Raw genomic sequence first — 214,044 nt, 5'->3', positions numbered from 1 at the left:
TACGGACCCGTCGCCATGGGCGGGCCTTGGGGGTCCGTGCCCGCCCTGTCAGTCAGCCGTGCCCGCCCTAGCAAGATGACTCACCAACTATTCGTCCTTATCAGTCACGTAAACTTGCGCCTTCTGTTTTAAGTAAAGCATGGCGTGCCAGCCAACCACATACCTCCTTTCAAGTTTGGCAGTGATTGGCCATTAAACGAGCCAATGACAATCAGGATCAGGAGGGATGGGGTGGGGCGGGGGGGAGACGCGCGCTCTGCAGACGTGCCTTAGCCAAATCTACTTCCGGGTAGATAGTGCGCATTTGCCGGCTGGCGCTGGGACAAAGACTGAGCAGTGAGCACGTCGTGCCGCTTTAATGGGAGCCACCAAATGCCAAACCTCGATCCAGGATGACCCAGTTGACATCAATGGGAATCCTGAGTCCACTGGTTACGTTTACAAGTGAGTGTCAAACTTTTATTTTAATTAGTCAAGCCACACAGCACGGATGAATTGTAGCAATACACAGTATGCTGTTAACAGACCCAAGCAGTCACATACACAACAACTAAGGAGCATAAAATTATTTATCACTAAAGCAGTTGCAGTACAATGTGAGTTGAATTCTCTTTTTTTATTGCTTAGTTTGTTCATGTTGATGACTGTCACTAAGTTCTAATTAAAAAAAACAGCACTTTACACATCCTTTTGGATTGATATTCTGCTTAGTTTTTCACTGAACCCATATTTTGTTTCTGTATATCATCGACATAACTCAACCTTATTTCTAAATCACTTTAAAACAGCCATTGCTGCATACAAAGTGCTGTGCATGAAATAGAAATTAGTCTTTTAGTAGACACAAGTAAAATAAAATAACACAAAATAAAATTAATTAGAGTAAATATAAGCAGATAAGTATACACGCAAATAAAATACTAAAAAAAAAAAAAAAATCTGTATAAGTATAGAAATAAAATAACAAAATACAGAAGGCACCATAAAAAAATAAAATGATGTGAAGTCTCATGCTGAGTCAAAGATCAAAGAATAGAGATGTCTGGCAAAAATGAAAGGACATTTTGTCCATATCGTACAGCCCTAATCCAACATGCAAATGAAGGCAACTGCTAGCCAATTCCAGATAGAAGGGGCTGGGTCACAGAGTCATTCATTCGGACATAGTTGATTATAGAAGTGAAGAGTGGATTTGTTTCAAATGAACTTTTGAGTTGAATAAATGCAAAATGAACTACACATTTTTTTTTCAGTTTGTCTTTTAGATTTCGGAACGAACTGCCGCTTTTAAGTGACAGAAAATATTTCTGAACACGTTTGCAGTTGTCACAATGCCGCTGTTCAACCTGATGAACATTAGATTTAGGTTGATAAAGTGTGCCCCCCCAAAAAAAGGTAATGCCCCCCCTACAATTTCTTTCTGGTGACGGGTCTGACTATATATATTAATAATTATCATATGTAGGCTATTTGGTTATTTTCCATATAAAAAGCTACACTCACTTGTGCACACATTAAGAGCTGATGTGACTGCTCTTGTTGGGTATGAGACAAAACCCAATTGGGGCCCAACGTGTCGTCCAACAGGTGTCAGCCTCGTGCCAAGCAACGCTTTTGTTTGTCAACCCCCCCTTAGCATAATATGTGGAGACCACCCGTGCTTTTTTTTTTTTTTTTTATTTTTTTTTTTTGACTGTGAGAAAGTTACACCGTGTCCTAACTGTTTACGGCTGCTTTTCATAAGGTGGGTGGGAGGGGGTGCTTCAAGACGTGACTGCTGCTTCTGTCTGCAGCAAGAAGAGTTCTATTTAGTTATACATGTAAATACTCTTCAAAAGTTTGGGGTCTTTTAGAAATGTTATTTTTTAAAAATATATATATATATTTTTTGCCCCATGGTAATTAAATCAGCCCATGATTTGAGAGATTGTTAGAGATTGTTTATGTCGTTTAAAAAAAAAAAAAAAAAAACTACTGTTGTTGTTTCTTTTAATAATTTCATTTATAAGTGACCCACAAATCTTTGAATGGTCGTCTGAAATTGTAAATACCACACACACACGCAAACACACGTGAATATATATATTAGGGGTGTCAGGTGATTAAAATTTGTAATCTTAATTAATCACATGACTTCAATAGTTAACTCACAATTAGTTGCAAATTTTATACCTGTCCAAAATGTACAATAAAATATTTTTTTCTAAGTTTTCATACTCTTGTTCACATAAAAGTGGAAAAAAAAATGTTTAACTAATAGAAATATGGCTGTTTCATTTAGTCATTGATACACTAACTTCATAATAAATAACAAAATTGAGTCAAAATTAAAAAGATGTACTGTACACTAAAAAAAAACGAGCGATATTGTTCTGTATTGAGGTCATGTTTCTGCCATTAGATGGCATAATTGCATTTGTAAGACGTTGGTGACAGCTCGGTGCCTTTTTCTTTTCATATTAAGAGCTATCTAATCTTTAACATGAAGTAACTTGTGAAATTATGCACATTTTTTAAATTGTAAGACACAACTTGACCCTAGTCCCCACAAATATATACATTATTATAAAATTTATTACAGCTAAATGAACTTTCAATTCACTCAAAATTAACGCACTAATTTTGACACCCCTAATATATATGCACACAGTTGTGCTTGAAAGTTTACATACCCTGTAAAATTTTGAACACAATTGCAACTGTACAAAAGCTAAACGTCACTTATTGACACCAAAATGCTATGAGTCGTCACCACAGTTCACACACACATCTCTACTAATGTCAACTCCGACCTGTGAAAATACCCTTGACACCAATACAGGTGTGTTTTCACTGTCCCCATGGTTCAACATATGTTCCTTCTATTTGTCCTTACAGAAACATCTAACAAAAAAAACAGTAGTGTGTGTTTGTGTGTGCTTATTTTGCAACACCTCTTAACAGTCAGCCTCCTCCCAACCCAAACCTGCCCCCTGACAAAAACCCACCCAGCGCACGACCAGTGCCCACACCCCTCCTCCACTCTCAGCTCACAGTCTCCCTCTTTCTTTCTCTGTCTGCCCTCCTTCACATCCACACTGCACCTCTCTTATCCTCACTTCAAGGGCTTCCATCTGGATTGCAGCACTTTTCATTCTTTTTTTTTTCTCTTTTTTTTTTGGGAGGGGCTCCCTCTGGAAAGGCGGCTTCTGTGTTTGACGCTGCAAGGACACCCAGTTGTCGGGCAGTCATCGTTAAACCAAGGAACCGGACTTGACCGCCATGAATGTCCAGCTGCTGATCCTGTTGGCCTTCTGTGCCTTCACACATGCAAGTGAGTAAACTTGTCTCCTCTCACTCATAAAAAAAAAAAGTAAAAAAAAAAAAGTTGAGACGCCATCCTGCCGGGAGCACGCCGTGACCACTCTTGCTGCCTCCATGTGCCCGCGCTGCCCCTTTGTCTGCTTGAATCCCTCATTTTGCCAGTCTAGTGTGCAAACACTTTACAATAGGGCGGCCCTTCTGATCGCCTTATAATCCGATACTAGCTAGATTAAGATTTTATAAAATCTTTCAACCAAGTCATATGTGATATGTTACTTTGCCTTTTAGATGTATAATTAAGGCAGCAGTTGCCAAATAGTGAGTCTGTACTTATTACAGTACTGGAAATGTTCACTAGTGACAAAGAGCTCATTATTATTCGCCTATTCAAGCAAACATTTTTTTTTTTAATTCAGGGTGCGTTAGTGGTTAAATCTTTGCCTCACACAACAGGTCTCTTGTTTGAATCCCTGCTTGGACCTTTCCTGGAGTTTACATGTTCTTCCTGTGCTTATGAGTTAATTGGACACTCTAAAATTGTTCATAGGTGTTAAGATGAGTATGAGAGCTTGTATGTCTACATATGACTTGTGATTTTCTGGTGACCAATCCCTGGTGAACTCCGCCTCTCACCCTAAGACACATGGGATAGGCTCCAACTCACCTGCAGTCATAATAAGGACGTGCTACTGAAAAATTCATTTGTAAAGTTGTTATAGTTTACCCTCTAAAGGTCTGTCACATAAATTAGATATTTATTCAAATCAAGTCATTTAACTATATGGCGAATGACTACTTGCCAAATAGTGAGCCTGTACAGACTGCTCCAAAGTATTATGCTGTGTTGCTAAGAAAGAAAAAAAAACTAAATGTTTGAGAGAGAGAGAGAGAGAGAGAGAGAGAGAGAGAGAGAGAGAGAGAGAGAGAGAGAGAGAGAGAGAGAGAGAGAGAGAGAGAGAGAGAGAGAGAGAGAGAGAGAGAGGTGATGTAATGGGAGGATTTCTGCGGCCTCTTTCGAGTCCTCTCTAATGATAGAGGATCATACACAGTACATTTAGGCATATGTATGGGTATGGAGGGAGAGCATACGATCCATAATCACATTTTTTTGGCCTATCTATCTATCTATCTATCTATCTATCTATCTATCTATCTATCTATCTATCTATCTATCTATCTATCTATCTATCTATCTATCTATCTATCTATCTATCTATCTATCTATCTATCTATCTATCTATCTATCTATCTATCTATCTATCTATCTATCTAATCATATCGAGTAGATGTTAATAATACACCCAAATTGAGGAAACAATTTATCTTTATCTCTTTATCGTTTTAAATGCCAGTGCCTGTGTATCACATAAAAGCCCACCGCCTCCGCCTGCCTCCCTCCTCCAGTCTCCTTCTTAATGAGTTTTGTCCGCCTCTGCGGGCTAATAACATGGTCGTCACATCTGGCTGCTGAAGAGAGAGGTCATCGGCCCGCTTTTAGAAATGACTCAAATGTGGCGCTCATACTCCAAATATGAGGCTGGCACAGAAGCTCCATGCGGGAGGAAATACCAATTACTACTTTCCTATTATCCAGGGCTTCTGTACTTTTTCGTAGCATCGTAGGGCCTTCCAGAAAGAGCACCAAAACGCCAGGAAGAGCTTTTCAGACAATAGCTCAGAAGAAAATGCAACAGTATATGTGTACCCCACCTGACTTAAGCCTGACTTCAGCGTGTTATCGACCACTCCTCAGAACAGTGGGTAAGTCAGTGAAGACCAAAGAAGGAGCGTTGAATAGATTTACACGACTGACCACAGCTGTATGTCTCATGTGTCTGGCACGTCCTGTACGTGTGCTGCTGGGTGAGGCATGGAGCAAGGAAAAAAAAAAAAAAAAAAGGAGCCGCTGACTCAGGAACACATTACTCAATTGGGTGGGCATTGTACGCCGCATGCGAGGCTGGAGTTTGGATTAGAAATGGATTAAGAAGCTTGATTTAAATCTGTTGTTTTCTTGAAACTTGATTTTCCATCTGACCAAAACTTTTTGGGCAATTGTATGCTTCCAATGTTGTGACGGCTGTTTTGGGAAAAGTCCTTTTTTTAAGTTCTGCCTTCCTGCTTCCTAACTGGCTGTCACTGGAGATGCAGCATTGGACCCGTGTCAGACATTGTACAGTAGCAGCACAATTTGACCTGACTCAGTATGTGGGGGTGCAAGTCATTAAATGTAGACCAAGGAAACTATTTTAAATCGGGGTGGGAATTGCAGATTACGTCATGATAGAGCACACATTCTGAAATTTTAACAATAGTGTAAAATCTATGATGTATCACAATCTAAACAGAAGGAAAATTGTGACTTAAATATGACGTGCAATATCTGCAAAATTTTTCCATTAAAATAAAGTCTGATGAATTTCAAAGCAATGTTGTTTTCCGTAGTGGTGTACTAGCGGCATAGTGATAAAGTGGTTATCAAAATTGCTTCACAGTTCTGAGGTTTGGGGTTCAAGTCTCATCTCTGTTAAACATGTTCTTCTCCGTTCTGTTTCTGGAGCTAATGCTAATAAAACATGATGACAGTGAGATATTCATGTACTTTACAATTTTGTTTCTACATTATTGATATTTTATACACAATACTCATGATGATGCATCACAATGTTGATTTTGAATTTGTTGCAATCGTGTAATAGGCTGACTTGTTTGGAGTTTGGTGCCTTGTTCAAGGGCACCTCAACAGTACTACAGATGATCATCTCCAACATGTAGATTCAATTTGTTCTTGTCTACAGCAGAACTTGAACCTTGATGCTTCTATAACGCTGCTGTAATTCTTATTCATTGTTTTTTGTTTGGTTGGTTAGTTTTATAGACTATGAAAAGCATATGAGGCAATTTACTACAGCTTTGTGGCTAATAAAACAAATAAATAAAATACTGGTAGTTACTGTTTGATTTTGTAAAAAGAAAAAAAAAAAGGACCAAATTTAGTGCAAAGTAGGCCTATTAAAATCCTATCATTTGTAATCTTGCTGTTTTGGCATTGTGTTGTTTAAAGGCTTCAAAGTAATACAGTAGTCATGTGAATTGTTGACGTCCTTTCCAGAGGGGTGGAAGCTCCATGTATTCTTTTACACTTCCTGTGTGTGTCATGTCCAGGGGTACCGGTACTTGTTTTTATACTGTATGTGTTAGTCAGAAGATAAAAGGTCTGCTTTATCAGCTGCCAGCTGGAGATGAAGTGCATCTCTTAGGACCGTCATTGTGTTGTGATCACAGCAAGGCTGAGAACATTTCACCCGTAGGTTCAAAACAGATCCGCGGTGCATGGTACCAACTGGTATCCGGTCTCACACCTACTGTACTAGTATGTGCGGGGTATGCCGGGATGGGCCGGGTGTCTATCTCCACCAGAACCCTAAAACATTCCTGAGGTTAGACGCACTCCCTCACACCTCCCAGACAACACTGTGACTTATGAGTGCACGCATACAAACGAGGCGGGGGCCTCAGTGACAGCTGATTGTAATGGGTGCAGACTGTTATACTCCCTTCTCATGTTTCTACCGATATATTATCTCGACTCATCCTCCCAGCGGGTATCAAACTTAAGGGCCATGATTGATGTGGCCTACGAAAGCTGTTGCATTCATTTTTTTCATAGTGGCAGAACATTTATGCAGCAATTGCAATTTTTCTTCACTTTGAACTCTACATGATTGGATGCAAGAAGAGATTACAAGCAAATGAAACCTTCCATTCATCAATTACAGTATGTATACTGCTCCCAACCCAGCAATATTTGGACAGACCAGCATAGAAACAATTGAAAACACTTTTTAAAAAATAAACTCAAACCTGTCATGTTGCCAATAATGGGATTCCTGCGCTTGTTTTGCATAAATAAGCAAGTCCTATTTTGGGGTGATGGGACACAATGGCACCCTAAGTATGCCACTCATGTCCAATCTACTTTGTAATTTTGCTTTGGTCACTGTCGCTGCGGAAAATCCCTCTCAAAGATGGGATGTTGGAAATGGAAGAAGGATATTCAAGGCTTTTTCGGCTGTTTTTAAGGCTTCATTGCCTCGTTTAGGAGCCTGTCGCTACACAGTAGTAATTCTGTAGAGTAAATTTGGGTATGTAGCTGTGATGAAACCAGGAAGCGTAGACACCGTGGGAAACAAAATAATCTAACATGACAAATGTACTCTTCAATTAATTCTGTTCTTGCAGAATTACTCACAGTTCTTGTTGAATGTTCAACAGCGAGAGACGCTTGGTGCATTTTTATCTTGTAAAGATGTTTGTGGTTTTATTTATTTCTTTTCCTAAGATGAGACCGAAGACAATGTTTTCATCCATTGCTGTGATTGGTCAAGACAAACATGAACAAGATGCTGCATTGTCCAATCAGCTTGAAGTATTTGTACAAAACGCCCCGGCTTTCCCAAAAAAAATCAGCGTGAAGCAGTCCCAGATTGCTATTGTGGAGAATTCTCTTGAGTGTATCATAATTTGCAATCTGCTATTGTTAGATTAGCTAGTAGCGTCTCTTAGTGCAGAATTCTTTTTCTTGGAAGTTGGAGGCTCTTCTTCTCTCTCATCATTTGGCCTTTTCCTCTTTCAGAAGGAGTTTTCTGCTTGCTATTACGAACATATCATGTGACCGAGACAAGCAGTTCCACATTTAAAGCTCTGATTTTAAAACTTCTTGTAGACTGGTGATCAAGAAAATATGTTTTGCTCAGTCAGATTCCGTGTCGCTAACTGCCTGTGTTTCCATGCAATTTTCTCAGCCTGCTTTTATGTCTGCTTGAATCATATCAGTGGTCCCGGTGGTTAGCGTTGGAGTCTATTGATCTATATAAGATCAATAGACTCGATCTATATAAGTATATATATATATAGATATAGATATATATATATATATATAGATCTATATAAGTCTATTGATCATACTTTGATGTGTTTATTAAATATGTATCATGATTATTATTACATATTATTGTTAAAGATGTTGAATAATAACATAATCATCCGCTAACTTTCATTATCGTTGGGGTCTTCCTCAATTGAGTGGAATGTGTCTGATGTCACGTGAGTGACGCAAGGGTGTATTGGGGGAAATGCATCCTATGAATGCTTGAGCTGCCATCAGGGAGTGGCAGAGGAAGAGTGGCAGCATGCAGATTACAAGGCATAGAGAGCAGAAGAGGATGTATGCACCGTTGATCTCAGAGCCCACCGTTGCCGGCACTGTGAGAGGAAATACTACTCAGAGCTAATTGTGGGAACTGAGCACATAATGAAGTGATTGTTGGTGTTGGTGGTGGTCTGGGTGGTTACGCATAGCGTAAGGCCAATTTATCATTGCTTACAGGCATTCCAAACAAACAGTCTGACGCTCCGTTTGAACCCCCCCGTCTTCGTTCTCAATGGAAACAAATGTTTTCTTCTCGTTACCCCGCCTGTTGCAGCCGGCACATGACCAGAAATAGTGGCACTTCTTGCCAGACAAGATCATCAGTTATTTTGAACCATGTAAAGAATGTTCAGTTATTTGAAGTACAGATTTAGATCTGGGATGGGGAAAGTATGGAACGCTTACAGCCGCCTCCATTATTTAATGATGGATGACCTCGCCCAATTGTCCCTTTTAAAAATAAAATGTGAGCAAAGTGAGCACAAAAGTTTGCCCGGTCTTGAACTAAACCAACTTAAAAAGGGGGACCACGTTTTGCCAACTCATTCAGAGTCTGTGCAGTAACTGAGTCAAGTGTGTTGTTTTTTCCTCCTCTCTATTGAGAAGAAGTCATTTGAGTTGAGTCTAGTCCATAATTTTGGTGCAGCTGAAATGTACCCTCCTTCATTTGGACGCGACGCTGTCCAGGCCAAGCTCTCAGTTGTGGTCGCGAGAATGTTGAACATGGCGGGATGGAGCTCGGCTTATTGAGGGGTAATGATTAGGTTGAGCTCAGGCGGCTTCATAGTGTAGACCTTGATGAAAGACAGTAGGATAAATGCATGTCTTCACACAGCTGCAAAACTCATCACGGAAGATTCCTTTTCCTTCCAAAGCATGGCCATCATCAAAGCTGTGACTAGATACAGTTGACATTCATACTAATGCAAAAAATGAATACATCCCACAACAAAAACGACGACATCTAGTATTTTCTATGACCTCCTTGACTGTGATGGATAGCAACATATCTGCTAGGCTTGGAATTAACAAGTCAGTCTTTTTTTTTTCAGGCTCTACTTATTTGTGCAAAATGTACTTTAATATATTTAATTTAAAAACTGTTTTTTTATGGGTACTAATTAACAAATCTTGTTTGCAATCACTGCAATTGGCTGGCAACCAGTCCACGGTGTACCCCGCCTACTGCCCAGAGCCAGCTGAGATAGGCTCCAGCACCCCCCACGACCCTTGTGAGGAATAAGCGGGCAAGAAAATGGATGGATGGATGGATGTTTGCAATCAATGACCCACACTTGTGGGATTATTTTGTAGTATAGTATCACGTAGAAAATCTTAATTCTGACAGGAAACTAAAGGTGTTCTTACAAACCTGTTGGGGAGTACAGTACTCATTTATGCTGAGCCGTATGGTATGTAATAGGCACCCCTTTTCCCCACGGAGTTTTTTTTTTCCCCCTTTCTTATGTTTTCACGTAAGAAACCTGGGACGCTAATTTAGCGAACCACCAGGTTTCCCTTTCTGTCTCCCTTTGTAAGTCATTGTTATTTTTTCACGTTTCTTGGACAGGTTGTGCCCGTGAAGACCAAATCAATCTGTTTTTACATACTTGGTCAATAAATGTGATTTGGCAACTTTATTCTGATGGTAGATGACACTTCATTTATGTAGCTCTTTTCCACCTTACGGCTCTCAAAGCGTTTTACATTTTTATCGACTGATGACGCAGATCAGGAGCAATGGAGTTCAGTATCTTGCGCAAGGATACTTCGACGTGGTCACAATGGCATGAGATCGAACCCACAACCTCTGGGTTGGGAGACGACCACTCTACCACTGAGGCACGCCACCCTGTCAGTTATTTTAGTATAGCCCTAATACCCTCTCTTAAATCCCTCCTCTGTATCAAATATAAAATAAATAAATGGTGGCTGTCTACTGTGTGGCATATAGTCACCACTGAAAAGAAATGTCGGGCAATTGTTAAAATGAACTGATCTCTCTAAGATTGTTGCTCTCTCCAAAACTACAAATTATCCATTTGTGGGCCCCGCCCTTGAACAATTCCACATGTCTCAACTGCAGAGGCTTAATACGGCTTCCCGCACTCTCCTCACTCATCAACTTGTGCAGCGTGGCTCCCTCCACAGGAAATGAGGCAGAGGATGTGGCGTGTTAGGGCACACAGGGCCAGCAAGGCAGGATGGCGGGATTGCGTGAAGATGTGCGGCGTATTACATCACAGGGTGGGGTGGCTGGCTGCCTTGTGGTGATGGCGGTGTGTCAAACGCAGGCATGTCACTGCATTACGATTTGTTCCAAATGCCTCCGGCAAATGTTGTTTAGGGTGTGCTGGTATCCATTTTCATAGATCTTAATTTCAAGGATGGTGCCACAGGTTCTCAATAGGGTTGAAGTCAGGGGATGATAGTTGATGAAAGCTTTTCTGTCAGCTAAATCATTGTGTTGCATGAGAATTATTTTACAATAAAAAGCACCTTTTTGTTGTTATATGTATTTTTTTAGGCCCCCTGTTAGGGCCCACCATCTCTCCACCAGTTATTCCAGCCCAAATTGTACTCTACCTCCTTACTGACGTCACAGCTTTATTGAGGCAGAATAATTGTGGTGACTGAGAAGGATCACTTTGGTGTGAGTCGGGCTTGTCGGAACACAGGCCAACACATGAGGCAAGCAGCCATCATGGCGGCTCCAGTCCAACAATGAATACATTCACACACAAGTTGTCCAAGAGGGCAGTAAGAGGAGAAGAGTGGTATGTAAGCTCCAAAGTGAGCAGCAGCACTCGGGTTACCCAAAGATTTGTGAGGCCCACAGAGACGTGCTTGACTTGTGACCAGTTTATCTAATACGTCGTCAGCATATGGTCCCTCTTCATCTGCTATACATTGTAAGGGCCTTTCATGCTATGTTGGGTAAATGTAAACACTTTTGTCTGTGTCAATGACACGTTTGAAACAATGGAAAAAAGAAAGTTAATTCAAGAAATGGAAATAATTAATGTATCTTCATGGGAGCAGAATTATACTGTAGCTAGAGAAAATGTCTGACAGGAAGGAAAACGTCAAAGGGTAATTAAGTGTTATACAATTAAGCAGATGAGGCTTAATAGTTTTGATTAAGCAGAGAGGCTCAGCAGTGATTTTAAATGGAATAAAAATGTAGTAGTCTGTCATTTACAAGTTAACATATAGAATATTGCTCCAAATCACCCACTTTACTAATCCCAGAGTGAAATTGGTGTGTTAAAGTGACTGAGGGAAGGAAATACAGAAATAATCACCTAGACTTCGAAATAATCACAAAAGTTGAAAGCGATTCTAAGAAAATATTAACTTCAAGGAAACCCTAAACTGATTTTGTAATTTGTTAGCCTAATAGCATAATTGCCAAAGTCATACTCACTGTCAGAATGTCAACGGAAAATACCAATGTGTGTTCCATTTTTTTTTTCTTCACATGAGCTTCGAATGTCAGTCATCCTTGTCATGTAATTTGAAAAGGTTGAATAAAGGCAATTGGACTCTTATTTGTTGAATGTGTTATTTCTTCTTTTCCGAAAACATAAGAAAAAATACTTGGGGAATTATGCTATTAGGCTAAAGAAATCTTGCAGTAAAATGTGCAATACAGTCATGGTTGTAAGGAAAGATAGTATGACTATTTCTAAACTATACATTTGCTAGAGAACCACAGATATATATATAGGAAGAAAAGACAAACAGCACCAAGCATCTCTAGCCCTCAATGCAAATGCAAATGTTGGTCACTATGTTGTCACACTGAGTACTGGTAGTTTCTGTCATGTCTTTTAATTATAAACATACAAAAAAACAAAAACAAAAAACAAACAGTAGATCACATTAAACGCGTGACATCTGTCTAAATGGTTTCTGTCCAGGTCCCACAGTCCACCCAACAGAACATGACGTTGTGGCGACTGACTCCGTAGCAGACGTCACTCTGGAGGCCACAGAGGCCAGCAAAGAGCTTGACGTCATCACTGGTCCTCAGACCACCCACCCAGGGACGGCCGAACATCAAGATGCCGAGGACGTCACGACCGAGGCGCTCTCTCCTCAGGTGACGGCCGGTACTGAGGAGCCCACGGTCGAGAGCGAAACCCCAACGCCGGTTGCTACTGAGGCTGCTGAACCCCTTAATACTGAAGCCCCTGCTGTGGAGACCACCCCCACGGAGGCTTCCGAAGAGGCTGAGGTCATCCCCCAGTGGACAGAAGCTGTCAAGGCGGACACGGGAGACGAGGTCATTGTCGAGGACGATGCGGAGGGTGAGTAATGAATGAATGGCATGGGCAATTAGTACTAGGGCCCAAGTTCAAACACAATTAGGTTATGTTTAACTTCTTAGGCCAGGTTTGCTTGTTTTGCTTTTATTTTTGTACAATTATTAACTGATGTACATTACATTGACATTGTTAATTTTCAAACTGTGCATAACGTGACAGTGGTTACCAAAACATGTCAATATACTCTTTAGGAATGAAACATATGAACACTCTGGCATACTAGGGACCAGTAATTTGAATTAGGATTTTTTAATGCAAGTCCTGATGGTGGTACTTTGTTTTATTTCCTTGTAAAAAGTTGAGACCCACTGTCCTCTTTGTTTGTTTTGTGAAGGCCTGAGTTCGGGACAGGTTGTCGGCATCGTGATTGGCGCTCTGTTGGCCGTCATCATCGTCATCGCCGTGGTGATTGCCATTGTGAGGAGGATGGGGAAATATTCGTGAGTATCTTGCCTCCATTTCAAATTCTTAGGTTGTGTTGACTGGATAGGAGTACCTCACAGTGGAACCTCGCATATTTGGGGTTCACTGGTCACCAAAAGCCCCTTCTAATTTACGATTTGTGTCAAGAGAGTATGTTGAAGCGTTGTATGACAGGGAGCAACCAAGTTTATGATGTTTGTGTGTCACAACCGTGTGGGGGTGTGTTTGCGTGTGTGTGTGTTACAGGTCTGCCAGCAGCAAAAAGCCAGTGAAAAAAGGAAAAAGTGTAATGTGATTTTTCTGTGTTTGATATCTTCATCTAATCAATTACAATATAACAACACATACGTCTAAATCATTTTCAGATCATCGTTACAAAATAATTTATGGAGGAAACTGAATGAAAATTAAGATTTGTGGGGGTTTTCTTATCATTTTTTATTTTTATTTTTATTTTTATTTTTTTTTAGGTCTGGTTTATTTTCTAAATTATTATAACTTGGCAATAGCCAGATTGATAATTGTGATTCACTCAAGGGAGTTCTTCACAATATCACATTCGCTGCCAGCCCAGCAAAAAAAAAAGGATAATTTGACGTCTTTTTCCGTCAATGGATTTGTCAGGAAAGGCGGGACATTCTGTACCATACCTTGAGTTGATTGGACGATGCGGCATCTTGTGCACATTTGTTTTGAACAATCACGGAAACGGACGAAAATGTCGTCTTCGGCCTTGTTTTAGGAATAAAATATAATTAAAAAAAATTTTTTTTTAAAAACCATGCACAAACATTTTAAGAATAAAATGCAAAATAAAAATGCATAAAGCGTCTCGTTGTTCAACATTCAACAAGGAAACTGTGAGTAATGTTGTGAGAACAGAATTAATTGTGGGGTCCATTCGTCTATATTAGGTTTGTTTCACCTGGTTTCGTCACAGCTGCATATCCCGCCCTCAATCAGTGAAAATCAGCGGGTTCGGTACAAGATGTATTCTCGGGTGTTTGTGAAGTCACAAATAGCTCAAGAATTCATCTTGCAGAGCAAGGTTAGCACAGTTCAGCACCACTGGAGTAGCATTTACATTCAATGCATTTTATAATGACGCGATAAGTTCCGCAATGCATGAACAAGGAATTAAGTTAAGAGGTCATTTTACAACAACAGTCAGTGGTACAGTACATAGTTTTCTCTAGGCTAGTTAACTGGAGAATACAGTATTAGCTTACGTCCTCAGTCCCCGAAACATGGTAAATTTAAAGGAACAAAACATTTGATGAGGGTTAGGGTTAGAGTTAGGGGTCGTTGAAACCAAAAAGTAAACAACTCAAAGTTGATCTGTTGGTAGTTATTAGTGATAGGACGTGTGTTTCGCCAACATGTGCATCAGTCAATTATTAACATATATTTAAGTTATTTTGTTTCTTTAGCAAACACATAATTTGCCCTCATAACAGCAATAACCGTACTGCATACTAACCACCAATGCCCCACAGGGTCAACTTGAAAACCCACCACCAACCACACACTCTAACTGCTCTTATTGCAAGAATTAACCCTTGCAACCTTCTCTCCTGAGTGACAGTGGCGCTCTCCTTTTCTTCCACAGTCCCTGAAGAAGAACAAGACGAAGACGGCCAAGCAGCAGGAGCCGTCAAAGTTCTGGAAATTCTGAATCTGAACTACTGAACTGTGACGTCAATTACAATCATTAAAACAACGAACAAAAAATATTTTTTCGTAACACGGTAACACCAGAATTGAATGATTCTAAGCAGGACTCGGAACTGTTGCTCAAAGAGAAGGATGGGAGGCTCGTCTGTGTGTACAGTATGTATGATATGTATGCAAGAAAGTAGTCACATGCCGCTCATTTACTTCCATGACTCCAAAGCCAATGGAGTGATTCATGTAAACATAATGCAAGAAGGAATTTCACATTAAGACCTGATCTGGCATCAGCGCGATAGTGATTAGATTAGGTTAGGTTTTGTTTTGTTTTTTATTCTGGCATGGGGAACCTTCCATTGAGACGCTCGTCAGTTTTTAAGTTAGGCTATGTCCTGATTCAAGAAAGCTGACATAAGACTTTAGGAATAAGGAATAGGTCAAAAGGACCCTACCAATTTGCATTCTGCATTAGGGGAAACGATTCTATGGTGAGTTACACTGTAGACTTTAAAAAGAGTTTAAAATGTTGTAGAGCAGAAGCACCATATTTGTGTGTTTGTTAGTTAGCAGGATACTTTGTGGTTCAAGAAGGCTTAGACGAAACAGACTCTACCAGTTTGCCTGTTTGGGTGGTGGGAATGCTTCGAGTGGGTTTACGCTGTAGAAATAAGCGCCATACTTTAGAGTTTGTTTGTTTGTTTGTTTGTTTGTTTGTTTGTTTGTTGACAGGCTACTTCCTGTTCAAGTTGAACGATGTAGCCAAAATATGACTAAAATGGCAAGCACAAAAAACAAAAACAAAAAACACGGAATGTATCATTTGTGTTTGTATGTCAGATCGTTTAGCCAGCAGACTACTTCCTGGTTTGAGAAGAACGACAAAAGGCTTTAGGAATTGACAAAAAAGACCCTACCTATTTGTATTCTTGGACAGGGGGAATACTTCAGTTGTGATGATTATACTGTGGAAAGAAAAATACGTACATTTCCTTAACGAAAGTGAAAATCATTATGGAGTGCCATGTTTGTTTTTGTTTGTTAGTTAGCAGGCTACTTCCTGCTTTGACACGGCTTAGCCAAAACAGACTATAAATTCTGTGACTGGGAACTTTTTTTTGTTTTTTTGTTTTTTTTGTTTTTGTTTTTGTTTTCTTTTTTGGGGGGGGGTGTTGTTTTTGTTTAGGTTAGCAAGCAGGGCACTTCCCGTTTACAAAAGAATGGCAAGACTCAAGGCCTACCCATTGTGGGGTGATGGGATTGTTGCTATTGTGTTTCAAATGGCAAATAGAGGAAATATATTTCTCTAGCATAAATGAAAATGTGGTAAAAGATTCATATTTGTGTTTCTTTGTCCATCATTTTGTTCACAAGAAGGATACTTCCTGGTTCAAGAAGAATGATGTAAGACCTGAATAGATGAAATGGAATCAACAATTTATATACTGGAGAATGTTTTCTATCCTGCCTCAAACGGTGGGAATAAAATAAAAATATCCACATGCTTAGCCAGACTTGCACAAAATTTCAATGTGTTTTTGTTCTGCATTTGTGGGAAACATTTTCTGTGCTAAATATTCCTAGCTAACAATCAAATCGACAAAAGGTTCTCAAATGAGATAATTAAACATGCAAGCAAGAAGGAAAGGAAAACGTACTGATGGTTACCAATTAGACACAATATCTTGGGACGCCGTCAACAGTGAGGTAGCACTTGCATGAGCTATAGCATTCATGACTCGGACACACGTGGCACATCCAGACATGTGAGCCAGCATTTCCTCATTTAGCCCGAGTCACTGACATTTTCTTGGCCAACTGTATGAAGCACTGTGTGCAAAAGTGGCTTGGAGTGGGCCAGAGAGTGTGTTGTAACATAAATAAAATATTTAAAAAGTCAACGGTGATGCGACATTCTCCCGTCCTTAACACTGACATCTAAAACCCCCTAATACGTATCTGTGACATTTAGCAGAAGGGTTTTGCGCCACTGACACTGGTAGATCGGAACCATGTTAGAGGGCATTATCAATGTGAACTGACTGAACTTTTTCAATTGACACCTCTTCTTGAAAAGAAATAGTCGTACTGTTCAAGTCTCACACATCTCCGCCGTTGTTGTAATAGCTGATAAGCAGAATGGCAGTCTTCAAACTGAGTTGAAGTGCAACAGGCCTGCTTTGTTTTGTTCTTGATGCATAAAATGGTGTACAAATAATTAAGTCTTCGCTTGGCTTTCCTTGCTTTACAAAACTTGCGTAATGTGCACTGAATGAGTGATGTAATCATAAATGAATAGGCTTTAAGACAGCAAATGTTTGCAATGACGTGTTTTGTTTTTCCTTCCTCCTGCTTTGCCATGTGCCATGTTTTTACCAGCAGGTCTCTAATGTGTGCCATCTGATTGGTTTGAACCCTTTTATTTAATTTCTTTTGTTCGTACTTTTCAATAAAAAACACAAATAAATACATAAAAACACACCATTACGTGACGTCTGAAGAACGGCCTTTTGTGTGTCAGTGGCTTTTTCAAATCCTCATCCTCTTTTCAAGATTAGATGGTTACCCTGGCAACCCCAAAAGCAAGAGCATTTCAGGCAGTAATTCACATTTATTGTGCCATGGCACATTAGTGTACTGTGAGAGAACATCAGCAGTGCTATGAGAAATTAGAGAATTTCACTTCATTGTTCCCAAAAGTATTACTTGCTTGTGACAAAATATGTGTCTGTGTTCATCCATCCATCTATCTATCTATCTATCTATCTATCTATCTATCTATCTATCTATCTATCTATCTATCTATCTATTAGGGCTGGGAATCTTTGACTGTCTCACGATTCGATTACGATTTTTGGGTCTACGATTCGATTCAGAATCGATTTTCGATTCTCGATTCAAACGATTTTCGATTCGAAATTATTTTATTGACAAATGATTTCTGCTTCAATTTACAGAAATGCACAACATTGTTATGATCTACTCCAGTCTGCTTTGCAAGACAAAATGACAGAGACATTAAAGCAGCTATATGGAAGATTTAAAATTTCAAATCGCTGAAATCCTCTATATAGTAGCTTTAACGTCCTTTTTTTGTTTTGTTTTGTTTTTTTGTTTAAACATTTATTAGTTTTGTATTGTAAGTGCCTTTTTCCACAAAAACAGCATGTGGGCTACAACTGCCTTTTCCCCTTCTTCTTCATTTCTAATTTAAATAAAATCGATTTTTGATATTAATATCGATTCGATTCGATTAATAAATGAGAATCTCGATTCTTTTATGAATCGATTTTTTTTGGCACACCCCTACTATCTATCTATCTATCTATCTATCTATCTATCTATCTATCTATCTATCTATCTATCTCAGTGACATATGCAGAAGATACAATCCACCTGTACATCCACCAGTTGCTATTCAAACAACAGAATATAATCAACCAAAAATGGCTGCTCTACACCAAATTGACAAACTTTCTGTGTCTTTTGAAACCAATCTCAAGATGCTGTTGCCCTGCAAATAACCCTAAAGCCTAACAACCTTCATTTCAGAGTGCCACCAAATATGGCAGCGCAAGTAACCGTTGAGTCAGTTGAACCCACTGGGCTGCGCTGACAGTTAGGTGTTTTTCTTTCTTTTTCTTGAAATGTCATGTTGTGGACTTTTTCATACGTTGCCGTTGGGCCGAGGCGGGGCTCCAGCAGTCGGCAGTGTGTGGCACAGTGATGCTCTGTGTCTGCAGGCTCCCCCGTGTGGTTTTAGGCAGCCGCCCAACTCCCTGCGCCCTCTGCCTCTGCCCCATGGGCCGGCGTCATGACTGCCTTGAGCTCAGCCTCTCTCCTCACACCACAGGGAACAATCGAGGCTTTTCACAGATGCAGATCTGAAGGGGAAGCACTCACACAACTCTTTAGCTTTAAAAAAAAAAAAAAAAAAAAAAAAAAAAGGACGGGTCAGGGTGTGGGTTCTGCATCACGACAGGGTGGAGTCACTTCCTGGGTGGGCCCAATGTCAAACGTTTACACAAATGCTCTCATAGAGCTAAGCCTATTTCATGTAAAAACAAATAACAGTCCCATATAGTAATGTCTGTAAGTGCGTATTTCTTAGTCAGACTTTTAGTACTTGTTTATGTGTGTAGACACGTCAGTTTAATTACAAAACAGTGTTTTTGTGGTGTGCCCGTAAAAATATGTGCAGAAACGCACCACATCTTTGTGTGGTCCATATTTGTGGTCAGTGCAGTGCGCGTGTGTGCGTGCACGCGCGTGTGTCTGCACATACACGTCATTGGCCGTTATTTTAGGGTGGGAATAAATGGTTTCTGTACTAGTCATTTTAATGAGGTCATTAGTTTATCTTAAATCAAGTGGACCAATTTGGATGTGTTTTCATTTAGGTTTTCATGAACAAATGATGTGTTTGCTGCTTTAGAGCCTACTTTGAGCTACTTTGGTATTAGGTATTCTAGTATTGGTTTGTTTGTCGACATTTCTTCTTGTGTATTAACAGAGCTCTAACGCAAGAAACTGTAAATAAATTAGATGATTCAGGTAAGCAAAAGGAGCATAATAGTTAGCATTATATAGCATTACGCACAGACACACACATGCACGCGTCCGTTTGGTGTAAGTAATAATTGACGGTTATTTAAGGTCAACTGTGACCAAATATTTGTGCTCAAGGACAATGCATGGATGTATTTAGGCTGGTATTTAGACCCTTTAATTATGATCACAATGGTAAGAAGTAATTGACATTGCATTTTCAAACTGTCTTAACCAGGGATGGGAAAGTACCGATACATCCTTACTTTTAACCTTAAGTACTTCAAATTTGATGCACTTCTATTTTGACCACTGAATTACTCCTAAATTGGCCAGTTTGTAAATAGACAAGAAGCTCTCGTAAGTTTTTAGAATGATCTATTCTTTCACAAAGAAACACCCTGGATCACGAGTGTAGTTGGCTTGCTACTATAGTTGGTGTATGTTCAGGAAGTGACACGTCAGGCCCCATGAGCGCAGTGATGTCGTGATGAAAATATCATCCCAGTGATTTATGAGTTTTGAGTGCAGGTGACAGCTGGGTCACACACTAGGTGGAAATGGAAAGGGTCAGCGGAAAAACAAAGAAAAAGTGCAGAAGCTGCAGAGGTGAGCGTATGAAAGCCGCAAGGAAATGGTGCTTGCGATACGTGGTAGCGACACTGTAAGCGGAGGAGGGAAGATGTCGCCAGTTTGGAATGCAGGAAGTGCGTATGACGTGTCTGTGCTTACAGCATGTTAATCTATGGGGCATCTCTAAATGGGAGCGTGCAGGAGTGAGAGTCCGTATTGCGTGTTTTCCCATCTTCAGACATGTATACAGAAGCCTTTGTTCCTGTCATGTACACTTTTGTTTTTGTGCTCTCACATTTGCACTAACATGTTTTTCTGCACATCTGGTGCATGCGTGTGGCCATGTCATGGCATGTTGTCTTTTCAGATCAAGCTTTGTTTGCCATATAGTCTATGACACATCCTTATTGTTTCATTCTGTGTGGTGGTCTCATACACTTGCTGTAAACGTCTCTCATTGTCTCACAGTTTCTATACGTTCATGTGCATGTTAACTGTTTCATTGTGCACAGAGTCATTGGCACCAGCTGGTTCCCTAGCACTGCCACATGATACACAATACAGCACATACTCTACTGTTTCCCGTTTGCTTATTGTTGAGATCCGAAATATTGATTTATTTTCGGCAATGTTTAGTTTCCTCCATACGCACAACTGTTTAAAATATTGTTGTTCCAATACCGATACTGGTATCGGGAGAGGCCCCGATACTGCAACAGTGTTATCGGTATCGGCGTGTACTTACAAGTAACATGCCGATACCATTATTTCCGACACCAATATAGGACTTTGGATGCAGCATCTTGTGTCTTGCTCGTGCACAACATTCACTGATGTGTGACATGTTCACTGCATGCTGATCCCCTATTGGCCTTGAATGCTCTGAACCAATGGCAGGACAGCTTTTTCATATTGAGGAAAAAAAACATAGGTATCGGTATGGTATCGGTATGGTATCGGCATCGGACGATACTGCAAAGCTGGGTATCGGAATCGATATCGGGGGCCAAAAAAACGGTATCGGAACAACACTAGTTTAAACCATTTTTGAATACCTGCTGAGACATGCAGCACAATTCGTACTCATACAGTTATGGATATTGGTCATTCTGGTGAAACGTCAGCCTTTATTGGTGAATTTAGTTTGACCTTCTCCAACGGTTCAATGTTTAAGTCCATTTTTCACAACTTGATTTTCTCTAAATGCTGACATCCACTCCTTTGCCTTTCTGTGACTCTTCCAGTTTCTTCCTAGATCTGTAGCAAACTGCTGATGACGTTGTGATACTCAAAGCTTAGTGACCACTTCCGTCTGGCACAAAATGACAAAATACTGTTGCTCAGTTAGGTGTCGTTTTGGTCTCATGGAATGGCAACAGCACAATGAAGAGGCCGATTTGAATACTAACTCTAATTGGGAACCGGGATTAAATCATACAAGTAAACAACTGTTGTTTTGAATGTTTCATTTCAGCTACTTGTTAGAAAACAGCAAAATGTGGAAAAAAGTACTGAAACCTTCAAGAACTGGACATGTGCATTCAGAAAAATCAAAAATACCACATGGATCAAGAATTATAACATGCTGTTCACCTCCTATTTTTGGCTTGCTTGCTGAAATTAGGCTGACATGGACATTCCTTTTATAAACCTGAGTCATGCTCACCACGTCCCACGCTGGAGCAGATATCAGCTATGGCTGTCATTACCAGGACTACCGCGGCATTGTGACTAAGATTTATTTGTTTAATTTCCCACTTGGCGGGTGGGCAGGCACTCCACAGACCCAATTATTTGTATACATAAAAGTCAAGTAAATTTCCTAAATGTCCCCTCTAAATACAATCCATTGAGATCCAGTAAGACCTTCATCAAAATAGCTGCCTTTACAAAGATAATAATGCTCAGTTGTGACTGACGCCATATGGTATAACAATGTTTATGATTGAGATTGTGTCTGTATCATCCACTTGGAGTCTGTATGAGGGCAGGGTGCATGGCAAAAAAACAACAACTTGGCAATGATACAGGTAACACACATGATATGACAAGTGATCTGCCTCTCCTGGCAAACTTCTCAGAAGTCATACATCTGAAATATCAGATAAAGGTTAACACGTGAACATTTACTGTGCTTACGGTTACATGTTGACAATCCATATTACGGTTGCTATGCATTCAAATTCTCCATCAGTCTATAAACTTCAAGGTTCCGAGTTGGTTTCAGCTGCTTGGATGACATGTTTGTTGAACCAGCAGACCCAACGGTGACCTTTTCATCTCAACCCCACAGCCGCAATTCCCATAAAATATGATAGAGGGCTCCAGGGCTAATGTGACCGGATAAAAAATAGGACCAAAATGACATTTATAGTTATGAATGAGTTGTGTCTTTCACTACATTTAATTTGCAACTTCAACACCATTCCGGTAATATATTATCTTATAATATAGTATTTGCATTCGAAAGTAACATATTTTGGCAGAATTGGCAAAAGTGCTATTACACTCACATTATGTACTTAGTTAAGTAGAAGTAGGAATAAGCGGTCAAGGAAATGGATGGATGGATAGATAGCCTACAGGTACTTGTGTAAGCAAAGACGCTAGTAAAATTAGTGCTGACTTAACTCCTGCACTTTATTAAAAGAAGTTTTAATAAGGCAGCTGAGATAGGCTCCAGCACCCCCGCGACCCTTATGAGGAATAAGCGGTCAAGAAAATGAATGGATGGATGGATGGATGGATGGATGGATATTATGAATGTGGAAACTCAAGTACCAGGCCTGAGAAAACCCACACAACAGCACAGGGAGAACATCCAAACCGACTCCACAGAGAAAGATGAAGCTGACCTTCAATTCTGAATCTCCGAGCTTAGAGGCAGATGTGACAACCAGTTTCCGCCATGCTGCCCATATATATTTATCTCAAATATTTGAAATGTTTCCAATGTTCCGAAAATGTATAAATATTCATATTGTATATTTAAGGAGTGATGGGCAATAATCATCTAAATGAGCAATCATTGCAGCAGTCCATTACACGCCATACACGAATACGGTATTATTCCGCCATCTGCAGGTCAAAGTTAATATCTTTACTCTTCTCTTTCGTATAATTTAATATACCCGTAAATGTTGTGTTAATACGTAATATATAGTACGATCATCAGTTTATTTATTTATTTATTTATTTATTGTTTGTTTGTTTTAATAAGTCACATTTAAATCCGTTGAAAAGCGCCTTTTGCGATGTTGTCTTCCTGTACTTGAACAAACCTCTCTCCGATTGGTTCAAAATTGACAACGTCTTTCCTGATCCAATCGAAACGCATGTTTGTCGCTGGTGCATTGGAGAACACCCAGCTGTTTACAACCTGCACTACAGGGATATATGAAACTACTGAACGACAATGTCGAAAAACAAGTAAGTCAGTCAGAAATATACAACAACAAACAGTATTATGCGAACAAGAGCGTTATTAAAGGTCCTGTGTAAGTCTAATTTCCGTGATATATCTTGTAGCTAAGATATGTGGGCTAAGCTCAAAGCTAGCCTGATATTATAGCATGATAGGTCTGCGCAGGTGCATATTTTTTTTTACAGTTGGTTGTTGAAAACATGTTGCAGAGTCGCTGCCGTTGTGTTTATTAATCGAACTATAATTGCTAATATATTAAAGGAGTCGGTGAGTAAATCGTGTGCTCACGAGACGCCTCTGTCGTCAGAGCAGGAAATGCGACGTGTCGTGTGGACAACTAGCAATGGTGCAAGGACCGCAAGCGTCATCAAGCCAGTTACGGAGAGAGATACTTGGACGCATCATCACTGCAAATATGATTTCGAATTAGCTGATTAATGAACCCTCCCTCGCTCGCACCCGTATTAGTTAGAAAGGGCATCTTAACGTTTATTTAATTGCATTGTTTTTGCTAATATAGGCTTTACCAAATGTGTTTAGCTGTTGTCTTTGAAGCTGTTTACATTTTGTTTCGGGTCCTCTTGCAATGTACAATATATGTATTTCAAACAATAAGTTGAAATGCATGTTTAGAGATTCGATGTGCCTCCTCGTCACTCACCCAAACAGAAAAAGAAAATCATTACGTTATTGTGTGATGTTATTGTTGCACTACTGTGATGTTTGAATGTGATAATAAATTATGTTAAGTGTAATGTTAGGGCAGGAAAGCCCTCTGACTACAATAGAAGCAAATAATTTTGCTGGAATAATGGAGACAATCAAAATGGAGACAACATACATCATATTTTAGACAAAGACAATAATTATGATGACAACAGTGGCTTATTTTTGTACATTACATAAATACAAAGTTACATCCTGACATATTGCTGTGTCTTTGTTTTTTGTTTTTTTTTAACAGAACGCAAGGTCAGGCATCATATTATTAAGGCATGTCATGCTTCTGCACTAACTGCTAAAATGGTAAGTTGAAACAAAGTTATAATGTTGACTTTTCTTTAATGAAATAACACTGAACACGTTTACGATTATTATTAATATTTCTATGGGATAGGCAAAATCTCTGAATGTGCAGAACTGCTGTTTTAGTATTCAGCAGAATAATCATTTGTAATGATCTTCTTTACTCGGTTTACAACAGACTCTATCACTAAACTATGCTAAAGCATTAGTGAAGTCATAATTACAGTAAATACGCTTCAAGATAATAAATAGAAAACACTCAAATGGAAATAGTATGGCACTCAACTGAGTATTGTGACTTTAGACACCGTGGTTTTAGGCCACTACAAACTAGATAATAGTCTTGTTCTGATACTGTTTTTTGGCCCTCCGTTACCGATTCCGATACCCAACTTTTCAGTATCAGCCAATACCATACCAATACTTAAGGTTTGTTTTTCACTAAACATAAAAAAGCTGCCCTGCCATTGGTTCAGAGCATTCAAGGGCCAATAGGATATCTTAGATCGGCATGCAGTGAACATGTCACATATCAGCGAATGTCGTGCACGAGCAAGTCACAAGATGCTGCATCCACAATCCTATATTAGTGTTGGAATTAATGGTATCGGCATGTTACTTGTGAGTACTCTGCGATACCACTGTTTTAATGCAGTATCGGCACCTCTGCCAATAACAATATCGGTATCGGAACAACACAACTAGATACTTGTTAATCATGCGCTGTTCAAAACGTCTTACGCATGTTATAGACTGGGGGGCCCCTTTTGTGGAGTTGAATTAACAGCGCCTCTGCTGGTTTCAGCCAAATAGTGCACTTTTCTTCTTTTTTGCATCAATTGACACAATTGCTTGTTAATCATTCATTTATCATCATGAATATACCAATCCCTAATTATGGGAGCTTTACTCCCAGTGCTGTCCTCACCTGACTGTCAAATGCTGGTTTCCTGAAATGACATCTATTTATTAATTCATCAGGTGTGACAACAAGCAACAGGTCCTTTCTTCAGAGAACTGGATACAAACTTGGGAAAATGGAGCAAACCCCTTACTTTTCTAACTATGGTGATGGTGATGATCTACAGCAGGAAGCTGACGACATTTGTCAAGAGAACACCAGTATGGACCCTGACACGCCTGACGTTCATGACCACCTGGCTCACGCTTCTCGCTGTGGCTGGGAGTCTTTTCCCTGTCAATACTGTAAGAGGTGTTTTAGTAGCCAACAAGGCTTGGAACGACACATGCATAGCCACAATTTGATGAAGAATGTGCCACATACATATAAAAGTAAGAAGGGAAAAATTGCTCCCGATTTGAATTTTGATCAGCTGCATGACAATATGAAGCCTTCAGTTTCAGTAAGCGCAGATGCCTCGCTTGAAAGCAGTAATATGTCTGGACACAGCACTGTGCTTCCCGACGAGAAGGTGTACGAGCTTCATGCTTGCAGCTACTGTGAAAAGAGATTCTCGACATATACTAACAAGCAGCAGCATGAGGGCACAGTTCATAAGCAGCTTCTGCAAATTGCACATTTGGAACAAAGTGAGCCAGTCCATGGGGAAAATCTTCAACAGATAATCATTGCGACGTCAAATCACGGAGCCGAGCTTGCTGAAGAAGTAGTGGAGAATGAAGTGGAATGTGCTGGAAACTACATGCTCGATGTCTCCAGCAGTGTCTCGGAGAATATCAGCTTTTACTTTGACGGAAAAATAGTGTCAGCAAGCACATTGAGCGGCTATGAAGCAGCTGAAGTTAATGCTGCTTGCTCAACTTTGGTTGGACTGGATGCCCTGATACTGGATCCCACCCAATTGAACCTGGGATTAAGTATCGATTCAATTCTGACCAACCAAGAGCTGCCGGGTCAAGCTCTTGCCAAGAGAAGAACAGCAACACCACCTCTGTTACCCCAAATTCAAACAGAACTAGAGTCGGAGGTGGTGACGTCGTCATCCTCTTCGGAAGTAGCAACTTCGTTAATAGAGAATCTATTTCCTCAGAATGCTGAGTCTTCACTTGTACCCCTAAATTCAACCACTGTGTTTCTGTCCTCCCCGTTGAATCAGCAACAAGAGAAGCAGGACGCTCTTCTTCCAGATTGCCAAACATCTTGCTCATCTGAATCTTCTGCGGCAGGAAGGTTTAAAAGAAGGACTGGTTCTCCACAAAGTTCTCCACAGCACACTACATCAGATGAGGAAACGCCATTGGCAAATATGGAGGGTGATGCTTCTACTTTAAAGCCGATGGACACCCAGTACAGCTTTCTTATGCACCAGGCAAATGAAAATGGAAATACATCCCAAAAGATTGAGGAACCTCAAATAATTCCTGTTTTAACAGAAAGCTGGCCTCCTGTGACTGTCGACAAATGCTGTAGTCATCAACCACTGGATCTCTCTAATACAATGAAACGAAATGAAGTTGGGACTTCAGATGATGCCGCGCTAGATTTAAGTTTGCAAAAAAGGAGCCTTGAAGAATCTCAGCTGACATCAAATTCAGTATCCCCCTCAGAGGATAATTTAAATATGTATATGCAGGAGCGGGCTGTCTTGAGTGTTGGAGAACAAAACATAAGTCTCACAAACCTTGAAACACCTCTTGTGTCAGACCTCACCATTGTTACAAGTTCAAATATGGTGGACTCTGTTGCAGAGGGAATTGTTTATGGACTTTCACTCCCCTCCTGTCCTCTTACTTCTGCACCTACCACCCTTACACCTCTTGGTTTTCCACCAGCTTCGCCATGCACTATATCATTTGCTCCCCCAACTACGCACCCAGTACTATCAACCGCCCCATCATTAATCACAGTTCTGGCACCACCACTATCTATTCCTAGCCCCTCAAGCCAACCAATTCAAGTACTGGCTTCTAATATATCACCGGAGCCGCTGGTACTCTGCACAGAAAATGCCATAAATACTACACAGTGTGATTTAAGCTCTGCATTTGCAGCTACAAATGCTACAAACATTGTCACTTTCTCACATCCAATTGACCCCTCACTAAATCTGCCTGGACACATGTTTCTCACCGATCAAATTTCTCTTAATCCTCCATTAAATGAAGACCATAGCATGTCTGAGGTGCCATTCACACCCATTGCAACATTAAACGATCCCCTCGTCAACTCGTACAACATTACAAGCAATACAGTACTGATAGAATGCACAATATCCCTTGAAACGCCAGGTAATGTTCCCGCTGCCGTTACCATGCAAGACACCACTGAGCCCCCAGTCTCCACACAGATGCTTGTCAATCACATAGAACAGCAACAGATTGTGTCATTACCCAACACCGCAACCGTGGATGACCCCACCCTTCTCATGTCCTCCATTGAAGAGTCTGTTACATTGTCGTCAAGCGCCTCAGTGAAGGCTGAAGAACTAGAACAAGGTCTAGAAGAAGAGCCTCCAGATGCGGATGAAGAGAAACGTGTTGACAGTATTGATTCAGGCGCGGAAGTCATTCCTGATTACTTAAACCTTGTTGAGAAGGTTGAGACACAACCATCAAGCAACTCGCCAAGTGACAAAGAGCAACAGACTTTCACCACAGAACCACCAAGCAACTCGCCAAGAGATGAAGAGCAACAGACTTTCACCACAGAACCACCAAGCAATTCCCCAAGCAATTCGTCAAGAGATGAAGAGCAAAAGACTTTCACCACAGAACCACCAAGCAATACGGCAAGCAACTCGCCAAGTGGTGAAGAGCAACAGACTTTCACCACAGAACCACCAAGCAACTCGCCAAGAGATGAAGAGCAACAGACTTTCACCACAGAACCACCAAGCAATTCCCCAAGCAACTTGTCAAGAGATGAAGAGCAACAGGCTTTCACCACAGAACCACCAAGAAACACACCAAGCAACTCGCCAAGTGCTGAAGAGCAACAGACTTTCACCACAGAACCACCAAGCAACACGGCAAGCAACTTGCCAAGAGATGAAGAGCAACAGACTTTCACCACAGAACCACCAAGGAATTCCCCAAGCAACTCGTCAAGAGATGAAGAACAACAGACTTTCACCACAGAACCACCAAGCAACACGGGAAGTGACGAAGAGCAACAGACTTTCACCAAGAACTTCCTCTGTAATGTCTGCAATGTGCTGTTCCACTCGATGAAAGAACTCGGTCATCACGTCAGTGATCATGCTGAAGATTGGCCCTACAAATGTGAGTTCTGTGTTCTGCTCTTTGACAAGCCCTCTGCTTTGCTGGAGCACCGGTCAAGCCTACACGGTGTTGACAAGACTTATGTTTGTAGTGCTTGCCCTAAAGATTTTGTTTACCTGTGCAACCTGAAACAGCATCAGGAGGAATTGCATCCTTCCCAGCAATGTACATTCACTGAAGAAGAAAAGGGAAAAATACGACCTCAGAATTACAACTACCCCGCAAAAGTCAGCAGAGAGCCCTCATTACCTGATGTGTCGGAAGAACAGGTGAAAAAGGAGGAGAATGAAGTTGATGTGGCTGCTGAAGAATTGTTTACGACAATTAAAATCATGGCCTCAGATGGAGGCAAACTCAAAGTGCCTGATGTCCGTCTTGGCATTAACCAGCATTACCCCAGCTTTAAGCCACCGCCCTTTCCTTACCATAACAGGTCACCTGCTGGGTCGCTGGCCTCAGCCACAAATTTCACCACCCACAACATTCCACAAACCTTCAGTACGGCTATTCGCTGTACCAAATGCGGAAAAAGCTTTGATAACATGCCAGAACTGCACAAGCACATCTTGGCTTGTGCTAATGCCAGCGATAAGAAGCGGTACACGCCCAAGAATAATCCCATCCCACTCCGCCACTTTGCAAAAAGCCAGAACGGCGTCCTGTCCACTACCAATTCAGAAAATGAATGTAATACCTCAAACAGAACCAGGCAGTCCAACAGATCGACCACAGAGTCATCAATCCAAGTTAACTTGAAATTACTGAACAAAAGGAAGCAAAAGCTGGTCCAAAGAGTCATGCCCCAGAGGAGCAAGTCCTTGTCAAACAAAGTGTCCCCTTCCCACGTGCAAGAAGACGTATTTGTTTGCCCTCACTGCAGCAGGGAGTTCACAATGCGACGCAGCCGAACCAAACACATGGCAGTCTGTCCCAAAAAACCCAGAGAAGGGAGAACAAGGAAAGAGGCAGGGATCTCTGTGACAAAAGAAAATGACGGACGACTTCATAGAGGGGTCTCCCACGCTAATGAGCAACAAGCCTCAGTGCATCCTAAGACAAGATTGCAGACATCGGGGCCAGCTAAAAGGCCCACCGCGCCTCCTGCACCAACGGGCTTTTCAAACAAGAGGCCTAAACAAGCCATAAAGGAGGATTCTAAAAATGACATTTCCACTTTAAACGAATTCCCCATGGTTCGTACTTTCAACCCTCCTCTGCGTCAGTACACACGAGTGCATCATGCCGTTAAAATCTCTCCAGCGAAACAACAACAAAGTGAGCTCCCCACGCCGAGCCGAGAGGAAGCAACTGCTGGCCGCAGCTCTGAGCAAAGCGCTACAGCTTGAAGACTTTTCAGCTCCCCTGTCAGGTAACTTAAACATTTGTATGAATGGAATAATCCGTGTAGTCATAACCTTTTTATGGCCTTCACCAGTTGGTGCACTCACCGGGCTGGTTTTATCAAACCACGCTTCACCGCCTTTACTTGATCCATCATTTAATGATGAGACACTGCATTACTGCAACTTTCCTGACTTTTGTGGTCTTTCTTTTATTCCTATTGGTCAAGGTGGCATAGTAAATTGTCTTAAGTAGCTGTGGCACACCAAATGCAGAGCAAAAGATTATAGATATGACTCCTTTCTAGCTGGAGCAAATGTTTGGCAACTGTGGCTGAGTGCGTAAGTTTAGGGCAACACAAATTAAAGAAACCCGAAAATACACACTACTCCCAAAAAGGTGGGGATATTGAGCATGTGCTTGAAATTTTATGATGAACCTAGAATGTGAGAGAACCTTTACATGTCAGCTGAATGTGACCTTTTCGAAAGTCCAATTTTTCAATGTTAATACTTTTCGTAAAAGTTCCTGTTATCTAACAACAGGTTTTTAGTATGTGTTCAAGCCTCCCTTTTCATAATATCTATTTCTATCATGAGACCAAAATGACACCTAACAATTGGTCAACAGTATTTAAACAGGATGCTCTCAGAGGGAAAAGCACAATCCATACAAAAAAAGGTATTTAGCTCCTTGTTAGAGAACACCAAGTTGTGCTGAAGTGCTAAAACATTGGACAAATGGACATTTACATTCAAACGTTCAGAGAGAGAGAGCACATACACTAGACCAGTGGTTCTCAACCCTGGTCCTCGAGTACACCTATCCAACCTGTTTTCCATGGCTGTTTCTCAATGTCAAGATTTAAGAACACAGAGTATGTTCTTGTGACGCAACGAGCAGGGTCTTGGTAAGCCCGGTCTCAAGAACGTACTTCCCAAGCACGTATATCTCGCTGGCGTATTTCCGTAATCCATCGCAGTTATATCATGTGACTTGCTTTCCATGGATTTGTACTACTATTTCAATGTTTGTACAACATACATCAGTTAAAAATTTTCCTTCCATCCTTGTGATTTCGCGAGACGTCATCAATGGCGGCCCAAGTACTGTTCCAATCAAAAGTACGCATAAGCCAAGACTACACGGAATTCCCGGATGTCGTTCTTTTTTGCTAGCTTAAACCAAGGGTGCATTGGTTGTTGCTTGGTGAAGGCTTGCCTGTGAATATATCCCAAGATGCCTTTCGTACTTCAAGGAACGAATGGCAGAAGAGCATCATGTTTTTTCTTCTTTCTTCCATCTTTCATTTTAGGCAGACTACACATGGCAGGTTTGCTGCATTGGATTGCCCCCCCCCCCCCCCACCCTTTTTTTTTTTTGTCACAACTTAGTTTAACAATTGCAATTTACAATATTATATGTAAATATATTAATATATATTGAAATATGATTTACTTTATACACATACGTTCAAATATACATTTTATAGATGTGTTATATTTTGAGTTGGCTGGTCTACTCTCATTATTTGTTTGTTGCAACTGCTGTCTGACCACTGGGGGAACCATGACCATCCACACACCTGTTTTGTGTTGATTAGCCTGCCTTTGGTAGCTGGGTACACCAGTTTGTCGGACTAATCCTCTTGCTGATCCACTTTGCCTAACTAGTCTCGACCTCACCTTTGATTCCCATCTCGCCTCAATCTTGTGTTTGTTTGTTTATTGGGGGGTTGTTTTTTTTTATTCCGGTTCCGGTGGTTTTGATTCTTGCCTTTTGCAAGCTCTTTCCTTTCATTTGCAAGTGTACTATTTCATTTTTGCAGCTGTGTTTTGGAATAAATTTCGTCAAACTTGATTTCCTTCCCATGTTTTTGCGATCTGCACACTTGAACATAAGATGTATCACAATTTCAGAAGAGTCAGAACAAAACCTGCAACTCTCACCGGTGCCTTTACAGAAACACCCCCCCCCCCCCCACCCCCCATATTATCGTAAATTGGATGAATCACATGTATAATTTTATTTCAAATGATACTTTAAAATATTACCCCTAATTATATAACATCTAGCCACGTGGTACCGTTACGGCAACGTGTCACAAGCAGGAAGCTCGGCGTAAGAACAACATCCGGGTATTCCGTCCGTTCAATGCTTTTTCTTTTTGCGTACTTGCAATTGGAACAGTACTTAGGCCACGACTGATGACGTTTCAAGACATCACGAGGACGTAAGTACAGACAAGAATGCGTATTGAGAAACGGCCCATGTCTCCAACAGCCAACACGGGTGTTTTAAATGATCAGCTAATCAGCAAGCTCTGCATGAAGCCTGATAACAATTTTCAGCTGTGTTGGCTGAAAGAGACTTGAAAACAGGGTGGATAGGGGTACTCGAAGACCGGGGTTTAGAAACACTGCACTAGACAAATGAAATGTGATTATTAGGGTGTCAAGCGCACTCATTCATGATATGACTTGCATAATCACTTATCATTGATCATCACTGAGGAAAGTCCATGATAAAGCTATAATGGCGAGTAAGGACTACTTTGAAACTATTGAAACATGTGTTTTTTCACTTTTAGGCTGATGCTCACCCTTGACACCTGTTTACCCAGCAAAGACATCATGTCCATTACACTGTACAAAAGATGACTGAACCGAGGCCAGAAAAAAATGAACGCAGCTGATGAACTACTTCTGTGAGTAGAGACTATGTGAAGGCTGTCGCAGTTTGGAGGTTGGTTCAGTCCTCCATTTTGTCAACTTTCCGTCAACATCCTGGATTTGCACTTTGAAGTTAATCTGACAGCAACGTGTGTGTGAGGAAATGGGGAAGCATTGAAGCTGAAAGGCTTCTCTCATTTCTCGCTTGGCGAGCGACTCGGCGAGGATGGCAGGCAGCAATCACTGTCAGCATGGATTTGCACTACTTTTTCCCTTATCGCTCATATGTTGCCTTTTGGATTTAAATTCTTTACTGCATGTTGTATTTGTTCTACAGTTGGGTGGTATTAAGGCAATCGGGCCTTAATGAATATGACTTGCCATTAACCTTAAAACGTTACTCTAATCCGTCAACAGAGCACAAAAGTATTAAAGCTTCTCATCAAAGTTGTTCAGGTTATAAGCACTGTAGTAATAAACAAGAAGCGATTGTTCAGAATGTAGTATTTGGCAAAAGTTAACTCAAGAGGGAGAATTGGAGTAAATCTGGTTGATCTCCTTTGTGTATTTATATGAAGTTTTAAAGGGGAAGTCAGCCCAATGTTTTCTTTACAGTAATATGTTCTATGTGCACCCACTAGTGTACATACATTCTGATGAACACAGCAGTTGTGGAATATGACTTATTTAGCTAAATCTACTCCGTTTTATCCATCTGGGGTTGGCCATTTTGCCACTGTCTAGTCACTGAAAATGACAGCACAGTTGTTAAAGGCTCAGGTAACAACCAATCACGGCTCAGCTTTAGAAAACAGGAGCATTGAGGACGTTTTTGGGTTGACTTCCCCTTATATTATTTATTTATTTTACCCTTAGCCTATGGTATACAAATCACAGATAAAAGTTCAGTGTTGTCCTAATGAGTTTTTATTTTATTTTTTTATTTTTATTTTTTATTTTTTTAAAACTGCTACACAAATGACATCAACTGATTGTCCATTAAGTGGTCTGCAGTGCTAAGTACTGTCCTTGAAAGGAATACATTGACATGTATTACTTCCCCTGCGGTAAGCTCATAGGGCACACAAATTCTCAAAAGTGGTGAAAAGCAGTACTCTGCTGCTATCATGTAATACAGTGTATGTTTTCTTTTTTTTTTCTTTTTTTGCATTAATGAACTATAGAATACAAGCATTTCATCCAGGCTTCCTGTCTGTGGAACATTTTAGTGTTTAAAGTATGTACATTCAGTTGTAATGTGAATCCAACATGTAAACTTCAACTGTTGTTTTGAAAATGATTGTTGAAGATAGCATCTAAATCTCATTTGCATATATATATTCATAAGCTACTAGTTTAAACAGGGTACTTATGTAATTATGGTATACTGATATCAAATGCATTTCTAATTTGTGGGAATTAAAATGTATATAACATATATATATATATATATATATATATATATATATATATATATATATATATATATATATATATATATATATATATATCTGCCTCTGCAACTCTGCATTATGTTGGATTTACAGGGTCTTCGGGGGACTGCTATCTGACTGTGAACGTTTGTGTAGCATTTCAAAGTTTAAATGAAGTCATGTATATTTATTATTAATTTAAAACCATGTAATGATTTTGGAGAGTCGGAAGACATTTGAGTTGCACTTTTATTTCCAAATGTGGGGTCAAAATAAATGTCTAAAATCTTTGTGTGTGGGTATATGTTTGCAAACAAATGCTAATTGTCAGATGTGGTTGAGCAAGTTATTGGATAATTCAGCAACAATATCCAGAAGGTGGTGCACTTCACTCACTCGAGCTAAAAATGTTTGAATAGACATGATTTTGTAACACTGCAGAGTCTTGCCCTTATACATTCTCATTAGAAAATTTACAATTATATCAGTTTAAAAAAAAGTGCCTTTAATCTAGAAATGCATTCTATACTTATCTAGTTAAAAAATATTGTATTGAATTCAAGATTGTGCACAATATCTTGAGCCTGTGATACTGCCTGGTCTGTGTTTTTACCCCCCCCCCCCCAGGTGCTGTCATGGATGTGCTGTGCCTCCTGCGTGCACCTGGTCCCCATTGCAGACAGCTTGGTTGTTAGGGGCAGGAGGAACAGGTGACAGATGCCAGAGGCCAGAGTATTATTTGTGCTGCTCCAGTTGTCTGACATTTTATTTTATTTTTTTTACACTACTACTTTTCCCTGGTGGTGTTAATTTTCCAGTTTTCTCTGTCACATGTCAACATTTGGATGAAATTAATGCCGACCCTTGTTTAAAACAAAACAAACAAAAAAAACTACGCAGTGGTTACAGAAATAAATTGTATCTGACAAAATTCTATTACATAGAAATGCAACTCATTTGGGACAAGTCCACTTTAACACACATCAGACATACATCAATAAGACAAGATATTTGGGCGTTCGGCGTACTTGGTCGGGAAGGGGAGCAATCCGGACAAAAAGTCTGATTGCTTGTACCCAGCTTTCGCCATGTTTTTTGTTTTTAGTTGTGTGTGTTTGCATCATTATCCTGTTAAGACCCATGACATGCGACTGTGACCAAACTTTCTGACGCTGGGCAGCACGTTACTCTCTACAATACATTGATACTCTTGCGATTTCATTGTACCCAGCTAGTAAAGTAGCCCCAGAACATTGGAGAATTTCCACCATAGTTCACAGTAGAGACGGTGCTCTTTTCTTTGAATGATTAATTTTCTTTTATGAACATTAAGCTGATGTAACTTGCCAAAAAGTTAGTTTTGTCTCATCTGTCCATGTCAAATCTCCCAGTAGCTTCGTGGCTTGTTAGCATGCAGTTTGGCAAATCTCCATCTTTTTATGACTTATTTGCACGAACAGTGTCCCCCTTAGTCACCTCCCATGAAGCCAACTGTGGCTCAAACAATAGATGGTGCAATTTTACACTGAGATATGTTGACCTTGGAGTTCACCTGAATTTCTTTGCAGGTTGTTCTGGGCTACTGTTACCAATTGTATTTATTTTATTTATTTTTTTTGTTATTGCTTTCTTGTTGAATTGCACAAAAAATAATAATAATGTAACTACTTTGGAATAGCTTGTATTTCATTTCAAGTGAAATCACAACAATAGAAAAGCAAAACTTTTATTTTTAGTAATTTAAAAACATGTAAACACTCACAGTACTGTACAAACCAAATTGAGCTTCTTTAGGTATAATAAACGCATTCAAATGCTTCATTTACTTGCAGATTATAACTGCAAATGGTTAGGAGGCATTTTGGGCCATGCCTTCTTTCAAAATGGTTTCAGATCTGAGCTCAGAACCAGGCAAATATCACAGCACGCTGAAATGGTCCACGTGCAGGGAAATACAGAGTCGATAGTTTTGCCACAGGTGACTGGCTCCAAGTCTTCCTTTTGCCTATTCAGCAGCTTCATCGTTGCGTTGCTGAATAGACAACATGCCATGATCATTCTTGTTTCTAGCATTTCAAAAATGTTTACACGTGTGGAAAAGATCTCAGTGTTTCCTCTCGTTTTGCCTGCGCTTCAATGTCAGCATTATGCTCAGCTATGCAGTTTGTACCTGACTTTTAAATGCAGCATTTAAAGACACAAAATTAGCCTTTGCAATTCGTCTCTGGTTTGATGAATCGCATTGTGAATGCTAAATTACTTCTGTTTCAATCTAATCTCGGAACACAACCTTTACGGAAATTTAGCACACTTGGCAGAATATGTAAACAAAACATAGTTGCTTGCGTGGCATCGATGAACTACAGCAGGTTGTTGATTAAGATCAGATCACAATTCAAACCTGTTATGATTTGGGTTTTGAGTTTGTCATCTTTCTGTTTCTGCTTTCTGGTTTGTCTCCCCAGGTCTCGTTATTGTTAACCTTGTCCACCTGCATGTGTCTTCCCTTCCCAGTGTATCTACCAATCAGCTTCCCCTTCCACTCGTGTCTTGCCCAGCTGTGTCTAGTCATTGTCAATTAGTGTGTTTATTTAGTCACCTGTTTTCCATTCAGTTCTTGTTGGTTCATTGCTGTTGTTGTTGCGTTTCTACCTGTCATGCTGCCGGTTTTTGTCCTTGTTCTTGCCCTGTTTCCCGTGCCTCCGAGTCCTGCCTTTTGTGTTAACCGTTAGTAATTTTATTCCCTGCTTTGTTCTGTACTTTGTATCTTATGTTGCACTTTGTTCTGAGTTAAATTAAAACTTATTTAAGAACACTCCTGCCATGCCTCGTTTGCCTCCCTGCACTTGGGTCCACCATCTCCACACCGAATCTGACCCAAACCAATTTTGCTCAAATTCAGGTGCAGTCATTATAAAGAGGCCACATGCTTTTTCTTATAATTGAATGAGAGGTATTATTTGATTTTGTATTTTTTGACTACCTCACCACAAAAAGGTTGTTTTATTGATGACTTCTCCACTGTTTGTAACATTTTCTTTAATTCGTGACTTCAGGAATATCCAGTGGATATTTAAGTGCTGATTGTTGTGCCTTGGCAGAGGTCTTCACTCCTCTGGGTAAGTTGACAAGACCAACAGATTAATGTACCACGATGTATTGGTTGGGTATCATTGGCCTAGTTGCATATTTGGGACAGTTCTTTCTGATTGAGCCTTGTTAATTTAACCTAGCAACAAGTGATGTAAGCGGGAACAAGAATCTGAACAATTCTGTCTCTTAATTACTGCCACTGTTGAATAATTTGAAACATTTTCAGTCTTCAGACTTGGATTTGAGCCTTTATTGAGCCAAGGAGCATATTTGACAAGAAAAATTTCACTGCACAATACCAAACAAAAATGTCTGAAATAATGATGATCACAGTGGTTGTGAATCACAAGACTGGTGGAGCTTCTGAATCAAACCCGTCAGGGATTTGAAATTGAGAAAACATCTGTGCAGTCGTCTTGAGTGATTCTTGACACCGGTCCAACATTTAGCCCTCACCAGTCACCGAAAGTACAAGCATCAGTTATATATGACGTTAAACCCGGCACATCTCTCCGCTCTTATCGTCAGGGGAGAGCGCGTCTACCCTACTGCAGTCGTCTTCTTCTCCCCACCATATCTCTCTCTCTCACCCTCTCATGCACACACACTGTCGCACTAATGAGCAAGCCGAGAGCTACCCGGCAGCACTGATCTCTCGTCAGCGGGGCTACAGCCCAACATCAGAGGCAGCCAGACACAAGGCTGATCTGCAGTCGGCCGGGCGCAAAGCGAAAAGGGAGATTTTGTGAGGCAAATTAGTCAGTCAGTGAGAGGAAGGGAGTTGATCCACCCGCAACTGCCAACCTGCACTTTCTTTCCTTCTCTTTTGCCGAGGACCGTTTTCCCTGCCCGCATCCCAGCATGGAGGAGATGCTCACCTGCAGCCGAAGCCCCTTCTCCCAGGTGTTTGGGCGCCAGGGTCAGCTCATGCAAGCCAGTGAGTGTTTCTTATCCAAAACGTGTTGCCTGATTGGGAGTAACTTTGTTGCATGAACTTCCGTTTTTGATGTTGAACACAGTTGAGTGTCCAGTGCAAAGTAAATGAGGCTGTGATACATTAAACTTTTAGTAGGCATCATTTACATTCTTGTTGCTAGACCTTGCCTATCATGTCCAGCATCAATATCAGACAGTGTATTGCAGCATGACACAAGATGTGTTCGAGTTGATAGACTGAGACCATCCCATCATTCTCAGGAGAGTGGAAAGAGAATGTGCCGGTGAATTTGCATCCAAATGGGTCATGGGAGTCCAATAAGGTGATATCTGGCCGGCAAAATGGAGAGTAACTCATCAACCGGGCTGAAATTACATTTAATATTCACGGCTATAAAGAGGGATGCGGCAGTAATAATCCTACATTAAATATTGTTATTGGTATCATGATGTTTGGATTTTGCAGCAACTTTATTGAACTCAGGGGCACCTTAATTGATTTTATTCAGTTCATCAGGTTTTTCCAAACAATACAACCAAGACTAAAATACACTATTCACACAAAAATAAGTAAGAGTGTAAAAGCAGTAGGTAGAGCTTAATAGCCTACCAGCCTACCACTTTTACATTATAAAAATATATGCTGTATATCAATCAAATTTTAAACGGGTTATTTTTGTCACTTTTCCTCTACTTTTGTTCTGATACATCTTTTTTTTTTTATATATATATTTCCATATTAGTGTCGTGAGACATTCCACAATTTCACATACACCTGCAGTACAGTACAATGTATAAAAAGTTCTTTTTTTTTCTTAAAAAAATGCTTTAAGAAAAATACATTTGTTCAAATCTTAAGCAAATATGAATGTTAGTGAGGCTCTCATGCCAGAACTGCGATGCCTCGTTTTGAACAACCTTTGTTTTTGTTTTTTTAGTTGTTTTTTTTTTTTAATTAAGTTTTGTCGTGGTTTGTAATGCGTTAAAATCTACAGTCTTACATTTCAGTATGTTAAATCAGATTAAAAAGTGTATTAGATCCCCCTCACAATTCCTATCGCCATCTTTTATTAATAATAATAATAATAATAATTAGTATTGTTATTGTTATTGTTAGTTATTATTAATAATAATAATAATACTACTACTACTAATAATAATAATAATAATAATAATGCACTGTTTTGGTCCTGTACTCTGTTTTGCCAAATCTCAACACAAAAAGTCATGGCTATGATGATTTCTAGTTTTGAAAGTCATGCTTTAAAACAGTACAGCAATAATTCACTGGAAGCTGAAGACCTTTCCCCCACTCGTTTCACAGAAGTCTACTGTACAAATATATTTGAAACATCTTCATACACATATTTGTGATAGAGAATAAAATGGATGATGTTAGCATCCAAGGGATTCACTGAAGCACGGTTGCCACACAACACCCACTATCTCATCATGTAGTGTATGTGGGTGCATATATGAATTATTTGTTTTTGGTCTTGACTTGAATCATAGAGCCCAGAGACTGCATGCTTCATTCAGCATCAAATCTTCTCACTGCATAACAAAGGTGTCACACACGGTAAAACAACCTCAGAGCAAGAGAGTGCGTCAACTCTTGAGTGCGGATTTAAGGAAGATTTCTACTCGCATGATAATGTTTATCTTTTTTCCCATCAATAAATAATTATCTTCAGGCTGAAGCTTGAGCTAAAGGACGTTATATCTTTTGACATACCAGGACTATTTTTAATGCTTGAAATCCTACGGCAAATATAATCTGTAAAGGTCATTTATATATTTATTTATTTTTGTACCCATTTCAGGTTTCTTTTTGTCTGGGTTAGGTCTACAACCCAGTCCCTCTGCATTTAAGACACTGGCCCACTTAACTTAACACATTAAGTTTAAAAATTAGTTAACCCCTCTGTGATAAAATAGTATCAAACACTTGATATGATAATACATGACGAAGTCGTAGCATCTGAGGTTGACAAGGCTTGCGGAAGTCATACACATTTTTACATTTACTGTTGCGTTTTTTTTTTTTTTTTAAGAAGTTAACCATTGTACTGTAAAATAATACTAGAAAAATAAAGTATATGCTTATCGTTGACTGATGACACGTGGTGTAGTGGCAAACATTCAAAGAAAAGGATACTGGTGGGTGCCGACAAGGTGATGATGATGATTGTTATACTTCTGCTTTCACATTTTCTAGTCTATTGCTAAATGGTGTATATGCCACAGAAGAGGCGGGACTTCCGACTTCCGTGTTTTTGCACATCAGCTTTGATTCCGGTTCTGGGTTGAGAAATGTGGGCCGCGTTCCAACACTCGCATCCCCCACCCCTCTGAGCGTCTCAGCTCTCTGAAGTGCTTCGGACAAATGACACACACTACACACACACACACACACACACCTGTCAAAAGGAAAGGGCAACCGAGAGGCACAAAGTCGGAAGCACAAGTATTGGGATGCGGCCCACATGTGGCGAACTGGAATCAGAGCTCATGGAAAAAGTCCCGCCTCTTCCATGGTATATACCCCATTTGGCATTTTTGCAAATTTGCTGTATATCAATGAGTCTCATTTGCATTGGGGTGGGCATATTTTGCGTCAAATGTATGCAAATTACCCAATTTACATACGCGCAAATAACACCGGCGCACCGTGGCACAATCTGGTTGGCAGGGCACTTAGTGACGGAGTTCTCCATCTGCGCGTGTTTAGTGAATTAGGCGCTCCCTAATTGCACCATTTTTACCGGTTAGTGCCGTGCAAAGGCGACGCAGACCTCTAGTGAACATGCCCCTGTGTTTTAGTATGAAAGCCACGCAAGCCTTTTAGTACATGAGGCCCCAGGTGAGTCAATTTGTGCTTCCGCAATGTTAGGCATGCGTGCGCTAAAGCGCATACACCACCCTGATTTTAATGTGAATGAGGGAGCTTCCTCGATTGGCTGGAGTCGGCTGCGTTCCATCCCAAAATGGCACAATGTGCTTGAATTGCACTGGGCATAAAAATAGGGCCCATGGTGTTGCGCTTTGTGTTGAAAAATTCAGACGCTAAAGGTATGTTTTTTTTTTTTTTTTGTGGCTTATGTGAATGATGGAGTTTTCTTCTTTAACATAGACACTCTTTGATATATACCTTCAGTATTTGTTTCGTGCTGACTGACAGAACAGGGTGCACTAAAGCCAAATGCCACTATTATGAATAAGAAAATGATATGATCATCGCATGCATTCTTATGAATTACAGTCTAACTTGAGTCATAGCCCCTCCAAGTTATCTATGCTCTTTGAAGCTGATGCTGCAGGCCTATGATTTGGGAGAAGGAAGGCAAGCGGGGGATAGAAAGTGGGAGGAGGAGGTATAGGGTGAGAAAGTGTGCGAATAAGAGATGGGTACTATTTTTACAGCTGCACCCTAACATCGTGTTGCACAGCTAGTAGAAGACTAATCCGCAGTAGTGCTGGCTTGCAACATCGGAACAGTAATTATAGTGGGATTTTTGTTATCTTTGGCTGTCACCCATCACTGCATCACAAGTCCCTTAAGCAAAGCCCTGCGCCTGTGGTAAAAATCCACCGAGTGTTGCACATATCCAAAGAATATTAACAGCCTTGTGCTGGGACCTTGGCAGAATAGCTACACGGGACTCAGAGTATGTGGCACGTGGTGCTGCCAGGTGCATAATCCTGTAACAATTCTCTCGCTCCCCACTGGTGCTGTGATCTGTTTTCTGCTCACTGTTGTGATGTGCCGTCAAAAGTCCTCCGGCGCACGCTGCTCCCATTTGTCAGCAGAGCGTGACAGCTCGCCTCCCTGGATTTGAAACTGTTAAGAAGAACTCAGGGAAAGTTGTTTTGAAATTTGCCACGTCGAGGTTTGTCCATTTCAGGTACATCCCTGTCCTTATGTTGAATAGCAAATTTTCTGGTCAGGTGCTTTAGATGCTGCTTTAAATCCATTCATCCATCCACTGTCCTATTTATCCTCTTCATGGTCAGGGGTTAGCTGGAGCCGATCCCAACTGACTTCAGCCAACAGCACCCCTGACTACTCGCAAGTCAGTCACAGTGTCCATCCAGACAGACAACCATTCACTCTCACAAATCTCACCATCAGTAAGTCGAAACTGAACCCATGCTGCTTGCTCCCAAGTCAGTAACGGAACTCACTCTATTAATTATTCAAAGCGCTTTGCACACAACAGTATTCTTCTCATCTATAGTCATCCACAAAAGTTGAATTGAGGTAATTGGATTCTTCTTGCTTGGTGAAGATGTCAGTTTGAATCCAAATGTCTGGTCTTGAAGAAGCTTCTGCTTTGTGGAGTTTGTATGTTCTCCCTGTGCTTGCATGTTTTTTTCTTGGAGTCCTCTGGCTTCTTACCACATTTCAAAAGAATGTATGTTGGGTTCATTAAAAACCCTAAATTGTCCAGAGGTGTGAATGTGAGTGTGCATAGTTGATTGTCTCTACGGCATGTGCTTTGTGAATAACTGAGACCAGAACAGGATGTTGTCTGCCTTTCACCCAAAGTCATGTGGGATATGCTACAGCTCATTTGAACCTTCATGAGGATAAGCACAATCAAAAACTGATTGGTGGGTAGATGGTTTGATTTTTTATTTTTTTTAATATATTTTTTGCATCAGTTCAGAGAGTTGTAGTTCATCACAAACATATTTGATAGGTTTGAGGCCAGAGCTCAAGTTTTTTTTCCTAGTTCATTTCAAACATGTATAAAAATAAAGTGATTGTAAAAGTACAGATAGAAAGAAAAAAAAATACAAGACACATAAAGCAACATTAGAGCAACAAAAATAAAATTTTTGCAATAATTCACCCAGTCATTAGCTACACATTTACACATGTTCGAAAAGTTAACTGTTCCACAAAATGTTTTGGTGACAAATTGATCCCATTGACTGACACTCAGGCCCAGGAGGAGTTTTCTTTCTTTTGGTATTTTGCTTGACTACAAATACATTTTGAATTATGCACTGTTGTGGGATGGTACACAGTCGACTCCGGCCAATTAAAGCGGCTCCTCTAATTGCCTTTATAGTCAGGGCAGGGAAGTACACACGTTTGACATTCTGGAAGCTGAAATTGACTTATAGTAAATTTGATGATGATAATGAAGGAATTGTTTACAAAGTTTCAGAGGGTTCGATACATGTTTTCATTTTTATGGATGAATTACGATGACATCCACTACACGTCTGTGGAGCTCTGAATCTGTCTGCCATCACCTTGATTAAATCCACAAAAATAAAAAATTACGTTACACCACCTGCACCACAACTTAGACTTGCTTTTAGCTGGTCTAAAGAGTAGTTTCTTTCTGCCACCAAATTGTCAAGTGCGTTGGGGGCATTGGAAAGAAATCGCCCTTGGTCTGTCAGAACCTCCAGAAAGGCGCAGTGCATTCTGCCAAATTCCCAATCACCCTAATTAATTACCCAGTGCCATGAAAGCATCACGATAGCCTACTTTTAAAGCCAACACTAAAAAAACAAAAAACAAAAAAACAAACTACTTCCACTAGGGTAGTCAAGGTCGGTTTCTTTTCTCACTCTTAATACCGCCCATTAAGAAATGGGTTCATAAAGGTCTGGAGAGGTGGACTTGAAATGAATGTTTAAAGTGGGACCGCTGTATATGTGTGTCTTTCTTTGAAGAGATGAATTCCTCTTCGTCTTCCGCATGCACGTGCATAGATTTATTTTACCTCCTTGCCCGATGGGCTCTCCTGCAGTGAGAGATTAGCTTTGTACTCCAGGTGCTGTTAATCATGTGGAAGAGTCACATTGAAAAAGTTTGGCCTGTGAGGTCAGCTGTCATTTTTAAGGGTTTTTTTTTTCCCCCTTTTTGTTTTTATGTCTTTTTGTTTGCTTGTTCTCATGGTTCAGGTGCAGGTTTTACAAGAGCATTCACATTACATTGATTTGTGTGTACATGATGCAGAGAAGCCAAGGGGGTTATACAATCCAGTCTCTGAGACACAGAGGGAAAACATTTCATCCCACCAAATAGTGCTTTAGAATCAGATACAGGCTCGCTATAGGGAGCAAGGATGCTTATTTACACCATTGCCGAGAGTACCAGATACTTCAAGCAGAAGGCGCTAGAAAAGTTACATCTTTTCAAGTCTGCAGTTGCTGCATAGCTATAAAACCATGGTGATGTATGCTTTTTTTTTTTTTTTTTTTCTTTTTCTTCCAGTTTCATTACAGCAGCCAACTGTCACTGAAAGTAATAAGTTTTCTGGATGTGGAACTTTTGAGATGGTTGAAATAACTCTGTTTTGGGTGGGTTGGTTCTGTATGCAAATGAGCTCACCCCTCCCCTACTATATGGGGACCAACAGTTACTATGGGAACCGTGGGATCGGTCTTTTTGACTCTGGTTCTAATGCAGCCCAGAGTCTGAAGAGAAAAGTGAGTCCACATACAGATTAAATAAAATTAGAATTTCATTCTCAGTGGCAGCACTTAATCACCAAGCTGTTAAATTACATTGTGGATCTGTGGATATGGCACATGTAGTAGACACATTGTGAAAACCAATTATCCTAACATTGACAATATATATATGGTCATTTCTTGAAAATGGCAGATCTTTTTTTTTTTTTCACCCAAGCTGCCAAGTCATGCGTGGGGAAACTCACTGTGAGTGTGGTTTATGTGAATTTCACAGATTGTCACTTCAGAAATGTCTCATTTTCAAAATTAGGTAGAGAACAAAACTTGGATGCCTAAATGAACACTTGAGGGGTGGCCAGGCACATTTTGTGTGGATGAAGACGTTGCGAGTGATCGATAATGGACGTTACAAAATCATTGGTTTTGTTAGAGCACATTTTGGTCCGTCAAATATGGAAGTTTGTGGTGCATGGCGCAGCATGTAGCTCACACTATAGCAACGAGTCTCTTACTTTGCACTGCCTTTTAACAACTGCATTCAAAGGCATATCTGAATGTCTGTTTCTCTATTTCATCTCTACGTGATAACTGTGTTTACATCCTCACAGTCTTCAAGGAGAATAAATAATGCTCCATTCCTTCAAAGAATGTGAATCTCCTTTTGCTTATCACCAAACTGCAAGTGATTTTGTTTTCCACTGCAGCTTCACTGCTGTGTTTTGTTGTTGTTATTGTAGCACAAGTCAGATAGCATTATCATGACAGTATCGTAGCTTCAGTTCAGTATGTGGTTTGCTTGGGAAGACAACTTTTATGATGTCAGATTACTCCGTTGGGGTAAAAAAAAAAAATCATTCAAGGTCCTTTTATGTCTATTTCCAAGGAAAGGCTGCAGCATGATGGATGCCTTATCAAGAACAGTGACTGAACGGTCCATGAACTTGTAGACGGGGTTTTTTCTGCACTGGTGGGCCCATTCCAGCAGGATGGATGTCGGCGTGAGTGGAGCCAAACATCAAATGAAACACGCAGCGTATGTCCAGACCTGTTACTCATAGCTCAGTCACAGATGGAAGCGCATCATTCTTCTGCATGACAGAGCGACTGGACCTTATGATGCCCACCCTCTCCAAATATAGAGATTAACCTTCACCTATCATGGAAGGAACGTATGAACTGTGCAAATAAGTCTCTTGATATCATTGGATGATGAATTTTATGTTCTTCCTGAAATCCCTTTTCAGGAATTATTTGTATACTAGTATTAAAAATGCCATTTTCCACAACATATCTCCTTTAATATCTGATTGTTTTTTGTTAATCAAGCAGCGTATGTGCAACCACTTCACGACTTAAGTGGAAGAAACCATCTGAACGTACCTAGTGAGAGGTCAAGTCATGTCTGTCGGGCCATATAGACAGAGTAAGCGCTTCAAGCATTAGCTTTGACGTTATGTTGCAGGCAGTTAACTTGTATGCCGTGAGTTTGAAGTGAACACTTAAGTGGAACCTCAATTTAATGGACTAATTGAGGGGAAGGAGTCGCTCGTTACAGCTAAATGTCCATTACATCGAAGTGGACTTTTTTTTTTTTTTGGCCTAAAAACACTCAATAGTACATTATTTTGTAGTTTTTGTTTTGTTTTTTTACTGAGGGCCCAATAACTAATTAGAGCTGCATCATAACAGAAAAATTAGCAGCAACCAGTACTTTCAGATTCATTTTCTTCTACCTTTTGTCTTTTTTCTCTCTTTTTTTATTTTTTATTTTTTTTTTATTTTCATGCGTCGTTCTTCATACATTTTTAGATTGTCTGTCTGCCTTTGACATTTTTATCGACATATTCTGGTAATTTTCTGCCCTTCGTTTTTCTTTTTTGTAGAAGTTATGGTTATTTATTTTTTTTCTACCTGTTTTGGTATCAATTTCATTTTATGGTAGGGAAGCTACAGGAGAGGGACTAAAGAGCCAAATATAGCTCCAGAGCAGGTTGCAGACACCTGGAATAGGCCAAAGTAATGAAACTTGATTACTTTTAAATACTTTTGGATGATTGAAATAATTATGCTAATGAAGCCAAATTCAATTAAATATCAAGATACATTTGTACAGATACAGAGAAACCCCAATTCACAGGGGATAGGGCAAACAAGGAATATTCAGTGGGCCGACCATCAAATAGTAAAATCTGCATATAACTGATGCACATTGAAATGCAGATAGATAGATAATCATTACATTTCAACCCAAGGTATGTAACTGTTAAGATTCCGGTGTGACCAGAGAGTGGATCCCAGAAACACAGAACACAGGAGGATGCGAGTGTTTTATTCACCAAACACGTGAATATGAACATAAAGCGCTGGACAAAAGCCAGGGGAAAAAGGTTAACAAAAGAAGCTTGCAAAATGCAGGGAAGGCTAAAAAGACCCGAAGGCTACAAACCGCAAACACAAGAAAGCAACACAAAAGTGGGAACAAAAAGAGACGTAGCAAAACTTGCATAGGCCCAAACGAGAATCTTAGACTATTCCTAGTAGCGAGGACGATAAAAACAGTTGATACAATGGCTGTGAGCAGACGGAGCAACGATCCGACAGTGGCTGCATGGAATCCCAGTCCTTATAAAGTCCTAATGGGTGATGCACCGCAGGTGTGGTGCAGGGGACACGCCCCTCTCATTAATCAGGCACTGCGAGACAAGGAAACTCAACACTTACCCCGGGTTTTCACTGGATGCGGTTGCGGTGCGGTTGCGGTGCGGTCCGGCGACGCAAGCAATTAGATTCCATTCATTCGAATGGTGCAGTTTACACCGCTTGCGGGTGCGTTGCGTGTCGACTGCGGAAGGCCTGCGGCGTGCCGCAAGCCTTCCGCAAGGATAGCCTATTTTCTATTTTTGCCGGACGCCGCAGCGGTAGGCCTCCGGCAAATGGCAAGCTAGCACAAAACACATCGAGCGGGACAGGAAGACCGAGGCAGTTTCAAAATAAATTTCCGGTTACCTTTCAGAATAAAACACTCACCAGCTCCTATTTCGCAAGTTTTTCAGCAAAACGTGACGTGGGCGTCGCCGGGCCATGTGCTCATTCACGGTTTAGACACCAGCGAACATGGACGAGGAGAGGTTTATATTGGAGGAGGAAAACCACAAAATAATATATGACACGGCACATCCTTTTTATAAGGACTGTAATGTATTGTGAGGTTGATGTTCGCGATTGCTTGTTGTGCCCGTCTCGCTTGCCGTACTGAGCGGCAGCCGGACGGGGAAGACAGAAATAAAGAGTGGACCCGCACTGACCCGACTCTCGTTATTAATATACTTTACAAGGACAACCAAAAAAAGGATGCTGCATGGAATCTCATAGCAGAAGAAGAAGAAAAGGTTAAATCAAAAGAAGTCCACCTCTCTTTCTGCTTCTCTGTTGAGCGCAGACTTTCTGTATGTTTGTCGTTGTGAAATGCCACATGATCGCGCGCGCGCGCGGTCCCGCGAGACACGTTGGGAAGTGGGCGGCGACGGAGCTGCCGGACCGCAGCTGTGCGGAGCCGGTGTGGATTGACAAAAAAATTGACCCGTCCGGAGCACGCAGTCAAGACTCACCGCACCGCAACCGCATCCGGTGAAAACCCGGGGTTAGGGGCCTATTCACTAAACCAGGGTTCTTGTAGGAATCACTCAGTGAAATTTTAGACCTTTTTTAGACCTTATTAGACCACTATGAGAAAAATTTTAGACCAACTTCACGACCGACCGACCGGGGGGCTCACATATTTGATTCTCAAAACCATGCCAACTTGCAGGGCTCTACACTAACGTTTCCACGACTAGCACTGGTGCGAGTAACATTTTTAGTTGCTCGCACAGGATTTGGTTGCACCATTTTTTGTGGAGGTGTAGCATGACTTTACGCATACGCAACTCGATATATTTGCAAAATATTTGATTGGAACACAAGTTTTGCCTGCAACAGCAGTGGCTATCAAAACATACGATTCATTTAAATATTCAAAACTTATAGTGACATTTGTTGCTTGTCGACGTTAAGCTTAAAACACCACAAATTTTTACGGTATCTTCAAACGTGTTAAAAAACAACAAAAATATCTTCTATATTTTCATATATTGAATCAATTATTTAAATAGACCGCAACAAAGGGCTGGGCGATATGACTGAAAAATGTATCAGTTTAAATATTTATTAGTCGTTATTGACAGTTATAATTGGGGTTTTTTTTTTTTTCCTATTCAAAATAAGGATCAGGAAAACAAAAGGCTGATAATTTGAAATATAAATATTTAACCTTTAAAAAGACACAAACAATATGTGCAGAGTGTGAAGTATTTCAGAAACATAAAAATTTGAGACATTAAATAAACCTACCGTCCAGACACGGCGCTCCGCATACGCTTACCACGCACTGCGCGTAGGGCACCAACTGCCTAAGGGGGCACCAAAAAACAAATCAAGCCCGTAAAAATAATCATATTAGTAATTATAATATCAGTGTCTAATATTTAAAATAAAAGCTTGTAAAGCATGTTAATAAATACAAAAAATAACGTAGCATTATTTACTCGACGAGCGGTATCGCTGGTCTACATTGGTGCCCCCCCCTCCCCTAGTAGTTTGTTCCTATTAGGGAAAGGGGGAGGGCTGCGGGGTGCACTTTTGCTCCAACGGAGCAAACTACTAGGGAAAGGGGAAGGGTAGCGGGGTGCACTTTTGCTCCAACGAAACAAACTACTAGGGAAAGGGGGAGTGGGGTGGGGTATACTTTATGCTTCAATCGCAAATTTGGCAGAAGTTTATTCTTGGATATCTGGACATGTCATCAAAAAGGCATCAAGAATTGGGGGCAGAAAAGAAAAAATAATGAGATGATGCTCGCGCGTCACTTGCAGGTATGACAATGACAATTTGTTTATTTTGTAGCAGCTACGTTTACATGACCACAGTTAGCAAAAAACCCCAAAAAAAACACTCCAAACCGCCGCAGTGGAATGGTTGTGACCAGCACGTTCATTATACGGTATGTTAAATGGAATGTGACGAGACAATATTGTTTCATATGGAACGGCCAAGAGCGGCATGTACTGGTGAAAGTGTAATTTGAAAATAATAATAATAATCATCTTAAGGCTAAGTAGATTTCCTCATTTCATATTCATAGTTTTAACATTATGTCCAGAATTTTTACATAGTGCCCTATCAGTCCTTCTCTAAAAAGGTAGATTATTAAAATTTTCATGTACCTGTGTTTTAAATATAGGCCTGCACAATACCATAATCCTAATCAATTTAGAAAATGTTTGTACCATGGGTGGTTCAAAACCATATTTCATTGTAGAATCCCTGAATATTGTCTTGTATTTCTGAATACAGGATCAATGCTTCAATATGTTCAAGGAGCATTTCATACCCTAACATAAATGCGGAAATTGCACAAAAGCTGTCATATGATGACCTGATAGCCGATTTTGCAGCCCAGAAATGTAGACATGTGCCTCTGTAGGGCCTCTACTAACTTGCTTGCACTTTGTTTATTTCCAGATGTTTATTTGGTAATAGTAGTGGCATTGAGTTTTATTTTAATTCATTTAGCTTTATTTATTTGAGTATTTGGTGTCATTGTTAGTTTTATAAAGACTTATTATTTATCACTTATTTTTGTGAACATTTTTAAAACTTCAATATTGACACTTAGAAGTAGGGCTGGGTATCGATTCAGATTTCCAGAATCGATTTAATTCGATTCACAAGGGCCCGATTCAATTCATGATTCACAACGATTTTCGATTCAGTTGAGGAATTCATGCAGCACATATTTTAGACAGTCAAAAGTACCAATGCTGCAAAGAGTAGAAACTTCTTGCTCTAATTTAATGCATTATTAATTAAGAATATGAATATTTACATTAGGAATTGAATCCATTGCAGTTACATTAATCTCTTTCATTTAACATGGCCTTATAAAAACAATAAATAATAATTTAAATAAATTACAACCACAGCACAGGCTGTGTAAATAAATTGACAAAAATGGGGGGGTCGATATATTGATACATGGTTTTATGTATCGATATTGGGATATGAAAAGGTATGATAGTGATATATCGATATTTCAAACCCAGCCCTACTTACAAGTTATTTTGTTTAATAAAGAAAAACTGACAAATACTCAGATATTGTTCATTTCTACCAGGGGAGGGGTGATGGGGTGTGTGGATGGAATGTTGGGGGAGGGGGGGGCACCACAAAACATTTATGCTTAGGGCACCAAAATGGCTAGCGCCGGCCCTGCTACTGTCCAGCCAAAAGAAATATGAAGCCACCTTATGGAACAATAAATCTATCAAACACATTTTAACCACTTAATATATCAAAAAAATATTGCCAAAAGTAACCTTCCCTTTTTATCAACAATTTTTCTTTTTCTTTTCCCATCACATTCATTTTTGGTTAATGTATGACGTCTTTTTTTTTTTTCTTTCTTTTTTGATTGTTATTAATCTGAGACACGATGATGACCACGGAATCGCTGCTGTTTTTTGTTTTTGTTTTGTTTTTTTTGTTTTTTGCTGTGGTTCATTTTGAGTTTGATGACGTTCATTGCGGGCACGTCTCAGTTCTACTATCTGCTTGTCACGCTAGTTGTGTACATTGACAGGAAAAAAAAGAGAGACGCTTGTGATGTGCTTTTAGCTTAGCTGGTGTGTTGGCTGTGGGACATACCTGTATGAAGTTTGAATTCATGCATTGGGTCGTCACGGGAGTTATTGTTTTGAGTCGCGCGCAGTACCAACACCGGGACATACAAGTGCACCGAGAGGACTCGATAGCCAAGGGAAATACCGAAATGTACGGCACCGGTTTCTGCTACTGTCTGTTGACACTCGCTGTGACGCGCGCGCACACTATCCCGTGCCGTAAGTTCGTCGTTCACCACCCTGCCTGTTTGTTTTTGTCCCGGTAGTGTTAGCTTGACATGTTGAGCTCGGGATGTCCGCAGAAAGCAACAACGATAATTCCTCCCCCTCTTGTTGTCGTACCTCGCGGCAAAACAAGCCGCCGCCGCGCGTCACATCTCACTTGCACCGCCCCACGTACATTAGATCCCGCCCGCCCGAACTACTTTGAACTACAATGCAAACGCACCCCCTCAAATGTTTCCCCTCACTTTGAGCACGCAAATAACAGAAACAACGCAACACACACGTTTTCTTTCTTTCTACAGAGCAGACACTTCTCGGAATGTAAGGAACGGATGTAAGAATTTTAGAATTTGGTAAATTAAATTTTAGACCTAGGATGAAAATATGGCTGCTTTTTAAGACATTTTGGCCTAAAATGTAACTTTCTGAATTTTAGACGTTTTTCTTTTTTTTTCTTCTTTTTTTTTAAGACTTTTTAAGACCCCGCGAGAACCCTGTAAAGGTTTGCGTCGCCTTTGCACCACGCTAACCAGCAAAAATGGAGCAATCTGCGAGCGCCTAATTCACTAAACGCGCAGATGGGAACTTGAGTTGAGTTGAGTTGAGTTGGTGAATGGTGATATTACAAATCAAAACTACAGTCTGCATATTCACAGTTCTGCACCCGCAGAGTTGCATATTTGTGGATTGTTTATTTTTTTTTCACAGTAACAACTGACCCGGCATTGACATCGAAGTTCAACTGTACTTCCAAAATTTTACAGTGCAAGCCTATTTTTAATCAGAAGCGTTAAAAAAAAAAATGCACTGCTGCCTACTGGCTTGGCATGCGTACCAGAGCTGTTCGGTTAGTTTGATGTCTAATGCCTATGCACGTTAAATTGTAGTTAGCAGCCTTTTAGGTGCTTATGCTTACCGGTACTTACTTGCTGATTTTAGAGTTCGTCCATGTACTTTTGGTACAAAATGTAAATGATATATATATATATATATAAAAAAAAAAAAAAGCAGAACATCACAGTTGGTGTGAGCATCGAGATTTATGATGTATTGTTGGGCCAAATGACTCCCGTCCTGCCTCCTTTTGCTAGGCATCTGTAATCCTCACTAATCACTGCAAGTTGATTGTAACTATTTTACAGCGCGTTTCCTACATTTTGCTATTGAAATGGCACATTCTTTTTCTCCGTCTGCATTTATCGCTTGTGGCAGGTGGGCGATGTGTCAACAGTGGCATGCAATCCCTCTGCCAAGCACATCAATCCCCGTTTCTAATCCCTCACTTTCTCGTGTCTAAATCCTTACCCGAGGCGTCGGTAGGCTCCCATCTAGACAATCCATCTGCCGCGAGCTGTGAGACGAGAGGCTATTGATTGGCGATAAAGGCTGAGCTTAATCCCAAAAACATACAGGATTTTGAAACCACTATTGCACATTTCAACTAAATAAAAAGCCCCTGATATGACTGTGAGAGCACTGAGTTTGGAATGTTTCTTGTTTGCTTGCAGTAATGGCTGATTAAGTTGGGGAAAGTCCCCAAACACATTTGCCAATCCCCATAATCTAAAACTTAGTGAGTCCCTTTTTTTGCAATTATTTTACGGGCTTCCAGAGCACAGCTGGTCTCATAGTTATTCATTCTGACAGATATTTCCCCTCAGTCGATATAGAAATAGCCATCCGGTCTTCTTGTCTCAAACCAGAGTGTTGAAAATGGAATGAGGACTCACAGAGGGCCTGCAGCAGAAACGCTGCTGCTCTCTATTTCATAAGCACGTCATGCTATAATTCTGCATTGGGGAAAGTCTGGTCAATCTCCCTTTGCAACATCCATCATCTTCATTTTCATCATACACAAAACGTTACATAAATGATGGGCAATATTTTTTTGGAGGACTTCTTGGTATCAAGATGTATAAACATAAATGCCATAAAACATACAAACATTTACTAGCTATTGTTATGTACTGCTTCTTTAAATAGCAAAGACTGATTCAACAGGACTTCTGCACATTGAAAATAGCTTGAAAAGTATCCTGCTCATTTTCCACTCAAATGATGTTGCCATATCCTATAAAATATTGAAGATTATTCAGTGAAAATAAATAGACATAAAAACATTTTAATCAATTATACACATTCAACAAAATACTAAACACATATAGATAATTGTACCAAAGTTGCAGAGTATCGTCCACAATAACTACTTCCTTATTCGTGTTACTCTTGCATGCCTGCAGACATTTGAAGTCGCACCTTTCACTGTACTTTCATCAGGTAGTGGCGAGCTGTTGCGTTAGGATCACACAGTGCAGTGAGAGAGTCGAGCTGTTAGACGGAGCTGACCCCAAAACGTTGTCTTATCCAATCATTCCAGCAGGCAGGGTGACATTTAACTACACTAAAGCGGCCACCGTTGTTCAGCTCGACGACTTCATGATAAGATTCATGCTAGTATCTAAATTGCTTTTTTCTCCAGCCACAAATGTTTTTATCAGTATAATGAATACTATATCTGTTTCTGATGACTATTATTAGGGGGGATGTTTACACTGCGAGTGGTGTCTTAACATTTTTATTAAACGGTCCACAACCATTCAAATGTAATTTAGTTGGGCAGCTGCAGCAACAGGAGTGGTGTAGTTTTTTCGAATCTTCTTGATGAAAAGCACTTTTTACTTGACAGGGGACTGCTGTTGTGCATGTAATCCTTTTTTGTTTGGGTGATGTAGTGCTGACAGCAGCTTGCAGCGTCGTCAGCCTCATCAGTGCTGATGACTGAGAAAGAAATTGGTCTCGTCAGGTGTAAAGACAGGCCTCCCACCATCTCCTGGTGAAACGAGGGACAGGCATTGTAATCACTTCATTCGAAAGAATTATTTTGTAATTGAGTGCGCTGCATGGCTGCAACCAGCAGGGGCGCTACTGACTCACACGTTTGGGGTCTAAAGCAGGTGGAACACGCCAATCCTTTCATGACCTGATTAATAGAAAGGAACTGGTTTAGCTAAATTTAATTAATTCATATTGAATATGTATCCATCGTTGTTATGCATTGTTTCCACGAACAACATGGCTGCCATCAGAGAGAAGCTATTTGATGCTTTTTTCACTATTTTCCGCAAAAAACAACAACAATGTGGCTGTAATTCTCGCTAAAAAAAACAAACGATGAGTGCAAGCGCTTCATCCATTTATACATTGTAAAATCAGTAATTTGTCCACATGTTAGCTAAATTAAGCTAGCTAAGTGGTCCGAACTAAGGTAGGAAGGAGTTTTTGTAGTAATGATTGAATGTTTGGATAGTTTCCTATAGACATTTGTTTTACTAGGACGCTGGACCCGGGCGTTCAGGGAAAGACCACAATTTGAGATTCTTTAGTTAACATTTGATCAGTCAGATCAACATAACGTCAACAACTGAACGCTGAACTGCATCCAGGCAATGGCAACTTGCAAACAGAAGTTTAGAATTTTCAGAGTGATTCTCCTATCCATTATACATACACAGATAACAATTCAATGTTCATTTTCACCATGGTAGATCAAGGCAAGCACTTTTTGTTCAGTATGTTGTCTCCCAGGAACCATCAACTATTATTAAACTTTCAAACCACAAGAGTGTGATTATGTGTTTGCTTGCTCGATATATAAAACATGAGCTTATTTAGGCCAGCTCCTCATCAGTCTGAACATTTTCATGCTTCCATTAGCTGCTCCACGTTTGCTAATGCACTCGGCATTAGCCAAGTACTGTTCATCTCCGGGTTCAGACAGAGTGCATAATCCAGTTAGAGAGGAATCATTTCACACCAACAGTCGCATCAGCGCAAGAAAATTCCAATCCAGTCTCGGTGTGGATGTGAAGTTTAACTTCTGAACTATTTTATCGGGGTTGGTGTGTGTATTTTAGCGGGTTGAACAAGTAAAATGAACGTCTGCCATGACACCAAACCCAAGCAAACATTCCTTTGTCTCTCGACACTTGGCCCAGTTCCAAACCTTGACAGCGTTTACAAAGACTTGTCATCTTGTACTTGAGTGATAAACTGGGTAAGGCTCATGCTCAGACCAGGATCAATGAAAAATGTCCTGAGGACCCCAAAGACGTTAAGTTGATAACTTGGCAGTGTTTGGTTTGCTGTTTGTTCAGATCATGACCAAAAATTGTCATGTCAACAACTCCACATCCCACTGTTAGGGTGCATGTCAAAAAGATCGGATTTAACAAAAAATCCGAATTGGGCATCATGCCCTGCAGTATGAACATAGCTGTTACGCCCAGCTCGGCTAGGGGAAAGGAAGTAACACAGAGAGACTTTGAATACTGGAACGAACATTAACAGTTTTAATTGCGTTTTCGGCAGGGGTTTGAATAAGAGGGACATGAGGAACAGAGGGAATTACACAGGTAAGGGAAGGCGAATACACAGTAATATAATACACAAACAAGCACAAAGGCGAATATACATTAATATGCACAAACGAGCTGAACAAGCTCAATGACTTTACGAGTGTCTCAATTAACAAAAGTCACAACGAGAGACACGAACAAGGCGAGCTGCACTTTTGAGTTCCAGCCGCCCAGAGGAACGGCAACGCCGCGCTTTTATTCTGAGCAGTCCGGCCAGGTGGTGGTCGGCGATTGGCGGGTCGGAGCTGCTCAGGGCGTAGGGGTGGACGGCCGCCGCCCGGGACGTCGCGCCAGCACAGCCACCCAATCCGAACGTCGCACTGCAACAGTCGTCCAATCAAAGTGTCGCGCTGGCACATTCGAAGCTGCCTGTAATAAAAGGGGGCAGCAGACGCCACGTGCACACTAGGGAGCGGAAGAGTTCAGCGGGCCCGAGCCGCCAGCCGTAACATTCCCCCCCTTAAGATACAAACACATTTTGTATCAAAGGGTGAAATGTACAAAAAGAAAAAACACAAAACAAATAAACAGCCATATTCACAACCTGGACAGGGCATCAGCACATTGTTTTCCGACCCCTGTTTTGGTGACGAATGTTCGAAACGTCGGCAAATGGCATACGCGACAAAAACGACAAGTGGGTTACGGTAGGTACAAACAGTAGTTGCCAGAGAGCCGACTTCAATATACAACTTAAAATGTTAAGAAGCGAACTGCAGAAACACAAACAATGTTATTCAGAGGGGGGAGTGCTGATGTTGGTTGTATGTGTGTAGGAAGTAACTGGTCGGATTGAAGGATTCGAGTGGGGTGCGCGAGAACGGTACCACTTCGGACTGTCGGAACCACGTTTCATATTTACCTTTTTAGCGGACAGTTGATAGACAACCGGACGTTCTGTTTGGATAAAATGTGTTTTGGTGGATGTTGTGAGGTTAGTCTCTTTCTTGGGTGTGCCTGGCTCTTTGTTCATTTCTTCGTTTGTTTTCCCTCCCTCCCTCCATCGTTCGTTTTGTAGCCAGCCCCCCCTTGTGTGTTTGTTCCGCTGTCCTTTCGTGTTTAGTGCTATTTTAGCCATAAGTTCGTCTGGTCATTTCAGTTCACAATGTATTCGTGTAACTTCGCCATAACTTTGTCCATGCAGTTTCTGGTCTATTATTCATTCATTCGACATTGCACTAAGGGCAGTCGGAATTGTTCGGGAGAGTGGCCCGACATTCGGGGAGCGTTATCCAGCTCCATTTCGTCGAGTTCCGTCTTGTGAGGTATAGTGTGTGTTCGTTGTGTTGCCCCACTCGTGTTTCCTTCCACCTTAATGTCCAAGTAGCCCCTTTTTCTAACAGTAGCCTAAAGGCTGGTATAGGATCAGCTCATCAGCAAGCGCTGCATAAGCCTGATAACAATCATGTTGATTGGAATCAGCTTGTGTTGGAAGGGGGAAATTTCAAAAAACTTGCATGACTGGCCCTCGACGACCGAGTTTGCCCACCCCTGTGTTAATCCATTAATCAACAAATCGCTAAGTTTTTTTTTATTTAAAATTATCCAAAATGTACCTGTCAACCATAAAGATTCTCTGATTTCTGTAGCGCTACATGAAAGCAGACTGATTTTTGTGTTGTTGAATCAAAATAAAACATTTGCAAACATCTGCTTTTATTTTAAAGAAAACAATGATCAACGTTTTTGACAATGTTCTGAGATGTTGCCAACCAAACTATTAACTGAACCTTACTTAATTTGTGTGTGTGTGTGTGTGTGTGTGTGTGTGTGTGTGTGTGTGTGTGTGTGTGTGTGTTATTAGCACTGTCAATTTGTCACATTTTTTGGAAAAAAAAAAATGTTTCTAGAGAGGTCAGGAAAGTCACTAAAGTGATAAAATTGATAAACTGGTAATGTTGACTGTTCGTGTAAACTAGCTCCTCTCTGTGAACAGCCATGTTTTTAGTGGAAGCAATGTACTTCAGCCGAGACAGGCTTTGAACTACAGAAGCTGCAACAAAAATATATAATTTAAAGAAAATTACCCTGGCAAAGAAAAGCTATGGTAAATTCTTCAATAGACCTCTTTTTTTTTTTTTTTTTTTTTTTTTTTTCAATGATATTTCTCTAAAAAACTTCATTGTTGTGAGTTTAGTTAATTAACCCATAAAATGCTTATTTATTTCACACATAATCACTTAGAAAGTTAAATAAATGAACAGAATTATGCGAAAGTTACCGTATTTTCCGCACTATAAGGCGCACCTCATTTTAAGGCGCACCTTCAATAAATGACATATTTGAAAACGTTTTCCATATATAAGGCGCTACGTAGAGGCTGGGGTTACGTTATGCATCCATTAGATGGTGCTGCGCTAAAGAGAATGTCAACAAAACAGTGAGATAGGTCAGTCAAACTTTATTAATAGATTACAAACCAGCTTTGTGACAACTCCATCCACCCTCAAAATGAATAAACAGCTGTTTTATTATTTTCTCTGAGGTAAAGTATTACCCCGGGTTTTCACCGGTTGCGGTTGCGGTGCGGTTGCGGTGCGGTTGCGGTGCGGTCCGGCGACGCAAGCAATTAGATTCCATTCATTCGAATGGTGCAGTTTACACCGCTTGCGGGTGCGTTGCGTGTCGACTGCGGAAGGCCTGCGGCGTGCCGCAAGCCTTCCGCAAGGATAGACCTATTTTCTATTTTTGCCGGACGCCGCAGCGGTAGGCCTCCGGCAAATGGCAAGCTAGCACAAAACACATCGAGCGGGACAGGAAGACCGAGGCAGTTTCAAAATAAATTTCCGGTTACCTTTCAGAATAAAACAATCGCCAGCTCCTATTTCGCAAGCTTTCAGCAAAACGTGACGTGGGCGTCGCCGGGCCATGTGCTCATTCACGGTTTAGACACCAGCGAACATGGACGAGGAGAGGTTTATATTGGAGGTGGAAAACCACAAAATAATATATGACACGGCACATCCTTTTTATAAGGACTGTAATGTATTGTGAGTTTGATGTTCGCGATTGCTTCTTGTGCCCGTCTCGCTTGCCGTACTGAGCGGCAGCCGGACGGGGAAGACAGAAATAAAGAGTGGACCCGCACTGACCCGACTCTCGTTATTAATATACTTTACAAGGACAACCAAAAAAAGGATGCTGCATGGAATCTCATAGCAGAAGAAGAAGAAAATGTTAAATAAAAAGAAGTCCAAAATTGACCCGTCCGGAGCACGCAGTCAAGACGCACCGCACCGCAACCGCACCGCAACCGCATCCAGTGAAAACCCGGGGTTAGTATTAGCTAGCGATCCAAGATGGCGGGATCTTCTGCGCATGCGCGTCACCGATCATGCAGGGTCACCGATCGAGTCTTGACAGCGAGACCTGTTGCGACTCAATATAGGTCCATATATAAGGCGCACTGGATTATAAGGCGCATGGTCAACTTTTGAAAAAAAATGAAGGCTCTTAGGTGCGCCTTATAGTGCGGAAAATACGGTACATTAGATTAAACAAATGAATAAATAATACATAAGGAGAACCACTGAATCGCTTTTGTCCTCTCTGGAATAACAGGCTTCCATTCTGTGGGTTCACCCAGAGTTTTTTGTGTCTGGAACCCAGGTAACAGTTTTATTTGAAACATGTTCAAATTTTTTGATATAGCCCAAAATTGGTAGCTCCTATTTTGACAATGACTGACAGTATTTTTTTTTCTGTCAGTATTGTTGCAATTTGCTGTCAGCTTTCTCCACTAAACACTTTTGCTTCCATTTGTGTAACTGTAATACCAAAAAGGATGAAATTCAGATTTCAAGTGTAATACATTATGGTCTGCATTTCTATGTCTAATGGATTTTTGGAGGATACTCAAGGTCGCAAGGTCGTAGCATACTGAATCCTTCTAACACATATAAAAGTGAATTGGAAGCTGTAATGATTTCGATATGGATCCACCTAAAATTTGTTTGGATTTAGGAGAAAAACGTATCCCACACATATTAGAAATGATCTGCTCCTGCCTTAACTTCATGACAAGCAATCATGCGTATGATGATGTTAGTCTCAGCTGGTCCTTCCTGTTTGAATACATGTTGATGCCTGTTAAAGTCAATTATATGCTGCAAAATGTAGCTTAATCAGGGTTCATGATAGTCCCAATTTATCCATCCATCCATTTTCTTGACCGCTTATTCCTCACAAGGGTCGCGGGGGGTGCTGGAGCCTATCTCAGCTGGCTTTGGGTAGTAGGCGGGGGACACCCTGGACTGGTTGCCAGCCAATCGCAGGGCACACAGAGACAAACAACCATCTCCACTCCCAAGCACTCCTAGGGACAATTAGGAGCGAGTCCCAATTTAATCAAATAGAAATTAAAAAAGCAATATTGCATTTCTTAAAAAAAAAAAAAAAGAAATAAGAAAAAAAAGAAAGGTCTGTTTGTGATCTCCTTTGAAAAAAATTCAACAACACCAGGTGAAACGGAAAATGCATTTTGGGTACCAAAAAACTGAGGCTTGACTCATGATGCAAATGAAGCAAACAAACAAACTGCTTAATGAAAACACAAGCTCCCTAATGGAGATAGCTTGAGGCTAAAACTCATTAAACATTCCATTAAACTTTGGCGCCTGGAGTCTGTTTATGATCCTCCAATGTTTATAAGGTCACATTATGATGAGATGAAGTCGGTGCACAAACATTAATCCGATTTTGTCGCAGCTGTGCTTTTTGTTGCAAGACATCAAGATCCTATAGTTATTATTCTATTTATTGCATTAAAATGGGGCACAAGCTCAAGCCGCTATGTAATCCCTCCAACAATTGCGGATGTTGTTTCAAGTGCATCACAAAAACACAAGAATGAGGACAGCGAGACGACGCGAGCTGCTGTGCGAAGCTCAGCAGAGAACTGATCAAAAATCAAGAGGGACTCGTCAGCTGCTGGAGGGGCAGTTATGATGAGTCGGGCTGTGTTTTTTCCACACACACACACACATACAGTGACACACATAGCATTTTGAAGCCAATCACCTAGGAAGCCTTGTCCCATATCCCGCTCCTCTGTTTTTATTCAGCCTGTTCCGGTGCTAATAGATATGATTAGTTGAATCTTAATGAGCTCTGCAGAGAGGAGAGTTCTAATTGCTGCTACAGAACCCCCATGGGTACTGCTGAATTCAGCAAATGATGTGTTCTGACTAATAGAACATTTTTGTTGTTGTTGCTTTTATTTCATTTTTTGCAGATAAATATTGTCTAGTTATAGGAATATGGTGTGACGACCCAAGTGTGCTGCCATGTGTGCATGGAGTAAACCAAGTATGACGGACCACAATCAACTCCATAATGCAGTTATATTTGGAGTACAGTCAACAGAGAGAGAGATTTTCATTTAGAAATCTTTTTACAACATTGTTTTAAATACAAATGACTTACAGATAATTTCATTGAAAATGCCACAAAGACTTCCATTTACAGCTCAGGCTAAACATATCCTCCCCATATTTTAGTATCACTTGAGATGTATCACTGTAACATATGTCCTTGACATCAAGTATTCATTTCCTATTAGTCTGGGCTTTGGTGACATCTTGTGGCATATTTGAAAGAGGGATGTGTTGGTAGTGGTCCAGTATCAGTCTGCAGTTTTTGAGCTCATCGCCACCTGTTGAGGAGAAGCCAATCTGTTTGTAGTACAGTATTTCTATATAGTCGCCCCTGGTGGCCAAAATGCACACACCAGAAATCAGCATAAAAAAAATATTTAAAAAAAACTGTTTAATTATTTACCTTCGGTGTAATTGTTATTACTGTAGATTTTAATAAATTACAATACTACAGAATGATATTTTTCTTATTAAAAAAAATATACATTAGAAAACGTTTGTGTGCGTGTATGTTTGTTTGTTTGTTTGTTTGTTTGTGGGGCTGGAATGGGTTTGAGACATTTCCATTCATTTCAGTGAGGAACGATGATTTAGGGTGTGAGCAGTTTGAGTTAAGAGAGTAGTCACAGAATGAAGTCAACTCATGAGTCTCGATACCACTGGACCAATTACTATGTTGCTACTAGCCAGGGCTTAGGGTGCCATTTTGTGTCATCTTACAGCATCATTTAAAGAACATAAACATGGAAATAGGTAAGTTATTTTAGTGACTAGAGAAAGTCATTAACATCACCCCAAAAATATTTCAGATTTTTTTTTTCTTAAATCCAAGAGTAATGATTGAAGTTCACCCTTTCTTATGATGAAAAAGGAGAGCTAAAAAATGTTGTCGACTCATTGCACCTCAAGCATGTCATTCAAAGATTAACCTTCAAAATCCCTCTGTGTTCATTAAGCACTTGGCTCCTTTTCAGCCATTTTATCGAAATGCATGACTTCCACTCTGTTTATGAGTAGTCCTACTGCATGTTGATGCTTACAACTCCCCAACGACTTCATCTCCGCAGAATCAGGTGGCGAGCCTGCAAAATATGTTGAATTTCCCCTTGTAGGTCAATGAATATTCCCCCATGAGACAAAAACTCAGAATTAAAGCATAACATTCCTGTTTTCATGCCTACTGGCAGACTTTTATTTGGCTCTTTTCATCATTTATGAGGTTAAAGACTGGGAGTCGTCCTCACTCAAGTGATCTGACAGATTTGCATTTATTTTACGGTTTTTTAAATAGAGTGGGAGTGCTGCGCTTCAAAATTAGCAAGCTGATAAGCACGGTCTGGCCAATTGGGGGCAATGTTGCACAGCACTCTGAATTGCTTTTGATGCTGCATTTGCCCCGTAAAATAAACCATGTGTGTCAGGATTTAGGATGAGATATTTTCTCTTTCTTTCTTTCTTTCTTTCTTTCTTTCTTTCTTTCTGTTAGCATGACAAGACTATTGGCTTATCAGTCTCTGTCCATTTTCCCTTAGATTTGTGGGTGTACTGTGATCAATGTGCCATGAAATGAGCCCCCTTTTCCAAGACTCCATCCTGGGCTACGGCATTGTATGCCATTAAGCTTCCACTGTGCATTCTTTGCAGGATTTTTCATCTGTAGTGATCTTTATTTCCCCTGGCAGCCACTGTCTTCCCTCGTGAAGATAAAGGCCCGACAGGCAGGGCGCTGCTGTGGCTTCTTCTCATTTTTTTCGGCACCGCCTGCTCAATAGGAGGACATGCAAGGCATTTTGACAATTCAGAAAAGGAGAAGACGGCAGACAGCAAAGGGTGAGACGATGCGGCTGAGAACTCCAAACTTGAGCTCTTTCAACTAAAAGGAAGACGCAACATTCTGAAAATATCTGGCACATTTTTTCAACATTGACATAGTTTCTCAAGGAAATGTTTCACATGTTTTATATACAAGCCAGTATCATTTTTAAAATATGAGGATGTTTCAAATCTGAAAACCAGATTAAACCACCCAAATGTAAAATGTATAAAACTGTCTCTTGGCAAAGTTGAAGTATTTTGGCATCAATGCCTTTAAAGACTAATATTGTTCTTGTGTTTAAGTGAACAGCTGTTCCAAACAAAGTGTCCCTATCGTCTTTAATAGAAGCAAAGTGGACAGTTGCAACATACATGCCCAATTAAAAAATATACAAAGTAATCAAGTCAGGTCAAGTCATCTTAGTATACTGTATATTCTTATGTTGGCCAATGAGTGAAGGGAATGAGAGCAGCGGTGTATGCAATAAATACCGCATATGCATATAAAGCACTTGGTAAGAATAGTCAGTAACACTGTAAGTAGCAAAATAAGTCAAATGAATAAATAAATAAATAACTACATCTAAATCACAAAACTACAATCACTATCCATCTGTTGCTAATGACAAGTTCAATTTTGTTTAATTTATGTGCAAAATATTGCTATTGGTATTTGTGTACTTCATTAAAATTGTTCGTTCGTGATGTGCGAAGCAGCTAAATTAATCATGCATAGCCGCACAGGGAGGTTCAAAGGTGTAATTACTTTGCTCTCAGTGCCCACACATTCTATGCCCGGAGGTTACAATGTAGACTGACATTTAGTTTGACCCCAACTTCTGCTGTATGTTCGTTCATTTCGGCCTTGCGACTGTGACGCAGGTCTCATAATCAGTAATTGCGAGTAGGAGGTCCTTATTTGATTACTAAAAACAAGCTTCAGATGACCATTAACCTTTAGAATTTAGTGTTTTTCCAAGAGAAAAACATGAAATTCTAAAGGTTCTTTTGGGAGAGAGAGAGAAAGAAAAAAAAGAATTTCATGTTTTTACCCATGACCCCTGTGAGGAAAAGTGGCTAAGAAAATTGGATGGATGGATGGATGGATATACGTATTCTCAAAAAAAGTTAGCAGTATTGGGCATTTGAGGTTTGGCTTAAAATTCCCCCATAAGCTTTCGAGGTGAATTTAGTTTGTAAAACTTTTGACTAGCCAACTGTTCAGTGTAACACTTTTTGTGCAACTCGCTGTCCACGAGCTGAATGGCGTTGGATCCGCAAATCAACCAACCTCAACTATGCATTTTTGGAACTACTCCAGTCTCTCTGTAGATGTTGCAACATGCTGTGACACTTTAAGCTCAGCGGCCTCTTCACTCTGAGAACGTCCTGTTTGAAACCTCGTTATGGCGAGTTAAATCAATCAGGTGTTAGGTGCCTTCACTCAATATCAAAATGTAAGAAGTATGATGAAGAGGAAAACTGTTTGAAAACCGACACGAATTGAACCAGGAAATGCATTTGTCCATTCATGGATCAAACAACCCTGGTGAATTTTGCCATTCGGCTCCTTTTTAGAGAACAGCAAGTTGTGCCAAAAGTAGAGCATCAGTACCACTGTTTTTCCAGACCAAGAACAAGAACAAGTACTTGCATAAGAAAACTCGCCAGTACCAAGTACAGTGCTTGATAATGCTATCATCACTTGAGAGGAAAATGTGATTTCAGAAACGCACTATACATTTCACTCAAATATTACTCTCTTACACAAATACATGAAATTATCAAATTTCAACATTTAACTTGTGTGCCTTTGCCTTCAGAGAACAGTGTAGTGCACAAACAAAAATATGTGGATTTGATGACAAGACACAAAGAAGAGGCTAAACTGCAGTCATGCTATTTGTTTTTTGCAGGGTATAAATAATATATGCTTGTGAGTAATGTTTAATCTGACTTCCCTCGCGGGATGTAGAGTATAACCCATCCATCCATCCATCCATCCATCTGCTGTACATGCTATGTGTGTTCCAATGTTTATTTAAACATTTATTTAAATTAAAATTTATCTGGCTTATATTTTTTCTTAGCATGGTGTTTCACAATTAAGGTTAGTGGCCTTTGTAAGCTGAAGCTATGTGTATGTGTTTTGTCAAATAGATAGCTAGAAAAATAAGTATTTTTCTGCTTGATTCATATACAAAAATGTAATATTAATATGAATACTGCATTTAGACTATTGAGGGCAAATTTAACATGTAAAGAAAACATTTGACTTGACTTTGACTTTCACTCTCAATTAAGGTTATAATGAATTTTAGGTTCATCCAGAAATGCCAATACGGCACTATCCCTAACTGTTTTTGAGTACAATTTGCCTTTAGAGAAAGCGTATGAGAGCTTTTACCTCACAAGGTGTCTTACATGCATTCCCTCATCACATTGGCCTGTGTGTGCATTATGAGCCCACCAGAGGGCAGTAAGTATCAGCAACTGAATTTTCTTCCCATATGTATTTTGGTGGCCTTTTACCTTTTAGCCTGTCATTCAATAAGTTAGACAAGACTCCTCACTCAGTGTTTGGTGCTCACAAGCAGCCCACTCACACATTCAAACATTTGATGTCTGCTCCGCTCTCACCTCGAGGGGACACAGCCCTCTCCAGCCCCCTCATTCCCTCCTTATCTCTGCCGCCAAAGCTTGTTTGCTTGGAAATGTCAACCACGATGGAAGAATGTTGGTTACGTAAGGCATGCATCCATGCTGTCGTTGCCTTTCTTGTTTTGTTTTTTTAAGCGTGGGATTGTGTGCGGGGGAAATGCTTTTATAGTTGCAAACCCCGCTCAAATTCCAAGCCAAATGCATCCCATTCTGTGCAGATTTAGCTGGTTGTATTTCTTTATTTAGAAGTGATTTAACAGTTGTCCTTACAGCTCAACACTAGAGATGCTTAAAGTCTTTTATAGGTGACACCTTTGTAAATTTGACAGTTTCAACGCTGGAGACATGGATAATGAGGCATTAGGGGTTAGAACGGTCTCTTATAACATAAAATGGATCGTTAGGGGGAAAATACTGCACATATTATGGAAATTACTTTTTCTCCTGCTGCTGCGTGGGTGACCTGTGAAATATTTTCAGTGACCTCTCAGAGACTAAAGAGGGATTGATGGTAAATGGAAGAGGGTTGAGGAAGTGTGTGTGCTGGAAGGAGGAAATACATTCGGGCTGGCTACTTTTCACTGTGGGAGGCAAGCTGGGAAGGAAACCTGAAAGGACACACCAGGGCAAAAACTTGGGAACAAAAACAGGATGGCTCGCATCAACATTCTGAGATGAGAGCGGGTGTTGATAGCCAAAGGAGTTGGTGACAGTCGGAAACCATGTTCTTACTCTGGTACTTATAGTGCTATGTTGTTCCTGGCCAGCAAGAACATGGAAGAAAATATGGACTTGGTCCACCAATTGCACCTTAAACATGTGAAATGACTGTTTTTCAGAAGATTATTTATAAGAGGGCCTGACTTATAATCACTTACAATCTCTTGTTGTACCAAACAAAACTCTTCCAGTCATGCCTTTATGGACCATGCTTTGTGTACTACGAACAGAAAAGGGCCTCCACATAAACTCCCCCCACTAGCATACAAATGCGTCTCAATGTCGTTGATGCATGCAAGATAATTCCATGCTGTTTTTTGAGACTTGTGTTTCTGTCTCCCTCTAGCGGTGCAGTCCCTGAACAGCCTGAATGATCAGATCGCAAGTTTCATCGTGACGGGACCCAAATCACTTGAGCAGGATCAAGACGATCACGCATATTGCCCCCCTGAGAAGGAGACGCTGCAGAAGTCAATGACCTTGATGAGACACCTCCTCGTGGATGCTCAGGTATGCAAATAACGACCTCTTTAGGAGCAACATGGGACTAGAAAAATGTGTTTTACTATTTGTACCTTTTTTTGTTAATTAATGTAAAGAAAATCTCTAAGCATTGCAACACCTTGTATTTGGAGCCACACTAAAATACTTTCCCGCAGCCCTGCATCCCATCCTTCAACAAAGTTTTGTAGAAATTGTTAAGCAATCGAATCATTGCCATTTACTTGTAACTGGTTTCAAAATGAACTTAAATCTACGTCTTTTTTCGTCTTTTAAACTCTAAATCTGTTAATGCAAATAAAGGACTACGTTGTTCAGGAAATGTAAAGCTTTTTTTCTCCTTATTTTTTCCATTATAGCTTGGTGTCACTCAAATGACCTATTTTCAAATGGTGATTACTAAAGAACGGAATAAGATACTCATACTTTTTTTCTAATGAGAGAATGGAATCCAGTCTTTCATATGGTATCCACCATGTTTATATAGTCATAGCACACAATATTCTGTTTGCGTTGAAAGATGAGTGAAAATGTTTGAAATCAGCTGTTACTTTATGGGTTTTCTCTTCGGATGACGTTTGGCAGTAAAATATTAATCTGGAGGGGACGGATATTTTTCAAATGCTCACATGTTATTCTTTGTTAATATGTCATATAAAGGACAAAGTGGGCACTTTTTCCTCCCATATCCATTGTCTCACAGTTTCCTCTGATGTTTTCATCCGTGTTGATAATTTTACATAATCTTTGTGTGGGAAGAGGACGAAGAGCCCGAGATGAGAAGCTGGGAGCTCCAATTTGAGGCCGCTGTCGAAGAGGCAATGTCAAGAGTGTGATTGAGCTGTTTATTCAAAATTATTCAAATGAGCTTGATGAGTTGTTACACACCCTAATCCAACATCTGTCATTGTGTATGCACACTGCACAACAAAATGTTACTTTTTATACAATTTACGAGTTTGGTTGAGGAAACAGTTGTATAACGTGTCATCAAGTCCATGCAAATGCAAATTGACTTGATCCTCCTAGGGAGACATTTACAATAGGGCTGCTGACAAGGAAAGTATTTCCTTCTGACATTGCAATCTTTTTATGATGGTGCCCCAAAACAAGTGGATGACACCTAGAGAATTCCAAAAACGGTCTTGTTACACCTGTGACCCAATTATTGCCATTAAGCGCACTAACATGAATATTAAGTAAAGCAAATGTCAATTTTTAGGTTCAAACTAAATAAATTTCTTATTGTTTGGCTGTTGGCCACCATCGCAATTGGTTGCACTCCGCGGAGACATGGAGAGGTGTGCCAACCCTACTAATTTAATGAGTCATCAAAGTGACCTCCACAACTCTACAAATCCATTGAGAAGATTACTAATTTTTTCGCATTTTAATGAGCCCCCTGCAAATTTCCTCTATTGCAAAGTCTATACAGTAAAATCAAAACTTCACATTGCCTCTCCTTGGGCCTCATTTTCTGTGTATTGTGCAGTCAATCTTGGAGGAAATTTGCTGCTGAGCTTCTGAGCCTTTGCCACTGACCTTATCACTATCTCTCCTCCCTCATGCTGGAACCAGCTCTGACTACATTAGTGGAGCTGTCAGTCATGTGTGGTTGAAAACAGCGGGTAGAGGAGGAGTTTGGGGCACAGGAGGATGTGGATGCATCTAAACAAGTCAGTGAGGGTGACTTTTGTCCGAGGAGACGCTGATAAATAAGATCTGTGTGACTCCCTGTGACCCTCGTGCTGATGTATTCATCAGTGAAGATCTGCTGACAAGTCGCTCACTCTTGGAGAAGTGTACACTGAGAAGTATACACTGTGCATCAGCAGAAAAACACCATTGCTACAGTAGTTTTGTTTTATTTCAGTGTGAGTTGAGCCTTTAGACAAGTTGGAGTATTGATGAACAGTTCCAAGATGTCAAGAGGAATGTCATCTTTCACACGACATACAGTGGTCAGTGGTGTCTTGAGATAAAGCTCGATTTTAATTTGTGACGTCAAAGTGCCCTTGTTTTCACATTGCGAATATCATGACTCAGCTGTTTTGGTGGTTTGGTCACATGACATTCTCAATGTGAGCCTAAGGGCACTTTGGTTAGGGTGGCCAGATTTTCAAAACTAAATCTGTGATATTTCAATCAAATATACAACAAATTTTCACCAGGAACTATTTAAAACAAATTAAATCGCAAATCTATCTGGTTTTGTTAGCTTTTGATAAATGCTATCATGGTTGACAGTTCAACAGCTGTTAAATAAGACAATGCACCCATTTTATCCATCCGTCCATTTTCTTGACCACTTATTCCTCACAAGGGTCGCGGGGGATGCTGAGACTATCTCAGCCAGCTTTGGGCAGTAGGTGGGGTACACCCTAAACCGGTTGCCAGCCAATCTCAGGCAGCCATTTTATCCAAACTTTATTGCTCGGTCTCAGCAGCTATTGGTAGCTGGCTATGCCATTTACCTCACACTGGTCCCGCATTATAACATTGAAAATATGCCACAAGAAAAACACAGCTTCTCTTAGAGCTGACCCGCAACAGCAGCATTTGGCTAGTAGGACTACATTTCCCATCATTCTTCGATACTGAAGCAGGAATTAGTTCTAGTTCCAGTGTGACAAAACCATACCTGCTAGCGATTTAACCATATAAGAACACTAGATGGCTCGTGCGCCAATGAGGCGCAACGTCGTCAAAGGGCGGCCATCTTGGGACAGGGCTGCTCGAGTACTCATAACGTTACAGTCAATGGACGGACTTTGAAATAGCTGTAGTGTAGATTGCTCAACTTTCCAAAATTCTCAAACTATTTTCATTTTCGTTAGATGTGACACTTGATGACACAAGCAACTATGCGGCATTTAAAAGATTAAAAGAATAAAAATAAAAATCTGCAATTTCAAAATTCAGCTCGAATCGTAGCCACGTTAATACGGTTTGTAATAAACCTGTTTGTAAATCCATCAAGAATTCAGCAAGTTATGAGTATTTAAGTGGGTACCTTAGGCTACTACTAACTACAGCAAGGCGCACCAGAGCAGTCCCGTGTCCAATGATGGCCGACCACTGACGACTCTGCCTTGAGCCATCCATTGTTTTTTTCGTTATCTTACGGCACAGGGGCAGCATATTGTCAAAATGGCTGCACCATGAGATGGCTACAAACGGGGGCATTCATCTTCTTAATTTTATTCCACCAATACAATATTCATCAGAATTCCATGTTTACACTAGTGGGGGAACATAGAACACATCATTGCAAAGAAAGTTTTTAGCTTCCACTTTAAAAGTACCCCAACATAGATTAGGGTTAGCATTAAGCTAACAGGGGGAAAAAGGCTAACCCTTACTAAAAAGTAGTATACTTTAAGTAGAGTATACTTAAGTATACCTAAGTTTCTTTTTCAAGTGTACTTATTCTTGTATTAAAAGTAAACTTTAAGTGAACCCTCCGGCATGTAGAAAAAATCTACGTCATACCCTGTGGCTAGAGCGGACTAAATTGGCCCATTTTAGTACACTCAAAAGTATACTTAAGTATATAATAAAGTATATTGATAAGTATACTTAAGCATACTTTCGATTATACTTCATACTATGAAGTATAATCGATATCGGTATAGTAGGCTATATTAAAGTACACTATTAGGTATACTGACTTGAACGTATACTTTGAGGTAGGGGTGTGAATTGCCTAGTACCTGACGATTCGATTCGTATCACGATTCACAGGTCACGATTCGATTCGATACCGATTAATCCCGATACGAATTTATAAGTCGATTGTTGCGATTTTTTTTCATTCAAATTTAGAAAATACTAATCAGTAAGCTTGTAGAGTGTAAGATTTATATGAAAATGTATTATTTATTTATCTGAAATTTCAGTCTTATAGAGGTTGTAATCTGTTTCATGTTTGAACAGCATTAAAATAAAATATTAAGGCTTAATCTTCCGTTCATATAACATTCTTCCATGCTCAAGGTGTGAATCCTAAAAATAAAATAAAATTATTGAATCGATTCGAGAATCGCGCGATGTAGTATCGCGATATATCGGCGAATCGATTTTTTTAACACCCCTACTTTGAGGTATAACTTGTGTCCATAGTTTAGTTTACAGTAAAAAGCCCATGATGAATTGACAGGGACCAAACCTGCAAGCTCTTGTACCAAAGGTAGCACTAGCTATCGGCTATCCAGCCACTTGGTGTTTAGGGCTTTATAAATAAATCTTACCTATAATTATGGTCCATTACTCAGAGTGCCGTCTCAGTATATACTACAGTATGTAAACTTTTAGTACATTTCAGTAAACTTACAAGCACACTTAACCATATACTTCCAATAAGTACAAAAACTGGAAGTATACTCTCCTAATTCTGAGTATACTTCAACCTTACTTAAATGTACTTCTTTTTTGTTAAGGGAAGCTATGGTTGTTTTTAATACACGTGTAATTGTCTTTGTTTTAAGTTTAGTTCAACAGTAAACTTTCAATGGGAGAGGTTAAACAGCTTGAAACTTCTTTTTTGAAGAATTATTTGTTATTATGCTTCCATCGTGAAGGGAGTTAAGTCGAGTTCACTGTCAGAGCAATAAATCAGCTGAATGATGACTCATATCTGGAAAAAAACAAAAAAACAACTTGTAAGTCAGGTCACTCGTATCTCAAGGGCACCACTGTATATTAAAGATAGCTGTCACTGTTATCAGTGGATTATATGACCCTGTACTCTATTATATCACCTAAATCTGTTTCTCTCTAGAGCATCTATTGAGCTCGTCCATTTAATTTTATGGATGATACTAATGTTCAAGTTAATTTTCCCTGATGCCACCAACCTCATTTCCTGATTCCAAGGGATGTTTTCATCGATAAAACTCAAATAAATATGAATATATAGTGCTACACAGTAATGGGCTTGGAGGATAGAAGCACACCTCCACATCAATACGACTTTTGCTATTAAGTTTCATTTGTCCGCATTGTCCACAACACTCAGATAAATCCTTTTTTTTTTTTTATACCAATTTTGGTTGATATATATCAATAGAGTGAATCATATCCCTTTCTTTGTCCTTTGAGATTCATGATGGTGCTGTCTAGTTTAGTGAGTTACTGTTCCTTTATCTTTGTTTTGTTGAAGAAAATCTAATCTTACATCAAGCAATAACATCAGCATTCTGGCCAACACAGTAGCTTCACCACAAGAGCCACACTTGAACAGCAATCCCACGCTGGCTTTTGCACTCTGGACTTCTTTTCGATTTCGTGCACCTGTTCAAAAAGCCAACAAACAAAAACCTGCTAATTGTCTGTGTGGATGTACAGCTAGATCCTGTGAGGCCATTTCTTTTCCCAACCCCTGCTGGCAACTTAGCGTCTGCCCATATCATATTCCTGCAGCACTTTATTTATACTGTTTGTTGTTCTGTAACAATAGAACACCAGCGTTCAGGCAGCTTGCCAGCTACTGCCAATCAAACCCAAAAGGACAAAAATGTTGTTAAAACGCATGCTAACATGGTTTTTTGACAATAAAACTGCTCGTTAATTTCAGCACTGGGTTAATAATCATCTTATATCTACATGATATAATGGCCAAACTCATAAATGTGCATTATCACGCACCTATCCTGGAAGTGTCCTATTAATATTACAACACATTTGACTCACTTCCTCATATATGTGCCGAATGTGCTCAGGTCAGGGAAGAGTGCATCCTGCTTGCAGTTTCAAGAGCACTTGGGTCACGGGTGGGGGGATGCTGAAGAGGGATTACGTATGTGATGGGTTTCGCTGGGTCAATCTGTCCCTCTCTAAATAGGACCTCAGCTGGCCCAGCAGAACATGCTTTCTGTCTATGCATTATGCATCGCCTTGGTCACGGCTGCCCTCTCCACCATCCCCTGACATCAGCAGACCTCTGTCATGCACCCGTGAAATCTTGCCACCCACTTTTTGTGATTTGTGTAGATCCAATGGCTTTTTCTTCTGGGAGTCGCTGGAGCCATGACGCGAAACCACACCTGATTTGTTATGGGATGTGGGTTAAGTGCTTATAGTGTGACTGAGTCTAGTGTGATGATTTGGCAACCTTTTGGGTATTTAGAGTTGATAGGGCAAGGAACCTAAATTTATCACAAACTAGAGTCAAAACGTAGAGCCATATGATACATCCGAAACAATCACCAGCAGAAGAAAGAAAATAAAGATAATAATCAACATGCTATACTTGATTAAAGTGAAAGAAAAATATACACCCAGCCTACGCATTTTCATCAGGATACGATGCTTGGGCTGATTTATTTATTTAGTTTTTTGCTTTGACTTGCACGCAAAAATGATTGATAAAAGCGGTGCATGGTGGCAGTGAACTCAACTCATCTCACTTCACAGCAAGCAGCAGTTTGTCTGATATTCAACAATTCTTCAAAAAAAGAGGATTCAGGCTGTTTAATGTCATTCCCAGTTGAATTTGACTGTCGAACCAAACATGAAACCAAGGGAATTGCAACAACCGCATAGCTTTCCTAACTCATAACGGGGAAATGCCATAGATGGGCTGAAGAATAGCATTGGTGTTGTGGTCTTACAATCCATTAAGCAATGGATATTTGAACACAAATTGTGGAACAACACTTGTAAATGGAACAATATTCACAGGCATATTCTTCCTCTGCGGATAACTACGAATATTACTAGCATACTGTTGATCTGAGACGGTCTTCATTTACAGTTTTTCTTGTATATCTGTGTTATACTGCCCCCGGGTGGTTAAGGTGCGCACATCAGAAGGATCAACACAATGTTTATTGAATTGAAATCTTAGGGGAAGTGGCATTAATGGTAATGGTAATGATTCATGGTATTTTCATTCATTTCAGTGGGAAAACATGATTTGAGATGCGAACATTTTGAGTTACAAGCATGGTCACAGAAGAAATAAACTTGTATCAAATCACAACTATTCTAGAATACTGTTCTATTGTTCTAACAATGAACAAGAATGATAAAACCTAAATTTGACAATTAACAGCTTACAATATTTTTTTCCCACTTTTATGTAATTCTGTTTATATGCTTAATAACAATAATGGCTTGGAATGTACTCCATTTTTATTCATTCCCCATGCTTACTTATCAGCCTTATTGAATTACATACAATAATTCAAAAAGCTAATACAGATTTTATACTTTATTTGTGTGTACATAATAAAAAGGCTGCAAAAAATGTTCTTATTAATTCTCTTGTTAAAAAAAAGAACATGCTAATGCTAAGATTCAATATCTAAAATTAGCACGCAATTTCTTTTGTTAAAGTCTACACAGGCACATAATCAATTCTCTCATCCAATTTTCAAAAGTGAGCTATAAATAAATATTTCAAGCAAGTACATGCTTTGAATTTGACAAGTGTGTTGATGAGGAAACTTTGTTTAAAAGCCTTAAAATAGCATCAATGGCACAACTCAAACTCCGCTTTAATAGAATACTGTTGTGGTCTTCAGGGACACACAAGATAAACCTTGAAACACTTCAATTCCAAGCTTGAGCTTAAATTTCATTAGATCAGATTGCACTTCAAGAAGTCATGTGTTAAATAACTCTACTTTCATCCACAGTGATGTTGGCAATGAGTGACAATCTTTATGCATCAAAATCACTTGGGAACCTCATGTCTTTGCACCACTGTGGTGCAACAGAGCCGTTGTCAGGCTGTAGGTTGTTAAATATAAAATAGCTATAATATCATTTTAGCGAATGTACTGCCGCTACCTTCTGATTACCTGACACGATTGTTACCTGTTATAATTCATTAGAACCTTTCATAGCAGCCAACTCCATTCATTTAGAATGGATGAGTATTAAGCCCTGTTTGACTAATAGTTTTAGCGTTATGTTGAATAACCCAGAATGTTTTATTAAAGACAAATTTGAAAGTCCTTCATGTAAGGCCCGGGGCTTTGAATACAAGTATTCCATAACATGCCATGTCAAAATGCGGCTGCTTGGCAACAGAGTTTGTCTGACAGGCACCATCACAGAAAGCAATATTTGGATCTGTTTATCTGTTATTAATGGAAAATGTAATTAAATGATTTTTGTAATCTTTGCGATCAGTGCTATGTTTTGCTCATACATTAATTGAGGCCAATCCTCATTTCAGCATTTCTCTGTTGTGCAGCAGTGGGAAAACAATCTCATAAAAGCTTTAAGATAAGAATATTTTATCCACTTTTCACTGCTAAGTGTGTTATGCACTTTGTGACATTAAACAAATCATTTGGTCTTTAAGGAACAATAAGCTATGGTTGGAACACTTTAACAAGTTAAAGTGCATCTTGGAGCAATTATCATCCAATTGTATAGCGAAAATTGTGGTACTCTCTCTCTCTCTCTCTCTCTCTCTCTCTCTCTCTCTCTCTCTCTCTCTCCTCTCTCTCTCTCTCTCTCTCTCTCCCCCCGTTTACAAACAAGACAATAGATTCCATTCTCATTGGATTTTTTTCCCCCCAATAGTAAAACTCCATGGTGGAGGCTTACCTTAGGATGTTTAAAGGTCTTAACAATAATACAAACACTTTTGAGAGAGAGAGAGAGAGAGAGAGAGAGAGAGAGAGAGAGAGAGAGAGAGAGAGAGAGAGAGAGAGAGAGAGAGAGAGAGAGAGAGAGAGAGAGAAAACACTCGTCATCATCAAGGTACTGGGGAAAAGTTCAGTCCGATTTTCCTGTTTGTTTTAAGCACATATGCTAGCTTCTAGAGATGCTTGTAACCCTGTATGTTGTTCTAGCATGTGCAACATTGTTGGTGCAACAATATATTTATTGCAGGGGTAAGTGTGTGGGATTGAGTAGCGATTCGTGGGAACACATTTGGATGAAAGTAATGCATATTGCAAAGCATCTGACTATCTGGCATGAGATGCTGGTTTGTGTGATTGGGTGCAAGCCGCCGTGCTGAAAGCAGCTGGAGATGTTGCTTATCTGTGAGGCTCCAAGCATTCGCCGGATTGTAGCATGGGGAAAACAGCTGTAATGTCCCGAGGGATATATGCAGTGCGCTGTATCATCAATCAGTGTTTGATAAATTGAAATATCTCATTGTCTCTTTGCCAGTTGTGCTCATTACATGGTTCTGTGCTGCATTTCTCATATCCTCATCTATCTCTCAATTGTTGCATTGCCATACTAACTCAATTCCAATTAGTTTGTAAATTTCATGTACTATTTGTGCAATGTGTGAGTATATGTTTAGAAAATACTTGTAGTAGTTTGTCCACCATCCCATAATATACAGGACTGTCTCATAAAATTAGAATATTGTGATAAAAGTCCATTATTTTCTGAAATGCAATTAAATAAGCAAAAATGCCATACATTCTGGATTCATTACAAATCAACTGAAATATTGCAAGCCTTTTATTATTTATATATGACTGATTATGGCTTATAGCTTAAGAAAACTCAAATATCCTATCTCAAAATATTAGTATATTTGTTCAGGTCTAGGTTGTGATTTGGGTTTTTGGTAATGTTTTCCTTGTGTCTCGTGTTCTGTCAATGTCTTATCATGTCCACCTGTGCTCGTTTTCACATTCCCTTGTATTTATCCAATCAGCTCCCCAAGCCACTTGTGTCCTGTCCAGGTGTCTCTTGTTATCTCGTTAGGATGTGTATTTAGTTCCCAGCTTTCGTTCAGTCCTTGTCGAGTCTTTGTGGTTGTCGCCGTCACACCTTGTTTCCCTGAGTCCTGCCTGTTTAGTTTTCACTTAGTAAGTTTGTTCCCAGCCTTGTTTTGTCCTTTGTATTTTGTGTTGGACTTTTTGATTAAAATTAAAACTTATTTAAGAGCACACCCGCCACGCCTTTCCTTGCCGCCCTCCACTTGGGTCCTCAATCCCCAACAAACCATCACAATATTTCCTCAGACCAAGTAAAAGCAAATGCCATAATCAGCAGTATTAAAACAATAAGGCTTGCAATATTTCAGTTGATTTGTAATGAATACAGAGTGTATGGCATTTTTGCTTATTTAATTGCATTACAGAAAATAATGGACTTTCTCACAGTATTCTAATTTTCTGAGACAGTCCTGTACATGCTCATGCCCATCCATTTGTATTTTCATTTAGTTGCAAATTAGAATTCGTAATACCAAATTGTATTGCTTGATGGAAACGTGGACTTTACTGCCTGCCACTTGTGCAAACATTTTTGGATCCAATGCTGATCTTTTCTTTTTTCTTGCAATAATATTTGAAGATTTATGAGGAAAAAATGTAATATTTGCAAAAGTATCGGTAATACCATCTATCCATTTTCTTGACCGCTTATTCCTCACAAGGGTCGCGGTCGGTAATACCTAAATTTTTATATACAGTATACTGCAGGCCTTCATGGCCATTTCCAATTTCGTGCTTATGTTTAATTGTTCACCGCTACTGTACCTTCAAGCAGTCCCATCTGTGTTGAGTGAGCACAACTGAGTCAGCATGAGACAGATACCGAGTTAGCTACCAACCTTAGCAAATTTACCTTTACAAGAATTCAACGGTGCAATGAGAAATAAAACTTTAAGTACATAGTAATTACATTAAACGGCGAGTAAAGCTTGCCTCACCTGGAAGTTGACTTGAATCACCAAAGTTGCATCACACCTTTTGCATGTCAAACCTTTCTGCTCAAGTCAATGGGTAAAGATTTGTGCGCCACAGACTTGGAAATACATCATGAAATCAGACAGCAGGGATGTACAAATCAACTTTGCTCATCATTGACTATGTACTATACAGTATATGCTGAACATCTGATTTTATTTCATTCTCATTATTTTATATTAGGGTTTTTTGCCATGAAAGAAAGTAATGCGGTGACCACCACGAGTGGTGGGGCGTCACTCGTGCTCTCTATTGACTACCTGCCAGTGCTTTCAAGTGAATGGCATCAATTTCATGGGGCTTGCCTTTATTAAACAGACACTGACAGACACACAGAACTGGACAAACATTCATCCATCCGTTTGTTGTGCGCTTATCCTGTTCTGTGTCATGGAGCCTTTCTCTGCTGACATTGGGCATAAGGGAGACTACACACTTGAGTACTTTACTGGTCTCCAGTCAAAACCAGTGCAAGTAGACAAAGAAAGATGTTTGTGCCTATATGTCAGGACGGTTTCTTCCCACCAATGCTTATTATTGACCTTAGGTGGGTGTGACAATCAGTGCTACTTTTGTTCAGCCTCTAACACAGATGAACCAATCACCAATATATATTGGTTGAAAACATCTACCATTCTAGAGTGGTTGTTTTAACCAGAGGATCTGTTGGATGCTAGATTGGTCAAATTTAACCTTTTTTTTTTATTAATTATTTTTTTTTTGTGGTAGATTTGGCCAATCTGTTTTTAATAGTGTAAGAACTCCGTTAGCTTCCTTTCAGATTAAGATTTTCTCTGTGATACTATGCTCCAAAATACTCCCACAAATGTGGGCCATTGATTGCAAGCAAGGTTTGTTAATTGGTACCCACAAAAAAAGTAGTTTTTAATTAAAGTACATTTTACACAAGTGGACCCTGAGAAAAAGACTGACGACTTGTTAATTCCAGGCCTAGCAGACAAGTTATATCCATAACAGTCATGGAGGTCATAGAAAATACTAGATGTAGTCGTTTTTGTTGTGCGTAGCATTCATTTTTTTTGCATTAGTTAATTTGATTAAACTGAAGATTTTGTAACCTTACTTTCATTTTGTGAGTTAAGCACATATTGTACAGAAAATATTACATCAAAATTTTGGAAATTGTTCTTATGTTCCTTGAGATATTGAATAAAATCTTTAATTTTTCCAAGGGGGTGACTAATATATGCTGAGCACTGTATTTACTTGCACTTTAGTAGTAACAGCGAGCTTTTTTTTTTTCTGTGCTTTCTTTATAAATGTATTTAGTTCTTTGTCATTAACTGCTTTTAAATAGTATAACTTGTGTACGAGATGCACTGACAAAGCTGCTCGTGACTATTCTCAGTCATCCAGGTTTTTCTTTCTGAAGGCATTAAATCAATCAGATTCGGACTGTTGTGGTTGTCTTAAGATGAGTAGGCTTCATCTGTTGTTACTTCCTCAATTCATGCAACAAGGTTTGGTTCGGATTGCTCCAGCCTGGCTCCTTCTTGGAGGAGAGGCAAAACGTCTTCAAAGACAACCAAACAGCCTTTTTGCAATCGATTCAATGCCCTGAGAAATAAATAAAGCCACCTTGCCTTGACTTGCCTAATGTCAAAGACCATTACTTTGATGGAATTGGGCTAGGACCACCCAAAATGTCACAGGCGGTTTACAGCATCAAAACATCCATACTTATCCTGGGTGACATTGAACACACACAAAAAAGAAAATTATCCCCTCCAGGGGTCACAACATGGGCACTGTGGTTAAAATCATACCTTAACCTGAGCATCCCAGCAACAAACATGATAGCTTGTATTTTTTGGTGCAGTATGTTAATATGAGTCTGATTGGAATGACTGCATGGGAAGAGGTCCCTGAAACAGTTCCGCAAAATCTGCCGTCAGCAGCAGGGTGACCTCTCTTTGAAGGCGACAGAATTCATTATCAAAAAGAAGGATGCGCTGCGCTTGTAAATGGATATTAACAGCTCACTTTGATTTACATTGAAATTCAAGACACTACATGTGAAATGAGTCATGCACACAGCAAGAGCCGGTGAATTGTGCAGGAATATGATTGACATTTTTCAATTAATACTGCAAGATGAATTTGATATGTGTTGTGCATTAATTAACTGGAGGAAATGGAAGTTTGAGAAGAATTTGCATATTCTATGTAAGGTTCTGCTGAGGTCCAGTGGCTTTCGCTGTGGATTGTGAATTCAAAGACTTTTTTTCTTCTTTTAATGTCAAATGTCATTGATTTTGATCAAGTCTGAAAAGCTTACCATCAAACTCATCTCATACTAAATGATAAAAAGTGTTTCTATGGTGCTTCTCGTCAATGAAGTGTTCTTTTTCAGCACTCTCCTAAGTCCCACATACTCATTCTTTCCATTTTTTTTTCTTCAAAAAAAGAGCTCAGAATTGTTCATTCGGTAGTCTTACCGATTCAACGTCTTATCATCATTGCTCATTTTTATTTTTTTGTGTGTGTGTGCGTTTGCGTGCGTGCGTGTGCGTGCAAATACGTATAAATTTATACTCATGAATTCACCTAAAACCTTATAAATATCCCATTACCCTTCGCCTTAACCAGGTACTTCAGAATCTTGCCAGAGTCGTGAGGTTCAAATGGTCAGGAGACCAGAGAAAAGGTCAGAAAAAATAAAGAGAAAAGAAAGATAAATCAAAGTGAAATCCAGCACCGACCAAACACTTCCTGCCTTCCCCATGGTTACAAAATCAAAGTCTTACGCCAACCCCGGAAGCCTCTAAATTCCAACAAATTAGCGAGATCTCAAGAGACCAGAGGAAAAACTAAAGAGAGGAAGGAGGGAAGGATCGATGAGGCAGAGTGAGATCCATAGAAGCCAGTGCATCCAATCCATCAAAGTGAAATCCAGCACCAACAAAACCTCTCCTGCGTGGTTACAAAACCAGAGTCTTATGCCAACCCCAGAAACCTCAAACTTCCAATAAATTGAGATCTCAAGTGACCAGAGGAAAAACTAAAGAGAGGAAGGAGGGAAGGATAGATAAAGCAAAGTGAGATCCACAGACACCAGCACCCACTGATTCAAGGGGCTGTGGGAGGGAGAGGCAAATTCTGTTTGAGTTTCAGTAGATGCTGGTGCGACGGATCTGGCATGCATAAGGACCACCACCAAAGAAAGAAGCCGTCAACCGCGGTCCAGCAAAGCGAGCACCGCCCCCCCCCCCCCCCCCCCCCGAAATCCCCAGGCCGCGGCAGCACCAAGGCCACCCCCAAGCCACCCGAGCGGACACCGGTCGGCGAGCCGACCCAGACGCCCGGAACACCCCCGCCCCAGCCCCGGCCCACACCCCCGAGCCCAAGGCCGCAGATCGAGGCCCGGCGGGCCCCCACAGCGCCCCACCGGTCCCCAGCCCCCATCCCCCCACGACCCCCCCGCAGCCCACCCAAATCCGCCACCCGCCACGAACCAGGCCCCGCCACCCCCGGCCCCCAAACCCCGAACACACCCCGACCCCCAACACCCAACCCCCCACCCACCCATACCTCCAACCCCCCCCAAACAAACCGCCCCCCTCGACGACCGCCAACCCCCCCGCGAACCTCGCCCCCCACGAGCCCCCCCCCCCACCTACCCCCACCCCACCCCCAGAAACCGGCACCGGGCAGCGCAGAGAGGGATGACGTGCCCACCCCACCTCCAGCCGTGCGAAAGGAGCACAGCGGCGGGAGGGGGGAAGCAGAGGAGGAAGCACCGGGGGAGAGGCGGAACACCAGAACACCGAGCCCGGTGGGGAGAGGCCCCGGTCGTCACGCCAGCGTACTAGTGACACCTAACCCTGTTACTGAGTCCGCCAGCTCGCCGACTGGCGAGCTCTACCCTTACACCGTGAATGTGGCCCCACCCAGTGTATATACAAGTGTGTGCGTGTGGTGCATTAAAATTGGGAGCAGGTGAGTCGGAGCAGAGGGAAAAAATTTCCCCTACTCCGATACACCCGCATCCCCCCAAAAAAATTAATATGTATATGTGTGGTGCATTAAAAAAGGAAATGGAGGGACAAAGTGGTGGGGCAGGGACACAGATGGGGGGGACCACAGCGCTGCCAGGCACTGCAGTCCATCCCCCAACTCACCCCTCCCCTTGGACATGAAGTGCATTAAAATTGGAGGGGAGTTGAAGGGTGAAGACGGTGTTTCCACCCTTCCCCACCCCACCAAGAAATGTGTTGTGTGCCCTATGTGTATATTTACAAAGTGTATAGTGCAAAACTAGTGAAGTGTTACTCATACTCATTCTTTCCATTTGAACACTGCTCTGAATAATCCCTTTCATTAGTTGTATCATGCCATGTGGGAGGAGTTACATTGCACCTGACTGGTCTGCGAATTTGCTGCAGTCATACATTTCCGACCATAAAGACCAGAAAAGTTGGCAGAAAATAATGTTCATAAGACATGTAACTTGTGTTAGTTGAATTACCTCAGATCTTTGCCCAACATTTTATTGATCAGTACGGTAGCAGTATTGATTTTGGCAACATTTTCAGTGATTCTATAAAATAATGTCACAGTCCACACTGATGAAAAGTCTTGTAGGCTACATTTAAAATGTTTCTTGGCTGGGGATGCACATTCTAAATGACTTGTGTGTTTCTGCAACAGACGATTGATTTGTGCTTTTGAATGACTTATCCTGTGAATATAACAGAATACTGATCAATTTTCTTGATTAAAATTCTCTGTTGTGGATAGTTTTTATTCATTTCCAGGTCTGTTTTATTTGTCATGTAACTTTGCGTTTGATCAGTCTTTACCGCAAGCACTGGTTTTTCTATACAGTCTGTCTCTCGTCTCCAAACTAATGATTCCCCTTGCGCTACACTATTGTTGATTTTCTTTTACCCTCGATTGGATTCCGTCTTCTATCTCAGATTTGGACACAAGTTGTAAATGGCACCCTGGGAGACTATTAATCATGCTCATTCTTCCTCAGACCAACGCTCAGCAAGATTGATCACTTGCTTGCCTTTAAAATCCACCCGTGAGTCCTGTATTGTAGAGAGAAATTACAAACAAGTATGGGATCTGCCTTATAGAAAATGGCAGGAATATCAACTTACAGTAAAACATTTTATTAAGATAATTTTAATTTTGGAGTTCTGGTAGCACTCCTTCAACGCAGGCCTTCTCAAATTAGTTTTGTGCCAAAATTTTTGCACCCAGGTTGACTGACATTATGCTGCTAAGGAGGTTTTCATAACATTGGTTTCTATAAACCAAAATATTATACGAAAACTATCAAGCAGATTAACCAAAACACATTTTGAGTTGTATTTATGAGTGAAAAAGGTATAAATATTGACATAAAAATATTTTATGTTTGACTGAGTTACATTCTAGTTCTCATCTTTTAATGCACCAGAGTTGAACAAGTTGAAAAAGTTGTCCCTGTTTATGAGTGAATCTTTGTAATTAGAATGAGCAGAATTTGCTGATGCAGGATTGATGCGCTGAGTGATGATGTAAGTCATCAAAGATCATTTGTACTACAGGCTGGTTCAACTGAGGTCCTTTGCCAAGTTTAAACAAATGAATAAATAAAATCACATCTGATTATTTCATCACAGTCCCTTGGTGTTTTGCTGTCACGAACGTCCTAATGACGCTTTCCTTCTTGATGCTTGCAACATCGGACGAGCTGTGCAGAATATTGTCGACATTTCGCTCTGGGTTTGCTTCATTTCAAGATACAACTTTTTCGTTTGTAATTTACATTGCATGGGGGTCTTGACGTGATTACTGATTTAGAAAATGACTTTTTTTTTTTTTTTTTTAAGACACAGCTGGCCTACTAATGTGTAATAGACTGGACTGTTAACAGCTGCAAGGCATCCTCGAACACTGCCGCTTTATCTTCCAACTGGCACAATTTGGATTAGTCTCTGCAAGGCTGTTTTTTATCACAACTTTCTTCAGTTTTTTTTTTTTTTTTTTTTCCCTGAAAGAAACTGCGGTATTTTTCCTCATTTGGATGCCAAGCCCATCCATATTTTGGATGCCATTTTGAAAGTCTGAAGGCAAACTGAACTGATGTGTACATACAGAAAAAATGTTTCAAGACATGTCAGTTTTTATTAAGATTCATTCAATATATTTGTATTTTTTTCTGATTAGGTGTAGGAATAGTATTGGGTTAATTCAGGGGTGTCCAAACTTTTTCATTTGAGGGCCACATACAGAAAATCAGAAGGACGCAAGGGCCACATAATATTATGAAGAGAAATTGTGTTTAGTACTAAAAATTGTACAAACAATTTATTAGTGCTTTTTCATATTTAGAAAAACGCGACAGTATATAAAATGTATTTGTAATAGGGTTATTATAGTTTTGGAATTTTTCATTTTGATCAGTTTTCATTAGTTTTCAGGGTGGTTCTGTTAGTTTTTATTAGTTTAGTTCTTAAAAAAATGTTTAGTTTGTTAGTTTCAGTATTAGTATTAGTTTTTTTTTTATGTGTATTACTTGTTTAAAAAACACCATGGGAACATCGTCTGAAGGTGCTTTTCTATTAGCTGCTGCTAGATGACGTCACTTCTGTGTGACATACTTTCAAACGTCATTATTCTGGTTTATATCAAAATAAATCTACTAAAAATCATATTTGAAATCATCCCCAAAGGCTCATGCATTAAATTAATTACCAAAGCCTAAAACGAAGGACGTTTGCTATAATTATAGTTAGTTTTAGTTAGTTTTGTAAACATAAAATGTAGTTTCAGTTAGTTTTTGTTTTTTAAAAATCATTTTAGTTTTTATTTTATTTTGGTAACAATATTGTTTTTTGAATTTTAGTTTGTTTTTTCATTAGTTTTAATTAACTAAAATAACTTTTAATAGCACTGATACCCTCTCTTCTTACTGTGACAATCTCCAAACATTTTTGTTTTGTTTATTTTATTTGAACTGAGTCAAATGCCATTTTTAGCATATGTCACTGAAAAATGAACGACGGGCCGCAAATGGGCCCCGGGCCGTAGTTTGGACACCACTGGGTTAATTGATAGCTAAGAATTCTGAGTGGAAATGATTTTGTCGAAGTGGGATATAGTGCAATGAGGGCTGCACCCAGAAGAGGTGCTGTTGAGAAAATGATTCAAATACTAGATCGTGAGAGCAAATCAGCAGCACAAGCCATGTTTGATACTGATGATTAAATAAACATATGCATGCTTTCCCTCTGTTGTTTACACGTGAAGTAGTGTTTAACAGCTAGAGATTTACAGTCGAGATTGATCAACTGGGAAAGACAATTTGTGACACACTTCTAAGTATAAACTCCTCACGAAGGAAACTCTTGTCTTGTGTGTCTTCTTATTTGCAAATAGTGAGCTGCAAATATGCAGAGATTACTGTACAATATATTGCCAATAGACATGCTTAAATTCCCCATGACCACAAAGTAGGGTGTTTTCTCTACTAATCTCTCCTTATTAGCATATCTATTAAAAGTATGTTAAATGTCATATCGCGTTGCTTGTGTGTTTTTTAAAATAATGCGTGTCATCTGTCGTGTGAGGCTTTTTGAAGGAAATTGGTTTAGAAGAGCTGCATCAAGCAACCAGCTTCAGCCCCCCTACAGCCCCTAAACAGAGCATCTCTCAATCCTTGTCACTGAGATGACGGCTGCTGAATACTGAGTAGAGGAGACAAGAGCTGCCCTCAACCTGAAACACACAACGACACTCGCCATCCTCATCTTTCCCTTTTTCTCAAGCACGCACGCTCACACAGGCACGCATACATGCAGATGCACACACACTTCAAATCTTAAACCACATGCAATAGCTCACTCACACCTACGCGGAGGTTTTATTTAGTACGACACTCATCATCAGATGTGCACACTCTTTTTTTTTTTTTTTTTCATCAGCAAAAAATATCCATCTGGAAGCACTTGACAGCCAATGAATGACTTTGACATGTTTTTTTAAGGACTCATTCAAATGTCAGTGGTAAACTTCATTTGGGCTTTTGTTCACTTGTCTTTTTGATTTTCTTTTTTTGGTTTTGTTTGTTTGTTCAGTCAACAAATGTGCTTGTGTAAGATTTGCCTTACTTATTGGACTTAGACTTAGACTATTAAGAGTTGTCTGCTTCAAACATGCTCAATCTTCGGTTGACTTTTGCGTGCAGATGAAAATGCTGTCAAGATGATTCCCATTCACGCAGAGCTTCAAAAACGTTGACAGCCACCTTCCCTCCTGATCTTACCAGCTCGCGTGCAACTGGAGCCAGCAATTATGTATAGTCTCCAAAATGACAATTTTATTACAGTTTTTTTCCCAATTGCTAAAACACAAAAATGACTTGCATAGAAAAATTATTTAAACCGGCACACAGAGAGCAAGACCTCTTCTCAAGTCTCCAAACCTCTAAACACATTTTCTGCTTTACACACATTTTCCAATTCAAAATAGCACTTTTTAAATGCACTGAACACGATTCACCTGCATAAGACACAACAATCTGACATAAGGTCACATGTTTGTCATTACAACACACTGCCATTCAAAATCACAATACATGAGCTAATCGGCTAATATATGTGCCTCCTTGCTAAACACCTCAATGGTTAATTGTTAGCACCTCAATCAGGAAGTATAAGAAATGCACTATAAAAAGGCCACAGATGAACATTTTTTATTTTTTAAACAACAATGGAAGACATGGCAGAGGGAGAGGGAGCGGAATGAGGCTGAGAATGAGAGAGTGGGGCGGGGGTGTGTGTGTGTCTGTTATGGGTAGAGCTGGTAGAGGATTTCATGGCCAAGACAGCAACTTTCAAATGAAATCAAAGCAACTGTTGATCATGTCATCAACCATGGGCTGACAATGCGATGCGAGAGGCTGCCTAATTTTGGTTATGGATGGATGGATGGATGGATGGATGGATGGACGGCAAAATACCAAAAGAAGAAGAAAGAGGAAGCTAATGTGTCATTATCCCAGGCAAGGAAAAGCTCTCAATTTTGTTGAAAATATGTCCTGTTCTGATAAAACTGTTTCTCTGAAAACTTCCACCTCAAATATGAAAGATGTTCATGATTGGTGCGTTCAAGAGCTATACCGTAGATATATATTTGTCTGCAATTTTCTTTCTGTTTACTGTTTTGCGAATATATATTTGTTCACTTCAATGTAAACATATCTGCTGTGCATATGTTGCACTGACTTGTGAAAAATAAAAAAAATACATTTAAATTGTTAAAAAGTTTGAACAGCATATGTGTATATTCAAATATGTCTGTGCTTGTGAACAATCTGAAGAATGTTCTACAATTAGAACTATTTTAGTATTACGACAAAGCATACTAAAGATGACAGTGCTGTGCATTATGCCCAACAATGGGTAGTTGATGAGACATAAATCTGGTGACATGAATGACGTGTGTGCCACTTGGTACAAAAGTTTGATTTTGGCAAAGCTATATGTAGTTTTTGGTTGCAGTGCTTCATTTTGGAGGTTGGTTTTGCAATTCGGGTGTGTGGTTTTGTGAATTGTGTTATCAATTTGATAAAACAAGCCTAGTTTGCAAAATTGTGTTTTAGCAATTGGAAAAAACTGTAAGATGGTACTCTTTTAGTTTGTGGGAAATTTGCATACATACTCTTGATGTAATTACTGTACAATTTAATTTTTAATGGTGAGCATAGTTGAGTGCATGTGAAATGGTCATGACGTTTTTGATCAATAATATCACAACTGTCATTTTTAGGTCGCTTGTGTGAGTTCTTTGTCCACATTTGCTGTGGAGATTAAATGTAACATCTAAATTGTGGTCATAGGGGTTACAATTGGTCCCAAAATTCTGTCATTCCTGCTTTTCTGTGTTCCTTGTTGACACTGGGAACAGATGGTGAGGAGGATGTGACCACAGGCTGAGCTGAGAGTTGAGAAATTTGTCATGTCAAGGAAAATTGTCACATAACTTTCCAGTAACACATCCTCGCCTGTAGTGTCTCCACCCTTGTCTAAACACATGGAATTGTGAGTGTCAAGACTTTTTTTCTTTTCTGGGTTAATGCATACAATGCTTCATAGTTTTATTTTTTTTTATTATTATTATTTTTTTTAATAATTTCAGCAATCATAAAATAAAACAACCGTCTGGATCTATTTTTTATTTATTTTTTTAATAACAAAACTTGATAGTAAAACTGAAGGTCACATGAAAATACAAGTTGTTTTAAGTGACATACAGTACATCATCTATAACGTAATACTATTATAGGAACTCATCAACTCACTGTTCATCTGATTGAAGCACACATGAGGCAAATAATATTTATCACTTTGCTTTGGTTCAGTAGCCTTAACTGTTGATGTTTATTACCAAATTGTGATACTTGCATAGAACAAACTTCACTTTGTATTGTTGCCAGGCAGCAAATACCTTCAGTGTGTATGCAGCATTAATGTTATTGCTAAGCAACACAATTCAGCTCTACTTTGTTAAAAAAAAAAAAAAAAAAAAAAAAAAAAAAAGGAATAATCCCAGCGTCATACTAGTTGTGGTATATAAGCGTCCATGAGATGCACTTTTATTTCAAGACTTAAAGCAGAGTTGGTGCTTTGCCTTGGCTTCAAAAGGTCTGCAGTGGATGGACACATCCTCGACTGCAGCACAATGAAGGATGTCTGCAGACTACTGAGTCCGCTCGCCACGGGCTCCATTCACATGCAAATCCGAACCCCGCCATGCTCTCTAATTACAACCCATGCGCCAACAGGCACTGATTCACTCCACTGACCAGCACACGCATTCAAGACCTCCGACTTCAGCAATGGCATATTCATGTCATCTCAAAGATATACAGTAGAATGGAGCTTAAATAAAAAAAAATGAACCACAATCCATTGGAGGTTTAATTAGTGTTTGCAATGATCTGAAACATTTATGCAAGATGTTTTCTAATTTCACGTTGATGATTATGCACACAGGTGATTTTAAGAAGGATATGAAGTCTATTGTGAAAACAATGTTTGGCCAGTCGACATAATCAATAGCAACCAGTAGACCATATCCACATTGATATAGTATTTCCTTATATAATGGTTGGGGGCGTTTATTTACTCAACTCCAGAGAGATGAGCAGGCATCTATCAGGGTCCAGGAAGAGGCATTTTGATAGATTAAAGTAATATATATTTAATCTTTTAGCCCACAGACAATGATGCCAAGTAATATTAAGTTATAGAATGTCAAGTGAAATGATGGATTACATCAATAGAAGTATTGTGCTAGGAAGCAAATTATGTAAATTCAGAGAAATATCAAGAAATGAGCCAAGCTGCATTGAGACAGACTGGGCAGAAATAAGGCTACATTTTCCCCCCAGCTATATTTAAGTTTTCCCCACAGCCTTTCAGGGTATATCCATGATTGACCATGATTGGGAGGATGGGTCCACTGGTGCCTGTTTACCACAGTTGCCAGCACGTTACCTTCCGGACCCTGAATAGGTAGTCTGACTGGGTGTAGTAGTTGACTGTAACTATGACACACTTGCAAACTTACATGACCATAAAAGGTTGTGAGTCATGTAAGTCACATGACGAAAGAGAAGGAATAATCTTTCATAAGCGCTTGATATCAGCCCATTTTTCCACACATATTAAACCTAGTTATGTGTGTAACAGCAAGCTTACTGTATTGTGTGGTTATACACACTCTTATAAATACTTCATGGTATTTTTTAGGGGTGTTAAAAAAAAAAAATCGATTCGGCGATATATCGCGATACTACATCGCGCGATTCTCGAATCGATTCAATAATCGGCAAAATCGATTTTTTTTTTTTTTTTTTTTTTTTTTTTTTTTTTTTTTTTTTTTTTAGGATTCACACCTTAAGCATGGAAGAATGTTATATGAACGGAACATTAAGCCTTAATATTTTATTTCAATGCTGTTCAAACATGAAACAAATTACAACCTCTATAAGACTGAAATTTCAGATAAATAAATAATACATTTTCATATAAATCTTACACTCTACAAGCTTACTGATTAGTATTTTCTAAATTTGAATGAAAAAAATCGCAACAATCGACTTATAAATTCGTATCGGGATTAATCGGTATCGAATCGAATCGTGACCTGTGAATCGTGATACGAATCGAATCGTCAGGTACTAGGCAATTCACACCCCTAGTATTTTTCCAGTAGCAAACGCTAATCCCCTGTCAGTTCTCAGTTCGAGGCTCTTCCAAAGTCATAAGAACAATTTCTATTTTGTGTCATGGGTTTTGCAAGAAGTATTTATCAACATTCTAAATGAAACTAAAATCATGAAGTTTCACACCGTATATAGTTCCCATTACTTGCAGACGTACATTTCTCTTTTAGGCTTGACGGAGGACAAGAATTAACTTGTTTTGATTATTTATAGCCTTATTTCTTTCTTTAATTATTATTTTTTTCCACACACTACGTGGGCATTAAGTTATATTCCGTAGTTTACAAAAAAAAGAGGAAGCTTTTTGAGCAGAACTGATTTTGAGACTTGAAAATCAAGTGCTGCATCACAGCACGTCATCGCTGCCTGCTGACATTATTTTTCACTTTGAATTTCCACTAACAAGAAAAAAAAATCATACAGAAAAATCTTACATACAAAATCAACTGTGATTGGTGTCATTATTTTGAACAGCCATAATGTGTTGTACAAAGTATAATGGATTAGGCTAATTGCACAGAACAGATAGCTGCAAAACTCATTCTCATAGGCTGTACCGAGATTAGAACATGTTTTAAATTCACAAAGCTCACTAAAGCATTATATGTATATTTTACATGGACATTGATAATCATAATATTAGCCTTTAGCCACACGATAAAGACACCTCTGTTATCGAGGAACACACCACATTTGGATGCAAATGCCTGTTAGCATCACAACAGGAGGGAAAACTTGCTGTGATGGATGCTTTGTTTGTGAAACTATAATTATTTTCACCTTGCTACTGTTTACTTGTCTAGCTACTCAGTCTCTTCCCTTCGACCACTGAGGGAAGGACACACACAGAGAAGGAGGAAGAGACATTAGTTTCACTTTAATCACTTTTCCCCACACTTGGTACAACTACTGTCATGTTTCACTTCAAACACTAATTCCCATAACCTAACAGCTGTATCTTAACAAAACAGCTATTTAAAAGACTTGTGACTTAACTTCCCTGAGCTCAAATGAGTAGCCAGCCTCTCTCCCCCCTCCGACTCTGTGCGCAAGTGGTACAGTCCATTTAAAAAGGTGCCTGTCATCTCTCTGTGCTCTGTGTCCTTTCAACAGTCAGCTGCGGGGAGCACATTTCACGGAGGGGCAGTGCGGCAGGCTAAACTCGCACATGTGCTTTCAGAACTCACAGGCACGCACACACACGCTCCTGCTACGCACAAACTCACTCACAGTCCCCTCCAGCAGATTTCCCCAGAGGTGGATGACTTTTTGCAAACGAAATAGGACAAACTACTTTGAGGATTTAACTTGGCTGTGTCATCAAAAGACCGACCAAAAGAAGGATTTATTTGCCTCCACTGGAAATGCACAAGTTGTCAGCATGACACCTTTCCCGGGTTCTCCTCTCCGCAGGCAAAAATCCTGAAAATGATGGATGACAACAAGCAGCTGGCTCAGCGCATAGACGGGGCCATTCAGTCGGCCAGCCAGGAGGTGACCAACTTGCGCTCGGAACTGGGCGCCACCAGCCGCAGACTGACCGAGCTGGGGGCTGCTGACCCGTCCGGCAGCATGCTTGAGACCCTGCAGCACAACCACAACGGTAAGCCCGATGAGAGTGGACGCGTGTACTGTCGAGAAACAGCAAACATGTGGCGACGCATGCTGATGCTGATGCAGTTGTGGAGTGCGATCAGACACAGAGCACGTGCTGCAAACTGTTGGAAAACGCGCACAACCAATGAGTGAGTTTGGGCTGAACAAAAGCAATGTGCTGTTTCTGTCTGCCTGTGTCCACCCTCACCCCCTGCCTCCCTCCTTGTGTTGAATAATTAACCCTGTGAACCTTGAAGGGGGTAGTGCTGCACTTCGCTCAGACCAGAATGGGTAAAGTTACAGCCTCTTTTTTTTTTTTTTTTTGGTCTCCTGCCACTCTGGGCTGCCAGTCCATTCATATTGCCCTACAGTATACTGGCCAATGGATGTGTAGTCCTAAAGTGGGGGGTGGCTTTCAGGTTGCCGTGGGTTACTGTTACCCAGAGCTTTTGAATAGTTGCCCAGTCTGTAGAATGCTGTCCAACGTGTGTGTGCTGTTGTTTGTTTCTACCTTCGTATACTCAGTTGGACTTAAATAGCTGACAGATGTGTGTATTTACACATGGTCGGTGACATAAGCATGCCTAGCTTACCAAATCTTGGCACACACTTACTTCCACACTCGCCGTTTCCATAGCAGTCAGCTGCTCCAGCCAGCTGTCTGTCTGCAGTATACCCCCCCCCCCCCCCCCCCCCCCGACCAACATATTTGAGACACCTCAGAGGTCAAGCTACACTCTGCACTACTTCCTCTTTCATATTCACAATGAAAAAAAGAAAAAAAGCTCAGCAAACATTCCCAGCTATGTGACTAAAAGTCATGTAGTCCTTGCTGACCTCTGTTATAAGGAAATGTTGGACACGACTGGGGCATGACACATTTGGCGACTTTCTAATTGCTCTGCCGGCAAATGCTTTGCGTTCCTGCGCCCCCATTTTTTATTTTTTGGTTTGAAGTGTCCCCTTTAACTCCTGACACTCCTGCTGTTGCCATAGCAGTGTGTATGTGTGACGATGACGACAAGCGTTCCTCTGAGAGCGCTGATGTCATTGTCCCTGCAACTGCTTGGCTGCTTAGATGAAATTATGCCCGCGAGGTTCATGTGCAGTGATGGAATCACCTGAATCTCAATTCTTTCAACAATTCTTTTTAAGCAAAAATACTATTTTAAGCAGCAGATGTGTGTGCATAGATCTTGGTTCTGAAACTAAGTGCTTCAAATTTCCTAGACTGAACATCATTTAGAAATGTGTTCTCTTTTATTTGACCTCTTTACCTTTCTATTCTATGTCTAGCGCATTTATTTTTGCTTCGTACCCACCTCTCGCTATCTGTTCTTTCTCCCCGGAGCTGTCCTTTACCACCCGATGTGTATGCGAGTAATGGCTGGGTGGATTAGGTAATTTATCATCAGTGGCTACATTTGGAAGGGAAGTGCGCGCTAAGGGTCGTCGGTTCATTGCACAGCCGGCACAGCGCGGGTCCTGAGGGAAGAGCAGTTGCTTGCTGGTGCTACCTGGCAGCACGGCAACAGAAGCAGCAGTAACCTCGCCAGCACGAGTGCTTTCTTCAATTACATTGCTTACACCTAGAGGTTATATATTGTGCAACACAGTGAAAAATATCTATAGCATAATGTATCCCCTCTTCTGTATGTGTACTCATACACTTTATGAGAAGTTTGACTTTTTAAGTATCCCCATAAGATATTCTCAGTAAGACCAGCAGAAAAAAACTTGCAATCCTTTTTTTGTACGTTATTCTGCAAAAGGTCTGGTGTCCATCAACTTTTCCATATACAATAGCTTCCTGGTAAGGTGACCATGAGCAAACCTCACAATTTCAAATACTGTAATTTATGTGCACACTTTTGTGTTTGAAATGTTCTAGAAGTGATTGAACATAAGAAGTGCATGAAAGTAGTTTTCAGAGCCAACCTTTCTAAATTCCCTCACTACGAAGGCTTTCGACATGCTGTAATCAATACTACCAAGGTTCTAGATCTCCATTTTTTAAAGCTTACTTGTTAGTGATTAAAATCCTTCTGTGGTGAAATTGATAGAAATACAATGTTGAGTATGATGATTACTAGGGGTGTTAAAAAAATCGATTCGGCAATATATCGCGATACTACATCGCGCAATTCTCGAATCGATTCAAAAGGGGGCCGAATCGATTTTTAAATATCCATTTTTGATGGAAAACTATTTACCAAAACGTCTTAGGGTTCACACCTTAAGCATGGAGGAATGTTATATTAATGGAACATGAAGCCATAATATTTTATTTTAATGCTGTTCAAACATGAAACAGATTACAACCTGTATAAGGCTGAGTTTCAGATAAATAAATAATACATTTTCATACAAATCTTACACTGTACAAGTTTACTGATTAGTATTTACTAAATTTAAATAACAACAATCGACTTGTAAATTCATATCGGGATTAATCGGTATGGAATCGAATCGTGATACGAATCGAATCGTCAGGTCCTAGGCAATTCACACCCCTAATGATTACTGATCAATGGCCGATTGATCAGTGCACCACTAATTTAGACACACATCTCTGAACTGACCTTACAGGGTCTTTTAAGTGACACATCTGTTTTGGTCCTCGTGTTTGAGAACCTTAATCTATAATATTCATCTTCACGAGAGTGTTAGGCAGAAGATCAGAGCGGAATTAGCCCCATAATATTATTTAGCACAGGGGATTTACTGTCGACATGCATCATTAATGAGGAGCCATATTTAAATATTAAAATGGTATTAAGACTACGGTCTTGTACTTCTGCTCATGTAAGGTCTCCCTGGCCACTGATATTGGACATTAACTTGGATATTATTGTTACGTCAGGAGGCTGTCTCCTTAAAGTACTTTTGAATAATTAATCCATTAGACCAGTTCAACAGAACCCTCTTGATGGGAACAAAGAGTCTGCTTGTCTCAAAACTAATTTATTCAATATTCACAGTGTGAGTCTTACGCACCTCAATAAATTAATGAATTTGGGGGTTTGCGATAAACCCTGACCTGACCTCATCCTATTGGAATCAATAGTGATAGGGAAAACATTTATTTGACATCACATGCAAGAGAACGGTTGCATTTTTTTTTAAACCATTTGTTTATGCTGTACATGATGCAGATATTGGCCACACATTAGTTAAATTATAACTTTTTCTTAGGGAATATTCAGGGCAGAGTACACCAACTCTTGGGCTGGTAAAAGTGGTATGTATTATCTTAAAGTTTGGAAAAAGAGGTGAAAGATGGAATTGGCCTGGTGTCCAAATTCTTTTGCACATGTAGTGTATGTCACAATGCTTGAAGCGTTAAGAAACACGAAAATGAATAGACCGTTTACGTTGATTGGTGGTTGGTTGTGGTCCTGCCAAAATCCCATCAGATTTCTTGAAGTGTACAATTTCCTGAATTTGGATGACATGATTTTGCTTGAACAGCATTTATCACTGACATTTTTATAACATACCGTTATTCTCATGCCTTTTTATGTGCACAGGGACTAAACTTACTGTCATTCACAGAAGCATTTGTTGTGGCATGACCACATATATACATGGGAAAAAAAAAGAGGAGAAACATATTTGGAGAGTCCAGTCGTGAATGGCAGCGTTCAATTAGCTCAAGATGTGAAAATAGCACCGAATCTCCTGTGTCATATCGGTTGATGAGGATGGTATTGGCAATGGGAAACAAGACAAAAAGAAGAGGGCCCTTTTCCAAGTCTGATGTTTATGGCAGGATTAATAGACATTTTGGCAGTTGCTGTCCATATGGTTACTCATTCAAGCAGGGAAACGCCACCGTTTCCTTTGGCTGACTTCATTTAACACATCTTCTGGTGTAGTTACTTCCCTAATGAATCTTACATTAGGAAGGAATTGCTGCCCACCGGAGATAGTATTTCAAATGAAACGACCCATGTTGGCATAATTAATAAGACTGGAACCTTAACATGTGAATGACGGTAGCAATTAGTTGCTTGTAATGCATGTTGATGATGAATGATGCTGGTCTGGAGCCATACCATATGCTTTCCAGCCACTCATTTAGGTGTGTTGTCTACGTAGGACTCATTGGAGGGAGAGACAACACCTTGTCATTTAAATTTACAAGCCACACGAAACCGTAACTTAGTGCTAACCACATTTTGGGTGTGTATTCACATCACTGTTGCGCTCACACCCCAATGTGATCATATACTGTAGAGTAGACTATTAGGAAAGACTTTAGTCAGCCACTGGACCTGTTCTCAAACCTACAATTCTTCACTCAAATTTTTTTCTTGACTTTAGCTAAAAATCATTGCAATTGGTAAGGTCAAGCCTGTCTGAAATGTTTGATAGTTTTTGATGATTTCGTTTGAGTGTCTCTCCAACATGTAAATGGAGATCACGCTCCCTCTTTCGGCGTGTATTTCCTGAAGAGCGTTTCTCTAAGCACGCTCATGCACAAGCAGATGGTCCAGCAGAGTATGCTGTGTTTTTAGTGATGCCATTGAGACAGGGGTGGGTAGACGAGCCAAAAGCTGTTACTTTTAAACTATATGATTCAAGTTAAAAAAATAAAAAAATCTCTGTACAGTGGTACCTCTACTTACGAACGTCCCTTCATACGGAAGTTTCAAGTTACGAAACTCCTCAACGGGAAAATATTGCCTCTAGTTACGAAAGAAGTTTCAGGATACGAAAGGTAAAACTACAGTATGGGCCGCTACTCGCAGCTCCCAGAGTTTCCTGAACGCAACATACTTACAGCTGCTCTACCATTGGCTATTACTGGCATCTTCCTGGAATCCCATTGGCTAAGAGGGACCTGTACCTATTTGACCATAGATATAAAATAGATTGTGTCTACATGTCATCCCATTGGCTAAGAGTATTTGACCATAGATATAAAATACGTATTTATTTGATTACATGATGGAGTAATTATTCATTAAAAACTACTCAAGTACTGAGTAACTCATAAGTAATTTCTGATTTTTTGCTTTAACTAACGCAACAGACAATTAAGAAAAATTCAGCCATGGTAAACAGCCCAAATTAAGTTAATTTGTTGACACTTGTGTAACAGCACAATAGGCAATGATTACCGTCGATAGAAAAATCAGAAACAAGGCAGCTCACCATATCTGTTCTATTTTGTAGTCTGTAAACAGATCGAACATGAGGCCAGGAGTGTTGTGTCTCTTCTGACTGACTCACACGTCGTTGTTGCTGCCATGCGCTACATAGCCTAGATTAGTCACTTTGAAAACTTTGCTTCTGTGCAGGGCGGCAGAGACTTCATGTGCAGTCATGTGTCTGCCTGGCTCGTGTGGTGAAACGGAGTCAAATATCACTTGTGGTTACACTGAATTGGTGAAACGGATTGATATGAAAGCGCCGCAATATCCCAGCATTAAGCATAAAGTGAAGCCAATTTACAATTTTGGTACAGATTTAAGCAAGAACATGAAATAGACGCACATAATTTGCTTTTGGCAGGCCACGTCTAATGATATGGTGGGCCAGAACTGGCGAGTGAGTTTGACACCTGTGGTCTAAAAAATGTATTCCACAAGTGTGGTTTTACTTTCATTTAGCTTTGTGTGTGTGTTTTGTGCTACCAGCAAAGGTACAAGTGATGGTTTAAAAGGGAGCGCGAGAAGTGGGATGTGGGGAGTACAATATGGTTGACATAATGAATTGATGTCAATAATAAGAGTTAAGAAATGCTTCTCCTCAGCACATGCAGTAATCCTTCCTCTGCATGCTGATCACAACTCAGTTGTGAATACTTATTAATTTGATATAAGTTGTATAAGTAGAAGTATGCAATGATAACTTTTTTTATTTATTTTTTATTTTTTTATTTTTTTAAGATCTGGGTTGTTAATTAAATTGACTGCCACACTTATAATTATCAAATGGTGAGTAGTTTTAATTTCTTTTTACCATAATGCTTTTTTCAGTTGTTGGTAAGAATGTCAATATGATTTCCTTAACAATTAATTTAGGCTGAATGATATTGACAGTTTCGCACTAGAACGGAATATTTTCATTGAATTCATGGGAATATTTTTTTTTTGAAATAACAATTCTTACTTGATTATACTTGATTAGAATGCAAATGTAACACCAAACTTGCAATGTCACATGGAAATGGTACAGAACTAAAGTGCATTATAAATGTCAAGCCATTTATTATTCTGTATATCCCTGAAGGTGACAAGCCAAAATGAGTTATAGCTTACCAAATAAAGAAAACTACTGTGACCACCGATTTCAAGTTATCCTAACATGATGGAATACTTTGTAGTTTTTCCCATTGTAACAACTATGATATCCCATTAGTCTCCATGGCCTACTTTTCTTGTTGACGTTTAGCCAAAGGCCTGACAGAACAAATTAGTCCTACCGATACAGTGGAGGAGATTAATGTATTTTGGATCTATCATTGCCAGTAACAATAAAAGCAGCAGAAATTGGACTAGAATTCTATCACATTCAGGGACTTGCGTGCTCAAAGCCAAGTGGCCTTCTCTCCAGCCCCAGCCATTTGGCTCCTAATCAGCTGAGAAACGCGGGTGCTCGTCGAGCAAGGAGCCACCCCCCAGGGGTGTGAGAATGATACGATGTGATGAAGCGAGTAGGCAAAACAGGAGAATGGCTTGTATGGGGCTTGCTGCAGGGCCTTTGAAGATATTGTCACCAATTATTCACAATGTGGTGCATGCATACTAGCGACTGCGGCAGCAGAAACCACAAACTGACATTTCCCTTGTTCATCTCATTTCTGCTCCTTGTAGATTGAATGGATGTGAGTCTCGTCTATTTCTGTCCTATGTCCCATTTCTGGGAGGCCCATACTGTACATGTTTGATGTGACGAATGCAGTATGTGTTTGATCTGACGGATGCTAATGTGGTAATATTTGTCTATGTGTCATAATTTCTTTTATGGTTCTAGCATGAACACATTAAGCTTTTTAAGGTTCCAGTTTCAGGCTTAAGGCATCCATCTAACTAACACAGCTGTTCTCATTATGGTAAGCTTACAGTCGGTTCAACCTTGTACATTCTCCTATTCAAATAGTGTGTATTTGTTATGTTTGCTCAGGTTTATTTCCCCACCATTGGACAGGATTAATTTTGGATCCTATAGCTGAGGGCAACAGAGCATGTGAAATCCAAGATGACAAAGATATTTTTGGCACAGGTATAGATGAATAGAATGACTGCATAGCTCTGCATATGGATCGCCATGCCTTGGAGAACTTTCATATAATATGCACATGGCTCGTGAGCAGATTTCTCACTGCAAGCATTTAAGAGCTTACAAATACAACGGGATATTGGATCAGCGATTCACTTCAGAGGACAGAGGCCAAGAGAGCTGTGAAGGTTTATGGAATTATTATTCAAAAGGCTAGAGGACAGCCAATGTTAACATGGATCAGAAAGAGTGATGCTGCTAATATTGCGTAATAAACACTTCAGTGGATGGAAATCTCCAACATGACTCATGGAATGTTGTAACTTGTACATAAACCACTGGTATTCACTAAAATTCCATAATCTGTTTGTTACTGGAAGATGACATGCTTTTACAATTTCTTTTGCAGCCCCAGAAAAAAAAAAGACAATTTTTGATCAAATTGAAAATCCAAGCTAGTTTATTTGGTTTTGAAGAAATCAGTAAATAACTGTTCTGGAATTGCCTCTAGTTCCTTTGCACTTTGCATCAATGTTCAACTTGGACTGAACTTTGCCAAAGACACTGAGCTTTACTCATAAACCGAGCATACACATAAATTTGTGCTTAAATCGTGCATACAAACATTTAACACACACATTTGTGATTCTTCAGTATATTCTTACTTGAATTTGTTCTTACTGTGAAAACACATTTAGGACCTCCTCACACCCTGCACACAAACAATGCAGGATCACTCGTAATTTTATTTTTATTTTTTTACCTAGAATGCACAATGTATTGACACTAAACGTCAGAATAATAATTGAAACTGACCTGGGATTACAACCGCCAAAAACATCAAGGTTAGTTGAGTAATGTATTCTTTCAAATCACAATAATTAATTGAATTATGTATTTTTCTGTACCCGTGACTCCAGTGAGGATAAGCAGAAAATGAATGCATATTTTTATGCTCATTCTCTACACTTAGTTTTCTCCATGCATGTTTTGAGTGCCAGATTTTCCAATTTAACTTCTGAATTAATTAATTAAAAATAATTAACGTGGTTATTGTGTGTTTTCAAGTTACATTTTAGCAAAATTTCAAATGATACCAAACTTTTAAAATCAGGATAAGGAAAGTTCTGAAAGTTTTGGGGTTATCATTAGCAATTTCAACCTTCCTCACCATTATGTTTTTGGGCACATCAACCGGGTGCCATTCTGAAAGGGAAATAGGGCCGCTGTTTATGCTGATTGCAGATCGCAGACACAAGAACGACATTTGGAATCAATTGTGATTCTCTCTCATACGCACTGTTGTGATTAAGAAAATTGGCCAGTGCACACGTGTCATGAATTTGGCAGTGATTGTTTATACACTGAACTTGTGATAAACGTAAGAACCGTTCTATGCATTTATTTGTGAAGAATGCCACTTGTGCCCAATTTATACATACATTGCAAAAGCAGGGAATTATTGACCCAAGGTATGTGCTTCCAAGCTGCAAATATTTTTGCTGAGGTGAGGTTACGTTGCCTCATTTGTGCAACTCCTAGAAAAGAGTGTTAAGAGCTGCAAGGCGTGCAGCGTCACTTACTCATACGTCTGCATCTGGACCAGCCAAGACATGCAATTTGATGGCTTAATTTATGAAAATACATTGTTTAACTTTTTCAAATGGTAATTGATTAAGGATTGTGATTATATGGTTGTGGAAGTTGATGCTGGAAGAAAACATAACGAGCTGGAAAACATTCAAAGCCTGTTTGGCATCAGGAATAATAAATCAGATACCAGAAGGGAAACAGAAAAAAACAAAAAAAACAAACTTGTTTTGAATGACATTGCCATTTTTTTTTTTTTTTTTATCTAAGCGAAGAAGGGAAAATGGATTTGAGGATTTATTTTTAGGCCATATTTGAGGTATTTTTAAACTCACTTTTCATGTCAAAACTTAGCTTTGATCATGGTTTTGCAGACTTTCAGTTTCTCCACAGAAATGCAAAAAAAAAAAGAAAAAAAAAAGGCCAAAACAAAAGTCATATAAATGAATAAAGAAAAACAAAACATGTATTTTAGTCTGCTTGTCAATAAATAGCATACACCATTTGACTCTGACAATTGGTGACCCAATTACAACAGACCCATTTTACCTGACCCATTTGGCAAAGGCTGGCTTAAACAAATGTGTTGCTCAAGGTACAGAATAAATTATATTGGCCTTCATCTTTCAATGAAATATTAGTCTAAAGTTGCAAGAACATTAACTTTTTCTGGGGTTTCCGATTCGCGTGAATTGGTGCTTTTTTAAATTTGATGGTTGTAGCTATTTGCCACATTACATATATTTGTGAGAGGTTCAATTCAAAGCACCCAAAACACAGTCAAAGACTGAACTGTATATTAAAGTGAGGCGTGGTAGCTGTGAATCATTCGGCTGTAAATTGTCCATTTATCAGCATGCATGCTGTCCAGCCAGCTGGTGCCTGCTGGGGTGAAGAAGCAGATTGAGCCTGGCTGGTTGTCACATTGGGTGCAGGTGGGCCCTGCCATAAGATACCAGGATGCTCACTGGGACAGACCGGCCCCATTCAGATCTGCTCTGTGGGGAAATGGACAGGGTGTGTTGTGGAAGAGTGAAGTGCCAAGCCTGACAAATTGGATGTAGTCTGTCGGGGATAGGAAGGCAGTGCCATTGTGAGGTTGGTATAATATGGAGAAGCAGATGTGAGATAACGTTAAAGAGAAGAGGACATTATTTATGTTCATGCAATTTAAAGATATGTGTCAAAAGTGTGTGTGAAAGTGAGATAGGAGAGGAGAGGAGCTGCCCTTTAACAAGACTCAGAATGCCAGTGGTGCTATTTTCACAAGTACACAATGTCTGTGAGGTGTACTGTTAATAGCTGTTCCATGCGTCATTGACCAGATTAGTTGTTTTGTTCCAACAAAATATGTATGAAAATGACTTTTAAATGCTTTCATATTCATTAAGGACGCAGGAACAAGTATGAGTACATTGTCAGCAGTATGAACAGGTTCCAATTAAATAGCACAGTATGTTTTCTCCCGTATTGTAAATTGATTGCGAACTCCCATTGATTCCCTGAGTGAGGCTAAGAGTAACAAGTTAATGTGTTTGGGGTCGATACGTTGGATGGTAGCACTGAACTATAATGACACATGACCCTGCATGCCGGACCACATGTGCCAAAAGCTGTAGTTGTGATTTCCTCATGCACTCATTTTACACATAGTCAATTTGTTGTAATCACTGAGTTAGCACTGAGTTTATAGCAGAAAAAAAAGGCAAGCACGTGAAGGATCAATGAGGGAAGCACAAGAAAAGATTTCGACCCCACTTGATTGACATAACTTCCCTGGTGGTCGTTTAAGCATCAGAAATAGGCTGTTGCCATATTTGATCTCGATAATCTTGCCAAGTAATCACTATCTCTCCCATTGCTGACCCAAGCCACACCCCTCAAAGGACCACAAGTCATAATGTGATTATGAACGTGTGCAGTCGTGATACAGTAAACAGTCAGCTTCAACAAAATAGCTAGCAATACTAAGCTAGCATTAGCATGGTAAACAAGCTGATGTTAGCCACGGCTACCTCATCCGTAGCATGCATTACTAAATGTGATCAGTTTGAAGTTATTATTTTTTTTTGAATGTATATTCAATTCAAAATCAAAGCTGCAGAAATGTTGATTTTTCCACCTGGCTTCCAAATCCTTTAAGCTGCCTCAGGTCCCTTCGCTCTGCTTCTGTATGCTAGTCTTATTCCCTGTTGTTGAAAAACAAAGGATGGCCATCTTTTTTTATTTTCTTGCGGTGGATATTCTGCCATAATTTGAGCAAAGCGCTTGAAGCTAAAGGTAAAAGTCAGCGCAAGACCACGGTAGAGTGCCGGTGAGTGCACAGCGAATGTTTGACAACTCATCAAACACATCTAATGGATTATCTCCTCCGATTGGTGTTTTTCCCTCGGGCATGGTGGTTTCTTGTAAACACAATTGAAGGGAGCAGAGAGGGTTGATTATTATTTTTTGTCCAGATCATTTTTCTGGCAGTTTGTGCTACTGGCAACTTAAGTGATACTGACAGTTTTAATAAATAGGCTATGACAAAAAGTGATTTTTTTTTTTTTTTTTTTTTTTTTTTAAATCATAAACCCTCAATTTAAAGGTCTATGGCTTTGTTGGCCTTTGGACTGGAAGTGTAGTAGTCAGGGGCGCAACTACCAGCTTTCTGGGGGGTATGCAGACACATAACAGCCCCCCCAAGAAATAAAAATAAATTAATAATAATAATAATTCATGTTTATATGTAGCTTATAAATATTTTTGGGGGGATATAACACTTTTATTACAAACTTTTATTTAACTTTTCATTTTACAGCAGGTGATCGGCTTAATCAAAAACACAAGAATATGTACGATAAAACACAACATCAGCAACACCAAGTGCTAAATACATTCTCTGTAGTGGAAACGCAAAATTGAGATCTGAATGACGGTTTGTACATGTAACATCACTTGTTCAATTATTTCTACCTGATGTCGTCACTGGTCTCCTCTATAACAGATGTCTTTACCGACCTCATGTCTTTGTCCTTCACCATTTTCATGTGTTCTTCTCCACTAAATCATATGGGAAAACAAACAATAGCTTTGAATAAATTACAGTTTTCTAATACAATTTTAATTTAAATTAAAATATGGAGAAATGTGCCCTGCAATTGGCTGGCAACCAGTTCAGGGTGTACCCCGCCTACTGCCTAAAGCCAGCTGAGATCGGCTCCAGCACCCCCGCGGCCCTTGTGAGGAGTAAGTGGTCAAAAAAATGGATGGATGAATATGGAGAAATGAAACACTTGCTATCAAGTAGCTGTCCAACACTTCCACATAACATCACACATCAACCTGTCGCCTTTCACTGGCTGTTCTTTCTCTCTCTCTCTCTCTCTCTCTCTCTCTCTCTCTCTCTCTCTCTCTCTCTCTCTCTCTCTCTCTTCTTTCTCTCCATTCTCACATCTGAACGACATAAAGTTCATGTTAAGGAAATTTTAAAAAGTACACCAGCCAAACCACATACAAAAATAAAAACGTGAAATTTGTATTTGAAATGATATCCTTATTGGAAATCAATCAATTTGAAAATTTGATTCCTGGTTGATGCCCCAATACCCAGCTAGTACTGGTACCTAGCCTGCGTAAAGATAAATAAATAAATAAATAATAATAATAATAATAATAATAATAAAGGGTGGAGATTGTTAGGAAGAGTATAACAACTGTGGCAAACACGTCATTCGAGTAACTTATTTGTACGGTACTTAAAACTGCAGGTGTATTTCATTTATGTCAAGCTCACATTGACGGAGTATAATCGCACCTGCTACGACAAAGTAAACCTGCAGTTGCATTGGCAGGTATCCGATACACATGCTTTTATCCACATTTGCAAGGGGCCTGATTCTGATCTGCAGATATCTGATTTTATGCATCTCTCTCTGTCTCTCTGTGCCATGATTCTTATCTACATTGTGCCACTTTGGAGTAAAAAATCACAATGGCCACTTGAACCATGTTGCGTTAATCCATTCTAAATTATGTTCTGTCCTTTGTGTGACCTTTTCATACAGCTTTACTCTGGTCGTAGACAGATACTTAAAGTGCCACACGACTTTGTTTCATTGCATACAAATGTTGTGGCTTATTTGTTGTACTTAGAGTATCTGAGCCATAAGCAAAGCACAGGTATTGCCATCTTATTTGACAGTCTCCAAGTAGTCATGACACGTCATCTCTCTTGTGCAAAGCGGCTTTGTCTTGTATCTCTCATCCAAACAAGTCGAGTTCAACCAGAGTTCAAAAGCAAGTTTAGAGGGAGGGCGAGAGGTGTCTGCTTCCCCTCATGTCACTCTCTCTCAAACTTTTGGGATTTAGCTCTTTTGGAAGGGTGGTTAGTTCGACAGCTGAGAGGTTACAAATGTGTAAGGGGTTTTAGAAAGGAAGCTTGACCCATGGCAAACTGATGAGAACACCTGAAGTTTGTGTTAATGCAATTTCAATCCATCTTATCATTCCAACTGTTCAACTCAAATGACGAGGCATGAATTTTACATTTCATATTTGCTTGATCACTTTCTGTGTGCAATGGGCAGCTCTGTGGCCATTAACTGTGTCTGGCTGTGTGGACAGAATTGATTTTTGTGCAACTCATAGAGCAAAATAAAACAGCTTCTCACTGTCAAAGCGGCAATGTTGTTACCAACTTCAACTCATTTGATAACGCTAAAAGTAAAAAAAAAAAAAAAAAAAAAAAAAAAAAAAAAAAAAAAAAGAAGAAAAGAAATAAAATACTCATTTATCTAATGGATGGACAAATGAAGTGCATTCTCATGCAGTGGCTCATATACTCATAATTCTTCAATGATGATTAAATCCAGAGACCAACTGCGTAACTTCATTTACTCTGATATCAATTCATTGAAGTGAATTGAAATGCCATTAATCCTTTCCGGCTCAAGAAAACAACGATGTTTGACCCCTTTTTTTTTATAAAGACAAATAGCACTTGATTGTAAAATATAAATACAAAAACATGACAAAATTGTTTTATAAAGTGTAATTCAGCCAAACGTCAGACACACTGTAGTGTTTGTGGTATGTGTGCCTTAAAGGGGGTGTGGCTTGAAAGATATTTGGGGGGTGGGAGGGCTCTAACGCCAGCGCCAGTTGGCCATTAACGATGCAGTTAGTTCAGTTTTAGCGTCACCGCCATGCTCCTTGTGAGTGTTTTCAATTTGATTTTGTGTGTTTGACTGTTTTGTCACTTTGTTGGCAAAAATGCCTGAAAGTGTGACCGTCACTGATTTTTTTTCTCCCTCTACACCAAAACTCACTCGAAATTCAGATTTAGGCTCGCAAAACAAAGAATAAATAAAATTGACAAAATGATGGCTTGTCACTTGAAAACAAACTGTAAGTCAAGGTCCCAAATGCATATATTATAGTGAACATTTTTAGACAATTTTTAAATGAAATGCTTTGAAAGTTTGGCTAACTACAATAGCAAACAGTAATTTAAGCACAGCTGGGCAGTTGCGTTAATCGTCACTTCCCATTGACGACGATGCCCACCTTTCAGCGAGTACACAATGAGGCGAAAAATACATAGACAGAGCACTGACTGAAGCACATTTGTATTTTTGCGAGGCTTCGCGTCACCTTTCAGACACCAGTGTGAGTGGCACTGGAGGCAATGTGTGTGAAGTGTCTTGCCCAAGGACTTGGGAAAATGTGGACATCGTCATCGACAGGAATTGACAAATAACTGCCCAGCTCTGAATTTAATTTTGCCAATCACAAACTATTAATTCCAAGCGTTTTAAAGCTGTTTAGATAGAGGACTGACGTTTATTTCATATTGTTACATTTCAACCCAAGATACGCTACAACGGCGTCACGGTGGCTGACTGGTTAGCACATTCACCTCCCAGTGCTGAGGACGCAAGATCGAGTCCAGGCTTCGGCTCTAGAAAAGAGTTATAAGTTAGACACAAATGTTAACAATGTTAGAGACATGAAAATGTTTAAAATGGCTGTATCTATGACTTTCTTCTTCGGTTGACATTGCTGACAAAGTTTAAATGTCAGGGGGACTTACTTGGAAGAAATCCTACCAAATGTATTGTCTGCTTTAAATGTCAATGATTTCAATTTTTTCCCGTGGCAGCCTCACAGCCAATGAATAGGAAGATTGTGTTGTGCAATTGGGGTAATACACACCAGTTCTCTAGGATTTTTATCTTTATTTATGTTTTACTTATTTATTTATATTTGTGGGGGGGCCAAAATCCCCAAGTAATAGGATGAATCAACATCACCTCTGTTAGATGCAGCCAAATTTTGCACTCCATTTTGCCTCCGTTTCTTCGACATAATTCAGAAATTCCACACAATTGACTGATTTCTGAATGATCAGACAAATTAATCAATACAGATTGGATCACCTGACGATAACGCCATATTCCTTCAAAGGTGCCGACTCCTTATTCTGTGCAAAATCCTCATGTTCTATCTAAGATGGATTGGGCTTCATCTTTGCAAGCCTTAAGATCAGGATGTGTCTCAATGTCCACCTCTGGTTGTGCTCAGCACGGCTATCGTAGCTTCATGATCACGCTATCAAAGCGCATACCCACGCTTCCTCATAAGACGGCACCGAGCCTTTTAAGACTTTAACAGCGCCACGAAATGGAGAAAAAAAAAGCCAATTTGTGCCACGTTAGGTGTGTCTGATGGTTGAGCTGCCGTGGGAGCTCAGGGACAGAGTCCGTGTGAGATAAGCGTGTATGGTTGTAAGGGCGGTTGCTCATTAGGATTCCGCGCTGGCTGCTGAACGAGACTCAGATGAGAAGAGCTGATGAGAGGACAAGCAATGGAGAGAAGTAGATCCAAACTAAAAGTGGACACGAGGAGGGAAGGTAACTCTTAGATGAGGCGCTTCACTAGAGACACCAAGAAAAATCAAATACTAACTGGCCAAAAGTAATACAAAAAAAAAGCAAATACAACAGATTGAAAACGAACCCCAAAATTCTCTTTATAATATAGTCCAATGAGCCCCCTTGTCTAAACATGGAATTCTGATTAATATTGAGTTTGTGGAATATGAATTAAGAAGAAAAAATAACCTGTTTCTATCCATCTCATGGGGCGGCCATTTTGCCACTTGCTGTCGACTGAAAATGACATCACAGTTGCTCAGGACTCAGATAACGACCAATCATGGCTCATCTTGCAAACATCATATAAGCAGACTCAAAATACACTGAAGACGTGGTTGGCCGTTACCTGAGCCCTGAGCAAGTTGGCAGCAAGTGGCAAAATGGCTGCCCCCTGAAATGGATAAAAATAGGGGGAATTTTACTTCTTAACCCATATTCGACAATGGCAATATTAATCAAAATGCTCTGCTTCGACTGTGGGAGTGCATAGACCATATTATTGTAAATCCATTTTTTGGGTTGACTTCCCTTTTAACATTTCAGAAACCCTAAAGCTATTCTCTTCTTTCATTTTGTCTAGTTTCTCCCCACATTGTGGCCATTCTGACTGTGATTAGTAGAGAGATAAGAGGACCATGATTCTTCCATTTTCTGCTCCATTAGTTGGCCTTACTTGACACAGCCGGCATGTTTAAGTGCAAGGGAACCGTCATCTTTCTTCTGGTTTTCCCACAGCCTCAGATCCAACAAACAACTTTGGAAATGACATGATTTTATGACGACATCTGATAGTATCTGAATGAGCATCAACACTCAAACATCTTCCTTTGGACATTTCTGTGGTAATATGTTAAATAATCCCTTGAAAATATGTCCCACTCTCTTGTGCTGTTGTGTCTCAATAGACTATTAACACTTTGATGGAGGTTCAGGAGCTCGTTTGACATTTAAGAGACATCGCCATCCTTTTCACTTAACCTTTCTCTACTTCTCCTGTCCTCTCCGGCAGTCTTTCTTATATTCACCTTCTTCCAATTTCATGTGTCCCTTTTTTCGAGCTCCCCATCTCGCCACTCCTCTGTCTCTCTGAATGAGAGCAAATGGAGCGGGGCAGCGAGGTGGAACCTCCCGCCTCATCTGGTAATGAGTCTGTAAAGTTCCCAGTCCAAAGCACACCGTCACCATGGAGATTGAGGTAAAGTTGTTGGCGCTGCCTCTTTGAACGCCGCGGCGAGAGCAAACAATGTCAAGGTCACCGCTCCTAGGGGTCTGTTTTACCATCTGTGACCACAAAGGCACCCCACATTCTTCACGGACACGCCGGACCACCCTAGTTCTGGAATACCACCCACTTTCCTTTGATTTATGACTGAGTGCAAAATCTGTCATCCACTGTCCAATTTTGACTTCTCTCATATTGTCCAATGTTCGACCACAAAACTATTTGAGTTCAGACAGTCAACTGTCTTAGTGGACTTATTTAATAAAAAAAAAAGACTTATAAAAAACTAACCAACTATTTTGTCCATCCAGCCATCCATTTTCTTGACTGCTTACTCCTCACAAGGTTCGCGGGGGTGCTGGCGCCTATCTCAGCTGGCTCTGGGCAGTAGGCAGGGGACACCCTGGACTGGTTGCCAACCAATCGCAGCGCACACAGAGACGAACAACCATCCACACACACACGCACACCTAGGGACAATTCGGAGCGCCCAATTAACCTGCCATGCAGTCTTTGGAATGTGAGAGGAGACCGGAGCACCCGGAGAAGACCCACGCGGGCACGGGGAGAACACCAACTATTTTGTGAAATGGTTAATTTCAACTCTTCCCTGAAAAAAAACGTCAATATATGTTGAGCAATTATGATTTTATAGTGCTTTTTATGAATATTTTTGCATTAAGTTCAGAATCGGCCATTTTGGACAGTCATGTGATCATCACGATGTACCGCATGTGAAAAATACATATTGAATGACAGACATGGCTGCCAGTGACAACAAAGAACTCACAAGGAATTATTGCATCCCACAGCGGACATCAAAGGTGGAATTACACCCTGTAGCAAAGAAGCACTTCTTCAAAAGTAGTACAGCCACGGAGGGCTCTCCAAACATTTGTGTCCAGCCAAAAGTCGGGATGAAACTGGCCAATAAGGAGGACTCATTCAGCCGGCCGGCTCATAGCGAGTCGAAGTTGGGGACCGTGTGCAAGTTGTGTGTTACAGTGGGTCAAATTACAGTCACCGTTGACAAAGTTCACTCATAAATGTAATTTGCTGATGGTCCCTAACCTGGAGGTTAAACATCCAAGTGACTTTTGCTGTGCTGGGCCAAGCTACATGTTGTGTGCTACGCACGCTTTAGCCCACATAACTGCCATATTTCCCTGTCTCCTTCCGCACCCCCACAGCAGCCCCCATTTATTGTTACATTTTCTTATTAATGTTCAAGTCCTGACAAGGAAACAATCGCAACCATGTCAGTTTTTTTAAGCTTTTGACTGTTGCACAGGCTTGACTGCATACAGCAGTTGCAAGTCGATGCTTGTATGCTAATTGCATACAGTTGTATCGGCCCACACACTGAACACAAGAGGAGGAGGTTCTGTCAATATTTCTTGTCAAGATTGACTCTCGCGGCGTGTTCTTTTTTTTTTGTTCTGTTTCTTTATTTGTGGCACCAGAAACATTTAGTATATAAAATATTAGATGCAGTTTTTAGTGAGTGCGCACAATACAAACAATGCAATACCTCTCGAAGCGTGTTAGTCATTGTTGTATCCCAACAAGGGATATTATGGATTTGTAGTAGAATGTCTGCCACAGAGATTGATTGTGCACAGGAAACAGGTTGCAGTTTTATTTGGTCTCTTCCCTTCCAATTCTGTCTTTGTAACGATACTTAACGTTTCAGCTTTGCGCCAAAAATACCACCTTTCTTCAGTTTTAAAGAAGTTGACATTTTCCCCTATAGATTAAATGCCAAAAGACTTTTTATTATTAGCGTTTCATTTGCACTACAATACTACAATGAGGGATCGAATTGAAAAGAAATTAGACATTCTGATGCCATTACTGATGATACCGCTTATCAATCAGACTCCTTATCGATTCTTTTATAGATTAAATTGTTAGTTTTCTATCAATCAAACACATTTTAACTGTAACAACAATAACATGGATAAAAGATATATAACAGCTTCCAAGACTGTACCATAGCAACACCTCTTTTTCAGGTCATTCCCATCATTGGTCCCCCTTTCCAGGCATGGCTAAACAATCTATACTAACACCGATATAACAACGTGGGTTGATTAGACATGCCTGAAAAATGCCGCACAAAGATGATGCAAAAAAAAAAAAAAAAAGAAGTAGAAACTTGTGTTATCGTCTAATGCTAAGAAGAATCGATAAGCTGAATCATCGGGCAAGCAAATGTTTCCCAGGAGCAGAAATAATGGGAACCGGTTTTCAAAATTGAACCAGTTTTCAATTCCCATCCTCAATTGCACTTAGCATCACCACATGTCACAGCTTGATAACACAAAGAAGTACATTTTAATACAATATCAATTGGCGGGCTTAGATGATATTGCTGTTACTGTTTGTAGCCTAGCGGATACTTGACATTCTACTCTGATGCTGTTTGCGCATAAATTGTATGACTCCATTTGTGACTGTCCCAAATGCGAAGTCATGCTTCACCCTTAATTGGGACTGAGGCTAGACCCAATACAGCTGGTATTTGCACTGCACGATGAAGAGGATTTTCTGGGTTTACCACTCGGTGCAGCAAAGGGAGGAGGGATGAGACAGGAAATTGGAAAAGAGAAATTGCCACGATGGAAGCCTGAGAATGGGCTGAGAAACAAAGTGACAAATATTCAGTGAGGGGATTGAAGGCAGCAAGTGGAAGGGAGAGGGGAAAAAACTGAGAGATGGATTACTTCAGTACATAGACATTAGCAGAGCATGTAAAACCTCTGTGTGGTCATTTGTTTCCCCACACTTTGTGTGCTAATACTTTGGTAGACTCTCTTGAAGATCCTTTTTTTTTTTTTTTTTTTTTTTTTTTTTTTTAAATTTCAATTAAGTTTAAGTGAACCTGTTTGACTATCACCCTGATCTGTTTCTTTGGACTAAATTATACATTGATATTTTCAGTTTTCTCTCAGTAAGTCATTTTGGGCATGGTCCAATATGAAATAGGTTTACTGTCTAAAAACGCTTGTGCTCAATTATGCACATTGTTACTGATGATCATCTGTGACCATTCGGTCACTAGGGGTGTGAATTGCCTAGTACCTGACGATTCGATTCGTATCACGATTCACAGGTCACGATTCGATTCGATACCGATTAATCCCGATACGAATTTATAGGTCGATTGTTGCGATTTTTTTCATTCAAATTTAGAAAATACTAATCAGTAAACTTGTAGAGTGTAAGATTTGTATGAAAATGTATTATTTATTTATCTGAAATTTCAGTCTTATACAGGTTGTAATCTGTTTCATGTTTGAACAGCATTAAAATAAAATATTAAGGCTTAATGTTCCGTTCATATAACATTCTTCCATGCTCAAGGTGTGAATCCTAACCCGAAGTCAGACGTTTTGTTGAATATTTTTCCATTAAAAATGGAAGTTTAAAAATCGATTCAGCCGCCTATTAAATCGATTCGAGAATTGCGCGATGTAGGATCGCGATATATTGCCGAATCGATTTTTTTTAACACCCCTATCGGTCACTGAAGCACTCATGCCAATTCTCTGACAGTGCCACCAGTTTTCTTTCAGAATTCTGACGTCGCCTTCAAACATGATTCAACTTTGGGGATATCTCACAAATATTTTTGGTTGAACGCTTGGGATTGGAAAGCTTCGAGGTACCACTGTTCTTGACTGAAAGCATCCAGCAAGTTGTAGCTTACCTCCGAGAACATTTAAATAACGTGAAGCACATGCTCCTCTTCCGCATGGTATGAGCTGTTCTCCCCCGCTCAACGTATAATCACCTCTGATAGAATCTCCTTCTGGTTATAATGTGCAAAGTTGACTTGATGAATGGTGAGCAATAATGTGTCTGGGCCTTCCATCAGTCACAATTAAAAGTGACTGGCGATTGCATCTTAATCTACTGTAGAATTATTAGCTGTGGGCTCTCAAGAAGATAAAGGACTCTACACACAAAACTTGGCAACAGCAGGAATTGAAAGAAAGTCATCACGGACCACATGCACCGAATCCTATTTGTTGACGGGCGGCGGGGGACAACTTGTCGGTTGTGTTATAACTTTAGCTAATGTTAAATGTTATCTTTGTTGACAGTTCAACAATCAATGCACTCACCATTATCCAACACTTTTTGCTCGGTCCCGGCTGATATTGGAAGCTGGATATGCTGTTTACCTGCCGGTCTCGCATTGTACCATTGAAATATGCACGCAGAAAAACTTGCATTGGGTCGCAATTGCTAAATGCTATCTTGGCTGAAAGTTCAGAAGTTCTATACAATGCACTCGCTACTATCCAACATGTTTTGCTCAGCTATTCAAAGTGCTTTTTACTTCGCGCCGGTCACACATTATGACATTAAATATACCACCAGAGGTGGGCACTTCCATCAAGCGAGATTTGATGCCCACTGTGTGCAGAGAGCTTCCGCATTTTCAGCGAATACTTTATGACGCAAAGCCACACAAAAATATACGGAATGATAAGGACCGTCTGTATTCACCCCAATCAGCGGACGTAAACCTGCTTCAGTTGGTGCTCAGTTTGTTAGGTTCTGGGTTTTGGTTTGGGTTTTTCTTAGTCATGTTTTCCTTGTGTCTCTTGTTCTATCACTGTCTCGTCAAGTCTTATCATGTCCACCTGTGCTCGTTTTCCGTTCCCTTGTGTTATCCAATCAGCTCCCCAAACCACTTGTGTCTTGTCCAGGTGTCTCTCGTTAGCATGTGTATTCCCTGCTTTCGTTCAGTCCTTGTCGACAATGTCGAGTCTTTGTTGTTGTCATTGTCACACCTTGTTTCCCTGCGCCTTTGAGTCCTGACCGTTTAGTTTGAATCTAGTAAGTTTGGTTCCCAGATTTAGTTTGCACTTTGTATGCACTTCGCTATGACAACTGTGTAATCAATCGACATAAAGTGTACATGCAAAAAATTGGGACGCCGGGAAAGGACCTGCATAAAATCAGGACAAAACAATGAGGTTGGTGAAATCAGCAGGGACGAGGACCCGAGGTTCTAAAGGGGACTTTCCTGACCAAAATGTGATGCCTGGTCACCCTAATTTTTTTTAACTTTACCATAAAGTCCGCTAGTGTAATGCTAACACAAAATAGCAAACGCCATAGACAGGTTAAAGATTTGTTCCTTTGCATGACTGCCTTATACTGTTATTAAAGCAAGGTGACCTGTTGAGCTTATAAAGGCACTACTGTATTATATAAAGGATGGAATATTATGCTCTCCCTCAGACAAACCCCATTCGGGTTCCCCAGTGGTGCACCATTTCCACTCTTAGCATTAGCACATTTATATTTTACACATCCGTAAATTTCAATTGCTTGCAATTGAAGCTGTCAAGTCACACTTTCCTTTTCAATTAACTCATCCCCGAAACAGTACTCACATCTGCTCACCTACAACTTTGTTGTGTAGCAGCTCTCACAGCTTAGCCTTCATTTTTCCCTCTGATTGAGCATCTGTGAATTCTATTGAGTAGTGCTGTCAGTGGAAAAGTGTACAATATATGGTGCAATCTTAAGGAGACTGACTGCGAATGCTCTATCTTCAGGGAAAAGCTATTAAATGCAGCAATGGTCCACAGTGCACTCAGGAGACATTCTGTTAACACTAATGGTGTGGGGTGCACCCAAGGTCCCACCCATTTAGTTTTGGCAAATTTGTCTGGTGGTAGCAATAACACAGTTTCAGTTGAGCTATTTGAGGAAATGTGTCTGTAGCTACTGTATAGCTCTCAGTTTTTTAGAACTCTTAAACTTGAGTGTTCAGACCATCTCATAAAATGAACTGGCAATGATAGATAGCATTGCAAAACATTGTATACCGTACACAAGATGATGTGTACCACTGTACTGCCAATGACTCATATCAGTTAAAATGTCATTAACCTGACTGAAAGTGGAATTTAATGTTCTGCATGTCATCTAACTCTAACTTTGAAGAATTGTCTAAAACAGGGCTGGACTAACATTCTTTTGGCATGCGTGTGCGCCGAACCCAATTCCAGCCAGGAGTCTAATGGATTCCGCTCTGTTCTTTACAGAGTGAAAATATATTCAAATGAAGGTGAAAAGTGCATCCGCCGGGGCTGAAAATGTTTCCACTCGAGTGAGACTTTGCAGTTATCCTCAGATGAATAAATGAATACATTTGTTCTCTTAACCCTTCAATCCCGGTTTGGGAAACTCAGCCAGAATGACATAATGTTATTTACACAGTTTCCTCACGCTTTTTATTTTTTATTTTTTTATTTTTATCTGCATAATCTGGACCTCAAATTATGCTTTGCTGGTGTCTGCTGTCAATGTTGAGAATATGTCCATAAGAAGTTGTGAGTTTCCATAATTTTGCCTTTATACATAACCCCAGTGAATTTCAAAGTATCAACTTTCAGCTTTCAGAGACTTCATTAAAATATGGCACTTACCATTACAAAATTATTGGCATTTATTGTAAAACATGTCCACGGAGCACATGTTTTTTGACTCAGGGGTCACACACTGTCCATGGCCTCCAGCTCTCCCCACACACACTTGTGACGTTTGACCTCTTGTCATGCTTCTGCTGAATGGAGTCTTTTCCTTTAGCAGTTATTCATGGCATGTCATAACGCTACCTCCACCATATTCGACACATGATGTTGTATTCTTTGGATCATGAGCAGTTCCTCCCTTTCTGCATTCTTTTCTCTTGGCATCATTATGACCTTGGTTTGATCTGTTCAAATAAGCTGATTCCAGAAGACGGGAATTGTGTTTTTTTTTTTTTGGGGGGGGGGGGGGGGGGGGGGGGGGGGGTTCTGACGCTCGAATCAGGAAGAATGTTATTAGTGGTTTGCAGAATCTTGAATCCTCTACATTTACATTTATGAAGGTGTCTATTAATGACAGATTTAAAGATTTTGACAATGAAACATTTACTTTCTCAAGACTTGGCTTGATGCATGTTTTTTTGTAGCTTATTTTACTCCATAAGGAAATTTTTATGTGATCATTCACTTTAGTGGTCTGACTGTGAGTGACCGAAAAGCCCCCAATAACCTTGAGTGGACAGTAAATAGAATATTGCTCAATGGTAAAGTCCAGTGGTCTGTTTCCAGACCGATAAAGCATAATGGTTATATCTACAAAAGCGACAAATACTTTTGAGCCCCTGAAAATCGGCGTTTTTTGCACATAAAAAGGGCTGTAATTCCTCAATAGTAATTGTCAATATTCTTGTCAAACATCTTCAACGAAAACCTGGATTCTGCACTTATTCTTACACAAATACTTGTATATTATCACATCCATACTGTCTTTTATTAAGCTTTAATGGTCTTTCATGGTCTTTGAGGCACAGCGTCCGAGGCGAGAGCCCTCCAGTAACTTGGGCGTGCCTTTATATATTTATCATTCACGCACACGCACACGCACGCATGCACAAACACACACACACACACACAGATTACTGGGGTAAACTGTGCCACTCATCTGGCATAAATGCAGTCAAAGAGGAGTGCAGCTGAGCAAACTGCTCCAGTTGGAGACAGAGAGCAGAGGGGAATGTAAGTGAGGTGCAGCGAAGATGATGGACTATTCATGCCAATGTCCCGTTGGTGACAGGCTGCCACGGTGGATATGCATCAGCCCTGAACCAAAGACCGTGGGAACCAATGGCGGTAATGACAAACAACATTGACTTAGATATCAAGCATGTTACTGTATATACTGGGATTTAATAGTTTAACATGCGGATGAAATAACCGTGTGAAATTTGTTTTATTGATTTTAGAATTGCAATGACAGATAAATAAGGGCAGCAGAGTTTTTGTGACACGTGATTTCATGTTCTCACAAGAATTCACAATCCTATGAAAAGTGAGGATGGAAAATCCGGAAGATTCATGACTTGCACACCATAATGGTAATATTACAGTGGTATTGTTTAACCTTTATTTTGAAACAGAAATCCCCAAACCAAAGGAGAGCTGAGTCGGGTTGATACTGTGCAGTGCACAATGGCTTTAAGGGTTCTACATTGAATTGTGGTTGATAAATTGATGAAGTGATTTCCAAAGATTTGGAGACTTTTTGTGGTTTTTGTTTTATGTCTTTGCTCTAAGAACCTTTTCAACCATATTCGGTTGTATCATCAATTTGTTTATTTTCCTGTTTGATTCTTTTAATGTTAATTGGTACAGTAGTTGTATTCTATTAAATTTTTGCTGAGATGTTTTTTTTTCTTTAATTAAGTTCACTTGTATTTTTTTTTTATTTTGTAGAAAAGTAAGCCTGCATTTAGAATTAAAATTCCATCAAACGTTCTACATTGTTTTCACTGAAACGCCCCCAGCATTTATAACATATGCCGCATACAACAATTAATGAAGTCTATTATTGATAAGGAGTCTGCTTATTATGTTTGCAGATTTAAACGTGAGTAATTGCTGCTAATTTCATTTTCGAAAAAAAAAAGGGCTATTGAAACATGGCTTAGAACATTTGTTGTATGTTGTCAAACCGAGTTTCGTCAGGTTGTAATTTGTCCCTTCTAGTTTTGTTCCCTTAAATGAAACAACCTGCTTTTTAGTTGTCATAGCTGTTCACTTAATGGATTTCACAAGTGATAAAAGTTTAAAAGCCTGCCTGTTTGCTCTCCTCCTAGTCTTTATCTGATTGCACTACTGCCATGTTGTTGGACACGATGGACTTGAGGGGCAACAATCTTTAGAGACTGTAGACTTCCAGCAGATGCTTTGCTCGGTAGTGCAAACGACAGGAAGTTGCGCGAGTTCACAGATTGTTGTCCATACTTGTTTGCACATGTGCAAATGGTTTTGCATGTGTGTGCGTCTGTGTGCACTTGAATATGCTCACCTACACTGAAATAGAACATGCCGGCTGTGTGTCTATGTGTGCGTTTGCACGTGTGCGTGTGTGCAGCACACTCTGTTGTCTCGCATCATCACCTCAGCAGATTGGAGCAGCAGCTGATGGCGGTTATCAAATCCCCGCTGGTTCTCCGTCAGTCTCTTTCCATTCTTGTCCTGCCAGCGTCTCAGGGGGTTTTCCCTGCTAAAGCAAGGCTAAATCAAATCACTTCCCACAGCCACACCATTAGGGCTTGCCAAATTGTTAATCATCCAGAGAGGTGGTGAAAAAAGGTGCATAGCAAAAGGCAAAAATGGACATTTTGAAGGTAGGACTGTGCCTTAGCCAATCAATTTCACCATACTTTGTGGTGTGGTTTCCTCACAAAAGTGACGACTTATATAAGAATCTATAATGAAAATGTACACACAAACTCAATTTGTGTGTTTCATTAACTTTGCTCTGTAAGCATTTTGTCATAAACATTTTATGATTCTATCAAAGTAGAAATTTTAATGGTTCACAGCACTACGTATGTATGTTGTATGTTTTTAAGTGAAATTTTAGGATGAACCAAAAATGCTCTTTAACGTTCATAAAAGCCTGTCATGTCTCTCTCTCTTTTTTTTAATCCACTTTCCGCAGGGTCTCTTATTTTCTGCCTCATCTTGCTATTTTAGCACTCTTCTAAGATTAGGTTTCCCCTCTAAGAGCTATTGTGGGACTTATGCAGTGTTTCATCCTTGTAACAGGAAATTCTCCAGAGGGCTTGAAGAGAGCACTGGGTCACTGTGACTTTTGGGTCAGCGGAAATGTGTCTGCACAGCAAGTGTCTCATTATTCCGTGGTCGAACACTTCCATTGGGTGTCGGCAGCAGGGTGAAATCCACGTGGTCACTGAAATATATTGTCTAACCTTTGCAGTGCACATGCTGTTCAATCTTGCCCCTGGGATGGGATGAGCTGCTCATGTTCTAAACTTTAGTCACATTTTTTTTTAATCTGCCCTCACTTGGCTTTGACGCAATTTCAAGACCCTTCTTTAATCCATCCAAGTCTGCAAGCGGTGACTTTAAGCTGCTGGGTCACCACAATTGACATGTTTGCATGCACTGTGATTTCCCGTCTGGTCCAGCTCGTTTGCTGACCCCATGCCGGATGTGAGCGGTCCCAAGTCCCATGCATTATTTACGGAGCTAATGGTCATGAAGCAGATGCTGGGAGACCATTATCCCGCTGGGCAGAAGCTGTTCTTTTCTTTCTCTTTGCTCTTCAATCAACAACATGTTTTCTGGTTTGGAATCCAATTTGTGTCTCAGGAGTCTTTCTTTTGAAGTTTGAAGGGTTGAAGAATTTTCTTCGAGTATAGAAGACAACCTTGTAAACATGCTGTCTTCATTCACTGCATTTGTGGTTGTTTTGTAGGCAATCTCCAGTCTACAGATTTTGTTGTACCACCCTGGATTATTATTTTTTAATCAGTGGTATATGCTTGTGAAAAAGTTTCATTATTTTGGTGACAGTCAGCTGGCGTTACAGCAGCAGGATGTTTTACTCACCAATGTTTTGAATCCTCTTACACGTTTTTTCCCCCCATACGGCTACTGTTATGTTACAGATGTAAAAGTTAAACGGATAGCAGTGTGTCTTACGCACACATTTGTACAAACAAAGGCCTCCTCTAAAATAAACAACCTTACTTCAAATAAACGCCAGACTGTAATTCTCTGCAGTCGACTACATAAACAGTCCCACTCTGGAGGAAATGAGATGGCATGTTTTAATACTGTCAGCTTGTAATGGTGTGTTGTCTTGGATCCAGAAGGAATTCTGGAGGAGGGTCTGAGTAAATCAGTTCAAGTTACTGTACACTTGCTCATTTTATTGCAGCATAAAGATGTTACATCATCCATCACAAGTTGTGTGTTAGTGACCAGCAGCGTGAATTTATTTTGAGAGGAGACTTGAGCTTCAAATGTAATATTGCTAATTGTGGTCATTAGCATGACTGTGAAGGGAGCAACTTGAGCATTTGGACACGAACCTTCATGGCTATGCTGCTTAGTTCCCTCCAAAGTGAACTGGGGCACTATTGAATGTTGGCTGGGGTAACTGGGATGTTTTAATTAGCCAGCTGGATAGAGCTTGTAACCTCTTGAGCATTCCCTTTTGTGTGCTGCCCTTTTCTCTGTACAACTTCATGTGTATGCCAGTGTCCATGTCTGAATGTGTATGCACGCCAAACACTAGGGCTGTAGCTAATGAGACAGCCATTTGTTAAATGTAATCACCTGCAAGTTGGTGTCCCCCTGGCACAGGAACCAGCCGTGTTATAAAAAAGGGCGTGTTTGAATCCCATTAACACATCATTCTCCATCACTGAGTCTCTTCCCCCTAACTCCCTCATCACATGCTGGATTCGATCATCCAGGCTGCCAATGCACTAGCCAGCCAACACTGAAGCCATTCACATAAGGTGCGCCCACAGCTCTAGCCGTCGCTTTCTGTGCCCCTGTTGTAGCTTTCACGCAAAAAGATTCACTACTGAAAGAGGCACATTTTTCCCAGCACATTCAATACAGCCAAGTGTTTGGGTTATACACGCAAGCTTATTGTTGCCACTCATGAAATGTGAGCAGTTGCGTGATAGGAATGAAGCCAAATATGCTGTTAAAAAGAAAAAAAAGAAAGCAAGCCCATTTTATTGAAAACCACTACTACTTAAAGTTGTGGTCTCCAGTTGGTTGCTAATTCACATTACATTTAAGAGTAGTCAGGACGGAACATATCGCGAGGGCATAAAGGCCGTTTTATTCTGTATCACATTCATACGGAAGGAGTACGAATCTAGACACTTTTGGTGAACACATTTGTACCATCGATTCCATTTTTCATCTGCGCTTTATTGTTTCAAGTTTCCAAGATAGTGAATGGTGAGTACCGAGTATCAATTTCAGGCCAATATCAGCTTCATTTTAAGGCAGTGGTGTCCAAACTCGGTCCTTGAGGGCCATAGTCCTGCAGGTTTTCGGATGTTTCACTTCTCCAACACACAAAAATGGACCAAGTTTGGACACCACTGTTTTAAGGTATCAGGTACTCGTGGAGGCTGACAATACCAGCCACGATACTTAAGGCAAAAAAAATCTGACATCACTAGGGATGTTCTTTCCGACTTGTTTTCAGACTGATAAATTGTGTATGTGTAACTCTTGATGAGTCACCAATACAGATACAAAGTACTGACACAACTAGTACTTTTGTTACATAACATTGCTATTAAACCAATTACGAATAATTTTAAAGAAAGACCAAACTATCCCAATATTTATTCATATTTATTATTTTTCTTTAAAATTGCAATAAATTAATAGTAATTATTCAATTGTCTTTTTTTCCAATTTGTTCATACTTTTTAGAATACCCAATAAAATGAATAATAAATAGCTAAATAAATGAATAAATAAATGAATAAATAAATAAATAAATAAATACATAAATAATCTAGTAGCCAGAAATAGTTCCAATTATTAAAGTAATTTATACAACTGTATTCGATCGACACTGGTATCCGCAGCTGTAGCGAGTACGTGATACCTTGAAATAAGGCCAGTATCAGCCCATTTGCGATAAATGGTATCGGCACACACCCATCCCTACAGTTTACAATTTTTTGTCATTGTGTTAAATGAAATATTAGATGTCGGAAGTAGTAAAGGTATCTGTACTCGGTATCGGTGAGTACTCATAGACTGAATACTCGTACTGGTATGTGTGAAAAGAAGTTGTATCAAAAATCCCATGTGTAGTCATAAATGTAGTGCATGTTCATACATTTGTCATCATCAACTGTTGCCTAATACAAGAGGTGGTCCAATCAGAAAGCAAATATTACATTAAAATATTTTTTATTGTTCTTGTGTACAGCGGTGTGATCTGTGCAACATTTGTTTTATTAAGCATATTGTTGAATTATCAATACGATACGATACGAATTTTGAGAATTTGTGTCACCAGCTACCGACCAAATTAGATAAACTATTGATACATTATTTGCTAAATCATCAAAATGAAAGTTGCTTGCTGTGATTCATTTTTCTTGCTTTTTCACTTTTTGAAAAATAAATTAACAATCACAGGCCCCGATCACATCATTTTTTTGATTGTTGTGAAAAGTACATTTACCAAGAATTTGCCAATGGGGATTATAGCACAGTAGTGATTTGCAGGGTGGATGTAAGGTCATGTTTTTCTTCCGAGTAGTGAAAGCACAGATGGTACAGTCAGCGCATTATGTCATGTTGGAGCTTAAAATCAGGAACACAGTCCTGCATCAGATGCAGTACCTGCACTGAGCACAATAGTGAGCATGACTGAGAAGATTACGCTCTTTGTATGCATAAACAATGATTTATGGAACAAGTTAGAGTGGATACAGTATGATGGTAATAGAATGTCGGCTCAGGCCTTCCTGTGTAGCGTTTGTGTGGGTTTTCAGCGGAAACACTAACTTCCTCCCACATTCTGACATGAATGTTAGACTCTAAAATTATGATGTCTCAATCAATTTTTTGCACTTGAGTCCAAGTCGAGCCACTTTAATTGGAGTATTGGCCGGAAAAAAAGTTTATCTGACACCTGGACAATACGTTAGAAGGAGGGAGGGATGGATTGATACGTGTTGTTTAGCCTTACTGTTACCTCCTGTTTGTGTGGCTTTGCGGAATTAGTTTAGTTGTTAGTATCTTTCGGCTTGCCCCGACTGTTTGCAGTGCAAGCCAAATGTTTTCCACATGTCATGCTGCATGCATTTCTTTCTTGATAAGCTACGGACGAGTTGGAAAGCTTGCGGCCATTTTGAACACAAATGGTGGACAAAGAGCATTTTGGCTGCAGAGCACACACACAATACCCTGCTCGTTGCCTAATATCAGCTGGGATAGGCTCCAGCTCACCCACAACCCTAAGGAGGAAGATCAGGACAAAAAACAGATGGATGGGATGGGTATACATGTGACAACGGAGGTGTTCACGTTTTTATGTATGTACAAGAAGTATTTTCCAACTCCTAATCATAAGTACTTTTGTCTACTCTTTTATCTCCCAGAGCTTGTGCAGCGCCAAACTCTTGTAAACTGAATTTGCTGCAAACGCGATTTTGTTCAGGAACTTCAGACATTGCTTTTAGTCCACAGAAGCTTAGAAACATCCTGGCAGGAAAGTGCCTTTAATTTAGGATTCTCTTGCAAAGTTTGTCGAGTCGGCTTCTTGGAGAATGCCAAATATACTCTCCTCACCACCTTTGTTGGATAATCAAAAGGTCTGCTGGAGCTCTTCATAATTATTCCAGAGATACTTGGGTCCCTATTGAGTTCAATATAGAAACTAGAAGTGATATCTCTGTCATCCAATGGTGGTGCCAACTGGAGTAAATTGCAAATATAGATATCGAGTTGATGTTAGACAACAAGCTCTCATCTGTCAAGTCAAGCATGGAGAAAGACAGGCAAGTGAAAAGAACGCAATGAAACTGCATGAGTGTCTGGACAGATTTCTTATAATTGGAGTGTTTATTAATGCAGAGGGCCTTAGGCCAGCTGAGTCATCCTCTTGGGGCTCACTGTCCTGTCAATGAGGGTCAAATCAATGCTTCAGACTGGGACAGCAGCTGGCTGTTCTCCCCCACCACAGGAGATGCCAGCTGCCTTTTTTTTCCCTCTAAATAAATGATGGCGCTTTTTAAGGGTGCAAACAAAAGAGGAAGGTCATGTGTTTTGATATTAACTGTCACTCATCAACTGATGATGATGATTTAGTTCTTCTTTTGTCCCTTTTATTAGTTCTTAATGCTTTATTTATATATATATATATATATATATATATATATATATATATATATATATATATATATATATATATATATATATATATATATATATATATATATATATAATATTAGGGGGGGTTAAAAAAAATCGATTCGGCAATATATCGCGATACTACAGCATGCAATTCTCGAATCGATTCAATAGGCAGCCGAATCGATTTTTTAACATCCATTTTTGATGGAAAAATATTCAACAAAACGTCTAACTTTCACACCTTAAGCATGGAAGAATGTTATATTAATAATGGAACATTAAGCCTTAATATTTTATTTCAATGCTGTTCAAACATGAAAAAGGTTACAACCTGTTTGTTACATACAGTGGCTCACAGTTATAACACTGAAGTTTCAGATCAATAAATAATACATTTTCATACAAATCTTACAGTGTACATTGTACAAGTTTACTGAATGGTATTTTCTAAATTTATACCATTCAGTAAACTTGTACATGTACACTGTAAGATTATTTATTTATTTATATATTTATTTATTTATCAGTTTCTTCTACTCTCATTAATGAGAAGCAGGGCTGCAGAAAACAAGTACTTTGGACAAAATCGAACTAAAAGAAGTTCAAGGCTTGAGTTATTTACTTTTGTGTGCATTTTTTGTTCATGTGATTATTTCTAGTATTCGCTGTTGCCTTGTAAGTTTAATGTTCAACTGAAGCACTTTGATGCCTCAATTTCGGCGGTTAAGATGTATAACCTTGCACAGCAATGAAAACATACTTTAAAAGCTGTTTCATTATTGGCTCCTTATAGTTTTAGTCTTCCTCTGGGAGAAAAGGATTTGTATAAAACTGCGTATATTGTAGGCTATGCTCTCACTTTGATTACCGTAGGTTATTAGATTTTGATGATGATTATCACATAAATGTCACCTTGTTTTACCTCAGTGGCAGTACCTAATGCAAAAGCACCTAATATCCCAGCAAGGCCATTACATGGGAAAAAAAAGACAGCTAATGTCGGGTGACCTACTTAACCCATTTGTAGAATTGTTCTATTCTTCCATGCAAATGAGTGTGTATAATCTGCCCATTTTTTTAACATACAAAGTCAATCTTGGGAGAGCAAGAGTCTTTCTTGTGTCAGTCAACACTCAAGCTATAATTCAGTCCTTGTTTAATTTTCCTAAAGCAATTTGTTCAACACATTTGTTTGCTAACATATTGAGAGATAGAATGCGAACAACCAGAGTAACGTAAGAAATTACTGTTTGATTACAGAAAGTAATTCCTCTAGGTATAGAAAGTCACTTGCATACACTAAATCATACTTTTTTTTCTTCTTTTTTTTAAAATCTCTGCTAGCTCAAGCTCAGATACTGCAAGAAAAACAACAACTTTGCTTTGAAACATATTGCTACATCATTAAACTAGCATAACATTGTTCTAGCACTTGGAGAGCATTTGCTATTATTAAACTTTTTTTTTTTTTGTTGAAAGTACAAATTAACATAGGTGGGGTAATTAGTTAAAAATCTTCTTCATCTGCACCCTGGACACTCTTCCGTTATCGTCAGTCCGTCATTTTTGCAAGCCGAACCAAAAACATAATCGTCAGTCTGTCATTTTATTTTAACCTCGCTTTCATCATCACTTCACCACCACTATTTTAGGACTGACAGACATAAGTGGGCATCGGTCGGGTTATTTGTCAATCGCCACCAAAAAGGGCATCCGTCAATGATGTACTAAGAGATTTGTTGGTACTTGACCCAGTTAGTGACGATTACATTGACGGATGAAAACCCACTTCTATCAGTGCTTACTTATGTCATTTGAAGTTTCTCATCATTCGTAAGCAAACATCTCTTCTTCTTTTCCTTTCAGCTTCCCCACAAATAGCAGGGGTTTACAGTACTTGCATATTGTCAGGCTTCCACAACAACCTTCAGACAGGTTGGCTGTAGAATGTAGTCCAGTTGTGCTTCTTTCACTACCAAGAAAAAACAACAACTTGTATTTTATGTTTATTTCCAGCCCGTTCCCCATCAAGATATAGGCCACAGTTCTCCTCTGAGTCAAGAGAACAACTGACTGTGCGTTGTATATTTAACAGATAAACAGCAATGGCCACAGGAAGGAGACATTTTATTTGAGAGGAGACTGAGGGCAGTAAGACTATCAACTAGCATGTGTGGAAAAGTAGCGCAATGACAAATGTTGACAACCAATGTCTGACCGTAAGTTGGATGTTGGTGTTACGCCCGGCTCGTCAAGGGGAAGGGAAGTAACACAATAGCAGGAAATAAAGGTAGATAAACACGGGGTCGACTTTAAGATCTGAGTAGTTTTAATTGACGTGTCAGGCAGGGGTTTGTCAAGGGAGTGAAAGTGGGAGGTGAACAACTAATAACCGTAGTTGACAGCACTGACAGAACGGAGGAGACACAACAATAACCAAAAGGGGAATGATACAAGTATACACACGAGCACAAAATGGGTTACCCAGCTCACGGGTCTAGCGAGTGTCTCACACCAAATAGCAACACGAAAGAGACACGAACGAGGCGAGCTGCACTGAGAAGTTCCAGCCGCCCCGAGGAGCGGCAATGCAGCGCTTTTTATTGTGGAGCAGTCCGGCCAGGTGGTAGTCGGCGATTGGCGGAGAGGGCTGGAGCTGCTCCACCGAGGGCGTAGGGGCGGACGACCACCGCCCAGGACGTCGCGCTGGCACAGTCGTCCAATCAGCGCGTCGCGCTGGCACAGTCGTCCAATCAGCGCGTCGCGCTGGCACAGTCGTCCAATCAGCGCGTCGCGCTGGCACAGTCGTCCAATCAGCGCATCGCGCTGGCACAGTCGTCCAAACAAAGTGTCGCGCTGGCGCATTCAAACTGAAATACCATAATACGGGCACCAGCCGACACAAACACACACATACATACTAGGGGAGCGGAGCCGGCGGCGGGCCCGAGCCGCCAGCCGTAACAGTTGGATGTGCTGGAAAAAAAAAGTACCATGTAGGGTCAATTTGCGTTCATTCGATGCTATGTAGTAAAATGTTGGTTTAGATCTACGTGAGTGGTGCGGTCCTGTATGTGGATGATACTCTACGTCTAACACACTCAAAGATTCTGTGTACTCTGCCCTCCAGATAAAAACAATACAAAACAAAAACATGCATGTTCGGTTGAATAAAGACTTATTTGTCTTTATGTGCCCTGTGATCACCAATCCGGTGTGATGCCCGCTTCTCACCCAAAGTCAGTCGAGCTAGAATCCAGTTTAGCCGTGACTCCCCAAAAGGATAAGCGAAATGGAGGGATAAATCAATGAGGACACTCGCTGTTAATGTCAACTACCCTCACATCGCCATTAAAAAGGAGTGTCGCAATATTCCACAGGCCACAATCAATACTTTGATTAACTCCATGCAAGATGTTGCTTTTATCTTACTGCCGCATGCCTCACACTCATTTCTCCACTTCTACCTTTTGCGTCATCGGCTGCTTCTTGCTTATCTGCAGTGGCGAGTGAGCTTCTCCTCTGGGGCGGTGAGAGGTTAAGTGCCTTGTTGAACGCACGCTCAACCCACACTTCTCAAACCTGATCTGAAGCCATTGACTCACGCTCTCTGCTTGGATGTCACCGTGGGGGGTGCAGAACGCTCACACCCACTATGTTTCACTGCACTGAGCTTTAAGCGGAATGTTCAGTTTTGCCCTCTTTTTGATTCATTTTATTTTTTGTCTGGATAAAGTGGCAGAATTTTCAGCACTATTTCAGGGCTTCCTGTGTAGCTGTCAGAAAGAAGTCAGCTAAATAAATATAGAAATACAAAAGCTGAAGCTGTAAACAGCAGTATTTTTGGATATCAGATGTCTAGACTTGACAAAGTGCATTTAAAATCCCCAACACCATTTAATTAACAAACACTGTGCATGTGACATGACTGAAAATAATTAAATCTTTTTCTATGTTTATTTCTTTTTCATCTTCTGGACAAGCTTCTCCACTAATTTAGCAAAGCTAGTTGAAGAGAAAAATGTCCTTTTCTATACCATGTGGCCAGCTTGATGTCTTGGCAGATTGCAAAGCTCGCAGCAAGCATGATTTTTCCCCCCAAAATGTTTTCTTGGTAATATATTCTCTCGATGAAACTAGTTGAAGGGTTTTATTTGCTTCGCTTCATGAAGTTTCTCCATCAACAGTAATGTGCAACATTACTACTAATAAAAAGTTGATTCGACAGTAAAAAAAATAAAAAAATTATATATGTGTATATATATATATATGTGTATATATATATATATATATATATATATATATATATATATATATATATATATATATATATATGATGAACTAGTGATTGGAAGTTCCCATAAGTAATTTTTACACATCCCAAAACTTCAAAATGAATTTCAGTAATTAATTGTTTGTCTGAATTGTTACTTGGGGCTTCAGTTAGTGGTTTGGTTTACCTTTGGATGGAAATGGGATGAGAATCATTTGACAAGAAACAAAAATTAATCTAATAAGAATTCCTTCTGCAAGTCTTGGCTACGTGTAAACAACTATTTGCTTTGAAACAATATCAATTAGAGCTGGGCAATAAATGGAATTAATTTAATTATCGCCATTTTAAAAATTGAATCGTTGAAAATTTGCTAAATTGTGAAGTCACATTTTGTCTGGATTATTAAAAGCTTCTGTTCTTATGTTCTGCTACATCCAGATGTTATTGTGATTTGTAATATTCCACAAGTGGCAGAATGTTGGATGAGTGGTTTACAAGAAATGTTTACAATCATAAACCAACTGCTTAATTGTGGCAATTAAGCACAGACTGTGAATGTTAAGTTTATGTTAAGACAGATTTAGAATCCGTATACATTATTGTTGTCTGAATATTTTGCACAGGAATTATTTTGAATAAATTAAACCTTTAAATAAACGTTTGTTGGGTTTATTGGATTAAAATCGTAATCATCCTGAATGACTGAAAAAAAATAAGAAGAGATTTTGTTTTTTTGGCCATATCGCCCAGCCCTATATCAAATACTGTATATGAAAGTGATCTGCTTGGTCACAGTATATCATCTTTTAACCTTTAATTTTTGTTTGTTATTCATGCAGCATATAGGCACACCAGAGATGCACTTGCTGTCAGAGATCAGTGTCTGCATGTTGAAGAGGCCAGAAAAGAAAGTGTAAGGGGTTGTCAATGACAACAGTGACAAGGTACATTCACAGGTGATCACCCCCGTAACCCCATCACTCCAATCTGTCTTTAAGTTGGCACATAATGTCGTGCTTGTAGTGCTGATGCAGGAAGCGGGAAGGAAAATGAAACCAATCACAGATGCATCATAAACAAACATTTTGTACTAACTAGTAATTGTGTGAGCCTACAGGATAAATAGCATCATGAGTGTTAAATAGTTTGTGTAGAGTCACATCAAATTTCGTTGATCAGCTATGAGGAAAAACGGGTGACACATTCATCAGGTAATTATTTATGGTGCGGGGTGAGGTTCTCGTCGCCAGACTGGTCCAGATTGCTCAGTGTGCTTCCACATGTATTTGCATTATTACTATGCTGCGGTTTGGGTAAGATAGCTCTCGTTACATTCCATCAGAGTGTAGCATTGCGTTTGAAAGATGACAGAATCTCAATCTCACCTTCCCACTGCTGCTGATATCATGTTGCTGATTGAATCAAAGTACCACTGCTGGTTGTTGTGCACTCCATTTTACCTCAATGGCTTTAAGGCTCAATTCATCAGCAATCAATGCCACATTATCAACATAATTCTCTATGATTAATCAGTCTAATAATTTATTTTGATAACTGTGACTTGGCAATCATGGATTTGTTTGTGGTGCTTGTGGAAAATGATCATCAGCGTAGTGGATCTAATGAAGTAGCGTGATTAAATACACTGCCGAGGTGTGGTAATATGATTTGTCATGTCATCTGCTCTTTACTTGAAAAACCTGTCTGCTCATAAGCACAAAGTAGATGCCAGCAAACAGTTGGTTGAGTTTATGCAGCATGGAAACATGTTTCATTTGCTTGGGTACTTTGATATTAGGAACCACGAAGGTATTGAAGTAGCTTTTAGCAGGTCTGTCAAATCTGGACTCCATTCTCCTGCCTGTCAAACAGTTGGACAAAAGGATGTTGTCAAGCTCATGATTGAGTTGTGACATTATTTACCTATGATTTTCACTGTAGTAATATCTTCTCATCATCATTCCTTCATCCTCTGCCTTCACACACAATACAGGTACGTTCTGTGATTATGGCAACGTTCATTACAATATGAATTCAGATCGCAGACAGCTGGCGTAGGCGGCAAATGTTAACCAGCAGAGACCCGCTTCAATCACACTCCTAGACCATTATTATGTGCTGTATATTTAGATGGGCCCTTAAATTGGGGTCTTGAGGTAGGTGAGTGTAATTAATGCATGAATTGGCTTGCTTTATCTCAAGTCCGGCAGCATGTGGTCCAGGGGATGTCGGTGCAATTAAAGGCACGCGGCAGGCGTAAGAGAAGCGCTGCCTATCTTCAGATTGCAGACCGAGTTGAAGAACGCGGGCAGCTCAGTGAAGGTCCCGGCAATAGCTCCTATTCAGTCCTTAATCACCTCCACTAGTCATTAGGGCCTTCTTTTGTTCCACCCGTCGCTTTTTCCTGCAGATAAAATTTGCCTGGCGCAGTAGTGAGAAGCACTTGGGGAACACCATTAAAAAAAAAAAAAAGTCACAGAGAAAATGAAGAAGGAGGAGAGATGATGTCATGGTGATGAAGTCAGGCGGGAGGATTCAAGGGGACAGACGGACCATGAGCACTGTAGTAATTCATTTCATTCATTCCCTTTAGGAGCCTCAAATGGGAGACAGTTTATCTCGGAATCATGTCAAGTTCAGTTCATTGCAGCCGTGACTACTTGATTTACCTTTAAATTAATGTTCTAACTTTGAACTCAGTGAGTGTTGCGCACCGGGAGCTAGTGCAGGGATTTCAATAAAGTACAATTTTTATTGAATCACTATATATCTTAATAGAGCATCAGGGTCCCCTCACTGCTCTTTGTAGGATTTCATTGATCATTTATAGCGTGATTTTGTCATAATATGAATTTGGAACCGATGGAGAAAAGTCTTTCCCAATGGTCTGATAGTGTTCAAGGGCCCATAAAATACAGTATATGTGACATTCAAAGGGCAGCACATCTTCTAAGCAGAGAAAAACAAATTAATGCACACACAATATTTACACCAAGTGCTAAATGTAAACAGAGTAAGCATGAACAGAATTAAAGTTCATTCTAACAGTTTGCTCGAAAAGACCACAATAAACACACCTACCCTTAGCTTACCATCCATCCATCCATCCATCCATCCATCTTCTTGACCGCTTATTCCTCACAAGGGTCGCTGGCGCCTATCTCAGCTGGCTTTGGGCAGTAGGCGGGGGACACCCTGGACTGGTTGCCAGCCAATCGCAGGGCACACAGAGACGAACAACCATCCACACTCACGCACACCTAGGGACAATTCGGAGCACCCAATTAACCTGCCATGCGTGTCTTCGGAATGTGGGAGGAGACCGGAGTACCCGGAGAAGACCCACGCAGGCACGGAGAGAACATGCAAACTCCACCCAGGAAGGCTGGCGCCTGGACTCGAACCGGAGTCCTCAGAACTGGGAGGCGGACATGCTAAGCCACTTAATCACCATGCCGCCCAAATCAAGTATTAATTAATCATTTCTCTACTACTAAGAGGCTTCTTGTTGAGTCAAAAAAGGGAAGGAAGAGGGATCAATAATGTATACTGTATCGCTATACTGTATACTGTATGGCATTATTGGCACTTTGTACATCAATTTAACATTAAGAATTTCATCGTCTTTGTCAACATTTTTTTTTAATTACTGTAACGCTCCATCCATCACGGGCGTTATAGTCCTGTCTACCATGCATTATAAAAACTTTAAAAATAATCCTTTCGATTGTCTAGCGATACTACAACAATAACATGATCCCATCCTTGCAGGTTGTTATTTTTTTCAATACATTCATGGAGGGATTTTAAGTATGTTAGACTCTTTCTTACATTCCTTCATTCTCAAAGGTTGTTGACGAACTGAAAAATATATATTTGTCTTGTCAATGTATGTAGCAGATACAGCATCTATGCTTGGATGCTATAAGCTTTGATGGATAATATTGTAATACTGCTGCTGTTGGCATATTGGGAAGATAAGGGCTGAAACAAAAAACAAGATGGAAGCAGAGAAGAAATGATGCTCTTATCCCACATGGGATTTATGGAACAGGTGTATGCAAATGTGCCGGGTGTCACATTTACTCAACATAGCAGGCATTTGAATGCAAGCGGCTCTAGCAGAAATCTTTCAATACATTTAGTGATGTGAAGAAAATGCCTGGCACTAAGCAGGCAATACTTTTCTTAGATTGATCATGATCACTAAGAAAGCTTCTGGCCCATTAAAAATAATGTTAGAAATACATTTCATCCATGTAATTGAGTGGGAATACTCTGCATAGCCAATCTTTAATTTAGTAAAAATTCCCATCCCTAATGGTCACAAAAGGAAATGTCTATCATCAGAATGAATACCTACATTTCAGCTGTACTTGACTTGACAGTTAGAAAGCTTGTTTAAATTCTGTCAAAAAATGATTTTCTGGGATAATGTGGTTGACCGTGATGTTACAAACTGTTAAAAGCAACACCCACAGTCACACATTATGGAATAATTCTTCAATTAAATGTTTTTATCTTCAAATTGCCTATAGTCCATTTTTCATATCATAATGCAGCCTTTATTGTGTGAAGGCTGAATGCCTGTTATTTCTATTTTGTACTCCCTCCCAACTTGTTTGACGAGCATCTACTTTCATATAATTCATCCAATTGACATAATTCCAATTTCAACATATTTAAAAAACTCACACCATAGTTGATATTGCGGTATTTTTCTCATTTCCAACTATTCATGACCTCATTAATTATTCCTTTTCACAAAATTTTGAGAAGCCCCAAATTAAAAATACTTACATACTGCATTTACCTCTCATATTCTAATCATTCTGACATCCATCCATCCATCTTCTTACTCCTCACAAAGGTCGCGGGGGCCGCTGGAGCCACCCTGAACTGGTTGCCAACCAATCAATGTACAGAGACGAACAACCATCCACACACACAAGCACACCTCGGGACAATTCGGAGTGCCCAATTAACCTGCCATGCACGCCTTTGGAAAATGTGGGAGGAGACCGGAGTACCCGGAGAAGACCTTATTCTAACATATTAATCTAATTTCTTTTATTAGGTATCATTCCATGTCATTCAAGTCATTACAAATAATTTCACATCATTCCACATACTACAATGTTTTTTGTTTTGTTTTTGTTTTTTTTGTTTTTTTATTCAGCCTCCATGTGGATCTACTGTGTGTCAAGTAATCATTTTGAGTGTGTTCACATATCGTAATTGCCGGACTCTAAGCCGCGACTTTTTTCTCACGCTTTCAACCCTGCGTCTTATACAAAGATGCGGCTAATCTAAGCAATTTTTTTCTGACGGCCGCCAGGGGCGCTTGAGCAGAAAAGGTAAGAGTGAGACAGGTGGAATATATGTGTCGAGAAAGACGCAAGTTTAATGTAACTTCGCGCTTTGTGCATGAATAAAATTAGCATGAACAGACCCTCATCATGGAAAATACAAGAAGTCTCAGTGACTTTTACCGGTATGTTATTTTTAACCAGCCCTGTTAGTTACTACCGTATTGCTGCTGTGTTACTGCCGCGTCACAGGCACTGTTTGGAAAGAAAAGCTAAGGTATATTATTAAACCTTTGAAAACTCTTTCTGTGTACCGTCTTTCTTTGTAAATATCTCATGTTTCAATGTGGGCACATGCGGCTTATAGTCAGGTGCAGCTTATGTATGTACAAAATTATTTTTCCTTTAGAAATGTACTGGGTACGGCTTATAATCAGGTGCGCCCTATAGTCCAGCAATTACGGTAATATGTATTTGACCACTACCGGAAAAGCTTAAAATCAATCTTGAGTGCTACAGTGAATCCATGAAAGAGAGTTATGAACGCTGAATAATAATTATTATAGCATATCATCATTTGCAGCATCAAGAATAAGATAAACCAGATGTCTGTTGAGTAACAAAAATGAATGGATGATTTTGTGGGCTGCTACATTTTTCATATAGTCTGAGCAGCTGATGTGCTCAAAGCAATCACTTAAAGCTGGACCGAGAGCAAGGCTGTTATTTGTTGCCTAATAAAGTCCATTATTGCAAGCATGACGACTACTCTTGCAATGCAGGCAGCACCGCCCCTTGACCCCATGTATTCCCCCCCAGACACATCAGTTTGTAATTACCACATATAGTTCAACCACTAATGGCTTCCTAAAAGCTAGATGGTGGGTGCTAATGGCAGTGTGATGGGGAAGAGTAGTAGAGCAAAAGGGAGTGGATGTGTGTGTAGTTTTTTGTTTTTGTTTTTTTTAATTAAGAGTCATGCTTTGTAATAAATAATTAAATACCTAAACGTATCGCTGCATGTTGTCACCACCATACAGCAAGTAAGGATCCGAGTGAAAGCGTCCATGCGTCAATAGAGCCTTCAGTGGTTACTGTATCAGCAGTATGCTCTTATTTTATTAAAATGCGATGTCCACTTTGACAAAAACTACACTCAGAATGCTCTTGCTCATTTTTATTTAGATGAACAACAAATGCTGACTGCGCTCGCTGCAGTTTTGCGGACACTTTGGGGAGCTGGCCTGGAGCAATGCATTTGTTATGCTATCACTATATGCCACTGGTGGTTACTGAAAACTATATTAAAGCCACTGAACCTCATCAGAAGCAAATCAAAGTCGAGTCATAAAAATGCTAATATTTGTGTGACTGTGCTGAGTTTAGGCTGTTTTCCATGATGTTGCATTCATGGTCTGCAGTAAATGCTGAACAAGCTTCTCAAGGGATAGCATAGAATGTGGAATGAAATGTGTATTGAGAGGAATGCGGTACTCTATAGGTGACTGATGTTATGTGATGCATGGTGCTAAATGCCCTACTATAATGTTTTCTAATTGGTTGTTGATTATTCACAACATGAAGCAGTTTAGGGAAATTGATTGTGAGCCTTTGAGTTGCATCTGTTTGAGCTCTCATGAACAGCTGTAAAATGATTTGAGCTTTTTAAGTCTTGCGTGTTGAATCAAAAATGTCTATTTGCTTTTGTTCCAGATACCTCTCTGCACACGAGGCAGAAGGCGCCCGCCACTGACCTGTGCTACACCAGTGAAATCAGCAGCCTGATGGACTTCAACTCTCCTGATGCCTCCCTGGACAAAGGTAATGTAATGTCCTGCACATTTCTAAGCCCACATCCAAGTAAGGTGTACTGTATAAATAAGCTGTGAAAAAGTTGCAAGTTTGCAAGGGTAAAAAAAAAATAAAATACTTTGTTCTTTCAGTTGGCATTTACTAGTCATTAAGTAAATTGTGTTTGAATCCTGAAAAAAGCTGCTACAGCTGCAAAAAGGTTCCATTTGCGTCACTTTTAGTAACACTGGGCACTAGCAGGTATCCCAAAAATGTTGCCTTTAGTAAAGTTCATTGCTGAAATTCTTCAAAATACTTGGAAAGAAGCCTTCTACTTCTACTACACTACGCAAAGTATAATGTAGTCATCATTTCTCTGTTGTGCAGTCTGCAAATATCTGCAACTTGTGCAACAGTCACTTTATCTCCATTGCTGTTACAGTTTCAGAAATCAACCACTTTGATACTTGAAAGTATTTCATTTGATACAGGGATAACTTTCATATAGTGGCTTTCTGGATTTTTTTTTTTAAGTCAATCAGTATTCATTGCAGGTGTCCATATAATCTGTACACTATTAGTGATGATATTAGTATGTAATGATATCACAGAGTGCACACGCTCACATTTATAGTTTTGTATGCTTGTACATTATCGCCCAATTTGCACCATGAGGGTAATTTGGATTTTTTATTTTAACTTGTTAAACTGTGGTACATTAATAAAATAATGTCTGAAAATAAATAATCTCTTTCTGGTCCCATGTGCCTCGTTTTTTTTTTCTTTAAACTAATACGCTCAAACAACAAGCAAAAGTCTATTTATTTGTTGGTGGTTTAAATTGAGTTTTTACTTTACAAGTTACTATATTATACTGTACTCTTATTTTTCTGCATGTTTGAAATAATTTTTAAAGAAACCAACCTTAAGGTGTTCATTTGCTGTGCACTTGCGATCACTGGTTGCTACACACCCGCATCCTCATGCCGATTAGCTTTGTTGCATCTATGATTAGTGAAGTAAGGCTGCATTGAAATCTTGCTAGCACCTTTAATACTGCAAACTCCCTCTTTTAACTCACAATGATTTAACTTCGTTGGTTATTCTTGCTTACCAAGCAGTGTTTCCTTTTTTTGAAATAAGCCAATATGGGTTGTTTGGTATAAAATGCATCAGGGAAAAAGTTGGAAAAAAAGATTACTTGCATGAAATCATTTAAAATGTTCAAATTGGTCATATCGAAGCTACTATACAAACCAAATGTCATTGGAATATGTAAAACAAACAGTACATACTGTCCATTTGTGTGTGCATGCAATTGAAGGTGAAATCATAAACTCTTCTGCTAAAGTGGTAATAAAAGAAGGGAGAACGTGGTATTGAAAAGTATTTTCAAAAACATATTCGCCCACAGAAGCCCCTGAGCCTCAGAGAGTGCGCTTCAAATTGCTACCATTAACAATATCCAAGCATCTTCACTGTCCTTTTCATGCGTAACAAGTAATAGTCTCGTCAATATCCTCATACACAATGACTTGCTTCGGCATTCTATTTCATCTGCACACTTACCTTGTAATTATGACCCTATGGACTGGCAAGAAAAACTCTGTTGTTGTTGATGATGTTTCATGGTCGCTTTGCAGTGTCTCCTCTTTGCTTGTATGCCTCGTCAATGTCGTCCTCTCATTTGGTTTTAGAGGGATGCGTGAAAGGGATGAAAAAAAATGAAATGAAATTGTGTTAAAACGCCCATCTATTGAAGTGACTGTTGGACCTGAATTGATTGGGAAGAGAATCCGTGATATTAAAAGTGAAAGGGAAAATGACAGCGCAAGCAAACATGTTTTATGGTTGTACACATTTTAGTTTTATGTCTAAACAAAAGACTTGTAGTCATTTTATTGCTGACCCACACTGCCCATTTATGTGCTTTGCCTGAGGAAATAAAGTGAAGAGGTGCAGGGTGAGACAGCGGTCGTGGGAGAGGAATGGACATCCCCAAGACTTGAACATATCAAATCCCAACCGTTATCCACCGGAGATGTCTTGTGGTGAAAAGTACATTGTGCAAGTTATGAAAGCATGAGGACTGTGCTGACACATACAACAAGTTTCTTGTCTATGGTCATGCAGCGATTCACAAACTGTGTTGCCACAGGGAAACTAGCAGAGCGACATTTTGCAACAAAAATGTGTTGAGTATTTTGAAAAGTCTGCTAACTATTGATCTTATTGGTGTATGGAATTTTGAAGTGCAGAAAAACATTCAGCTTGGGGCACAAGTAACTTCATCTTACTCTATAAACACTGGTCACAAAACAGTAGAAGCACTGGTAATTATGGAATTATTAGAAGTACCTGAATTGTAGGACAATTTACATTTTACACAATAAAATACTGTTTCTGTTGAAAGCTTTGTAGAAAATAGTAATTGTTATAAAGTGTGATTAATCTTGATTATTATTATTTTTTAAGGCGAGCTCAGTGTTATTCATTTGGCCACTTTTCTGAATCAACAAATAACACTTTGTTTATTTATGTGCTCTTTGATTCACAAATAATCACGATTACGGGAAATTGTGTGATTAATGAGTTGAAATAAATGTAATTGCTTGATGAGTAAAAAACACAAGTCAAAGAACAATAAGAATATTGTTTATAAAGTAGCTGTGAATGAAGCCGTTGGTGAACTCCACCAAACTTCATGACCAGCACATTAGTTAAGTAGTTTTCCATCTTACTGGGAGACATGATCGATTACACTATTACTGCTTTTCTCTAGTTTCTCCTTCTTGCTATTCTAAGATATTGAGTACAAGGCCAATGCACTTCGGTTTCTTTAGAAACAATTTCTTGCTGACTTTAAAACTGTAATAATTACTCCTCTTAACATTGCCGTAACTTCTATAAAAAAAAATAATAATACAAAAAAAACTTCAAAACAAAAACGATTGATGTTCATCTTATGTTGTTAGATTTCATTGACATTATAAACACACGACCATAACAACAAGCCTCACATCCTCTCACCCAGTCTCAGAATATTACAGCTATTATGTACCATTTAATGTGTGGGTGACCAATACATTTTAATAGCTAGTACTAGGGGTGCAACAGTTTCAGATTTTGGTGTACGATTATAGTCTGAGAAAAAATGCAGTTTTACAGTTATTCTTATAGACGTAAAAAAAAATCACATCAGCAATTTTTGAAAATGTATATTTTAACAACAATAAATAACTGAAAATAATTACAGCTGAAATGTTCATCCACAGCCTTTAAAATGGCCAATTGCCAAGATACGTTTCTTGGGAGTACCAAGATGGCGGCTGTGGCCCATCCAGCACGCGGCTGTGAATGGGGGGCTCGCGGGAGCTCCCCGCCAGCCTGCGACCTGGAGTCCTGGGGTCAGGGAGGCGGCTGGCAGTCAGTCAGTGGCGGCGGCGCGGCGAGCGGTGTGCCCCTGGTTCCCGGCGGCGGCGACTCGGTTCAACCTTCTCTTTCCCCACGTATACGCAAGCTGGTCCAGGCCGCCTCGGAACCCAGCCGTCGGGTACGCAACTCTCCCTGCACGTTCAAAGCTGAGCCCTGTGTTGTTGTGCGGCCGCTCAATGGACCGTGTGGAAACAGAAGAGCTGTTGTGAGCGGAAATAACCGGTGATGTTGAACGGCTGCGGTTCGATAATCTGATTTTGAACACGTTCATATGAGTTTGCTTCAATTACATCACGTAACATCACGCCAATAACTTAAATGTATTCCTCCAATAGTTGTCCACAAGGCATGTTCGGTCAGATTATAGATGTGGGGTTCACAAAGTTTTGTTGCTTACTCACTTCGATTTGCATCCCCTCACATTTATCACATTTACAGTAAAATTTGGACTATAAACTGCAAAGTTTCCCCCCACCTTGAACACTTTCTGCTTAAACAAGCGGCTTATTGGTGGATTTTCTCCAAAACCCAGCAGTCACATTCTTGTCTTGTCTTTTCCTCTCATTACTCACCAAGATTTTGTTTACTCATGAATTTTTCAATGACCATGTTGAAGCGTTAAAGCAGCTATATGTAAGATTTAAAATTTCAAATCTCTACTGCCACCTGTGGCCGAAAACAAACTGCACGCTCGTACACGCTGCGCGCACTCGTACGTGCACGACCTCAATACTGAAGACTGGGCTCTTCATATCCAATGAAACTATGTTTTCAGAGGTAAGAAGTTTTATAACGTTATACAAAGCTGGCCACTTCACGGAATGAGACTCTCGATCCCCACTAAACAATTGATGTCCACGGGACGTGCAGATCATATTGCTTTAGTCGGTCGAAGTCCAGTCCTGTGCTGTACTCCAAAACAATGTGCAAATTACGTCAATTAATTGGACCTCATTCCGATGTTAATATGCAGTTACATATTGTAGTCACCCCGCTCGACGGACGTCAACCTGATTCTAGTCATTATTAGTGTATGTCGCCCCCAGGCTAGCGTCATTGTGCATTAGCCGAAAGATGGGCTGTCATTTATGGAAATTGACGATTGTGAAAAACATATAGACCCATTCACTACTTAGTGTGATACGGCCGTGAATGTTATCACCATTCAGTAGTACCGTTCACATTCCGTTAGCATAATGAAGCTACAATAGGCTGTTTTCACGGAGGAAAATAAGGCAACATTTAGCCTGATTGAAACGCCACGGAATGGAACGTCTGTTCTTCATAAAGTCATTCTGTTCCATTTCATTCAACTTTGCCGCCCCTTTCACGCTAAATGTTGCCGTCCACCTCACTTTCACCCCAATAGTTACGACCGAGAAGTGATCGATCTTGAGGTTACTGCTATTTGAAAACAACACATTTTCTTCTAAATGTCAAGATACTCGCTTCTTACCTTTTGGAGAAGAAAGAAAGCCAGCTGTGAATCACTTTTCTAATCCAAGTCCGATCTCAACTATCCACTGCTGAAATGTCAAACCAATGTTCACTCTCGGTCTTGCCCGGCGTCGATCACTATCAAGTTTAGATTTTTTTTTTCATTTTTTTTTTTTTTTGAGCAGCCTTCCGCGGAGTAACAGCGGGTGTCTGGGGCAGCGAAAATCTGTACTAGTTCCGTCTTCGCGCGACAGGAAACAACTGACGATGACGCGAATAACGTCACATCCCGCAGACAGAGGGCGGGAAATTCGAAGGATTCGGACCGGACGCTTCCTAAATAATATTGGCCAGAGGCTTGTAGGAGTACCCATTGTGAACAGCGAAGATGTTGATCTACTAATTAGAATATGTTTCAGTCATAAATGGTCAAATAAAAAGGCTATTGTTAAGATATTTTTGGGGGAAATCCTACATAGAGTAGCTTTAACAGTTCACGTTTTTAAATCAGATCTGCATGCAACTGAAGAATTTGGATTGGTATTCAGTGTTGCTCTGCTTAAGCAAACACTCATCATGCCAAAAATGCAACAGGTTTTTGTGTATATTTTGTTACTTTGTGCAATATCATCCTTTTATTTTCTTCCATAAGGCTAGTGTTTTATCTCACAATTGTATATTTTGCTCTACCCTGAACGTGCAGTATCTAGTTTGGCAGATCCCAAATCTTTCCAAATGAGAGGCAAAGTGTTCTTGCTCCAAGCTGTTTATTTGCCATAAATGTTTATTCAAACTACTTTCAGTATCGCATCACTGCCATGGTAACTACCGTAATATAAGTCTGCTAGCGTAATGGTAATATACATTGGAAACAACATAGACAGGCTAATGGAAATCATTACTTGCCAGCATATTGTCTCTGCTCCATGGAAACAATTGGCGTTTCTTCTTGACATCATGAATCAATTCTATATTGGTCAAACTATGGCCACCGCCAGGCTAAGGCATGCACACCAGAAGGTGTAGAAAAGTATAGCGCAATATGTGCTCATGATTGGAACTTGTACACGGATAGTGCTTGAGTAAAAAACAACCATAGATGTGAATTGGTCTATGTGACACGCTCCAATGTGCAGCGTGCTTATGGTAATGCTAAGCTAATGTCCATACTTTCCATTACTTATGAAGAGAACATCTCCACTGCCAACATGGACACCACATTGATACGTTTTAGTCTGCTCTAGTCTACTATAAATCTGTTTATCTATGACAAGAGTAATGCAACCCAGAAACTCATAAACTCATCAGAAGCTCATACTAAATAAAGCTCAATATTGTGGTTTTGTACATAACATCAATGCACATAAACAACAATCTATAATAACACTTAATATTGAGGCACTTGCTAATGCACACACACATTAAGTTCCTCTACCCATTGACTCGGTTTACAAGCATATTAAATTACCTTAATCTGACGATTAACGTGGATTTTAAATACGGAAGGGCTTAAACATGGCATATGAAAATTAAACTGCACTAAAAAACAAAAACAAAACAAAACAACTAACCACCAGAGGGTGGTAGAACTGCACAAATGGGAAATCAACTTGACATTTTTAACAGACAAATATTGTGACATGACGACGACAACGATATTGTGGTAGTTTTAATATCGCAATATCACGATATTGCTGTTATCGTTACATCCGTAGTACGACTATAGTATGCCACTGTACCCAGTGCTAGTGCATTTTAATGTGCAGAACATGGCTTTATTTGATGACATCATGCCTGATTATAACATTACTTGACCTCAACATAAGTCAGCATTGGTATATTTTCCATAAATTGTGATAAATACAATTGCAAAGGGATAAAAGCAACTCGACCCATATTTGTGCTTTCACTCACGGCATATTGACTGGTCTTATCCTTGTGGGGTTCACTTAGTGTGAAAATAATAGAATCACAAAGAGGAATTGGAAAGTGGACTGGGTCGATAGATACAGTCCAAAACAAGATTTTCTCAACTAAGAAAGTGACTTTTATTTGAACCAACCAAAAGACTGCAGTCTTAGCACATCTTGTGCTCTAATCGAGGCATTATTAGCATAATGTTTGTATAGGCCCTGAGGCAAGTCAACAGCTGTCAGGCGTGTTGCTGTACGGCCCGCCGTGGTAAGCATGTATTCACACTCACCTGTCTGCAAACCAACACCTCGAATTGGCTCCGCCCCTTGTATGCGTGTGTTTGAGCAATATGGGAAAATAGTGACTGCCCCACTGAGCTCTGTCCACTGTTTGAAAAGGGGAGGAGGGGCCGCGGGCACTGTATCGCAGTAGCAGTGGGAGTCGCCGTAAACAGGTACACTAAAAGGGAACTCCGCGGCGGCACCACCTGGATACTTGGATATTTCCTGAAAGTCAATGCTAATATAAGCACTCGTGAGCTGTTAAATATATTTGTTTAAAAAGGATTTTGTTCATTGTCAAAGGCTTTGGCAGACTACTGACGGATCCTGGAACCCTTTGGAGAACGCCCCTCTCAGAAGGGGATGAAGTCAGACAGGGAGCAGACGAAGTGTGGTGAGTGTAAATGGTTGGCACAGCCGCTACATTAGACTGGAGGATGAAGTGATGTTTTCAGTCTGCTTTTGCTCGGGTTTGAAATGGAAAGGCAGCAGCGGGTCATTATTTTTCAGAAGGGAGGATTCACCTGCTTTTTCGCATGTTGAGTAACTCACTCCTGTGTCCACAGAGGCTTTATCTGATGATGAGTCTCCCATCCAGTCACGTGCTTAATGGTCGGACCGTTGGGAGACTTTAACCTGCACTCACCTGAGTGAGTTCTTCTTAATTAGTTGGTTCTTTTTAATCTGAACTCACTGTTGATGTGGAGTTCTGACCTTTAAACTACAAATTCAAATGACTGGGCAACACAGAGAAGATTGTAGTTTTGCACTAGCGTTCAGGGCTTTTCACGAGGTCACTCGAGAATTGTGTAAAGTTAAGTTTGTCCTCAAACAGTGTGTGTCTGTAAAAGGTCACTTTGTGTTAACAGCAAACACACTAGCTGTTTGTCCTGATTGCACATTTCCATTCAAACTACTTGTTGCAGTTTTTATTCCTATTCAGAATAACCATGTTCATGTTTTATATTGTTTTCCCAACTTTCCTTTTCATTAGCTTGTGGTGTTCTGGTCATTTATCTGTACTTTAGTCTTGAATAAAATATATATTCATAACACAGAGGAGCACAGCAACCCTGCTTGTCACAATTGAGGTGTCAAACTGAACTAAGAAGTTAGTTTTTTTATTGAGACCTATGAGCTTAATGTAAAGGTGTGGTTGTGACAATTAGTGCTTTTGCAGCAAAACAAACACCTGCAGGCTACGAACTGCTTTCTTTGCCCAACCACTCCAAGTGTGGTAATGCATTTGCAAATGTGCTTGATGACTCACCTTTTCTTCTCAGATTTCTGACAGTGTCTGTGAATTCCGCTTCGGTCAGCCGTTTGGCTATTTAGCTTTGCAAAGTAGCGCTGGACAACACTGAGGATCAGGTCATTATTGCCGGTAACAATAGAAGCATTTTATCGAGTAACGTAGAAGATTGACGTTTGATCTTCAAGTAAAGCCAACTCCAAGACGTTTTATTTTCACTTTCACTGACACACAGAGAAAGAAGCGACAGTGTCAGCATTGTAGTGTTAACAGCTGAGTGAGCTTGTCATGTAATTGCCTTCTTTTTCTTACTGTGCTGCAGGTGATGGCAGCAGGAAGCTCCCTCGGGTGTTGGTTAACTTCCTCTCGTTGTGGCTTGCTTAATTAGATTAGGAAATAAGATCAACAATGGTCAAGTAACTCACATTTATCTTGCGTAAGAGAATTTTCGCAGTTGTGAGTCTTTAGTTTTTTTTATGAACATGGCAAATAAACACCGGTGTGGAACAATCCAACGGTTCTGAAACGTCTTGGCACATCTCGGAATGCTACCAAGCATGCTACCGAGCATGCGTTGCATGTGGTCTGACTGAAAGCCATCCAACCTCAAGCCACTGAAATATGACAAATGTGATATTCACATTGTAGCGTCTTGATGATTAAGCACATTTGTTTTCCAACTTTTCTATTTTGCGATACATTTGTATAGTAGACCAGCGCAATAACATTAGCAATAGCTTTAGCGGCTAACAGGATGAAATGTTGCGTTACTGTTATGTTCCCACCACTATAAAATTGTTACATAACTACAGTTCTCGTGTAAACAGAATAAACGTTTGACTTCAACAAACATTACTTTTGTTTAGCATGTTTGTGGTTAGAACTACCAGTATTGTGCTCAATATTTCACACTCACTTTTATGTACTCATGGGTCCGTTACAGCAAACCTTCCTCCTGTTTACACTCTTGGGGTCCCTTAGCGATACGATGTGGTTTTTCGTGAAACATTTTGGTATGCTTTGAATTTTTTAATGTGAGCAGAAAGCGGACTGGAGGGGACTTGAACATTGTTTACAAACCCATCAACTGCTACATCATTTTGAGACAGTGGAATGATTTTGTAAGTCTACATATGTGAGGATATTTTAGTTTCTCAACATAATGTTTTATTTCATTTAAACTATTTTTCTTTGATTGACTGTCATTTCTAGACACTGACTCATTCATTTCGCCTTGTTCATAATTCTAGTAATTCCATAACGAAACCTATATTTCCTATTCAAAGCTATCATTTTGGCATTTTTAGCAACATAATTGATATTCACTTTTTATTTATGTGAGCATCATGCACCCTCCTCCTCAGATAGGTTATGAACAGTGTTGCCGGTAACGCGTTACTTAGTAACGCGTTACTCAAAAAAGTTGCTTTCTAAAGTAACTAATAGTCTAACGTGTTACTTTATTCTACAAAGTAGTCTGATTAAAGTTACTGTCCAGAGAATCAATGCGTTACTCCACATTTTCATGAAGAAGGCAAACTATCTCACTGTTGTAACAGTCACAAACAACTACTGCTAACTACGAAGATGAGGCAGAAGTCATTGATCACCACACTGAATTCAGCCATGGTCTGGTCATGAATGGTTTGCACATTCAAAACAAAAGTGATGATACTTTTACTACTAGTTTTATTAACCAACAGGCACACAACACAACAAAAAAAGTGTGCATTATGGACCATAAAAGTGGTAAAAAAAATTTTTTTATTTCCATCCTCAACTGGTCCGTGAAGCATTATGGGATGAGGTCGTCTCCGCCCTCTCGCCAGGGGGAGTGACGTCAGACAAGTTACGTTTTCAGTAGGGGTGGAACAAAAAAACGATTCGACCGAACAGTTTGAACATGTTGTGAAAAAGTGATAATACCTTGGTGTCACGATCGTACATGACTAAATTACACTTGCTCGGCCAAAGTCTTCATGGTCAAAAATCAATCGATCCATTCATCATGCCTTTCCATTGTACAACTTGAGACAAATGAGAGGCCTGACACAGCATGAACAGGATACAAAAAACAGCAATGTATTCTTCCTATTTCTTTAGATCCTCTAAATTCCAAATAGATTTCCAACACTGTTTTCATGTTATCTACCTCCGGCAATGCAAGTTGTAGACATTATAAATGATAGCATCAGCCGCCACGAGGCCAACACGGAGATTGTTGTGGAATGTGAAGATTACAGCCTATCTTTCCCTCTGATCACTTGTCTGCTCACAGTCAAGTCAAGTGTCACTTTAACCCCACTCTCTCAAGTTCAGTCGTCATTGCTGCAAGGACTTGAAGCATGAAATAGTCTCGCTTCAAGGCACGCGGACGTCAGATGGTGAGATGTAGACCTCTTGATCTGCCGAGTGACTGATGAGAGCGGTGCGAGTCATGTACTGATCAACATTGTTAGTGAAGGCCTTTGATGTGAAACATTGTATTCTGTTCATTGTATGGGAGAGGGGGTATAACAAAAGCTAAAAATAATGACATTCAGTGTATTTAAAAAAAAAAAAAAAAACAGATCTGATGTAGCTTTCCTAATTAAGTTTTACAGTATTTCTGTTTAACAATGAAAGTTGATAATAAGTAGATATCTCATTTCAGTGATATACAGTGCTCCAGCAATTAACTCAATGCATGAAGTCATCATGAATATGTTATCCAGAGGTGGGCGTCTAGCGGGCCATATGTGGCCCCCAATGGGGGAAAAAGGAAGATAACCCAAATAAACTAAAATACTACAAATAACTAAATAAATCAAAATTATATATGTATTTTTAAGTCTGCAAATATGCAAATCCATGAGTGCCAAATTGAAAACATGCAGGCGTTGGCTGTAATTTCAAGTTGTAATATCACCATTCACCACTAGATGGCAGACATGGCTTAAATTGGGTCTTATACTGCCCAATATTACATGAGTAGGCTGAATATTATTATTATTTATTTACTTTTTTTTCGGATTTAGAATTATATGCAAGACAAAGATAGTACCTCAATAAACTTAGAAAAAAAAAAAACATTTTGAGTGAGTTGAAAAAAATGCACAATGTTGGTTTTCTGTTCAGTTTTGTGTTGGCCTTGAATGGTAGTTTTTATGCAAGATAGTTATTTTGCACTGGATTTAAAAAAAAAAGTGTTTTGTTGTTTGCTTCAAACCCTCTTGTTGGTTTAGGATAGTTTAGGATACTTTTATACATGCATTGAGAAATGTATTATAAAAAAAATGAAATATATTAAAACATTTTGCACATATGCACATATTTTGTCCATATTTAAAATGACATTTTTGTCATACATCTGGTTAGGAAGGACATGGTCCTATGGACCCCCAAGTAGCACTGAAAAATTGTGTCCCTCTCCACCATTTAAGTTGGCCATCCCTGATGTAATCAATCAGACGTGCTGAAAATAGGTGCAGACCATAGAAACGAGTTCCCCCAACCCCTCGTATCGCAATAGCATTTCACTTCTAATCCAGTACCTTTTTGTTTTTTCATCACCATCTCGAGTGATACAAAATATTAGTTTGAATTCTGTGATTAAGTGCCCTGAAGCAAGTTGTTTTTTTGTTTTTTTTTCTTCCATCCTTTCTCATTTTCGTCAACTGTGACCCTTTCATTCCCTCCAGCGACACAGGGAGATTGTTCGGCTCATGAGAATTGACTCGCTAATCCTGCTCCAAGCACCCGCAGTCGCTCTCTGAAAGCCGCCTTCATCACTCACACCTGCTATCGTCATGAGCCACTGATGAATTTGCTATCAGCCCCTTGCAGTTTTTGGTGAAAATGTAGTATACAAATCTTACTTTGTTTTTTTTATTGAGGTTAAAATTCAGACAGCTGTACTCATAGATTATTTCAACATTCTGTTCTTTTCCTCTACAATATCTGCTGTTTCCAACCGGAAAATGATACAGAATTAAAGTGGAAGCGCTGAAGTTCTGCAATTCGTAAAAATGTGCCTCACACAAGACTTCCAAGATTGAAATGCCGTCTCATGCAAGATGTCACACCAGACTGACCTAACCTAGGCCTCAGTTCAGATTCTCAAAACCTGCGGTTGATGTTTCCTTCTTGGGCTTGTTTTGACCACCCCAATTTCCCCCTCCACAAGGAATGACCACCCTCAACTAGGGAAAAGATTATCACACACTATATGTCACTTGTTATCAAAGTTGAGGCAGTGAGTTTTGTTGTTTGTGGTGTTAATATTTGATGGTTCTGCTGATTTTAATATTTCAGTGATTCATTTGTATTGGCTTTTAATGTTTGTTTAACGGTACAAGGAAATGATGATTTTCATTTAATATGGCTGTGAAACGTGTTGAAATGCAAACTAACTGGACGTTGAACAGCTCGTCTTGCACCAAACACTGTACTGTATTTCAGAGCAGTGTCATGATTTGGATTTGAAGTATTTCTAATGGTACATTGTCTTGCAATCAGAAGTGATTCATTAGGCTGGCTGCTTGCCTCCCTGTGAGATATTTGGAATAGTGTCTCTTGAATAACACCACAACTACTCCTGCACCATTGGAGTTTGCATGGTGAAGTGATGTCTTGGTTACATTGTCTCTGCCATGGTTATTGTACATTTTCAGTCTAGAGAGTGACTGAATGTAAACATGCGACCTTGGCATGTGCAGGGGCAGACCTCAGACTAACTTTTCTACATATACAGTATTTGGTGCTTTCGCGCAGCACTGCTGCCCCCAGTCAATAGCATTGAATAAATTTGCAAAATGCACTGGCTAGTGTTACCATTGACAACATTTACAGTACAAATACCCCAATGTGATTGTTCCAGGGACAGTCAAACCAGGGGTGAACAACTTTTTCTGCCAAAAGAGCTATTTTAGGCCAAATAAATAAGCAACAATGTGAATGGAACCACAAAACATTTTTCAGACTGTGATGAAGTAAACTGTGTGTTGGTGTTAGTCTAATGTACTGACGGCCCAAGCGGGCCCTAATTAGAGCTGCACCACAACACAAAATATGACAGCAGCATCCAATGCGTACACACTAATTTTCTTTTACTGTTCTTCTTCCCTTTTTGCATTTTTTTCTTTGTAATTTTTTTACTTGTTTTTTCTTGGATTTTTAGGCTTTTCTTCCTTTACTTTTCTTCCTGTCAAACTTCAGACATTTTTTGTGCAATTTTACTCTCTTCCTCTTTTTTTAATTTTTAATGACTTTTTAACTATCAATTTTTGACATTTTTGGCAATTTTGTGGACATTTTATGGTAATTTTCAGGATTTCCTCTTGTTTTTTTTTTGTGTTTTTTTTGTTTTTGTTTTGACATTTTATGTTTAATTTTTGAATATTTTCTGCCTTTTTTTTAAATTAAATTCTCTGACATTTTTGGCAATTTCATGGACACTTATATAGTAATTTTCTGCTTTTCTATACCTTTTTGGATATTATATGGTCTTATTTTTGGACACTTTTAGGTAATTCTTTTTTAAACATTTTCATCTACATTTCATCTCTTTTTCTGACAACTTTCACATTTGAACATTTTTGAATACTTAATATTCCTTTATTTTATCTAAATTATTAATTCACTTAAAGAATATTTTATCTAAAAAAATAAAATAAATCTGTACAAAAACTACTAATTTCTTCACTTTGTTTAGAGATCGACAGGAGAGGGACTAAAGAGCCACATGTGGTTTCAGAGCTGCAGGTTACAGACCCCTGGTCTAAGAGCATAATGTCCCAAAACAAAGCACCACCTAATGTCCTAAAGCTGTGATCAATTGTCGCCAACATTTATGTTCAACACTTCAACCTCAATAAGCGAAGTCGGCCCAATATTACTGAATTTTATGGCTAAATCGTTTTCCTCTACATCGAGACGCTCACTACGGAGGCTTATGTCGCCTAATGAGGAAAACGAAAACGCTTCAGCCATAAAATAGAACATATTGTCAAATTGTGATATTTTTAGAGGTTGATGAGGAGTGATTGTGATTTTTCTGACATATTGTGCAACATAAGCTTTTTTTGTACATTTGTGAGTTTTAGACTGTAATATGTCCAATCTTTCTGCAATGTCCTTGGCTCTTATTTACAAATATGTGCATATTTTACAGACATGTCATGCCACATTACACAATGCCACACACAAAAAAAAAACTTTTCTTTGAAAAATGTGCATGACTTGCACTCCAACATTCATCGCATTATAGGGTTGTGCACCTAAGATTATTTTCAGTAAGGCTGTGATAGGCTGTTGTTGAGAAGCCTGGCATTCAGTCAAACAAAATCACACTATTATTTTCTTTCTTTATATTGATAGTGTCTAGTCTTAGTGATAATCAACTCAATTTTGGTGTTAAAATGTTTGCATTTATATCATGTTTGACTTTTGTCTTAGTCCCTGTCAATCAGAGGTCGCCAAACTATTTCCATTGCAAGTGCTTTATTGTTTCTTCTGAAGGGCACGCTTGGCATTAGTGAGAAATTTATTTCTCCCAAGTGCAACACAACAGATGGAACATCACTGAGTGTCGGGAAAAACATCATTGCCGCTGTTCTTTTTCCTCCCCCCACCCATACAGTGATATATCACCATTTAATATATTCCACTGAGGAAGTCTTTGAAATCGGCTCTACTACACTACTACACTGATGCATTCAAGAAATTCACATACAACTAATCGTGGGGGATAGGAGCTGAGCCCTGCTAAGATTATGGACCCGCCTAGAAGAAGATGTCTTAATTGTGCCTAGTAAAACACCTAAAACTCAAAGGATAATAAAGTATCAACACCATGTTTTAACGAAATTATCAACACATGTATGACTGTATTAAGTAGTTTGGATTATTTAACAAAAGCAAACTATCTTCACATTAGGGTCATCAATAGCAGTAGCTTGCATATCAACCAACTAAATAATGCGATTGCACACATAACTAGCACTTTGCACAAATTTTATTGTAATCTTTTGGCATTTAAACACAAAAATACGTGAGGTAACACAAGCAAATTGTAACGGCCAAATAAACTAAAGTAGTTGAAGCAGAGAGAAGCAGCAACATACTTTTACTTTCACATTTGACCGTACAGGAGGTGCATTCAAGGACCGCCCAAAAACAGGACATCTCCCATGCAGACGAATAAACACTATCAGTGAATTACCTAACAACACCAATATTCTACCAGATGGCGGCAAAATAATGCATTCATTGCTTTTTGCCTTTTTCAGTGAATATTGGCAGATGGGTTCCAAACAAATGTACAAAAATGTGAAGTCATTGATGCTGAACGGGAATATGCAGGGGCCACTTCATTGTTCTTTTTTGCCTTTCTTGTGCAGAAACAGTGGATGAGGCTAAATCAAACTAGCTGTAAAATCTATATATATTTTTTTCAGGCCATCCTGAGTCTTTGTTTTTCCCTCCTGAGGATACAGTCTTATTGCATTAATCTTTGCTGTATATTGTCATCAGTGCATGCCCTGTATGAAGGCACTCTTGTTGGGGTGAGTTTGTTGCCATGTAACTGTAGTCATCATCATAACAATGTGCACAGTAGCACATTGTTCTAATTAAGGCTACACAAACCTAATGAGTCCAAACTGCATTTAAGTAATCTCTGGAGGCTTCATGTTAGTGCCGCTGCTCCATCATGTCATGGCAGTTAATGTGTTCACGCTTTCTGTACAGACGATGTGCAGTTACTACAGTGCCACCAGCACAGATCAGAAGCGCACACATCCACACCGTGTCATTCACTATCAGCTTTTGACCTCCAATCTCAAATCAGCCAAGTCCAATTTCATATGCTTCATGGCCACTGGCCTGTGTGACAAACTGTTGGATGTTTTTTTTTTTTAAGCTTTGCTTTCCAATTTCTGCTTTTTTGGTGAAAATGGGAGGAAAAAGTGTGATTGATGTATCGTTGAAAAGCAATTTTCTCTGTTAGGAGGCACAGCAAGGCATTGTGCAGGTGTCATTAAAACGCCCATGCTGTTTAAATAGGAAAGTAGCAGTCGTTGTAGCCATCAGTGCTCCTAAAATGAGGTTTCTTTTATAATCAGTTAGTAGCACTGAAATTGTCCTGCTGTTTACCTTATTGTTGCTTCCCCTAATGACCGAGGCTGAACTTAGCTTCTCTTCAATTGACAAATCTTTTTAAAATGTGTTTGTTGGCACCAACTTTCCTATGAGACAGGAATTCACCTGCTTTTTTTTTTTTTTTTTGCATCCAGGTGTTTTGGAGAAAGAGCACCAAAAAACTAATCAAGCAAGTATTAATCACATGCCTTTAAAAATGCCGTGTCCCTAATAGATGCTGGAAACGCTCCACAGTTAAACTCACAGTTTACGTCTGTAGCAACTATCGAAGTAATGGATGGTGAAAAATCAAATTCGGAAGTCAGAAAAACAGGTTCGAAGATGAATTGCAAGACGGTAGTCTAAAAACTGGCAAGCTGTATAAAGATAAGTCGCTTTTATGTTTTAAAAAATGCTCCATAGTCTCCTCACATTTTTGATGTGAGAGGAGAGGATGACAGATTGTGTATCTCAAGAGATGCGCTGATAATTTGAAACCGCTTTGTGCAGTTCCTGCCGCTGTAAAACAGTCCCACAAAGGCTGTCGTGTTATTTAAGGGGTCAGTTCAATCTATTTTAGCTAAACCATACAAGTAGAAACGACAGCAATCACATGCATAATTCACTGATACCAAGTGCAGGTCTGCGTTCTCGCCAGTGTGCAGATTTAAGCAGTCATTTACATGAATGGCCAACGATGGAGGTTCAATTTACTGTTCCAGTGAGCCATAATCACAATGGGCCTGAACCTTTTTAGAACAGTCAGATGGAATGGAGGCGGAGATGGATGACAGCGAGTGTGAATATTGGTTTGCTGGTGCATGCGCAGACAAAGATCAGATGCCATTAGCTTCCATTTGGGCCATTTGTCGCATACAAAAGTTCCTCAAATGTACAACACCGCTTTTGATACTGTTTAGTTAATGTTGCCAATGTTACCAGAGGTGACATTTAGATTGCTGTCATAAGTTGGTAGATTTGTTTTTCTTTCAAATTCAGCATCAGAAAAACAATACATTGTTTTATTTAACTCATTCACTCCCAGCCATTTTCAGCAATTCCGTTCGCTCCCGGCTGTTTTACTGGATTTTGACTGATTTTGCAAGGCCCACAGAATATTGTGTCCAATTGCTATAAAAGCTTGGAACCTACCAAAAGAAAGATTAAAGTCTCTTCTTTCATCAGGAAAAAAAGTATGTTTCTATCTGTTTCCATTTTGCAGCAATTAGCATTAGAAGAGAGCTAAGTTTCCTCAGTTTTCACAAATCTATTTAAAATTCTAAGGAATTTAGCTTTTTTTCTACATGGCCCTGGTTGATCGCCTTTGCTCTGCTGCCACCTGCTGGCCGTTTGTGTAATAACTACCATTTCTGCAACCGTTCTTTGCAGTTGAGAGGCTGCATCAAAGCCTTCTGTATGCTCTAGCATTAAAAAACAAAAAACAAAAAAACATATAAATACGCCTTTGGGACACTTACAAAATTTAAAAAACAAAAACGTATTTACACGTTATTGGGAGCAAATGAGTTAATAATCTTTTTGACAGGGAAGCATTTTTGTCGTCACAATGGGCATTATTACCTTCTGCACATACATGTACAACTACAGGACTGTTTTTTTACTTTTACTACAAAACTAAAAACAAAAACAATGAATGTGGTACATGTTAGGGGCCCTGCATTAAAAAAAAAATAAAAAATAAAAAATCCACACGCTAAGAATTGTGAGCCACAACGAAGTTGGCAGCCGCAGCAGGTTGGATGCTGCACAGGCTTGTGTACACCTGCAGGGGGATGCACACATCAGCGGGCTCCCACTCAGAATGTCATTTGTAATGCGCAGTCTCAGTGCATGTGTCTTTGCCAACCTGGAGGCCATGTGGAAAAATAGGTGGCTGTCCACTGTTCAACTCACTGCAACTTTAGCCTGCCTTATCTGGAGAGCTCACATCACACTCGTACAAATATCCAATGCAGTGTATTAGACAGTGAAGATATCGGATATAGTCGGTCTTCTTATTGACAACCTTTATTTATTTTGCCTTCTTTGTGTGATGTTTTTGTTTTTTTTGTTTTTTGTTATGTGATTTACTCTATACAGTATTGATGTAATACAAATGGACCATAACTCCGTCACCCACATCTGTACAAAAACCCATGCAGCCTCTTGACGCTCCACCTTCCTGTGCGTGTTGTTGTAGTTCTACTTCGTGAGGAGGTGGCCCAACTGCAGGAAGAGGTGCACCTGCTGCGCCAGATGAAGGATATGTTGAGTAAGGACCTGGAGGAGAGCCAAGGAGGATGTTCGGCCGACGTGCTTTCTGCCACCGAGCTCCGCGTGCAGCTGGCCCAAAAGGAGCAAGAGCTGGACCGAGCCAAGGAGGCTTTGCAAGGTCAGAACTTCGGCAGGGCAACAAATAGCTGTGCGCGTCCTTTAAAGCAAAACAAAGTCACCTTTATGACCTGTAATTTAATATAAAGTCATGCTCCTTTTCATTCCTTCAAATGGTCGAATATCAACTGTCAAATATATATCACCACTACATTACATGTTTATTATTGTGATTGTAGTGTCCATCAAAACAATCACTTTATGTTGATGAGGTTTGTTCCAGTACATACAACATTAAAGCTCAATACTTAAAAGAGAATGAATTAGTGCCTGTGGGTTGTCTATTTATTTTTTATGACCAGACCTGAAAGCAGGGCATTATTTTCATGTCACCATAATGATAATGAGATGCTGCATATCGGTTGTATTATGGACAACTGCTCAGCGTGCTGGCCTTTGAGATGCTGCTGCAGTTCAAATTTTAAAATATATTAGTAAGGCTGGATGTAATGATGATGATGCTGCAACTACCAGCATGTGAAAATGACCTATAAAATACTGGGATGTCTTTTGGAACTCTTTATTAGGGCTTTTTTTGTATCATACCAAATATTTGCACTGGGAAGGAACGTATAAAGACAGACTGAAAGTACAACCGCAGTGTGTTGTGACAGTAATCAGCTGCAAATGAAAGCTTCAAACGGGGAGTTTGGATTGGCTTATAAAGTCCGTAAATGTCAAGTGGGGGGTTCTGCTTTCCCATTAAGACAGCGTGTGAAAGAGGACAACAGGAAATTGTCAGTTAGGTTGTTGGTTGGGGGTAAGTTCAAAAAGGCAATGCTGATTAACTGTGTAGGTTTTGGTGGGGACCTAACTTTAATCAACCAGCAGAACTGCTATGAAATATCAGTTAAAAAAACAACATTTGTCGGAAGCCGCCTTGGCTTTTTCTCAAGCAAAGTCTGTTTATCATCTGTTTCCATCTTGCTGCAAAAACACGGCCAACACATCAACATACAAGTAGAAACACTTTTCTGCTGGTTTGTTCTGAAAACACCAAACATGCCCTCATTATTAGATTATACCACATGATACTTCCAAAACTCAACAGAACACATAATCTAAAAATAGCACACAATATTGTTGTACATGTGCTTCTGGAGTTAAGATATTACTGACATTAGGCAATGTTTCTTTCCTTAGTGGTGCCTGCAGATCTCATCATGGTAGGTAATGAGGATGGTTTTTGCTTTTCAGTGTCTAATGAGGTGCCACTATGAGATCAAAAGCACAACTCTTATATTGACTCGCACATGTGTCGTCAGTAGGCACAATAACATGCAAATGGTGACAAATGTGTCTTAATTGGGGCTCTAAGCAGCATTAGGGTCAGATTGTGTAGCTGGGTGTCTGTGGATGTACATGACATTTTCTTAAACTAGGATGAATGTCTGATTTCAGTACTGCAGCTTTTCAGTGTTAATCTGCAAAGTAGCGCAGTATACATAATTTCACAACACAGGTCACAATTCATAATTTTCAAATTTGTGTGGGACTTACAATTTCAACACTTTATCTGGTTTGATTTAGATTCAGTGTCCTTCAAATGACTGTTTCATTGACATAATTTACAGTATCCTAAGCAGGAGAGGATTCCAAGTGGGGTTCATTGTGGTCTTGTACAATTATACATCTTCATTCATTAAGAAACTGGCAATGGTTTAAATTAATGCCAATATTCCACTGTTTTTCTGACGATAGACTAAGACTATACTTTGGGGAGGGCTGACACGAATCAGGCTTTAACACATCTCACAACAAAAAGGAATTTTGATCATCCAAAATCACTTAAGATAGGAGTCTTGCGAGGTTGAAGCTGTTGTGTCAACAGGAAAATGTAGTGCTAAGCCTTTATCAACTCTCTGAAGTGTCCATATTTCCTGTTTGGCAACCAATGATATACAGTATTGTATCCCTTCCTGTGTGGGCAGTCTAAGCTGTTCAGGAGCAAAGTACCATGGAAGCGGCCAGCACACAAACACATTGCAGTAACGGATGCTTCCATTCAACACGATGGTTTTGGCAATGGGAACTATAGGTCACTTTGGAAGAGATTAGTGAAAAGAACTATGGCAGTTATGTTGCACTAACGTTCTACTTGTTGTAACAACATTGCTCCTTCTTTATATCTCTTTGTGCCACTCATGTCATGCCCTATCTGGTGATAGTTATCATATACTCAGAAAATGGAGTAGCTTTGCAACTTTAGGCCACAATTCCATAGATTTGGATCAGGTGAATCCCGATTAAGAATGTGTTAGTGGGATTGTGATCACTATCTGTTCAATTTCCCTGAAATAATGTGACATTTTACCATAAAGTGAATTAATTCAGCAGTACTTTTGTGGCAGTTGGGGTCAACATTTTTGTGAAACACAATACATTGTGTACTGCACTGAATTAATGCGTATCTAAGCTTACACACCCCAACAAAAAGCATTGAAACAGTGATCACCCTATTACTGTTTGAAATGGGTGTTTTGGGCTATTGTCTTGCTGCTGGATGAAGGATCATAATTACTTGTTTTTACCCATTAGCATTCCTATGGTTGTCATGTTAGTTAAACCTTTAACTTGTATAAATGTGGGTTCCACAGGCAGCAACACGTACAAGTCGTATATGTTCAGTTACTTGTACTCCCATCCTCTGAGTTGTTCATCAGATACAATGTAATTGACTGGAAAAATGAGCTGAAATGTTGATATCTTGTCTCACATTCATATTTCAATGTCAAACCTTTTTTTTTTTTTTTTTTTTTAAATTAAATACATAGCAAATGAATTGTTCTTGCTGCTCCAATACTTTTATAGAAGGGAGTACAGGTACAGATACTACTTTTGTATACTTAGTGCTGACAAGGCAATATACCAATGCTTTTTTTAATTGCCTGGAAAAGGTACGAAGAGTTACCTTGGAGTTGATGAATTAGACATAAACAGCTACATTAATGTAAAATGTACTTCAGAAACACCTCCGACTGCAATTAGTGGAAACTGTATGTGGAAGGTTAACACAAAGTCAAATCGTATGCGAGGGAGTTAATACAGCTGTCAACTAATCCTTTCCCACGCAGTTCATCAGCATAACGATTTCACCTTCGTCATCTGTATTCATTAAACATGCAAAGGTTGTAGCCCTACAAACCGTCAATGGTCCCTTTTACCGAGTCACAGTGGGCGTCTTGTCTTGTTAGACATCAGGCGGATGGATGGCTGTTGCCCAACAGTCACAGGTGCAGGATATGAGAGAGCCATAGTGTTTTTGGCTCATCTCAACAGCATCTTTGAGTTCACCGAGACAGGTGCAACGAGCTTTCCTCTTTCTCTCTGACCATATGGGAGATTTTTGGTCTTCTTTTACTGGGTTCTGAGGCTGAGAAACCTCTCCTTACGCAAACACGGAGAAAGGGAGCAATGTATTATTTTGTAGGGAATGAACATTGAAAAGATTACATTATAAGATGACTAGTTTCCAATAATATTACCCCTACTTCTGTCTTGTATTACTACTAATACTACTACAATTTCCGTTAAACTCTGTGAGAGAGCGTTAAAGATGTGAACATTCTCTTTGCTCATGACGAGGATGGACAAGACCCCAAATGATCTCAGCAGAATGGAGACCAAGCGCAAAGCAGGGGCAGTGGATATATCAGTAGAAGGATGCTGGAAAATAGAGCTGCCAGGTAGGCGGCGGAGGAAAACCAAAGAGTACATTTATAGATGTGATGTGATGTGAGAAGACTCGTAAATAACTGAAGTTAGAGAAGAAGAGGCAGAGAACAGGGAGAGATAGAAAAGGATGAGTCGCCACGGTAACCCCTCAATAGGGTTACGACGAAAGAGAAAGAACAAGAAAGGTTCATATTATCTTCCAAGTAGCCCCCAAACATTAATCACACTGTTCTTATCTCGTTAGAAAGTGACAGACGTTGTCCTTGTACAATATTCCTGCTCCCCGAGCAGTCTCCCCAGATGCATCTTGTGAAAGTGGAGCTGTTCAAAAGTTCATTTACAAACACACAGCTGGCTCAGAGCACAAACGAGGTAAACAAAGAAAGGTGAATCAAGACGAAAAATGATGTGATCCTTGAAAGCACCCGACAGTCACGGGGCTTCTGTACACAAACAATAGCCAAGTGATGAAGACAAAGATGGATGCACAAAGTGCGAATACGTAGAGCGTTTACAATACAATGGAAGCTGCCGGCGAATGTCTGGGAAAAATGAGAAGATCGTGTCTGACAACAAAGGGGGAAAATTAGTCAATGTTGTCTTTGAGACATTTGAAGGCTCTGTGAATAAACAGGTTGAAACACATTATTTCTCATCATGCGTGATCCACAGAGGGAAAGTACGACAGCGTGACGAAAGTACAAAGACCAAGTCAAAATGCGGAGATGACTGCCTGTGTGAATCATCGCTTTCTGAGCATGCAGCCGTCATATGTAGTTTTAATATTATTTCCTCACTTCTGCTTGAAAGCATCCTATACATGCAAATGGATACACACACAGACACGCGTGCACACGCGCACACACACAAGTAAGCAGCAGCAAGAAGTGTTGAATCAATATTATTAACCGTGTTAGTAGATTGAAATTGCTACCCTGCACATCCTGCAGCAATGTGCGACTTGGTGAGATATCACACAGCTCCCAGTAGTTAAATAAAGCACAATGATTAAAGTCCAGGGTTTAATCAGAGTTTCAACTCAGTGTCCACATTAGAGTTCAAAATGAACGCCATTTTCTGACTAGTTTAACCATTTATGTTGCACTTATTACTAGTGCTACAAAATATAAAATACTGTAATCTTACAGCTTCAGGGGTATTCAGCTGTAGGATCCATTGTATTATTATATTGTCATTATGTATTGCAGGCCCGAGTACAGCAGTGCAAGCAGCTTTTTGAAATGTGTTATTATTATTTTAGGTTAATTTAACTGGCTTTTTGAACACCCTCTCACACTCAAATTAATTTAAAGCAGCCATGTTCCCCTGGGTGGATCACCACCCACCCAAAAAAGAAAAAAAAAAGTCTTAATAATGTCTTGATACTGCTCAGCTGGAGTCTTTTACAATTCAGTCCCTGAAGCTTGTTTCACTTAGCAACATAAAATGTGGTCGACATGTTTATCATGAGTTGGTCCATAAATGCTTCAAGGAAAAAAAAGGTAAACAGAATCTGCCGCTTTATTTTGAAGCGAAATATTTCAGGTCAGTTTGGCCATTTAAGCAATCCTTCAAAAACAAACTCGTCCTAGAGTTTGTCTTGCCATAATAACGAGCAACAATCATGTATGTAATGGTCCCCACCTTGAAGAGATTCAAACAGTAGGTACCACCAGAGATAGCAATAACAGTCTCACAGTTCCTTAAAACTCTATATATACTGTTCTTCCATTGGCTCCTGACCATACAATTCCTAAAAAATCTGTTCTCTGGTGCACAGCGTTCTTTTCAAATAATAGTGTTACTCATTAATCAGATTCAGAAACCACTGATGTGTGAACACACACTAAAATCAATATTCAGCACACTAAAAAAAACAACTTTAAAAGGCGCTGCGTAAATACTGCACCTAATATTCCAGGGTTATTGTGTGTGCGAATGACCAATAATGGCCCTGGGAATTTCTGGTGTTGAAGAGGTGCTCTAAGAAATGTTTTGTCATGTGAAACCAATGGGCCTGTGCTAAGCAATTGGTTTTCTCCCATTCATTTCTCTCAGCCATGAAGTCAGACCGTAAGCGTCTCAAGGTGGAAAAGGCAGACCTGGTGAATCAGATGCAGCAACTTTATTCCACTCTGGAGAGCCGAGAGGAGCAGCTCCGGGATTTTATTCGCAACTATGACCAGCACAGAAAAGTACAAGAAAATATGCAACATCTTTTTTTTTTTTTTAACGTCATGCATAGCCACGTTGGTAGGATGCTCATTGAGTGGACAAACTTTGGATCTTTGTGCATTTTGTTGAGACCATTTTGGAACAAATGTGGGGAATTACAGTACAATTTATCAAATTCAGAATAAGAAAGCTGTTTTTTTTAAACCCATGGGATTACATTAATAGTGTTTCCCAGCCTTTATTGAGTCCCATTTTAAGCGCATATCTTACTTTAAAAAAATCTGATGGCACAAACCAACCAAAAATGTTAGCAAAAGCACATACACTGATGATCTCATTTCAGTATATTCACAAATGTACTTAGAGCAAACTTTGGGCCTTTTTAATTGAACATGTTGCTATTATTTCTTTATGAATAGCAACAGGTGGATACACAGGTGAATTGTACCTTCTGCCAACTAGTGCAGGGGTGTCCAAACTTTTTTCCTCTGAGGGCCACATACAGAAAAATGAAAGGATTCAATATCCACTTTTCACACTTACACATTGTCTGATTTTTAAGTATATGCAACAGGCCGCTTAAAAATGGATGTTGGGCTACATATGGCCCCCGATCCCTAGTTTGGACACCACTGATCTAATGGTAGAGCATTTAATTGTTCTGCCTGTCACTTTACAGTATGTCGCTTCCATACACACAGTAGATGAATAAAGATAAATTTGTTGTAAAGACAATTTTCAGACCAATTAAGTGAAATCAGATATCAACTAATCAAGTTGTTGTAATGTTATACTGCTTAAATTCCCTAGTCAGCATATTTGCTCAGTGCCTATGGATTGCTAACTGTTAGCAATATAGGCATTTACCAGGAAATTGCACTTTGTTGTTGTTTTGGGACGTACGCAGCAACTTCAGGCTTTTGTTGTCCACCAGGAGAGCGAGGATGCGGTGAAGGCTCTCGCCAAAGAGAAAGACATGCTGGAGAGAGAGAAGTGGGACCTGCGGCGGCAGACCAAGGAAGCCACCGAGCACACGGGAATGCTGCGCACACAGCTGGACCTCAAGGAAAACCGCATCAAGGAACTGGAGGCTGAACTGGCCATGGTGAGATGGAAGATGAAAAATCAACCAATCCGGAGCTGAATTTCAATTTATGAATGATAAACACTACACAATACATCAGTATGTCATGTTTGTGTTTCTATCCTTCACTTGTTTAATTGGCAGGCTACTTCCTGGTTCATGAAGGATGACATGATAGTTGATGGTCATCACTAATTGGAGTCTTGATTATAATGTTCCACTTTTTCCTCAATCCCACTAATCACTTATTACACCTTTCATTGAAATTTTGTAGTTTTTGTATGATCTTGTTTTTGTAAACAAACATGATGACAAGATCACCTCATGACCACAACACATTTCACATAAATAATGAATTAATCACAAAATAATTTGAATGTTCAGTATGGCCCTCCCTGATGTCTCCACCCCCCTTCAGATCAGTAACTGTGTCAATCAAAGAATGGAGTTCCGGGTGTTTGAGCGGCTCGGGGACAGGGACTTCTCCCCGAGGGTTATGGCGGTAAGATGGACCCCCGCCCTGTTCAGTTTTGACTTGAACTTCTTAACCCCCCACTTGATCCTTGGAAAGATCCCCTTATTGTTGTCGTGGGTACATGTCTGACTAATCCCCGGCTCGCCCCAAATGAACCCGGTCATTTGACCAGCAGTGATCCCAAGGATTGATTGATCAGAATTTGATTGAACTGTAATTCAGAAAGCAGTCAGTCAGTATTGTGAGCACTAATGAAGGATTGTGATTCTGTTTTGTTTTGCATGTCAGCCCTGGTGATTGATGATTGTTTGACCGGTGTAATGAAGTGGTGCTTGTAAGGGAGCTGATTGTGGTGTTGATTTGCATCCTCCTGCTATGCATGGGGGGAAAAAAAGAATACATTTCAGGCGTATCGGACTTTAACACAGAAAACTATTGACAAAATCAATATTCAAAGGCTCCACCATTTTATTGTGATCCTTGTTAAAGTACTAGTGACTGTGTAATGATGTTTTCAATATAAAAGCATAAACCATGTACTGTAGTTACGCTATATAACCGGAAAACTACAGTCCTGCCTTTTACAATTTATATCATATGTGTTTTTACCAGTCCAGTTGTAATATTCATGGTATAAATAGCACAAACAATGTAAATCATAACTTCCCAACTGAAATATGTAAATGTGTCGCCATCCAGCAAATGCAGTTCTTTCTCCTGGCCACAGCTCACGTGTTCTGAAGCTGAGCCATAATACATCATTTATATTATTTTCAGCCAAGAACAAATGACAAAGTGGCCGCTCCCTGAGATGGATAAAAATGAGCGGATTTTGCTGCTTAACTCATATTCCATAAATACAATAATCAAAATACAGAGTTGAGACTAGTAGCGCATACAACATATTATTGTAAATAAGTTTGGAGGAAAAAAAAATAAACCTTTTTTTTTTTTTTCCCCCAGTAGAGAGAATCCTTTTATCTTGCTTAAAGATTTTTTGGGAGAGTTGACTTCCTCTTTAACAGGTGTTGTGGAGCGTCTTTGCCGCATGTGCATGTTTTTGCTCTGCTGTGTGACCATTAAAACCCTCAAGTTAAGAAAAGGCTGGACAATTGCTATTTTTAGGCGTTACAAAAGTGACACACAAGCCAGCGCCCTTGCATTTCCAATCCATTTTGTCAGAATCAAATATCTGAAAGCCAATCTTTTTTTATTTTTATTTTTTTTAAGGGAAATGATATTTATTTCTTCTGCTCTTTTAAACAGATGAAGTGACAACTATCTTGGGCTCCAGTGGAGAATAGAAGAGCATAGTAAATGCATCTAAATATTATTTGTCTCTCTTCACCTCTCCCAAGGCCAAACAGTCACTAGCCACGCTTACCAAGGACGTGCCTAAACGTCACTCCCTGGCAATGCCAACAGAGACGGTTGTCAACGGCAACAACCAGGAGTGGGTGATGCAGGCTGACCTTCCTCTCACTGCTGCCATCAGACAGAGTCAGCAGACCCTCTATGTGCACACGGGTCATCCCACCGACAGACAAGGTAGAAGTTGCGTCATTTACCAGCCGCATGCACCCGTTTACGCCATGTGCTCTTGTGAGCGTGCTATTACCCATCATTCCATGTGCTTTTTGGATGAAGCAGCGGGCTTACATGCTTTGGATTGCAATTAAGTGCCAGAGAGCGCCAGAATCAAACCAAGTGGGATGGCCTTTGGCCAGCTGTTTTATCTCTGATTTAAAAATAACACACGATTATTTCTTGTTGGTTTGTCCAAAGAATTGAGAAAGGGAAACCAACTCGCATGAGTAATGTCAGCTCAGTTAATCACATCTTCCAGTTTGGAGTAGTGAAATGTTCGGTCAACAAGACAACAGTCTTCATACGTCTGTCTGAGGAATAAGATGATAGCTTTGACCGCTAGTCTTAAAATATTCATACTAGCGAGACCACGGGTCTGGCTGCAGGGAAAAAAGGCAGCGGTGCAAAGTAAAATCCCATATTCTTTGCCAAAATGTACTTTCTAAAAATGCACAGACATTACTGTGCACTATCCAATATAAGCACAAGTGAATAGAAACAGTGAAACAGAAATGCCTTTTTTTTTTTTAAGCTTATCTAGTGACTACAAGACTACAATGTCCTGTCTTACAACACACTGGTTGGTTTGTTAAAGAGAAACATGCGCAGGCTGGCTCGGGAGGAGGAACTACATTTCCCATCGCGAGATGCTGTGACTATCGCGTGACCGGTAGCGAGACTGGGAAAATCTAACATGGCGGCGCTCTGCTGCTAAAATAGAATTAGCTTTATATTTCTAATTAAACCCGAATTTAATGATTAGATAAATTCGATTTTTTTCTTTTCTAAGAAAGATCGGAAATATTATCCAGTGTGGACGACCTCGAACGTTTTATTGACGATCATTTTTATAGCTGCGCGATGGATGAGCCGGCGGCCAGTCGGGATAATCCTTCGAAAAAAAAAAGGAAAAATGACTCGTCAACAGACACGGACGATTTAGCAACCGCCGACGTATCGGTGAGTATGCTGGATTCCATAAATAAAAAACTTGACGTCCTCTGTCTTATCCGCGAGGACGTCAAAGAATTAAAGGCAAGTTTGGAATTCGTTAGCCAACAGGTAAGCGATCTCCAATGCGATAACTCCGAGCTACGCTCCTCTCTCGTCGCTGTCACAGCCGAGTTGGAGACGATTAAAAAGGAAAATAAAATGCTAAAGGAAACGGTCTTAGATGTTCAATCCCGTAGTATGCGGGAAAATCTAATATTCTCAGGTATATCCGAAAATTCTCCAGATAATCCAGAGGGTGAGATAAAAAAATTCATGACATCATCGCTAAAGATCCCACAGGAGACGGTAAATAATATCTCTTTTCACCGTGTACACCGGCTCGGAGCTCGTAAGGGCAATAAGCCCCGTCCTATTATTGCTAAGTTCGAACATTTTAAACATAAAGAATTGGTAAAAAGTAAAGGACGGGAGCTCAAAGGGACATCTTTCGGGATGAATGATCAATTCCCAAGAGAGATAAACGAGCGGCGAAAAGTACTGTTTCCTATCATGAAACAAAATAGACAGGAGGGTAAACGGACTTCGATGGTCGTTGATAAATTATATATCGACGGCCAGCTATTCCGAAACCCAACCTCGACCCCTTGGCTGTTCTAACTGACAATTGGTAGAGCCGAGCATTGTGTGATTATTTGACGTAGGTATATGTATATGTATGTGTATGTATATGTGTATATATGTATATATATGTATATGTATATGTATGTATATGTATGGATAATGGGTTACGAAATAGAATATGAATTTATATTATGCATAGGCTATAAAGTAATAATAATAATAATAATAATAATATAGAAATATATTCTTAAAAAAATAAATTAATAATAATAATAATAATCTCGCTTAGGTCACCATTTACTGGTGTATTGTTATGTTGAATCCCCCACAGATTTCCTTCACACTCACTTCCCCCCACGTTTCTTCACTATTATACTTATCTACTTGCTATCTCTCTCTTTATATAAATTATATAAATTGCCTAATTACTCTTTTGCTATCCTACAATATGTTAATATTAATAAGCAGCTTATATAGATGTATACATAAGACTGAGTCTATATTGCTTGTATGCAGAAATTAGCTCTGGTCTCCTGGAATGTGTGTGGCGCTCGCTCCCAGGCAAAAAGAATAAAAATTTTAGACCATCTCTCAAAATTTAAGGCAGATATTTGTCTCCTACAAGAAACCCACTTACAAAAATCAGAAGAAAAATTATTTATAGATAAAAATTTTAGTCAAGTTTACTCTGCCTCCTATAATAGTAGACAAAGAGGTGTCTCTATACTTATACATAAGAATTTATTCTTTACTCTAAATAATATAGTAACAGATTTAGAGGGCCGATATATTATTATCCAGGTAACTATATTTAATAAAGTATATACAATTGGTAATTTATATGCCCCAAATAATGATGACCCTGATTTTTTCCATGAATTTTTCTCTCGGTTACTCGATTTAGCAACAAATTCTACTATTATTATTGGAGGTGATTTTAACACGGTCTTGAACCCGTTAATAGATCGTTCTAATAATACGATATATACAAGGCGATTACGATCCGCTAAAGTAATAGATGAGTATATGGAGGATTTTGGCCTCAGCGATGGCTGGAGACTTCAAAACCCAACTAAGAAGGAATTTACTTTCTTCTCTGCTGTGCACCGATCATTCTCAAGAATTGATTTTTTCCTTACAAATAATTCTATTGTTGATAAAACTGCTATAAAAATACATTCTATAATTATAAGTGATCATGCACCAGTCTCCCTCACTCTACAAATTGACTCTACCTTTAAACCTCCCCCGATATGGCGTTTTAACATCTCATTACTGAAAGACGTAGAGTTTGATAAAATTATTAGAAGGGAGTGGGCAGATTTTTTGGAAATAAATGACTCTCCAAATATATCTCCATCTCTTCTCTGGGAAGCAGGGAAAGCGGTAATTAGAGGGAAAATTATATCATATTCAACTTATAAAAAGAAACAGGATCAAAAATTAGAAAAATACCTGGAAGATAAAATTAAACAACTAACGGATGAATATGTATTAAACCCAAATAATCAAATATGGATAGAACTACAGAATATAAAAATACAGTTAGATAACATGTTATCTAAAAAGACAGAGTTTATAATACAACAGTTGAGATATAATAATTTTGAACATAATAATAAATCAGGTAAATTCCTGGCAAATCAACTTCAACGGAATCGGGAAAAATCTCTTATAACGGCTATTAAAGATATAAATGGTGAATGCACACAATCACCAGAAGAAATTAACCATATTTTTTATAACTATTATCGAAATCTATACACAGAAATTAATAGACCTAACCCTGAATATATTGAGGAATTCCTAAACAGCTTAAATATACCTCAGTTATCTATTGAACATAAAGATATTCTCGATACCCCGCTTACTATAGATGAGTTGTATCGTGCTTTAGACAGTATGCCTAATGGCAGAGCACCTGGTCCAGACGGCTTTCCGGCTATATTTTTTAAACATTTCTGGTTAATGTTTGCTCCATTATTTCTAAGAGTAGTAACTGAAATTAAAAGTAAAGGTGATATACGTCAAGATATGAATATAGCAGCAATTAAACTTTTATTAAAGCCAGAAAAAGACCCTACCCTCCCGTCAAGTTACCGACCGATATCACTAATTAATACCGATATTAAAATTATCGCTAAGGCCTTGGCATCTCGATTAGAGACGGTAATCTCGACAATTATTCATAGTGATCAAACAGGTTTTATTAAAGGTCGTCATTCTACTAATAATATTAGGAGACTCTTTAACTTGATTAGTATGTCACAGCGGCATGATAAAAAGGCAGTTGTTATTTCGCTGGATGCAGAAAAAGCATTCGATAAAGTTAACTGGTCCTTCCTCTTTGCTGTCTTAAATAAATTCGGCTTCGGGGAGTCATTCATTCAATGGGTCTCAATATTATATGATTCTCCTAAAGCTACAGTTACTACTAATGGGATTACATCACAGAGTTTTACTTTACAAAGGGGAACAAGACAAGGGTGCCCAATTTCTCCTTTATTATTTGCTATATTTATTGAGCCGCTTGCATTAGCTATACGTCAGGATAGACGGATCCAAGGAATCCACTCCGGGACAATAGAACATAAAATTAATCTATATGCCGATGATATATTACTCTATTTAGAAGAACCTGCTATTTCGCTAGGGGAAGCATTTAAATTAATAACTAAATTCTCTCACTTATCAGATTACTCTATTAACTGGACAAAATCAACATTATTACCTATTACAGAAAATTCATGGAATCCTACAAGTCAGGATCCACACTACTCCTTTCCTACAGGTAATTTAAAATACTTAGGTGTTAAAATTTCACCTAAGTTAACTGAATTAACTTCTTTAAATTTTTCACCATTATTGGATAGTATCCGTAGTGACCTGGAACGCTGGAATAATCTTCCGATCTCTTTAATAGGACGGATAGCTACTATAAAAATGAAAGTTTTACCAAAGATTAATTATTTATTTTCAATGATTCCATTTAAACCTACGTCTAACTGGTTCCAATCGCTGGACTCTGCTATCATAAAATTCTATTGGAATAAAAAAAAAGCCAAAATTAGTCTATCTACTCTTCAGGAAAGTAAATCTAAAGGAGGTTTAGAGGCACCAAACTTTATGTACTATTATCTAGCTAATCAACTACAATATCTTGTGCTATGGACACAACCCAACAGAGATACTAACTGTTGGTTGGAATTGGAGCAGAAGGATTGTAATAATCTTAGACTGTCAGATTTACTCTTTATTACAAAATCAATAAGACGACATAATTGTTTTAAAAACCCAATGATAGCCGCCACCCTGACTGCCTGGTGGAAGGCATTAGAAATTACAAACTCCCAATTGGCGCCCTGTGGGCTCTCTCCCATTTGGCATAACCCCGACTTTCAACTTAATAATCAGTCGTTCCATTTAAGCCTATGGGAGCAGAAAGGAATTACACACCTTCATCATCTTTTCTCAGATAATAAGTTTATATCATATACAAACTTGGTCCAGAAATATGAAATAAAAAAGGGAAATTTCTTACATTATCTGCAAGTTAAAAATATGGTTAAGAAACAAATCCCAACACTTCAAGATACGCTCCAACTGCCTGTCTTAGCTAAAGATATTATAAAGCTTTCTCCAACAACAATAAAGAAAATATCAAAAATATATAAGTTATTTTTATACACAAATAAAACGTATTTACCGACTTTAAAATGGGAAAAAGACTTGTCTATAGTTCCGGAACCAGACTTTTGGACCCAAATCTGTGAAAATGTATTTAAAATGACCAAACAGACAAATTTGCAACTTATCCAATATAAGATACTTCATAGAACATATATTACACAATATATGATGAAAAAAATGGGACTCTCTGACTCCGACATTTGTCTCCAGTGCTCACAAAACACTGCCGATACTTATCTTCATGCTTTATGGTCATGTACTCCAGTGCTGCATTTCTGGACTAAAATCTTGGAAAAGCTCGCTGATATATTAAACTGTAGGCTTCCTTTATCTCCAAGACTGTGTTTACTAGGTGACTTAACAATAACTGAGCGACCATGTAAACAATCTCAATCTATATTTATAGCCCTTACTATTGCTAAAAAAATAATCCTTGTCAATTGGAAAAATAAACAATCTCTAAATATCGACCACTGGTTAAACTTACTAATAAATTATATCTCAATGGAAAAAATCTCTGCCTTAAATAAAAATCAAGTATCAAGATTTAAACAAATATGGTCTATGTACATAGAATATTTTAATCTCAATTTGGCAACTTAATCCTGCCAAGATTCTGCCTGTTAACGAGAGCCACCACATCGTTACAACTTCTGTTTTCGCTGCTCCTGTATTTGGTATTTTGTATCTGATTGTTTTTATTTTTATATAGTCAGGAACCTAGTTGCTGCTAGTGGGCTCGAGCATACCACACTATACGACACTATACTCAATAACTCCTTAAGATCTATTTCTAGTGGGCACTAAGCATCAACACTTGGTGTTACTGCATGCTAATTAGTCAATTTTCTTGACGCCGTCCCCTGTGGTCGGGCGGGGGTGGTTCTGCCCCCCCCCCCCCCCCCCCCCCCCCGTTGTCTGCTCGGTGGCGGTTGCGTCTTGGCCGCTCCCTGGGCCCCCTGTGGGGTGCGGTGTTGGGGTGCTTCCCCTGGTGCCCGGGGCGGTGCCGTCCCGGCGCGGTCCGCTGCTCCGTGCCCGGCGGCGCGGTTCGGGGTGGGTGGGCCTCCGGTGTGCCCCGTGGTTCCCTCTCCCCTCCCCCTTCCTCCCCCCCGTCGCCTCTCCCTCCTCGCCTCCTCCCGCCCATCCTCCTCTGCCTCCCGGTCCCTTTTCCCTTGTCGCCCTCCCTCCTCCTCTCCCCCCCCGCCTCCTGCCCTGCAGCCGCCCTTTCGCCTTCTTGTCGTCTTCTCCCCGCTTCCCCCGCCCCCCCCCCCCCCTTCCCTGTCTGCCCTGCGGCCCCTCCCCCTCCCTCTCCCTGGGCCTGGGGCTCCCTCCCCGGCCCGGGCGTCGGGCTCCGGGGGCCGGGCGAGGGTTTGGGGCCTGCCCCGCTCCGGTATAACTCCTGGTGCCCCGGGCGGGCCCCGGTGGCTGGTGGGCTGTCCGGTAGCCCTGCTGCGCTGGCTGTCCGCCCATTGTGGTGCCGGGTGGATGAGGTGGGGGGCGGCGGGGGGTGGGGGTGCTGGGGGGCGGGCGTGCCACCTACACCCGCCGGGTTGGGTGAGGCCCCGCTGGTCGCTCCTCTTACTCACTTCACTAGCTTGCACTATACACTTTGTAAATATACACATAGGGCACACAACACATTTCTTGGTGGGGTGGGGAAGGGTGGAAACACCGTCTTCACCCTTCAACTCCCCTCCAATTTTAATGCACCTCACGTCCAAGGGGAGGGGTGAGTTGGGGCGGGGAGCCATCAGAGGGGATGGACTGCAGTGCCTGGCAGCGCTGTGGTCCCCCCCATTTGTGTCCCTGCCCCACCACTTTGTCCCTCCATTCCCTTTTTTAATGCACCACACATATACATATTCATTTTTTGGGGGGGGATACGGGTGTGTCGGAGTAGGGGAAATTTTTTCCCTCTGCTCCGACTCACCTGCTCCCAATTTTAATGCACCACACGCACACACTTGTATATACACTGGGTGGGGCCACATTCACGGTGTAAGGGTAGAGCTCGCCAGTCGGCGAGCTGGCGGACTCAGTAACAGGGTTAGGTGTCACTTGTACTCTGGCGTGACGACCGGGGCCTCTCCCCACCGGGCTCGGTGTTCTGGTGTCCCGCCTTCTCCCCTGGTGCTTCCTCCTCTGCTTCCCCCCTCCCGCCGCGGTGCAAATCTCGCGCGGCTGGAGGTGGGGTGGGCACATCTTCCCTCTCTGCGCTGCTGCCCGGTGCCGGTTTCCGGGGGGGGGTGGGGGGTTCTCGCGGGGGGCCGGGTTCGCGGGGGGGGGGGTGGCGGCCGTCGGGGGGGGGGCGGCTTGTTTGGGGGGGGGGTGGAGGTATGGGTGGGTGGGGGGTTGGGTGCTGGGGGTCGGGGTGTGTTCGGGGGTTTGGGGGTCGGGGGTGGTGGGGCCTGGGTCGTGGTGGATGGCGGGTTTGGGTGGGGTGCGGGGGGGTCGTGGGGGGATGGGGGCTGGGGACCGGTGGGGCGCTGTGGGGGCCCGCTGGGCCTCGTTCTGCGGCCTTGGGCTCGGGGGTGTGGGCCGGGGCTGGGGCGGGGGTGTTCCGGGTATCTGGGTCGGCTCGCTGACCGGTGTCCGCTCGGGTGGCTTGGGGGTGGCCTTGGTGCTGCCGCGGCCTGGGGATTCCGGGGGGGGTGGGGGGGGGGGGGGGTGCTCGCTTTGCTGGACCGCGGTTGACGGCTTCTCTCTTTGGTGGTGGTCCTTATGCATGCCAAATCCGTCGCACCAGCATCTACTGAAACTCAACAGAAGTACCCTCTCCCTCCCACAGCCCCTTGAATCAGTTGGTGCTGGTGTCTGTGGTTCTCACTTTTCTTTATCTATCCTTCCCTCCTTCCTCTCTTTAGTTTTTCCTCTGGTCACTTGAGATCTTAATTTATTAGAAGTATGAGGTTTCTGGGGTTGGCATAAGACTCCGGTTTTGTAACCACGCAGGAGGGGTCTTGTTGGTGCTGGACTTCACTTTGATGGATTGGATGTACTGGCTTCTATTGATCTCACTCTGCCTTATCGATCCTTCCCTCCTTCCTCTCTTTAGTTTTTCCTCTGGGCTCTTGAGATCTCGCTAAATTTGCTGGAATTTAGAGGCTTCCGGGGTTGGCGTAAGACTTTGATTTTGTAATCATGGGGAAGGCAGGAAGTGTTTGGTCGGTGCTGGATGTCACTTTGATTTACCTTTCTTTTCTCTTTATTTCTTTTTTTTCTGACCTTTTCTCTGGTCTCCTGACCATTTAAATCTCACGACTCTGGCAAGATTCTGAAGTACCTGGTTAAGGCGAAGGGTAATGGGATATTTATAAGGTTTTAGGTGAATGAATGAGTATAAATTTATACGTATTTGCACGCACGCACGCAAACGCACGCAAACGCACACACGCAAACGCACGCACGCACGCAAACGCACGCACGCAAACGCACGCACACATACACACACACAAAAAAAAAAAAAAAAAAAAAAAAAAAAAAAAAGGAAAAGAGCAATGATGACAAGACGTTGAATCGGTAAGACTACCGAATGAACAATTCTGAGCTCTTCAAAAAAAGAAAAAAAAAAAAAAAAAAAAAAAAAAAAAAAAAAAAAAAAAAAAAAAAAAAAAAAAAGAGAAACATGCGCAGGATTCATACAAATTACAATAGCTACAATTAGTGTAATGGTGTTTTGTTTTTTTCATGTTTATTTACCTGTCGGTCAAAATACAAAATACTTTACGTGAAACTGGTTAAAAAAAAAAAAAAAAAGTAGGGACTGCTGTGCTTTGTTGAAAAAAAGATTATGATAAATTATAAAATTTATCTCGACTTTGATTACGTTATAGTCAACGACTTAAAAAAAAAAAAAATGTAGTCATTCAACCCCTAGTGTCTAGATGTTGTGATTTATGCTGTGTAAATTGGTAAATTAGCACAAACTAGTCAAGAAAGAAGATCAGAATAAATGAAAATATATATATATAAAATCAGCGTCCTCGTGTACGTACCAGTCTGACCGGTAAACACTGACTCCTCACTGTTGCTTGGCAACTGCACGATTGCATGTATTTTCGGGCTTTTGATTTAGTATTACGTCTATATATAAAGAATGTCACAAGAATCCCATTTTACCAATTAGTTGCATTCAGTGCCAAAGCCTATCTGTAAAAAAAAAATAAAATAAAATCAAAAGCTTTCCCCCCCTCCCGCTCTCATCCCATTTAGTGGCTGCTGTGCGGGTGAGCCCGTGCCACTCGCGTCAGCCCTCCATCATCTCGGACGCCTCGGCTGTGGAGGGAGACAGGTCGTCTACGCCTAGTGACATCAACTCTCCACGTCATCGGACTCACTCACTCTGCAATGTAAGCGAGCCCTGCCAACGCCGCAAACTCCTGCACTGCCCCCTCCACTCGCCACGTCTCCACCACCAAATGGAAAATCTCCTCTTTGCTCCACAAAGTGGAGATTTTCCATTTTCTTGCTGCCCACAGTCTCCTCTTCAATCAACGTTGTCTCCATGTGCCGAGCATGAAATACAGCAGACAGTCGTTGTCTTCCGTTTGAGGTTAATGAGCGTGATTTTTGCAGTTTCCCGCAATGATTTGAAAATGAGACTAAAATTCATTTTTAAATTGAATTCTTCTTGTGGGCCCTATTTTTTTATAGTAGTTTCCACCATTAAACAAACATCACTGATAACACGGACCACCGGCTTCAACAAGAGTGTGGAACAGTCTTCCAATTTCTTCTTTCAACTTATCGACTGTCGCTGGCTTTGCGAGGTCAACCTTATCGGCTTCAAGCTTAGCCTCTGCTGTGAGCAGCGGTGCGTCGTATTGGTTGAAACTGTCATCCAAATTCTATTTGGACCTTGGTGATGTTTTTGCACTTATAGGAACACCTTACGGAAAAAACAGCAATGGCATCGAATGGCAGTGAAGACTTTTTTTGAGACGGACAACATGTTTAATTTGTGACATTTGTATTTATTTTGGGGGGGTGTCGTAGGTTTTTCTAATGTAAAGTCCGGGGTTATTATAGTTTTGGAATTTTCATTTTAGTTAGTTTTTATTTTGTTTTGAGTTTTGTCTTTTTAAATTTAGTTAGTTTGAATTAGTTTTCAGGGTGGTTCTGTTAGTTTTTAGTAGTTTTAGTTATTTTAAAAAATGCTGAATTTTAGTTAGTTTCAATATTAGTTTTTGCTTCTTTTTTTTTTTACTATTATTATTACTTGTATTACAGTATGTGTGTGCAGTATTAAACACCATGGAATTATGAACAAAAAATGTGACACATTTCTGACCTAGTGTTGCATTTCGGCTGAGATAAATGAAAAACCAGGTGAGCCGCAAGTCAAGCAGGCAAATTTGTCGCCAAGGAGGGACATCATCTGAAGGTGCTTTTCTATTGGCTGCTGCTAGATGACGTCACGTCTGCGTGACACACTTTCAAACGGCTTTAAAATCATCCCCAAAGGCTCATGTATTAATTGCCAATTAAGGACATTTTCGCTATAATTATAGTTAGTTTTGTCAACATAAAATGTAGTTTGTTAGTTTTCGTTTTTTTAAAAAAGCATTTTCGTTTATATTTTATTTCATTAACCAAATTATTTGAATTTTAGTTTGAGCATTTTCGTGACTTAATAGCTGAGTAAAAAGTTGGAAAAAATGTCCCCCAGCGATATACTGCTGCCCCAGTGCATGTTCATCATATCAAAGTGAGTCAAGCTGTCGTGCTTGCAAACAGGCTTTTTGCTGCTTTTATATGTGCTTGCCTGGCAGCATGACAAATGTCAGTCACCTCACTTCTTGAGTCTTGGTATTTATCACCAGCGTCTTTTTGCCCTCTTCTTCACACCTCCTTTTGTTTGTCCGTCAGTCTCTAGAAGATCTGGAGGTGGCGAAATGTAAGAAGAAGAAGGAGAAGATGGGCCTGGGCTCTTTGTCGCGAGTCTTCGCCCGAGGAAAGCAACGCAAGTCTCTGGACCCGGGTCTGTTTGATGGTACTGCAACACCCGATTATTACATAGAGGAGGACGCAGACTGGTAAAGGCCACAGAGCGTCTGTGGAAATGATCAGAGGACGGCGTTGTGTTTATGTGTGCGTGACAGAGAGCATGTATGAAGGTGTGAGTGTGACCTAGCAAATTGCACCTGTATGTATGTACATTCTTGTAAATAGAGCACAAAACATGGTGAATATTAGTTTCAATTTTGATTTTCACTCAACTGCAAACTTGAAGGATTGCTGTACGTGTAAATAACGACAGTTGATGTGCACTTTGTGTGTGTGTGTGTGTGTGTGTACAAATGTCTCCTTGTCCTGAATGCCTTTTCTTATTTTTGATATGTAACCCTGACTACCTTTTAACTTCCCCCTCCCCTGCCCTCGTTTACCGTCCTGCTTGGTTCATTCCCGTCCTTCCACACTACCATGACGAGAACCGTTTTCCTGTGGGCGACATGCAGACCCCTCCTCAAAACCATCCCATTCTGTCTATAGTCAGGAAAACTGCGCAAGCGCCTCTTTTAGCGGGATAAATCCTCCACTCAAGGCACTTTGCTCCCTAGCAACACGAGGCCCAGCAGGAATTGTGGGAAATGTGATTTCTATCTTTTCAGATAGAAGCGTTTGTACGTGCCATATTGTGCCCATGCATGCACATACTGTAGCTCCTCTCCCACAACGCATGCGACTCTTGACTCCACTGTCCGTGAAATAAACTAACAAGTGTCTTCTTTGAGAAAAGAGAGGTCAGTTACTCCCAGCACGCTCTTGACTGCATTTGTCAAATGGTCAGGAACTTGTCGTCCATTGTAACTAAACACGTGCAAGGCTTCTTCACAAAATTGAACGCACGAAGTAACTAGTAAAAACAATGGAAAGTCAACCATTTTAAGAATGATTAAAAAAATAATGTAGTGCATACGATAATATGTTGCAGATAAAAATGAAATACACTTTTACATAGAGTGGAATCTTTTTGTATGACTTTTTCAACATAATTATGTTTCATAGAACCGCTAAATAGTGACGATTAATGTTCATGAATCTGTTTCATAAATTATTAATATTAATTAGGCGTTGTTTTCCGTATGGTGAACTATACATGGTAGTGTTCGCTATGAAAGGGTGCGCCTTATAGTGCGGAAAATATGGTACTTCGAGAGACATGTCAACATGCTAACCTCAAATGAAATTGCCTTGTTTTAATAAGATGCTAGTTGTATAACTATGACTTACACAGTGTTGTATAAAAGGTAATACAATTTTAAAGAAACATAAGCAGTCGTCAGGTAAGGCAAGGCAGTTTTTTTTTTTTTTATATTGCACATTTCATACACAAGGTAACTGAATGTGCTACAGATAAAAGTACATTTAAAATACTAAAGCAAAGTCAAGGATTAAAAAGTAAAAATATTAATAAAATGTCAATATACAGTCAAGAACAGCATATTGGGGCAAAAAAATATTTAGAAATACTTCTAGTCTGCATCTGAACTAGGACTGGCCTATTTTTTTCTGATCTCCTTGTTCTGGTCAGAACCCAAGCTACAGCATTCTGAATGAGCTGCAGCTATTTGATGCTCTTTTGAGGGAGTCCAGTCAGAAGACCATAACAATAGTCAAGCCTACTGGAGATAAACTTCTTCTGGTCTGCCTGGAGCATGCAACCCTTCACTTTAGATGTATTTCTGCTTCAGTTTAGTGATTGATTTGATATGACTGCTGAACGTCAGATCCCATCTATCAGCACACCACCGATTCAGACTTGGTCAGCAATTCTCTTTTCTTGATTGCCAAAAACATTTACCTCGGTTTTGTTTTGGTTTAGTTGAAAGACATTTTGGTTCATAAGTTATTAATATATTTTCGACAGTGACACAGCACCTTAATTGAACTGTTGTCATTTGAGAACATTGTTAGCTATAGTGTAGATGCGTGTCATCTGCATTGCCAACACCAGAGTTCTGAAGAATTTGACCGATAGCATACAGCAGCCTGAACAAAAGCGGTCCAAAGACTGAACCTGGAGGTACCCCACATGCCATTGCCATTCAATCAGATTCAAAACTTCCAATGGTCGCAAAAAAAAAAATACTCCTGAAGCATTTTATGACTATTCCATTTAGTCCTAACCAAGTTTACAACCTGTTCAACAGGTATATGATGATCTACGGACTATCTATCTTCCCCACAGATGAAAGAAAGGAGAAAAAAAAAAAAAAAGCAATGAAATTTATGATAAAAGTTGATAACACAAAGTGGTTAAGTGAAAGACAATGACAGCAGTCAGATTATTTGTGTGCTTTTGCTGGATAGAGCTGGAGTCTGCATCGTCTCACCCCCAGGAAATCTCTTCTCCTGATGGTAAAGGGGTAAAGTCAAGTCCAGCATTTTCTTGACAATATTATATTATATGCCTCCCCACTATTCTAAACACATTATTCTGATTAAGATTGTGTTTGTGGGATATGAATTAAGATGAAAAATTCACCTGTTTTTATCCATCTCGAGGTGGTCATTTGACCTTACTGACACATGCTGGCGACTGAAAATGACATCAAAGTGCCTAAAGGCTCATCTTCCGAACGTCACATGACCAAAAACAAATAACCCTTGACGGTTGTTACCCGAGCTCTTAGACACTGTGATGTCAGTTTCAGTCAACACCAAGTGGCAATTCAAAGCAAAATGGCTGCCCCCTGAGATGGATCGAAACAAGTCGATTTTCTGCTGAATTCTTATTCCACAAATGCAATACTGTATTAATTACAATACTGTCTTTAGATTAGTGGTGGCACATAGAACACATTATTGTAAAGAAATGTTTTGACTTTTTCTTTTGACTTGACCTAATCTGACTTTCCCCTACTACGCTACTGACTGCAAGCTACTGGGTGTGTGCAGCAGTGGGGGCATTCAACCCGGTGAAACTTAAACTATAAAACTAATTGTGAATTGGATTGTATGCATAATCACTCCCAGCTGTTTATTTTATGAAACATTTAAGCATTCATTTTGATCTCTTGCCAACTTTCAGAAGAATCCAAGAGGTCGTTTTAAAGTTATTGAGCCCGTCTGTGTTTGTTTTTTCTCCTCAGATGTTTTACTTGATGTAAATGGGACAACAATACAGAAAACTAATATTATTGAAGAATTTTATTTAAAAAGGACAGTGGTTCAGCAGAAAACAGACTGTGAGGTCATGAGATGTGTATGTGTGACATTTTAAAAGGCATGGTTAAACTAAAGAAAAGGAAACATGGGGACAACATAAGATCTAAATAAGACTATTTTAAAATAAAATAAAAATAAATCATGTTGAATTTTCATGTGGCTGTCCTCTCTTTCCCTGTGTGTTAATATTTGTGTGTGTTCATTTGCCATGCCTCTAATCTTGTGTACCTTGTGTGTGCATGTGTTGGAGGATGCTTTCAAATGGCCTCCTTTCCTCTCCCTCCAAATGTGAGCGCACTTCTTCGTCGTTGCAATCGGAGATGACATTGAGAGGGAAAGGACACCATGCTGGAAACACGTGACCTACTGTAACTCCTTTGCACTAACTGCAGTGGTTCTCAATTGCTTTTGTGAAGCGGCATGCCACTATTATAGAAGTTCAAAGGAAATGTAAATAAGCTACTGTTAGTCATTTCTTAGAGCATGATGCAGAGAACCGTTTAAATACCAACTTGAAACGAACTAGGAAATACGTATATTAGTCCATTCATGGATTCTACTCTATTGCACTCCTTGCTGGAGAATAGCAAGTTATGCATAAAGTCTTGAAATCCTAACAGTTACAATTCAAAAGTTTAGCAAAGGTTGAATTAAGTCGATCAGCTGGTTACAGTGAATTTTAAGTTCATCTTGAAGTTTCACCTTACACCTGAATATTCCTAACTTTTTGTGAGTAGTCATATTTTTAAAGCTGGAATGTTTAAAGTGCCTTTCAGAACACCTTATTTAAAAACTGAGGCGAAACATGACAACCAATATGAATGTAGTCAAAATATGGCCAGCCATATCTTGTGGGAACTTATACAGTACGCTTGTTACGCATGCCGGACAAAATACTGTTAAGTTTGACCTAGGATGCATGCTAAATATTTCACTGCAGGAGGCCCACATGCAGTTTATAACAAAGTTTTGCTCCTACAGTGGCGATGTAGTTCAAATTCAGAATGCTGATGCAGTAGTATGGTCATAGTTTCAGTAAATATTTGTATTGGATGTAAACAATCCCCCCCCCCAAAAAAAACAAAAAAAAAACAATACTGTGGTGAATGAGCATTGACTTTTTGTGCACAGGACCATTGTAAAAAGTAAATATATTGCACGCCTTCATCACAAACCGCGGACCCCTGTAATGTTTTACTACGTATCCATGACCCACTTCTGGGTCCCATCCCACCAGTTGAGAATCACTGCTCTAACAGACTAAAAGAGAGCTTTTCAATGTTTTCCACAGAACACAATTTTACAATCATACTGATTTGTGCACAGAAGATGCGTCGCAGTTTTTGTTGCATCAGGTTCCAATTTTGTAGGTTGGTAAGAAATGGTAACATGAGCAAAAATTGGTATGACTTTTCAGTTCTGATGATTAGCTTTGTGAGAGAAAAAATGTTAGTTTTTTGGTACGAGAAGAGTATGGCTCATTAGTGCATTATGTCCTATAATGCATAATGAGTGATGATCTTCTACTATATGGGTCAATTTTGATATTGATTTATTTTGACCCTATCTGGGGAAATCTTCAGTTGTATCCTACAGAAATCAAAACAGGAAGTGTTTTCCAACAGGCATTTTGAGAAACATTTCATGTGTAGTTTATTTTAGGTATCAAACCGGCAACACTTTTTACACAGGCAGGATGAAATGCATATCTTGGTTTAAAAAGAAAATTGTTTTGCACTGGGGAGCACATGATTCATGATGATGCCTAAAGTTTGTAGCTCTTGCCTGTTGGACGATTATTATTAGCTCCACATTGCCACCTACTGGTGAAGATCTTGGAACATCACAATGCAAATGAAAAAAAAGTTTAAATTGCAGTGGTTCTAACCCTTTGTAAAGCAGGTAAAGGGGAAGTAAAACCACGATGCCACTTCTGCCCTCACTCACACTGCCAACCACAACACCCACATGTCCTTCCCCGTCTCCCCGCTCCCTCTCCCCTCATTCACCCACTCACCCAGACTCGGATGGCCTCGCCAGCCCCACCCGCCTCAGCCTCAGCTTGCCGGATGGCCCCGAGGACCAGCTGGACCGCCTGCAGCAGGTGGAGCTGGCAAGGAGCACGCCCATGTCCCAGTGGAGGGCGGGCACGGTGCAGGCCTGGCTGGAGGTCGTCATGGCGATGCCAATGTACATACGCACCTGCTCGGAGAACGTCAAGAGTGGAAAGGTAGGGTTTACAGTGAATCCCCTCCTATTCACGGGGGGATATGGACCGAGCCCTGCCACAAATAACGCAAATCCGTATGTAAGAGATTGTAACGGCCTACTGCTACTTATGTCTTAAATGAAACTACTCAACTCACTTCGTCATTCTTCTTTGCCATCAGATGGCGTTGAAAAACAATGAGTATAGCTAGAGTATAGGATGGGTGGTTTACAAAAATAAGTCTGCAAATATGTAAATTCACCAATAACAAACCGCTAATTATATGTGGGGGTCTTATTGTAAATCAGTGGTTCTCAAAGTGGGGTCACTGGACCCTAGAGATCCACAAGCTGTAAGATGGGGTTCTGTAAAATAATTTGCAATAAAGTATTGTAATATTTTTTTTAAAGTGAATACGGAAGTGACGTTCTGCACTGAGCTGAGTTCTGTTGACATTTTTATCATAGGTGTTATTGGGGCTAACGGATGAAGACCTGGAGCTTGGTTTGGCCGTAACCAGTATGATGCATCGACGTAAACTGCGTTTGGCCATTGAAGACTACCGGGAGGCTGAGGATGGAAGAGGGTGAGGAAGGCCTGACAAACTTTGCATTATGGAAGGGAGTGCTCCATTTGATGGCTGGTTTTGGTATTTGTCATCCATTGTGGGTTCCAGGTTCGCTGTCCTGCTATTTCGGTTATTTATTTATCTATTTATTTATTCATTTATTTATTTATTTATTTTTAAAGTTAATTAATGACTTTAGTTTGGTCTGACGCGTGTGTAAAATTGGTGTAATTCTACTTTCTACCACTAGATGTCGCCAAACTTTAGTTTGAAGACCCCTCAACGTGAAAGAACAACAAAACAGGAGCTACTGTTTTCAGAACAGCCTAATAATTTTTGTTGAAAATTATTGGATGTAATACTGCTTTGGGCTTTATAAAGTGGCACTATCAGGTTAATTTTATAAGGTACATTTTTGGCCATGATTCTTGTAAATTATCAAAAGATGTTTGTTGGATTTGTGTAATGTCATCACAGAAAGATCGGGAGACGTATAATTTGTGAGAGCCATTGATATTGCTCTCTGCTAATATGTTATGTTAAATGTGTTTGTAGGATTGTCAAGGTGTATTAATACCTTTGTAAAAAAGTGTCATGAATGTTCTAAAAAACGTGCCTAGCGTATTTAAATAGGGTAGGCCTACGACGGTGTATTAGGGCCACTAGAAATGTATTATTATTATTATTTATTTATTTATTTATTTATTTATTTTTAAAGACGGCAGGGGCAATATGATGAGAAAAAAAATGGCAAATTTGCCACTTTTTAACATGATGAGAAAAAAAGTGGCAAATTTGCCCCCGCCCTCTAAAAAAAAATATATATATTTTTTTTTTTCTACGTGGCCCTAATCTGCCGTCGTAATAGGGTATTGCGATACTGCGGATTTAACTTACGCGGGCGTGGGTGATTACTATATCCGTCTGTCCACACACAGTTATCATCTATCCGTTCCTTCAGATGTGCACACAATGTGAATGTCTATTTACATACACACCTAATGCAAACATGTCTACCCATTCACATACAGTAGCCAGCACATATTATCCAAATACGAGTCTAAATAGTAAACAAACGGCTGAGGTGGCTATCCACAGTCACAACTGTCACTGCCCCTGTGCAGGTTGTCCAAAGCTGCCGATATGGACCACCACTGGGTGGCCAAGGCCTGGCTCAGCGACGTGGGCTTGCCGCAGTACTCGCAGGCATTTCACACCCACTTGGTGGACGGACGCATGCTCCACTCCCTGACCCGTCGTGACCTTGAGCGCCATTTCAACATCTCCAAAAAGTTCCACCAGGTCAGCTTGCTACTGGGCATCGAGCTGCTGCACTCGCTAAATTTTGACAAGGACGTAAGTGGCTATGCACACAGCCTGGCCCCTAAAATTTGAGAGAATCTCACTTGAGTGACAAGTGCTGTTGAAATGCTTGCCAGGCACTGCAGGCCCGCCGGGTACAGTGTGAGCACCAGAACACGGACCCTTTGGTTTGGACCTCTCATCGTGTCATCAAATGGCTTAAAGACATTGACCTCAAGGTGAGGATCAGGGAATGAGCAATTTCACGCTGAATTATTTTTATACCCAAATTTCAAACTCACTAAAGCCTTGCAACCATCTGTACAGGAGTTTGCAGAAGGCGTGGTCAGCAGCGGCATCCATGGAGCCGTCATGGTGCTGGAACCCAGTTTTTCCAGCGAATCTTTGGCCACAACAATGGGAATTCCCAGCAGCAAGCACATGGTTCGCAGACACCTCGAAGAAGAGCTGACGAATCTGTTAAGCCTGGCCAGGTAAACGCGATCCAGTGCATTTTTGTTTGAGCGCCCATTTCTTATGAACTCAATGCAAACTTTTTTTTATGTATAGTCCAGCAAGAAATGTTAAATTTGACTTGAACATTGCAGGGCAGATGCCAAGCAAGACTTTGAGCGCATAGTTTTGGGAACGCCGCCAACTCCCCTTCGCCAAAACTCCCCAAACAGGTCGCCCGGCTCTGCCAGTCGACACACGGATGATGAGGGCTCACTGAGGAGGAGGGCTGTCAAGGTGGGGAAAAGCAATGAGCTCATTTTGTCATCCTGAGCCAAACACCATTTATATGTTTGTACAGTGTTATATGCAGTAACACTAACTTCTCTTTAAGATGCTTCTGAAAGATACTTCTGCAAAAACAACTGTGCAGCTATTTAACATTGATGGCCTTTAACAAGAATAGTTCCAATACAACAGAAGACATAGTCTATCCCGTTCACGCTTAAGTCATTTTTTTTTACGCACCGGGAAAGCACGCTTTCTAGGTGTGGGGATTCTCCCGTTCAGACTTAAGTTCTGATACACGGTGAAGTCTGAGGGTTACGAGTCGACGGTGTATTAGGGCCACCTATAAATATATTTTTCTCAGAACATGAGGGCAATACTTCGAGAGAAAAAAAAAATCTCAAACTTGCCACTTTATAAAGTGGCAAATTTATGAAGCTATAAAGTGGCAAATTTGCAAGGAAAAAAAAAAAAAAAAAACTTAACAGAAATAGTTTTTTTCCCGGAATATTGCCCCCACCCTCTGAACAATATATAAAAATATATGTAGCCCTAATACGCTGTTGTAGAGGGTGACCCTAATTTCAGGATCTTGGAGTTATTATTTATAATGAGAACTCATTAACAAAAGTGTCTTCACATACATTTAAATCATTATTATTACTAACACATCATTATTAATTGTAACAAATAATAATACAATTATTAAAGTTAATTTGAGAAAAAAAAAAGTTATTTTAGAAACTGGTTGCCCTTCTCATTTATCAGTACCCAAGAAGTTAGCACCAGTTCCCAAAATTTTGGTGACAATCCAACAGCTTTGTGTTCAACCGAACAGGCCTAGATTTAGTGAATTTGCAAGTAAATTGAGTTAATTATTTCAGTAATATTGTAATTTTGGTTGTTTGATTTTGCTAATGTAAAATGTGTGCCAGTGAAGCGCTGCTGCACATATTCCTCCTGACTCTGTAAACAGCACTTTTATTTTTGTTGCAGCCGCCAACAGGATTCAGCCCAAAGGCACGCAATTGACGAGATTTGAGCTACCACAACAGCTACGGGTCGCTAGCTGGAGAGCTCAGAGAGCAAACACCCCCCAGGACACAGGGAAGCCCCGTCCGGGCTTACGCCAACATCGGGGTGACCAATGTGTGAGGTTATCGGAGTGCGACACAGATACGGTGTCCATGGGGTACGAAGGGGAACCTTTTGATGACAGATTGCACTTACGTCTTCGTTCACGTGTCTGTTTAAAGGAAAATGCAGCTACTGGAATATGTGACTTTTTTAACACAATCAAAAGATGGAGACCTGAAGCTATATTGATTATTTTTATATTTGTTGTTTGTGTGGGCTAATGGGATTTGTATGATGAATTTGTATTCAACGGTACTCTGACAAAAAAAAGAAAGGTCATATTAATGTAAAAAATGATCATTCATACTTTGTAGCCCTGATGTGTGTGATGTATTGTCATTGTAGCAAATCTCAATTAACAAAAAATGTTTAATATAATGTATGTCATTCGAATTTTGCAAATACACAGTTGTTGATGAATGTTTGCGTGAATTCAAAATGAATACAAGTGATGTATGAAAGATTGTTCTTTTTTTTTTTCTTTTTTTTTATCAAATATAAGTGAGTTATGTGTGCTGCATTACAGCCATCAGGAAGTGGAGGTGAGACACAGGTGGTAAAAGTGACGCTAAACAAGAGTGATGCAGCCTCCAAACTAGACATTGTAATAAAAATGACAACTACAGGATATTAACTTACTTGACGTGCAGCTCCACAGTTTTGTGTTTTTCTCTCAGTTCTTTCACAGGTGATGGGACAGTTTCAACAAATAAAAAAAAGAGGTGCATTAATTAACACTGCAGCTCCACAGAGCCTACTGTTATTATTATTCACTGACACTGTTTTTTTACTTGACATCTTTAAACCCTTTTCGAACCATGTGTCAAAGTTGTATGGTTGGAAGAGAAAAAGGTATTAGAAAATACATAACCACAGAACAGGAAATTGAAATAATTGCGACAGTGATGACCACATTTTCTGGTAACTAGCAATCAGTAACACATACACTTTCCAGACCAGTAATCACATTAAAGTTACTTGTCCAATTCACTGTGCATTACTGTTTTTGTCATTTTCCCTTAAGGTGGTATCTCACTGAGAGGTGCAGTCTTGTGGGTGTAGTGAATGTTGGTTTTTCGTCATGGTTTGTTACTGGTTTCAAAGACATTCACCAGACGTTTTTAATTGTTACTGCGCTAGCCGGGGGATTTACTGTAGCCTACTGTATTGCACACAAGTCACAGTTTTGTGCTTAGAAGTCAATTTATTTGACACTCTTCATGCATGAAGTTGACTCCCAAAAACACACTCCCTATGTACACTACACTTTTGGCGACGGGTGAATCATTTTATTTGAGATTACAACAGTTACAACAGATTTTGAGTTACAACAGTTGGACTCATTTTCAGCACTGTTTTATGATGGCAGCAGTTTCTGGAATGGATGAGTTCTATTTACATGTTATGATATGTTGTGCAGAACTGTTAGTAAAATGTAACAAATCTTTGAAGACAATCAAGTGGTACTTTAGCTTTTAAGTTGGATAAAGTACTTAACTGTAAAAACACAAAATTACATTTACACATGAGCCGTTGCATTATTCTGATGACTCACTCACATATCAAATCACAGTTGCAGGTTAACTAAATTCCCCTATAGTGTGTTGCAACTTCCTCATCTTACTCATAATGACCAGTCAGCTTTTGGGTTTTCGAATGGTGACACAGCTCAAAATGAGTTGACTGAAATTTGACTTGCTGGATGGGTGACAACTTGTCTGGAAATCTTCCACAGACCGAGAAATTCGTAAGATTTGAATATTTATTCATTGAATCAAATTATTTGATTAATTTAACTGTATAATATATAATAATGAATGTAGGTAATGTAATTCATTAAAATAACAAGAGTAATTTAATTATTCATATATATATATATATATATATATATATATATATATATATATATATATATATATACAGTATATATATATATATATATATATATATATATATATATATATATATATATATATGTCCATCCATCCATCCATCCATCCATTTTCTGAACCGCTTGCTCCTCACAAGGGTCACGGGGGGTGCTGGAGCCTATCTCAGCTGGCCATGAGCAGTAGGCGAGGTAAACCCTGAACTGGGGGACACCCTGGACTGGTTGCCAACCAATCGCAGGGCACACGGAGACGAACAACCATCCACACTCACACGCACACCTAGGGACAATTCAGAGCACCCAATTAACCTGCCATGCATGTCTTTGGAATGTGGGAGGAGACCGGAGTACCCGGAGAAGACCCACGCGGGCACGGGGAGAACATGCAAACTCCACCCAGGAAGGTCCGAGCCTGGACTCGAACCGGAGACTATATATATCCTTAATCGTTTTTGAGCACTGTATATGCTATAGCATACATATACAGGCTACATATATGTAGCCTATATATGTTTAGGTCCTAAATAAAATCAGGATAGGCTACGATGATTTGAAAATCCTTTCCAGCATAATTGTGTATTCATTTCAATATACTACAAAAATAAGGTATTTAATGTTCAAACTGATCAAAGCACTCCTTTGTAGTCCATTTAATTGGTTGAAAAGTATTTGCAAAAAAGAATTTTATTCTCTTTGTATTTACATTTAACACATAATCACAATTTCACTGGAAGTGGTATGTTGATATATTTCTAGGTTTATTTGCTACACAACATATACTCGTAAGCATGAGCATATGCTCGATTCATGCATGATTTAATAATTTGCTTGAAGGGAAAACATTAGATGCAATCAAGGCTTTTCCCCGTGCTTTCCTGCCTCAGTTCCTGCATGAGACTTAAAACAGAGCAGGCAGATAACAGTGTTTATAGGAAGAAAAGCTCCAAGCAAAACAATGCAGTCTATAGTGGTCTTGATCTCGACTGTTTTTGCCATTTGTGTCAAACCTTTGCTTATGTTTTGGACAGCAACAGATTTGAAAAATGGGGTCGCTGTGTTTGTGCAAGCCTCCGACATGTAAACAAATGGTAAACAAAGCAGATGTCAGTTTCAGTCTCTGTGGCTGGCTGACGACCAAGGTGACAACATGAAACATTTATGATAATGACCTCCTTTAATGAGGTTGTGTGTTCGTGACCACATTTGTGCTGTTGTTTTACTTTTCATTCTACCATCTCATGTCACCACATTATTCTCACTTTTAGTGTGTCAGCACCTTTTGGTATGTAAATTCTGCCAGACTTTGCTTACGTTGGACAGTTTGTGTAAGCACAAATGTGAGCACATAAAACAGGGGTCTGCAACCTGTGGCTCAGGAGCCACACGTGGCTCTTTAGTCAATCTCCAATGGCTCTCTGTGAATATAATAAAAAATAATAATAATTGTCGAAATTAATCATGTTTTTACATATTTATGTATATGTTTGATGAAGTAAAAGATGAATAATTAAATATTTTTTTAAAAATGTCAGAGTCCACATTTTTAAGTTGTCCGCAAAAGGGAGACGAAAGGTAGAAGAAAATTGTTACCTAAAAATGTCCAAAAATTAATCAGAAAATGTCCAAAATCAAAAGAAGAAAGGCAGAGAATTAGCATAAAATGTCTTTGGAATTACCAAAAAAAAAAAAAAAAAAGTCAGAAAATTGATTTACAAAAAAATTAGACAAGAAAACGATAAAAAAAAGTAAGTATAAAATCCAAAAACTAAAGACGAAATCCTTAAAACTATCATAAAATGTTCAGAAAAATGTCAGGAAATTGATAGCAAAAAAGGCAGAAAAGAATGTCAAAAATAGCCATAAAATGTCCAAAAAAGGAAGAAGAGAGGAAGAAAATTACCATATGACCATAAAATTGCCAAATATGTCAGAAATTTTACAGAAACGGCAGAAAAGTCTAAAAATGTGTGAAAAAAGAAGTACTGCTATACAAAATTACCACAAAAATCACAAAATGAAAGGTAGAAGAAAATGAATCTCAAAGGATTGGATGCTGCATTTTATTTTTTATTTTTTGCAGCTCCAGGCAGATTTTTTTTTTTTTTAAATGTATTTGGCCTAAAATGGCTCTTTTAACAGCAAAGGTTGCTGACCCCTGACATAAAACATATGTGCAGTGTACTATTTAGGGAAAACTTAGAGTATTCATTTTAGTATAATGGATGGATGGATGGATGGAAGGATGGATGTGAATAAGTAAATATAGGTCAGTGCTTATAATACAAAGTAACCAGTGACCACTCATCTTGGTTACGTAATAACGGAGGGACAAAATTAAGCCCACAAGCAAGTAAAAGAGCCTTGGAAAGGGGAAACGGACATGTGATAAGAGAACCTAAAACTTCCAAGAAATACATTTACAGTAGGCCTACGTCCTTCTTATCACTAACCCCCCTCATCACTAAATATCTATCTTCCTTTATCATTCCTGTGTTTGTGAAGACGGATTTTCTGCAATAATGGAACACAACTGCTTCAGTGTAATAGTGAGTAATTATTTGTTTTTATGCCAGTCTGTGGAAATATTACTTTCGTTAAGTATGTGGTGGTTGGTGGTGGGTGGGGAGAAGTTGGAGACCAATGATTACAGTGTTTAGCATGTTTTTTTTTGTTTTTTTTTAAATGAAGATTGGAACTGACGATTTGCAATTGTTATTATTTTTTATTAATACGAACCAATAGCATTTAAAAGGCAATGCCACTTTATGAGGAGCTGACAGTTTTAAGGCTGTTGTCAGTAAAGGGTTAAGCCTGAAGTGGAAGTAGCCTCCTTCCCTGTCTGGTTGTGTGTCTCTCTCTGTCTCACTCTCCCTCCCTCTCTCTGGAACAGTCTATTTCAAAAAACAGCTCGTTCATTTCTGTTGTTTTGTCACTAAAAATGTGACGCTGTCGACTTACTTGCACATCACATTCATTCGATGACCAAATGCAAGGAACGTGGCGGCGCTGAGGACCATTTTAGGGGAGGTGAGTGTACAAAAAAACAAAACAAAGCAACACACCACTTTCTTCGACCGCAGCTCACGCCGTACCCAAAGTTAGACGACGACCCTTCTTTTAACTGGAAAGTTTCCAACAACCGCGGGGTGTGTCGCGGTTGATCGCTGTGACGTAATGTAGATTTTTTTTTTTTTTTGTACTGTATTACGCGGCCAGTGTCTTGTGTTCCACTGCCGAATGTAGTATTTTACAACTACAGAATGTGTTCAACTTTTGTGTTCAGTGGTTTTTTACTTGAGTGTTGCATTCTACTTCCCTGTTGATGGCACTTTAAGCCCTTTTATTTTCACACTGCACTCGTTCTGTGTTGAGTCGCGCGGCAACACGGGTGTGGATTGCCCTGTACCTGACGATTCGATCCGTATCACGATTCATAGGTCACGATTCGATTCGATACCGATTAATCCTGATATGAATTTACAAGTGGATTGTTGCGATTTTTTTTTTACTCAAATTTAGAAAATACCATTCAGTAAACTTGTACATGTACACTGTAAGATTTGTATGAAAAATGCATTATTTATTGATCTGAAACTTCAGTCTTATAACTGTAAACCACTGTATTTAACAACCAGGTTGTAACATTTTTCATGTTTGAACAGTGTTGAAATAAAATATTAAGGCTTAATTTCCATTAATATAACATTCTTCCATGCTTAAGGTGTGAAATTTAGATGTTTTGTTGAATATTTTTCCATCAAAAATGGATATTAAAAAATCGATTCGGCTGCCTATTGAATCGATTCGAGAATTGCATGCTGTAGTATCGCGATATATTGCCGAATCGATTTTTTAACACCCCTAATATATATATATATATATATATATATATATTCGGCCCAATCACAGAGCGACATTGTGTTTGGGGGCGGGATATGCAAGTGTGATGAAACCAAGAAGCCGACGCCGGGGCTAACAAACAAACTTAACATGGACGAATGGACGCTACAATTAATACGCGAAGTGCTCATCTAGAATTCAAGGTGCATTATGGGTAGCGGCGTGGTGCATTGTGGGTAGGCGAAACTACCAAAGGGTAATTGAAAATGAATTGGATCCAATGGAATCGGCTCTGATAGAAACGTTTCAACCGCTAGAAGTTGCTGTTTTTTATTAACATGCATAGCAATCTTTAAAGTGTACAGTTACGCAATGATTGTCACCACTCTAAACTCCGCCATTCAAATTGATAGGGTAGTTGTTAGCCTCATTTTTTCCCGCGCAAACTTAATGCGTACTTCGCTTATTCTGTTCTTGCAGAATTACTCAGCGTTTCCTTGATGAATGTTGAAACAGCGAGAGGCGCTTCGTGCATTTCTAGCTGGCAAGATGTTCGTGCTTTCTCCCATTCGACAAGAACGAAGACGAAGTTTTCATCCGTGGCCGTGATTGGTTAAAACAAACGGGTACAATGCCACATCGTCCACTCAGCTCAAATTATTGTACAGAATGTACCATGGAGAGGTACCAGAAAGATATTGCGGAGAAGTTGAACTCCCTTGAGTAAAGCTCAATATCAATCTGGCTATTGCCAGGTTATTGAACATTAGGACACCCCAACAAAATGGTGTGACTCGTTAGTGCACTACTTTGCACATTCGGACACCACCGCAGGCGGTGGGGGCGTTCACAAGTACACATTACACAGCTGTTCCGTTTTACTTTAGCTTTCTTTGGTAGTATGTTCTTGAGTATATTCTTAAAGGTTAACTCGACACTAAATCAACTTTATTTATTTATTTATTTTTTATAAACTATATAAACTGGTGTCTACAAATGCTGTCTACTGGTCATTATTTTTTACATTGTAGTGCATGTTTGTTGAAAGCTTGAATTTGGGGCAAAAAAACGTGTGTTTGATGCCATCTTACGGTTAAACACTAAGATAAACACACTTTGGCTGTTTGTCCTCTCATTAAACGAGAAGTTACAGACTACGTCACTTGTGGATCGTGACGGAGTCCCCCCCGCCACTCACCGGCCGGCTCAGTCTCGTACTCCCCTCCTTAAACGCTAAGATAGCATGACATGAGTCGGACATTTGAGTCAGAATAAATGAAACATGAAATATAACACTAAACACAAAACGTACTTACCCATGATAGAAGAGACATGGTAGACGTCCCAGAAATAATGTCCAAAAAGCATATCGATTTGAGAACAGGCAAACGTGGCTATTGTTTACAAATAGGACTTTATATACACGGTTGTTATCGTGTAAACTCAACTCTTCAGCATGAACCGCCGTGATCTTGTGGTCTGGCGGGCGCAGATTTCCGGACACAGAGAGCTCACGCAACGCACACGGTGTGATTTGCAGTCCGTGCGGATGCCGTACGGAAAGCGCTCACTTCCGCATTCAGTGTGAGTTAATGCTGTCAATCACAGCCAGACCACACCCAACCCTCTTCCCATTCACAACCCAACGGTCCTCTAGGCAACACACCCTTTGAGTGCCGATTTCCAATCTTATTGAGGGGTGGAGCAAAAGTCTGACTTCCTGTTGAGTTACCCTTTAAGACCGTACAATTTTGAGTTCTCAGTGTTTTCATTTTGACAGTACAAGGGTTCTGCCCCACAGTGAAAATATATTCATATCTATCTTTATTTATTAGTTCTTCGACATAACTTTATGTAACCTAACATAGTTTATACTGACTGGTCACTGCGTGAAGATATGCTTCTGTCTCCCTGCATGAAGTTATTCGGTGAAATGTAAGAAATGCTTATGAGGGGACTTTACTCAGATGTCCATGTCATAATTTGGGCTCATGCCATGCATTCTTTGGTGAAGTGCAGTGTGTGCGCGTGCGTGAGCTAACCGTCCCTTTAGCAGAGGCATGCAAAGCACAGTGTTATGCCCTAGGTGAGGGCCTGTGTAACTCAAAACATTGAATTTGCACACATTATTAATGCTTCAAAGAATAAATTAATGACAAATGTATTAGGGCTGCACAATATTGGAAAAACATGCAATATAGTTGCTGAATATAGCTATCGATATTATTGCGATATTTAACATGTGCCTAAAGAAATTACATTTTTATTATTTAATGAAAGAATTTTTTTTTTATTCGGCAAAATAATCAAACTCAATGTATTCTTAATTAATTGTAATTACCTCTCAATAAAGTTCAACTATTGGATGGCAGTGCACATTTTCGTTAAGTACACTGTGTTCCAACTATGTTTTGCATTTGCATTATTAGGGTTGGAACATCCATGTAACTTGGGGCGTGGAAACCAAATAAAAATAGAGGGTGAGGAGGGGATTTTTTTCAGTGTGTGAGTGCAGTAGTGAATTGTATCAGTCAGTTCCTCTCCTCGCGAGCTTTGAACTGAGTGTCTTCTCTCCTTTTTTGTCATGTTTAATAAATGTCAAACAGGTAAACCTGACAGTCTGACTGGTTAAATTCAGATAAAAGCATAAAATTCCATATCAAACTCATTGCATGTCTTTGCAATGTGCATATTTCATAGGTCGATATCGCGATATCGATATTTTTTTTTGATATATTGTGCAGCCCTAAAATGTATTAAAATACTGCCCTTGTTCCATTCCGTGGTCCCACTGCCGCTAGTATGAATTTAAAGGCGATTGGGATTGTCAAAGCTTGCGACAGGAGGCTAACCAACTCATGCCCATTCAAATTTAAGTTTTGCCCACCGTGTGATGGTCATGTTTTTTTTTTCTTCTTACATCATCAAAACAGCTTGTTTATGCCGGTGTTGTTTCTGTGATAAGCCAAAATGTTTTTGGTTTTTTATCTGATGTGTGGAAAAAATATGTATTATATATTTAATTTATATATAATTTAATGTATATATATTTAATATGAAGGTCGCAAGTAAATTTAAAAATTTACTTGCACTGCCTCAAATTTTAGGAGCAAAATGTGACCATTTAGGGGCATATGGTAACTGCAGCGGGCACAAAGCCAAATCCAAATACCATCACATACCCAAGTCAACAGTCAACTTTGTCGACCATTTATCACTTCTCAGAAACTAACCCTGATAATGCTTTCCTTAGCTAAATTTAATCTCTGCCAACAGCTGTTTACCTTTGACTTTGCGATGGTATTACTTCCATTTAGTCACATGAAATTGGTGGCTCTTCGTCTAGCATAGGTGCCAGGTTATTGGTGAAGAGACTCAGCATAGGGGCAATATTATCTCAATTAGTTGCACTCAAAATGTGGCAATATTCAGAAGGGCTTGATCACAAGAAACCTTTTCAGAAATTGCTACTACACCAAACACAATAATTACTTCGTGAGCAGGCACACCAGAGAACCAAATATTCACATACAAAATAATCAAGTTAGTTTTCCGTGATATGTCCTCTTCAAAAAGTATTTATGGTTAAAAGATTTGTCCGTCTGCATAGTGATTTCATCAAGACATATAAATTCTCATGACATTTGTTTAATTCTTTTGGTTAAGGTTGGCACAAGTCCCAGCCACTACCATGGATGAGTTGGGATTTATGACCTGTACTGCAAGCAGTAGCAGCGGCAGCAGCCAAGCAAGGATCAAGGTTTTTTGGTAAGATTTCATTGTGAATATTTTGGCCCTATGTATTTAGTATACATACATTTAGGTCTGTAGATTGCCTGCCCACTCATCAAGTGTAAAATCAGAGCCAGCAGTGCTTCCCAATACCCTAAACATAATCAGCTATTTGAGGATAAGCAGTTCAGAAAATTGATTGATGGATGGATACAATTCAGCAAATTCTTTGTTAGCTGATTTTGTACACAGTCAGTGCGGCAATATTAAGTAAGCTTCTTTACTCACTGTGGAAAATCAGTGACTTACCTGTAAATCTTTGACTTCAACACACCTTTTGCGTAGACGTGCCAGTGGCATTGTATGTCACTTTGTTTTATGGCTCTTACTCTGTTATCTGGGCTTGAATTCCCATAAGTTGCAAAACTGTGGCTGTGGGTGGAGGCAGCTTGTTTCCTCAGAGTCTCAAACATTCACACATTGATGCTCTGACCAGTCAGAGCCTCTCACCAGATAGCTGTAAGCATTTTTTCAAAGCAATGTTAAATACAGTACTTGTGTGTTTTTTTTCGATAGCATTTGACCTCATAGCACTTTATCAACTGATTGAATTGGAGTGACTATCAAGATGCGTTCCAGTGCGGATGGACAATCCAGCTCCCACAGCAGAGGGCACACAAATGACAATAACAACAACAACAACAGCGGCAACATCAATGAGAACAGTGGGAATTCTGGTTCCCAGTATGCACTCTGCGCTCTGGGTGTCGGACTCGTGGCCCTCGGCATTGTCATGATTGTATGGAGCGTGGTGCCTACAGACCCGACTGGTAACAACAACAACAATAGTAATGCAGGTGGAGGAGAAGGTGATTCTTCTGGGAACAGGAAAAGTAAAGCCTCCTCTGTGGCCTTTGTCCTGGTGGCCTCGGGGGTGGTCATGCTACTGCTGTCCTTGTGTCTGGGGATGAGAAACAAGCAGAGAGAGAGGCGGAGGCTTCAGGAGGCCCAGAACCGCAGAGGTGTGACAGCCAGGGAGAATGGCGATGTAGAAATGTAAGTGAAATCATCTTCTGTTTTTATAAAGACGTTGCAATGCAGTGCTGAAATCTAGTGCAATTCGGTAGTGATGAAGTGCTGCCCTCATCAGTGAAACTACAATTAATGCTAGCGTTTTCCTTCACATTCTGTTTTGCTGCTTTCACAAGTAGGTAGGTAGTCATCATGCTAATCAAAGGCTTTGTTTTGGAACACCTTGCACAATTGAGCTGACTTAGTTGCATGCGACACAATCGACCGCCTTCTCAAAACAGACGGATTTTAGAGAGGCTTTGCAGTTTTCCTGGTAACTTTGTTTCTCAGAAATTTGCTTACAAAAAAATCGACAACAATATTTACCTGTGTGAAAATCACCTAAATATTCCGGCACCTTTGTAGTAGTGAATAAACTCCAGCTCTTCTTTGACAGATTTAGGAGTGACTTCCGACTGTTTCAAGATTGTTTGTTTCTGGTACATCATCAACATGGCATATTACCACAAATGCAGTTCACATTAAAATGGCAACCAACTAGTGCAACACTGGTTTCTTAATAACAGTTTTCATGATGACTGAACTTTTGCAGTCAGCAGTGTTCCAAAACTAGGCGACCGCCTCCAAATTTTATATGTACGAAAAACTCCAGGTTCTAAAGAGAGGGTGAAAAGTGTGCTGTTATTCTTGATGCTTTGATGTATTTGGACGAATGTGTGTCCCATATGTGTCTTAACTTTCACTGTTCGCCAATTTCAACATTAGACTATTCTGACTGATCTTTCAAGACCCACAGAATATTGTGGTCTGTGTTGTTGTATTATAAGCACTGAACATACCAAAATAAGAGTAGATTCTCTTCTTTCAGCAGTCAAGTTTGTAGCTTTTGTTTCCTTACTGAGCTAACTAAAATGAGGATAAAGCAAGCTCTTTGTAAAAATATGTCAAGCCGAACAGTAAATGTGGTGCTTTCTTTTTTAAATGTTGTTTTTGTGACACTGCAAATAAAAAACTAACCAAAACTAACCAACTAAAATTGCCATTTCCCTCACACTGCAGCAGCCACGTGGCATTATGTCACCTCAAGATTGAATGTCTGGATGTTTTTTTGTTTTTTTTGTTTTTTTAGACAATATGAGTGACTATAATTGGGTTAGATATATTTGAGTAAGCAAGTTTTGTTGAAAATGGATAGCTGTAATGCTTTCTTACACACACTTTCACAAGTGTTGCTTGTTCAGCTCGTTTCATTTTGTGCATTGCTCATGGCTCTAAGACCTTAAAAGCAGTGATTAAAGAGATTTGAGGATTCTGCCTGACAGCAATATTATGAAAACATTTGAAACCTGAATGAGTGTGAGTGAGTGAGAGAGAGAAAGAGAGAGAGAGAGGGAAGGGGTAATAATCAACCCAAAACAGTACAACTTGCCCAGTGAGAGTAAACCCAACATTTTGCTGCAGATCCAGATAAAGTTGATGATCATTATTGTCACGTTTTGGTCCACTTGCATTCGGGCCAAGTGAGGCAATGCCCCACCAGACTCAGCAGATGGAGCTGCTGGCACTTACTTGGTAATGTGTGCTGCCTACCTCCAAAACTGGCACAAATCAGTCTTGGCGAGCACATCATGAATTTTCAATGTGACAAGGTAGATGGATCATTATTTGGGCCATTCTAGTTTGTCTTTATGTGTTTTTTGTTGTTGTTGTTTTTTTTGCATTTCAATCAATGCAGTGTGCTGACAGCAGACCATAAAATGTGATCTGTAAGCATTTTCAGTATTTCAATCACCATTATAGCTTTTTACAATCACCAATTGTGCCATTTATCTCTTCTTGTTTCTATTTCCTGCATGCAGTGCCGAGCCAGACACCCAACGCTATGCTGTGCCCACATATGAGGAGGCAGTAGGCAGTGGGCAGTACCCTGTCCGTCAGAGCAACCTTCAGTCCACCTCCTCCCAGCTCCCCTCCTACGATGACTTGGTCCAAGTTGACGGGGTGCAGCATGAATTTGAAAGTCCAGAGGTTGCCGATCCCAGATCACAACCTGGCCCCACCTCCAGTGCCACATCTGCGTCTGCTTCTGCCTCAAATCGGAAACCTGGTAAAAGTACCCGCAAGCTCCTCCCTATCAAAATCCGCAGGATCAAATCGGAAAAGGTGCCCAGTTCGCAACCGGGTGCTGGGATCACAATAGAACCTCTCACCCCGCCACCACAGTATGAGGACAAGGTGCCTCCCCTCTGATGACGAGTTTCAAACTTGGACAGTTACTAGAATCTTTCATCAGGAGCAGGTTAGGACTGGCCTTGGTGAACTCATGCACAACACTCCCGATAGCGTCTTCCTGTCCGTTGTGGTATCATGCTCATGTCATGCAATCATTCCAAAGAACAAAGACTTTTACTTAGAAATTCTGCAACTCTGTATCATTAAGCATATAAGTCCGAGGTTGGACAAGCACCAAATATCGTTTCTCATCATACCTAAGTAGATTCATTTGATGGAACAGATCATCAGACTTTACTGGGGTTATTTGTGCGCACATGAGGACCGGGAGCAACTGTTCAAGCGACTCCCCCGACTCCAGACAGCAGAGCGGGTGACGTTTGTCTCTGCAGACTTGACCCCATGGACCACAAGTGTGAACACACACCCACACCCTGAGTGGCTTTGATATCATTGCTTTTAGAGATTCGCAGCAAACGCGAAACAGCTTGGCTCAGTGTTGGCTTCTGTTCAAGCAGCACATCGTCTTACTATGTAAGACCATCATGCCTTTTATTTTGTAAACTCTGGAATGGAATTCAGAGGGAATTTGTACTAAAATTAGCAACAGTATTAAACAGTAATTATTTTTTCCACCTTATGTTCACTTTACCAATGTGACCCACAACATCACATTCCAACAGGAAGAAATACTTTCACAAATTATACTACACAAACATGACAGACATTTACAATTTAGGGTAGTTATTAACAATTGGATGCCTGTGGGATACATTGTGGTCTTCTATGTCCATGCCTTTCTACTTTTTCTAACATTCGTTAACACACACACACACACACACATGCACACGCGCTCCCATGCAAACTTTTTTCCATATTATACTTACAGTACTGCACAGTGCAAAATTTTTACACGTGAATCCATTCTGACGACATGTTATTTGTTAGCATTTATAAAATACAGTTTCCATCAACTTAAATGTTGAATGTGAAACACATTTTAAAATATTTATACATTTTGTAATTTTAGTTTTAAACAATGTTGTGGAATGTTTTTTTTGTTTGTTTTTTCACGGTAGGGTGGCGGCATGGTTAAAAAGAAATGGGTGTTTATACACTATTGAAAAATAATTTTCCAGTAACAAACACATTTTTTTCCCCCATGTAGTCTTTCAATTATATGCCCATCATCTCTACCCCCACTTTGCAGTTTCACTGCCCCTACCTCAACAGTTACTACGCCCAAACTGACTTCTGCTGTTCCCAATTCAGTGTCAGTTGTTCTCTTGCAAACATCCTGCATGTAGGGAAGGAGGTAAACAAGGGAACAATAGAAGAAGCTCGTGAAAAGCCAAGGGCCTGCCTTCACGTAGTCGTCACGGGAATAGCAGTCGAGCTCCCAAAGCAGCAGCATAGACTGCCATCCACTGTAGGCCTTTTTTTTGTGTTGTCGTCTTATTCAAGATGACCAACAGAGAGTCTCTTTGAGTGTGCAGCTGCACTGTTCTAACAGCAAGGCTTGCTCATCAACCACAGCTTGACTCACAGCCCTGTTTTCACCTCCGAGCATGCTGGCAATGAGCCACACAGCACAAGGCTCTCCATTCAGGGGCAAATGTTGCCATTAGCATGCAGTCTTTTATCAATACCTGCCAAATGTCAGATGAGAGTAACACACGTGGGGATAAATGGATCTAACTTTGCAAGTGCTCTTTTGCCCTGTGTTTGAATAGTGGTGTAGTTAATGGGAAAAGAGGAATATATGATACACTGCAAAGCAACAAAAGTCGTTTAGTCACTAATATCTCCTGGATCAACCTTTCTCTGTTGTATTACTGTTTGTGGTCATAGGACCACATTTCCTGGAAAGATGTTATCTTCCTTGAGTGAATGATTTTAATATAATGCTGGCAATAATGTTTCTCCACGACGAATGACGATGGCAGAAAAATATGTTTTCCATTGAGTCTGAAAACATTTATACTGTTTCATGGTTTTTTAGGACGTACATTCAAATTCAAATTCTTTTTATTATGTATTGTGAAAATATTTTGGTAAAAAATAATGTTGCCACTGTGAACTGAAAGCAATTTATTTTGAGAGTATTATATTGGAATAAAAACATAGATATTAGTGAACCATGTTTGTTTTTACTTATTATGAACTTGATGAAAATTGCGATATTGTGTGAGTAGGATAAGTGTAGTAGGCTAGTAGCGTTTAAGATTGCTCAGCTCTGGGAAAACTAAACATTTTTGTTTCTGAAAACTTTGCAAAGCAGACCCCAGAATAAAAAAAAGTACAACACAGTCATGCATTATTTTAGTTTTAGTGTCACATTGGCATTTAAAAGACTGTGACAATTGTGACTGAAGTTTTTCCATTGCTCTTGTTCGAATTACATTTCAGTTTGCCATATCATCCTGATGACACAGTAATTTGAACAGTTGCATCAGTAGTTGCTCTTAACCTGTAGACACAAGAAAGAAAGAAAAAATATTACTGTCATCATACACACCGTTTTTGATAAGCCGAGGGTTTTTGTCTACAGGATAATGCTGTACTGTATTCAAGGAAGTTGCAAACTCAGATATATCCAACTTGGATTCTCCCATTCTAACCTCAAAGTGTTTGAGCAAAATGTTACCACAGACATTCCAATTAAATCACGTTGTGTTACGTGAATTTCAAATAACCAATTAAGTCACAATATATTAATATAAATAAATATCTGTTTTGAATCTTGTAAATTATGTTTTGTCATTCACGGTCTTTAAACACGGCTCGCCATTATCGAGTGACGTCAGATTTAAGGCCAGTCATTGCGGTCAATGACGTCAGGGTACCCCCCCAACCCGATATCGCAACTCGTATGTACGAATTCAAAGGGGCGTTCCCGTTTTCACTTCCTGGTAATCTGGTATGAATTAAGAAAATTCCGACTTCCAACTTTCATCGAATTCGGCATGGTGAAGGTGATTCACTTTACAAAATGTGTTGCTTACTCTATCAATCCAGTCCAGATAGGAGCTGACTTGAGTAAACACAGTTGGCTTCTGGAAGAAGTTACAGCCCTGTCCTGAACCAAAGCTCACCACACCATGGACGGTCCAGGAGCCGTCCGGGTTCTGGCAGTTCAAAGGACCCCCAGAATCTCCCTGTTATAAGTCATACACAAATCACAAATACTGTTACACTCATGTGTTTACTATCTAAATGATTTAATTCACATGTTCATTTTTCTTTTTTTTTCTTTTCTTTTTTTTTTTAACTCACATTACAGCCAGCAGTGATGCCGTCTCCACCAGCGCAGACCATCTTGTCAGTTGCCAGGACGCCCCACCAATCGGGCTGCGAGCAGGTGTCATGGTCGATCACGGGAAGGAGAGCCTGCTGCAGGATGTCAGCCGGAGCACCTTCAGCTGGGAGGAACAATGCAGACATGCTAAGACTAGTAGCTATGAGATTGTGGTGATAGATCTGCCGTATGACGAAAATCCTTCTGATTCAGTTCAAAGTCTTAACCCAGCCTGGTCCTGCTTGAGGTAAACTAAGATTGGTCATTCTCTCAGTAGTATGATCATTACTGTTACTATGCATCCTCATACTACTCCACTCAACCGTCTGCAATAGCGACAATTAGATACTGACAACCGTGGACTGTGTACTCACTGGACAAGCGACCCCAGCCAGTTATGTAGCATGCAGTACCATGGGGAAGGACGGCATTACATTGAGGGAGGCAGGATGGCATGATTGTGTCAGAAAATGCCACAGGGCTGGAGAGCTTGATCAGGGCAATGTCGTTGCTGCAAAAGCCACATTCAGCCTGACATACTAAGCAAATCATTCTGTGTTAAACAATAATAGTTCATTTTTGTAGGATCTTCTGATGTAATGTGGATGGTTGTCGTGTAGATGCTGTTACCGGCTGAGCAGGATGTTGTAGCCTTCATGGGGGATGATCCGGGCTGCCCTTCGAGTTACCGAGTTCTCCTCACTTGACTTTAAGCTGTGCTTACCCACTTCCACTCTATAGTTATAACGGCCACTGTGGGATGGCACATGACAGTGTTTCCTTTCTGAGATTAGACGAGAGTATCAACTTTTTCCTGTCTGTGTGTTGGGGGAAAATATACAAATAAGGAGCCTCGTACATGATCTTTTCTCCTAGATATAAACAGCACTCGAGCAGCAGCATTTTGCATCATCTGGAGAGAGACTGGCTCAAGTCACACTACAGTTTACATAATTGCATGACATTGTCCAACATTGGCTTTGATTGTTGCTGGTGTTAACATGACCCCAAAGTCAGGACTGCAACTAAGGATTTGGCCCTTATCTGTCCAGCTGCAGAGAGAGATGTGCTAGAATGTGACCATAGATAAATTGTTATGGAATTAAAGGTTGGACAGCTTCCACTCTTCTGTTTGACAAGATATTGAAGGGAGTCTGTGGTTATTGGAGCCATCTTCAGCCTGAAGAAAATTAGGAAACTCTGAAGCGGAGGGGTTGATTTAGCGGTGGGCGGAAATGTTTCTGTGAAGAACCCCCTGATCGACAAAAGTGCCCAGGGGGGCCCTTCTTGGCTACATATTAAGTCGGTTTTTTGTTTGCGGTAATATATTTCATGAGGAAAATATTGGTGAGCAACCCCCTGAAAGTGGGTGGGGGACAATTAAAGCTACTATATAGAGGATTTCCCCCCAAAATATCTTAACAATAGCCTTTTTATTTGACCATTTATGACTAAAACATATTCTAATTAGTAGATCAACGTCTTAGCTGTTCATAATGGGTACTCCTATAAGCCTCTGGCCAATATTTTTTTTAAAAGCACCCACTCCAAATCTTTCGAATTTCCCTCCCTCTGTCTGCGGTATGTGACGTCATGCGCGTGCTCGTTCGTTGTTTCCTGTAGTCGCGAACACGAAACTAGTACAGTACAGCTTTTCGCTGCAATTGAATCTACTCAGAAGGAACCACCATCTGCATCTAGCGTGCCCCAGACACCCGCCGTTACTCCCCGGAAGGCTAACAAAAAGACAAAAAAACAAAACAAAACTGTAAATAATGTTAAGTGGCACGAAAAAAAATCTAAATTTGATAGTGACCGACGCCGGGCAAGAACGAGAGTGAACATCAGTTTGACATTTCAGCGGTGGAGAGAGTTGAGATCGGACTTGGATTAGAAAAGTGATTCACAGCTGGCTTTCTTTCTACTCCAAAACGTAAGAAGCGAGTATCTTGACATTTAGACAAAAAAAAAGTGTTGTTTTCAATTAGAAGTAAGATCGATCACTTCTCGGCCGTAATTAAGGAAGTGGACGGCAATATTTAGCGTGAAAGGGGTGTTAAGATTGAATGGAATAGAAAAAGAATGACTTCATGAAGAACAGGCGTTCCATTCCGCGGCGTTTCAATCAGGCTAAATGTTGCCATATTTTCCTACGTGACAGCAGAATATTGTAGCTACATCATGCTAGCGAAATGTGAACGCTACTACTGAATGACGATAACATTCACGGACGTATCACACTAGCAGTGAATGGGTCTATATGTTTTTTCTCAATCGTCAATTTCCATAAATGACAGCCCACCTTTCGGCTAATGCACAATGACGCTAGCCTGGGGGCGACAAACTAATAATAATTTGAATCAGGTTGACGTCCGTCGAGCGGGGTGACTACAATATGTAAATGCATATTGACGTCGGAATGAGGTCCAATTAATTGATGTAATTTCACATCGTTTTGGAGTCCAGTACAAAACTGGTCTTTGACTGACTAATGCAATATGATCTGCACGTCCCGTGGACATCAATTATTTATAGTGGGGATCGAGAGTCTCATTCCGTGAAGTGGCCAGCTTTGTATAACATTATAAAACTTCTTACTTCTGAAAATACCCCTGAAAACACAGTTAATTGGATATGAAGAGTCCAGCCTCTGAGTATTCAGTAATGAGGTTGTGCACGTACTAGTGCGTGCAGTTTGTTTTCGGCCGCAGGTGGCAGTAGCGATTTGAAATTTTAAATCTTCCAAATACTGGTCTCCAAATTTGGTGTGGCACCGCCCCCAAAGTCATTTGTATTGAACCTGACTGGAGGCATGGCTCACTCTGTTCTAGGTTTTTAGAAGTATGTGAGGCATCCGTCACAGTTAAAAATATCATGGATATTTGCTGCCACCTTCTGACCATATCGTTGTAGTACAATAGCTACATCAACTGTACATACAGTCCTGGGACCTATTTTCCATTAATTTCACAACATACCATCTAAAAAAATAAATAAACAAAAAATATGAGATAATGATAATCTTGTCTCAATTTAATCACAAATGTATTTACTTTCTTAGTATGAAATTTTGACCTGTTTTGTTAAAGAAAAATGTATGAATGTTAACAGGTGGATACACCAGTAAATTGTACCCTCTGACATCTTAAGCATTAAAGTATTCTGCCTCTCACGATCTGTTGCTGGAGTAGAATGCTGAACTGAGATAACTCATTTCAAATTACTCTCCCAGCTGGCCTTGGGCAAGAGAACACTGAACTGGTTATCAGCCAATCACGGCACATACTGACGAGCATCCATTGACCTATTGACAAATTTAGGTCTTCAGTGAACCTGGCATGCACATATTTCAAGTGGAGGGATGAAGTAGCGCTCTGGCTTTTTTTCACTCTGGGCACTCAAACCAGCGTAAAAATGAAGAGAATATGAAAACTTCCTACCGAGATTCAAACCTGAGACCTCTGGAGTATCAGGCATACATGCTTACCCTCTAATAAGGATTCATTAGTTGGGAAGTACTAATGTTAGTACAGATTCCACATACAAGTCTGGTGATGAAAATGTCCACATTTATTTTGTGTTCACAGTCTTACTTGATGCAGTGTGCAGCAGTGAGGACCCACTCGGTTGCAATCAAGGTTCCCCCACACACATGACTCCAGCGCCCACTGCTGTCAGACTGGAGAGAAACCTGTATAGTACAGTGAAACAGCAGGCAGTTGTAATATTATTATTATTATTTTTAATCCTTGGAGGGTTGCAAAGATGGACAATCTTTGAATAGCTGTGGACTTTCAAGACAACAACACTATTAGTAGTTATCATACAGACAAACACATCCCAATGGGGTATATGCCACGGAAGAGGCGGGTCTGTTTTTGTTTCCGGTTCGGTTTGCGGCTGCGTCAAAAATACTTGTGCTTCCGACTTTGTGCCCCTCGGTTACGCGTTCGCAACCCGGACCGGAAACAAACTCATGTGCAAAATCATGTCCCGCCTCTTCCGTGGCATATACCCCAATAGTGGAATCTCACCTGCCAGGGCCAACTGTGTGGCTTGGCGTCCACACCTGCTACCACTCGACCCAGCACAGGAGGGTACGTGGGAAGACCGCATCCACAGACTGAAAACATGTCAGCAACACAATGTAATGTTCCTTTTTGGCATTATAGCAACATCTTCTTTTTTTTTTTTTTTTTTTTTTTGTGTGTGTGTGTGTATGTGTGCGTGCGTTTGCGTGTGTGCGTTTGCGTGCGTTTGCGTGCGTGCGCGTGCGTGCAAATACGTATAAATTTATACTCATTCATTCACCTAAAACCTTATAAATATCCCATTACCCTTCGCCTTAACCGGGTACTTCAGAATCTTGCCAGAGTCGTGAGGTTTAAATGGTCAGGAGACCAGAGAAAAGGTCAGAAAAAAAAAGAAATAAAGACAAAAGAAAGGTAAATCAAAGTGAAATCCAGCACCGACCAAACACTTCCTGCCTTCCCCATGATTACAAAATCAAAGTCTTACGCCAACCCCGGAAGCCTCTAAATTCCAGCAAATTTAGCGAGATCTCAAGAGACCAGAGGAAAAACTAAAGAGAGGAAGGAGGGAAGGATCGATAAGGCAGAGTGAGATCCATAGAAGCCAGTACATCCAATCCATCAAAGTGAAGTCCAGCACCAACAAGACCCCTCCTACGTGGTTACAAAACCAGAGTCTTATGCCAACCCCAGAAACCTCATACTTCTAATAAATTAAGATCTCAAGTGACCAGAGGAAAAACTAAAGAGAGGAAGGAGGGAAGGATAGATAAAGCAAAGTGAGAACCACAGACACCAGCACCAACTGATTCAAGGAGCTGTGGGAGGGAGAGGGTACTTCTGTTGAGTTTCAGTAGATGCTGGTGCGACGGATCTGGCATGCATAAGGACCACCACCAAAGAAAGAAGCCGTCAACCGCGGTCCAGCAAAGCGATCCCCCCCCCCCCCCGGAATCCCCAGGCCGCGGCAGCACCAAGGCCACCCCCAAGCCACCCGAGCGGACACCGGTCGGCGAGCCGACCCAGACGCCCGGAACACCCCCGCCCCAGCCCCGGCCCACACCCCCGAGCCCAAGGCTGCAGAACGAAGCCCAGCGGGCCCCCACAGCGCCCATCCCCCCACGACCCCCCCGCACCCCACCCAAACCCGCCATCCACCACGACCCAGGCCCCACCACCCCCGACCCCCAAACCCCCGAACACACCCCGACCCCCAGCACCCAACCCCCCACCCACCCATACCTCCACCCCCCCCCCAAACAAGCCGCCCCCCCCCCCGACGGCCGCGACGGTCCAGCAAAGCGATCCCCCCCCCCCCCCCCGGAATCCCCAGGCCGCGGCAGCACCAAGGCCACCCCCAAGCCACCCGAGCGGACACCGGTCGGCGAGCCGACCCAGACGCCCGGAACACCCCCGCCCCAGCCCCGGCCCACACCCCCGAGCCCAAGGCCGCAGAACGAAGCCCAGCGGGCCCCCACAGCGCCCATCCCCCCGCGAGACCCCCCCCGGTAACCGGCACCGGGCAGCAGCGCAGAGAGGGAAGATGTGCCCACCCCACCTCCAGCCGCGCGAGAGTAGCACAGCGGCGGGAGGGGGGAAGCAGAGGAGGAAGCACCAGGGGAGAAGGCGGAACACCAGAACACCGAGCCCGGTGGGGAGAGGCCCCGGTCGTCACGCCAGAGTATTAGTGACACCGAACCCTGTTACTGAGTCCGCCAGCTCGCCGACTGGCGAGCTCTACCCTTACACCGTGAATGTGGCCCCACCCAGTGTATATACAAGTGTGTGCGTGTGGTGCATTAAAATTGGGAGCAGGTGAGTCGGAGCAGAGGGAAAAAATTTCCCCTACTCCGACACACCCGTATCCCCCCCAAAAAAATGAATATGTATATGTGTGGTGCATTAAAAAAGGGAATGGAGGGACAAAGTGGTGGGGCAGGGACACAAATGGGGGGGACCACAGCGCTGCCAGGCACTGCAGTCCATCCCCTCTGATGGCTCCCCGCCCCAACTCACTCCTCCCCTTGGACGTGAGGTGCATTAAAATTGGAGGGGAGTTGAAGGGTGAAGACGGTGTTTCCACCCTTCCCCACCCCACCAAGAAATGTGTTGTGTGCCCTATGTGTATATTTACAAAGTGTATAGTGCAAGCTAGTGAAGTGAGTAAGAGGAGCGACCAGCGGGGCCTCACCCAACCCGGCGGGTGTAGGTGGCACGCCCGCCCCCCAGCACCCCCACCCCCACCCGCCCCCCACCTCATCCACCCGGCACCACAATGGGCGGACAGCCAGCGCAGCAGGGCTACCGGACAGCCCACCGGCCACCGGAGCCCGCCCGGGGCGCCAGGAGTTCTACCGGAGTGGGGCAGGCCCCAAACCCTCGCCCGGCCCCCGGAGCCCGACGTCCGGGCCGGGGAGGGAGCCCAAGGCCCAGGGAGAGGGAGGGGGAGGGGCCGCAGGGCAGACAGGGAGGGGGAGGGGGGGGGGGGGGGGGAAGCGGGGAGAAGACGACAAGAAGGCGAAAGGGCGGCTGCAGGGCAGGAGGGAGGGCGGCAAGGGAAAAGGGACCGGGAGGCAGAGGAGGATGGGCGGGAGGAGGCGAGGAGGGAGAGGCGACGGGGGGGAGGAAGGGGGAGGGGAGAGGGAACCACGGGGCACACCGGAGGCCCACCCACCCCGAACCGCGCCGCCGGGCACGGAGCAGCGGACCGCGCCGGGACGGCACCGCCCCGGGCACCAGGGGAAGCACCCCAACACCGCACCCCACAGGGGGCCCAGGGAGCGGCCAAGACGCAACCGCCACCGAGCAGACAACGGGGGGGCAGAACCACCCCCGCCCGACCACAGGGGACGGCGTCAAGAAAATTGACTAATAAGCATGCAGTAACACCAAGTGTTGATGCTTAGTGCCCACTAGAAATAGATCTTAAGGAGTTAATGAGTATAGTGTGGTATGCTCGAGCCCACTAGCAGCAACTAGGTTCCTGACTATATAAAAATAAAAACAATCAGATACAAAATACCAAATACAGAAGCAGCGAAAACAGAAGTTGTAACGATGTGGTGGCTCTCGTTAACAGGCAGAATCTTGGCAGGATTAAGTTGCCAAATTGAGATTAAAATATTCTATGTACATAGACCATATTTGTTTAAATCTTGATACTTGATTTTTATTTAAGGCAGAGATTTTTTCCATTGAGATATAATTTATTAGTAAGTTTAACCAGTGGTCGATATTTAGAGATTGTTTATTTTTCCAATTGACAAGGATTATTTTTTTAGCAATAGTAAGGGCTATAAGTATAGATTGAGATTGTTTATAGCAACATCTTCTAATCAACGCAATAATCAAAGCTTTAATAATATCTAACTGTAACATTCAGTCAATACGTAACGTAAAAACGCCAACATTCTTACCGTCGACTACCATCAAAGTAAGAAGAACCAGCTTCCTCATGACTGCTCTGTGTCCAAATAGCTGTCCTCAGAAAAACAGCACCATATGCAGTGTGCACGGAAATTCAAACAAATGTTAAGCAGGGAGAACTCAACATGTGGTGAGTGGAAGCATTTTCCCATCACTGCTTCTCTTAGGGGACATTGGATTCTTTGGTTTCAATAATTCATGAATGAGAATTTTGTAGAATAAGACACTCAAAATAATGAATGGCTCCAATACATATACAGATACATCTCAATCAATTACAAAGTAAAATATTGGATAAATGATAATTAGTTATTTCAGTAGCCTAATTCAAAAGGTGCACCTGATACATATATAGCTTAGATACTAGAGCTGTCAAAGTTAAAGTGTTAACTAATTAGTTAAATGCAAAAAAATATATCACATTAATCATATATTAACGCAGATAAATCACACTATTAATCTTGACCGCAGAAGATCCTGTAGCTGACAGCGGATGTTTACGTTAAAGGTAGAACAGGTTGTGTTTGAGCAATAAACATAACTACCTGCATTCAAGTAAAGCATTTAATAAATGTTTGCATATGACAATCAGAATATTTGTTCATGTCAAGCTACCGGGGTATTTATTTTTCCATTTAAAATTATGCAAGTAATTAACTGATTAGAAAAAGAGGAGGATGAGCATGTGCAGTGGATACAATTTTTTAAGCCGTCGTCATAATATTAAATGTCGAACAAATTAACGCATAACCGTTCCTTTTTAAATTTGGCGTTTGGGCAACATTTTTATTTTTATTTTTTTTGGTATAAAAAGCTGTTTTAATAAAACGATAAATCAATGATTAATCAAAATTCTAAGATGTGATTAATCGTTTGACAGCTCTATTAGATACACATAGAAAATTCATTATTAGAAGGTCAAGTCAATTTCAAGAAATAATTTTTACAGTTTTCACAATATACATAGTTGATGAGATTCATCTGTATATTGCAACTAGACATAATGTTTTATTTAAAAAAAAAAGGAAAAAAAGGAAATGTGCGCCTTTTATATATAAATGTACGTATAATTTCACTCTTTATTCCCCCTCATCCACACAATTAGAATTTGTCCGTTAAAGTCAAATACAGGATTAAATCTTTCTTTTAGATGCCTGATGTCTGAGACATCTGTGAGGTTCCCATGGAGGTCAGCCTTGACAGAAAAGCTATCAGTAGTAAACACCCAAGCTCTACCTATATTCAAGGTTTATTTCTCAATATTTTACCCAAATCAATATTTGGTCAAACTGGAAAAAAAATATATGTATTCATGTGCCAACAGCCTACCCTGCCATCCACATGATAACCTTCATTGTGGGATGTTTTGTCAATTGGTGAATAATTCTTAAACAGCATTGCAGTACTGTACATGACTGCGGGGCTTTTTAAAAGGCAAGTTAACACTTCTTCAATAATATGTCAAGCAGAAACAGACATTTTACATACAGAGATATATAACATGAACGTGCACGGCCATAGCCATAACATTAGGAACAACTACAACCACAACGTATTTTTTAATTCTGTTTTATTACAGATATTTCTTTTGTTTTTCCCCCATTCTCCTTGAAGTGCCTGGTGTGTGTATAATAATCCTTTGTTGTATTATTTTCTTGAAAATAACTGAAAACATATTACCCGTATTGGTAGTACTGCAATGTGCCACAAGAGGGTGACAAATAATTATATTTGGCCTTGTGAAAACTCAGGCTTTTTTTCTCAAGGTACAAAAAAAAAAAAAATTATTTTACTTACTCGCAGTGCTTGACACTACATACATGTAGTAAAATTACAAATGAAACATGTTAATTATTTTAAAAGAAAACATTACATCACTTGAAATCAATGGCCATCTGTGGTTTCATTGACTACTTCACTACTGTATACTGTAGGAAGTAGATTTCGAGCACAGTTTAATTAGTTTTACACTAGTAATGAGCTGCGATTGGCTGGCAACCAGTTCAGGGTGTACCCCGCCTACTGCCCGAAGCCAGCTGGGATAGGCTCCAGCACCTCCGACCCTTGTGAGGAGCAAGCGGTTACGGAAATGGATGGATGGATGGATGGATGGATGGACTAGTATTGAGAGGCAGTGTTTAATTAATTAATCAACTGTTGAATCAATGTTGACTTTTCCTTTGTCCAAGAGCTGCAATGAAGTTCCATAAAACTAACATAGAACAGGGTTCACTAACTCCTTTCCTCGAGGGCACCTGCATATTTTGTATGTTTCCCTCTTCCAACTCACCTGATTCAAATGATCAGGATCGTTATCAGGTTCCTGCAGAGCTTGCTAATGAGCTGATAATATGAATCTGGTGTGTTAGAAGAGGGAAACATCCAAAACATGCTGAATAGGTACCCCTCGTGGAGTTGGTGACTTAGTTCCCTCCTCCCCATTTTCACTTACATTAACATTTGTTTATTTCTTACAGGTACAATTGAGTAGTTTACTTATTAATATTGGAGTCACATTTTATAATAATTAAATGTTTCATAACACACAAGACAATTGGTCGACCTTTGACCTTGTGAAGTAGCATTATTAAATAAAGTTTTGTGTTTTATGGCGAGTCATGAACATATATTGGAAAAAACTTTTTTTTTTTTTCCTCCCCACAATTTCACGCCATCCATCTTGTATGTATACCTCGAATTTGGTAGAATTGAAAAATCAAGCAATAAAAACTTTGGGAGCTACATTTTCAAAAACTTTTTTTCTTTAACAGGCTGATCTTGACCCATACCTTTGGTTATACCAATATGTGTGTGTGCGTGCGTGCGTGTGCCTGTGTGTGCGTGCGCGCATGCGTGTGTGGGCATCATGGGACAAAGTAGCCTTTATGCGGTGTGCTGAGGCTGAGCTCCAAGGCAGAAACATTGTTGAGCATTATAACATTGTGTAACTAAAACCACATGTTCCAAAGTGGAGGACAGACAAACACAGACTGACTGGACTGCTACTCAACGTCAAAAACCGACAGTTGAGCACGAGGAGGGAATATAACAGATGAAGATGTTTGACTGACATATTTGTCAACGGTCTTTGCTGGTGACGTTAATTTGAAAAAGTGGGATCAAATAATGACCCTAGAACTTTGAAAAAAATGAGGCCATTTTGGTAGCAACTGCTTTACTAATTGATTGATAAATTATGATTTGCTTTCTCTACTGTATTATCAGTCATCAACAATGCCATTCTGGTGAGTTATGACGAGGCAGTGGATTAAGGTTGACTTGACTGACACATACCTTGTGTCCATGTGTGAGATGGTCAAAGTGTCTCACTCAGTCTTACCGTCTTAACATAAAGAATGGCTTGACTGAACTTAATGACGTTTTCTCTTCCTATTCAAGGCACAACAGTTACATATATGTTACAGCTAGTAGATTATTTTTTTTTAATGATTTGTAGCCTACCTTGGACTCCCTCAAAGGTGGGAATGATATTTTTTGCAGATTGCATTCTATAGGCGGACCTCACAGGTTCCTCCTAATCACATTGGCTATGTGTGTCTCAGCTCAAGCTGCTCCCCAGCTCTTTAGATTTAGAATACTCAGTCATCTAAATACAGCTTTGTTTGATTATCAGAGAGGTTGATGCATGCTTATGGCCACACAAATCCCAAATGCCCTCACCGCCATCTTTACTGCTGCTCTGCCATCTCCTTCTCTCAGCTCAGATAAAGCACCATCTGACTCTCATCAGATAATCAACTTTTTTTCCATATAGGAGTAAGATTTGCCTTAACACCAAAGCCTTTAAGCGCCCTCACCTTCACCTTTCCAATGACCTCACTGTGCTTCTCTCCATCCAGTATAAACACCAGAAGATCCTCATAGTCTGTTGCCTTGCTTCCTGGATTCTCAACAGTATCCCCACACCCTCCCATCCCTAACCAATCCCGGACCGCCTCAGCCTCCACGCACCTCTATATGATACAATATGCCAATCCCAATCTAATTTATAAAATATTTTGGAGGTAACTGTATACGACAGCAGGGGAGATAACATCTCCAGGCTCCTGTGAAGGACAGGAACTCTGCTGTATGTACTTAATAACATGAACTGCTGAAAAGGACCTGGGCCGGCACTTTGGCCGAGGAGCACATCGGTGAGATGGATAGAGAGTAGGGAGGGGGACCCAGTGTTCTGGTGGGGGTTAATTGAGACCATGTGAGCCCCCCACATCCAATGGACTGGATTAGAGAAGAAACGAAACCCTCTCAAACTGAGTTCGCTTTCAATTAGATGCGCCCAAAGCAAAGGTGGGTGACACCAGCATAAACCTACAACGTGCAGGTCTTATTATTTATTTGATTTGATTTGATTTTATTTGATTTTATTTGATTTTACCTGCATCAATAATTGTGTCAATTTTATATTGCCAAAGTGCTTTTGCATTCACTTCAAACTTTTAACATTTCCAACATAACTGGATAGATTGCTCTCCCCACCATATATGCCGAAGTCAACTTAATGCACTTTGTTCCTCTTATTTAACTGTTTATATTAATTTCATTTAACTCATTTGACATTTTGACTTGAAATTAAGAGTTAATAGTTAATTTGAATGTAATTATGTTGAAGGTGAATTTTCACCCAGTTTTCAGTGCTCCCAGGAGTCCAGAGCAACCTTGGCATCTTGTTGAATGGGTGAGCTGGCCCTTAACCAATCATCAGTATTTTTAGTTGAGTCTTAACAATTGCCCACACCTCCTTCATTTGCCACCTCCCCTTTTGTACGAGCTGCCACATGAAGCCCTCGCGTGTTTGGGTTTTCAATGGCATGAGGCAGGCGGAAATCTTGATTGGTCCGAATAGGCTGTTTATTTTCAGAGTCTTTCAACATTTTAGAAAAAAAAAAAAACCCTCGTTGTAAAAACTGACAGCCTAAAATCTCTGTGTTTTGCTTTCAGCATCCTTTAACTCAAAGAGAAGGCTTTATATGCATCCAGTAGTCCCATAACTATTTAAAAAGCCAGATTATTATTTTTCAAACGCTACTCTCATTATCCCTAACAAAATGTTATTACAGGTCAAAGCTTGGTTTCATATCACATTTATGCTTTTAACAGCGAGAGAGAGTCCTGAATATGGAGCATTTATGAACAGCTTTTTTTTTTTTTAAACTTCAATTCGTATTGTCGGATGATACATGCCATGATGATAATGTACAGTCATAATTCCTTTTAATTTCTGACCAATTATAGCTGCCATTTTACCAATTTACACAGTTCTTTAACTGCTGTTTACCCTCTGATTTTGCATGCACCTCTTTGAAATGTTTTTAGAGCTTCATTGTGTATCATTACATCTCAGTTTTGCGGATTTATTGGTGGAGCGCTACTCTTTAAGAGTGTCCTATTATCAGTTGTCAGAAGAATATCTGAGGATCTAATGTTAATTTGCACCACTGTGTTCTTGAGCAAGGAGAACAGCAATCTCCTGGAATAAAGGATTAAATGGCTTTTGCGCAAGACAATAAAAGATATGTAAAGAAAAGAAGAATATGATACGTGACGAGGTTGTATGAAATGAATTGTTTTGGTTAGTTTGACTGCTTTCTTTTATTTTTTGGACGTTTTTATTGCGTAAATAGATTGAAGTAGTAGATTTATAGGTGGGACTGTACTTATTAATGTATTGAAATAATGTTGATATATTCAAAATAAACATTTCAATCAATCAATCAATCAATCAATCATGAATCGCGGTCCAAAGCATGTCTCCATCATGTTCCATTGAATATTACATACGAGTATTGAATTTCAGATGATTGTGATGACGTGTTCAACCAGGTGCAAAAGCAGCATTGCGTAAAAATTGCTTGGCAAAAGAAACTATGAATTCCAGACAGTACACTCAACAAACTAATTTGACCACTGCAAATGCCACTAAGCCATTTTTTCTTGATTATTTTTACGTTAAGCCCACCCAGGGGGAAGAAAACATTTTGTGATCCCAACTCTCAAACCATGACTATAAATAGTGTCATTTCATTTGTCTCTCAATTTGTTGTAAGTAAAGCTAATACTACTTGTGTGCATCTGACAAGGTGAGCACCACTGACACCTACTGTAGTAGATGTGCAATTACACTTTATTCTCGTTAAAATATACTGTAAAATGTTCCCTCAGGTCACATGTGACCCCCTGGCATCACACTGCGCCCCCCTATTTGAGAAGGACTACACTAAACAGAGAAAAATTAGAAGAGACAATCAAATACAATGACCACAATGTCAAAAGGAAAAAGAAAAAAAATCTGTGGTGGACGAGGTTGATTGTAAAGTAGTCGTAGGACAAAACATGTGAAAGTATTATCTTTTGAGGGTTAGCATAACCCAATGAATTGTCTTAAATGTGACTTTAATTTGGGTTTAACATTGTGACATTAATACATTACTTCCCCGACTATTCAAAGTGTGCAAAAATGTGTTTGCTACTGCGAGTAAATCCATTCTACTGACCATCCATCTCTCTACACTGATTAAAAACAATCCAGTCAGTATCAATAAATATGGCACAACAGTGCAACACCTAAATCACTTCATCTTGTTGTTCTCGAGATGGAGGAAATTACAGGTTAGTTTTAAAGCACCATATCCTCTGATTATCCAAACTTAGTCTATTTCTGTTTTTCTTTTCTTTTTTTTACTTTTTTTTTTTTTTTTTTTTTTTATTATCTTGTGAGGTGTATAGCCGGACAGGGCGGCTGGAGAACTCAGTGTAGCAGGTTAAAGGTCAGAGTCATTGTCAGTCCCTATGAAGTAATTATGTGTTTGTGTTTAGACCATGTTGACTCCCCACTCTGCTTCTCCTCTGCACTCCATCTTTCCGAGCAAGTCGCTCATGCAGTCACCCCCACCCTTCTCCCCCTCCTCCCTTCTCTCTGTTGTGTGCACAAGTCGTCTCCCTCTGGGAAGAGGTGCATGAGATGTTGGCTCGGCCATACATCTCTGTCAAAATCTCTATGAATAAATTAACCTTTTAAAGATTAGTCCACCCTAATACCTCAGGGTTTTTTAAACAGAAGAGCGCAGCCCCTCCACCCTACCCACTGCGCAGCAAGCCTCACCAACTTGGATTTATTAAAAGAAAACTTAGAGCAGGCCTCAGAGCATGTCCCCCCCCCCACCATCCAAAATTTATTTTTATATATGAATGTATTTTATGGTTTATTATCAGTTTTTTTTTTTGTGAATTCTACAATGCAATATTTGTATTGAGAATGTCATAGGCCTATTATATTCACGTGTATCGAAGAATGATGGACCTGCTCGAATTTGAATTACAATTAATAATGCCCAATTGATATATATATATATATATATATATATAGTGGATCAAAGAATGTGCAGGGCACTACATGTTTTTTTTTATTGTTTACAGCCCAAATGTTGGACTTGCATAGTTTTCCATTCCCCACAAATTCAAAGCAAGAGGACAGAGAGCAAAGTAACAATGTTGTGGGATCGCCTCATTTCACAAAGCATCCCATTAGAGGGCTCCAGTGAGATCTCAACTTCTTATTGGATCTATAGATCATACATATACTGTTTCTGATGATCTTTTAGCACCCATATTCTGTGGGAATTGGAATTTCAAGTACATCGTATTGTGAACATTTTTTGTTATGAATAGTACTGG

At 40.1% G+C, this 214,044-nt stretch overlaps 5 protein-coding genes across 9 annotated transcripts; 4 read left to right on the top strand and 1 right to left on the bottom strand.

Annotated features, from left to right (window-relative positions):
- The first annotated feature begins 3,022 nt into the window (after nucleotides 1-3,022).
- Nucleotides 3,023-17,424, top strand: pdpn (podoplanin). The gene is made up of 4 exons (XM_077514603.1): nucleotides 3,023-3,313; nucleotides 12,439-12,828; nucleotides 13,181-13,286; nucleotides 14,879-17,424. The coding sequence occupies exons 1-4, from the start codon at nucleotides 3,262-3,264 to the stop codon at nucleotides 14,883-14,885; spliced, it is 555 nt and encodes a 184-aa protein (XP_077370729.1). The 5' UTR covers nucleotides 3,023-3,261; the 3' UTR covers nucleotides 14,886-17,424.
- A 5,974-nt stretch (nucleotides 17,425-23,398) lies between these two features.
- On the top strand, nucleotides 23,399-34,447 carry prdm2a (PR domain containing 2, with ZNF domain a). Its single transcript, XM_077514602.1, has 4 exons — nucleotides 23,399-23,487; nucleotides 24,447-24,508; nucleotides 25,490-30,080; nucleotides 32,643-34,447. The coding sequence occupies exon 3, from the start codon at nucleotides 25,546-25,548 to the stop codon at nucleotides 30,055-30,057; it is 4,512 nt and encodes a 1,503-aa protein (XP_077370728.1). The 5' UTR covers nucleotides 23,399-23,487; nucleotides 24,447-24,508; nucleotides 25,490-25,545; the 3' UTR covers nucleotides 30,058-30,080; nucleotides 32,643-34,447.
- A 2,335-nt stretch (nucleotides 34,448-36,782) lies between these two features.
- On the top strand, nucleotides 36,783-183,844 carry kazna (kazrin, periplakin interacting protein a). Of its 5 annotated transcripts, XM_077514597.1 has the most exons (21): nucleotides 36,784-36,884; nucleotides 36,969-37,110; nucleotides 37,214-37,276; nucleotides 38,111-38,187; nucleotides 66,898-67,061; nucleotides 91,389-91,578; nucleotides 134,573-134,680; nucleotides 153,288-153,479; nucleotides 159,212-159,348; nucleotides 160,263-160,433; nucleotides 160,831-160,914; nucleotides 162,246-162,435; nucleotides 171,952-172,088; nucleotides 173,608-173,731; nucleotides 178,932-179,140; nucleotides 179,587-179,705; nucleotides 180,812-181,043; nucleotides 181,127-181,228; nucleotides 181,317-181,483; nucleotides 181,598-181,739; nucleotides 182,727-183,844. In XM_077514597.1, the coding sequence occupies exons 4-21, from the start codon at nucleotides 38,112-38,114 to the stop codon at nucleotides 182,760-182,762; spliced, it is 2,580 nt and encodes an 859-aa protein (XP_077370723.1). In that variant the 5' UTR covers nucleotides 36,784-36,884; nucleotides 36,969-37,110; nucleotides 37,214-37,276; nucleotide 38,111; the 3' UTR covers nucleotides 182,763-183,844. The 5 variants fall into 5 exon arrangements, with proteins under 5 accessions (XP_077370725.1, XP_077370727.1, XP_077370723.1 ...); XM_077514599.1 differs by lacking the exon at nucleotides 160,831-160,914 and having other exon boundaries at nucleotides 36,783-37,110; nucleotides 182,727-183,842; XM_077514596.1 differs by lacking the exons at nucleotides 36,784-36,884; nucleotides 36,969-37,110; nucleotides 37,214-37,276 and having other exon boundaries at nucleotides 37,844-38,187.
- A 3,523-nt stretch (nucleotides 183,845-187,367) lies between these two features.
- Nucleotides 187,368-197,732, top strand: tmem51a (transmembrane protein 51a). The gene is made up of 4 exons (XM_077514595.1): nucleotides 187,368-187,785; nucleotides 192,265-192,366; nucleotides 192,907-193,386; nucleotides 195,222-197,732. The coding sequence occupies exons 3-4, from the start codon at nucleotides 192,959-192,961 to the stop codon at nucleotides 195,610-195,612; spliced, it is 819 nt and encodes a 272-aa protein (XP_077370721.1). The 5' UTR covers nucleotides 187,368-187,785; nucleotides 192,265-192,366; nucleotides 192,907-192,958; the 3' UTR covers nucleotides 195,613-197,732.
- A 246-nt stretch (nucleotides 197,733-197,978) lies between these two features.
- LOC144014565 (chymotrypsin-like elastase family member 2A) lies at nucleotides 197,979-206,388 on the bottom strand. The gene is made up of 8 exons (XM_077514593.1): nucleotides 206,340-206,388; nucleotides 202,927-203,015; nucleotides 202,486-202,583; nucleotides 199,523-199,645; nucleotides 199,267-199,403; nucleotides 198,871-199,016; nucleotides 198,600-198,752; nucleotides 197,979-198,064 (listed from the first exon to the last, which is right to left on the bottom strand). Exons 1-8 carry the CDS (start codon nucleotides 206,377-206,379, stop codon nucleotides 198,047-198,049), a joined length of 804 nt encoding a protein of 267 aa, XP_077370719.1. The 5' UTR covers nucleotides 206,380-206,388; the 3' UTR covers nucleotides 197,979-198,046.
- Between the last annotated feature and the right edge of the window lie 7,656 nt (nucleotides 206,389-214,044).

Source organism: Festucalex cinctus, chromosome 2 (assembly GCF_051991245.1).
Source record: "Festucalex cinctus isolate MCC-2025b chromosome 2, RoL_Fcin_1.0, whole genome shotgun sequence".
Lineage (NCBI taxonomy): Eukaryota > Metazoa > Chordata > Actinopteri > Syngnathiformes > Syngnathidae > Festucalex > Festucalex cinctus.
The sequence above is the reverse complement of the archived record's forward strand: the minus strand, read 5'-3'. Positions and strand labels throughout refer to the sequence as shown.

Bases quoted from the DNA above. Each gene is read 5' to 3' on its own strand.
- prdm2a (XM_077514602.1), top strand. From the start codon at position 25,546: ATGGAGCAAACCCCTTACTTTTCTAACTATGGTGATGGTGATGATCTA.
- tmem51a (XM_077514595.1), top strand. From the start codon at position 192,959: ATGCGTTCCAGTGCGGATGGACAATCCAGCTCCCACAGCAGAGGGCAC. The intron at 193,387-195,221 runs GTAAGTGAAATC...TCCTGCATGCAG, and splicing joins GAGAATGGCGATGTAGAAAT to TGCCGAGCCAGACACCCAAC.
- pdpn (XM_077514603.1), top strand. From the start codon at position 3,262: ATGAATGTCCAGCTGCTGATCCTGTTGGCCTTCTGTGCCTTCACACAT. The intron at 3,314-12,438 runs GTGAGTAAACTT...GTTTCTGTCCAG, and splicing joins CTGTGCCTTCACACATGCAA to GTCCCACAGTCCACCCAACA. The intron at 12,829-13,180 runs GTGAGTAATGAA...TGTTTTGTGAAG, and splicing joins TGTCGAGGACGATGCGGAGG to GCCTGAGTTCGGGACAGGTT.
- kazna (XM_077514597.1), top strand. From the start codon at position 38,112: ATGGAGGAGATGCTCACCTGCAGCCGAAGCCCCTTCTCCCAGGTGTTT. The intron at 38,188-66,897 runs GTGAGTGTTTCT...GTCTCCCTCTAG, and splicing joins GGGTCAGCTCATGCAAGCCA to CGGTGCAGTCCCTGAACAGC. The intron at 181,484-181,597 runs GTAAACGCGATC...TGAACATTGCAG, and splicing joins AATCTGTTAAGCCTGGCCAG to GGCAGATGCCAAGCAAGACT.
- LOC144014565 (XM_077514593.1), bottom strand. From the start codon at position 206,379: ATGAGGAAGCTGGTTCTTCTTACTTTGATGGTAGTCGACG. The intron at 199,017-199,266 runs GTGAGTACACAG...TGTTCCTCCCAG, and splicing joins TGGCTGGGGTCGCTTGTCCA to CTGAAGGTGCTCCGGCTGAC. The intron at 198,753-198,870 runs GTGAGTTAAAAA...GACTTATAACAG, and splicing joins GCATCACTGCTGGCTGTAAT to GGAGATTCTGGGGGTCCTTT.